The 288,358-nt window shown below is 38.0% G+C and overlaps 6 protein-coding genes and 1 long non-coding RNA gene across 22 annotated transcripts; all 7 read left to right on the top strand.

Moving 5' to 3' along the window:
- The first annotated feature begins 5,186 nt into the window (after window positions 1–5,186).
- Window positions 5,187–10,068, top strand: LOC143714847 (uncharacterized). Its single transcript, XR_013195626.1, has 6 exons — window positions 5,187–5,269; window positions 5,880–5,948; window positions 6,202–6,257; window positions 6,505–6,592; window positions 7,116–7,165; window positions 8,236–10,068. It is a non-coding gene; the product is annotated as an uncharacterized LOC143714847 (long non-coding RNA).
- A 4,988-nt stretch (window positions 10,069–15,056) lies between these two features.
- On the top strand, window positions 15,057–26,512 carry prkrip1 (PRKR interacting protein 1). Its single transcript, XM_077206522.1, has 6 exons — window positions 15,057–15,241; window positions 15,364–15,442; window positions 19,307–19,407; window positions 23,963–24,048; window positions 24,155–24,216; window positions 25,853–26,512. The coding sequence occupies exons 1-6, from the start codon at window positions 15,116–15,118 to the stop codon at window positions 25,942–25,944; spliced, it is 546 nt and encodes a 181-aa protein (XP_077062637.1). The 5' UTR covers window positions 15,057–15,115; the 3' UTR covers window positions 25,945–26,512.
- Window positions 26,513–27,731: 1,219 nt separating this feature from the next.
- Window positions 27,732–39,454, top strand: upk3b (uroplakin 3b). Its single transcript, XM_077206538.1, has 6 exons — window positions 27,732–28,196; window positions 30,247–30,390; window positions 31,365–31,596; window positions 36,461–36,543; window positions 36,632–36,761; window positions 38,672–39,454. The coding sequence occupies exons 1-6, from the start codon at window positions 28,115–28,117 to the stop codon at window positions 38,865–38,867; spliced, it is 867 nt and encodes a 288-aa protein (XP_077062653.1). The 5' UTR covers window positions 27,732–28,114; the 3' UTR covers window positions 38,868–39,454.
- Window positions 39,455–46,755: 7,301 nt separating this feature from the next.
- Window positions 46,756–94,553, top strand: rasa4 (RAS p21 protein activator 4). The gene is made up of 21 exons (XM_077206527.1): window positions 46,756–47,254; window positions 52,951–53,007; window positions 54,708–54,821; window positions 55,830–55,891; window positions 68,731–68,863; window positions 70,366–70,447; window positions 70,541–70,675; window positions 72,466–72,557; window positions 76,329–76,446; window positions 76,958–77,111; window positions 77,275–77,339; window positions 82,061–82,173; window positions 82,267–82,459; window positions 83,802–83,939; window positions 84,224–84,368; window positions 84,637–84,809; window positions 87,489–87,626; window positions 87,812–87,947; window positions 90,004–90,124; window positions 90,340–90,398; window positions 92,398–94,553. Exons 1-21 carry the CDS (start codon window positions 47,190–47,192, stop codon window positions 92,523–92,525), a joined length of 2,421 nt encoding a protein of 806 aa, XP_077062642.1. The 5' UTR covers window positions 46,756–47,189; the 3' UTR covers window positions 92,526–94,553.
- An 881-nt stretch (window positions 94,554–95,434) lies between these two features.
- clip2 (CAP-GLY domain containing linker protein 2) lies at window positions 95,435–152,023 on the top strand. 7 transcript variants are annotated; one of them, XR_013195657.1, is made up of 18 exons: window positions 95,483–95,826; window positions 96,466–96,689; window positions 109,987–110,501; window positions 128,670–128,794; window positions 134,181–134,394; window positions 135,378–135,575; window positions 135,723–135,826; window positions 136,244–136,304; window positions 136,813–136,917; window positions 140,499–141,458; window positions 141,873–141,930; window positions 142,627–142,710; window positions 142,865–143,021; window positions 144,845–145,004; window positions 146,115–146,303; window positions 146,444–146,506; window positions 147,493–147,992; window positions 150,614–152,023. XR_013195657.1 is itself a non-coding variant. In XM_077206542.1 (18 exons), the coding sequence occupies exons 2-18, from the start codon at window positions 96,575–96,577 to the stop codon at window positions 147,502–147,504; spliced, it is 3,099 nt and encodes a 1,032-aa protein (XP_077062657.1). In that variant the 5' UTR covers window positions 95,503–95,826; window positions 96,466–96,574; the 3' UTR covers window positions 147,505–150,974. The 7 variants fall into 7 exon arrangements, 5 of the variants coding, with proteins under 5 accessions (XP_077062659.1, XP_077062661.1, XP_077062656.1 ...); XR_013195658.1 differs by having other exon boundaries at window positions 147,493–147,941; window positions 150,614–150,974; XM_077206542.1 differs by lacking the exon at window positions 136,813–136,917 and adding exons at window positions 139,119–139,169; window positions 142,512–142,544 and having other exon boundaries at window positions 95,503–95,826; window positions 147,493–150,974.
- Window positions 152,024–153,949: 1,926 nt separating this feature from the next.
- On the top strand, window positions 153,950–182,537 carry gtf2ird1 (GTF2I repeat domain containing 1). 9 transcript variants are annotated; one of them, XM_077206554.1, is made up of 27 exons: window positions 153,950–154,392; window positions 161,068–161,197; window positions 161,281–161,422; window positions 163,008–163,187; window positions 163,312–163,495; window positions 164,277–164,572; window positions 164,738–164,833; window positions 166,247–166,330; window positions 167,564–167,747; window positions 168,287–168,312; window positions 168,807–168,930; window positions 172,200–172,243; window positions 172,360–172,440; window positions 173,458–173,544; window positions 175,147–175,197; window positions 175,284–175,346; window positions 175,503–175,686; window positions 175,805–175,866; window positions 177,189–177,251; window positions 177,459–177,726; window positions 177,857–177,885; window positions 177,989–178,036; window positions 179,417–179,494; window positions 179,588–179,780; window positions 179,874–179,911; window positions 180,011–180,126; window positions 181,426–182,537. In XM_077206554.1, exons 2-27 carry the CDS (start codon window positions 161,072–161,074, stop codon window positions 181,492–181,494), a joined length of 2,916 nt encoding a protein of 971 aa, XP_077062669.1. In that variant the 5' UTR covers window positions 153,950–154,392; window positions 161,068–161,071; the 3' UTR covers window positions 181,495–182,537. The 9 variants fall into 9 exon arrangements, with proteins under 9 accessions (XP_077062669.1, XP_077062664.1, XP_077062665.1 ...); XM_077206549.1 differs by having other exon boundaries at window positions 153,961–154,392; window positions 177,186–177,251; XM_077206550.1 differs by having other exon boundaries at window positions 153,970–154,392; window positions 161,071–161,197; window positions 177,186–177,251.
- A 4,895-nt stretch (window positions 182,538–187,432) lies between these two features.
- On the top strand, window positions 187,433–212,008 carry dtx2 (deltex 2, E3 ubiquitin ligase). Of its 2 annotated transcripts, XM_077206557.1 has the most exons (9): window positions 187,433–188,496; window positions 189,879–190,467; window positions 197,525–197,583; window positions 200,178–200,315; window positions 202,504–202,571; window positions 202,901–203,062; window positions 203,915–204,076; window positions 204,344–204,433; window positions 210,356–212,008. In XM_077206557.1, exons 1-9 carry the CDS (start codon window positions 188,166–188,168, stop codon window positions 210,614–210,616), a joined length of 1,860 nt encoding a protein of 619 aa, XP_077062672.1. In that variant the 5' UTR covers window positions 187,433–188,165; the 3' UTR covers window positions 210,617–212,008. The 2 variants fall into 2 exon arrangements, with proteins under 2 accessions (XP_077062672.1, XP_077062673.1); XM_077206558.1 differs by lacking the exon at window positions 200,178–200,315 and having other exon boundaries at window positions 187,436–188,496.
- Window positions 212,009–288,358: the final 76,350 nt, after the last annotated feature.

Raw genomic sequence — 288,358 nt, forward strand, 5'->3', positions numbered from 1 at the left:
TATTATGTAATACTATAGTAATAGTATTTATGCAGTAAATATGTTCCTACTTGCAAAAATGTGCAAATATCAAAGGTTTCTATATGGGTCATTTTTGACCCATGTATGTAAAATTGATGTTGAAATACACAAACTGTGTTTATAAAGTAAGAAAGGAAACATAAATATAAATATTTAATGAATATCTGGAATAAAAAATGATAAATTACATATATTTTAAAGATTCAGCAAAGAAACACTCAGCCATGACTGAAATGACATAGGAAATGAATACGGGTCATTTTAGACCCGTGTATGTACAATTGATGTAGAAATGTTTGTTTATAAAGTAAGAAAGGAAACATAAACAGAATGATTTGTGGAAATCAAAAACAAGATATTTAATAAATGCCTGGAATAACAAATTATAAAATTCATATATTTTAAAGATTCAGCAAAGAAACACTCAGCCATGACTGAAATAACATAGGAAATGAATACGGGTCTTTTTAGACCCATGTTGCGCATTAGAGGGGTTGCGATACAAAAACAATTTTTATTCAAAAAGTAAGAAAGGTAAAATAAAAATAAGTATTTGTGATGATCAAAAACAAGTTAATTGAAGAATACCTGGAATACTGAATTATTAAATTAATTTCTTGCAAAGATATAGAAAATAAAAACTCAGTCGGGTCACTTTAGACCCATGTTGTGCATCAAAGGGTTAAAAATAAAATAAAAAGTTGAGTAGCTTGCATCACCTGATATTACTTTCTGTCTTTTAACATTTCTGTCGTAAAACAGTTGTCAAATATGTTTTGCTACTTACATCTTACCTTACAGCAGTACAGCATCAAAATTATATTAAAGTGGACCAATTATGCTTTTTTTTACATTTTCATCTTTCCTTAGTGTGTGATGTTGCTGTTTGAGCATGACGCCATTGTTAGTTTACACGTGGACTGCGTTTACTCCTCCACTATTTCAGGTGAGTTCAACTTCGTCAAGTGGACAAGGGAAGTTTATTTGGACAGACCCTTGACGCCTCCATTTTGATAGAGGAAGCGAGACTACTCATATATACACTTAAGGCAGATCTATAGACTATAGTCATAGTGCAACACGAATGTGACATCACAACAGCAACTCACAGTGCTCGCACTTAATTTACAAGTGATCAAGGCCTTAAGGCTTTCCATTTACAACCCTGCAAGGGTTCTGCCTGTAGTGGAATGCAAGCAATGATGTATATTTGAGTGAATATGGCGGATGGAAGTTAGCGCTGGAAGTGGTTGACCAATCACAAAACACTGGTCCAGTCGACCAATCAGAACACAATGCACTTCTAGAAAGGAGGGGCTTCATAGAGACAGGAACTAAACAGAGTTTTACTGACAGACTGGGAAGAAAGGTGCTGCAACAACGTAAATATTTGAAAAATATTGTGCTTTTTGAACATTCAAGCAGGAAAATCTATTCTATATAACCTAAAAAATCAAGACTTTCCAAACTTTTTTTTATTTTTTGCCATATCTGATTATTGTGGGGGGCCTTTCAATGTGTTCATTATGGCATTGCATAAATAAAGCTTCTTTAGTTCAGCTCACTCTTAAAAACTATTTTTAAGGCATGGTCCAGCTAATGCTGTAATAAAGAGCAAACAAAGAGCCAATAGCTCTGTAACAAAGGCTATTTCACCTGAAAGACAATACTTCCATTGCTTCAGTCGTCATATTTGTGCCATCTCCCTCCTTCCTCTTGTACTGTTTTGATATCTGCATCGGCTTGCACATGTTAGAGTACACATAGTGTTACATGATTAGTGTCTAATTGTGTTAGCATGCTTCATGCTTCTATAAGGGCACATAATTCTACATAGCGGACACACTTGCCTTGGAGGCATATACAGTAGTCAATGCAAAGGCAGTGACATGCTAGTCCTAAGTGACACTATGAGCTTTTATGAGAGCAGGATTTGTTTGAGTCACACACATAATGTGTAGAGAACGTGCTTTACATATTGACGTTCAAGGGGAATTAATGAATCAAGACTGCAAGTGCACTCAACTGGCTCAGGCAGGATTCAGCCCCTCACTGAATGCTAACGAACACACAAAACAAACGCACACTGACCTATAATTGAAAGTCAATTAAAAATATTGGGAGGTTTATGCTGGAAACAAGAGGATTTTTGCCAATGGGTTAAGAAATTTATGGCAAGACACTACAGGAAAACCATTTGTGCACTAGTCGTTTTTGAGATTTTGAGTTATTTGTCTTATTCCAGTGGGATTTTTTTTTTAATCACACTCTTTATTTTTCTGTAGATTTCAATTACAATGAATATCTTTAATGTTTTCTCTCTCTCTTTCTCTGTGGCAGACTTTACAGGTGTATTCCCATTTATGTTCTGAAGGTTATATATATATATATATATATATATATATATATATATACAGTTGTGGTCAAAATTAATGGCACCCCTGGTAAACATGATCAAAAATGGCTGTAAAAAATAAATCTGTATTGTTTATCCTTTTGATCTTTCATTCAAATGTACAAAAATCGAACCTTTCATTGAAGTAAAAGTGGAAAAAGTGAAATTAATAAAGTAAAAGTGAAACTGAAACTGTGTGTGTGTGTGTGTGTGGGGGGGGGGGGGGTCAGGGGTCACATTATGAAATAAATGTTTTATTTCATAAAATAATTGTTGTTTCACCAATAATTGTTGTTTTAAACAATTATTGGTAACCTTTTATTAAATACTTTTTGTAACCTCCTTTTGCCAAGATAACAGCTCTGAGTTTTCTCCTATAATGCCTGATGAGTTCGGAGAGCAACTGACAAGAGATCAGAGACCATTCCTCCATACAGAATCTCTCCAGATCCTGTAGATTCCCAGATCCATGTTGGTGATTCTTCTCTTCAGTTCACTCCACTCGTCAGGTCAGTGAACTGGGACGGTCATGGCAGAAGCTTAATTATGTGCTCCGTAACACTTTTTTTCTTGATTTCGATGTTTGTTTTGGATCGTTGTCCTGATGGAAGATCCAACCACAGCCCATTATAAGATTTCTAGCAGAGGCAGTCAGGTTTTGATTTTTTATCTGTTGATATTATCCACGATGCCATGTATCTGAACAAGAAGTCCAGGACCTCCAGCGGAAAAATATCCCCACAACATTAAAGATCCAATTAGGGCTGAAACGATTCCTCGAGTTACTCGAGTTACTCGATTACAAAAATCCCTCGAGGCAAAAACTCTGCCTCGAAGCCTCGTTAAATTCCTATGACGCGCACTATACGCGCGGCGCAGGGATTCGATTGTTTCACACGGACCGTTTATTCACACGGACCTGTTCAAGAAGAAATAGTTGGCGCGATGGCGGAGAATAAATATGTAAATAAACGGGAGAAATTGTCTAAAGTGTGGGATCATTACACACTTTACACACTTAACTCGCTGAAACAAGGTAACGTAGTCTAAGCCTATTGATGTTCGCTGATTTTAATCCCATACTCTATTTGTAGCGATGTCTTGATGCGGTTTGACTAGATATGATTTTTAGCTTTGATGACATGTTTAAGTAGTAAACGTAACTATCACGTTCAATTGCAAGAGTATAGCCTAAAAAAAGAACCCCTTCACACACACACACACGCCAGTCAGACCAATTGCAGCAATGCATCACATCCCTGCTGAAAAATCCAGCTAAAACCAGCCTAGGCTGGTTGGCTGGTCTTAGCTGGTTTAAGCTGGAAGTAGCTGGTTTTAGTTGGTCTCCCAGCCTGGCTCAGCTGGTCAAGCTGGTCTCCCAGCCTGGTCAAGTTAGTGGTCAGCTGGTCTCCCAGCCTGGTTTAGTTGGTCAAGCTGGTCTCCCAGCATGGTCAAGTGAGTTGGTGGTCAGCTTGTCTCCCAGCCTGGCTTAGCTGGTCAAGCTGGTCTCCCAGCCTGGTCAAGTTGGTGGTCAGCTGGTCAAGCTGGTCTCCCAGCCTGATTTAGCTGGTCTCCCAGCCTGGCTTAGATGGTCTCCCAGCCTGGCCAAGCTGATGAACATCTTAACTAATTACAAATTAATCAGATTTCATAGTCCATATACAGATAAGGTTTTAGCATCATAGTTAGGCTGGCTAGATGGTACAGCCTAAATTATTATAGTTGTTAATACAACAGTATATCTGAACAGTATTAAACAAAATTATATTCAAATTATTAAATTAAATTATAATAAATTAAGTATTAAAATAAATTATAGCATAAATCCGTAGCATGCCCGCACTCGATTCAGATTCAAATATCGTTTGAACAAACACATTCACCATAGTTTTCTGACCAAGTATAGTCAGCTTTTTTATTTTTAATAAGTGTTTCAGTTGTGAATAGACTTGTTCACAAATTACAAGTGAAACAATGTCTCTATACAATGACCAATTTAATGTCATATGTAATCGCAAAACTAGATAAGCTGTACAATATCTTAAGACACCAAACACATGATACACATAATCTGATACAGGTTTATTTTACATTAAGTTCCATTCACAAATTCCACAAACATAAAACTGATTGTGTCATTGAAGACTGCAGTTAGGGGAGAACAACTGACAGTTAGACAGAAACACAGCAGCACTACACCAAAGCATCTGCACTGTGGCACACCTACATTTACACTCCCCCCACACCCTAGACACCCCCTCTTCCTCATCGACACCCCCTCACCCAGACCTTGTGTGTCTCCTTAATACTTTCCACCTTTAAAAAAAAATAAACAAATAACATTTTAAATTGTTACAATGTGATTTTCTTTATGTATGTCTGAAAAGTAGTTTGACACTTAAGTTACACTATATATATATATATATATATATATATATATATATATATAATACCAATAAAATCAAAAGCAAAGTGATGGTATAAAAAATATTGCAAGCACGTTTACAAATAAAATAAAGAGGTTGTGTTAAATTCTTAAACTAAGTGCCACTTTGTCCCACTATCACCTGCTGCAGCGGTGGCATTTTGCATGTTTATGGGTCATAACTGTACACAATGAGTTTTAAATTCATGATTTAATATTAATGATATTTTAAATTATGTTATATGTTTTAATTCTAGATGTTTATTTATATGCTGCGTGCCCTTTGAAGTGTTTTAATGCGCGTGCGCGTAAACATTCGAGTCGCATTTAAAGACTGGAGCGCGTGAGAGCAGATGGAAACGAGGAAACATCATCAACTGACAAACAGCAAAACTCCCGTCTCTCGCTGTTGTTTTCACTGCTTTTAGGTAAGTTTAGTCAAAAAAATCACACAAATAATACATACAAACGTGCCTGACACCTTTCTTATGTGTAACTGATACGCTTCTGTTGAATATTTACTTTATCGAAATGGTTTTGTGTCTTCGAAAAAGTCCGTTAGCATCTCAACCGTTTTCAGAAGAGTTGAGTTAAGGCAAACTCTACAGACTTAGCTCTTGTTTATATAAGTTTGGGGTTTTAACCACATCTTTGTGTAGATAACAGTTTTTGATATTTTTGTTTTGCTGTTAATTTGTTAATGGGTGATTGGAAGTAAGCTAATTTATTTAGCTAATAGAATGCACTGTGCTGTTAATCAGTGACGTCACTTACAAATATTGATTAAAAAAATGTGATTTCAGGAGCGACAGAAAAAAAACTACAATAAAGGGTGAATTATTGTTTAATCATCATCATAATAATTTCATATGCATTTATTTCACAATATCTATTATCTTAAGATTATATATATATATATTCTTTCTCTTTTCTGCATTTCACCTCTGCCTAGCTTGGTTCCTTGTAATAAACCCTATGTTCTATTGTAAATCCTATTTAACATTGTTGGCTCTGACAAATTGCATGTTATGTTCCTAGATCATCATGTTGATGGCCTGCTGCACCCCCTGTCCAAGACAATCTCCACGGCTATGAACCATATGATTAGTAAGCAAAACCTCAAACATAGTGCTCTACTGTTCAAAAGTTTGGGGTCTGTAAGATTTATGCTTTTGAAAGAAGTCTCACATTTTAGAGATCATTAACCCTAGGTTTTTTCAGTGAAATTGTCCTTGAGAAGCCTGTAGGCTAGATAATCAGCTAATGATAAGTGACAAATATAATGGTCATAGTTATAATAATTCTTTTAACTATTATGATAATATCATGGTCATTGGTATGTTTTATTTTATTTCTCTAGGTCTGTCTTGAATTATGTTGGCCAATGAGACGGACACCATGCTGTCCAACTCAAAGGTATTTATTTATTCGTATGTATGTTTTATTGATAAATACTGAAATTCATTTTACTTATAAATGCTGAATGTGGTTCAGGGGGTCGACAACTTTAGGCACGCAAGTTATTTTTCACAGATATCTGGCCAGCTTACTCGTGGCTCATACTCTTAGCCTTTAAAATGTTTGAATTTATATCCCCAATGCAATATCAGGGGTAAATATATCATTAGAGTTCTTAAAGTTATGGCTATGCTCTTGTTACCAGATGAGATATAATCCCTAGTGTTTGGCCCTGTGATTCTTCAGGACAAGATCTTGATGCCATCCACACTAAGATGCACATCCACAAGAAGGTGAGTTTCACAATAGCTGCCACTATCACAAATCAAGAGACCGAACACAACAGGCTTTCATCCGTATGAACTCATCCATATGTAGGGATCGGTACCGAAACCCAGTATTAAACTGGCCCTGTGGCCAAACTAAGGAAGACCGCAGTATCGATAAGCTTGGACGTTATCGGTTCTTCATACCACGTGTGTTTTTCAGGCTGGTTGTTTGTAATTTTGTAAGAGTAGGGAGAGGCTGTACCTCTCATGTGTGTGTCCTGTGTACTATAACTTTACAACAGGAGCTGGTACTTGATTGAAAAGTTTAGAGCTGGTTTTTTTTTCACTCTATTCTCATTATGTTCATTTACATGCCAACAGCTCATGATGAAAGTTTTCTAGCATTTATATACTAATAATATTGTTGATATTAAGCAAAGTTATTTACAAGATCTTTAAAAAATAATTAAATGTCTTTATTATAATTAATATGACTCAACTATGAAATAGTTTTACTGTTATCTGTGTCTTTCCTTTTACTTTACAGCACATCACTGACAGGCTTTCCTATGTGATTGATTCAAGTTTTCTACCATGGTATTTATCCAAATGAGGGTTGTAAATGCATGGACATTTTATATTTGCCATTAACTGTTAATCTTAGTTCTCTGGACTTCTCACAAAATGCCATATTAAAGGAATATTCAGAGGGGTGAATTGAAATAATTTCTTTTGGGCAATATCATGCCCCAAATATTGTATATTGAGTAGGATATATCGTTTTAGCATCAATATCGCGTTGTGCACATCCACGATAGTCCGTCGCAGGATGTGCGTTGTAATGTATAGGGATCGTAGTTTATCTGTGATCCGTATGGGCCAGTTGTCCCCCGGTTCGGAACGCATGTGATTCCCGGATTAATTGCAAAGTTTAACCATCATAGAGTGAAAGTTTATCATTTGCATGTGTTTTTAAGTCGAGTCAGGCATCAACCGCAAGAGGACTCACGTGCACACACCGAGCCATGCAGACGGCACGTGAATGCCCAATTCAGTTCTCTTTCTCTTTCTTTTGAGCATAAACGGGTACATGCATGCAAAATGAAGTCAAATGCCCATCTCGGCAATCACCCCCCATCAACAAAACTGAACAGTCCCCACAAGAAGAAGCAAATATATTTATTATATTTATAATATTTTATTTATAAGTAGCTATAACAAAGTTATATGTTAAGTATTATATTTCACCAGATTTTATAGTGTAAAACATATTCAAGCGCGAATGAGAACTGTTTCGAGGGGGATGCCAGGTGTGCAAAAAAAAAACCGAATATTCGAAGGTCACATTTTCAAATCGAATACCAACCCACCGAACGAATATTTGAATATTCGGGTCCAGACCTAATGCAGATTCACTTCTCTACAAAAACTCCCCAATTATTCTATAATAATTAATTATTTTCAAATAGACCTAAATAAATATTCTGATGCAATTGTTTTTGTATCGCAATATATATAGCAGAAAAACAAAATATGTATTTAAGTTTTTCAATATCGTGCAGCCCTAATAGTGAGCATATCTTAAATTGAACCTGGAATGATAATTTGTGATACCAGATGAGATGTATGTATGATAGATTTTTAACTGTACTATGTTTGTATTGCAGGTTTTCTGGGATCCCAGCGGAAGGCATCAGATGTTGGCCTGGACAGATGTACCTGTACACCACACGACCTCTGCTTTTGCATGGATGGCTGATTACTATCATGTTCTGTGAGGGTATTATTATAGCAAAACTGAGCACCTGTGGCAGTGGAGTCTGTAGGTGTAAAGTCACACGTCAGTAAATTTAAAGTCACCGAAAAAGTTTTTTTTTTTATAATAGAAGTTTCAAACTTTTTTCTCTCACAAACACAGAAGTTACAGCTTTTCAAATTCTTCATTGGAGGTGCACAAATACTATTTTACAAATCACAAATTAAGAAATGTATATGCTCACATTTAAGCCGCGATCACACAAGGGGTTTGAGCATATGACTTTACAACAAAAATATCATTCTTTTAAGTCAGCCAAGAGGTCACACCTTCATGTATTGATCTTCTACTGGTCACACGTTATCATGTAGAGCAAATTCACAGGTCGGAGTTCACCAGACTTGAACTGGAATGCAGTAAAATATGAAACTTTGCGAGAGCTAGCATTACCAATCTCCCACATTCACATGTAAATGAATGGAAGTCAATGGAATGAAAAGTGAAGTGTGACCACATGAGAATAGCCAAACAGTATAGATGATTCACAAAATTATACACAAAGAAATGTGCATGATTGGCCAAAATTGTACTGTTCTCAACAAAAATATGACCCTGTGAGTTTGGTAATTTGTAGAATAGGATTTGTGCACCTGCAATGAAGAATTTAAAAAGGTGTAACTGATGTGTTGTGTCTGTGAGAGAGAAAGGAAAAAAACTACATGTTTGCATCTACTTACATCTACTCTGTTTTGCTTCAATAATACTCGATATAATACATAATTTGAGTCGATATTCTGATCATGTTTTTTCAAGCACAATTTATTAATGCCAAACCACATCAATCGTATTAACTATAATTTATTTTGTATAAAATTAATATACAGTACCGGTCAAAAGTTTGGAAACATTAATATTTTTAATATTTTTTGAAAGAAGTCTCTTCTGCTCATCAAGCTAGCATTTATTTGACAAAAATAAAACAGTAATATTGTGAAATATTATTATAATGTAAAACAGCTGTTTTCTATGTGAATGTATAGTAAAGTGTAATTAATTCCTGTTTATAATATATCATGTGACACTGAAGACTGGATTAATGATGCTGAAAATTCAGCTTTGCATCACAGGATTAAATTATATTTTAAAGTATATTAAAATAGAAAACCATTATTTTAAATTGTAATTATATTTCACAATATTACAGTTTTTTTTCTGTATTTTTGATCAAATAAATACAGCATTGATGAGCAGAAGAGATTTCTTTCAAAAACATTAATACTAGTAAAGTAGTACCATCAGATCATCTTTTTTCTTTGTTCATCTGGCTGTTATAACTCATGTACAACAGCATAACAAAATTTAAAGTTAGTGATTTAAGGGCCAAGAGACCAACTAAAACAAACACCGATCACCATATTTGTGACTTAAAATTCCAGGGGGGGGGGGGGGGTTCTCCTTCAGTGATTCTGCTTGTTACCATCAGGTGTCTTCAATAATACATAATCATCACTCAATCACAAAATTATCTCATTAAACACTGCTTCTGTGTTCATGTAACACTCTGCTCAGAGTTGATATAATTCACACTGATTTTGCTGTGCCTTTACAGTTAAGTCAGTTTTTAGGACAGTTTTTAGCATTTTAATCATTTCAATTAATAATTTTGTACATAACTGTTACTATATCACTGGTTTGTTTTAAGGGGCTGAAATATCAAATAAAAAAGCAATTTGTTTGAATGGTTGCCTGTGCTCCTGAAGATTATTTAAAGTGTATTTGGAATTGTTTACTTTCTTTGTCACAACAACCAGTGGCAGGAAAAATAGAGAAGACATAGTCAGCCAGCCTGACCAGCCAAGACCAACACTGACCAGCCAAGACCAACACTGACCAGCCAAGACCAACACTGACCAGCTAAGACCAACACTGACCAGCTAAGACCAACACTGACCAGCTAAGACCAACACTGAACAGCTAAGACCAACACTGACCAGCTAAGACCAACACTGACCAGCTAAGACCAACACTGAACAGCTAAGACCAACACTGACCAGCTAAGACCAGCAAGGCTGACCAGCTAAAACCAGCCTGGCCAGCTAAAACCAGCCAGGCTGTCCAGCTAAAACCAGCCTGGCCAGCTAAAAAAGTGTTCAAAACCCCTCTAAAACCAGCCTGATAAACCAACTATGACCAGGCTGGGAGACCAGCCTGACCATCTTAGGCTGGTTTTAGCTGGATTTTTCAGCAGGGATATGCTTAAACTTTTATGTAGCCACGCAGCAATAATTTCAGCATGCATTCACTGTACACACCGGGACGTGATGGAGGAACAAATATTGTATTGCAGTCTTTGCGAGACCTTGTTTGTATTTCACGTCTGCCAAATACGGACAACAACAAAAAATTGAAGTCCCCAGCCTGTTGGTTTTTAATAAAGATTCGGAGTACTCATTTTTCAGTTAAAACGCACGGAACAAAAAGTGCGTCAGCTTTTACTGCGTGTTCAACAACAAGTCACGTTACAGCTCTTCTTCAGCGTTAAACTACCAAAATACACAAATATGCTTAGATGCTTAGAGTGGTTATATTATAACATTTTAAAGAAAAATTCACATATGAGATAGCTTTATAACTTGCATACTATATAACTTATAGTAACTTATAAAAGCTTTAACTAAAATAGACACAAGTTTAATATAACTATTCTGTTAATAAAACACACACACAAAAAAATATCCGATTACTTGATTAATCGATCGATTAAGTGCTAGATTAATCGATTACAAAAAGAATCGATAACTGCAGCCCTAGATCCAATGGTATATTAAACTGTACACATGAGTACTTTTTATCCTTGTGTGCACCAAACCCATCTAGTGTGTTTGCTGCCAAAAAGTTCTTTGTTTAGTTTCTTCTGACCACAGAATTCTGTGCCGTTTGAAGTGACTTGAAGTTCAAGTCCTGTCTGATTTTTTTTGCTGGATTTTTTTTTTGGGGGAGAACAGAGCATTTTTCTTGAAACCCTCCCAAACAACATGTGGGGATGTAGGGGTTGTTTGATTTTTTTTTTTTATAGATTTTTTTTGGAAGGCTTCTGACCCCAAGACTTAACTAATCTCTCCAATTCTCCAATGTGATCCATGGAGAGTCTTTGGGCGCTCAAACTTTCCTCCTCACCATGCATTAAGACATCTTGGGTCATCTCTTACTGGCAGATTTGTAACATCTTTAATTGATTGGAACTTCTTAGTTATTTTGCCCTGATGGTCAAAATGGGAATTTTCAAATCTTTAGTTTCTTACAGCCACTTTCTATTTTGTGAAGCTCAACAATCTTTTGATACTCATCAGAACTATATTCTTTAGTTTTACTCATTGTGATGGATGATTAAGGGAATTTGGCCTTTGTGTTTCCTCATATTTAAACTCATCATGGCTAGACAATTTCATGTTCCTAGTCACCCTGGTGTGCTAAAAAAAAAGGTAAATATTAATGGGAACATACTTCAGAGATATTTTACTCGTAAAAAAATTCTAGAGGTGCCAATAATTGTGGCCAATGTGTTTTGGAGAACCCCCCCCAAACACACACACAATATTCACCTAGTATATATATATATATATATATATATATATCTGTGTGTGTGTGTGTGTGTGTGTGTGTGTGTGTGTGTGTGTGTGTGTGTGTGTGTGTGTGTGTAATTTATCATTTCCCTGATTCATTTGCCTGATTTATATAATGTTTTATTCCTAAATCCCCTCTGTAAAAACCTTTTAATCTAAATGTAAACAAAATGAAACAAGAATTGTGAACCTTGCTTTATCCAATGTTCATATATCTGTTATGGAAATGTATGCATATTAGTGCATATTTAATTAGATAATGCCTCAATTGCATATTTAACCACTTGAGGAACTTGTCATACTCAACTGGGAATTATGATTTCAATTAAACTTTTTACGCTATTCACCTAGTGAATTCTTGCCATAATTTAAGATGTATGATTATGATATGGTAACACTTTATTTTGATGATCCACCAACATTCACTGACTATAAGTAACTTTGCAACAACATGTCAACTTATTCTACTAACCCGAACCCTAACCCTAACTAACAGTCTGCTAATACTCTAATGAGAGTTAGTTACGTTGCAAAGTTACTTATAGTTAGTAGAATGTCTAAAGTGGACCATCTAAATAAAGTTTAACCTGATATTTTACTGTAAAACAAGAAAAAATACAGATTAAGAGAAAAAATGAAGAGACAAATGCTGTATGGGGGTAATATCATGATGCCAGCTCGCTCCAGCATGTTTGAGGAATTACCCTACACAAACCGTTTGTGATTATAATCAGAAAATCAACAGCGGCATTGTGTGGATCTGTTAGGCTGGGTCGGATCTGGCAAACACGGCCGAGTGGAGATGTGAGATACTGCTATGGTTGAATTCTGCTGAATATTTCACTGCAATGATAACTATAAAATAAAAACAGCCCCTGTCTGCTGAGATGTCATGTTCAAAAAAACACTATGCGCGATGATTATAATGGCTGTAGCCTGGGAGCTAATGCTTAACATCATATACCGCTGGCACTGACATAATGTGCAAATTATGTTCCCCCTAACAAGGACACAATACACCTTTCTGTTTCACATTTAATTTCTTTTATTTCATTTTATTGCAAATAAAACATTCTCTGTTGCCTCACCACTCACTAATGTCTGTCTTCACTTCCTGCCACAAAAGAGAAAAAGAAGGTATTCGGGGACAATTATGTCATTGTCAAAACATGTTAGTGCTTTACGGGTTGACGTGGTGAATCACATGGTGACTATGTTGGCCTCTGTGGATTGTCTAATAGGCCCTATTGGGTCACACGACATGTTGGGGGAAAAAATATTTTCCAAACCAGTTCTGGATGATGATGGGAGTATTTTGAATGAAAGGATTTGCAAGTGAATATGGTAGGCTACTGCATGAAATAAACCTACAATTTTGTTCCAGTTTGGAAATACATAAAGGTGGTTTGAGGATCTAAAAACAGATGTGGCACATATGCATCCTAATTTATTTGCATCTAAATACAACTCTGAACAAATATGGCAACTGGAAAGGAATGGAAATGCTGATGACCTTGCCCTGCCCGTTTGTGTCCTGTTGAGGAAGGGTGAGGTGATATCTATAATAAGGGTATATATTCCTGGATGAACTGCAGCTTCTCTGGAATGACTTGTACTAATAAAAAAATAATAAATAAAATCATGGTAATTGCATGTTTTTGGGCATATACAGTAGCATGAGATATGATATGATATGACATGATATGATATATATGATATGATGAGACAAAGAGGGAATTATGTTAGCAAGATTAAGACTGTGGAAAACCAGGTTTACATTTTTTGTGCGTCACATGAATGTGAAGTTTGCGGGATTTATGAAAATAAGTTGTGAACATTTTTGTGTGAACACTGAACGATAAACGTATACTTTTAAAGGGACAAGATTTAGGATCCAGATAAAAAAGCACTGTGGCAGTATGGTACCCTGATAGTATTATTAGGTGTAACGCGTTAAAAGTAAGAGTTACAAATAACTTTTATCAAGTAACTAGTAAAGTAACACATTACTTTTAAATTTACTTTTTAAAATAAGTAATGCAAGTTACTTTATTTTCCCATTTATTGACTGACAATAAATTGAGAGAGAGATCAGGCATAAGTGCAGAGGCGTTGGGGTTTTTCTCAAAATTAATAAAAGTTGTATAATGCAAACTCAGAAAGATTATGTTAAATTACACATTATGTATTTAATCTCACTTTATTGCCTTTGCTGCTGACCTTCAATGGTGCAATACAATCACACTATTAACTTTTGACTTAGATAAACATCACATTTGTTTCATTTTTTGCGTTTATTGCTGAAGTAAAAGTGATGAATTTGTTTTACAATCCAGAATGGCGGCACAGCTGAAAGGTTTGTTTGAGCTGCGCTCTCTACTGTACGGGAGTGAGTTTGCATCTCCTTCATCCTGAGGCTTTTTTATGTAACTTTTGTGTGAAAGGGCCTTTAAATTTGTGAAAAACTGAACTTTTCTGTTTATAAAAAAAACAAACAAGCAAGCCCAGACCAGATGAGAAAAATTAACGTAAGTAATGTAAATCATCACTTTTCATAAAAAGTTAGTAAGTAATGCAATTAGTTACTTTTTAAAGGGAGTAACGCAATATTGTAAAGCATATTTTTAAAAGTAACTTTCCACAACACTGCAAACTAAGTGTTGGGGAAAGTTACTTTTAATGATTCGGGTGATTCGTATTTTCCAACGCTGCATCTGCGCTGCATTTGAGACGAGACGCAAGAACAAACCGATTCACTCGAAACAGATTTACCGACTATAGTAGTCAAAGTACCTCAAAGAACACCAGTGGACTATTAGACTATAATTACATTGGTAGGCTAACGTTACATGTTCAAAAACATGATTAAACCATGGTCATTTTTTAGTGGAGATTATGGGCATGCATGACATCTGGAGGATGCATGGTTGAGTTTCTATTTAATTTCTTGTATAGGCCTATTATTTGATAAAATAACTCAGACAGAGACTTTATTTATATTATCAATGCACGTGCAGACGTGCTATTTATTTTATACTGAATCCACCTCAGTCCAATAGGTGGCAGTATGTGGACTCAGATATGTGATCTGCCACAAATGAACAGAAGAAGAACTTAAACCTGCCTAGAAGCATCTTTGGCTAGAAGAAGAAAACGCTAGAAAAAATCATGGCGGAGGAGAAGAAAGATGCCCGATCAGGGAAAGCTCCTAGAAAAGAGTCTCAGCCGCTTATTATCGCCAAAACTCCAGCAGAGGAGCAGCGCTTGAAGTTGGAGAGATTGATGCGAAATCCCGTGAGTTAAAGCTTTAACGTTACATCAAACTAGCGGGTTTCCTTGGAGTAGTAATGATGCTACCGAACTGTTTGCATTGCACACCAAACAGTGCTATTTTTTATATTGTCATTTTTTTTAAGGATAAACCTGCCCCTATACCAGAGAGACCCAAGGATTGGAATCCACGCGCTCCACCAGAGTTTGTGCGGGACGTGATGGGTTTGTGGCGTTTGTTTACTCTCTCAGATCTAGGCATGGGAATCGTAAGAAAAGTAAAGATTCGAATCCCCTAAAAGACTCAGATGCCCTATTAATAATAGGACTATTAATGTTTATTTTAGTACTTTTGAGCTTTAAATATTTATGGAAAAAATATACTTTTCGCTTTTAGAGCTCTCAGAAAATGTTTCAATTGAGATAACTGCAGATTTCATCAGGGCTGGTATATAGCGCAAAAGAAACGTTTAAACTCAATACAATTGTTGCAAAAAGTGTATTTACAAATTCCCAATTATCAGTCATATATTATATACGTGTGGTTTTGGTAACATCATTGATTTTCAGCTGATTACTTAAATTCTTGACAAACATATCCCTACATCTCAGGAATTGTAAGGTCATAATGCACAGTGAACCTTCTTGGTTCAGTCATACGTGGCTAAAGTAATAATAATGTGAAATTGCAGTTTAGTGAGTGAAATGAATTCAGGAACGATCCGAATGTTTCACAAGCATGTTTGATTAAAGTGTTTTGATTCATTTAAAAAAAAAGAACCGCTCATAAGAATCATTCGGTCTTGAATCAGAAACTAGGTGGCTGTATGTTTCGCTGTGGATTCCATAGAGATGTTGCAGGATAAAGTAAGCTTCAAGAAGCACTTTCAGAGTAACGTTATTTAGGTTGTGCATTTTCAAATGATTCCTTTTAAACCACTTGCACAATTTTTCCCCATATTGCCTTTGGCTGCACCAACAGTTAGTCCATTCCCAAACTCATGCCATTGGCGCTCAGCTGTCTTCAGGATTTGTGACTGGCTAAAAAGAAAAAACGCAATAAAATTGTCATCAGTTACTCATCCTTATGTCTTTCCAAATTGAAGACTTTCATTCATCTTCGAAACACAAATTAAGATATTTTATATTAAATTGAGAGATTTCTGTCCCTCCATTGCCACTACTATTTTGTTGCTTCATAAAGAAATCGGAAAAACTAATCCATATGAAATGATTAGTTTAGTCCACGTTTTCTGAAGAGACTGATTGCTTTATATGTATTGCTTACGGAAGCTCAAACGTGCTGCGTAACACGAGAGTTAACCTCATTGGTCCTCGCATGTCAAATGAACATGCTAGAGCTTCCGTTTACCAGAACTGATGTGTGAGTTGATGAATGTTTAAATGTGAATAAATGCCTAAATTAAATCTGTTCATCATATAAAGCGATCGTATCTCTTTAAATTTGCTCTCTAAAATGCTCAATTAATATGGATTAGTTTTACAATCTCTTTATTAACTTTTTGAAGTTTCAAAGTGGTAGTTGCATAGCTGTCAATGGAGGAACAGAAATCTCTCAGATATTATTAAAATATCTTCATTTGTGTTTCGAAAATGAATGAAAGTCTTAAGTTACGGGTTTGGAACGGGATGGTGAGTAAATGATTACAGAACTTTCATTTTTGGTTAAACTAACCCTTTAACAGCGAATTACCCAATATTTTTGATGAACTAATTTGTAGGGATGGGTATTTCAAGCAAAAATAATATTCGAAGATCGCTGGGAATTATTCGATTATTATTTGAAAATCGCACCCCTTCCCCACATGCACGCACACATGCATGTAAAGGGCTACACACCAGAGCATGTGACGAGCGGTGTGATGCTTTAATATAACTTAAACATAGGCCTATGTTTCATATTTACGTTTAAATAATATAATGTAATTTTTTTTATTTCATCTATATTGATAATATGAAAAGGGAACCACTTGAGATGAGTAAGATAGGATCATAAGATGCCTAATATATCGGGAGACAAATGGAGTAGGACAGACATGATTTTGGCCACTTAAGTTTTGTTTTGTAGAAAGCCTTTCTTTAAAGTGAATTTCATTTTGTATAAACTGTATCTTCATTTTAATCAATGTTTCATCAACCAATTGGCTGGATTTAATAAATAAGCAAATATAGCAGACAATATAATCAGGACACGGAGGCGAACCTGCCTATAAGCTACTTTCCTCAAAGACCTGAGAAAGATATCTATAGATAAATATATAATATATAAATGTCTACTTTTAAACAAAACAATTCAAAACGAAAAGAAATGGGCTACTCTGTTTATGTAGGCTAATGTATGAAGTGTGCATTTCTCTCTATTGCATTCACTACTGCGAAGATGGCGAGTCCGCATCGTCAACTTTATCTTTGCAGCCGACACTGTCACAGAAAACACTAGTTTATTAATAATTAAAATGTCTCATGCATAATCATTACTTTTGCAAGTTTTATGCGTGCGCTTTATACTACATAAAATGCTCATTATGGTTTAGTATTCTCTCCAGGGGCGGAGTGGCAATCGGGAGAGTCAGGATTTTTCCCGGTGGGCCGGTAGTGTTTCGAGGCCCGGTCTGATAATAGTTATACATTACAAGTTCTTAGCAACACCATCCGGCGGCCTGCTGTGCGGCCGCTGTCCGCTGGTCAAACTGTACAGCCTCTCTGCTTAACCTGTAAATAAATGCATCGATCCGCAAATTCAGTTTCAATTCTTAAATGGTCTAGTGGTAGATCTAGTGGTTCTAATTTGCACCCGTATAGTTATTTTTTCTCTCATCAAAAATGAATATGTTCATTAGTGGTTGGTTACAGTCTATATCAAGCAGGGACACGTTTGTGTGCATCAGAGGTGTCAATTCCAGGGGTCAGAAAGTAAAAGTCCTCCCATATGTTTATTTCACCCATTAACTCAGCCAGCTGATTTCACTAATTAGTTCTATCTCCTGGCTGAAAAACGGTGCTAATTAGCAAATCCAGGTGATTGGAACACAATACTGAGGAGGAATTTTACTTTCTGAACCTGGACTTGACACCTCTGGTGTGCATTAAAGGACAAGTTCGGTATTTTACACTTAAAGCCCTGTTTTAAGATCGTTTCTGATGAAATAGAACGGTTAAGATTGAAATTTGGAAAAATGCTGCTGTTCCGAGAATTTTCGGTTTCTGTGTTAGCACCCCCCACCTACACAATGGTTTCATAGAGGCACTGGAAGAATCATTTATAAAACGGATTAAACTTTAGTTTACAAAGACGTGAAACTCACCGAGTGGTCTGGGGTGTTCTCTGATATGCTCACACAAAAATCGCTGCAAAAGATGCTTTCCAACAGGTTTTATCGTAGTTTTTGTCCTGACTTAAGTCTATGGAGTTGGACAAAAACTACGATAAAACCTGTTGGAAAGCATCTTTTGCAGCGATTTTTGTGTGAGAAATGTTTGTTTTTTACCAAAAAATACTCCCCTAGGCCGGTGGTCTACGAAATTTCCCGGTAGATTTTTTGGTCCCACTCCGCCCCTGATTCTCTCCCATCTATATTCAAGTAATTAAATTGATATAAATATACGATTGGACTAATGGCTTAAATGAACTACTACTAGTCAACTAGAGAAAACTTCTGTTGTCTGAGAGTTGATTGACATCTTTTAGATGCGTTATTGGCAGCGTCACTCTGGTTACATGAACGTGTCATCACCGCATCAGAACCAAAAACATGGGGCTTAAAAAACAACAATAATCGCACAACCTATTCGATATTCTATAATAAAATCAACTAATCGAATATTCGACAATTGTGACTCATACCTACTATGTTGTAATATTAAGTTTTCATATGGATTCATATTTTGTCTTGTACATACTCTTTACTGTCCCATGTCCATTGATTCCAACATTCCCAGAATTTCTGCCCGCACACATAATGTCAGGATAACAGAATTTATTTTAATTTTACTCTGCCCCACCACTCTTCAGGGCTTTGGGGTTGTACATGTGTCTTTAGTGAGTGCTGTTATGTTTGATTTTCTCAGGTTCCAGTGCTGGAGCAGGCAGTGGTGAATTCCATGTGTATAGACATCTGCGCCGTAGAGAGTATCAGAGACAAGACTTCCTGGAACGAATATCTGACAAGGTAGGTTTTTTTTTGCCTAAAGCACGTGTAAGGGCAAAAAAAATGATTGTTCAACCACTAGATGGCGGTGTGGACCAGTTGTGTAGGACACCTGTTCAATATCACATGACGTTTAACTTATGAGGTTGTATCAGGGGGGACAGGTGATTGGAACGAATAGTTCAAAGGGCTTTTAAACCTGTAGCCTAAATTATATTTTTGTGTAACATTTTGGACAATGTTTTTTCCAAACTATGAGTGAAGAACATCTTACTACCTTGCCCTGGCTTATTGGGAAGCCAGTTCAGCATATGATTAAGTAGAAATTGCTTTACCGTTGTAAATCCGGCTGGATCGGCCCCTAAGAAGGTTTTCCAATCAGCGGGTGAAGGTCTGCCTTCTTCTACCGTCTTTCTGTGTGGCAAAGTAATTTGATTAAATGAAATACATTTTCTCATATTTATTAACTCGTTATTTCATCTGACTCCATAAATGAAAAAGGTTTTAATGTTATCTCTACATCATTAAGTGTGTGTGTGTGAATGTTTGACTATTCTTTTTAACTCTTTACTGTAAATAATGTCAAAGTCGATAAGAATAAAATCAAATGTTTGCAATTTATTATGTGAGGTAAATGTATCACGCCAGTTGCATAATCAGTTCAAAGATAGATTCAAACATCAAATGCTCTAGAATAAAGAGATGCAATACCTTGACATAAAATACATGCAGACCTGCAAACTTGTCGCTTTTCGGCGACAATCGCCGTTTTCTTCGCCTAGAACCGGAGAGTTTTTTTTTTTTGTAGGCTGCCCTTCATCTGCATACCATGCAGGCTAGAATTGCGAAACATTATTGGATAATTCTTATAATTGACATTTCTCTGGGCCAATCGGAATCTTAGCACTTTTTCTCTTGTCCAATCGGAATCTTAGCACTTGCGTCAGAATCTTGATGCACACAGCGTCAACTGATCTCGCCATTGGATGAGACACCTGACTACCACACGAGTCTGATGGAAACTCATAACGTGAAGGAATCTTATGTGAAATTCACAATAATAACTTCACAATAATAATTGGGAATGTGCTAATTAGACTGGAGTGAGACCATAGACGTCTTTCGAGCTGTTGTGATCTTTTTTTTGGCGTTCTAATGATGCGTGAGCGTGACAGTCACACAGATCGCTGTGAACCAATCACCTGTTCCGCTTTACAGCACCACAAAAAAACATGAATGAAGTCAGGGCTCGACATTAACGCTTGTCCGGGACAAGGGGAATTTTTGAAAGGGCAAGTGAAAGATAATTTTACTTGCCCAACCGGACAAGTAGCTTAACTTTAGTGACAAAAAATAACCAGGCCAGACCTGCATTGAGAAGCATCGAAACGCAAGAATGATGGTGATTTTATTACATTCAATATAAACAGCGATTGATAAGGGTAGTGTATCTCTGGGAACAACGTCGCGTTGTTTTTGTTCTATTTCACAGACGAAAATATTTCCAAAGGGAAGTAACAGCAGCGCTGTGTTTTGTTACTGAACGATTCAGCGTTTTGAACAAATCTTTTGTATGAATGACTCATGATTCACTAATTAAGGCAGTCACTTGCCGCCACCTATTGGCAGTTTAGTTTCATGTTTAAGTGTTGCATTTTTTTATTTGTATATTCAAACATTTATTTATAACATCAATCTCATAACATTATTTACTGCAGTTGTAATTTTGCCATGAAATACCATAACTTCGTCAAAATCCAGATCCTCCACAATGCAATCGCCTGTGTATTCAGTACCATCGTCCATATTTTCAAAAACGCACTGGCACTGATCTGATAGGTCTGTTAGCGCATTAGGTCCAACCCCCTATGGGCGGGTTTGAAAGGGTGGGAACTAGTGCTTGTAGTCTTCACAGAAATCCCCCCCTTTTACACTTCCTACAATTACGTAAAATGACGATTTTTGCGTCATTGTAGGAGGAAGTGAAAAAGGTAAATAGAGGATTTCTCTCGTCTCAGGGGAAAATGAAAGAGTGTTGCACGACCATTCAATAGTATGACTGGATTTCTAACAATGGAAATCTTAATGCAAATGGGTGGAGTGACCCTTTAATAAGGTAATAAAAATTCTCTTTATAAAAATAAATAACACTGGGGTAAATATCACAAATATGAAGATTTAAGTATGTAAAATATGAAAATATCGCTTCAGAATAAATATATTTACACCACCAAAAAATCCCCCCCCTCCCGTACATGGTACAATACATACAATTTGCTATGTACTGTACCTGATAGGACCCAAGTCCTGCCAAACCCATCCCCCCCCGCCCCCCGCCAGGACCCAATTTACTTTTGCAAACCTTGTGAGTGCGCAAACACAAACGCTGTGACGCTATTGGTTTAACGCAAACGCTATTGGTTTAACGCAAACGCTATTGGTTTATTAAGTACAAACAGGCGAGTTATGAAAAGTTGAGTGTGAGGGATTTGTTCACTTCACAAAAAATATCTTGGAATGAGATGGCTAACTGTAGTAGCGTTTAATCCACTGTCTATAATAGCCTAATTTAGAGATCTTCTTTTCTTTCTTTTTTTACCGACTACAGACAACTTTAATCGGTTAATGTTGATACGGTCAACCATCGGTCAAACGGTCATCGGTTTACATCCCTAATGGGAATTTGAATTGAGTTTACACCTTCTGAGAGCATGAGAGCATTTGCCTGGAAGACACGTACTCTTAAATACCTTATTACCTTTTGGTTTACTTCTTTGAGAATGAGACCTTTGTACCAGTCGCACTGAGACATTTCAATTGATCTCAAACATGTGGGATACTGTATGATAATTATTCGCATTAAACTATATAGATTATTGGGTGATCTCAGCATGAGGGAGAAGGAGTTGGGGGGAGAGAGAAAGAGATTTATTCTGAGGTCAGACTTTTCGTCTCAAATGGTGATGCTAACTTCACAAGAAAGAGTTCAAATGTTGATTTCCAGCTAGGTCCTTTGTCCTCTCAGGGAGTGGTTGCTTCTCAACCAGACTGGCTGGCATTTCCTAATTTCTCAAGTCTTACACAGCGTATGCATGTCACTAGTTCAGTTTACACTAGGGCTGTCACTAACAGTTATTTTGGTAATCGAGTAATTGGTCGATTATTTTGACGATTAACCGAGTAATCAGATGAACAGCAGTTTACAAACTGATGTATTCTCCTGTGTTATCTTAGATTTATAAATGAAATTATGAATCTGGTGAAATGGCACACACTGCGTACCTACAGTTGATGAACATTATGAAGCAACCCGAACATTATAAAGCAACCCAAACATATGCAGGGATGGAATGTAGTTCTACCCGTTATTTATTTGTAGTGGATTAAATAACTGAATTTGGGTGTGGCGTCAGAGTAGCGGTGGATCTGCTCTTCTCTCAAGTTCACGGGCTCAGAGGATGTACATTTTGCTGTTGCTGTGACAACATTGAGTTGTGTTTGCCAGTGTAATATTTACAGTGCCTAGCATAAGTCAACACACCCATGCTAAAGCTAACTAAAAAGAGCAATAAAAAATCATCTTTTGCAAATTGATCTTAATGCCTTAATTTAAAAAAATGAGGAAAAATCCATCCTTTAAGGACACCAATTTTCTTTGTGAATGAATAATGTATCGTAAATAAATAAATAAATGTCCTTCCTTAAAATACAGGGTGCATAAGTCAGGACACCACTATGTTAAATTCCCATAGAAACATTATTATTTTATCATTATTATTTCCCTTTTTTTTTTAAAGGCCAGTTATTTCATGGATCCAGGATACTATGCATCCTGATAAAGTTCCCTTGGCCTTTGGAAATAAAATAGCCCCACATCATCACACACCCTTCACCATAGCTAGAGACTGGCATGGGGTACTTTCCATAAGATCATCTCTCAATGCAATTCAAACCAGCTATTAGGCTAACTGAAATAACACCATGCCAGTCTCTAGGTATGGTGAAGGGTGTGTGATGATGTGGGGCTATTTTAATTCCAAAGGCCAAGGGAACTTTATCAGGATGCATAGTATCCTGGATCCATGAAATAACTGGCCTTTAAAAATAAAAATCTGCCTGCCTCTATGGGAATTTATTTAACATAGGGGTGAATTGTCTTATGCACCCTGTATTTTAAGGAAGAACATTTATTTATTTACGATACATTATTCATTCACAAAGAAAATTGGTGTCCTTAAAGGATGGATTTTCCCTCATTTTTTAAATTAAGGCATTAAGATCAAATTCCAAAAGATGATTTTTTTAATTCCTTTTTTTAGTCAACTTTAGCATGGGTGTGTTGACTTATGCTAAGCACTGTATATGTGAATAAAAGACTAAATTAAATCTGTTCATTATATAAAGTGATCGTATTTCTTCAGAGGACTTTAAACCGCTCTATTAAAATAAAATTTCAAGTATTTATGGGGTCTGTTTTCAAGAGTAAAATATATATAATATAAAATATTTATTTATTTATTTTTTCAAGATGGAGTATAACTAATATTGGTTCACATTTAATTTTGCACTTTTGCAGCAAAAGCTGGATGAAGATTATATTGCAAAGGTGAAAGAAAACCAAGAGGCTGCCGTGGAAAGAACAGCCAAACGCAGAAAGAAGAGGTTTGCCAAATACCATCTTGTGTTTGATTCCGATACTAGAATCTCTAGAAAGCTCTTAATTTATCTCTTGTTTCTAAATCTCGATTATTCAATTTGTGTCATTTAGGGAAAAGTTGAAGCAAAAGAAGTTGATGGCCAAGAAAGCCAAGATGGAGAGCCAGAAAGAAGGTTAGAGATAATAAAATAAAGTTTTCACTCCCATGTTCATGTTCTGTGGTATTACTGAAATAAATCACAGTGGACAATTTTTTTTATTTTATTTTTTATTTTGAGCAAAAACAGGAAGGTATAGGGGTGTCCCCGTCTAAGGATTTCATAGTCGAATCAGAATAGTCAAGTCTTCCCTATAGTCGACAAATAGTCGAATCGTGTGTGTGGGGTTAGGGAGGGGGCGGGGCTTTAACATTTTAATGCTGCGATGTACAGAACATCACACAAAGATAGAAGAAAATGTATACAAACATTTCGGATCAATAAAACTAAGAAATAACATAAATTATTGTAGAAAGGCCACAATGCAGACAGGATTTGCATTTCGCATGCAAATCAAATTAAATCGGCTAAATTGCCTGTGCGAGCAGTATCTAAGTAGGCTACAGCGCGCAACATCGATTCACCGAAAAATAATCAATTTACAGAATTAAATTAGAACCGAATATACCTTTCTAATAAATAAAAATACAGAGTGCAGGGGAACATATATTCAAAACGCAAGCCACAAATAGTTAAATTAGATAACCCTGAGTGATCAATAAATTAAATAAAAATAAATTAATTATTAAAATAACGAAAGTATAGCCAGAATTGTCAACTTTTAACTTTTAACGGCTTAATGTCCTAAAACAGTTACATTAAAGGATCAAATTCTGTAGACCGCTTATTAATATAGCATACTGTAGCCTACAGAAATGCAGATGAGCCCAGAATATGAACGCAACGCGTTTAATTAAATGCTAATTTTCCTCCCATTGATAACCGTTATGATAAAATAAATGCTTTAGGCCTACGTGACTTTTTATAGGAGAAAAATGTTGCGTTCATATTCTGGGTTTATCTGCACATAGTATGCTTTCTTAATAAGGTATACTGTGTACATGCATTAAGCCAATTAAAGGGCGTTTTAAATGCTTTTTCCACATACTTGTTAACGTTGGCCTGCAGGAGTGCGATCATGGTTTTCCTGATGTTAAATCCAGTCTGGGAAAATATCCTTTCTGATGGTGTGCATCCACACTTTAGTTTTTCGTATCCCAGACATTTTTAAAGATTTAAATCCCTGCCGCCAAAACGCTCCTCTTTCGGTCACGGATCGAAAGTGAAACTTCAATCTGTCACGGGGTGTTTGGTTTTATTCACGCATGTTAAAAATATTTATTAAAAGCTTCTTCCTTTGCACATTTGTATTTACAGCATTGTCATAATAGGCTCCTATATTAACGTATTGACAGAAAACCGGTAGTTCTATGTGAACTCAGACATTGAGCACCCTCATATCATAACCTCTGCGAAGATTCGATCGTGAGATTGGTTGTCGAATCAGGCTCCTCCTATCGATGCATCGAATCTTCTACTATTCGGGGTCACCCCCAGTATCTACTAAATAAGCAAAACAATATTTTATAATTCTTATATTAAGTATAGTTAATTGATTTGGCCAAATAAATCCTCAATGCCTCAGTGTTGTAGCATCATGAATGTGAATATTTAATATAGCCACTGTATTTATTCCTGCTGTTTTTGATTCCCAGCACCTCTTGAGTTTCGGTAATTTCAGCTTTCATCTAAGCGGTGTTTGTGTCAGCAGGGTCTGAGGCGTCGTCGTCATCTTCGGCTTCTGAAGCAGAGGAACGAGATGATGACGCAGAAGTGCCCAGCTTCATCATGGGGAAGAGGTGAACGAATGAAGGAATGGAAATATCCTGCATATATTACCATGTGATGCCAAAAACACCTCGAGCAGAGAACAATTATCAAATTGTGTTCTGACAACACCGTTTGAAATGTTTCAGAAGTGCTCTGGCATCCTTTATGGTTGATGTTAAACGCTTGACTTGGACATTTGAAAAGCTGTATGTTTTTCTTCACTTGAGTATCGATAAAATAATTTGGTAACACTTCACTTGAAGCCTTCATATATAATCCATTATAAAAGTGTTTTTAAAGCATTAATTATGCTTGTAATGCTCCTTATATTGTGCTGTATAATCTTATTAATAATTGTAATCACAGTTATAATATACTAATACTTATCTATTCATTGAACACAAGGATAATGCATTGAAAAACACAACAAACAATACTTTGGTTACAATTATTTTTGAAAGGATATAGTTCATTATAATGAATATGAATACATTTATAGTGCATTATACATAAAGGCAAAAAGTGTTACCAATAATTTGACCAGGATTTACTTTTATTCTGTTGTAAATATGTATTTTTTAAATAAACAGCAAAGGGAGTAGTTGTGTTTGGCGTTTAATGAAACATTTTGTGGCTGATGGAAATTCAGCTTTGCAATTATAGGAATAAATTAGACAGTAAAAAAAAAAAAAAAAAAAAAAAAAAAATAGACAGTTATTTTAAAATGTAATATCTTACAATATTACTGTTTTAACTACGGGTATTTTTGATCAAACAACAATGCGGCATTGAGTTTTCTTTTTTTAAACGAACAAAAAAAATTGTAAGGGTTAAATGCATGTATACATACACACACATATGCGTGTACAGTGTATATATAAATGCATGCATTTTTTTATGCCATATATATATAAAATTGGTCCAAATGTCTGAGACCAGAAAATGTTAGCCTGAAAAAATATTTTTTTGCAAATTCTGTAGTTATGCAATTTTCTCTGACCTCGTTTATGGAGACACATCATAATAATAAATATAATGGTTTACTTATTTTTTTTTTTTATAAAGTGTACAGTCATGCCCATTTAAAATGGCAAAATATTTATTTTTTCCAACAAAAAGTTTAAAAATGATTTTGACTAATGGTCTGTAATTTCTAATGTTTCATCTAAATGTGCAATCTCAGCATTAACAAAAAATTAATAACAAATTACTGAAAGGTCTAGCAGTGTCACTATTCACTAATGAACCCTGTTGGCATATATACCACATTTCTTTAATGCAGAGTACTTATGAAAAGAGCAGCGCTATATTGTTCTCTCCACTCTGTAAATACTGTTAATAGTCATAGTAATAATACAACATCCATAATTTCATAGTGGTGAATTAGACTATGAACTATGTCAAGATTTCAACTCTCCAGTGTTTGCAAATATTATATATTCAGAGTTTTACACATTCTCATATAGGCGTTTAACATAAGGAGAACGTTAGAGAACTGACTATAAACAAGTTCATATGCTTCATGGCTAATCTGGTTTTACCTCAGACAAACACAATTTTGTAAATTTGATTACAGTTTCTGGGGTTGCAAAATATGCTTAGTTTGTCACAGAAAACCAATATGATGGTGGAAATAAAAAAAAAAATGAATGCTTAAGTAATTAATGTTCTTCCCTCAATACATTAGGTATGAAGATCTTCTTGTATTATTATTGATATATTGTATGAGTAAACTCCACGCCCCTGCTTTTGAATATATTGTCAACGCACGTCATGTGATTGTTTTCTGGGAATGGGGTTTGTTAACTTTAACATTACTCATTCAAACAGCCTTTCATCCAACTAGCTTTATTTTCCATTCAAGCATCAGATATGTTGGTCACATGCTGTGACTACACAATTGTGGATACCTTAAGACTGTAATTGTGGCACCGTCATTTAAAAAATATTTAAGCAGCAAGCATTTTAATATGATTCTAGCATTTTTCAAAGCTTACAAATTAACAATAGTAAGACTTTCAAAGCACTTTTTTGTGCCCAAAGTACCTCCCAGTTTCTACCTGGATTCACACACACCCTCATGAGAAATTCCACTCCCTTCAGCTTCTTTTTATACCAGTTGATTCGCATCTGCCAGGCTGATTATTGAGTTTCAGACACCAGCTAGGTGTGATTCTACTCCGGATTTTAATAATTGAAAACTATGCGTCCTTGTTACAAGATGAACACAAATGCAGTGATCCGTTTGATGTCATTGCTGTCTATCTGGATGTGGACCGGACAAGGTAAGTGCATTTTAATTATCAATGTTTGTTTGGTCTTTTTATATGGTTGTTTTTAGTAAAGAGATCTAGGGTAAAAAAAAGTTTAGAGTCTATTCTCACTATTGACTACCTACTTATTAGCATGCATACTAGAATATTGTCTGTTTAATAGTCTTATTACTGCTTTATTCTGCATGACCATATTCTACATACCTAAACTAGTAAGGCAACTTAAGGTTACTAACTGTTAATTAACTGGATTTTAGTGAGGCAAAAGTTATAGTTATTAGTTAATAGTGAGAATTAGACCCTAATCTAAAACCCCAGATCTAGTTTTAGCATTACATCACGAATACACTTAATTTATTCTCTAATTATGCTGTTTACATTTTCAAAAATTCAGTACAGACACATAAAAGACTTCACAATGAATTATAGAACGAACAAGGGATTGACAAGGTAATGAGAACTAGCTGAGGACAATCAAGAGTGATGAGACCAGGCAGAGGATTGTGGGAAGTGTAGTCCGTGACAGAACAACAATGAGCAAGAGGGTTAGGGTTAGGGTGGCCACTGGTGTACATCCAGGCCACAACAGCTGGAGATCGTGTCATTAGTCTTGTGGGCTATATGTTAACATCTGTTAGTTGGAATAGTTTATTCAGAGTAGTACTAACATTTTATGATACCTCTTATTTTGTTAAAACTATTAACATTTTGCATTCTACAAGGTGTACTTGTATAACTTGTATATAAATGCATTTTTATATTAAACTAGACTAAGTCAGATATATTAAATAATATAGTAGCCTATTAAAAGAGGGTTAGTTCACCCAAAAAGAAAGATTCTTTCATCATTTACTCCCCCTCAAGTTGTTCCAAACCTGGATGAACTTCTTTGTTCTGCTGAACACAAAAGAAGATATTTAGAAGAATGTCAGTAACCAAACAGTTGATGGGCCCATTGACTTCAGTATGAAAAAAAAAACGCTATCGAAGCCAATGGGTTTCATCAATTGTTTGGTTACTGACATTCTTCAAAATATCTTTTGAAGTAAAAAAAAAAAAAAAATATATATATATATATATATTTTAATTGCAAAAATACATACAGAATTTTTTACGAAATACAAATATCGACCAAATAAAAAACAAAACAAAACACAGATAAATAATATAAGAATAGATGAGAAAAAAGGTAAAGAAAGAGAAGAAAAAAAGATATAATTTGAAATATATTCTTTGGGGGTGTTGAGTGTTTTAAAGTATTTGGTAATTTAATATCTTTTACCCTTTCTCTCGTCACCCCACTCTCCTCTCCTCCAAATCCTCCATACAATAACAATGGTAATAAAGATAGTAATATGATTTTATGATTAATATGGGTATCTGTGCACATCTCCGGGTGAAGGATGGTGCGCCCCCCCACAGGGCCAGTCCTGCCCAGAAGCCCACGTGAAAGTAATATGCAATGATTTAAGACATTTTCCCTTAATGGTTTATATGGAACCTTTTTGGCATAAAGGGTTCTTTAAAATGGAGTCAAAGGCCTAGTATTCTGTATAGAAACCCACTGAACCTCTGTTCTTAGAGTGATAATGAAGCTTTTCGCACAGGGGTGTGCAATCCTGCTCCTGGAGGGCCACTGTCCTGCAGAGTTCAGATACAACCCCAATTTAACACACCTGAACCAGCTAATCGAGACCTTACTAGGCATACTAGAAACTTGTTGCAAGCTGTAGCTAAACTCTGCAGGGCAGTGGCCTTCCAGGAGCAGGATTGGACACCCCTGCGTCTCATATGTCATGTTCATACAAGTCATAGAAATTCTAGATAGAGCCTCAGGAGAAACACACAAGAAGGCAAGACTGAGCTTGTATGTTCTGTTCCTTGCCCAGTTTTTCAATCAGTACACCTGTCACTGCAAATATTTGGGGTTGTTAGGTGTAACGCAATCCATTTTCCTATGACAGGTGCAAGTGAATTAGGGCTTAGCCTGCTATTATTCTGTGTCAGACCATGTGGTCATTTTAAAAAATGGCTCTTTAAATACATTTTTTTCTGCCTACAGGTGTGACATTCCAGCCCCAGCTCTCATCTAGTGATTTACCAGGCAAAATCACCAGCAATACGGTAATGCTGAAGCAGCCGCATTGTGTTTTTGATGAGCTGCGCGATGGCCATGAGATATGGCTGATAGTTGCGCTGAACTCAGGTAAAATATCTGTACAAATTAAGGTCAGGGTTCAATCATTTAATTGATTTATTTTATTTTGTTTGCAGGCCATAGCATGTAGACATGTCGAATTTTAACACACACACACACACACACACACACACACACACACACACAGACACAGACACACACACACACACACACACACACACACACACACACACACACACACACACAATGTAAAAGTTTGGGAATTGTTGTTTTGGAATGCATTAATTTTATCAAAGTGAGAGTAAAGAAGACATATAATGTAACATAAAATCAGAACCAAATCAGTATATTAGAATGATTGCTGAAGGATAATTTTTACACTGAATTTGCTGGGATTTCATATTTTCAGTGTTGAAACTTAAACAATTTAAAAGTTTAAATATAATTTATATTATATGTAAATATAAATATTTGTGTGCTAAATATACATATTTTATATATAAATTACAAATTTTTCTGAAATATGTACTTGCGTGTGTGTATTTACATATACAAAATAATTATACACAGTACACACCCATATATTATGTAAACACAAACTTTTATTTTGGATACCATTAAACGTTGCTCAGCACTAATATATATACATATGAACATAGCACTGGCTGTCCATATTTTTGAGCCCTGATGTGTGTGATTTTAAACTTGGTTCCACAGACAGGGCTTAGATTAAGCCAGGAGTTCAATTAGGACATTCAAGTTACTTTTATAAATGTGCATTTAAAAAAAACAAACATTACTGGTGTGGGTCTTGAGACAAAACAATGGCAATGACATATTTTAAGATTTGTCAGAGCAAGTTTCTGTCAGTTAAACCAGCTCAAACATGCATTTTAGTCTGGGACTAGACTTAAGCCTTGTCTGTGAAACCGGGGGTTCGTGTTCTAAAATGTTGCAGGTCTCTGAATATCTAATGCAAATGCTTCCTTCTGTTTAAATGATCAAACCTCTTTCAACTTTAGCGACCGGAGTCGTTGATGGTCTAGTTACAGATCCCAACATCCTCAACGTGTCACCCTACCCAACAGCGTTTGACCCCCAACCATCTAAGAACTTCTTCGTCACCAAAGTTGGATCTCTGGCAGACTTCCCCTGTAGCCAGTCCTCCGATGATCTCTACTTTAGAGTCGGAGCCGAGGGGAAATGTACTGGCACCAACTGTAATGGAATATTACCTGATGGATCTATTGTTAGGTAGGACATTTTCCCTTAAAGCAGCACTATGCAGGTTTTTTTAGGTTAACTGAACAGCTTCGGAGTTATTGGAATGGTTATATGACTCTTTTCCGGTTGAATGGTGGTCGTCTCGCCCCCCTCTGGTGCCTGTGAGTGGAAAAAACGAACTTGCAACTTTGGGCCGGCGGAGCGCCGGCCTCAGCGCCAGGAAGTATCGCGTGATTTCAGCTCTCGCGATGTAACGAATTGCTTTACGGCACTGCACACATTACACGCATACACGCCCCCATCCAGGATCCGGCTAGCTATAAGAACAACTATCGTCATGGCTAAACCGGCATATAAGAAGCAGAAAGCTAGGAAAGCATTGTCGGAGGAACAGAGAAAGAGGAAACGGCAGACTGACCGAGCAAGGAGTCAGACACGAGTAAATATCGGACCTGCGTTTCCAGAATGGCAAAATAAAACGAAGAAAGCCCTGTCGGAAGAGTCTAGAAAAAGGTAACGAGAATCTGACAGCGCGAGGAACCGGACAAGAGTCCCACTCAGTCAGGCTTACACTGTTGATTCCTGCGATTATCATGAGAACAGTTGTCAATATCTCACATAATTATCAGGATATAAATAAGCCTACACGTTGTAAATGGTGTAAATGAGCGCAATTTGCAAACTATTATGATAAATTGCAATAATCATGTCTAACAACATCATAACGGACATTGTTACGAAATAATGCAACGTACATGATACACTTTATTGGTGTCATCTGGCATTTAGGCTCAGGTAAGCCTAACGCAGTAGGCTACTTTATTATTATGAAGTGCAGAGGCCGTGAGTGCAGATACGCTCTGCGTGAGTTGTATTTACGACAGTAACATTAAATACAAGTACTCTACAGCGACTCTAGGAAATCCTGCATAGTGCCGCTTTTAAGTGCCACCCCCCCCCCCCCCCCCCTTTTGATAATTGACATTAAAATGCACTATACAAACTTAAATGGTTGTAATTCAAGAATGCTTTGGAATATAGACCTAAGTTTGGTCTTGTTTTAAAGAAAACAATCAGCAGATTATTACTGAAGTAAAAGCACTTAAAAAAAAGTAAAGTATGAAAAAGTTATGGAAGTTTAAATTTACAGTAAATATAACTACTATATACGGGGCTAACCCTATGTATAAATACTTTATTAATATATATTTTTTAATATAAAATAAATATTTTACAAAATATTTTTTACTATAAAATTACTATAAAATGAAAGCTATATATCTAACCAAGTTGTGTTCCAAATTTAAAGTTGATATCACAAAAATTGAGTTCCCATGAGATTTTGTTTAGGCGTTATACCAAAAATAGCCACCGGGTGCCATTGAATTCCATTGAGTTTAATTGTATGCATTCTGCCATAACAAATTAATAAATTTCAATCCAAATATCACTTCTGTCACTAAATATGGAACCTTGAGACTCAGACCTTTCTGACAATGTGTTTTGTCAAGATTAGAAAAGGTTTTGATAATAAATTATGAAAGATGATGCCCAAAAAGGGAGGGGCCTAATAAAAAATACCGTTTCTATTGTAACGCAACGTCCAATTTCAAAACGGTTTTCACAGAATGAATTCTGAGTTCGTAAGCTTTCAAATGATACCTAATTTATGATAACTACTAAAATATGTGATATAATAATAATTAAAAATTTAAAAATTTAAAAATATATATATATATACCTATACTTTTTAGAGGACTTTTTACTTTTCTTTTTAAAATATTATTTTATCTTTTTTATTGACAAATACTAGATTATGTTTTATTTTGAGCTTTTAGCATTAAAAACCAAAGTTTCAATTATTAAAAGTGTGTGCGTCGACTTTTTGTGACAAAGGTCAGAAACTCCTGTAATGACGTCGATTTTTTGAGGCGCAGTCTTGTCATAAATTCATATATTACTGTTCATACATAATTTGTACGAAAAAAAACAGCGCTAAAATATCTATTTAGTAGTCTTAGACCTTTCCAACGATATATAGTTTGTCATGATTAAATTAGGATTTAATAGTAATATTTTGAAGTAAAGTTATTTGTCCCACTAGTGGGACAGTGACAGTTAAAGGGTAGGACCTGCAATGTGATGTGAACCTCAGACTACTTTTTACATATAGTTTAACATTTCGAAAAACCCATAGGAAATTCTAAAGACAATTCATGTTGACTCTAAAATGCTAATTCTTTTCCAGAATTTAAGATTACAAAAGCCAACAAAACTCTCCTTTCGCTGTCTTGTCGTCATTACTTAACTACATTTAGCTTCACTGTAAAAAAGCTAAAAAACAACAGCTTTTATTATTAGTAAGGTTGACAAAATACAGTGACATAAGCAAAAAAAGCTGTGTATATTGTCAATAGTTTAACTGGATGAAGCATAACTCACACAGAAGTCACTTTCAAATAAAGAAGCTTTCTGTAGGTTTTCAACAGTATTCAACGCGACAAATCTGCATGACCAATTGAACCTGATGCAAAATCTGCATGGGGAAATTTTTCACCTTCGCATGAAATTCCCACTGACGTGAATGATGGAAATTACTGAGTGGATTTAGCCCATGAAAATTTTCATAACATTGGTAAATGTGAACAAATGCGACCACATTAGTGAAATTTAGGCTAAACTCAGTGTATCAAATCATGAATCACACCTCACACAGAAATCACTTTCAAACCAAGCAGCTTTCTGTTGGTCAACATGGGGATCTGATCAACAACAGCAAAATCTGTATCGCTCTCATGGAAACTGCCAAACATGCCTACTGTAAAAACTTGATTTCACCCATGACATTTCGCTGAGTAATGCTAAATGTGACTGCACCTTTAGAAATCCTGATAATTTTATTGATGTTGTTAAAAAACTGCTTTAACAATAAATTGATCATGGATTTATTTGAGCAATATCACATGAACGAGTGCCCTTGCTGAATTTCTGCATTGCTGTGATGATAAGATCTACAGAACGATTGCAACTGTAAGATTTCTTTTATACAACAGCTAAAAAAAAGTTAGGTAACACTTTAGAATACGGTTCCTTCATTAATGAATAACTACACAAGAACCAATGAGTAACACAATATTAACAATCTAGTAACTATTATTAACTAACAAGAAACTCTGATTAACGAACTAGTAAGTAATAGCGCACAGATGAAAGTGGTAGTTCACTATTAACTAATCAATAACTACTATTTTTTTTATGCTTCCCAGAGAACTACTAAAAGTTTATTAACAATCTAGTAACTACTATTAACTAAACAGAAACTATGATTAACAAATTAGGAAGTAATAGTGCACAGATGAAAGTGGTACTTCAATAACTACTATATTTGTTATGCTTCCCAGAGAACTACTGAAATTTTTCATAATTCATACAAAACTAATCAATAACCAATGCAGGATAAGTGACTAGCACTACATTAACTTTTGAACTGCTACCGTAAACGAATACACAAGGTTGTTTAAATTATCAATATGTAAGCTGTTCATAATTGGCCTATGCTGTCTATTTATCCACTGAATAATTTTAAAGAAATGGATTTTTAAATGCAGTTGTCGGGACTCGGGACCTTACTTGTCCTGTGGCCAATTTTCCGGCATTCCTTTGGACTGGCACTGAATCACTAGAGTCACGGTGACGACTGGAACATATTGAGTCATCAGCCATCCAAGTACCGTATAGATTGAATTTATTATTTAACTTACCTCACAAAAAAATGTGTTTTTATGTATGTCTCCTAGCATATATATATATATATGTATATATATACATATATATGTGTGTGTGTGTGTGTGGGTGTGTGGGTGTGTGTCTTGTAAGTGAGAAGATTCTACACTTTATTGGCTTTTCATTACTAACTACTGTAAGAATCATGGGAACAAACTAGTAATGACTCAAGTGTTACTACATACTTCTATGGGAATTACTAATTATTTGGATCCGTATTCTAAAGTGAAGATCATGGTAATTAACTGGTGATGACTCAAGTGTTACTATACTTCTAAAGAAATTTTCTAAAAGTATACTAAAGTTCACCAAAAATCTCAAACGCTTGAAATTACTTTTGTGTTTGGTTGCACAAATTATGACTAGATCATGTTGTAACACTTGAGTCATTACTAGTTAGTTCCCATGATCTTCACTTTAGAATACGGATCCAAATAATTAGTAATTCCCATAAAAGTATGAAGTATGACTTTCATCTGTGCACTATTACTTCCTAATTTGTTAATCAGAGTTTTTTTTTAGTTAATAGTAGTTACTAGATTGTTAATAAACTTTCAGTAGTTCTCTGGGAAGCATAAAAAAAATAGTAGTTATTGATTAGTTAATAGTGAACTACCACTTTCATCTGTGCGCTATTACTTACTAGTTCGTTAATCAGAGTTTCTTGTTAGTTAATAATAGTTACTAGATTGTTAATATTGTGTTACTCGTTGGTTCTTGTGTAGTTATTCATTAACGAAGGAACCGTATTCTAAAGTGTTACCAAAAGTTAATTAGATTAAGACACAACATTGCCTGTTTTTTTCCTTAAAACAAAAATAATTTTAAAAGAAGTCAACCTTTGCCATTTTCTAGTTGAATTCGTTCTTGAATTAATTAGTGCGTTTGAACTAAACATTGAGTGAATAATTGCAGTATTTATTTATGTACAAGATTCTACAAAAGTATAATAGCCTACTTCTTAAATGCTGGTATTCTTCTGCAATGCTTTCCTTATTTAAAATAAGGTAGTTTGTCAGAAGACTGCAGTTTCAAAGTAGCTTCTTAAACACTGGATTTAAGTTTGATGTTAATGTATTGCAACTGTTTGTCACATTTTTGTTTTTCACAGTTTCAGGTATCTTCTTGTCGATGGAAACCACCAGAATATTGTTATTCCTTCAGACTGGCTTCACAGCGTTTTTCTTAAGACAAGTAAGAATTCATAATATCAAATAATTTGAATTGCCATTCTGCTAAGTAATATTGGAGTAATTAATATCTTAATAATCTGTTCATACAGAACAAGACCCTCAAGGCATTAACGATGGTCTAAGTGCGAGATCTGGTGCCATGGTTGTCATTACTACCATCCTATGTGTGGCTGCGGCTCTGCTTTTACTCCTTTTCTTCATCATGTTATGCGTAGCCTAGTAAGTAAATCATTTAAATCATGTCCACCTCACAAATACAGTGGTCCCAAAATATAGACACTTGAATCACACTTTAAAGCAACACTATGTCGTTTTTCAACCTTCATTATATATTTCCAAGACCCTTGAGATGGTACATCGACTTACAATAGGTTGAATGACACGTCTGCCGTAGCCTCACAGTGTCGGTCACCGTGATTTTGCCAAGTAAGACATGTTCCTGGATCAACATATTTTGTTGATCCTGGATCAACATTCCTGTCCCAAAATGTATTCTTTACCCAATCCCTAACCCTACCCATAACTTTTCCCTAAAATCAGAGGGTAATGATAGGTGAATAACACTGGTGTTTAAGTACCTCACCCTGGTTCTAACCCTAAACTTGACATGAACTGTAAACTTGTCCCTCAAATCTGATTGGTTAATTGGAAAGTTGCTTTCCCCACCACCCCAACTTCCTCAAATTCTGACGTGAGAGCTTAACTTGCGTTTGATACACGTCTGTATGTTGTTGTCATGACCGTAGGAACAACTAAAAGCAAGAAGGCAAAGGTTTTGTCAGAGGAGACTAAAAGAAGAAAAAGGGAGAGTGACAAATTAAAAGACCAGACGATGATCAATATTGGAAGGAGTCAGAGCAAGACAGTTTGAAGACGGTGAGAGTGTGCGCGCGCGCGACCGGCTCTCTCTCTCTATGCTCGTTCTTTCAGTAACATGCACCCTGTCACAAGCGCAGCAGTCAGTCATCTATAAAGTGTTTATACATTTATAAATAAATCAGGGACTCGGGGAGCTGACTACCGCGCGAAATGTAAAAGGCTGAATAACATGGAATCTATCTGGTCCTCCATTTATCTTCATGAATCAAGTAATGCTAGTAGAGTAGCGAATTATCAATCTGGTAGCTACACTAACATGCTAGTTTAAGATGGTTATAATAAATAATCTTTCAGGATAACTATCTTAATGTATGCAGGCTGATAATCATGTTTGTTTATTTATTTTTCCGGTGAAAGTGTCTTGCCTCAGGCTATAATGCAAATCGATTTTCAAATGTGCAGATTTATCTAGTAGCTTGATATTATAATATTGACGATATATGGCTACTACCTACCACACAAACATTGAATTTGAAATGTTTGAAAGCATATCCGTTATGTAAAACAGTAGACAACGTTTACTGTTTAGCTACGCAATCTTTTGACGTTTGAAAAAAATAAAACCCATGAAATTATATTCATACGACATGCTAAAATATATGCCAACGAACCTGGGATGAAGACATTTCACACGCAATGCTGGCGCTCCGCCCGTGACAACTCAAGACAATATGGCTTGTCAACAAATGCACACGTGTATCGCCTGGTGTAACCATGACAGATTTTACGACAGTAGTTGAAGACAATACTGTATCCCAACTGTAGGGGGACCCCGAGAGCAAAAACCGCAAAAACGACATAGTGTTGCTTTAAAATGATATAGGCTAAACATGCAATTGCAAGTTTATATATATCGCAATTCTGACATATTGTCTCAGAATTGTGAAATTATAACTCGCAATTGCGAGTTATAAAGTCCAATTCTAAGGAAAAAAAACACTTAGCCTACTTTTTTGCGAGTTTAGGCTATATCTCACAATTCTGACTTTATAACACAATTGTGACTTTATATCACCCAATTCTGACTTTATAACTCCCAATTGGGACTTTATATCACGCATATTCAGAATTGCAAGATGTAAATTGCAATTGTGAGAAAAAAAGTCAGACTAGTGAGATAAAGTCGAAATTACTTTTTTATTATTATTCTGTGGCGGAAACAAGCTTCGATACTCAATCTATGATTGTATGTAATGTCATCTAATGCCAGTGCAATTCATTTTCCTAACATCTGAATATTGTCCATCCAGCTGTGGCAGGAAAGACATCTCCCAAGGGACATCTCCCATGAGATTCATGAACTCAATCCGTATCCCCCGCTATGACACCCACAGCCTGAGGGGGCAAGCACACCCCTACGACAACCCAGGTTACATGTCGGAAGTGAAAAATTATTCCACATCGGAGACTCTGCCCAAGTCTGGAATACAGACACAGAAACTGTGAGCTCCATAGACAACATCATTGCATAGCCTATTCCAATCGAGCTAAATTACTATGCAGTATTTCCTCCTTCAATATGTCACAAGGCAAAATAGAGGAACTCTGACAGTCACAGCAGAACTATTCCCTGTAGAACTGTTTTCTGTGTAATATCAAACCCGGAATGGTTATTTTGAAAATTGATATTTTATCTTTTAGCCATTTATCTTTTGTAAATTCTTTTGGCCTGTATTGTACGTGATCAAAATAACTGACCACAACATGCAAATTCACTAGATGGCGCTGTTTAATAACCAAGCACATGTGGAACTGTGACAGTCATAATTTACTGATATTTATACTGGTGCAGTTTTTCCCAACCTTCATTGTTTTAGGGTTCACGTAAGCTTAAATATCCTTTCATCAACACCGAACCAGATATGTTCCTTTTAACTGGATATTTGGTAACTATACAATAGTCTCAATTGTATAATTGTTAAAAAGCGTTCATTAACTAATTTTAACAGATAAACATTTTTATCTTGATGAATGTATTAGTAAATGTTGAGTTTAACATTAACTTGGATTAATAAATGCTGTAGAGTTGTTAATTGTTAGTTCATGTTAAAGTCCTCCCTGTGGTGAAAATCAAGCTTGTAATGTTGTTTATATGTATGTGTATCCATATATATATATATATATATATATATATATATATACTTTAAAGTGCCCATATTATGCTATTCTAAAGTTTCCTAATGATGTTTTGGATTCTCCTACAACAGATTTACATGCATCAAATGTCAAAAAACTTTCATTTTTTCATAAAATACATTTGCACATTACCACATTTTCAATGATTCTCAAAGGACTCCCGCCTTTTCAAGAGCTACTCTGCTCTGATTGGCCAGACAGCGCAGTCTGTTGTGATTGGTCTACTGCGTGTGTAGAAAACAAAAACGCCCATTGCCATAACTCTGTTTGCTTGTCCTGAGGCTTCCTACACCATAAACTAAACACAGTAACGAACAATGACGTAGATTTTAACATATTCATGCGAGCGCAAGTCCGATGATGAAACTTTGGAAGAACTAGTTATTCAACCCGAACCTCCATCGCAAGGACGACTCGAGCAGGACGTTTGGACATTAGTCAGCAACGTATTGATGCTTTTCTGTTTTATAACCCTAGCGTCTGCGAGAGCAGGGGCGGAAGATGACTCAATGTTGGACAACATGGTTAACGACTTTGGAATGGAAACGGATATGAGTATGGAGAGTAAAAGACTAGTTCAGGTTCTGCAGTTAGCAAAGCCATTGAACTCCAAGCTTGTGTCTGTGGCTGGAGCAAGGCGACAACGGTCAGGGGTTTGAAGATTCATCAAGGGAAAATTAATTGCTTGAGGGAGAAGGGACAAGGGCCTCGCATTGATCAGTACTTCTTACGAAGTCAGTCAAGTCAGTCGAATGAAATCCAGCGACAGGAAGCAAACCACAGTTCGCAGGATATCAGCACCCCTGTCATAGAGGAGATGAGGGTTTGCACAGTTAGTGATGAACACATTGATTCTTGTGAACCCGGTCAGACTAACCAGCATAAGAGAGAAAATAACCTCAACGAACATAGGCCTGGAGTTAGATGGCCAAGAGCTTGTGAGAAAACTGCACGGGACACTGTAAACACAGATCTATGCTTTGCATCGGAAAGATTAACTGGTACAGTTGAAAAGAAGCTGGATAAATTTGGGGACATCATTTACGCATATGGAAGTGAGAGGTTTGGTGTGGAAAAAAGGAAGGAAAAAGTACAAACTACTCCTGGAATGTCTAGACGGCAGCAGAAAATTGAAGGGTTAGTTAGAGAAAGGAGACAGCTGAGGAAGCAATGGAAAAGAGCGGAACAAAGTCAGAAGGAGGGACTCAATCTCTTACAAAGGGCCATAAAAGATAAGCTTGCAACATTACGCAGAGCTGAGCGCCTACGGAAACGCTACAAACAGGAGCGTGCGAGGGCTAATTTCTATAAAGATCCATTCAAATTCTTAAAGAAGTTATACACCAGTGAGAAGAATGGCACTAGGGTTGAGCTAGAGAGATATTTGGAGATCAATTCCGTCAGACATCCCACCTGTCAATCCACCAGAATACCAAATGGAGGTCTTTGCACCTAAGTGGAAAGAGATAGAGCAGGCTGTGAGAAAGGCAAGGGCTTCATCATCTCCAGGGCCTAATGGAGTTCTGTACAGAGTGTACAAGAGTGCTTCAGGAGTTCTACGAATTCTGTGGAAATTGATAAAAGTGGCATGGAAAAATCAGGTTGTACCTAGAGCATGGCGCCGAGCAAGTGGAGTCTTTATACCCAAAGAAAAAGATGCTACAAGCATCAGTCAGTTTCGTCCTATTTCACTATTAAACGTCGAAGGTAAGATTTTCTTCAGCATTATTGCTCAGAGATTGTCAACCTACCTATTAAAGAATGGCTTCATTGACACTTCAGTTCAAAAAGCGGGCATTCCAGGATTCTCAGGATGCTTAGAACACATCAATGTTATCTGGCAACGAATTCAATCAGCTAAAAAGGAGAGGAAGGAGCTCCACGTGACATTCCTGGATTTGGCTAATGCATATGGTTCAGTGCCACATAAGCTTCTTTGGGCAGCATTTGATTTTTTCAGGGTACCGATGTCGATAACAAATTTAGTGAAATTTAGTTTCTCAACTCCAGAATTCAGCACTACATGGCAATGCTTAGAGGTTGGAATAATGGCAGGATGCACCATTTCTCCACTGGCTTTTACCATGGCAATGGAAGTAATCATTAGGGCATCAAAATGGGTGGTAGGAGGCGAGCGCTTGACTTCTGGGATGCGACTACCACCATTCAGAGCATTTATGGATGACATGACAACCATGACTACAACAGTAGCCTGCACTAATCGGTTATTGGGGAAGTTAACCGATAACATTGAATGGGCACGGATGCAATTTAAGCCCTCTAAATCAAGGAGCATCTCGATAATTAAAGGCAAGGTAGTCGATAAAACATTCTTCATTAATGGTGAGGCAATACCAACAGTGCATAGTGAATAGTCTTGGGAGATGGTACGATGGGGATCTAAAGGACACAGTTCGAGTGGGAGAAGTTAGACGACAAGCAGTGGAAGGGTTGAAGAGCATAAACAGCTGCGCTCTACCAGGGAAACTAAAACTCTGGTGCTTTCAGTTTGGTCTACTGCTGAGGTTGCTGTGGCCACTGACTGTGTACGAGGTTTCTTTGACAACAGTGGATAAGCTGGAAGTGTTAATAAGTTCATATATCAGGAAATGGTTGGGAGTTCCACGCTGCCTCAGCAGAGTGGGACTTTATAGTAAAGGAATATTGCAGCTGCCAGTCTCTGCTTTAACTGAGGAGTTTACGTGTGCCAAGGTCAGACTGGAAATGACCTTAGTAGAGTCACGCGACAAATGTGTTTGTCAAAAAATAATTTTTAAAAGACAATAACTTTATATACGGTGCACTTTCAGATTTAAAACTTTGCAGGATGTTTTCATTTACTTTAAGAAAAACCATGTTCAACACTGTTGAAAAACCATTGCTGAAAAACTGCAGTGAAAAAACACAGTCTCAAATACATGAAATCACTGGTGTTTCTGACGTCACAAACTACCTTGTGACCAATCACGTCAATGTGTGATCGTCAACAAATGGATCTCTGAGCTGGTGTGAGTGAGTAGAGGTGGGGCTAATTTGCATAGAACCTATTCAAGCTATTTTAAGGCATGAAGAATTTTTTTCAAGGAAAAAAAACGTTTAAATATGTAATTTTGATGATCAAAGATGAGTTTTAAGGGATACAATTAGCTACATGATAACTACATGACTATAGGGGACTTTAACTAATGAAGTTAACTAATGTTAACAAATAAAACCCTTTCTGTAAAGTGCTAGATATCTTTTATATATTAATATTATTAAATTTTTATTACAAAAACAACAGAACAAAAATCACATTAGATAAAAGACTCTCCAAATGGAGATGCTATAAAACATACACATTGCATTTTGTCTTTCACGTTTAACCCTGATTTGTCCATAATCTGTTCATTCCCTTAGTTTTATAAGTAGTTTTAATCTTTGACAGCCCTAATATTTGTTTCATATGCTTACAAAGGAATTACCCTATGATCTTAATCATTATGATCAACGATTAAATTAGTTATTAATGTATGTTTATTGCATGTGCTGTAACTGGTCACTAAGTTTTTCATGATTGTTAATCAGTTTTTTTTATGCAGACTGCTTTAATAGTCTGGTAGTGTGACAAATAAATTTAGAAAAATGCAGCCGTTCCATATAGTTTCTCAATTAATGTCATAAAAACATTTAATAATTTACAAAAAATATCATTAAAGCATCATACAACCTTATTATAGAAAGTAGAGTTTAATTCATCTTAGCATGTTTCCAAGCTAACTCTAATAAACATAAAAATATAATAATAAAAAAAAAATTTGGCAATTTGTTTTAACTGATACTTCTCGCCTCGGTATTGAATGAAATTAAAAGTTTCTTGCATTCAGTGTTTCTCTCATCTGTCAGATTTATTTTATTTTGATTTATTTTATTTTATTTCATTTTACTTTATTATAATCAACTCATCGTAGTGCAATCTGGGATTGTCTTAAAGTGATAGTTCACCCAAAAATGTAAATTATGTTATCATTTATCATGTACCTTAAAGTTGTTCCAAACCTGTGTGAATTTCTTTGTTCTGCGGAACACAAAATAAAATATTTGCAGAATTTTTTTTTTTCAATAGTATCCATAGTATTTTTTTCTATGGAAGTCATTGAGGGTCCATCAACTGTTTGGTTACCCATATTCTGCAAAATATCTTCTTTTGTGTTCAGCAGAAGAAAGTCATTCATACAGGTTTTGAACAACTTAAAGGTAAATAATAAATGATGACCGAATTTTCATTTTTTGGATGAACTATCCCTTTAATATTGCATTGGAACTCTCTAATGGGAGTTTATAAGTGTTTTACATTTTGGTGAATTGGTGGCGGATTCATCAAATCTCATTCTTACGCTTCAGTATGATCGTATGATCTTGACCTACCGATGGTTAAATTTAGGGGTGAGATTAGAGGCCGACCTTCATGCTTGTGTTGTTAATAAAAATCCTACATTTCCAAAAAATCACATTGTACAAATTCATACAAAAAAAAACATTGTAAACTCGCGTTCGATCGGCCCAAAGTCCGGCATCCGACTAGCACGGAAGGTCTTTACGTGTTACAGTCTTTTCTCGTGGCAAAGTATTTTTGATTAAATTCAATACATTTTCTCATATGTATTAACTCGTTATTTCATCTGACTCTATAAATGAAAAAGGTTTTAATGATATCTGTGCATCATTAACTATAAGCGAATGTTTCACTATTCCTTTTAATTCTTTAATGAAAATAATGCCAGAGTCCGTTAGAATAAAATCAAATGTTTACAATTTATAATGTCATAATCAGTTCAATACAAAACGGGGCCCGAGCCCGTCGCTACATTTCATTAGACAGAAACTTCTTTCAAATGGAAACATGTGCTAACAATGGATATTTGCATTCAGAGGTTACACCTTTTGGGGGTAGGAGACCATTTGTCTAGAGACCACATTCCTTTGTGTGCCAGTTATCTCTAAACTCTTAAAAACCTTATTACCTTTTATTTTACTTATTAGGGAATGAGACACTTGTACCAGTCACCCTGAGACATTTCGAATGATACTATATATGTATACTCGATGATAATTATTCGCATTAAACCAATTCGATTCTTGTGTGAGTTTGGGTAATCTCTGCAAGAGCGGAGGATGAGGGGAAGAAATGTATTAGGATGAGGGAGGTGAGACCTTCCTTTGTCTCAATAGTGCACATGGGGAGTTCAGTTCTCGAGGAGTGGTCGTTCCTCGATAGTTTTTCCAGTCTTACACCATCTCACAAAATAGTTATGTTTTCTCATGAGCCTCATATCCCACATGAAAAGCCTCTGCTAAATGGCGGCTTACATTCAAACACACTATATAAAGAGAGGGTCGCACTCTGGTAACTCTGATAAACTGGTGAGTCACAAGAAGCCCACACACAGCGTATCCCCTCCTCTGGTCACAGCTCTAAAGGTGCAGGATTTCACGTCTGTATTCCTGGATCAATGAGTCACCCGTGCCCACACTCACGCATTAGAACGCCTTTATTTTGTAAAAACACATAATTTGATGGAAAACCTCACTGGAGCCTAACAGCATTGGCACTTTACCTGCATGGTCTGAGAATGTTTTAGAAACAAGAATCCTATTGTATGAACTTCCCTTTCATATAGTGGTGGTGGTCAATTTGTCTGTCTGGAAAGAAACTGTTGTGGCTGCAGTGAATCATCTTCCTTTTTCCAAGATGAAGGCGCACTTCTTGATCTATTCCGGATGTTGACAGCACTTGTAGCCTAAATCAGAATCTGTTAGTGCATTCGGCTGGCATTATGTGAGAGTCCATTTCCATCAAAGAGCATAATCAAGGAGTCTTTTTTTAAACCTTGTTTATTCAACTGCATGCAGTCAGCGAGGCTTTCAATTTTCAAAAACAATTACGACTGGTGAGCTTAGAGAGATATTTTCTTTCAGTTTCGCCTATTTTTATGTGAGTCATTTCAGGAAGTGTGGAGTCTCTTCCCATTATTATAACAGACTGGGGTTATTTGGTTACATCATGAGCTTATCAGTCATAATAACATGTGTTGAGGCAAAAGTCCTCGGTGAAAAAGGAAGTAGCCTACACTGTCATACTGCAGCTATTGGCTATTCTGAATCACCCCTTTGAATGTTTTCGATATGCGTTTTAAAATAACATTGAATCATTAGAAAAAAAGCCATTTCCCTGCGGGCTCGTTCCCCAGTAAAAAGCAACTCCAGACAGATATTTAGAGAAATGAAAGAGAAGTGGACAGCTGTCCTCAAATATTTAAATGCACGATTGTAAGTCACAATGAGTGTTTTTACTGGCAGTGGTTACATGTTTATTTACATCCATTTCAAACCCAAGTGGATCTTCCCTCCAATTCTGCCCTCCAATATCATATCTTTAACTAGTGAGCATAATAAAGCCGCACTCATATACATTCAGAGAATTGTTAATAAGATAAGGAATGGAATTTTTATTATATAGATTTCATGTGCGTTTAACATTTTTGAATAATTATTTATACAACATTGTGAAAACTTACCCCATATAGTCTCATGTGTGTTCAATAAACTGTATATTTTATCCTAGACCAGGGGTTTTCAATCTTTTATGCCACAGACCCCCATATATTTGATCATTCTCATGCGATGTAGGCCTACCCCAATCCTAAGATTTAAAAGGCAGATCAAATGTAAGTATAAAGATCAATTTTATACAGTGAAAAATAAGTATTTATTAAATATTATTTGGAAAATATGTAATTTATTAAGTTTTTTCCTAATACTGTGTAGGCCAACTATTATAATAGGCTACATTTTTTTAATTAATTTAATAATTTATTATTATCAAGTTTGTATTTTAATCTATTTTTATTTAATGGAATATTATAATTGAATTGAATAGAACTGAATTTATTTTAATCTTATTATTTTTGTTTATTTTTTTACACTCTTTTTCTCTAAAAATGTCCACGGACCTTTTTTAATTCGGTTAGTGTTTAACGGTTTATAGCCAAGCCAAGATACACGTCTAAACAAATATTGACTTTCAAAACATGGAATAAAAAGTGTAACCCTTTTAGCTTTTCATGTGTTTAGTATCGAATAGTCTACCAATACAATTGTTTGCTTATCTCAGGTAGTCTATCTCTTTCTCTCGAGGTTGAGAACGCCTCTTTCCCTCACACGGAGAATTCAATTTACCCGTCGCCTCGCGCCACACCTCGTCTCCACTTGACGCGACACAACAAAAGTACATTCAACAAAGCCGCTTACAGTCTCGTACTTTCAAATCAGTTGCGATTATTTTAAAAGGAGCGTTGCAGTTTAGTCGCGTCGCGTCTGACAAACCGTCTCTCTACTAGTGTTTGATCTAGTCAGTCAGTCAGTCACTCCTCCTCCATACAAACAACCCACAGAAATCAAACCCGCCTGTGTGTAACGCGTGTATTGTGTAGACGACCGCTGGACTGAACGGCGGTGCCGCTTCTCAGCACAGGCTTTACGTATGAGAAGCTTTAAAGATAGTATATATTTATCATTTCTGCAATGCTTATAAGCATGCGTGTTATTGAAGGAATAAGAAGTGACGGCGCGTGATAGTCACTGAATGACAGCATGGCTAAACGAAGCACACTATTCATCAGGATTGTGGAAGGAAAGAACCTGCCAATCAAGGACATGTAAGTGTTGATGACTTAACTATGTGGACATTATACGATGATTTTCACAAAAATATGTGGGAAGACGTGCTTAAGTGTACATGATGATAAATATACTGAAAGCAGTATGGATTTGACAGATACAGCATATAATAAATTCACAGATAGCCTACCTTTTTAGAGAGCATTTCAGTTTAAAAAAGCAAGAAAAAATTAATTTTGTAGTTTTTCCCCCACAATGAAACTTTTAAAACAAATAAGATTTAGGCCTAGGGATTTTTAAAGAACAGTTCTGGCATTTTAATAAACATAAATATATATACTATACTATATTTGAAACAAATCAATGAAAGTGCATACTTTAGCCTACAAAATGATAACCTGTTCTGCATTACCATGAGCATTTATCATAAATATGTGTGATATAAATATCTAAATGATGGTTTTAGTTTAAATTAATGAAATTTAAAAAGCTGTTTTATTGTGTAATGTGTTACTTATGCTCCATGTAGCCTATATATAGGAAATTACACTATAACAGAAACATGTAGTGCATTTCTCTCAATCAATATTATTATTAGATATTTCTCATCAGTGTATCACCCAATCGTCCGATTCATCAATCACATTCTAATATTTTACTCTCAGAATTCTCTCTCTCTCTCTCTCTCTCTCTCTCTCTCTCTCTCTCTCTCTCTCTCTCTCTCTCTCTCTCTCTCTCTCTCTCTCTCTCTCTCTCTCTCTATATATATATATATTATATTAGTTATTTTGGAAGCAAACTGCTATATACACACTCTTTTCAAACCATTAATGAGCAGTACCATTAATTAAGCTTGTTAATTGGCTCCCTGTTTGAAATTGGCAGCATTCCATTGTGAATTCATTCGGCACTTGTTTGTCTGGTATGAGGATGGAAACTCGCATGTCTATGATTTTGACCACAACAGCCCAGATGACGACAGTTTATATGCTTCTATTTGTGGAAAGGACAGCTCTCCCACATTCTGTGAGAAAATTACTTTATTGGCTAGGCTACTAGTAAGGTCATCCGCATTAACATTTCAAGAGTGTGCTCATCATGCTATTGCAATGAAAATGTGATTCGCTGCCCTTCTTTTCCTGAGTTACTGATTTTGCTTCCTTGTAAGATTAAATTAAATTACTAGTGAACTAGTTGGTTGGCCGAACCGTCGGAGCAGATGTTACGTGGAGTGTTTGTATTGACCCTGTGGAGAGATTGTACACGTTCTCCACAAACCCATCTCTCTTTATGTACACATGCCCTGACTGAGCTTTAGTAAATAGTATGGACCTTTCTTTAAATGATTGCAAGGCTCTGGAAAGATTAGTCGATTTTGGACTGTTTAAGATATGCTAATTATAATCAAGCAGCTGGTGAGTAATCAGCACCTGGGAAAAGGGAATGAGCACTTGTTTTGTGTGAGAAATGTTCATTGATTGTGACTTTTACAAAATCCTTATGAATAGAAAGTGCAATCAGATATTGTTGCTGTCAGGATTGTGTGGCTACAATGAAGCGCACGACGATCAAGATAAAAAAAAAAAACAGTCTTTAATAATTAAATCCAACAGGCACAGAAAAACTCAGGAGAAAGATTATACAACCATGAGTAACACAAACGAGACTGAACAAAGAACTGAGGAAACTAAGGGTACGTTTACACGGCATGCTTGAACGGAGAAGTTTTTCCTTTGAGTTTTCGGTTTACAGACGACACCATTGTCAAAACGATCCCCATTCACACGGATATGCTAAAGCGCTGTATTTTGCTGCCAGGCCATTAGATGGCGATAACTCTTTAGATTGAACACGTACTACGCATGTGCATGACGTCATCGTCTTCAGAGATTCGTGTTTTTGTTGTTTGCAAGGAGACCGTTTTCAAAATCAACTTTGCGCCCATGATCGCATCAAGGATCAGGCAAATTTCCACGTGCATCTTGAAAAGCGGATGTTTTGGAAAGTGCCACAGCCAGTTTTTGTGCCATCTAGTGGTTTCGAGGAAAATATAATCAAAGGCGCCTTTAACCCCGTTGTAGCCTACCCTACGGGGAGAGATAATTAACCAGAACAGAAACAGGTGCAGGATTAAGTAACAACCAAGGAAACTAACTAGGGAACAGAACTCGGTCAAAGTAAAACAGGGAACACAATGAAAACGAAACCAAAACAGAACATGCACGTTAGTCATTAATCATTGCTTTTTTCTAAACCCTTAACCCTGCATGCATCTCACCCTCTATTGTTTGATATTACCCTAGCAACACCATAACAACCATCCATTACAACATAGGAATCACATAACAACACTCTGGCAACCAGCTAACCCTAACCTAACCACCTTATTTTTAAAGTAGGCTAGTATATCTGCAATCGATTTTAATTATATAGGCATTTTTAGAGCTGGCAATTATTATTTTTGTCATAAAAATTGCATGTTATCATGTGTATTAACATGAGTATAATAATGAGTATAATTGTTGTTGTTGCTGTTATTATTATTATTACTAAAAAAAAATATTAAACAAAATAAGAATATTAAAATATTTCACTGTAAGATAAAAATGTATTTAAGAAAAATAATATAACAACAACAATAATATTTTGTTACAGTTCAACTCCATATTACAATGCTAACATTTATAGCTGTCTTAATTTCTTCTTTTTCAACGTTAAACTATCAAGCTTTTTTCGGCGGAAATTTTATTGACAACAGCCATTTTAAGTGGTTCACAATAAGTTTGGGGCATGCCTTTGTTATGTATGTCATATCGTGATTTTGATTGTATTTTGATTAATGGTGCAGTCCTAAGCCTAGTTGTAATCTGAGAGCATAATTCATCTTATTCTTGTAGCTTCTCAGATTTCAATTGGCAGTTAGATTTGTGTTCAGAATTAGGTTTAGTATTAGTCAGTTACAGATAAACTGCAGTTGACGGTTGTGTGATCTTACAATAGATGATAGTCTCTGAACCAGTATAACAAATGAACCCATTGGTCCAAGTGTAGAGCATGCAGACAGATGTATGTGTGGCTTGTTGAAGAGCTTCCGTTATAACACGGGCCTGGACTCTGTCAAGCCAGATTCATGTATTTGTGAGACAGAACCCACTTAACCCTCGTGTTCTCTTGAGATGACTTTAATGTTGTTATGTCTTAGATCCCCGAGATACCAAAGATGTGTGTGTAATCCATCAATTAAACATTCAAATCAAATGAATTACAGGATATGCTGATTATACAGAAAATTTCCTTGTACTGGTACACATGCAGCAAATCAAAAACAGGACGTGATGTCACAAGATGGGACCCTAAAGGTGATGATGACACAGGGCAACTTTTTGAACAATGTTGCTGGGCAATGTTGGCGTCAACGGGCAACCAGATGAGACACAGGCCCCACGACCGATCTAAATTATCCAGATATAAATTTATTGCCCATTTTCAATGGGAAAGTGCCCAAGCAACAATCGCTCGGCAAGACATTGCTCAAAAAGTTGCCCTGTGTATCATCAACTTAAAAGGACCGAATGCTCAAGCATACCTGGTTTATCCCGTCATAGGAGCTACTTTGCCCATTTCAGTTCAGTACAGGCGTCGGAAACGCCGTCACCTTGCAGCAGATCTTAATTTGTGTGTGTAACAGAGGAATTCCTGACACTGTTTAGACTTAACACTTTACATATTTTATAAGCTCTTTGTGAGTTCTCAGCTGGTAAAAATACCATCATATGTAACGGCTTCTCGAACAAGAAGAATGTACAGTGCTTGATTTTTTTCGGTTATTGATTGGATCGTTGGCAGAATTTTTTACAGGCTTTTTACCTTTTTGAATTTTGAACTTCATTGCGTTGTATTTTAGGGTTAACGGAAATGTCCGTAAAACTACTGGATAATGCACGGGTAATAAGATGCCAGTACTTTTTCTGTTATTTTACAGATTTATTTTTTTCAGTGTACTTGGGTGAATCATTCAGAATAACATCTATAACATGCATTTACAAAAATATATTCATTTCATGACCACATTCAATTTCAAGTATGTGTTTGACTAGTAAAATGACTCTGGGGTCTCTCAGTCCCCATACAGAACATCACGGTTACAGAAGATAAGAGAAGCAGAGAGAACGAGAGAGGAAACTCTCCTCTTCCTTCTTTTGTCATCATCTCTATCCTCCTCCTGCAGGTGGCATGAGGATGATAGTATGTGGTTTAACTGCCAAGTTTCAGTGCTGTTTGATGTAGCACCTGATTCTGACAGCCACAGGTTTCCCTATTACACTGATAACAACAGGCTAAGATGAATCACCGCACGATGCACTCATTCTCCTCTCTCCGCACACACACACACACTCAAATACTCATACAGCTCAACAAAGTTGCCCACAGCAGTCATTACCTCCACTGAGGAATTTCAATATCCTCCCAGTGACAGCAGACATCTCTACAACAAATGCTCTATGTCAATTCACAGCTCATCTGAGACAGCGTGCAATGAACAAATGTTCACCTATCAGACAGTGGATGTCGGAATGAAAATGGAAGTTCTCTCATTTTAAAATACTGGAAATGGTATATACACACTAAAAAGTTTTTGTTGTTGTTGTTGGACCAAGAACAGGAAGATATGATTGTATCTGTAATTTAAATCTAAAGTGTTTCATTTACAAGGAGGAGTATATAATACCTGGAGAAAGCCATGTGTTAGCATTTCCCTTTCATCCCATAGAAATGTCCTTAATTGGTGCGTGCAGGATGAAGTTAGGAAATGAGCTGCAAGGAGTTTGGCACAATTCTTTTATTGTTACTTCTTAGAAAAAATATAAGCATTGAAGCAGTTTTGTTAGAATATTCTAAATATACATTTTTTTATTGGCAAATCAAAGTGTGAACAACAAAGTTATGTGGAGAAAAAGACAGGAACAGGAAATAAAACATAAATGTGTTATGTTCATGTTTAGAACATAAAACAGGAAGTGACATCATAGACAAGAATTTTGTCTTAGTCAATAAGTCTCTTAAAATATGATGTCATTTTTATGATCCTTTTAGGACAAAGTTTGTTCAGGTTTTAAAATGTCATGTTCTTTATGAATGACTAATTCATGATATTTGCGGGGGAAAAGTGTTCATAATAGTATATATTTCATACATACTTTTCTTTAAAATAATTTAAAAACCAACATGAATACAAAGACTACATTAATACATTATGCTTTAAACTAGATTTAAATATATTTATTTATTTACCGGTATTTATCTTGGACGTTCTTGTCCTTTACCCCAGGAGTGACTTCCCCCTGGAATCTCATTGATTTCATGGTTGTTTGAAGTGAAAGATTAATACAATTCTTTCATATAAGTTTCTTCTAAACTCCAGTACATCAGGAAGGTTCTTTGTGGATTCTTCTATGAAATAAGGCTATAAAATCCTTCTCTGTCATAATTACAACCTTATGAATAAAAGAATATGATAAGAAGATACATTTTTCATTTATCTATGCAAACTATAAATTTATATTATCTTTATATATTTGAATAAGCCTATCTGCCGATCTGAGAGAGCAACAGCATCATTTTAACATGCAATTAAAATTCTTGATTGCACAAACCAATCATGTGTGATCATGAGATTAATAACTATTGAGTTTTTGCCAGTATGCAATAACATTATTGTTCATTTCACTTGCAGAACTGGAAGCAGTGATCCATACTGCATCGTGAAAATTGATAATGAGGCGATAATTCGGTAGGTATGATCCCCCCCCCTGCACATTTCAATATGAGCACAAGTGTTCGGTGATCTAATATTGGTGTGTGTGTGTTGCTATACAGCCTATAATAGGTAAATTATCATAAACCGAACAGGTTAGAAATTAAATTTTCTGTGAAGCACAACTAATATAATTTATGCCACATAATTGAAAACCCTCCTGCATTATAGATTGCTGCGTGGTTGTACCTCCACACTTGGCAGCTATATAAAGGTCATCCTAAACAAACCATTCCTCTGATTTGAGTTTGACGTGGAGGTTCAAAACTCAAAATATATATGCTGTGACCGTCAGTACAGTGTGGGCATATTGATTCCTGGTGCTCAATGAAAATGAAATGAAAATCCATTTTATATGCACAAAAGCAGAAGAAACCATACCACAGTGAGAGAAGTGAGAAGTGAGTCTCTTTTGTGACTCCAGGGCCTATAAAAATAACTTACTTTCCAGCCAACTGAAAGGTTTAACAGTCATACTACAGTTATCTACTGTGAATGTTACTGACTGTTCTCTGAGCCACAATGATTTCTCTGGTCAATAAGTCACATTTTTTCCCTGGTATACCAAATCTGAGGGTAAATGTTAAGTATGGATCGTAGTCTGATGTTTGTTTCGTCAGGCTAGCTCTATGCTAACGCAGTAAATAAGCCTTGTGAGTCTGTTGATTGACAATGTAATATACAAAGCACACTTGCATTAGACGATTGACAAAATGCTAATCTTTGCTTAGAATTTCTGATTTGATATTGACATTTGTATACGTACCAGCTGTCTATCACTGCAGTTAAAGTAAAACTGCTGTCTGGTTTTGTTAATGTTTAAATAGAAATCAATGTCTTTATACCTATTCTCCAGTGATTTTTTGGGCTTTGTCAGACATCCCATTTATTTCAAGATGACATATGTTAGTACGACCAGTTTGATTTTTAGTATGTATGTAGTATTATAGTATTTATTAATATTTTGAATTTACTTTTATATGTTCAGTTTTCATTTTAATTTTAGTAAGTTTGTTAAATTTTTGACCATTTTTCTATTTAGCTTCAATTTATTTTTATTTCAGTCTAATTTTGGTTTCTTAAGTTGAATTTTTTCATCTAATATTTATATTAGAGCTTTAATTCAATGACAGAAAACTATGGAAGCTTGTTTCCACCACAGAATAAAACATTTTAAAAGATAATTGCAACTTGCAATAATTGAGTTTACATCTCGCAATTCGGACTTGATTCAGAATTGCGAGATACAAAGTTATAATTGTGTAATATAAACTCCCAATTGTGTTATAAACTAAAAAAAGAAAAATATAAATATTTATTTTTATAACTAAATAAACTTTTTTTATTGCAATTGCGAGTTTATCTCACAATTCTGACTTTATAACACGCAATTTTGACTTTATATCACACAGTTATGACTTTATAACGCACAATTATGACTTTATATCACGCAATTCTGACTTTAAAATACACAATTGGGACTTTACGAATATATTTTGTTTTAGACTAAACGGGTAACACATTTGATGTCCAAAATGTCACAAGATAAAAGTTGTCATTTATAGGCATACCAGGATACTTTGTACTGCATACTGCATTGTACTGCTTTGTACGGCATACTTTGTAGTTTTTCACATTTACAACTTTTCACATTTCTTTTTTAATCTATCTCTCAGGACAGCAACAATATGGAAGACACTGTCTCCGTTTTGGGGCGAAGAATACACTGTCCATCTTTCTCCCTACTTTCGGACAGTGTCTTTTTATGTGTTGGATGAGGACTCTCTCAGGTCTGAACCTACATACTACTACTTAACCTACATACTACATGGTTGAAGGTGAAGTGTGTGATATTTTTTGCTCAAAATACTTTCTTCCTGTTAAAGTTTGATGTGCAGAGTCATCTATGAGTAAGCCATTCGTTAAGGTTGACTTCCAAAGTGTCGCTTTCAAAACATTGCTATGGCTTTTTGAGCAGTCCGACATGACGACTGTGGCTCAACCATAAAAATCGAAATGGGAATACACAAGCTAATGAAATGAATACTGTTGTTGATCTGTAAGTCACCCTTGTCCAAATTTCATTCATACTACCCTTATTCAGAGTATACTGTATAGAATGCACTTTTTAATGGTTGCAAAGTAAATTCAAATGTAGTTCCCACTTAGTATGTGATTTCGGACACACCGCTTGACTCTTGGATCCTCCCACAACACAACACGCTAGCATCATTTAAGTGACTTTTGCATAGGTATTATCTTCATTAAATGTAGAAAACTAATTATTTTCCACTTCACCTTCAACTACTGACATAAATAACATGATAAATTGTTAAAGCATTATAACTGTGATTCAAGTAAGACAATCACATTTTATATTAGGTGTCATTAACTACTATATACTTGCATAAAAAAATGATTAGGTACAACGTGTGACATTTGTTCTGTGTTCATGCGGTATTGCAAAACACTTGCTGCTATTAGTTTTACTAATACTACAAGTATTACAAATATTACATGCTGGCTATAGTTAGGGACATGTTTGGTGTTATTGCTGGGTGGGTTAATTGCAGTGTAATTATAGATGTAATTACAGAAATTAAGCTGTAATGACATGCATATATTTAAAAAAAATAAGTACAATTTAAAACATGTACATGTATGTACACAATAAGTGCATTTGATCAAATTATTAAATTAAATGTTAGTCCACAGTAGTTTAAGACACCTAATATAAAGTGAGACCCTTATGTCTGCTCAGTAGAAACCTACAGTCTCAAAAACTGTTCTGTTCACAGCCGAGATGATGTCATTGGGAAGGTGTCAATCAGTAGGGAGGTTCTCACTGCTAAACCTCAAGGTAAGAGAGTATTTACAGTCTTTATTCAGTCGCTGTGGTGAAATGGGAAATCAATATCCAGAGCCAACAAGACATTTCTTAATGCCAACAGATTGTAAGACGAGTGTTGCAAGAAAGTTGTGACAAAAAAATCAAGTCTGACCCTTAGTCACACACAATCATAAATGTGGACTTGAAACTACACTTGAGTGTCATGTGACTGTGAGAAGCCACGAACTTCCTCAAATCATTTTTAGTTAAATCTGTTATATCTATTTTTAATACTAAGGTTAGAGATTAGATTTAATCAACCCCTAACTCTAAGGCCATGTGTCCACCAAAGTGTTTTTGCCATGCTGAAAAAGCTTCTGAAAATGATTTTTTTTTCAGTTGAGACAATATGGGCCAGGTTTACTAACAGCTTGTGCCAGGTCAAACCCTCTTTTGGCGTTAGGATTTACTAAAGACATGCAGTGAAAAATTAGTGCTGAAAAGACGAGGACAGTTATTTTTGTTTTGCGGTTGGAGTTTCCCAACAATTTACTAAGATTTGTGCTAGTCAATTTGCTGGTATTTGCGCCATTATTTAACGGCCAAAAAAAGCACGTCTTGAAACCATATGCTAATTTACACTGCTCTTGGTAGATTGCGTTGGTCTTTATGGAAATGATCCGGCGGTGTCTGTGTTCTTTAATTTGTCAGTAGATCATCAGTAGATCACATGCAGAAATTTCCACTCCCATCTGCGCTTTTTTGGGATTGCGCTCATGCTAATTTGCCCTGTTTAGGAAATCTGGCCCTATATGTGCTATTATACGAGACCGTTAGTATCCAATTTTGCAAATAGTTTGTTTCTGAATATAAAAATGTCGACACAGTGTAATGTACTTGCTCTGGCACTAGTTTTGGATGGAGATATGTTCTTGTTGTGGCTGTTTGTAATCGTTGTAGAAGCAGGATGTGATGGTTGGTCGGTGTGTTATTTGTCCCGCACCTCCTCCACTGTGATTGGATGGCTTGGTAAAAAGTGACCGTGATGATTGCTGCGTTTTACCCAAAGTTAAACATTCTTCAACTCTCTGCAACCGGATAAATGCTAAGCATTCAGCACTCAGCGTGAAATAGACGCTCAGCACCTCCTCACGCTGCTGCCGTTTTAAAAAATGTGGCGCTCCCATTGAAAACAATTGGAAAATACAATAAACGCTTTGGTGGACACACATGGGCTAAGGAGCGAAATTAGTGATATTCTCTGCAAACAAAGTCTTAGGGCCAGATTTACTAACAGCTTGTGCCAGCGCAAACCCTCTTTGATGTAAAAAAAAACTACTGTCAGGATTTACTTTAGAGAGGCAGTGAAAATATAGCTCTGAAAAGGCAAGGACACAGTTATTTGCGGCGGACCTCATTATGCATTTGTAGGAGTTTCCCTTTCAGATGCAAACTTTATGAGAGAAGAGTATTTAAATGAATCATGCAAGGTGATTTACTAAGGTTTGTGCTAGTCAATTTACTGCTATTTGCACCATTATTTAACGGCCAAAAAAAGCTTTGTTTGAACCAGACGCTAATTTGCGCTGCGCTTGGTAGATTGCGTTGATCTTTATGGAAATGATCCCTCTGTGTCTGTACTTTAATTTGTGTTGTTCACCCGCAGAACTTTCCACTCCAATCTTTTATGGGATTGCGCTCTCACACTAATTTGCCCTATTTAGTCATTCTGACCCTTAATATCTTACATAATTAGTCATTCTGACCCTTAATATCTTACATAATTTTGCTCAATGTTTGTCAAGCAAATATTTTTATTTATTTGAAATAAGACAACAATACTGATAAGGAAAATTGTGTGTGAGATGGCTTTAAATCAACATAGTTTTAGTAGAAAACTCCCTCGTGTATATGAGCACACAATCTGGTGGGGTTCCTGTGAGGTGGTGTTTTGAGTGCTGGTGAGTCATTGTGGTTGTCTAGGCTTGTAACTCATGTATATTGGGCCTGAGGGGCAAGGACACGGCAGGGTTATCCATTATCATGACACAAAATGGAACAAAATGGAACAAAGCATCACTCATTGTACCCCCATGATGACTAGTCATACAATACAGGCTATCCTTAATGGAATAGAAAAGCTAAATCATTCATTAACATTGTTTTGTTCACTGTGTTGGTGTCTCAGATAGATAGGGTATACTAATGATTCGGTATAATAATGATTGTTTAGATAAACAGCTCAGCTTGTTAGCATTAACAATGGCATAATGATGATTGCGAGCTTGTTAAATGTTGCCCGGCAACCCCAGCCCTATTTCAGGACTGCGCCAGCTCTGTCGGTGTTGCGGCTTAGTGCAGTTCTTAACATATTGAGCTGTGGTTCTTAACTGGGTAATGCTGGTCCGAATCTAGGTCGCAACAGTTCCTCGTATTGTTCCCCACAATTTGCTGTCATTGACTTTATACACTAACGTGCAAAAGTTTGAAATAATTATGATTATGAAAGAAGTATCTTATGCTGCATATCTTAAGCTACATTTATTTGATCAAAAATACAATAAAAACAGTAATATGTATTTTGAAACATTATTACAATTTAAAATAACTATTCTAAATGATATATTTTAAAATTAAATTTACTAAATGTACTGAATTTACTATTTTGACAGTCTACTATTTTTCATAGTAATATGCTGATTTTAAACATTTCATATTACTCTGAACAAAATTATAAATGCAACACTTTTGTTTTTGCCCCCATTTTTCATAAGCTAAACTTTTTCTATGTACACACAAGGCCTATTTCTCTCAAATATTGTGTCTAAATCTGTGTTAGTGAGCACTTCTCCTTTGCCGATATAATCCATCCACCTCACAGGTGTGGGATATCGTGATGCTGATTAGACTGCTGCATGATTATTGCACAGGTGTGCCTTAGGCTGGCCACAATAAAAGGCAACTCTAAAATGTGCAGTTTTATTACACACCACAATGCTACAGATGTCGCAAGTTTTGAGGGAGCGTGCAATTAGCATGCTTGACTGCAGGAATGTCCACCAGAGCTGTTGCCCGTGAATTGAATGTTCATTTCTGTACCATAAGCTGTCTCCAAAGACGTTTCAGAGAATTTGGCATTACATCCAACCGGCCTCACAACCGCCACACCAGCCCAGGACTTCCACATTCAGCATCTTCACCTCCAAGATCGTATGAGACCAGCCACCCGGACAGCAGCTGCAGCAATCTGTTTGCATAGCCAAAGAATTTCTGCACAAACTGTCAGAAACCGTCTCAGGGAATCTCTTCTGCATGCTTGTCGTCCTCATCGGGCTCTCGACCTGACTGCAGTTCATCGTCGTAACCGACTTGAGTGCTTTGGAGAGGTGTTTTCTTCATGGATGAATCCTGGTTTTCACTGTACAGAGCAGATTTCAGCAGAAAGCGTGTATGGCATCGTGTGGGTGAGCGGTTTGCTGATGTTAACTTTGTGAATCGAGTGGCCCATGGTGGCAGTGGAATTATGGTATGGCGTATGGGCAGGCGTATGTTATGGACAACGAACACAGGTGCATTTTATTGATGACATTTTGAATGCACAGAGATACCTGAGGCCCATTGTTGTGCCATTCATCCACGACTATCACCTCATGTTGCAGCATGATAATCCACGCCCCCTTGTTGCAAGGATCTGTTCACAATTCCTGGAAGCTGAAAACATCCCAGTTCTTGCATGGTCAGCATACTCACCGGACATGTCCTCCATTGAACATGTTTTGGATGCTCAGGATCGGTGTATTCGACAGCGTGTTCCAGGTCCTGACAATATCCAGCACAGCCATTGAAGAGGAGTGGACTAACATTCCACAGGCCACAATCAACAACCTGATCAACTCTATGGGAAGGAGATTTGTTGCACTGCGTGAGGCAAATGGTAGTCACACCAGGTACTGAATGGTTTTCAGTCCGTTCATGTTTATCTCTTCGCTAGAGCTGCTAGTGTAACACAAGAATATCTCGGTGGCTACGTGTTAAACACTCTAAATGCTCTATTATTGAAGACTGTAACAGGTGTTACAGTCCCCCAGACACCCCCAATACCCCCCCCCCCCCCCCCCCCCCCAGACACCCCCAATACAGTAAAACTGCACATTTTAGAGTGGCCTTTTATTGTGGCCAGCCTAAGTCACACCTGTGCAATAATCATGCTGTCTAATCAGCATCTTGATCTGCCACACCTGTGAGGTGGATGGATTATCTCGGCAAAGGAGAAGTGCTCACTAACACAGATTTAGACAGATTTGTGAACAATATTTGAGAGAAATAGGCCTTTTGTGTACATAGAAAAGGTATTAGATCTTTGAGTTCAGCTCATGAAAAATGGGGGCAAAAACAAAAGTGTTGCATTTATAATTTTGTTCAGTGTATTTTCAATGATAAAAACTGTGGTACTACTTAATATGTTTGTGGAAAGCCATGCTACACTATCACTCAGAAGTTTGGGGTAAGTAAGATTTAAAATAATAGTTTTATTCAAGGATGCATTGAATTGATCAAAGGTGACAGTAAAGACATTGAAAGAATGTCTTTATACGAAAGATTTCTATTTCAAATAAATGCTGTTCATTGAACTTTCTATTCATCATGAACCCTAAGCAGCAAAAACTGATATTAACATTGATATTAATAAGAACTAATAATTGAGCACCAAATCAGCATATTAGAATGATTTCTGAAGGATCATGTGACACTGAAGACTGGAGTAATGGCTGCTGAAAATTCAGCTTTGCCATCACAAGAATATATTATATTTTTAAAAAAATATTTAAAAAGAAAAGAAAATTATTTCACAATGAAGCAATTTTTACTGTATTTGATACAAATAAATGCAGCCTTTGTGAGCATAAGAGACTTTACCAAGGGTAACTAAACCCTAAAACAACTTTTTTTAGTTAATGATCTGTAAGACTGGGGCTGTATTAATGCATTTTTTGACATTTGGGTATAAAGTGTTTTAATTCTACAATATATGGTGTAAAAACGTCTGAGTGCTGCCCTCTTCAGGTTGAACGGTGGCTACCGCAGTTGAATTTTCCTATTGGATGTTGTGGTACTGCGTGATGTAAGCAGGCACCAGCTCACCACGCCCTTGCCTACAGAGAGATGCGTCTCAGGTGCACGCCCCCCCTCCACTGGGCTCTGCCCACTTTTCCAGCATTCTTCAAATAATGCCAGTGGGTGGAGTCAGGCTCTGTTGAGTTACCCTTTATACAAAAAAAAATAACGCAATTATTCCAAGCTTTTGACCAGTAGTTTACATGTCTTTACCAGGCATGATATTATAAAAAATGAGCCACAGAGTTTGTAAAATGCTTCCAGAAGAAGTGTTTCTTACAGTAACTATAACACAAGTCAGCCTTCATTGACTTGTGAATGAGTCTTTATGCTGGCTCTTTCCCTCTCTTTGTCTGTCCTCTTCCCACCCTCACCCCTAACGAACAAATGGCCTCACATAACCTTTGTCTCTGAGGGCTCTGAAACAGCATTTAGCGAAAGGACATGTTCTGCAGAGCACAGAAATAGCCATTTGCTCAAGTTACCCTTGGTTTGACAGGGTGTGAACATTCAAGTTAGCTATAAGTCAAATCATAGTCTAACCACACCGATAACAGTGCAAGATGTTGTGTAATTAGCTGACGGCGGAATGTTGGCGTATTATGCAGGTTGGGATATAGAGTATAATTATGACATTCTTAGGAAAGAGATGTGTAGAAGAACGTGCAAGCACTGAGGATATTAGTTAAATCACTTTATCTGCATTTCTGCATTTCCCCCCTCTATTGTAATGATGTGGATCTTGTTTCTAAAAAAAAGAACGGAGAATGCTAATTTTAAACTAATTTGTGGCAAACTAATTTAAACATAAGTCCCACATAAGATGAGTTTTAAGGGATAAAATTATTGACTACAGGGGGACTTTAAATGAAAGACGCCATTCGCCACAAAGGTGTGCGATATGTATGAAAATGGTTACAACAAACATATAACTATTTAGCAATTTTTTTGGGCAGGTTCCCTTCAAAAACAAAAGTATTTTACTGCTTCTATGTCACTGGTAGTTTTTGTTCTTGTCACTGTCTTGTCATGTGATTCCCTGGCCCTCATGTGATCCTGCCATGTGTACTGTGTTGTCATTGGTTCATTGTTTCATTTTGCACAGGTGTGTCTTGTTCAGTCATTAGTCTTGTGTATTTAAGCCCTCATGTTTGCCATGTGTCTTTGTCAAGTATTGTTTCCCTGTAACCACTGTTGGTGAGCTCCATGTCCATGTCCATGTCCATGTCCATGTCCATGTCCATGTCCATGTCCATGTCCATGTCCATGTCCATGTCCATGTCCATGTCTATGTGTCCATGTCTCCATGTCCACGTCGCTAAAATGGTCGCATAAAGGCATGGCATGAAACTCAAAACAAACGCATGGACTTGTCCATGTCCATGCTTTTGTTTTGAGTTTCATGCCATGCCTTTATTTTATGTTTGATCTTGCTTTTGAGGAGTATTAATAAACTGCACTTGGGTTCTACAACTTGCCTCCAGTGGATCACCTGTTACAGTCTTCAATAATAGAGCATTTAGAGTGTTTAACACGTAGCCGCCGAGATACACTAGCAATACACTTGTGTCACACTAGCAGCTCTAGCGAAGAGATAAACATGAACGGACTCACTTAGAGAAGAGCAGAGTCCGTCACTAGACGTGCTGAGACCTGTTCCACTGTGAATAAAAAACATGAACAAATCATTTTGAGACAGTTGCTGTGTTCGAAATCGCCCTTATACCCTCATTCACTATTCCCTACATTACTCCCCTAAAATAGTCCACTTGAAGGAGTGAATAAAAACGAGTGAGTGGAATTGAAACGTAGTAAACTGGCAGCTCCAGTAGTAATGAAAAGATTTATCCTAAACTCCGCAATGGAAACAAGCATGTATAATCCGTAATAAAAAAATTTAATAATCAATTAAAAATAAATTTATACCTGTATGATATTGCGCTGAACCAGCGCGGTTTGGAAAATGGATGGATAGATGATTCAGCTGCGGCGCCATCTCCTGGCGAGACGCGGGAATTTATTCAGTGCGCGACTCTCACAGTGTATAATGGGTATTCGCTTGCAGTTAAGCATACATTGGTTGTACACTCGTTATTGCAGTGTATTGTGGGATTGAATGAGTGCACTCAAAAACGTCCACGATGGTTTCGGACACCACAAATAACGGCCTATTTAAGGGTATAGGGGACTATTTCGGACACAGCCACTGTTTCTGATTTATGATAAGTGGGAGAAGAAGTGGGTGGGGTTTTACCATTGTAGGTTGGCTGTGTACACATAACTGCGGACACAAAGTTATGTTAAAAAAAACATTTAAAAGTGAATTTTGCATAATTGGTCCCGTTTAAATAGTTTCATATTTTAATATCCAAAATTAAGCAATAAACATTAGCAACAAAACAACAAAAATAAACATTAATCACATAGTTTATTTACACTGCAATTGCACTCCGCTGCAGGCCTACATCCGGGCTCTTCCTGGTGGGGGTTACTCCCTGTTGTAATAGGCTGTGGCCCAATTCAGGGGCTGCATCCTTTGAAGCCCGCGTCCTTCTAAGTGCGCGGCCGACACAGCCTTCAAAGGACGCACCGAGACTCGCTTAAAGTGGAAAGTATAGCCAATTGCGTCACCGCAGCACGATGAAGGCTGTCCAAATTCGAAGGTCCATCGAAGTTTCCTTCAAAATGCGGCTTGCAAATGCGTCCTTCTTTTCCCGTGAATGCAGGATACATCAGAAGAATCCTTCGCAGCCTTGCCTACCCCAGAATTCATTGCGCACCGGAGACGAAATTGCCAGATTACACTTTTAAATGTAAGCATTGGGTTTCAATTTAATCGAGTAATCTAATGTATCTAATGATAAAAATGTACATAAAAATGAAATTATTTTTTGTTTCATTTACAAATTATAACTTTCATAAATAAAGTAGGTCTGTACGATTGTTTAATTTACAAATTTTAATTCACATAACCAAAAGTTTATTTCTCTACCAATCTGTCAAGTAGAGAAAACAATCTGTCCATTCTCTCCCTGCTCTGTCTCTCTCTGAAACTTCATGTCCTCCCTGATTAACTCGATCAGCTCATCCTCTGGGTCTCGTTTTCTCTTGGCTGTCCTCGTTCTATCCTTCGTGGCCCGGGGAAAGAAGGACGGTAAGCAGGGTTGCCAGGTCCGTGCAACAAAAGGTTTCTCCATCGTGCGGCCGAATTCTCCACTGGATTTGTGCGTCTGAGGGATATTTTGGGGGTGTTGAAGCGTCGATATCGTACTTACGGGGGTGGTAATCAACCCGCGGAAAAAAATTTCACCCGCGGTAACAACTTAAAAGTAGACCAATTCCGGGGGAAAACCTCGGACTTGGCAACACTGACGGTAGGCCGCATTAGAAGGATCCTTTGACTTGGGACAGCCTTCGTCGCTCCGCTGTGACGCAATCGGCCTTCAAATACGGCCTTCGGAGGATGCAGCCCCTGAATTGGGACACAGCCATAGACTTTAGCGTCCTTGTTAGCGTGCCCGCCTCCCATCCGACTCCAAAGCCTCCTTTCCTTGTCTGGGTTTTAGTTTTGGTTTTTGCATGCTTGTTTGATTTGCTTGTTATTTTTCCGGGGTTTTTGATTGATTGATTAAATTGAATCCGTGTATCATTCGTTCAGTCGTATTTTGATTTAATATTGAAAGTAGAAAAATGAGAAAACAGTTCCTTTTTTGTTTTTTCATTTTTTCCAAAGAAACGAAAAACAAGAATTCAGCTTGATTTTCGTTTTTCGTTCTGAGGTAGAAAAATGAATAAACAGCTTGAATATTCGAGTTCTACACGTGGGCGGGAATGAAACGCCCTTTTTCTCTGATTTGTCAGTCGAAGAACAAACTGTGTCGTCATGAGTCCTTCCTCGGTCCTGCACAGCAGAATAAGAGTCCTCCGCTGCTGATGATGTGCGGATTCTTAACTCGTTTTTTGCAACTACATTTCATCTTTTTCCTCATCAAACAACCAGACTAACGAATGGCTCGACACAACCCGTACCGGGGAAGAGCCTACAAGGCTTTCTTCTGTGTAGATATAGCCTAAATTCACCTACGCTGGTATGGCAGGATAAATGACGGCTGCTAGCATGGTCGCCCTCGCCCAGTAAGTTTTAAAAAATTATATAATTAATTGTAAATTAAATATTTTAAACACTAATATTAAAAGGAAAGAATAATTAATTGCCTATAATAGGTCTAACGTCGTTCACGCATGAACTGTCATCAGCCTGACTATCTAACAACTAGAGAACAGAGAACAACATATTAAAATGCATACTCTTCTGAGTTTTATGATGTAGGCCTTGTGTTTCATAAAAATGTATTAGCCTATAATCGGATGCGCGCTTGTGCGTGGTGCACCGGGTCATGTTAAGAGTAAAACGCGCGCATCACGTTGTAAAAAACGCATTTTGTTTATTATTCTATTCAGAAATAGTGTAAAAGAAAGGTAAATAAAATATAAAAGGAACATTATAAACACTATTAATAACATGCTATGCCTATTTTACTTCCCCTTACTGTAGCCTATGTCAATTCTTTAAATGAATGGTATGCTATTCAGAAAACAAGAATAAAAAAAAATGTAGCCAAGTATAATAAAAAATATACATAGTAGCCTATCAAAATAGCCTATTGTGCCCTTTATTACAAACAACATTTAGCCTATTTTAAACACGAAGCCTAAACAAATTTATTTGAATCAAAACTGAAACTGTACCGACGTTGGGTTTGCACCAGGTTCGCACATCTCTCATTCGGCCCAACGTTTCCATATTTGCAATGTAACATTTGGATGCTAACTATTAATGTAATGAAGGCTTCGTACTTCAGTCGAATCCTAATATAGACGAAGGCTAAATCCGCATCTTCAAGGGAAATGAGTTTGGAAGAACAGCAAGTTATGACTGACCGGCACAGTCTTTATATTGTACAAAAGACGAATAAAATTAGGCAGAATAACTTTTTATATGTTTGGTTGACTGTTTTATTTTAATAATGAACAGGCTGCAGTGTCAAGTTTGTGATGCCAGAAGTGAACTGATAATATGTTGTGTAAGCGCGATGCGCTGGCGCCATCACTTAATAAAGAAAAAACAACACGATGTGCTGCTTAAGCGCGTCTCTGTCTCATTGAACATCTTTCTGGCGCACACCATAAAATAAACCAAAATACAGCGATCAGCCTTTTTGGCGCGCCTACTTTTGAAAGTCAACATTTAGATTATTTTAAGTAAAATGCATTATATAAGCCTAAATCACTTAGGAATAAATCAGAGCGTGCTTATGATAAAAAACTTGACTTTACAGTCCGGAAAATAGGAAAATAGCTAATTATTTCACGGACCCCCTGGCACTTGAGCACTGCTGTTGTACACATAAGAAAGCCCTGTAGGCTCTTCCCCGGTACGGGTTGTGTCGAGCCATTTTTTTGTCTCGAGCCATCTTTTTGTGTCGTGCCAAAAAGATGAAATGTAGTTGCAAAAAACGAGTTAAGAATCCGCACATCATCAGCAGCGGAGGACTCTTATTCTGCTGTGCAGGACCGAGGAAGGACTGATGATGACACAGTTTGTTCTTCGGCTGACAAATCAGAGAAAAGGGGCGTTTCATTCCCGCCCACGTGTAGAACTCGAATATTCAAGCTGTTTATTCATTTTTCTACCTCAGAACGAACAACGAAAATCAAGCTGAATTCTTGTTTTTCGTTTCTTTGGAAAAAATGAAAAAAAAAAAAAGGAACTGTTTTCTCATTTTTCTACTTTCAATATTAAATCAAAACGCGACTTAACGAATGATACACGGATTCAATTGTAACCCCTGTTTCTCGTTTATTTGATTGGTTTGCGTTTATATAGCCCCTTTGTTTGTTCTTTTCATTGTCTATTTATTGTTCATACTGGTTGTTCTCTTTGTATTTTGATATTCTGAGTGCTTTTGTTTTATTCAGTTTGCCTTTAATAAAATAACTGCTGCAAATAAATCCTGCTCAAATCATATTTGCTGTTGCTGCAACTGGCCATTTGTGACACCTGGCAAACCAACCATAACAATTTAGCATCTTGGAAGCAACATTTGCACAGGGCACTCGTTTTATGAAGAAAATATAAAAATTGTGTTATTATTATTTATTTTTTGTATTCTAAACATTTAGCCTGTGTGTGCAGGTGAAGAAAAATGCATTCTATTGTAAAGAATTTTGGCTAGTGGCTCAGCATCTGTTTGAAGCAGAGACCTTGACTCTTTAAAGGTTGGCCGTTTGTGTGTGTGTTTGTGTGTGTGTGTGTGTGTGTGTGTGTGTGTGTGTGTGTGTGTGTGTGTGTGTGTGTGTGTGTGTGTGTGTGTGTGTGTGTGTGTGTGTGTGTGTGTGTGTGGGGTGTGGGGTGGGGGGGTGTTCACTGTTTTGAACATATTTATGAGGCAGACCTTTAACTGTCAAGAGACTGTCAGTCAAAGCTTTCTAACTGGTGTTTCATTTCTTATTGTATGAATACTGTATCTGTAGAAAGATTGCTTCTGGAAAAGCTTTTTTCACTTTAGATGGTTCAGTTTCCTTTCTTTAAATGGATTTAATTTGTGTCATTTGTTTGTGTACAAATTCATCTGCATGAATGTCATGTTTTGTCATTTAATTTCAGAGGCTGGATGATTGAACTGAAGAATGGGCTATATCAGACTATTTGCTGCTTATTATAGATGCATTCCATTTGCTTTTCAACTTATTTCTTTTCAGATCGTAAATAGATGCTATTTTTCACGTTCAGTTCCACAAAATATATTGAAAGCATCAGCATTCAGCTAAATGGAAATTTTTTCTTTGCAGATCGAATTTATTTTTGGGCTACTCACCAGAGCAATAAAGGAAAATGGACCTTGACGAATGATACGCTGGAATACTAATCGAGAGGAAAAACTACCTACTAGGCCACAGGAATAAACAAGCTTTATGTCCACATCAGCGAAGCCAAAATAACTAGTTTTACAATTTTAGACATAGCCACTGCAAAATCAGAGTGGTTTGATGGTCCTTGAGTTAAGCTTTCAGCAAAATACTAAAAATGGTCTTTAACAATTGCAGCCCTTGATTTCCTAAATACAGAAGGTTTCTAAAGCATTGAGACCAGCATTAACATTAGGTGGACCTCAGGGAAAGAAATACAGTTCTATGAAAGCTTGCGATATAGCTTGTTTTATACCCCATTTAAGTCGATATTTCTTTCTCTAAAACTCTGAAATCTTATTTGCATCCTCGCTCATATGCGTCACATGACCGATTGCAAAACAGCAGAATGGAGAATGAGATTTAAGAGGTACAACGGAGCAGATTTTCATTGAATAATAGCTTAAATCTCAGTCTGTTCACATTTTAATACAATTATTGAACATTCAACATGTCTACCATAAGCTTATTCTGTAGGAATACAGCAAGGCCATTAATTCTATTACCGTAAGCCTCTTAAAGCTAGAGTTACTGAGGGGGGACATGATATATTCAATTTTTATCCCAACTGTAGGCCTACTGTGTGTGTTTGCAGATATGGGAATACTGAAGCCATAATAATACTGCTCTTAATCCTGCTCTCTCCCACTGTGCACTAGGCCGTTTTAGGGTCCCTGTTCTTCAACTTAGCCCAACATAACTTGATTGCCCGCTAAATGATTTATTTCAACGTCAATGGCAGACATATAAATTCTCATTTTAAGCTTCTTGTCATTTTTATGTAGGTGTTGATGGATGGATGAACTTAACAGAGATTGACCCAGATGAGGAGGTGCAAGGGGAGATACACCTCCAGATCTCTGTGCTGGGAGATGGAGATATCCCACGGAAACTGTGCTGCCAAGTCCTAGAGGCAAGGTGAGGAACAATGAGGAGCAGCAAATGATTTGTGACAGGAAACTCGTTATGTTGTCGTGATTAGTAGCCTATATCAATGCATTTTATCAATTCATGAATGGGAATCGTAAATAATAAAAAAATAAATGTAAGTTCTGGTTCTGATTCCTAAGCAATTCTGGTTCATTAATGGTTTTTAAAGTGCCCCATTATGCTTTTTCAGATATTACCTTTCATGTAGTGTTTAATATAACTGTTTGTGAATGGAAAAGGTCTGCAAAGATCAAAGTGCAGATAAATTAAGTTATTCAGGGGCATAGCAATCATTTTTAAGTGACATAAATGTGTAATTCAAAGTTCAAAGTGTAATCAAAAAATTCTGACCTTATTCTAATTAATTTTTTGTACCTCTTGCTTTTAATTGGCTAAGAAATCAAATACAACGCTGAACAATAACCAATAATTTATATTCTATAGTATGTTTTCCTATATTTTCCTTATGACAATTTTATGATTGGTTTATGTACTACAAACAATGTAAAATATACAATGTAATCATCACAGAATAAGGCAGAACAAATATTTTGTAGTTTCTGTACTGTAAATAAAGGCTTAATCAATTAGCACTGCATTATTTACATACTTTGTTGTTATGAAAATACCCAGAGATGGCTTGAAAAACACACATAAAACATATATACTTGTAATTGTGTGTTAATAGTTTTCACCTTTTATCAGTCAAAACGTTTCTGCTTTTTATTAAGGGACAGCGATAGCTGGATACCTTTGTCCATATAAGGAATTTCCTGGAACGTTATAACTTATTACTTCTATGAGTCCGTTTTGGACTGTCTGCATGAGAGCGCTCTCCGGCTTTGAGTATGAATGTCTATCACCTATAGACTATCTTGTCTCTTTTAATTTAAATCTAGATCTATTCACATTTGCCCATGAGAAAACACTTGCCCGAAAAATGTCCCCCACGTTAATTAAATAAATATTTATTATTTAAATATTTTAAAATAAACAACACAAAAATTTCATTTACTTGTTGTTTTTGAAATACTACTGACAAGATGCATAGTGTGCATCATGTTATGATGCACATTATGCAACCATTTTCCCATTGAATGGGAAACTTTTTTGTTTAATTTTTAGACAAAGCATTCCATCCGCTTTGGTGAAAGAATGCACTTGCGAGAATCATTAATGGAACCGAAAGTCATTTAGATTTAGACAATTAGCAGTATCACAAAAACCCTGAATTACCCTTTGTAAAATATAAATGGTGTGAAATATGGAACTAGATACTCCATGATTACATAAAAATAACCTGGTTTATCAATTTGAAGTTTAAATGCTAGGTCAATGTATTCAAAGACTTTTTAATTGAAAACAAAATTTCTTTCAGTGTCTGTGTCTGTGAATCGGACTGTTGGAATGGGGCTTTAAAGACTTCATCTTCATAAGCTTCATTTGGATTTGTGTCTAATAGCTTCATGTACTTTCGGCTTTGTTTCTAGAGATCTTGCAAAAAAGGATCGCAACGGGGCCTCTGATCCTTTTGTTAGAGTGAGGTACAATGGCAAAACCCATGAGAGTGCGGTATGTATGTTTCTCTGTAAGTTTCTGATTTGGTCAGCCACAGAGTTAGAACGGACTGTCTGTTACTGATTTCCATGACCCTGCTTCCTCCAGGTGGTTAAGAAGTCCTGTTACCCACGCTGGAACGAGAGTTTTGAGTTTGAGCTGGACGAGGGGCTGGCTGACAGCCTTTTGAGTGTGGAGGTGTGGGACTGGGATCTGGTCAGCAGAAACGACTTCCTTGGAAAGGTGACTGCACAGAATAGACATCAGCAAATCCTGGAGTATTTCCTCATGCTCTGAAGCTGACCTTTGTCTTAGTTTAAAATGAAACACAAAGCATTTAAAGGTGCTGTATGTAACTTTTTCACTCTACTAAAGCATAAAAATACCATAATATGTTTGCAGATATTTAGGAAACATGCTGAGTTCAGTGTGGCGAGCTGAAAAATTACAAAAAACAAATTAATTCGAGTTTGTCCCTGCCCATTTCCGTTGCTAAGTGGGGGAAAAGGAAATGAGGTTATCACATAAAAGGAGGAATTCACACTGAAGGGAGGAGGAAAGAGAAAGTGTTTAAAAAGACGTGAAGTTGCTGTTAAGAGTGCGATTTATCGAGATGAGAACCAGAAAGCCTCAATAACAGTCGAACGCCAAACTGAAAGTGACCACGTGAACTGAACGAGCTGTTGGAAGTTGGACGGTGGAAAACTAAATAAAAAGTAAGGTGTTGTTTTCACTTACCTAGGAGGCGGTGACGAAATCGTTAGCGGGGAAAACGACATACTCGTTTAATTGAAAAACAATTCTACAGCCAATTATTTTACTTTGAAATGTGCATTCTGTGTTGGAATGTCTATTTCTGTTTTGGTTTGTGTGATCTCGCCCAATGACAGTTCACCCAATAGTATTTAGACACCCGGGATGCCAGTTGGCAGGAAACAGTGTATTGCAGCCAGCAAATAAACTGCGTCAGAGATCGCAGATTCTACCCGACCTAAAGAGCCTCGGCATTCATCTAAAAATCTCTATGAACAAGAGCATATTAAAACGTGGATAAATCAACTTGTCAACCTACTTACTTTAGTCTCCCTGGCTTTCATTGTAATTTGCGCTCGTTCCTGTTGCGTGTCCTCAAACTGGCGTGAGCGTGTAGTCTGAGAAGGAGGGGGGCGGGGGAAACAACGATTTTGGAATTCAGTACCTATTTCGACCACTAGCTGTCATCTTTACAGACTGCACCTTTAATTAGTAAGATATAGCGTTTTTAATATTAGTTTTACAACATAGATCAACACTCGTCTGCTAAATTTTTTTGAATTGTCATGCAGCTCTTATAAGTTGTTATTCACTGAAAATCTTCACCTTCAAAACTCTGAAATCTCATTCTAACTTAAATAACTTACAGGAACTTAGAGTACTTAGAGTAACCAATAATCACAGCAGGTTAGATTAATGTATAGTTATTTTTTATATAAGAGCCAATGACCATGACAGTGAGAGTTCCCATTAGAAAGGGAACCAAACATATGGAGCTGGTTATGTGCTGCAAACGTCAAAATGTATTAAATTACAAATCATGCACTATGGTAAAAACTGTTTTGTGGTCATAATATAATATTTTGCAAGGGACCGCATGAAAATACGTCTTTATTAATTGATAATCTGCCCCAAGTAATCATAATTTTGTATGAAAAGACCTAAAAGCGCTTGCTGTTTTACTGCCTAAAGTGTTCATTTCAGGTGAAAACTGCAGTGATTTGTATGTATTGGTACATTTTTTGCATTGCACAAAAATTTTCTAATGAGCCTGTGTTTATTTTTTTAACTTGTCAATTCATCATATCCCAAAGTTAACTAAATAATTCAAGCATAGTCACTGCTTCGTAACATTGCGTTGTTGCCTGTTTGACAGTTGATCACTGTGACATTGCCTTTGTCACCCAATAATAAATGTTCCAATTGCTTTGTTTAGCTTCGGTTGCTTTGACAGCTAATTGTCATGGCGATTGATATATGCGGCCTCTGTTTTCCTTCAGGTCCTGTTCAACATCAACAAGCTTCAGTCTGCCCAGCAAGAGGAGGGCTGGTTTCGCCTAGGGCCTGACAAATCTAAACACAGTGAATATGAGTGAGTGTATTTTGAATCGTGGCAAATATGCACAGCACCTAAGCAAACCTTAAACTTTGGTTGCCACAGCAACAAGTGTTCACCTTCAACGGTTGCCTGTGGCAGAGAACATTAAGCAAAGTGCACAAGGACAATAAAATACAAGGGAAAAAGTGCAACTTTCCCTAGTCTGTTCCTGGGAATTAGTCTGAGCTAACTTTGGAGGATTGTTACGCAGTCTTCCCTCAGGCTCTCACAGCGTTACGCTTGTGTGTTCTGGTCCATGTGTTGACAGGATGTACTAATCCTTTCCCTGGCTAAATCCTGGGATTTTTTTCTGTTCATTCGCTCTGTCTCCCCCTCCACCCGGCCCTCCTCTCCATCCATAAGAGATCATTTGGCCACGTGGATTGACAGTGGGGATTATATCTGAAGCTGGCAGGAGGAGTAGGATGTAAAGGCTTATGTAAAAACTCCAGTACGGGGGATTCGGTTGGGTGATGACAAAAGCTATGCGTCATCTGAGAGCTTGTGCGAGTATATGTAGGTAGATTAAGGCAGGAAGTGTTTTCGGGTACACGGTGTGTCAGTGTGACGGACTTGTGTACACATGGGCAAAGGAGTCATTGACATTTGTTCAGTCGTTCATTAATTTATACACTTGACTTGATTGAACTTACTGTCCAAATCCTTCGATGAGTCATGTAGTTCAAGCTCCACATCTACACGGATATATGGATCAGGCTTGAGCACCTTTTACATAGTCTTATGTAGACAATGTGTAATATTGTGTAAATGTTGGAGGCAGATAAGGGGAAACGTTTTCAGCATTTGAGCATCATAAGTACAGTCTTTTTTTTAATATTGTTAAAAATTGTTGGACCGTTCCATAATCGTATCTTCTTAAAGGCCAAATGATTGTATTTAGGGCATACATGGAATAACTATCCATGATTTCAGGATTAACCCTCATGTCCTGCTGAGATGGACTTGTTTGAGGTCATAGATTGACTTTACTGTCCTTAAGTTTGGGGGTCCCATGCAGGGATTTTAAGTGTAAAAATAACAGTACTGATTCCAATATTACAGGGTTGGTTTACCTAAAAAATGAAAATTCTGTCATCATTTACTCCCCCTCATGTCGTTCCAAACCTGTTTGACTTTTTTTCTTCCTTGGAACATAAAAGAAGACATTTTGAAGAACGTTAGTAACCAAATATTTTTGGTTCCCATTTTACTTACGTTATATTTTTTGACCAGTAGAAGTCAAAACTAACATTCTTTTAAATATCTCCTGTATGTGCCAAAGATAAAGAAAGTCATACACGATTGGAACAGCATGAGTGTAAGTAAATTATGACATTTTCATTTTTGAGTGGACTATCACTTGAAGCTCTTTTTTTCTCTGCAAACTCTTGTAATTTGTCATTTAATCCTTTGACCTAATCTAAACCAATTTGACAGATATTATTAAGCCACTAAACCAAAAGTAATGTAACACATTCCATGTACTTTGGATTAATTTGACTTAATATGAACTATAATTTCAAATTATGGTTTATAGTTATAAACTTATTATATTAAACGTTAAAAGATTAGGATAAGTTTTTGAGTTTTAATATAATACTTCAATGTTAAGTTTTTTGGGCTATAAAGGACCTTGGGCTCTCTAAGACCTCAAACAGAACATGCAGGTCAATTTTGGAAAAGTCTTTTCTCAAAATCCTTTACAGTGGTATACATGATGGTAAAAATGTGTCTATGCATTGTGAATCTAATCTGACAATTACAATTCATTGCAAAACGCATCAATTACCAGAAATTAAAAATAGAGCTAAATCTACACTGCCGTTCAAAAGTTTGGGTTTGGTAAGATTTAGTTTGTCTGTTTGTTTGTTTTCTTATGCTCACCTAGGCTGCATGTATTTGATCAAAAATACAATAAAACAGTAATATTGTGAAATAGCATTACAGTTTAAAATAACTGTTTTACATGTGACTATATTTTATGTAAGTATTCTAAACTATATTATATAATATAGGTTATCGCAATTTTATTTTCAAAATTCCTTCTAAACAGTTTTTGCTTTTTTTTCTACTCTGACCAGATTTAAAAAACAAGATGGGAATTAAAATGTCACGGCCAATCCTGAACAAAGGATTATTTGACTCTAGGTTTTTGCTCACATGCAATAAAAAAGCACTGTTTGATAATCATCTCGGAGTTATCATGTCCCTATATATATATTTGCAGCATCTGAGATATTGTTATGAGCTTATTTTTATATTTCGCGAGGATACCCCAGAAGCAATTAGTGATTTTTCTGTAAGAATTTTGTAGTTTTTTATTCATTCTGATGTCATCCTGATGTCATCCTGAGTTTTCCATTAAGCTCCTATAATCTCTCGCTCCCCTTGGGTGATCCGCTCTCATCTCAGTGAACAAATCAAGCTGTTGTTGTTTTTGTTTATTTTCTCTTTCTCCTTTTTTTACTCCCTCACCGTCTTCTTCCTGATTGGATTTTTGACGGCCCACCATCTGTTGCCTGTTGTTCAGTGACTGGCTGTTATGGTGGCCACACTCGCCACACACACACACACACACACACACACACACACACACACACACACACACACACACACACACACACACACACACACACACACACACACACACACACACACACACAAATACTCTCTTCCAATTCCCACCTTCCCTCGAGTATTTCCCATCTTTACAGTCAGAAGAGCATGTGGCGTATGGAGTGACTGAATGTATGTTAGGAAATATTAATGCTAATATCATCTCCATTGCAAAATAATATTTAGATGTTTGGAATGGCACATGGATTTAAGTGAGTCATATCGTGACAAATCTATTTTTCTTTATCTTTCGAAATAAAAAGTTCCCACAGTTCTTCAGATCCTCCTAAAGGATCCAAGTGAACAGAAATGTTATCAAAAATGGCTCGTTTAATTCTAAGATGATAGATCTTAGACAGGGTAGTGCCAGGAGGCTGAGCTCCCACCTCCCCCAGCTCCACCTGCCTAACATGCTTAAACAGTTGTCATGAACCATATATATTAATATTACTCCAAAATGAAACTGATTATTAAACTGCTACCTAATATTAGTATGTAATATGTAAAATTGAGTATTTTACCATTACTTCATCATCATGCAGTTAAGAGTCTATTGAAACCAGTTGAGTTGTGTATAAATAAAACTTATTTGTGTAGTTATTCTGCTTATAGAGTGTTTTTAAATCAGTAATTTATGTGTTCTGACCATTCAAATGCTGCCTACCTGAACTGTAGGGTTTGCGAGCAGAGCTTGTAAAGATTGTACGGCTGTAGCCGAGAGCCATTTTTACTAAATCCATTTCTGAAGCCAAATTGTCTCTAATTGCTTCCGTCAAAATTGTGTTTTTCAGTTGGGTTGCCAAGGTGTCGTCGTTTTCAGTTCCATCATGACAGTTTAAAAAAAACACAGCCACCCACATTTACAGTAATAACATTTACTGTTTGCCTTTTTACGTATCGCTGAACAGAACAGTGTCCTTAATGGAGTCGTTCTGCCTAATATTGTTTGTCTCCCATGCTGTGCTTTACTTCCTGGAAAGATTTCACTGTGTTTTCTTCCTTATGAGTAATGGTTTCTTATGTGAAACTACAGGTTATGGGCATTTTTTTTTCTTCATTAAAATCACATTTTAATTGGAAAAAGGAGGAGCTGTACAGTATGTCAGTAACCTAATATAGCATTATTGCGTTTCTCTTATTCTTTCCTAGAGGAACTCTGGGTTCTCTGCGGCTTCAGCTACGGCTTCGAGACGAGGTTGTGTTGCCGTCCAGCCATTACAAGCCACTCACAGAGCTACTCAGCCAGTCGGTCGGCTCTCAGCTCAACGTGAGTCTGATGCCATTTGGACTGAGCCTTATCTCAGGGAATATGCCCGTGCATTATCTCTTGAATTCACATGGCATATTTCTCGTAACAAGATAACAAGACATAATTCGGTGTATGGATTGCGAAATGCAGCACTCGCTGTTATCTGATCTCATTTGTATGCATGTGATGGTTACTCTACTCGTGCCTGCAAATGATAAAGAGACCGGTCACCTAAAAAAATTCTCACATCATTTACTCATCCTTACAGTGCGTTGTTTCAAACCAGTATGATAATATTCTGTAAAATGTTCTGTATGTTTTGTGTTCCAAAGTCATGCAGGGTATAAATAAGAGGGTGAATAAATGATGACAGAATATTCTATTTTGAGTAAAATGATGTTGCAAATTAAAACAAACAATAAAGCATGTTCACTATGGTAAACGGTTATTGTTTTAGCTTACAGTGTTGAATATATTTAAAGCTTTTAAGCATAACCTCATTTGACTTAAATAACTGTGTTAATTGTAGGGCAACTGGCCTGATTTCATCATGCTGATTGATGAGACCACTACAGCTGAGAGCAGACAGGAAGTAGCTAATAATCTGGTGAAGCTGTTTTTGGGTCAAGGGCTTGTCAAGGAGTTCTTGGATGTTCTGTTCAAACTGGAGCTGGATAAGACTAGTAAGCAAATAAGAAACATACACACGTGTGTGTGTGTATATATATATATGATCATCTGTTTATTTTGAATTATTTTGGCAACACCTGTATTAGGAAAAACCTTTCTACATCTTATGTACACTGTGATGCCAATTGATGGTATGATGTTGTTGTTGTCCTTCAGCTGAACCCAACACACTGTTCCGCAGTAATTCATTAGCATCCAAGTCTATGGAATCATTTTTGAAGGTAATTATACTTATTAATATACATGTTGTTAAGGTGACCAGATTTCTGAAATGGAAAATAGGGACATTTCCTAGTTCAGTGGTCAAAATATAATTGAAATCTCACTTGTTATTATTTATTAATTCAAAAACAAAAAACAAACAAACAGGGCGAATTTGTCAGGAGTATGTTTGGATCATTGTGTTCTGTTTTGGTTTAGTTTTTATTTTGTTCCCTGTTACGGTTTGCCTGAAATTGTTCTGCTAGTTTCCACATCACTAGTTTCCACAGGCCTGTTGTTAGTTCTGTTAATCACACTGTGTATTTAAGCCTTAGTTCCTCTCAGTTCTTTGTTCAGTCTCTTATTTCTATTATGTGGTTGTTTTCTTTCATGATTCCTGAGTTCTCCTGCGTTTTCCGAGTTATATTGTATTCAAGAGTTGTTCCCGTTATTTTCCTATAGAAGTGCGCATTACTACTGCCACAACAGCAAACTGTTACAATTTAGTTTTTTAAATTGTTGTGGGTTTCATATACTGTTCTATATGCTGTACAGCTGGGGTGAACTCTATGGAGAGAGGATCCAAATTCATATATACATATAAAAATAATGATAATAATAATAATGACTGAAATATACAAAGCATGGGAACTAGTAAACTACGAAAACAGAAGGATTAGAGCCAACAAAAAAACAGAGCAAAAATTAGGGCACACAGGAAATGTAGAACACTATTATTATAATTTATAACTATTAAGATGTTTTTGGGACATAATGACCCTAAATGGTTTTAATACAATTAAATTCACCAAAATCACACTATGAAAAACAGTAAATAGAAACCATTGCCAAACAGTATTTTATTATAACAAAATTATGACTTTACAGAAACAAATTACAAAAGTAAAACAAAATAAATATGAGAAGATATGACAAATAAAACATTTTATAATTGTATTTAATATTTTCACTTTGAGAAAACTGTATACTGTAAATGCAACTTTTTTTAAACTTAAAAAAAAAAAGATGTTTGTGTATCCCAAATTAGGCTCATCATTTTGTATTTTAAGTTCATTTTGAGCATAAAGTTTGGGCTTTCTGCAAATGTAATTTTTGCAATTGTAGTTTAGTTTTTTATTATTCTTATTCATGTCAGGGTGTACTATCACTCTTGTAGTTAAGATGTGTATGTGAAAATTACTGCATTTGGGAACATTTAAAATTGTGTGCAAAACAGTCCCACACCCTATTCAGGCCCTGTTATACGGCAAAAACCGAGACCGGAAAACGAGGAAGTCTGGTCACCCTAATTTGTGTTGCATATATTGTTATAATTGTATATATGTTATAATTGTACAGACATCTTTCAACTAATTTAAAGTGAATGTATGAATGCCAGACTTTTGACTTGCAGAATAAAGTTTGATCCTCGTTATTTATTCTAGCCAAGAACTGCCCACTTAGACAGAAAGGGACCATCTTACATTTAGAGAAAAGATTGCAAAGACACACAAACATATTGATGAATAAATATTCAAGACCAGAACCAAGACCAGGGGCCTCATTTATAAACGTTGCGCACGCACAAAAGAAGGCGTACGCCGCTCTCTACGCAATAATTGGTATTTATAAAAAGCAAACTTGACGGGAAAATGTGCGGTCCTTCACGCAAGCTCTGACCCAGGCGTACGCACAAAAACGGGTGAAATGAGAAATGGCGACACCGTCGGCAGATGGAAGAAACACGTGAAAGTGTGTGAAACTGTAGACCGTTGTGTAAAATAAATGGCAATACTGCCTCTCATAAATAACACGAAGACTTCACAAAGCAAGTCTTACAATCAACAGCCTACACGAACACCCGTTTGATCGATCTGAAACAGAAATGCAAATTAATATTTCCAAAAAGAAAAGTCAAATATGTTCTGCAATAATATTGGCATGTTATACAATTCATCCTCATAAATAAGATGGTAAACAGAACGAAATAATGTACAAAACTGATATTCTCGCCAATGTGTCCGTCTGGCGGAGCAGATATAGATGCAATTAGATAGTCAGTCAGATAGATATATAATTAGGGAGATATATAGCCTAGATAGATTTATAGACAGATAGATAAATAGTTGTATTATTTGTCCTCTGGGGAAAGTTCTTTTCATACTAAAAATGTCTTCATCAGCTACGGAATCATGGTATTCATGCATATGCCTTTAGTTTGTTTTATTTTTGATAAAATAACGTATGACGTAGCCTATGTCTCAACCATTCAGAAAGCTGCAAGAAATTACATTTGCGCTGAACTAATTCCCATTTCCAAGTAGATTATAACCAACATCTGTAGCTTGTCAGATGCAATTAAATGGATGGAAATAAAATGCCCCATCACAATGCGTAATGACGCACATTGGCTGATCTTGCGCTCTTAGAAGATGTGGCAAATGGAAGGATTCGGAGTGAACGCATCTTCAGACAGCAAGAAGATTTGCTGGCAAATGAGGACGAGTGGCTCATGAGCCGGTTCCGACTTCCTCGAGCTGTCCTGTTGGACCTCTGCGGTCTTTTGGCCCCCGCGTTACAGAGGAGCACTCGGAGGAACCATGCCGTGCCAGTCCCACTTCAAGTCCTAACAACACTAGGATTCCTGGCGACTGGCACTTTTCAGAGGGAATTGGCTGACAGGTCAGGCATATCTCAGCCGACCCTTAGCCGGATAATGCCAGACGTTTTAAAAGGCATAATAGCTTTGTCCCATGAGTGCATAAAGTTTCCATACACGGCGGGTGAACAGGCAAACAAGAAAGCTCAATTTGCAGCTATGTACGGTTTCCCAAACGTTATCGGTGCTATTGACTGCACTCATGTTGCCATAAGGGCACCGAATGTGAATGAAAATGCTTTCATTAATCGAAAGCATTTCCATTCGATCAATCTCCAAATTATTTGTGATGCAGACATGTTGCTCACTAACGTAGTAGCTCGGTGGCCTGGGTCAACCCATGACTCATTCATTTTAAGACACAGCAGTGTTGGGCGCAGACTCGAGGCTGGTGCTGTGCGTGATGGCTGGCTTCTAGGTAGGCTACGTTTGATTACTAGACATTTTACTGTACTTCAAAGTCTTAACCCTTTCACTATCCTTGCAGGGGACAGTGGATATCCCCTCAAACAGTGTCTGCTTACACCTTTCCTCAATCCACATAATGCAGAGGAAAGGCACTACAACATGTGCCACAGCCGAGCTCGCGCTATAGTGGAGCGCACCATCGGCCTGTTTAAGGGCAGATGGCGCTGCCTCGACTGCACTGGAGGGAGGTTATTGTACACTCCTGAAAAGGTGTCCAAAATCGTGCTGGCATGTGCTGTGCTACACAATGTGGCACAGCTTAAAAACGTGCCTCTACCCCCTGACGCCGATTGCTGTGTTGGCCCCGACCCTGACCCCCATCCCCAGGCATTTGAGCCAAATGCTGCTGCTGTGCGCCAGCGTTTGGAAGTGATGCGTCGCTTGTAAAGAACAACAAAAGGTGTGGAAAAAATATATTATTTATTCAAGAATTCCCTCATTGTGCTGTTTATTTCAGTTAGGACAGTCTTGATTTCACCCAACTCCTTTGCCACCTCTCTGACTGAGTTAATGACTTCCCTCTGCATTTCAAGGACTGCATCGGTGAGGACACGCCCGCTGCTGGAGGGTTGAGAGCCGCGTGCCGTGGAGACACTGGGCACAGACGGCTGCTCAGCTGCAGCCTCTGAACCACTGGCACTGGCCCAGCTAGAACACCCAGCGACTGAAATAAAGATTGTTCTATATGAATAAATTGTAATCGTGTAGCCTACATACATGTGACTTGACTGCATTCATTTGACTTATTTCACTTACCTGTGTCATCCGGTGCATCTGGCGCGTCAGTGTCCCCCTCCGCCTCAGTCACCACTCCACTTAATAGGGATTCCCCAATAATTGCCGACAGTCTCTCATCAAGAGGGGTCAGCTCCGGTGTCCCCTTTCCCCCACCCGTGGCAGACACACTCTGGCGATGGAGCGCTAGATGCTTTTTTGCCTCGACTTTGATGTCTGACCATTTCTTTTTTATTTCGGCCACTGTCCGAGGTTGTGAGGCTACAGCATTTACAGCGTCTGCAACCTTTTGCCACTCAAGTGCCTTTTTGGCATTAGTAATGCCCACACTGTGCCCTCCAAACAACATTTTTCTCCTCTTTTCCACCTCGCCAACGATAACTTCTACTTCACATTGAGTGAAGTTACGTTTTTTTGATTTCCTCTCTATGTTTGCCATAATTTCACAATCTATGAATATTAACTTGTGGGCGTTTCACGGACTATTTATGGGCAACTATGGGCGTGACATGAAGCCGCAAAAGCTGCGCTACATTTAGAATTGATTGGGATTTATTAAGGAAAAAATGCGTAGGATGTGCGTGCGCACGGTTTTATAAATCCGAATATTTCTGTGCGTACGCACGTCCTATGTTTCATCCGTACGCCACTTCTGACGCAAAACCTACGCAAAGTTTTATAAATGAGGCCCCAGGACATGCATTGAGAAATAAAATAGGTTTAATTTGGATTTATTGTTCAGTTTAACTTTATTGTTAAATTTAACCAGCTTAAACCTCCTGCTGTTTTATTATATTTTATTCCAGTTTTCATGATTTGATTATGTGCAATATTACACAAAGGCACCTTTGACTTTTGTCTTCATTTTTCTCACTGCAGGTGGCTGGGATGCAATATCTGCACAGGCTTCTGGGCCCCATAATAAACCGAATATTTGAAGAAAAGAAATATGTAGAACTGGACCCCAGTAAAGTAGAACTGAAAGAGGCAGGGTAAGACAACTATGACTCATGGTTACATTTGACATTTTTATGGTTCAAAAAGTCAATTTCTCAGAATGTTTCCTGAGTCTTCTGGTATTACAGGTGTGCAGGTTTGCACCGTCAGCAGACTGAGTCTGATATTATTCAGCAGAGCTCCAGCCTCCTGCAGTCGTACCTGTCTGAGCTGCTGACCTCCATCCTGCAGTCGGCCTCCTACTGTCCGCTGCTCATCTGCCGGGCTTTGCATCAACTCTACCTCAGAGTGCAGAAACGCTTCCCTGACCCAGAGTACCGGGTCAGTGATATTCATTTTTCATGAACATTATTTAAAGGGTCATCCGGGACATTCTGGATTCACAAGGTGTGTCCTAGTTCCCCAACAGTTAACAGTTAACTACAAATGTAATTATGTCCAGTTTTCATCTGTTATACAATCCCATTTTTGCCTGGTAAAAAAAAAAAATGTCCCAAAAAAATCCATAGACTTACAAGGACAGGTAGGACAGGTTCAAACTTTAGAATATCACGCAGACTCAATGGTGGACTATTTTGGACCATTTTAAAATTAGACAATAAATGGATAGTTCACCCAAACATAAAAATAATGTAAATTTGCTCAACCTTATGTCATTCCAGACCTGTATGACGATGACTATCTGCAGAACAAAAGAGCAGATTTTTTAAAATAAATGTCTCTGTTTTGTATCCATACAATAAAAGTCAGCGGTGTCCAGTGTTGTTTTAGAAGAGTTCAAAATATCCTCTTTTGCATTCCACATACAAAAAAGGCATACAGGTTTGGAAATAAGTGAATTTAGCAACAAACAGCAGTGCTAGATGAATCCACATCGGTTGAGTGAATAATTCAATGACTCACTCATAAAGACAGACACTTGCTTCATTCCTGAATGAATCAGCCAATTTGAACAAATCGATTTAGTCAATAATTCAACGACTCACTCATAAAGACAGGCACTTGCTTCATTCCTGAGTGAATCAGCCATTTTGAACAAATCAGTTGAACGGCTGTGTCTCATTTCAAAGCCTGTGTCCTCCGCAGGTCGCATTTGTTGGCCGCATAAGTCATAGAGGCTCCCTCATTTCAGTAAAGTATATTCCAAAGTCATAAAGACATGACAATTTACTCTTCACAAGGAATAACGGTCAATTTTATAATGGTTATTTTTCGGAAATGAGACCTCCTCGATGACGTATGCGGCCAACAAATGGGATGCAACCTTCAAAATGAGACGCATCTAATGACTCACTCACTAAGTCAGCGACTTACTGCCACTTACTGATGGTTTTAGTTTCATATGTAAAAGTATAATTTCATTTTTTCCATCATTTTACATTTTTGGATTTAAAACATTATTCTCGTAACATTTATAAAATTGTAATAGAAGTATTATGCATTCATGCATTCAAAGATGGATTTTGTAGGATACTGATTTCATTTGATTGGTAACAGCCCTAGTCCCTAGTGCCTTAATATTCTAATAAAATGTATTAAATAAATTTAACAATTTGACAAATTATCACACATACATTTAATTAGGTTAGAAAAAATGGCATTATAAAGGTAAAAAATTTAGATCATAGTTTTTTTTATCACCTGGTTGTATATTTTTCCTCAGAAGGTGAAGTTCATTGCTGTGACCAGCTTCCTGTGTCTGCGGTTCATCTCACCTGCCATCATGTCTCCAAAATTATTTCACCTGCGTGAGAAACATGCTGATGCCCGTACGAGCCGCACACTCCTGCTACTTGCCAAAGTATGACCAGTTTTCAAGGAAACCATTGTTGTGTATACAAGTAACATATCAGCTGAAAAGACAGTATCAATGTCCAGCTGTTATATGTCTTTAACGTAACACAAATCAAGCTCAGATCCTTTCAGTTAATTGAGAATAAGGTTTTGCACTTACTGCTGCAATAACATTAACTATTTAGGTCACAGTATAGTCGTGGATTATGACCTGCATACATTCATAGACCTAATTATGGTTAACGCATAATCCCTCTTTCGTCATTGTGACTACCTCGTGTGTTTCCTCAGGCTGTGCAGACCATTGGGAATATGGACACTCTCGCATGTTGCTCTAAAGAGCCTTGGATGGTCTGTTTGCAGCCAGCCATACAGCAAGGCATCACCCAGCTCAAAGACTTCATCACAATACTGGTCAACTGCCACGAGTCAGAGGGTGAGCTGCTCTAAATTAGTCATTAGATCAAAAATTGAGTGGATCCCCATGCATGGCTGGAGACTCATTCATACCTGTCATATATGATCAATCTTTAGATAATTCATCTCCATTTTTTTAATCCTTTTTAATTTTCTTGTTGAAGCAGCAGTTTTAATCGTGTAATTCACCCAAAAATGAACAGACCCTTAAGAGATGGAGCAGATAGTCAAGAGCCTAATTTTATTCACTTGTCTTGCTCTCTCTCTTTGCTTTATATTTAAAACAGATCTTGAGCTTCAGACACGAATGAGCCTACAGTGTGGCACTATGGAGAAAGAAGGCTTCCTCTTACTCCACAGGACCAAGGACAAGTGTATACCCATGACATCACCCTTTAAGAAGTACTATGTCACGCTTAGTAAAGACACTCTGTCCTACTCGCGGGCGCAACACTCTAAGGTAGGTAGCACTGATGGCGTGACTTTAAAGGTATAGTTCACCCAAAAATTAAAATTCTGTCATTAATTACTCACCCTCACGTCGTTCCAAACCCGTAAGACTTTTGTTCATCTTCAGAACACAGATGAAGGTCTTTTTTATTAAATCTGAGAGCTTTCTGTCCCTCCATTGACAACAACTTAACTACCACTTTGACACTTTAAAAGTTCATAAAGAGATCGTAAAACCTATCGATATGAATTGAGCGGTTTAGTCCAAATTTTCTGAAGACTCAAACGCTTTATATGATAAACAGATTTAATTTATTCTTGTCACACATAAACATTCATCAACTCACACATCCGTTGTGGTAAACAGAAGCTCAAGCATGTTCGCTTGACTTTTGAGAACCAATGAGGTTCATTTTTGTGTTACGCACAACATTTGATCTTCAGTAAGAACCAATGAGGTTTATTCTCGTGTGTTACGCACCACATTTGAGCTTCCGCAAGAACCACGTTCTTTACGGTCTTGTGCGTCAAGCAGGTTCGGTTGAGCTTCTGTTTGTTTTCAGTCATCAATGTGAATTAAAGAGCCACTACAACAAGGAAGCTGTATTCCCTAAAATGGAGATTCTTTGTAACTTTGTGTGAGCAGCGCAAAAGTGGCAAAAAAAAGTCTATAGAAACACCCATATATACAGTATATAAGCTATGTTAAGACCTTTTTGCCAATAATAATGAACGTAACTTTTCAAGAAACTAGTGCAAATATAAATTGATTTTTTAACTTTGTTTTTAATACACTGCATGTTTTGCTAACTGTTTTCTCATCTTTCTTTCGCTGATCTGAACTTACAAATTAGCTCCCATAGTTTTCATTTAAGCGGGGGCAGGGCTAGCAGCAGTGTGTTCTCATTGGCTACTGAGTTTTTGATTGACAGCTTCTTGACCTGGAATTTAAGATGTCAGTGTTGTTCACATGTGTGGATGTAAGCGTCTGTAAGCAGGCTTTCTATTTCATTTTAGTGATATTAAGTTATGAGTTTTGTATTTAAAAGTTTATCTGTATTTATCTGCTGCTACTGCTTTGTCGACAGAAGCTTTTAGGAGCACAAGAGATCTATTCAGTCTATTCAGGTCTAATTGTACATTTACGTACTGTATATAATACAGACAATATTGTATGGAGTCCAATGTTTTCAGAGAATATTTGTTTATTCTTGATGATTCTTCTGCATTGTAGGCTCTGATTAGGTTGAGCTGTTACAATTAAAAGAGAATACTAGTATATGTGTGTGATATATTCATCATAAGAAAGTCTCACTTCAACCAGGTAATCAGGGTTGGCAACCATGGCCATCACACTACTCCTCTTTAGCATATGCATTTACACCATCACAATTAATGATCACTTAATAAAGAGGAATTTAAACAATATGAAAATTACAATCTTGGCTTACTGTCAGATGATACATACCTCTAAGGGTATTTCATTATATATGTCACACAAAGAATGTTCTTGTTGCCATTTTTTTTTCATGCTGATAATTTTATTTAGTTATTTAATTTAGTTAATATTATATTCTAACATTTAAAATTGGAAATACATTTTCAACAATCAACAACAATTTCAATTGTGACTTATAAAACCAGTTGAATGAACGTAATTGAAAATATAAATTAATTCAAATAAATTTACATTCTTTATTGTCACTAAAGCATATACACAAGTATCAAAGTGAAAGTCTTGGATGCAATTATGTTGTGGGCGAAAGGGGGTCAAACACAGTATTAGTGTGGTGTTCCTAATAATCCTTTAGGTGAGTGTACATGACTATACAAAATGCACAAGAACAAATACAGAATACATATTTAAAATTCATATACATTTTAAATGATGCAATGATCATTTGAATAGTTCCTGTTACACTAAAAGTAACAAAACAGTAAATGGGTGGGTACAAGGATAGTCCACCCAAAAACAATTCTCTCATCATTTACTCACTTTCATGCCATCCCAGATGTGTATGACTTTCTTTCTTCACATTTGCAGAGATGGATTACTTTCCTAAAAATCTTAATTCGCATTTATTTCCTGTAAATTCCTGTAAAAAAGAAAGTAAAATGCATCTGGGACAGCATGAGGGTGAGTAAAATATATTGAGAATTTTTATTTTTGGGTGAACTAATGGCTTGAACTGATCCAAGATCAGCATAGACTAATAAGAATAAAGTGCAACCTCTTGTGTACTTGTGAACTGTGTTTGTTTTAATCTAGAGCACCAAAGAAATTAAAATATTTGTATAATATATAATAATATCAGGTATCTGAAGATCAAGATCCCAGTCATTATAAAGGTGATGTGTCTGAACAAAGTAAGATTCTTGTCTGATGTGGACAGTGGATCTCTAGTACTAGCACTCCATCCACTGTGACAGCATCAGCATTTTGTTTATGGAAAAGTCTCTCCACTCCCTGGATAATGAGAAAGGACATGTATTATAATCTAACAATTCGAACTGCTGTGAACTCCCAAGTCAAAAAATGTGCCTGCGTTTTTTTAAAAGTTTTTTTTAGTTTCACAGATATTTTATTCAGTTTCAATTTATATTTACACTAGTTTCTTGAAAAGTTACGTTCATTCTTATTGGCATAAAGGTAATTCAATATTAAACAGGCTCTGGTTTCTGAATCTAGAAGAGCTCGTCTATTTCGCTGCCAAAGATCCGGGCGGTAGAGAAGGTGGAGGAGAAGTGCTTCGGTAATGCCAACGTCATGCAGATTATCTCAAGCGAAGACTCGGGCCAGCAGGAAACCCTGTACCTCGACTGCAAAGTTAGTATTGCACTGGATTCACAAATAAAATGTGAATGTGGCTATTCATAGACACTGACTCATATGTGTTTGTTGTTGGTGAGATTGTAAGAATGGGCCCTGAAAAACCTCAAATGGGTTATTTGATGTCTCATTGTTTCATTGTTTTATACTCTTTGACTCTTTGCCTCTCTTTGTAACTGTAGAGTGTAAATGAGTTGAATCACTGGCTGTCAGCTTTGAGGAAAGCCTGCAGTCACAACACGAACACTATGAGCTGTTATCATCCTGGCATCTATAAAGCAGACAGATGGAGCTGCTGCCATCAGAAGGAGAAATCAGGTACTGCAAATATTAGATGTACAAGCAAGCCAGGCTTGTGATCTGTTTGGGAAAAGTCTATTATGCTCACTAAGGCTGCATTTATTTGATCAAAAATCAAAGTAGGATATTGTGAAATAATATTACAGTTTAAAATAACTGTTTCCTATTTGAATATACTTTGAAATGCTATTTGTTCTTGTGATGGCAAAGCTGAATTTTCAGCATCATTACTCCAGACTTCAGTGTCACGTGATGCTTCAGAAATCATTCTAATACAGTATGCTGATTTGCTGCTCAAGAAAACATTTCCTATTTTTAATTTCAATGTTGAAAATGGTTGTGCTGCTTAATATTTTTGTAAAAACCAAGACATTCATGATTCTCTGATGAATAATACGTTTAAAAGAGGATTTATTTGAAATAGAATTCTTAAGATTATAAATGACTTAAGAGTTATTTAGACTCATTCAATCAATCAATCAAAATATATTTCAGGAATACTGTTCCACAAAGTCACAATAGCATGACAGATGATCTTTTCTTCATTCCATGATATATATACAATGCCAAGGATAACTGAACAATACACTCCACTGGCTCAAAGCCCCACATCTCAGATCCATAATACAAAATGGGTGCAACCATGTGGTCGAACAAATACAACGCTTGGTTACAGCTACTTTTATGGTTACAAACAAACCTTAATAAAGAAAGCATTGCCTTCTCACCTTGCTTTGCTGAGTGTTGTTGAGTTTTCCACCATGATAATTATGGTGTAAACCACATACCGAGATATTTATAAGCATTAACCACTTCAATCTGCTCACCAGCAAAACATCATTGTTCATTCTTATTTAAAAAGCCCCCTCTTCTAAAAACCATAACTTTTGTTTTACTCAAATTCACTCTCATACCGTAACTATTACAGAATATTTCGAGCTGTACAATTTCCCTCTGAAATCCACCAATTGTATCAGACACATTAGCCGTATCATTAGCATACAACAAGGTCTGCACTTCTGTGATACTTTCAATCTTAATACCTTTACCTTTACAGTTTAGCATAGTTATATATTCATTTAGGAAAAGAATAAACAAAAGAGGACTCACCATACAGCCCTGTTGTGCACCAATGGTACAGCCAAAATATGCAGTTAAACCATCCTTTCACACATGATTTAAGTTTAGGAGGAAAGTACAGGAGACTATTTAGACTTATTGGCAGGTTTATGTTGTTATATTCACCACGTTGTTTCTGAATTCTAAGGTGTGCACAACAGACCGATCTGTGCATGATATTCAAGTACCGCGAGAACAATTAGAGAGCGGGCGGCTCTGTATGCTTTCAAATCGCACTTGCGGTAATTCGATGTTATACAAAGATCAGTCCGTGAGTTGAACACACCTCTAGTTTCTTGGGTTTAAGTTTCGGTCTCATTAGTTCCCTTGCTTTCTGATTGCCTTGTTAGTTTCCATGGTTACTGATTATGTTTGCCACCATTTTCTTGTTTAGTTTCTTGTATATATAGGGTGCTTAAACGGAAGGCTGCATCTCAGGGGCTCTTTACACAATACCGTTTTGTGTCGTTAATATAAAGATTTTTAATACAAAATTAAGTTAAAATAGTATTTTCATGCCGTGACCATGGGGGCGGGAACATGTGTGACGTCGCCATGCGCACTTACTAGAGTAGACGGTCTCATTCTAGTGTTCATTGCTGAGGAGGATTCTAGCCTAAGAAGCCTCTAAAAGACTGGTCCTCAAAATGGACACAGCCTTCTGTTTGAGAAGGACCCATAGTGCTGTGTTGTCCTCCTCGGTTTGTCGGTTATTGTTCTTGTGTTAATGCAAGCTGTTGTGCTGTCTTTTGTTTCTCGTGTTCATTCTTGTGAGCTATCCAGTTAAACTGCTGTTTTAAGGATCCCTTTAGCTGCTCTCTTTAATTTCCATTGCTATGTGACAATTATAGACTTATTTCAAATGTCTTTTTAATTGAATGCATCCTTGCAAAATAAAAGTATTAAAAAACATTTCAATCTTACTAAACTGCACTGATGATCCCTTTGTTCATAGACCAAGGCTGTGATAAAACCAGACATGGAGTAACTCTGCAGGAATGGTATGACCCACTCGACCCAGACCTGGAGGCTCAGCTCATCTACCAACATCTCAGGAGTGTCCAGCATGCCATGCGGTAAGGTTGCATTAACATAACGGGCCTGTGTATTTAATTATGACAGCTGAAATGATTGATTCAAGCCCATAATTCTATCAAATAATAATATCAAATAGAATTAAATTATCCAAAGCAGTTCAACATACATGTCAGCTTGGTAATAACTTCTAAATTTGTGTAAATTACCTATAGGTCCAGGCCATCTATAAATGATGTTTTGTACTTTTTTGCAGAGATAAGTATTTTAAGTTGAGAGAGCAGCAGGGAGTTGAGGAGGCAGATTCAGTAAGAGGTAAGTTATCAAGCCCGCCAAGTTCCTGCTTTTCTTTCAGCAATGTTATCATTAAGTATAAATAATAGATGAAAAACTTAGTGCCCCTATTATGCTATTTTAAAAATTTTGAGGTCTCCTACAATGGGTTTACATGCATCCAAAGTCAAAAAACACATTGCAGCATCACCTCTTTTTTCACAGTGTCTGAAAAGTTAAATAAAGGATTCTGTCCTAGTTTTGCAGACATTTTACATTGACAAACAGCCATATAACACACTACATGTAAAATAGGGACACTTTAAGTTGGAGTACTCCTATATAATGCCATGCACACTAGGGCTGTCACTTTTTATTCGATTTTCGAATATGCATTCGAACATGACGTGAAATATCCGTATTCGAACTATAAATAAACTATCCGGTTTTTAAAGTGCCATGTTTAGCACATTTTCTACAGTCTATGATTAGACCGTTTTTTGTTTTTTTATTATTGTTTGCCATCTCATCCAGGAGCGGGCGCTCTAAACGTATTGTAGCGTAAGCCCATGACCAAATCAAGCGAATAATAGCCTACCTATTTTGAAAATGGAAGATAACGCACAGAACGACAGCCCGAGCGGAGAATTACGACCTCAACTCATCTAAAAAGTCGAGTCTGGAAATATTTTGGGTTCTACAGCTACACTGTATACCATTTCTCTCAACATTGACGCGCAAATCTGTGTGTGCCAGGCACGTGTGCGCGCACTGAGCGCGTGTTCTCCACCGCGGGGAACATCGCCAATAAAAAGAGAGCCGCACTTGACCCAGATCAAGTTGATAAATTGGTGTTTCTAGCAAACAATATTAAGAAATTAATTGAAATAAGAAATGAGGCTAGGCTATAGGCCTTACTCCTGCTGTTTAAGCCGTCACGTTATTGTTTGTGCCGTGCTGTTCCGATGCAGTTTTTTTCCATGTAGCCAGTGGCACTTTATATAGATTAAATTGATAACCTGCTGTTTAAAACATTAAGTCAAAAAAAAGGGCGGGGGGGTTCTGTCATGCTCGTAGAAATTCGAATATATTCGAATACATTACTTGATATTCGATAACCGTACATTACTTGATATTCGATAACCGTACGAATTAGATTTTTCTCAAAAGTGACAGCCCTAATGCACACCTGAATCAATTGTATGTGTGTTGGATGAAATTGCAATATAAAATAAAAATGTATAAATCCCCCACTCCAAAAATACTTTAAATGTGTCCAAGCACATTTAAAAACATAGAGTACAATCATCAATCACCCCACAAATAAATCGTGAGTTGCTTTCCTGGATTGAACCTCTTCAAACTCTTTTACCTATGGGACTTAATGATACATTTTTCCTTAATGTGACGTAATAAAAAAGTGCCTATTATTAGCATAGTTTGTATTTTTTGGTAATATAGGTTTATTTGTGTCTCGGTGTTAATTGTTTTTGTGAAATGTGACTTATTATGTGGCAATTATTATTAATTATTATTATTAAAGCTAAATAGAAATGTTAAAAATGATCAAAATTAAGTATGACAAAAGCACATAACGAAAGTATTAGTCTCCCTGTGGTGAAAATCAAGCTTTTTATGTTGTTTATATGTCTATGTGGTGTTTTTAATGTGTTTTAAGACAAACCATGTCAAAATTCACAAGTTTACGCCATTGTTGAGTATTTTATGGATCTGCAGTGAACCAAAGACAGTCTCATTTGCTAATTGGACTAATTTGCATATTCATAGCTCCGCCTGTACTAAATGAGACAAGTGTGTAGGTTTAAATTCAAGCTATTTTAAGGCACGAAGAAATATTTTTCAAGGAAAAAGACGTTTTTGGTGATCAAAGATGAGTTTTAAAGGATACAATTATTGATTACAGGGGGACTTTAAAACCTAAAATGAAATTTGAGGAAAAAACTATAATAATATATAAACAACAGTAATTTCCATTTAATGAACCATTAGTTCTCCTGATATCAATGCATTGATCTTACAGACCAGAAGAAAGAGGATGGACTATCAAATCTCTTCAGTATTCTCCAAGACCTACACGATGCACATGCAGCGGTGGAGGAAGAGGAAAGACTGAAGAATAAAAACTTTTTCTTGGAATTACAAACGTAAACAAAAGGACTTTTTGCTTTGCATTTCATAATTCACAGTGTCATTCAGTCACTGAGCGCATTAAGGCGGGATTCAGAACCTGCTATTATTTGACACATCTAAAAAAGAGCTGTAAGTTGGATTAGTTCACGTGTTCTTGAACTTTTGAACCGATTTTTGGTGCATAGGTGCATATTTAGAGGGCTGTGATCACAATCCCTTTATTAAGGATAGTCGTGGTGTGTATTTGGTATTAAGGTAAGCTGAATTTCAGCATAGTTACTGCAATGATTCCAGTAGGTTGGTAACTCAAAAACAGTGTATTGTTGGCATTTCTGCAGGTTTTACATGCATTCAGACATGCTATATTTGTTTTAACTTTGATTTTCCTTTGTAATGGTATTGTTCGCCATTCTTCTTTAATTTAATTGTATGCATGTCAGCTTTTCCTTTATACAATTTTTACATCAAATCAATTTTTTAAAAATGTTTATAGATTTTAAAGATGATTTTTTTAAATATTTTTTTTAATCTATAGGGGAGAAATAGTTTATTCTTGGATCTAAATGCCATCAACACTGCCATTCCTGCTGTCTCAATGCCTTGTTTGTATCATGTCATGTTTTGGATGTATTGATGTTCTGTCTTTTTATGATATGTACCCTAAACAAGTATGCATTGTGCATTTCACAAAAACTTAGAAAATGTTCATAGTGTTTTTTATTATGAAAAAATAATATTTTTCTTCTTAAAATATGGTGATAGTAAATCTCCACTAGGTGGCAATACATTGTTACTTATTCGAAAGCTGGATTCAGCCCTCGGTCACAGTATAGCTGTGCTTGTAAATACAAGACTAGTTTTAGAAGATTATCAAGAACTTCTCTATTGGATGGTGTTTAAAATTATCGTATTTAAGTCAAGTCGTATTTAATTATGTGCACTACACAAATCTCTAACAAACACAATGCATAATGTAAGTTCAGACTTTAATTGTATGATTTAACTATCAACGATGTAGTAAGTAAATTCACAATTGTCTGTCTTCATAAACTCACCTTCATATTGCTTGAAACTTGTATGATTTTCATTCTTGCACAGAAAACAACTGCTGCCCAGTTGCATTAATTCATGATAACTGTTAATAAATTTAAGTCTTGGATATTCTGCAAAATTTCGCTTTTGTTTTCCATGGAAGAAAGTGTTTATGGCTTTGTATACTCCGTGTTTAGGAAATAAAACTGGAATTGTTTTTATATGAAAAATTAGTTAATATAATCACTGAGCATGTGATCAAGTCAGGTGACAGTATTTGGGCAATGTACTGTAAATTATGAATTGAGTATATTATTTACTTGAACATTCAGATCACATTATTATTATTATTTGTGTTTATTAATTCAATTGTGAATTAATGTATTATTCATTTCTCATCCTTGTTATTAGTTTGAGACTGATGTTTTGGGCATTCTGCATTTACAGCTTATAATGAGTCAGTTAAAGTGGTGCCTTATGTTTAAAAGAAAGAATGTGCTTCCTGTTTATCTTCAGTAGTCGTTTGAAACATGACCAGCGCTCTGTTATTTTCTCTTTCTTTCTCCACCTCTCTCGGTCGGTTTTCCTCTCCCTGTGTTTTCTTTTGATGGAAACACATTATTGTGTTGCACTCCCTTCTGTACTATTAAAGACAGGCACTATTATTTCACATGCTAAATAGGAGGGACTGGTTGGAGGATTTTTTTTAGGTAGTACAGCTGAGCTATGTGTTCTTGTGTATCAGAGATGATGCTTATTTTGAAATGGAAATAGCATGCAAGAATTTTTGATTATGAGGAATTTAATAACTAACCAGCTGATGATTTTTTTTCCTCCTGAAATGGAGTTGGTTATACAGTAATATTGCTGGATCTTCATCTTGTTCTACTTTTCTGACCTTTTCCTCAGCTATTTTAAAGCCATTTAAGCATGTTTTATTTTCCTCGTGATCAAGAACATGTTTGTGGAAGTGTGTTCATGCAGCAATCAATAAAAACGGCATGGCAATTAAAACATCTCTCGCCTTCTTTCTCTTTGTTTTCTGTTTTTTGACTAATTGCTTTTGTTCCTCTTATGTAAGTTGCTTTGAATAAAAGTGTCTTTTAAATGCATGCAAATATATCCTCTTTTAACATTGAGGAATATCTGTGGGACTCTTGAAAACCTTAACAACGTATTTCAAAAGTAAAAATCTGTTTTTATTATGGTTTTAATGTTAATAGTTTTTATGTATCACACAAATACTTGGAGCTATTTACATGTATGCTATTTAGACCTTTTTTTTTTTTAGGGGTTGCAAATTTTTTTTTTTTCTATCATTTTTTCATATTTATATTATATTTTTCTTACTGATTGAGGTGCTGATTGTATTTCAATGCAGTGTTGTTTGCAACAAAAAATCATAAAACAGCACATGTAATTGGCCTATTTAATATAATCTTTTTTTTTTTAATCCTTTAAAAAATCTAAATATATGTGCCTGTGTTGTGGGCAGTTTTGGTCTTTATTCATTCATGGCCGGAAATGCATAAATTCCACAGCAGCTGGACATTCCGGAATTTGTTGCAGCCAAGATTCAGTTTATAAAAACATGGTGACAACTTAAATAGAATTTACATCAAACAACTCTAAATCATTTAGGCTACATGTCTTGATATTTACTCATTGTAATTACATTTCTATTTTATTTTATTTATTTATTTATTTATTTAAACCAGCCCTGGTCCGCATTTGTGTTGAAAAAACTGTCATACAGACAAATCGTAAATATATTTCCAGTGTGATCGCTACTATAATTTATTTCGCTTATCAGTCGAATCCGGAAAAAATTTCCGAAAAGACCGGTTTTGTTCAGCCAATTCATTGAAAAGATTCGACTCAAATGAACGATTCGCGAATCGGACATCTCTCAACGGCCCCCTGCCTGAAGGCTTTTACCCCTCCTGCTTAATGAGCCTCATCTATTCTATTCAAGAACCATTTGCTCACCACTGACACACTTTCAGGACATTTCTCGGCATTTGTGTAAAGGAGCTTTCCTAAAATGTGCCGGCGCCTGTGAACCTCGCCTCCTGTCCCAATCCCACTGCCAGTTTTGGCTCAGCATCCATATTTTTCGCATCCGTGTGGGAGAGAAAAAGAGAGAGAGCGGAGCGAAGGGAGTGGCAGACGCTGACAAATCTCATGCCGGGAAGCCGACTGAGCCATCCCTGATTCCCTGCACAGATTCATCTGAAGTTCGCAGGCACCGACTTCTTTTCAATTCACAGGATTTGGACTTCATAAGGTAAAAGTGCTGTTTGTGTTGTAAGAACGGGTCGCGTTTGTGTTGCTTGACAGGGGCGTGTGAAGAGGGTCGCGAATGCGCCGCAGTGAAGAGCCAAAACAATAGAGCAGCAGAGTCTACGGCGCAGAAATGAGCTAGCACAATAAACTTCCGTCTCTTTTAGGGTACATTAAACGGGTTTTGCTGTATTAATCTCTGTTTTTAAGTGGAATTCACGTACTGAGTTTTTAACGGAGTTAATTTGGGGTTTGGAAGGCAGCTGTGGTGACAGCATGTCGAAACTGCCGACCTCACTGGATAATGGGTTTCATTTCACAGATATGCTAGAGTGACCTTGCTAGATTACTGATTTATCACTTAGGAAATATTGCATTAGCGAAAACAACGCGTTTACAGTCTGTCAGTGTCTATTACATTGTTACCGTTGCATTCAAACAATAAAATGTGTTTTTTTGTGTGTGTGTGTCCTCCTTTGCCCTGAAGCATCACATTATTGATGCTGTGGCTCAGTATCTTGTTAATGAACTGACATGGGCCATGCAAGGCCATTCATTTAGCAAACTGCACCCAGTCAATAGGATATGTGTATTGGCCTTAGCCTCATTGTTTGTGTTGAATGCTCATGATGGTTGTTTTCAGTCCCACAGGTACAATGGAGAAGGATATTCGCCATCCTCACATTTAGTGCCTCTATTATAAAGAAAACCCTTAATAAGCTGCGAAACTTGACGTTTCTCCAGTGGACATAATGAACATGCTGAAGTCCAGTGGCTTGAAGATCCCTGGCAGGGGTCCTAAACACTCCAGTCCAGTGGGACGAACAACTGCTGGCCCATCAACCAGTCCTGCGGCTCAAAAAGACAGTAAGTCAGCTTCTTTTTGTCCGGACCCTCTACGAGCAATGTCTCATCATATTACCCGTCACCAGGACCAGACAGAATCTTCAGTCATTTCTGCACCAGTGTTAGTATTATCTATATACTATTATAGTATTTATTGATATTTTGAATTAGCTTTTATTATTATATTTTTAATTTTAGTTAAATTTTTAGTAATTTTGTTAGTTTTAGTTCAAAATATGTTTGATCTAATATTTTAATTTATTTCAGCTATTGAAAATTACTTTAATAGTTTTAGTTATAGTTAATATCAACACTGTTCTCCATTGATTTTTATGAATGGGGGAGGGGGTGGATTTGAGCATGATAAAATGCATTAAACAAAGCTAAGTGTACCTGCCTATAATGAACAAGCCTAAATAATTCATGAAATTATTAAAGGAAGTGAACTTCTGCAGAGATCTGTGACACTTTCTCCTGAATTCTATGGTTGCAGATCCCAGCTTGTTACCATTAAAATACTATCATGATTTTTTTAGACATTTTTGACATGTTTATGTGGAATACCATGGTATATGAGCATGGGTATCATTCACTGCAACGGTAGATATCAAAATTGTTTCAGGATTCTCAAGTTTTATCAAAAGCTTGGAGTGAGATCACATGTGGTTAGGGGAGGAGCCCTAATGGAGCCCCGCCCCCTAATTTTACTCATTGTTCATAATTAACCAGCACAAATTGAAATTATAACAACTTGTAAATCTGATAAATGACAGAGCAATTCATCACATCAAATTTACTCTTTAATGTTATATTTCAAAATTATAAATATACAAAAATTACAAAAATATAACAAATTGCTCCAAAACGGTTTGTAAAAACAAAACTTTTTGCATTTTGAATGCGTCTAGTCGAAATGGTATAATGATTTATTGTATGGTGGGACATTGTGAACAAATGGGCATATTAAGAGTATTAAGGTGTGTGTGTGTGTGTGTGTGTGTGTGTGTGTGTAGGCTGTACAAGAGTACACACTCCAGCTTATGAAATGTGTTTTGTGTTGTAAGTGTTTGTTGCACATTTTGATGCCTTTTTTATGCCTAATGTAACTAGAAAGACTATTAATACAGTATAATATATAATTTAAAATAAAATGAATACATCTTCATTCCTTCCCATACCCACTAACATTTCCCTTAGTTTCAGATAACGTAAGCTAGCCAAACTGAGCCAAAGCTTCTGGCCTGGTTGCGAAGTAGTTGTAGAGTTTTTGACTGCATCAATAATAATGTATACGATGGGCTATATATTAAATGTTCTAGCCTAAAAATGTTAGACGAGCTTTCTTCCAACTTACCTTCTCCATCACGACCTGTGTTCGCGCAATGTTGTTGGTTGCCTAGTAACGAACGTACGGTGGCCGAGACTGTTCCGTCAACTTCCGTGTGTTCGCGCATCTATGTTGCCTAGTAACGAACGCAATCTGGCCGAGATACGTGCTGGAGGGAGGAAACTGCACTTTGTGTAGTGCGCCTCATATACAACGTTATATATAAAGCTTGCTGGACAACTTGGTTGGCATTGCCTTTTCAGCATGAGAAATACATGGTGTGGCGTGTGAGCGTGTGAACTGGTTGAATTGCGTGTGTCTCACGGCCAATGCGTGAGACTTAAGAACCCTGATTGTTTTATCATCTAATACCATCGCTGTATTGTAGTACCGCCACAAGTACGTCAGTGGATTTGCAGTGGTGTGATTTGCAGTGGATGTTTTTTTGTCTGAAATTGAACCAGAGAAGCTGAAGTGCATTTTTGCTGCTGTCTACGCTACCATTCAAAAATTTGAGGGCAGTAAGATTTTTTTAATACCTTTATTTAGCAATGACTCATCAAAGTGATCAAAAGTGACAGTAAGGACATATGTTGCAAAAAATATTTCAAATAAATGCTAAAATTTAGCAAATAATGCAAATTTTAAACTTGCCATTCATCAAAGAAGCCTACAAAATATATTGTGGTTTTCACAAACATTATAAGCAGTACAACCGTTTTCAACATTGAAAACATGAATATTAAGCAGCAAATCAGCATATTAGAATGATTTATGAAGGATGATTTAAGAATGTGACACTGAAGACTAGAGTAATGATGCTGGAAATTCAGCTTTGCAATCGCAGGAATAAATAACATTTTATAAATATATTCAAATAGAAAAGCCAGGGCAGATAAGAAATGGCCGGGGCCAGCGTGACCGACGCTCAGGACAATCGACAGAACTATGGTTCCTATCGGGCCAGTGCCGCATCGACACGAAAGTTTATCCTTTGCTCATGTTTTTAAACCTTGCAAATTTAAAAATTCAAGCGCAAAAAGACACAAAAGATAACTCAATTTTACACATTGCGTGACAATTTTTGTGTGCTCACACATCCAAAGCGCACGCACACGGAAAAACACGTTTTAGACCGCGCCCAAATACTTATTTTGAGTTCTTTCACTTCTTCTAATTCACACAAAATTTTATCAAAATGCAAATGTTGGCGAGTATCCTTGTAAACATAGTTAGTTACGTCTTAAATGACCATAAACAGTTGAGAAATAAAACTCTTAAAGGGACAGCAGCCTAATATACCTGCTGCGCTGCTGTATATTTTAAAGTTAATCAATCAACAAAAGTCAAAATAATCGGTCATTACTCTTAGAGTCAACACTCCACCGTGTTTTTGAAATGGGGGTTATTCACGGTCTCCCCTACATTTAGATAGGCGCGTTTTTGTCTCAGTGCATGCATTGTCTAAGTCTGGTAGTGCAGCCGCTAACTTAGCTTAGCATAATGAATGGAATCCTTTGTTGCCGGATAACATGTCGTCAGTAAAAGTGATTAAAAAAACCCCAACTAATTACTTCTTGTGGCCTGTGTATTCACAACGAGTACAAATAGCAATGCAGATTAAGACTAGGTGATTTCCGAGGGCAGATATTGACTTGGGAATATATTGGGGTGAATTACAGGCGAAGCACCGCTCCTTGGGTGCAGAGATATCGCGCAACACCTGAAATCCCCCAACTTCCTTCAACATAACAGCGTGAATATTAGCTGGCTATTTTTCCTACAGTAGTAGCATAGTAACATAGTGAATGGCGATGAACATGGTGGATTTTGTGAGAGATGAAGAGGGTGACTTCTCAGACAGTCAAGATCCAGAACCATACCTCTACGAACAAGAGTTTTCAGAAGAGGAGCAGCGTGCTTTAGGAATAGAACGACAGGAGAAGGAGGTTGCGATCGCTCAACAGCCTGAGGACTTGAGGATGAGAGTTGGGGGATTTCAGGTGTTGCGTGATATTTCTGCCCCCAAGTACCCGTGCTTCGTCTATGCTTCACCCCAATATAGTCCCAAGTCAATATCCGCCTAGGAAATCGCCTAGTCTTAATCTGCATTACTATTTTTACTCATTTTGAATACACAGGCCACAAGAAGTAATTCGTTTTTATTTATTATTATTTTTTTATCACTTTTACTTACGACATGCTATCCGGCAACAAAGGATTCCATTCATTACGCTAAGCTGAGCTAGCGGCGGCGCTGCCAGACTAAGACAATGCATGCACTGCGACAAAAATTTGTTTGCCCACCTATCTAAATCTAGGGCAGACGGTGAATAACCCCTGTTTCAAAAAACGGTGGCATGTTCCTTTAACCTGAACCAATAACTTTTGTAACTTTAATAAGGATTAATTTATATTTAATTTATACAATCAAGAATATATTTTTACATTTGATCACTTTATTTATGTACCTGAAAACTACTGTTAGGCCTACCTTAAAAGCACTGTTTATTTCATATACATTTTTTGTTCTGTTGTATTCATGTATGCCTGTTGAAACGGTAGACCATTTGAGAAGATCAATGGGTGTAGATCACTTTAATTCTTGACAGTTTGATCTGAATTTTGGTTTATGGTGATTAATGTGCTTAATTATCTTTCGAATCAGATGACAAGCCCTGACACTGGTGACACAGACATTAGTTACATAAATCACAGTGAGCTAATCCCTGCCTCAGTGATGTGGCCGACCTCACATCCAGCCACGACGAGACCAGACCATGTTATTTACATTAGTTTGTGTGTCAGCCAGACTGGAATGCTTTGTTCGTAAAACACACACACACATACAGGAAGTGCAGTGAAAATCAGGAGTTGTACTACTGCTCAAATAAAGAAGTCATCACACATGTGATTCCTAAAGACAAGTTTAAAAAGCCATTTTATGCTAAACTCTTTCTATATCCGCGTTTTTATCTTAACTGCATGAAGAAGAGTGTGTGCTTGTGACAAAAATGTGACTCCAAGAATGCACTTCAAAGTATTTCAGCTAATACTTTTTTAGTGATGTTTCATAAAAACACTTTCATGCAATCTTTGACCATCTTTATAGCTTTGTATGAGCTGTGTGTGTTTAACTTGAATCCATTATCACTTACCTTGACTTATTTCAATATTGTGGATGACATGAATGAAAGGTCCTGAGTAACATGCACTTTCATTATTATAAATGAGTAGCAGCTGCTAAATAGCAAAAAGTCCCATTTCACAGTGACAGAATAGATTATTAAACACCACATGGTTGGTTGATTTTTCAGCATAAAATTTAACAAAACAAATTCTAAAATGAAAGTATTTTATGGTGCTACTGCTAACAACTGTTAATTAATAGTTAAGTATATAAAAATATTCTAGGCTACACCCTAAAATGGCATACCGTTTGACAGTTCATTTATTGCATGTATTACAGATGACATGTTTTTTTTATTCAATAGTCTTTTTGAATTAAGCTGAACATTTGAGGTCATCCAGTATACTATTAAACATTGACATATTCACTTTTAGAATAAGTTCACAGTTAAAATGTGCAGTTTTTTTCTTCCTGGAAACAGACTCTAAATATTGATGACTCATGTTGCACTACAAAGATTTTCGTCCAATCAAATGCCTTCTAGTTTGAGAATGTCCTTCCCATCTGCGACCAACATCAAGTAGCAAATCAATAGATGCTGGATGTGATGTAATTGCTATTTAAAACAGTAAAGGCTTTCAATATTCTCCATCCATCCTTCCAGTTTCAATAGGAAATTCATCAACATAGGAAAGAAATGTAGTCTCTTTAAATGATTTTGTGGCATTTTAGGCTAATTGATTGAAATTAAAGTCTTTTATCTGTAGGTAAAATCATTTCCTTCATTGTGGATTAAGAGTTTTGCAGTGTTTTACAACCAGAAACAGTTTATCATTATTTTGACTGTCATAGCAAATAACATTGTCGCATCAATATTCTCAAACTGAGACAAATTATTTAAAAAATGGTATCCAAAAACATACTTACATTGGTCAATGTACAACATCTAAAAATAAATTAAAAACAAATAATTTCTCACCACATTTGGAACTGTTAAGTTCAAAATTGAGCGCTAATTTTGTAAACCATACTAATGCATTAACCGATTAACAATGTAAACATCCTTTAAATGTTTTTGTTTAAATTTTTTATTTTTTTATTTTATTAAATCCATATATGACTTTCTGGTCATGTAAAATGTGTCATCCGCCCATAGACTGTGGCTCTGTACACTCCCCAAACTATAGTTTCCCTGAAGATTTCAATATGCTCGAAATGAGCATATTGATTCAGACACAAGACGTCACGTCAGTAGCTTTAAAAATGTTTTTAGGCCAAATCATTTTGTATTAAATCTTTATGAATGCTTTGGTCAGCAGTTTTGCTTTAAAATGGGGCCACATAGTTCTTTATTCTATTTTCTTAGTGTAGTTTCTCTGTTTCTCTCAGCCTCAGATGGACCACCACTGGATCATTTACACGTTGTCTAATGGATGATACAGACTGAAATGGCTAATGGCTTCCAATCTGATTGGCTGGCCACAACCAAAATTAGCAAGTCAGGGACTCGCACATCTTCATCAGTTCGCCAGAAAAAGGTCAATTTGGACAAAATGATCTAATTTCGACTGATCTTTTCCAACATACTATCTTCCAGAGCCATCTCATCATTTGAGGGGGAATTGAGGCTTGTATAAACAAGATTGAATTTCGGGATGCTACTCCCTGAATTGTTTGAGTAAAGTTAGCAGCATAAAGTAAGCTTTTTCTTGCCATATTTTATTTTAGATATGATATGAAAGCAAACTTGCCAATTCTGCACTTTCTTCTCGTGTTACAAGCTTGACTTAACAGATGAGAATCAGAGAAGCAATGTGCCGAAATTGCATCTTGTGTAGACATTTTTCCTTGTCCACATTCCTCCGCCAATACGATGCATTTGTAAATGGACATTTTCAGTGCGATGAGGAAACTCAGGGATGAAATTGATAGAACAAGAAAAACAATTATTGTATAGCTAGAGTTAATCCTTCAGTTCGACCTCTTCCATGAGATTTTCATTGATATCATTGGTCAATCAAACAAATAGTCCCGCCCTAAAGTCAAACCATTGCTTGGGCCAATGTTGCTGGGTTTGGCTGGTCAGGATGCTCAAGTATAAGCAGAGCAATGTTATGCTTTTTTTCGGGGAATCAACCTATAAATTACATTTAAATTGCCCTTAAAGGCAAACTATGCAGGAATTCCATTTTTTTGTCAAACAGCGAACCCTAGAGTCGCTGTTGAGTACTTGTATTTAACGTTACTGTCGTAAATACCACTCACGCAGAGTCTCTGCACTTTATAATAATAAAGTAGCCTACCGCGTTTGATGGCTTATAACGTTTTTACATGATTGCTGCTAAATTACAAGTAGCCTAAATAGCCTGTAGCCTAGGTCTACTGTATAATTTCATTTGTGTCTTTGAGTGTAATGTAAACATTACAAAATGCCAGATGACATCAATAAAGTTACATGTACGTCGCATTATTTCGTAACAATGTCCGTTATGATGTCGTTAGACATGATTATTGCAATAGTTGGCAAATTGCGTGTAGGCTTATTTATTTCCTGATAATTATCTGAGATATTGACAACCGTTCTCATGATAATCGCAGGAATCAACTTTAACAGTGAAAGCCTGACCGAGTGGGACTCTTGTCCGGTTCCTCACACGATCAGATTATCTTTTCCTTCACCTAGTCTCTTCCGACCGCATTTTCTTTGCTTTTTTCATCATCGAGTATCACGTCTGAAATGCGCGCAAGTGTCTTCGTGCTTCTTATGTTGTTGTTGATGTGTGTGAGGTCTTTGCCGTAAAGCATGTCGTGATTCTCGCGAGATTTGTCGGGGTTGCTCCTCTTAAACTTGCATTGCTGGTTTTTCCAGTGGCGTCCCCCCCAAGCTTTACTACCAGGATGATTCGCCCTACTATGAGTTTGTTTACCACCGAAATGACTTTGAAGCTGTGATATTAAGGTACAATTCTTGCATAGTGTGCCTTTAATTAAATTTGTACTTGAATATTAAAAAGGGATAAGAAAAAAGGCCTATATAAAAAGTTATACACATTATGAATCCAAGTTTGTTGTTATCAGGAGATACATTTCCATTTTGAACTGAGAAAAATAGGGAGTCTTAGAGGTGGAGGAGTTATCAAGACACCACAAATACCCCTTTTCCACCAAAAAAGAACTGGTTCGGAACTGGTGCTGGTTCAAAGTTGGTTCGGAGTTGGTTCAACTTGCGAACCTTCTCAGAACCTGTTTGTTTTTCCACTGACTAGAGCGTCCAGCGAACGACGTTGTTACGTCACTGTGTACGTTGCCATACTTCTTAGATAGAAACGCTTGCAAACCTACAACATTACTTTAGGATTATCTCTAACTTGTGAAACCAAAAAGGCTTTAAAAACAATTGAAATATGTAAGTCTTTTAACCTTTTCCTTTGATATGTAATCTTTTCTGATTAGTTATGTACCCCTGTCTTGTGTCTTTTTTTCTTTCCATTTATTTGTTCTATATTATGACTGTTTTCTTCTTTGCTTACATAATGTTTTCAATAAAAAAACTAGAAACGCTTGCGCCAACTTCAAGCATAACAATTACAATGGCGGACTACATTGTGTTTCTGCAAATGTTTCTCCTGGCTTTGCGATCCTATGTTATGGTCAGAAAAGATGTTTAGAATACATCTAAACCCGCCCCCAGCCCCCGACGTAAGCATGACGTGGTAAAAGAACGGTTCTAGTGCAGCAAAGAGTTGGTGCCGCTTTGGAACCAGTTTTCCTGGCCGAGAACCGGTTCTTTGGCTGTCGAAACACAAAGAACTGGTTCGCGAGTAGGCACCGGCTCCGAACCGGCTCTCAAAATGCTTTGGTGGTAAAGGGGTAAAAAAGCTTCTGAGAAAGAAGTGTGTGTGTGTGTGTGTGTGTGTGTGTGTGCACGGGGTGGTTAAAGGCTGAGCTGGGGTCATTGTGTTAGCTAGCTTGTGATGCTGAATGGTGGGATTGAGATGGTGGGAGGAGGAGTGCAGGCACAATGGTGAAGTGAGGCTTGTGTTCTTCTCTTCTTCCTGTATCACCCCCCCCCCCCCCCCCTCCCTCACTGATCTACTGTTACCGTAGTAACGCAGCCACATGGGCAAGCAATGCACCAGAGCTTCTGCTCAAGCCCCGCAAAGGGCCGGGACTTCCTGAATGGGCCTAGTTTTCCCTAACATAGCGTAGCGCTCGTGTGCTCCTATTTTGAGTCCCGGCACATGCACAGACAGACTCTTTCCGCTTGTGTTTCACTGCACTGCGCTGAGTGTGCTTTACTGCTGCTCTAATGTGTAATGGACATTTGGAATGTAATGTGTCATCAGCTAGTGAAACAATGGAGCAGCGCTTGAAAAAAAAAAGTAAATACAGCTCTGTAAAAAAATAAGAGACCACTGCAAATGGAGCAGTTTCTCTGGATTTACTATTTATATGTATGTGTTATATGCATTTTTGTTTCATTCTATAAACTACTGACAACATTTCTTCCAAATTTCATTTAGAGCCTTTAATCCAATCACAGCTTTCATGCTTTTTGGCATGCTAACTGTCTTTCACATTGATTTTGGGTGACTTTACGCCACTCCTGTGGCCAGTTGCAAAAACGTAACCATTATGTTAAGACTGTGTCTGACCAACAAGAGGTAATTAGTCTTACTTTTACAATTCATATTAAGCCGATCTACCTTTTTATGTAACTGGCTTTAAAAAGTTGGGGAAAAAAGACAACTTTTAAGACTAGTCTAAGCAGTTTATGGATCTGGCCACTGGCGCAAAAATTCAAACAGCTCGGTTTTCTTTAATGGCTTGTGACCTTCCATCTTCGTCTTGATCACATTCCAGAGGTTTTAATTGGGGTTTAGTCTAGAGTTTGGGCTGGCCATGACAGTCTTGATCTAGTTGTGTGACATGGAGCATTGTCCGGTGGGAAAAACACTCCTTCGAGTTAGAGAACCTTGTCTGAGCAGAAGATTTGCCAGCTTTATTCACTCGCTAAAATTAAATCAAAATGATCTGGGAACTGAAATACTTCACAATGCATGCTAAAAAAAAAAATCTAAGTGAAGATTTTTGCATCATTCATCATGTATTGGTTTTGACTGACATATTTTAATGGATTATTTTTAAACATTTTGGCAATACATGAATTGTTAAATGACTGATCCCTTCAGTCATCCAATTTGACTCTCATATGCGGATGTAATATATATAATAAACTTGACAAATGATTATGAAATTTAGTTTAATCATTATCTTCTCAGTTGTTTAAAAGATTAAGGCAATTATCAAAGTTTGATAAAATGTTGTTTAATTCTCCAATAAAAGGTGATAATTTTGTTACATCTAATTACCCCTCAGGAGAGTTTAATATTAGTGCTGTCAATTGATAAAAAAAAAAAAAACTAATTCATCACACATTTTTTCCCTGCAATTAGTAGAGATTAATCGCACATAACATTAAATGTATAATATAAATTGTGTAAAATATTTACGCAAAATGTGTAATATATTTTTATATTGTTACAGTAATATTGTTCACAAAAACCCATTATAATAAGTGTTATAATAAATATTACCCTCAAATTGTTATGATCTGTCATGTCATTCTAAACTTCTAAAAAAGATAGTTTATCCAAATATCCAATATTTTTGTCAAAAATTACTTTTTCAGTTTTAAAAACTTTTTCAATTAAGTTCAGTTTTGGTCTCTGTTTTATTTTCATGTATGCGTTGTGTCGGAAATCGAATACTTCCCTACTATAGTGTGCAAACAGTACGCTCAAAGAGTAGTTTGTAGGCGAAAAGTCCCCGGATGACCTATTACTTCTGCCAAGATTCTGAAGTGTGCATTCATCATTGGACACTTTACTATCAAATGAGGTCTTGGGAGAGGATTTATGAATTACAGTGAAGCGATGCAACTGGCCCTGGTAGGTCACGTGACCGTAACAACATGGCGGATGTAATCCGAATTTCATTCATATTACCCATATTCACACTATATAGAAAGTATTTTTTTTAACGGTCATGCAATAATTTTAAATTCAAATGTAGTACCTACTCAGCTCAGACAGTATGCGATTTCGGGCGCACCAATTGACTTTTGGTTTGTTTTTCGTTGTTTCTTGTGTTTCCTTTGTTGTCATGGCTTTTAAGTATGTTTTCATTGGTAGTTATGGTTACTCATTGGTTCATTGATTAACAAACACCTGCTCCATGTTTTCATCATTAGTTTGCCTTGTGTAGCCCTCACTTTGTTCCGTTCTTTGACTTGTGTTGTTTATGCTACCACTTGTATTTCTCCCATGATCTTCTTTGTGGTTATTCTTGTCAATTATCTTCTTTGTTTTGTTTATAATAATAGTGCCTCTTCTCCTCGTTTTGCCTGACCCGCAGTGACGCTAACCTCTGAGATTGCTGTCCCTTGACTGAAAGTGATTTCCAATAGAAAAAGTTAACAAACAGTTAAAGTAATCCATTTGAATCAAAACTTCTGAAGAGACAAATCACTGTATATGATGAACATTTAATTTAAGCTTTTATTCACATAGAAACAGATCATCAGTACAAATAGAGCACATCAATTATGGTAAATGGATGCTTAAACATGCTTGCTTGACCCGTGAGAACCAATGATGCTGGTTCTTGTGGATTAAGCAAATACAGTTTAGCTGCCACTGACCACTAGTTTTTGTATTCTAGCCTGTTTTCTGCCAAAAAAGATTTGTTTATATATTTCCATTACAGCTGACGTTTACACGTCTGCCTCTGTGTGGTAAACTGCTGACCTCAATACTATTTGAATAACTTCCAAAATTCTCGACGTAGACAGTCTGTCAGCTCTGAGGAGAGCAATAGCAAATTAAATCAGGATGCTTTTTGACTGATGAGCCTCATATCGGAGATCTTTAACCACCATGTTTATGAGTCAAACAACATGTTGGAGCAATTGAGACAAAAGCGGTCATTATCCCCCTCCCCCAGCACCAATACCACCCAACACACATACACTGAGGTATGAAAGACCGACTGAACACATGCTAAATGAGCCGTTGCTCACTCATCATCACTGGATCCTTCAAGCGGTATCGGGTAAGTGGCATGTGTCAAAAGCGGCACATGTGCAAAGATACTCATGTTCATAAACTATTTCACTGCAAATCCCACTGACCCAGATTCGTTCATAAATTAGTGTGCTGCTCAGCCTCGCGTGAAGTCTGCAGTGACATCCAGACATGAGCGAAAGGATGAAACTACTCATTTGATGCCAATGCACTAAATGAGCCGTGTAACAAGTGTTGACAACATATGTTGTGAAATACTGAAAATGCTGTAAAATCTCAAAATGGATGTTTTTCGATATCCCTCAGGTTACTTTCATATATTTATCGTGGACTTATCTATCTCCAGCTTCCAGTCAATAACGTCAACTTACTGTCCTAAGTAAAAATCCTTGTTCCTTCTGAAATGTCACATAACATAAGTAAATGTATTGTGAAATTGATTTTTTTTTTTTTTTTAAGATTTTCACTGAATATTATAGGGCAGAGATTTAAATCTTTCGGCTCCCTTACAAAAAATATGTTGTGACAAACAGTATTATGGTACAAATGTTAATACCATGGTACTTTTATTGTACCCCAGTTTTTTACTTTTATTGTACCACAGCACTAATTGTTATTCATACATTACTGTTCAAAATTCACATTCTTTCCCTGAAAGAATGTGAAACTGTGAATGAAAACTTCAAATCAGCATATTTTTTCTGAAGGATCATGACACTGAAGACTGAAGTAATGATACTGAAAATTCAGCTTTGCATCACAGGAATAAAAAACATTTTGAAATGAATAAACAAACCAGATCAAGAGCAGAAACTAAATAGTGCATAACTGATACGCCAATTCCGATATGTTCATTATAGCCTACTCAAAACAGATATGGCAGCTAACGCAGACAAGTTAGCTTACCGCTTTTATAATGTCATGTTTGTCATCGAGCTGTGGAAGGCAAACTGTTGCTTGCAAACTTTGCATTCTACCTTTTTCCCGTTATCAATTTTAACAAAATACTGTCGATATCTTTGTTGTTGACATAATAGAAGAAGACTGACTATTAAATGCTCTCACAATTAAATAAATAATATTCAACATCAAACCTTCTATAGCCTACTTATCTGTCTCTCTTCTCCAGTGGGTTGGGCTAATCCAAAAAAGGTGAAAACAAGGGGGTGTTCTGAAGACAGACTGTTACCTGTGAAACAGGGGTACTCTGAAAACACCCCCATTAGCAGTTATTGCTTTCCCCCTGATGAAATGAGCGCGGCAAAGCTGATAAAATGAACGCGCAAAAAATCGACCAATAAGAATTTTAGTCGAACCAGAACGTATCGACTGGGACATTACAGCCCTAAACAAAATGGAGATACAAAAACATGATACACAAGGACAAAAGAAATGTACTTTTTATCGCAGTGTAAACTTGCATATTTTGTAAATGATCCGTGGTATCGCATAATTACAAGGTCATCCACCTACTGCAGCAGTCCTGCCACTAAGGGAGGGTTTAGACAACTTTACATCTCAAATAAGACCCATTTTTTGTATGGCAGAAAGAATAGAGATACTTTAAAAAGTTTGAGCAACACAGAGTATCGCGCTCCTTAGACCTCCAGTGTAAGTCCATTATTGTACACAAAAATGTTTTTTGTTTTAACAAATAAAATGAACAAACTCAGAGGCAGTTCTTTGGCAACTGACAGTGTGCCACTGATTATGTTGATTGAAGCTTTGTTTTATTGAACGTGGAATATTCCTTCTTTTTCTGTTATTTATCCACAGGTTGCCCCTACAAGCAGATGACTCCCACCCCCAGCAGCAACGCCTCAGACAAGTCCAGCTCCAAAGCCTCTGAGGTGGGTGACGAGGTGGCCGGGGACTTTGTGGTCGGGGAACGTGTCTGGGTGAATGGAGTCAAGCTAGGAGTCATCGCCTATCTTGGAGAGACCCAGTTTTCCCCAGGACAGTGGGCTGGAGTGGTGCTGAATGACCTGGTTGGAAAAAATGACGGCTCTGTCAATGGAGTGCGTTACTTTGAGTGCCAGGCTTTGCAGGGCATCTTCACCAGGCCTTCCAAGCTCATGCGGCAACCCGCTGGGGATGGGGGTGACGAGCAGCAGAACACACAACTGCAGGGTGGTGCGGGAGTATCCGGTCAGCGTGTGGTCATGCCGCTCAGAGAAGGCATGCTCAACAGCTCAGTCAAAACCGGCAATGAGTCAGGATCCAACATGTCGGACAGTGGATCTGTAAAGAAAGGAGGAGAGAAGGACCTTAAGGTCGGAGATCGAGTGCTGGTGAGTGTTGAATTTGTTCAGTGAGTATAATTAAAGTCTATATAAACCAAGACGGATCACTTATTTCTATGAATAGGAGAAAGTGCAACGCGCAGTATGGTGGAATGAAGGTTCGGCCATATTTACCATTACTTGGTTAAAAATTTGCTGGCGAAATTGTCATTTCAATTGAAATTCGTGTGCTCTGGAGTTTTGTGCGATAGGAATGCGCGAAGGTAAAAACGATTTTTGCTTGCGTTCAAGTCTGTCAGGTGAATTCGCCGTGATGACCAGAAAGCTGCTTGGTTTGAAAGTGAATTCTGTGTTGGGTGAGCTGTGCTTCAAACACCGCTACACTATTGACAATGCCTGCACAATTTTGCTGAAATATCGCTATTGTGATTGCACAGAACCAATCACCATTTGGTAAAGTCATCACATCACTGCAGATGCCATCAGAAACTGAGGCCCACGCCAAAATCCCTTTTAGGTAAAGTCAGTTCACTCGGCAGTTGGCAGCCATATTTGCAACGCCTCCGTGCAGCTATTTCATGCATCCAAGACCAAGTCCCATCTACTTAAATGGGGAAATTCTGAAATCTGAAAAAAGTGTTTGCCACACTTTCATTTAAATAACATATTTCAAATCAGCACAATTACATAAACTGTCCCATAAATGTTGTTTCTTGAGGCCCTTTCACGCTGAGCGTGATTAAACAGTGCAAATGTACGTCGAGATGACGCTCTTGAATCAAAATAATAGATCCCTATGGAGCTATTCACACCAGTCAATTGCAGCGTGACAACGCAAGCTTTTTTCGACCAGTGTGTCTATTTTTTCCCCATCACCCCGCGATGAAACGAGCCGTCTAATTAGATTTGAGCTTATCCAAGCTGCTGCTGTTGCACAAAAGTGTGAGAGTGGTGGCGCTGTTTTGAAAACCTGTGTAAACAGAAGAAAAGTGTTCTGGACGAGAGAAGAGAATGGATGTTGAGTATTATCATGGTTGTCTGAGAACAGATTTATTCTTACATGTTCTTTATACAGATTATCATTTCTGTTCATTCTCCACTGCGTTATGCAATCTGAAAGAGCGTGAAACAGCGGACAAAGTTAGAGAGCTCATTTGCTCTAGAGCTGTCAATTCAGGGCGGTTCAGCACATAAACAACTGAGAGAATTTTTTTTACAGATGAAGCCATATAAATATATGATTTACGATGATATATGTTCTGTATGTGTTTTTCATGCAGCTCTGGGTATTTTTATTACAATAAAGAATGAGAAATGCTAATCAGGTGTAGCGTTCAGTTTATTATAAAATACTGCAAATAATGTACGTCTGCCCATATTTAATCAAAATCCACCTAAGATTGCACTTGATAAATGTTTCTGTGTAGTACCAAACTTTATCTTAATTTAGTGTTGTATGTTGAGCAGAGGTTAAAGCCAAATAGTAAATCCAACGAGATGCATGCATAAGGAAAAATGTTTTCTCGGTCAGCGCCACCAATCGTGTTTGTGTGAATTAGCTAAAGCCAATCAATCGTTTCCTGTTCAGTGTATAAGCTCCATTCGGAAAGTGACTTTAGGCTAAGAAAACGTTAAAAAAGATTACATTTCTGGTTGGTCCAGGCAATGGTCATGTGCAGTCCTAAGTGCACACCGGAGCATCTAATGTCAGCTGTAGTGACAAAATGACCAATTGATGATTGACTCTTTTATTTAGAAGGCGGGGCTTATTCTGCCATATTTTGCATTGTACTTAGTTTTTTTCCAAAGTTTTTGCTTGGAACTGCTCATGCGCATTGGCTGGACCAACCTGAAATATTTGACCACAAGAAACAACATTTATGGGACTGTTGATGTCAGATTTTGTTTACGATTTAAAGTATGTTACGAGTTTGGCAGCATACCCTAAATAGCGGCCCAAAGGCGTGGCAAATATGGCCGCTAAGTAAAACTGACTTCCCATGAAAGGGAAGAGTAGAGAGTCTAAGTGCTCTGTCTATATGTCTGCTGTTCATTTCTGATAACATTTTCATAATATAATAGTTCCGATCCAAAGATTTGATTGGCTGAGTGCTATTTAGTATGTAGTTTGTATCACTTAGCAGTGTTCCAGAGTATGTAAGTGAAGCAGAGTGGTTTCATTCTTCGAGGAGGGCATAAATCAAAATGCTAACTGACTTTCTTGATATTAACTTGTTTATTGAACTGTTCTATATTTGCAACCACAGCCATGTTCAGTAGAACACATCTCTGACTAAATGATTAAAAACTTTTTTTTATGTCTTTGTTTTGTTTTTGGGGTCTACTAAAATAAATGTTCATGCTTGAATGTTCAAAAAACACATTATTTTTTCACATATTTTACATTTTAACAGTGTCAGTAACACTGTGTAGTTTCTGTCTCTATGAAGTGCAATGTGCTCTCTTTGACTGGTTAGCTGGACCAGTGTGTTGTGATTTTGGTCAACCGCTTCTAGCGTGTTTCGGAAATGTTATTCTGCTTACCATGACCGCGAGTTTCAACACACTATTAACACAACTCAAACAGGCCTTGTCCGTTTTTGTTTTGTATACATGCCTTGGGGTGGGAATTATTTAAATGAGAAATATTGTGACATGTACGTTCCTGGAAGACAACTCAAGACTACAATCAAGGCGTTTCAGGGAGTTCAGAAACAGTGCGTACTAGGGCTGGGCGATTTGACCAAAATCTCATATAAGGTTATAAGTCATCTCATATCCCGATAACGATATATATCACGGTAAAGTACTTTGTAATTCATTCAATTCATAGTTTATATATATATATATATATATATAACTAATTGACCACACGGAATGGACTATTTTCTACATTTTAAAGTAGGATATATACTCAAAAATGTATGTGAACTCATTCATATGTGATTATTTTTCTCCCTTTATTTAGAACTTCTGGCCAAATGTTTGATTAAAAATGCAGAAATATAAAATATGAATGAAATGTAAAACACTTTTCAAAAACAAAAGATTACAGGCCCAACATATTTCCATATAAATGCCAAATGTAAGCATTTTACTTTCAAATTTAAAATGTAGCAGCAATTAGGGCTCTGAACATGCAGCTTGTTGTGTGTTTTGAATATTTAAAACTAATATATAGGCCTTTATGTGAAATATATTTCACTTAAATAATTACAGATTAACAAAACGAAAGGAAAATTTTTACTGAGTTTCGGTTCATTGTGACGGGCTCTGAAGTTACATTTACATTAATTCATTTAGCAGATGCTTTTACTTACAAATGAGAACAATAGAAGCAGTTAAACTAACAGTAGGATGACAATATGTAAGTGCTATGATCCCTCTCAGTATAATCTAACGCAGTCCCTTTTTTTTTTTTTTTTTTTTTTTATAAATAAAAATAGAATAGAAGAGAAAGTGTTAGTATTACTGGTTCAAGTGCTGCCAGAAAAGATGCATCTTCAGCAGTTTCTTGAAAGTGGCTACGGACTCAGCAGCTCTGGTTGAGTTAGGCATAGTAAGGTTTTACGGTCATGGTAAAGGTCTGAGAAAGAGATTTTGTGCCTCTTTGAGATGGTACCACAAGACGACATTCGCTTGCAGAGTTCAAGTTTCTGGATGGCACATAAGTCTGAAGTAATGAGTTTAGGTAAAAGGGGGCAGTGCCAGTGGTTGTTCTGTAGGCAAACGTCAGTGACTTGAATTTAATGCGAGCGGCAACTGGCAACCAGTGCATTTTTGTGAGGAGAGGTGTTTGAGGTAGAGTTGTGTGTTATCAGCGTAGCAGTGATAGGAAAAGCCATGTTTCTGAATCACAGATCCTAGTGATGTCATGTAGATGGAGAAGAGGAGTGGTACAAGCACTGAGCCCTGTGACACCCCGGTAGCTAGATGTTGGGTCTTAGATGCCACACCCCTCCACGACACCCTAAAGGACCTACCTGAGAGGTAAGACTTGAACCATTGGAGTGCAGTTCCCGAGATGCCCTTCTTTAGGATTGACAGGAGGATCTGGTGGTTAACTGTGTCAAAGGCAGCAGACAGATCCAACAGGATGAGAACTAAGGATTTGGAAGCTTCAATTACTGAGAGCAGGGCAGTCTCAGTTGAGTGTCCGCTTTTGAAACCAGACTGATTGTTGTCCAAGAGGTTGTTCTGTGTAAGAAAGGAAGAGATCTTGTTGAAAAGAACTCGTTCAAGTCTTTTCGCGACAAATGGAAGATGGGATACCAGTCTGTAATTTTTCAGATGTGCTGAATTTAGAGTGGGTTTCTTAAGCAGTGGGGTTACCCGAGCCTGCTTAAAAGCTGTGGGAAAGGGACCAGTGTGAAGAGAGGTGTTTATGATGTGCGTGAGTGCGGGTACAACTGAGGAAGAAATGGCTTGAAGTAGATTAGTGGGGATAGAATCAAGCGGACAGGTGGTAGGGCAATTGGAAAGGAGGAGTTTAGAGACTTCTGCCTCTGAAAGTAGAGAGAAGGAGGGTAGAATGTGTGCGTTTGCTGGTAAAAAGTGTGTGTTAGTTTGTGGATTGGTAAATTGGACACTGATGGTGGTTTTATCTATGAAGAATGTGCCAAAATCGTCAGCTGTTAAGGTTGATGGAGAAGGAGGGTTGAGAAGAGAGGATAAGGTTTTGAAAAGCATGTGAGAGTCAAAAGAATTTATAATTTTGTACAACTATGAATGCTGTGCATAAAAGAAAAAAAAACATAACCAAAAGAAAACCATTGTCTAAAGTACAATAAGAAACTGGGATAGGCTCCAGCCCCATTCCACTATAAGGTTGTATAAGGATCAATTAATGAAAATAAAAGTACAATAATAATTGAAAAGCAATAAAAATTTTACAATACATTCAAATTCAATTTTTAAAACGAGTCAAATCCAACTCCGTAATCTCAGCATCTGTTTTCAGAAGTCCCCTGTCTTCCACTGGTCAACAGACTCTTTCCAATCCAGTGAGTTTTAATGTGTAAAAGTTCAAATTGTGTGCTGAATCTGCTGATGCGTAATGCACTGCCATAGGATTAATCTTGTTTCCTGTGTGTGTTGCATTTTTGTTGTCTATCTTGCAAATCTTTGTTCGATCCCGCCTCATGAAACCACTGACATGAATGCTGAAGCCTGTAAATGGCTAACATGCTCTTACAGTTTATGGAAAATCTGATTAAATGCCTTTTGTTGGGGAAGACTTAAAAAAAAATGTATATATATATATATATATATATATATATTCATTCATTCAGTGATTCAGAATTGTATAGGGTACAATGAGACCGAATACTGGACTGCTGTAGCTGTTGAAATGCTCCATCCTGGTGATGTTCTGTACAAACTTTTGCGAACAGAGCTACAGTACAATTTTTTTTAAACACTTTTATTTGCTTGCAGGTGCATTTTAGTATGCTATTGTCAATTTCAGATTTGCCTGTCCCTAAATGTTGTGTATAATGCAAACTATTGTTCATATCTGGCTGTGAACGACTAATATGTGGCTTCCCTTGTGTTAAATTCCTTATGTTAGGTAACAGATGCTGCCCAATAGCTGTCTGCTTGAGTATACAGTTGATTGGCTAGGGTTCAAATTGCTTTCCATTTAGTATAGCATAGTCCTAAAGCTTTTCAGGCAGTCAATATTCTTAATCAGATGGGATTACTGCTCCATAAACCATCAGCCATTGATCTTAGCTATCTATTTGCCTGCCTGCTTCAATCCCGACTGACACCTGATTGGTTTGTTCAGTGGTGAACGCATCAGGGAGGATCCCCACTTAGACACAGAGTCACAGACACACATCAGTTTCATACTTTTATTTCTCAGAGGCTGATTTTTATTAAAATGAACAGATTTAAATTTGATTTCAATGTTTATTTTTTGTTTATTTTGATTAGAAACAGGTTGATGGTAAACCTGCTGGGCATTATTGCCCGATGCACCTCCGCCGGTGCCAAATTGCTAGCCACAGGGTTATCAGCTGGGAGCCACCCTTTACCGATGTTTCACCCTTTTATTCCCAGAACATCTCAGGGTGTTGGGGCAGCGGACAGGGACGTCTCCCTGAAGCTGGATTTAGATCTCAGGTCCTTATGCCTTGAGGCTTCTCAGCACCTCAGCTCTTGTCATTCCTCCCCAGCCATAGCCAAAAGCTTCCTTTCTCCGCCTCTTCGGCAAAATCTTTCGGTCGCATACCGTGACTTTTTCTACTCGTATGCCTCCTGTACTGCTTCCTCCCAGGGCAGTGTCAGTTCCACTAGCACCACCCAATTTCTCGTCTTTGACCACAACACAAGGTACGGTCTAAATGAGGTTTGCGCGATAGAAGCGGGGAACTGCAGCCTCCTGTTCAGGTCTGCTCGTAATGCCCAGTCCCTGCCACTAACCAGGATTGATGCTTTGCGCTTAGTAGTGCAGTTCTGCACTACCTGTCCTGCTCTTACAAATTAGACTGACTAACTCTTAAGGCTCTGGAGCCTCTTGTTTGCCAATGCCCGTGCTCTATCAGTGCATTCTGCCAACTTCCTTAGCACCTGGTCATGGCGCCACCTGTAGCGGCCCTGAGCCAAAGCAGTTTTGCACCCACACAGAACGTGATGGAGGGTTCCCTGAGCCGCATCACACAGGCCGCAGATTTCTTCAGCCCCAAACCACCGTGCCAAGTTGACTAGGCTAGGATGTGTATCATAAGTGGCTCGATTAATAAAACTTAACCCGTCTTGGGGATTTCTCCAAAGGTCGCTCCAACTGACCTTGGCAGATTGTCGGCCCACTTTGTCCACTGGCCTTGTCGACCTTGACCGACAGATTTCACAAGAAGTCTTTCCTCTTCCAATCTTGTCACTTCTGTAATCACTTATGGGTGGGAATCTCTAGGCACCTCACGATTCGATTTATGATTCAGAGGGCTGCGATGATAAAATGATTATCGATTCATCTTTTTTTTTCTATACAGATTTTATTTTTTCTCACTGTGTGACTAATTGGTTGCCTACTTTTAAAACAAAGTATTTGTAATGATCCATAATGAATTTACTTCCAATATATTTAATTAATTAAACAAATGGAAGTGATTTGGAAATAAATGTTAATAGAGTTTGTAATTCGCTTTGCCTTTTCCAAGTTGGGTGAAAGCTTTTAAGGTTGTCCTGGTTTCCACATCAACGCTGTTTGATCTGATATGTGTGTGTAGCAATGTTCGATGTAATGGGAAGGAGGCGGGAACCGGCGAACATTTCAACAGATTTTAATAAATAAATAAACAAAATGAATGTAAAGGCAGCAGTCCCTCACGGACGACTGCTGCCACATAAAACTGAAACAAAACATCAAATAAAATCCTGGCCTGGCCTCTGTCGATCTTCACGATCGTAGCTCACTAGCCTTTTCCCCTCCTTTATAGATGCTTTTGACCAGAAATTGCGTGCCTCACCCCAGCCAAGGCCCTGTCTTCCCTGCTGGGTTCTTCCAACAATCTCTTGGTGCTGCAGGTTGGCGATAGCGTTGTCGACGCAATCGTCTGTCATCTACTTCCTGCTGGTCTGAAACCTTGACACCAGCATTTCGGTAAAAATGTTCACTTGATTGTCTAAGCTTGAGTACCAGCCTCAAATGAAATGCTCTTTTGTGGGAGCTGAAGAGTATTTCTTCCAAACAATGCTGCATCATGGAAGCCCAAGCCATTTGTGGATATAGCTGTTAGAAATGGCATCAAGCCTTGCTACTGTTGTTGCTGCTATTTCAAAAAATGATTTATCTCCGTTCAAATTTGTACATAAATTATAACAGTCCCACTGGGGCTAATTTACTGTAACTGCATTTTGTTGAGCTGAGCGAAGTCGAAGTTATTGACTGTAGCCATCAAACATCCACTAAGATACTGTTTATTGAACATATGATGAATTTAATCTAGTATATTAGTGTTGTTGAACACTATGTATCCTGCTGGATAAATCTTTAGAATTGTGTACAAAAAATATTTAGCTTGTTAGATTTTAAATATAATTTTAATACACTCATATCTGTTTAGTATCCCAGTGTACAATATAACTGAACTGCTTTAGAAAGATGTCAGTCCCCTGTTGTTCCACCCTACAACTGGTATCTTATTACCATGACTGTGCTTTAGTGCATGAAGGACCTCTCAAAGTCAGTGCTTTTCCATTGTTTGCTCTCAAAAGACTTACAAATGCACATGTGTAAAAACGATGCTCATGTATCAGCAATTTGTGAGCCAGAGCCTAGGACCATGACTCAATCGACCACCTTGACATTGCCTTGTAACACTTTCACCTCGTAACTCGCAAACCACACCAAACGGCCTTTACCCCCCAAAAAAAGCAATGCAAAAATAATCCTTTTTATTTGCAGTTATACAGATTTTTGGATCTGCAATAGGGTTCATTTTACTAGTGAGTAGGGCTGGACGATTTTGGCTAAAATCATAATCGCGATTAATCGAACAAGTTACCTCGATTACGATTATTGAACGAGTATTTAAAATAAATTATTTCTCATGTGTCACTGGCAAGGCTTATACTGTAAATATTCACGGTTATTTTTTTTAATGAAAGAATGCATAATCCTATCTTTGTGATTCTAAAATAAGGAAACACACAGATAGCTTTTAATGCTTACTTATTAAATATTTCAAACAATTGAATCAAACAAAGCATACAATGCTTGAAATAAAAACGTCTTATAAAAAATTAATTAAGTTTTAATATAAAAAGAAAGTTTCCTAAAAATTTAGAAAATAGTTCTTTTGGTAAACAAAATAAATTATTGTAAATATTGCCATCTTAAAAGTAAAATATAACTTGTATAAAACTAAAAAAACTAATCCTTTTCATATTGTGTAGCATTTGTAAATGCTTGTGTTATCGAAACCTGCTTTGTGGAGTGGAGGCACTTGTTGCTGGGCGTTTGTCAGTCTCTCTCTATTTTCGCGTGTTTCTTTGGTACAAGCGGCTCCTGTTGCTGAGTTGACTCAGTGTTTGAGTTCCCTTTCACACAGAGATTCCGGAAAATACATGGATAAAGTGGCCCGGGATTTGACCCGGGTTCGTTTGACTTTGCTTCATTCACACTGCCAGTGATTTTCCGGAATCAACAGAGTGCGTTCACACAGACACGCACAACCCGCAAAGACACGTGACATGTCCCAGCGGCGTCTATAATTTGCTTATGAGCTGCGATTTCTCTCGAGAAGCCACGCTTGTGCAGTTTTTTCTCTGATTCGATCATAAGCTAGCGCATTACGAACCGTTTCACGCTGGCGAACTATCCCGGCTTAGCGCCATCATTACGACACTGCATTGATTATGGCTTTTGTTCACACAGCGCGCGTTCCGGGACTAAACACGGCAATGTTACTATGTCCCCAACCTGGCATCAATCCCGGGTCGTGTTTGCGTTCACATAAGGTGTTTGTTCTGGCAATTTCCTGGGATCAACGCGCTGTGTGAAAGGGGCTCATGTTGCTTCAATGTCGCAGACTGGACGGGGCGGAGTTACTTGACTACACACGCGGTAATATGTTTTAAGTCGAAAGTACATTAACACACAGTGGGCGGAAATAACCGACATGGTAAAATTACGTCGGTTCTAGGCTCTGAATTTCGGTTTCGATTATTTTTCGATTAATCATCCAGCTCTACTAGTGAGCACTTATTTTTATCTGGACAGGAAGTACTTTTCCTGGTAGATAGCATCTTTTGGTCCAGACTAGGGATGGGCATTTTTCAAAAATATTGTATTTGAATATTCGGGTTAATAAAAATCGAATATTCGTTTATTTAAATGTCGTTTAACGAGAGAGACGTTATTTTTTAAGTTTAGGCATTGCATTAGGCAATATACACAACAAGCTAACCATCTTAAGGTTTTCTTTTAGTTGAAAACAGTGAACAATATGTGTAAAAAAAAAATATAAAGAACAAAAGCATTTAAGCTCAAGCAGCGCGAACGGAAAAAAAACGCTAATAAAGTAGACCGCAGTAATCGTACAGAACCTACATGCAGCATTATCAGCAGCATCAGTCAGCGTTATTGTATTTATATTGTTTCACGTTCATGTTGAGAAAAACAATAATGTCCACATGCTCGAGTGAAGAAACGCGCCACACTGACAGAAGTTGCAAAGACACCGTGGGCAAAGTGAAGTTATTAACAGCACTTTGCGTTTTCTGTTCTTAAACCTGTCTCCCTGAACGAAACTTAAGGAAGCATATGTCTCAAAATCATTTTGCTACCAGAACCAGAAGATATCATCTCGGATCACGATTCCCTCGGGGTACAGCTGCGCTTACCTGCTGTTGTGAATGCAGTGATGGACAGCTGCTTCCTCAGTCGACTGGTGTTTGGATTTCATGTGATTTCTCAATCTCATTGTGGTGGTGATATTATGATAACTCAGTTTCGTTAATAATTGATTAAAAGTAATTCCATTTTGTAATATAATTTTCATCTAAGTAATTCCAAACTTTGCGAGGTAGACGACGACATTATGTGATCAAATACAATCCACTTGTTAAACACGCTCCATAGCGTCACTTAGTGCATTTAATTATAACTGTGGAAAAAAATTCGAATAGCATTTTATTTTTCGAATAATAATTACAGATCGAATATTCGAAAATTTGTGCACATCCCTAGTCCAGACAATCTCTTATTTGAAGCTAAAGCACTTTTAGTCGCTCTGTATAATAACCTAAAATGCCTTCAAGTTGATATGTAATGAAAATTCACCTTATCTTAATTTATAGATCTTATTGTTATGTTATAGATCTTATTGTGTACGATTCATCACTGTATGTTGTTTTGTTTTATCCCATAATGTAATCAAAATGTCTCAATTTAGAAAACTCAATCTTCTGGTGAAACAGCAGAGTTCTCTCTGGTCACGTATGCTGGATTTTTCAGTCAACTCCCAGTGAATTGAGCCAAGTACACGCCCTACATTTTCTATTCAAAAACCCTTTTGCTTGCATGTAAATGTCACAATGGCCCTGTTTACTCCTGGTATTAAGGTGCCTTTTGGTCGATTGGATCACAGTGGACGACAGTAAATACAGGTGTTAACGGGGTCTTTTGAGCTTTTCCACTTTAGACTGCTTCCAGAGGTAGTCGAAAATGCATTCAAACGGATTGCTTTTATAATGTAGACTCTCATGTGGTCGAATGTGTTTAAACAGCCACAAAAGACCATCTACTCTCTGCCTACTGTACTGACCCAATGCGTAAACATTATGGGATGCACACTAGCCAGACGGGATTTAAACTTTGTCAGCTGGAGACCCAAGTTTGGTTTGCAGACGAACCAAGCACAATGTTCTCTCGCCATTCCTGATTTTTAACACACACTCTCAGCGTTCGGCGTGATCTTGCGGCTGTCAGAGCAGAAACGAAAGCTGATACTCTCCATATGTTTTTCCATCATCTCCAGGTGTTTTCATATGTAAGTTGCGCAAGCTTATATTGTCCATTAGATTGAAAGATTTGAAAGAACAAATTAATTGACCCCCTCTTAGACCCACCCCTCAAAGAAATCAGAAATCAGTGGACAAAAGACAGAGATTAAAACACCAGGTGTAAACGGGTGTGTCTCCCTCGTCTACTTGTGATCCGGTCGACCAAAATGCATCTTAATACAAAGACCAAATATGGAACAAAAGATTTGTTGCTACCTGTGCTCAATGGATACCGGACTTCTCTAATGGACCATTTTCTGACTGCGATGGCGCGTTTCCACAGTTGTCAACATCGCAAATCTTTTTAATAATTTAATTTTAAAAAAAGTTTATATAGATTTATTTTGCTATACTTTGTGTTATATTACCTTGCCAGTAAATTACAAAAAAACAAATTAACGATGCTGCGAGGGTGTTTTTAATACAGCTGCTGAGGGAGTGATGGGGAATTTCACATCTTTCTCTCTTCTGCTGTAATTAATCTCTTGATATTTTTTCTTCTCTCTTGGAAAGTTGTGGAAGGGTTATCATGGATTTTTTTCTTTTGCTTTTATAGCAAATGCAAATACAAAAACAAAAATGATATTTTCTGTCATCTTCTATTCACCACTATTGAAGTTTACCCAACTATGATGACTTCCACTTATTTTGTTCACATAAACCCAACCCCTTTCTTACAATCTAATGTTTTGGCTTTCTTTTTCAGTCTTTCTTTTTTCACTTTTCTTTACCCTACGCCCAAATATGCCTACTTTCCTTTCTATACAAAAAAAAAATAGTACTTCAAAGGAGTAGTATGTCTGAATACACATTATTCGAAAAACAATATGTGAAAAGTACCCGGATAACCTACTACTACAGCTGAGATTCCATATGCACTTTTGATTGACACTTTACATCATGAAATGATGGGTAAGCGCCACAACTGACGGCGTAATCATGTGACAATGCGAATGTAGTATGTCTGAATTGCATGCATATTATATAGAACGATTTTTTTTAATGGTTGCGAAGTTCAATAAATGTAGTACTTCCTCTGCCAGTAAGTGATTCCAGACTATTTTCTTATACTGTGCGAGACTTCTGATTCTTTGGAGATAAATAACTTGATGAATAACAAAGTGGAAGTGAACTACACCTGAAGCAAATGGCTACGCCTCTTCTTACATTTACTCTTTTCCCGACATTGACAAGATGTTCTGTCATTTATAGGACAGCGCTTACTAATGTTATTAAATTTGTTTGTTGCATTTTTTTTATTGTTATGTGTTACCATGATGGTATTTAGTGTTTGTGTGAATGACAAAGTTTTTTGCACAGTGCACCTTCTACATGTTAGTATTTAATTTCTCAGCTTCTGGAAAAACCTAAAATGTTCCTATTATATTTATTTACGGTAAACCACAAAAATCTGGTAAACAGCTGTCAATTTTATACCGCATATTTAACAGATTTTTTTTTAAAGTGAAGACCGACAAAAACGCTATTTTCTTTTCAGCTTTATGCTCAATGTTATTATTACTATTATTTAACTTCCCTACATTCAAGTGTTGAATATAGCTTGAATCATTTTGTGTGTTTTTTTATAAAGCAGATGCTCTGTTCTTTCTATTGACATAATGTATGGTCACATATTCGTACAAACAAATATTTTGGGAGCCATGAAAGTTTTGTGAATATGATAAAAAAAAATGCTTGTACTGGCTTGCAACTTAAAAATAAAACATTTGCACGAAAAAAGTTAAAAATTCAAACTCCCATTAATTTGCTATCTCTCCTACACCCCTTCTGAGATTAGCTAGCTATTGAAATTCTTGAAAAGACCTGGAAGATGTCCTTTTTTGACGGATAAAACTTGGGTAAACTAGACTTTTATTACTGTAGTATATTGACAGTCATAGTGTTATATTTGTAGCATGAAGTAGAGGGGTTCTTCACATTGGTGTTATTGAGCAGACTTCTGAATGTCTTAGTCAGTTCAGACAGTCCGTCAAAAGAACTGTAAGGTGGATCAAGCCACTGCCAAGTTGAGGCTTATGCCGACTGATCGTGGATCTGCAGTGTTGCGAGTGAGTTGAGAAAGAAGACGGTCTGAGTCAGCTTTCTCCACTCATCAACGCTCATCTCTGTGCTGTGCTTGTGTATTCTGCTGAATTTATAGTTCTACTCACACCCAGAAGGTCAATTAGAGAATAGCTGCTCAAAGCCATATTGTGACTTAGAAGCGTTTGCCAAACGTGCATCTGACATGTTTTTACCCTCATAAATTGCTGCTGTTTTGGTCTGAGACGTCAGTGAGACGACATGGTAAAGTAAACATTGCACATCTTGAACGTTCCTTCAGGAATGTTTGTGTATCACCTTATCCACACTTGAGCGCACTGTGGCTCATCTGCCACGTCAGTTGCACAAACACAGACTCGCTCACTGGCAGGGGAATGTGATGTCTGTCTGGATATATTATTTTCCGCGTGCTCTCCTGTCTAATGCCAAACTGCAGATGTTTCAGGAGAAGAATGTCTCGCAGTGCTCAAAACACCACTTGATGAACCTGTGAAAACATAAACAGCTCTACTTCATTTATAAACTTTTTTTAACCCTCTGGGGTCCTTCATTTCAGGGTCACACTCAGGGTCTTCGGGACCAAATGGTCCGGAAGGGTTTGATTCATATTTATTAAAAGAAAATCATATTTTTTTTTTTTACTTGTTTTTTATAATATTTTTTCTTTTCTTTTTTGGTGTTTTGAGATCATTTAAGATTTATAATTAATATTTATGCAATAAATATGACCCATTTTCCCCCCATTGAATATAATAGAAAGTAAAAAAATAAAAAAATATTTTTTTTAATTTTTTTTAAAGCTGTATTTCATTTTAGAGTCAAGCCTAGACCTCATAAAAGCAATTTTTGAAATTAGATGGATGCCATCTGTTGGACAAACTGAGCATTTTAAAAATGCAAAACCCATATGTAATCTGAATTTATTTGTTTGTTTATGTATAAAAGTGTGTTTGTGTGTGTGTGTGGATGTGTCTGTTTTGAACTCTTGATGTTTTATAGATTCACCCCTTCACTGTTGTGTGCTTTTTTTCTGGATCGTGGCTGATTTGTAGATTGTACGCACAAAAAAACTCTGTATTGTCACATTTTTGCCAATTTCCCATTCATTTCCTATGGCGGGACCATTTGGACCCGAAGGCCCTGAGTGTGACCATTTTTTTACAACCACTTAGACTATTCAAATCCTGTCCCCAATTTTTTGGGGTGTTCATATACCAAGTACCAACAAAGTCACCAAATTTCGGACCATTCCGATGAAGCTATGATTTTACACATTTTTTTATTTAAATTCTTCGGGACCATTTGGTCCGAAGAACCCCAGAGACATTTTTGTTTTGATTGGAATCCTAAGAAATGTTATTGTTCTGGTTCAGATTCCAGTTACATTATTAAGTAGGCCTACTTTCAGAGAATAATTTTGTCACAAAACCAAATGATTTAAATCTGTGTATTTGTCACTTGCTTCATATTTTAGAAGAAATATAGCATTCCGCTATCTGAAAAAGTAGTACACTTTGGCATACTTTTAACAAGAGTACTTTTTACGGAAATAATAAACTTGAATGTAATATTTTTGGACACTTTACTCAATGCTATTTACAGTGCATGTAATATGTTATAGTTTAAATGTATATTAAATTCAATTAGCTTAGCTTAACTAGAGTGTTTTTGAGCCACTTAAGTATAACTTTATATGTAATTTTCATTTCATTTGAAATAAGTTTACTACCAACTGTACTGACAAGTGTTTATGATTAACTAAAATATACATTATTGGACTTTCATATACATTTCATGTATTTAAAATTATTTGTAATTACACATTTGAAATGATGAAGTTGCAATTTATATACTTTAGTATATAAGTATACTTTAATGTAATTTCGAGTAACACTATAATTAAAAATATAACCAAGGACTTTGCAAGTGTTTTAGTATGTTAAAAATGTAGCTACTTTAAAGCACAACTAAAGATTATTAAAAATATGATTTAAAATGTATTTTATAGTAAAACGTTGAATTTTTTATTACAAATTGCTCTTTTTAAAGTGTACTGACCATAGTCATAATAGGGTGCTCTGTTTTTAAGTGGCCTTTTATTTCATCATTATTGTATTATTTTGCAAGTACAGTTTTTTTACACTACAAGTGCACATTCAATACAATTTTACAGAACTAGGTTTACGATTATTGGCACACAGTGTGATCCAATTGATCCACACTCCAGCTTGTTGAACCGCCCACTTAGACAAGATGAGACTGACTGACCAAACTGTAAAGCAACCAACCATTGTTAATTTTGTTTTTATGTGCCATTTAGGGGTGGATTAATTTGAAATCTGTCAAACAATAATAAAGAATGGAGTGTGGGGAAACACTCAAATAATTGTTTTTCCTTGTACTCTCCGCAAACAGTTGGAGAAACAGCACCTTGGAAAATTTCTAAAAATGTGTAAAGAAATTCTGTTTCCATGTGAAATCATACAAACTGACTTCCAGTTGTGCGTAGAGGCCAGCCAGTCATATTGGAACTGCTGAATTTCATTCTGCACTTGCAATGCTAGTCTGCAATATGCATCAGACAGTCAGTGAACAGATTGTGGGTGGAACATGGGGCATTCTGTCTGAGCGGAGACTAGGGTTTCCGCAAACTGATTGCTTTGGCTTTTCATTTTATTTAAGTACAGACAGATTCAAATGTAAGAGTAGATACAACTGTAGGGCGCACGAGTAAGCATGTGTTTATGCATTTATGATTCACTCGTTGCATATCTCTTCCATCACTCTCTCTGGGAATGGATAAATGCCTAAGACCCTCAAGAAAAGCTGTTTATATCTTTGGCTGGGAGGTATGATTGTAGATAGTTTTGTTCCAAAGCAATTCATGCTTTTGAATCCCCAAGTATGACTTTCTTTAATTCTTTGTTTTATCTGTTACTATTCATTTTGGCTTTAGGCTTTTGAATTTGGATGGATGGATGGTTTGCTGCTTTCTCATGTTCTGTGTCATATGACTAAGCATCACTGGACAATATTTTGGTAGACTGGTTGATAAGGAACAGTAAAATAAAATCCTTTGAAGAAACGTGCCTCAAGGCCGATTTGAATTCTTCTTTATGATGATAATTTTAGGTCAAGATTTAAAGTTACATGATACTAAAATGTGATATTTACCTTTAATGTATGATCTACAGAAATACAGAACAGCTGCACAAAGCAAATTCATTTCTGATGCATTCAAAACGTTGTTTTGTGGGGGGTTTATTTGATGAACAAATAATTTTTGTTCATCAAAATGTATTTTGGGTAAAATACACCATATTAGTCATTCTTTAAAATGAAAAATCTGATCCTTTTTTAGTTAACAGCATTACATTAAAGTGATTAAAACCAGTATATATTGTTGTAATTTGTTTGCCAGTTGCTCTTGAGATTTCTAGGTTTTTGGTGCATTGTTTGGCTAGAATAGTTATTAATGAATTGCGAATACTGCAATATCAATCTATGATTTTTATCTAAATTTAACTGGATCTATTACTTGGGTAAAACAGGTTAATCTCACATAAACTCTTAGTAAATATCCAATCTTAGTAAATATCCTAACCCTAACCCAATCATGTGTAATAATGACCGAAATTAGTGAAATAATTTTACAGAAACGTGTTTTTTGTTAGTTTGTTTGTTCTGGGGTTGTTTATGGAGAGCTTTCGTAAATCTCAGATTGTGACTAGGAAACAATTAAGGCTTTGAGAGGCTAATTCCGTTTATGTTCCTGTATGTCAATTTATGCATAATTTAGGAGTAAAGCTATGAATGTGACCTGCTTGGAACCAGAGCCTTTTCTTACAGCATGTCTCTCTTTCAGTGTAGTCGCTTTGATTGTGTGTGTACACGTTTATGAGAGAAATAAATTATTTTTACAGTAATATGAATAAATGCTTCTGAAGCACACAAAATGTGTGACATACACAAACACTAGTTACTAAAGCATACAATATGCTTTCTTATGTGTAGTGGTGCCATCACTAATGAATAGTCTGTGACCTCCTTTTTTCCCCAGTCCTGGGTTGATGAATGTAGGCCAGTTCAACCAGCACAACAGTCATTCCCAGTTACATCTCAGCACCAGCTGGCAGAGTTTACTTCTCTACACTGCTGACATGCAGTGAGACTACTTCTATCTACTTTCCTAGACTTTAAGTTTTGTTGGCAGATAGACATTTAGCAGTGGTAGACAAATATTTAGACATTTTAAGAGTAACATGCCAACTCCTATTCCCAACCTCCTAATGGTTCCAAAACATACCCTTTTCTATTTTCAAACTTCACATTATATGATTGTGTGTGTGTGTGTGTGTGTGTGTGTGTGTGTGTGTGTGTGTGTGTGTGTGTGTGTGTGTGTGTGTGTGTGTGTGTAGTTATATATAATGTATATTCAAATTATAAATAAATATAATTAAATTAACTTTCCAATCTATTAGAATACACTGATCAATATCCCATATTAAAAATATTATTTTTGTATTTTTCTGAGCGTTTCAAGAGACCAAATTTCCAAACCTGATTTGTTATACTAAATAACTGTAACCACTTAAACCATTGCCACTATGTACCACTTAATCTCCTTTGCTCTCTTCTCAGGTTGGCGGCACTAAAACAGGAGTAGTGCGTTATGTGGGGGAGACTGACTTTGCCAAGGGCGAGTGGTGTGGAGTGGAGCTGGATGAGCCGTTGGGGAAAAACGATGGAGCTGTAGCAGGAACCAGGTACATCATTTGTCTTCCACTAACATGTCCTGTCTTTAGCAGCACCCTCAATGGCCTTCCAACTCTAATAGATCTCATTGTTTCATGCCTTTTTAAAATAGGTTTGTAGACTATTTAGTATGTTTATATATCCCGATTGTAGTGCGACCTACAACATGAAATCAAAATGGACCTGTTTTTTTTTCTTAATACATCCCAGTATTATTTGGCCATTTATATTTACATGTTATTCCTAAGGATTTTTTTTTTGTCTTTAGAATCTTTAGTGCTGTCAGTCCATACAAAAATTCCTAACATAAAAGTTTTTTATATATTATATATTGTAATAATTTCACAGTTAATCTCTAAATTAATGTAGAAACAACATAAACATAACTTTTTTGGTCTGGTTCTCAAGGGAGCACCTGGAGATGCTGCTTGGTACAAACACTACAGCGACACACTTATCCTATAAGCTGCCTAAATGGAAAATAACACTATTTGGTCACTGTAGAAATTAAATATTGGTTCATCTTTGTTAAAGCTATTTTTTTTGATCAACTTTAATGACACAGACAACAGCAGGAATATTAGGCTGCTGTCATTTTAAGGCCGAATGCACAGTCCGAATTAGGGGTGGCACGATCCGCTTTTTTTGGCTCCGATACCGATTCCGATACCTGGGACTCAGTATTGGCCGATACCGATCCGATCCAATACTAAAATAATAATTAAAAAAACAGTGCCAAATTACCTAATAAACTGTATCTGTATGCCTCACTGTGGGGAAGAGACTGGGATTATTCTTTTGTTAAAGGCATCAAAGCTTGACTTAAACATTATTTTCCTTACTTTGTAAAACAATACAGACAAAATATATACTATATAATTAAAATACATTTATTTTAAAATTTTAAGCGCAACTTTTTAATGAAGCAGCAACATATGATACATAGATTGGACAGAACAACTAAGGCTATCAATAAACTGCCATTGCGCAAAAGTATTGTAATATGAAAGGCTCCAATTCAGAGCGCCACGAAACCTTATGCGCTTCCCGTGCGCAGAATGATGCGCTCGAAGCAACATGGAGTCACGGCGCGCAGCGCGTCGCATTGAAAAGTTCAAAGCACAAAAGTAAGATATACATATATTTCTTTATTTATTCATTAGTTTGAGCCTTTTAACAGTTTTAAATTTCAGTTAATGTGCGTGTGAAGAGCAATTATATCGCTCTCTACTCCAGTGTTGTGATCACTGAGGAGTTGTGTTGTGATCTAACAGACACTCGGTAGACAGTAACATGTGAAACTCCAGCACGTTAAAGTCCTTTTATGCCAACCATAGACCTTTATCTACATATCTACAGTATAATAATAGGAACATTGACTCATCTTGGAGAGAGTTTCATCGTGTTGACTGTTTTACCCGAGCGCGACACGCTGTTTGAGTGCTGAGAATGACTGACAGCCGCAGCGGAGGGAAGCACTTAGGTGAAGATTAATTTAACGATTTAAATCTGTACCTCACATTAAACTATATGTAATGGCTTCAGAAATCTTGGAATACAGCCTTTTGTGTTGTATAACAATAACATACGTAGGCTATACAATATCGGATCGGATTTGGATGGTCTCGTCTGGCGATACCCGATCCGGCAAATATTGCTAGTATCGGAGCAATACCGATACTGAGTATCGGATCGGCGCACCCCTAGTCCGAATATACTGACACACATCCGGTTGCTTTCTCAAATGTTCACTTATGACATAACCAAGAGAATACTTGCCGAGACGGGTATTTTGACATCATTCTTTGTATGTGTCCGTTGAAGTGCAAGTATACTCGAAAGAAGAATCAATTCGGTGTTTGAGCGCTGTCTGAAACGTGCCTCTCTCTCTCTTTTGATGTGCGCGCTTCTGGTGTGTGAGCCTGTGCGCACAGATAACAGTGCGCCAGTCCTGAGTTTTGCCTCTTCCGCTTTTAAATCGTTTGAATGTGTAAATTGGCAAGACAAAACACGTCCAAATGATAAACTTTCACTCTATGATGGTTAACCATAGCAGTTAATCCGCGAATCACATACATGCTGAACTGTGGGGCCTGGTCCGTATCGATCATGGATCCGTTGCACCCCTAATAATTAATGACCACACTTATCATCATGATTGCTATCTTACCAGAGAATGGAAAAATCCAACTCCACTAAGTAAATGTGTCCCTGTCCCCAAAATTGTTGGTACTCAAAAACGCTTCCCTCCACGTTTTCTGCTGCGCGTCATTTATTTTTAAGTATTTAAGAATTTGATCTAACATGTAGGAAACATACAGAAATTTGATAGTTATCAAACACTTCACAGTCTTCACTGCTTAAATTATAGCTTAAATATAGATGCATCCTTATTAAAACTACAAAAGTTAGTCAAGAGCAGTGATTGATTTTCTTTTTGTCTTTTGTTCTTTGATTTACACCAATGACACATCACAGCAGCAGGTTTATTAAGCTGCTGTCACTTTAAGATCTGAAGCACATGACGTGGATCTGACACATATTCCATGACCTCACAACACTTTATGGTCATCTAAGACTTTTTTTTAAACTCATTTAAGACCGTGCTTACGAGGATACTCGACAAAGCTTGCATTTTGTCATAATTTTGTGTTTTCGTCCGTTCAAGTGTGAAAGATAACTCAATGCAGCCGTGCGCTGTCTGAAGTGCCTTTCTGTGCGCATGAGTCCTGTGTGTTTCTGTCACACAGACAGGAGATTCCCAGACCGCACGCCAGTACAGATTTAAGTTCTTTTTTGTGTCTTATCACGCTTGAATGGTTTAATAGCAGTTGATAGCGTGATCATATACTATAGCGCAGCCAACGGATGATGGGAATAAACGGATACTGTGATAATTGCGCTAAATATATTTTTAACGTGTTAAACTGAAAGAATTTATTGCATGCCTTAACGTGTTCATTTTGATAGCCCAAATATCTTTCAACATCTAGTCATTTGCTCTGCATTCTGTTCACAATCCAAACAATTCCTGATGGACGAACTCCCATCCTAAATAGTTTTTCAGGGAAATTATTACTGAGGAAAAATGGGTTTCGAGTGCAGTTTCATGTTGACTTTTAGTATTAGAATACAGGCCGGGTGATCTGCACATATAATGATTCACATGCTGAGCCAAGGTTAAACCTCAGCTGTCTTTTCACTGAAGAACGGGGATGGGTGAGTGCCAAACAGGAATAAACAGCTTCATGGATACTCTTTAATTGTTGACATTTGGCCCAAGGCTGGATTTAGTAGATTAGCCTATGTAGTTTGTTTTTTATAAATGATGGCTGGACACAGACTGAACATCTGCTTGTTCAGTTTAGATGATGATAAACATTTTCTAAGAGACAACAGTAATTTAAAACAGACCATTGTTTAAAAGTTTGGGGTTAGTACATTCTTATGCCTTAAGACAAGTCTTGTCTACTCATAAAGGCTACATTTATTTGATTATACAGTAAAATCGGTAATATTGTGAAATATTATTACAATTTAAAAGAACAGTTTTTTTATTGGAATATATATATATATATATATATAGTATTTTAAAATGCAAGGTATTCCTGTGATGGTAAAGCTGAATTTTTATTACTCCAGTCTTCAGTGTCACACGATCCTTCAGAAATCGTTTAAATATGCTGATTTGATGCTCAAGAAACATTTCTTATCACTTTTGAAAACAGTTGTACTGGTTAATATTTTTGCGGGAACCCTGATACATTTTTCTTTTTCATAATTCTTTGATGAATTGAAAGTTTAAAAAAAAAACTGTTTATTTGAAATCTAAATCTTTTTTTGGTTTGGTTACTTTATTAATACCCGTAGGTAAACTGGTTTTACAGTCTAAGAGGCAGGACATCCTTAGAACATTGTTGACCACAACATAACATACAACACACAAAACATTAAAACATATAAAAACAGGCAATAAAAATAAATAAAAAGAAGGAACAGAGAACAGTACATGACCAAAGTGCTTGTGCATTTTGTGCAAATAGTAATTTTACAGCTTATTTAACAGAGTGATTGCTGCTGGTACAAAACTGTTTTTAAAACGAGTGGTTCTACAAATAGGGACTTTTAACCTCTGGAATTCCCTATTCAAAGGATGTAGACTATCATTAGTGATAGCCATAGCTAACCTCTGTAATTGTTTTGCATACATAGTCATAGGGTGCAGCTGGGATTCCCCAGTCAGCTTACTTGACCACTTTACAATTTGGTTTAGGCGATTCTTGTGCTTGACTGAGACACAACCAAACCATGCCACCAAATCGAATGATATAATCGTTTCAATAAAAGACTTATAAAATAGGTCATCATAGTCTTGTCTATATTGAAATGATGTAATTTTCTCAAACAGTATAGGCGCTGTTGTCCTTTTTTACAGACAGCCTCACAATTCTCCTGGAAATTTAATTTAGAGTCAATAATTGTCCCTAGGTATCTATAAGATTGTATTTGGTCCACTAGTTGACCGTTTATAATTATTGCCTCATATCCTGGAGTTTTTCCAAAGTTTTGTAAACGTATAAATGTCTTTATTGTCACTTTTGATCAATTGTCCTTGCTGCATAAAAGTATTAAAATCAGTGTTATCTTTTGTAAATGTTTATATACTTTTTAAAAAAAATAATTGTATTTCCTTTTTTAGTTATTTTAGTACATCAAGTTAAGCTGATTAAATGTTGTTTTGGCAAATAGCTAAAATAAAATAAGTTTACGTTTATTTTTATATTTTATTCCAGTTAATGTTTATTTTATTTCAAGTAACAAAAATGTTTTTTTATGATTTTAGTTTTAACTATAATAACTAGGGATGCACCGAAATGAAGATTCTGCACCGATACCGAAAATTCTTTTTAAAAATGATTTATTTCTTATTTTAAATGAGCTTTTTTTGAATAATTGTATTAATATTATACTTTTTAATGTAATTCAATAATTTTAAAGATACTACATTTAAAAAGTAGATGAGGTTCTTCTGCGTTTCTCCCTCGTTTTTAGGAGTTTGTTGTCATAAGTTTATATTTTTTAAAATGCATCAAGGTGCCCTCAACTGTTTTTTGTTGGGGGGATTTCTGCGTGGTCATAATTTAATATTCATGTGCCAGTATAATGATTGTGTTTTCTAGTCTGTGTTTTATTGGTTGTTGTTCCCTTTTCCCACCTTCTACTCTCCCACTTTTCCACAGCTTTACACGCCCATTTCTTGAGACTTTTTCAACTCGGAGGTGTGAGCGACCAGGCTAAAACATGACACTTTAATGTTCTAATGTTCTATATGTTACCCTTGAATATACTGCATTTCCTCCCTCACATCCATACGGATGTCTCTCTGTCTCTCCTTAGATATTTTCAGTGCCCACCCAAGTTTGGCCTCTTTGCTCCGATCCACAAGGTGATCCGGATCGGCTTCCCATCCACCAGTCCAGCTAAAGCTAAGAAGAGCAAGCGTATGGCCATGGGTGTGTCGTCTCTGGCTCACAGCCCCTCCAGCTCCTCCATCAGTTCTGTCAGCTCTGTGGCCTCCAGTGTGGGGGGCCGACCCAGCCGCACCGGCCTGGTAAGACACTTTAAAATGCCAAAAAGAAAGTGCCAGTGCAAATCACAAATGTTTTATGTTGACATTTTGCAGTGTTGCTTCCTGATGCCACTATCATAATGTCACAATCACTTTATTTTTGTCCTGGGGTAATATAATGCTTTTTTTTCTTGATAAGAACCTTATAACAGCTCTTCGCGTGTCGGTCAAAAAAGACAGAAATTTATTTTTTAATTTCAATGAAATTATTGTACTATATTTTAGTTTGCTAATGTTTTTTTATTTAATATTTTATATTTAGATTTTACGGTACTAAATTATATTTACGCTGTATTTATAATCCATTTATTCACTTTTTGAGCATAGACCTAAACATGTAATTCCCAACTTAAACTGTCATAAATCTTGAATGCTTTAGAGCACGGACTTAAGTTTGATCTCTTTTCAAAGACGACACTTGGCAGATTATTGCTGAAGTGAAAAAAGTTTTATAAAGTGAACTTAAAAAAATTGAAAATAGTTTATTACTTAGAATATTTTTCATAACAATAAACGTAAAATTATGTAACTATATTTTTTCAAAAACATGTTTTACTCTAAAACTGTGAGAAAATCAAAGCCATAAATCTAAACAAGTTGTGTTCAAAATATGAGCCTGATATCTCAAAAAATGAGCAAGATTTTGTTTGGCCGCAGTACCAAAGGTTTCCACTAGATGAAATTCGTCTCCCATTCATTTCCAATGCGGTCATTTTTTGTGTGACTATTTTTTTCAGGACCATTTAACCTATTCAAATCATGTCCATGATTTTTTGTATTTACATAGCAAGTGCCAAAACCTTTACCAAGTTTCGAACCATAACAATGAAAAAAAATTCTAAAAATAACAAATGTAAAGTTTTTCGGTCAAAAACAACTGAAGTGCACCCACAGGTTAACAATTCAATATGAATATCTATATTCTGATTTGAATTGAGTTGACGTTTTGCCTTCTTTTCGCGCAGTTGACCGAGACGTCGTCGAGGTACGCACGGAAGATCTCTGGGACCACGGCTCTGCAGGAGGCCCTGAAAGAGAAACAGCAGCACATAGAGCAGCTCCTGGCCGAGAGAGACCTGGAGCGGGCCGAGGTCGCCAAGGCAACCAGCCGTATCTGCGAGGTGGAAAAAGAGCTGGCGGCGCTGAAGGCCGGACATCTGCAGGTGTGACTCACACATATAAACACAACACTTACACGAGCGTTTTCATTCACTAAACTTACTCACAAATGCAAGCCTATACACTCCATTTAACAGCACATTCATATGAATTTCTGACGAACAAATGACTTTTTCTCTTATCAATTTCAGTATGCAACGGAGGCAGAGAGCAACATACAGCAAGTCCGAGCCGTGCTGGCAGGCACCCAGAAAGACAAAATGGAACTGGCCAATCAGCTTGAAGAAGAGAGAAGGTAGAGCATTGTATAGTAGTATCCTGACATTTGCTGGTGTTATTTTGTCATTGTTCTTCACTGTTTTTTTTTTATAAAAATGCACAAAAGATGCTGAAGAGGAGATGAGAGTGGAGTAAGCTAGGACACTTCTTACTTAAGATGTCCTCTAGACAAAAAGAAATAACAGTCATTTCATTATGTCTGTTTTAGATACATCAAAGCCTACAGTTCACAAAAAAATGATTCCTTGTCATCGGTGATGAATATACCTGCGAATAGTGGAGTTTTGCAATTAAACACTTCTGTTTTTGGGTGATGCTGCATGCACACCAATAGGTGTCAGCATAAAGTCCAATACTTCTTTATCTGCCAGCGAAACACAAGCAATAAATGAAGAATTTCCTGACACCTGGTGGTTATTATGTGTTATGACAGGAAAGTGGAAGATCTTCAGTTCAGAGTCGAGGAAGAGTCCATTACGAAAGGAGACCTGGAGGTATCTGCCATTTTTACTACTAATTTACTGGAAGATGGTGTTATTTTTTTGTTTGTTTGTTTTGTATTGTTTTTCAATTAGAGGATTTCTATCAAGATAAAAGATTTGTAGACATTAAAATGCATGCTATTACTGAATTAGATAGTTGATAAGACATTTAAAATGTCTTTCCAAATATTTTCAGTACTCAAAAATCATGCGTTATGAATATTAGACATGATCTATGACCTTATGACTGTACGAAATGCTGAACACACTACTTTTACAGTCTTATTTTCATTTGTGAAAAATGTCCGAAGTGTCCATGTCATATTAAACACATGTCCTTCCATCCAGCCCTATACTGTCATGCTGAATTTAAAAACACTCTTTCCTGCCTTTAAACACCCTTTGGTATTATGATTGGTGCATAGCAAAGACCTGTTAATCTTTTTCTCTGCTACCCATGTATGTCTTTTTTCTCTCTTTCTCTCGTGTTTTTATTTCCCACCTCTTTTTCTCTCTTTAGACTCAGACCAAACTGGAGCATGCCCGTATTCGGCAGCTCGAGCAGTGTCTGCATTTGGAAAAGTCCAAAGCAGAGCGGCTTCAGAAAGAGTTAGAGGAAAATATGGTAAACATGCAGGGAGAGGAATCACTGTAGCCATCTCTCCCATTGCCATGTTTCTGCCACTTTATTAGAGCCCATATCTATGGGCCTCCACTGCTTGTGCTTGACTGACCAGGCCTGGGATCTCCATCATTCACCAAAAGCTCTCATATATATAATTTGATCTGACTTGTTTGTTAGGGATGTTAATTCGTGCAACTGATTCGATATATTTTGTCGGTTACACTTTATTTTAAGGTGTCATTGTTACAGTGTAACTAAATATTTAAGTACAGTCTAATATTAATTAACTACATGTACTTACTATAGGGTTAGGGTAGGATTATGATTTGGTTGAGGGTTAATTGCATGTAATTAGGCATAATATACTGTTATTACTATGGTAATTACAAGGACACTGTAAAATAAAGTGTTACCATTTTGTCTAAGCAAGTGGATCAGAAAAGATCAGATTTTTCAGTCTTTGGTAGATTTGGATCAAATTTAATCGCACCAATTTTTTTGCATTTACATTGTTGAATTAATTGTAATTTACTCCAGGTCTGATCAGAAACTTCCATGCTGTGAGTGTTGGAGATGTTGGAGATCTTTGTCTGTCTCTTGTGGGGCAGCACTGCTCCTGATAGCCAGCAACTGCTTTCACCTTTCATTTGCTAAATAGTTTTTCATGTCTATCTTTTTCTTGTTCACTGAGCATCTGCCCGAGACCCTCTGGTGGAGTTGAGAAGTAATCTTCTGCTTTGCAGTGATCTCACTTCCCCACATCAGCCTTCATTTTATTTTTTATGTGCTGAAATATAGCCTCCAGCCTCTAAAGGGGTTGTGATAAAACTCCCTCTGACACATCGATGCTCTTGCAAACACCCAGAAGACCGTCTCAACTACCCATCAATGCTTTAGCAACCACACAGAAAACCTAAGAAATGCCCTAGTGACCACTACCAAGACCTTAACAACACCCTAGTTACCACCCAGAACACCCTAGTAATAAATTAGTGAACTCCCAAAACACCTTAGCAGCTGCCTAGCTACATCCAAGCCAGCATGCAATGTCTGAGCTACCAACTAGAAAACTTGAAAAACACTATAAAACAAGTTAGAAATGCCCTTCCAAACATCCAGAACACCCTCACAACTGTCTATCAATGCCCTAGCAACCACCTAGAACACCCATTACATGTTTTAGTGGCCATAGGGAAAGACTCTAACATCATCTTATTGTCCACCCAGAACACCCTAGCAACGTCTTAGAAAATGCCCAGAACACCCTCAACAACTGTCTAGCAACACACTAGCTTCCAACCAGAAAACCCTAACAGCCACCAAGCAATGCCTAGTGACCACCCAGAAGATGCTAGCAACCTTGTAGCAATGCTGTAGTAACCACCTAGAATACCCTAGCAACTGCCTAGTAACATCCTAGTGATCACCCTAAATACCTAGAAATGTTCTAGCAACCAGCCAGTAATGCCCTAGCTACCAACCACCTCAACCTAAACACTCTAGTAAGCAGGGTTTAAAATAAAAAAAGTCATTAATTTTTTTTATTTTTATTTCCTAAATGGTAGTGGTTCTACACTAATCTGCGATTTTCGCTGGTTTCAAAACACACCGGATATAACCTACCATTGATGACATATCATCGGAAAAACTCCTGCGATCCTACAGCTATTTAGGGGCATTTCACTCTCGTTGGATGCGTCAACGTCACATTTGCTTAGAGGCCGTACTATTTGAATTCATGATTGGTTGAATGATGCCAAATTAAAATCTTAAGCAGAACGATATAATAACGTTATTAACCAGATAATCATAATTTCAAATAAGCGTTTCTGTTCAGAACGTTTAAACTTGATTTCGTTTTTGTTTGTTCCTGTTAAAATGTAGTTGTTTTCGTTCCTTGAACAGATTCAGAGCCCTGCTAGTAAGTGACTAGCAATGCCCCTGGATACACCCAGAACACCCTAGCAACTACCTACCAATGCTCTAGCAAACACACAGAAACACAAATGCCCTAGTAACCACCACAAACACCCTAGCAAGTGTCTAGCAATGTGGTGGAAGTTTTGCGTGGAGAAGCACCAGACACATTTACTTCAGTAAATGTAAAAGTGTAGTTTTGGCTGTCATTGTGAATGATGGTGAGTGAATCCAGCACAGTCCAGGCACTCTAATCAACGGGATTTCACATTTATCATTAACAGGTCAGAGGCAGGTTCCAGCCACCACCCATGAGGCTGGGCAAGAGTGTCAAGGTGATATAAAGGGAGTAACATACTGTGTGGTTTTAGAGTGACCTTCTCCTTTAAAGATGAACATTATATTTAGATGCGTGCTCCTCTCACTTCTCTCTTGTGGTTTGAGACTTCATCTATGAACTCTTGTAGTATTATCTGATCTCTGATAACCTCTAATGATATTTTCCTTGGAAATATCAAATTTTCAGATGACTCCAAAATGACTAACATTTAATATTTGGTGTGTTCTATGAAATGAAAAACATCTTCTTTAAACATATTTTCTTTAAACATAGTTTGAATCTTAGTAGTAATTGCCTGTGTTCCTTTGGACTTGCTGTGTGCTGTGCCATTTCATATTTGCCTGGCTGCTTCTTGATGGACAGATTGAGGAACGCTTGCTTGGGCTTGAATTCAACGAGAATGTTGGTGTAGTTTCTTAGGTTGCACTATATCTGCTTTTTTGCACATGCGAGAACCATTTTTCAAGAAATGGTCATATCACTGAAATGTTTGCAGGCCAAGCAAAATGTTTTGTTTGCTTCTCATATCTGTAATGCCTTCCGGTTGCAAATCTCTAGTGGGCAACTCTCTTAGAGATTTCATTCGGATTATCAGCAACAATACAATGTTTATTTAGGAATGTACAATATATAAACATAAGCTTTTACAGAGCCAATATTATTCCTTTTTTTGTTTTTAAATTTAATCGGAAAAAATACTCCCTTATATTATCTGCTTCCAGTATTATAATAATAATAATTATTATTAGTATCATCTGTATCATAATAAACAGTTCTCAGTAGTCTGATATACTTCTCATTAAGATAAATCTCATTACTGTAATGCAAAAAAAGAACTAAAATTACATTTGTAAAGTTCATTTGTAACTGTGCATCATGAAATTATATTGTGTTTTAAGGGAAAAATGATTGTCTAGACAAAATTACTTTTTTACTTTAATGATGAAAATTGTGTTTTATTGAGTTATGTTTAAGTGTCATTCAAATAATGTCAGAGTGCATGAAAATTTAATGTGATGAAATTTAATTTCTTTTACGACCTGTACAGGTTTACTCCATATTGGCATTACAGTTCCCAGTTTATATTGTGCGTCCCTAGTTTAGTTGTTTATGCCGTTATTTGTATCACCATTTTGTCATTAATATGATTTTTCCAATTAGATGTTATAAGAAAACACTCTAATTAAATCCTAAGACTAAGGTCAAAGATCTTATTGAAAAATCACTAAATCCTTTGAGAGTTGCCACTGAGCAGAAGAACTGGAGGCTTTGGCATAATAACGGTTTACGATCCAAGATTTATGACCCTCTCTCTGTCCTCTAGCAAACTACAGTTGAGGAGAAGAGTCGTGTTATGCAGCTGGAAGAGGAACTGTCCCTGCGCAAGGCTGAGGTCGAGGAGCTCCAGGTTCGGCTTCAGAGAAGCTCCTCCGGCCCAGGCACAGATGCTGGAGACTGCGGGCTAGGCTTAAACTCGGAGACTCTGGTCTTGCGGGAACAGCTTCTCTCCGCAGGCCGCGAACGCCGCGAAGAGAGCAGCCAGCTGCGCGAGAGGTACGAGGCGTCCCTAAACACCAGCCAGAAAGAAGCTGAACGCCTTAAAGCCACCACAGAACGTCAGGGCCAAGAGATCTCTGACCTGAAGCAAAGACTTCAGCAGGCCACTCGTGAAAACATGGAGATGATGGACAGCTGGAAAGCCAAGCTTGACACTTTGGTTGGAGACCATCAACGTGCTCTAGAGGAACTAAAATCCTCATTAACGAGAGATCGTGGGGCCAGTGAAAATGGAGAGGGTGAAGGAACCACACCTGAGATGAGAGCTGCTCTGGAGAGCTTAAAAATGGAGCATCAACTGGAGTTAGAGAACTTGAAGGCCAAGCATGAGATTGATGCTGCCGTGATGGCCAAAGAGCGTGAAGACCTACGTGCCCGACTTCAGGATCTGCGGGACCAGCTACAGGAGAGTGAGCAGAACTGGAAGATCCAGGTGGAAACCAAGAGCAACCAGCACACTCTGGAGCTCAAAGAGGTTTTCGAGAAGCTCCAAAAGGCTGAGTTTAGGATCAGCGATATGGATAAGTTCCATGAAGAGCATAAAAATGCCACCCTACTTCTCAAAGAGCAGCTAGAGCTGGCTGAGAAGAAGATGGTCGATTATGAAGCCCTGCAGAAGGCTGAAGCTCAGAGCCGAGCAGAGATCCTCTCTCTGCAGGAGAAGCTGATGGTCAGTGAGAACAGACTGCAAGCTGTGGAGGCGGATCACAACACCCAGGATGTTAATGTTAGTGACCTCTGGGACAGTACCCATTTTTTATGATTAAAAAAAAAGATGTGTAGAGTTGTTTTTAATGTTATATTGGTTATTTTGTAGATTTGCCAAAATTTCCATTACATACAGGGCTAAAATCGGAAGTTGATCATAAATATTTGAAACCAGTCCAAAAGGATCCTAATGGGATTAATAAGCATGACGATCCTACTGGATAAACTGAAATCCTAAAAAATAGTATGAAATTTCCATTAGGATCCAATGGGCTCTTATTTGATACTTGGATGATCTTTACGCAATCCCATTGAAATCCTATCATATTAGTTCCAAATTATAACAAAAATTCCAAATTGAATCCTGTTCAAACTTTGGAAATTGTTGACTGGGGTTCATTTAAATATGTTTTTATATTTTCTCACCATCCAGATGATCGAAAATAATGATAACTCTGAAGAGAAGATTAAACTGAAACAGAATATGGAAGGTACGTGTACAAATTATGACAAATTATTATGTTGTATCTTGTAACTAATGTACTGTACACTACTGTTCAAAGGTTTGGAGTTGGCAAGATTGATCAGATGGTCAGTTTGATTGCTAAGATTCTTACAAGGCTGTAATTATTTTTTAGAAAAAATGCTGTAAAAATAGTAATATGAAATATCACAATTTAAAATAACTGTTAATATATTTTATATTTCAGTGTCACATGATCTGTCAGAAATCATTCATCAATTTGCTGATTTGGTGCTTAAGAAACATTTCTTCTTATTATCAATGGTGTGCTGCTTAATATTTTTACTGGAAGCTGTGATCTTTGATGAATAGAAATTTCAAAAGGACAGCATTTATTTGAAATAGAAATCTTTTAAAACATTATAAATGTCTTAACTGTCACATTTGATCACTTTAATGCATCGTACCTGAATAAAAGTATTTATGTCTTTCAAAAAGGAAAGAAAACCAAAACTTGAACATTAGTGTACTTAACTGAGTTGACAGTGGTGTACTAAATCCTTCTGGTATAATGTTTAATTTTTCTTTTAATCTGTAATTATACCGTAGTTGCTATAACGAAAAACAGAGTGAATCACCATGGTAATAATAAACATTTTCAGACATTTCAGAATGTGAAAATTTTTTTCTATGCCTGTGTTTATAACTTCATTCTTTCTATTAGAAACTCTGGATAAACTCACAAAAAGGGAAAAAGAAGTCTCCACTCTAACAACCCAAGTAGACGCCCTAAAGACCCAAATAACTGGTAATTATCACATTAAAGAGTGACATTTGTCATTTTCATTATTTTTTTTATTAAAAAGAACAAAGTGAGCTATATTTAACATAACATAGAATGTTGATTTTAGTGATATTTTGTTTTCTTTCTAACAATAAAATCAACTGCATCTTTTGTGTAGCCTTGGAGGAAAAGGTTCGTTTGGGAGAGAATGCGGCAGAAGGATTATTTAGGGAGAAGACACGTTTGGAGGCGGAGCTGGAGTCCATGACCAAGAAATCCCATGATGCATCAGGCCAGCTGGTGATTATTAGCCAGGAGCTTCTGAAGAAAGAGAGGTAAAGAATATTACATGGACTTTATGACAGGTGTGCGCTTTTAACCACTTGATAATGACAACATGAACCATCTGGAAAATTAATGTCTCAGTTAATATTCCTTGATAGTCTTTCTTACACTTGTACACTTGAAACTAGTGTGTACTTGAAATTAGTAGACCACCATCTGTTTTATCCCTGTCATGAAGAACCATCATCTGGTTTGGATTGCTTTCCAATACACCAGGATAAATGGTTACCCATGTACCATTGCTGATTGTAATCCACTCAAGAGCAATTTAAGTAAACAAAGACAATTGCGTTGATTAAAACTGTGACCTAAACATCGTTAAGCCTTTTCAGTCAATACTACATGCTGACAGTGAATATCCTGTCAGGGGTTTAGGCTCTGCCCTTATTGAACTCTGCATGGAGAACCAAAAAATATTTACAGACACACATTGCTCTCAGTATTTGTATTACTTATCAAATACTTTGGATGAATGACAGACCCCAGTTACTAGTGATGCACCGACAACTGAAAATATTCGTCCGAAAACAAAAATTCAATTTGGTTTTGGAGGGGCAAAATCATTGATCTAAATGTTGACATTTAATTAGCGCTTCTCTGGTGGTACAGAGATATGAAACAAAGTCTGAGCTTTCAAATTCTGTTAATTGTATAACACAATTTAATGTGACAGATCACTGTATCATGAACTGTAACTGGATTAACTGTATCATCCTCAGTTCAAACGGCAGTGCGGTTCTGCTCTTTCTCTTTTCTACTATTTATAGCATGAAATAAACATGAAATAACATCATAAAGAAACAATTTACTGAAATTGACACTCAATGTGTAAATAAAACAATGCCAACAAAACAATTGCAAACAATGTCACGTAACATTATCGCAGGAACCATTCGATGTTCAAGCTAGAATTTTTTTTTTTTTGCTAAACATTCAAAATAATATTCATTATATGTTTTACTTCACCTATTGTCTTCATTATTTAATGTATGTTTCAATAAATCTGTCTTAAAAACCATTTTTATTACAGCCACAGTTTAATTTTCTATTCAATTCAGATTTATTTGTATAGCGCTTTTCACCATACATATTGTTTCAAAGCAGCTTTACAGAAAATGCATCTCTACATTACAATTTAGAGTGATCTGTTATCAGAGGTGACTGTGTCCAAGTTATGTATTTCAGAAATGTACATATACAAATCACACAGTTGGATAATAATGTATTCATTTAAGGCAGAAACAATGAGCTCATCGAGGTAAAGAATACATGTTTGTTAACAAATGCGACCCTGGACCACAAAACCAGTCACATGGGTCCATTTTGAAATTGAGATTAATATAAGCTGAATAAATAAGCTTTCCATTTGTGTATGGTTTGTTAGGATAGGACACTATTTGTCTGAGATACAGCTATTTGAAAATCTGGAAACTGAGGGTGCAAAAAAATCGCCTTTAAAGTTATCCGTTTATGTTCGCGATTGTGCTGCATTCACTCACAAAAATAAGTGTTTTATATATTTATGGTAGGAAATTTGCAAAATATCTTCATGGAACATGATCTTTACTTAATAGCCTAATGTTTTTTGGCATAAAAGAAAAATCGATCATTTGGACCCATACAATATATTGTTTGCTTTTACCACAAATATACACGTGCTACTTGTGACTGGTTTAGTGATCCAAGGGTCACAAATGATTAAGATATATAGAAAATGTTTTTTTTTTTTTTTTAATATAAAAATTATTTTTTTAATATTTAGTTTTATGCAATGTTTTTTTTTCCTGTGTGTGTGAATGGGAATGCGTATCAGGAGCCTGAATGAGCTTCGGGTGTTATTGCTGGAATCTCCCCGCCACTCTGCAGGAGTGGATCGGGACATTAGCCGTGAAGTTCACAGAGCAGAGTGGAGGTTGAAGGAGCAGAAACTACAGGATGACATTAAAACCCTCCGGGAGAAACTTTTACTGCTGGTAAGACACGTGGGCAGAAACCTGAAACTGCAGCTGTTGTCAGTGTTTTATGAAAAACATCTTATGTCATTGACACTTTTAGGGGGATTTCACACAGGACGTTTTCTGTGGTCCGAGCGCGATGGTTTTACACTTAACTTGATTCTATCGGACCCTGGTGCACTTACGTTCATCTTACGTCATCATTAATGTGCACTCTACATGATAGGAAACAGAACACGGTCCATATATTGTTTTTTTCTTAATCTGGTGCTATTTTGCTATTTACTGTATGTGCGTTGCATGAAGGAAGCTTTCTGCTGCTTGCAAATGGAATCTTTAGAGGAGATAGCGGATTGCCATTTATTTTCGGCCTTTATTGCACTCGCTATGTGCGATTACACTGCAGGCTAACTCTCGCTTATATCCGAGGTAAATGATCAATACTATCATCCCTTACGTGTGTTTTCTTGAACTAAATAAATCGTTTTCGGCTAAAACATATGTGCAGATTAGTTTTCTTCCTAAACAAGTGCGCACGTGAATGGTGAGTACAACCAAACCACAGTTCGAGTGCAACCAATCTCAGACCACCTTCTTCAGGAAGTCTCGTGTTTGGTACCCTGGTGTGCACCCAGGTCCGCATGACAGCTTTCACATTAGCAATTTGTCATGCGAACCGTGCTCCGTTTTGATCTAAACTGCCAGTGTGAAAGCACCCTTAAATTAAAATGTACGATTTTTAAAAATGTAACAATTTTAACCTGTTTTCTATTTTAATTCATATATTTCATAATGCAATTTATTCTTGTGACAGCAAAGCTGAATTTTCAGCATCATTACTCCACAATCTTCAGTCTCACATGATCTTTCAGAAATCATTCTAATATGCTGATTTGCTGCTCAATAATCATGTCTAGTTGCTTAATATTTTTCTGGAAACCATGAAAGTTTTTCAGGATTATTTGATGAATAGAAGGTTAAAAAGAACATCATTTATTTGAAATAGATTTTTTGTAACAATGTAAGCATCTTTACTGTCACTAGTTTGCACCACACTTTATACTTACACCGATATGTGCACTGATATATTGTTCATCCCTTTTAATTTTTACAATTTCATTATATCAGAGTCGGGAAAGGTCGTCTCCAGACCACCGCCGATACTCTATGATGGACCCATCTGCTTCAGACACAGAGGTGACCCGTCTGCGTCAAAGGCTGCTGAGCACAGAAGATGCCCTGAGGAACGCTCTGGAACACAACCAACACGTGGACCAGCTAGTGCAGGCCATGCGTACCCGTCCAGACAAGAACCAGGTAAACACCTCAACCTGCTACTGCTGGTGTTTCTTCAACTACAGGCAGTTTTGTCCCCATTTATAATTTGTACACTAACAAAGTCCAACAGTATAATAACTATTGAAATGGTTTATTTCGCTCTTTCTTCATCTTCACAGGCACATGCTAGTGCAAATTCTGCAAATGGAATTCATCAAGAAGACACTTCCTTCACACAAGAGGTTAATTAGATTTACATTCATGTATTTAGCTGACGTTTTTATTTTAAGTGACTTACAAGAGAGGAACAAAAGCAATTTTTCAAGGAGCCAACAATATTCAGAATATACAATGCCAGGTGTATTTGACAACTAGATTAGGAAGCAAGGTGTTGTTCTAAATGTTGGAAAGTGAAGTGGGCTGAAGGAGTAACAGTGTTGTCTGCTGAGATCCATCTTTCAGTCAAAGCCAGAACATTAAGTTTTTGACTGACTACAAAGGCAGAAATTAAGTCAGCTTTGTTGACCGCTTAGACAGTTACAGTCAGACAGAGAGGGTGAGAGGAGGCGAACAGAGATGAACTGGTGGCACTTTTGTTTCGCCTGAAAAACTAGAAAGTAGAAAGGGAGAAAAGGCTTTCAGGCTTCACACAAGAGCTGTCACTGCAGTAATTTTTGCGTATTAAGTAGAACCTCACTGATTGCTTCACAGCTGAGTCTACCTACTTCATAAACAGCTCAAAGCATAGAAAGTGTAAACTTCTCATTTACACAACAACGATATGCTTTTTTCCTTAGAATTTTCCGCGTTCAGACGACACCATTATCAAAACGATCCTAATTCACACGGATCTGGGAAAAAGACTAAAAACGTTGTATTCTGCTGCCAGGCCATTAGATGGCACCAAAATGCCGTTGTCATGTAAATGAACGGCCAAAACGCTTAAGTTTTTAGTTGGAAACAGTGTCGTGTAAACAGCCCTTTACTGGCTACTAGTTTTAGTCGTTTTCGCAGATCCGTGTGAATCGTTTTGACTATGTTGTCTGTGTGCGGAAAACTCAAAGGAAAAACTTCTACGTTTTAAGCATGTCGTTGTCGTGTAAACGTACCCTGAGACTTCAACTGGATAGCTCTTAAACTAGCAACAATAGATTTTTTTACTCTGTTCAAATAATAATGGAGAATCCTAATATTTGTTTATTATCCTAAACTCTATTTCTTTTTCTAGGAACAACACTGATGAGGGCTAAAACAGTTCTTGGATGTTTAGGGAAGAATGGAGGTGTAATGGGAAAGAAGAAGCCAATTTGATGCCTAGACCTTTGGACTAATGCTTCACTGGACATCTTATTTTCTGTTTACGGTTAACACCAAAACAACAACTTTATAAATGAACAAACAGAAACCACAATTTGAAGAATATCTAAAATGATCTGAGATGCTATAAAAGACATAAAGTGGTTTTAAGGTCAATGGTACAACACGGACAAACTGACACACCGATCCTGTAGACTACCTCCGAGATGGACAATGATGTCTGACTTAACAAACGAGAGAGTGTTGGTCAGGAAAACGTCTCGGTTACATATATAACCCTCGTTCCCTGAGGAGGGAATGGAGATGTTACGTCAGTGACTGGCGAAATGTGGGTTTCGCTTAGAAGCCTATCACCTTCGAGTTCTACAAAACGAGCCAATGGCAAGGAAATGCCATGGGTCTGTGGAATTTGCATAGCGCAACTCCGCCCCACCACGTGGGTATAAAGAGGAAGCGAGTACATGAGCGGACACTGGCTCTACCCGGAGATTATAAAATCTCCCGAATGTGTTCGGTGTCGCCCAGTCTGCAGCTCTGCAGATGTCTCTGGCATGCGCTAGAGCCCAAAAGGAAGCCACACTCCGGGTGGAGTGTACCTTCACACCAAGGGGGCATGGTCGACCCTGCATCTGGTAAGCCAAGACAATGGCGTCCACTATCCAATTAAACAACCTTTGCTTGGAGATAGCCTTTCCCTTCAGCTTCCCACAATAACAGACAAAGAGGGTCAGATGGTCAGAGGGTACGAGAGGAGAGCGAGGAGGATTTAGTCTCCCCACCCCCCTCACTACTGTTTTCGACTCCACAAGGTCGTGGTGGGCAGAGATCGCGGCCAGGTAAACCTTCAGGGTGGAATGAGACGGCCTTCGTTCCAACCCTTCTTGGAGGAAGGAGAGCACTGATCCAATCAGGCATTTTCTGGGATCTTCTCGGCGAGAAGAACACCAAGTGACGAAGAGGTTCCACTTCAGGGCATAGGCGGGTCTCGTGGACAAGGCTCTAGCAGAAGTGATGGTTACCACCACCTGAGGTGGTAGGCTACTCAAACCTGCTGTGTCCCTACCAGGGGCCATACATGCAGGTCCCATAGATCGGGACGTGGGTGCCAGAGGGTGCCCCGTCTCTGAGAAAGTAGGTCCTTCCTCAGAGGAATCGGCCAGGGAGGGGCTGTCGCGAGGAGCACCAGTTCAGAGAACCAAGTCCGGGTGGGCCAATGAGGCGCAACCAAAATTACCTGCTCCTCGTCCTCCCTGATCTTGCACAGGACCTGTTGTGTGCTAGTGCATGTGTGCCGAGGGTCCCCTCGGTCAGGGAATAGAACCAGCGGCAGTGAGAAGAGTCTGGGGAGGCAATTAGATCTACCTGTGAGTCGCCGAACTGTTCCCAAATCAGCTGAACCGACTGGGGACGGAGTCTCCATTCCCCAGGAAGTGGCTGAAACTGCAAGAGCTCGTCGGCTGCACGTTTCAACTCTCCCGGGATGTGAATGGCTCGAAGCGACCTCAGATGCTTCTGACTCCATAGGAGGAGATGACGGGCGAGTTGCGACATACGGCAGGAACGCAGAGCACCTTGTCGGTTGATGTACGCTACTGTCACGGTGTTGTCAGAATGGACTAGTACGTGTTGGTCATTGAGCAATGCTCGGAAGCGGTGCAGAGCCAAACGTACTGCCAGCAACTCGAGGCAGTTGACATGCCAAAGGCGCTGGGGTCCTATCCAGGTGCCCACGGCAGCATGTCCATTGCACATGGCACCCCAGCACGTGGTGGAGGCACCTGTTGATACAACAACATGCCTGGAAACTCGTTCTAAGAGAACTCCGGCCCGTAGAAAGGAGAGGTTCGACCACCGGGTGAAGGTCTGACGACAGGCCCGAGTCACAGGTACTCGGAGCGTGCCTGGTTGCCATGCCCATCTCGGGACTCGATTGCGAAGCCAGTGCTGAAGCGGTCTCACATGAAGCAGTCCGAGCTGCGGACGCCATATGCCCCAGGAGCCTCTGAAATAACTTCAGTGGAACCGCACTCTTGCCCTCAATTTGTTTCAGGCAAGTCAGCAGTGACTGTGCACACTCGCTCGTAAGCTGCACGCACATGGCGGCCAAGTCGATTTCCATACCGAAAAAAGAGATCCTCTGCCAGGCCCCTCGCCACACCCAAAAACCAATCATTCAGCCGCGAGCGCTCGGGACAAGGTGGAGGATTCCATTCCACTCCGATGCTTGCGGCTGCCCGGGAAAGCATCGCTGTCAATTCCGGATCAGACTCGGGCAATGCTGGCACACCCGAAGGCGGCTGCACAGCCGAGTCTTCATCTTCGGAAGACTCCAGCCCACCTTGTGATGCGGCAATCGACATAGTCTCGTCATCTGGAGCGCCGAATGAAATGCGGGGAGCGTCCGAAAACGGACCCGCCATCTCACCCTGAATGAGGGGGGTGTGGCCCGAGGAAGAATCGCCAGGGCTTTGTTCCACACCGTCACCCTCAGGTCATCCTGGCCACCAGCCAAAGTATCGCCTCTCGCGGAGGGGATAGATTGAGGTGTGGCTGAGGGAGGTCATTGAGTCTCGACCGAAGCACCTCAATGGTCATGTTCCCGCAATGTAAACATGAGTCATCCACAAATGCTACCTTAGCGTGATCTAAGCCCAAACACACAAGGCAGTGATTGTGCCCATCAGATGGCAAAATAAATTGACCGCACCCAGAAGTGGACGGGCGAGACATCTTTAAAAAGACGTGCCACGCGCAAGCTCATTTTGTGAGAGGGAAAGTTCAGCAGAGTGATGAAGCGCCCAGTGAGAAGCACACACACTGTTGGCAGATCACTGTACAGATCAGCAGCAGGCAATGTGATCTCGCTGGAACGTACCATTGCACCAACACACTGGAGAGCTGCTCGTCTCGTAGTACTGAAGATCTCAGACACAGGCTTGCAGAGGAGAGAAGAGAAGCTCTTGGCTCCGAAGCAAAAACATAATGCGAGATTGCCAGCGTCACTCCTTTTATACTAACACGGTGGGGCGGAGTTGCGCTGTGCAAATTCCGCAGAGCCATGGCATTTCCTTGACATTGGCTCGTTTTGTAGAATTTGAAGGTGATGGGCTTCTAAGCGAAACCCCATTTCATCGATCACTGACGTAACTCGGAGTGACTGAATGAAAGGGAACAAACAATACCCTGCTATACTCCCAGTTGGTTGTAACCAGTTGCTGTTTAGAAAACATTTTGGCCTCAATTTATACTGTTTAATTTATTTGCCATTTATGCTTTTCACCTTTTTTAAAATGATAAACTGGCCAACTCTTAGAATAAGGTTTGAAGGACTTGGGCTGGTCACTAGATTCTGTAGCAAACAAGTAAATAAAACCAACAGGCTCCCTTATTCCATACCTGCTCATTCTTGTGTTGATTTTTCTTCTTTTTATCAAGACATAAGTTTTAATGTATGAATTATACAGCATTCAGCAACAATGTTCAACAGAATTAGCAAGTTAAGGTGCACCATAAAGCTTCAAGAACCAGTATTGCAGTTTCAGTCAATATTAGTGCATACCTTTGTAATATTATAAAATATTAGCAGACAAAGCCAACTCCCAACCTGTAGTTCAATTCAAATGAACAATGAGCCAACAGCTTTCATTTCTTGTTTTGAATCATTTGCTGAATCCGTTTGATTGGCTTGTCTTTTAATTCAGCTGGTGGTGAGTTGTGATTGAAGTATCTTAAGGGGAGGTACTACATGCATAAGTTACATATTGCTCTTATAGCAAATACAATAATTCTGTTTCACCACTCAAAATAGATTTAGCTATTTTCATTAGCATTTTATTTGATTTAATTTAATCTTTATAAAAGAGCATGAAGCATGTTTATTTACATGCATACAACTTTTGACGGAAACAACCTTTTGACAAAAGTGCATTTTTAATATTTTTGTCATATGCAAGTAAGTTTGTTTTGATGAAAGGAAAGGATCACCTGTAGTGCCTCCCCTTAAAAGAACAAAAGACTTTTTGGCATTTTCTCTCTGATAAGTTTTCTGTCTAAACAGATCTTTGTGTTATGAACTAAAAAAAATCTGATTTAACAGTACAAACAATAACTGCAGTCCCATAAATCAGTGTCTGCCTAATGGTATTCCAGAATTTATTCTCTCCTTTGAAAAATCATGTGGATGAAACAAAAATACTGTGCAATTAGGTCAAGTTTGCTCATAAAGCAAATTTATACTGATGTGATTGCCATTAGAACTAGAAATCATTTGTTTTCAATAAGAATAGGGAAAATGATAGGGCTGGCCCCAAGTTTTGCTGTTTAAAATTGCTTTAGATTGCAGTTGGATTCGATAAAAATGCCTTTTATCTGTTGGGAAACTTCATTCACCACTTGCTGTAATGGTTTCCAAAATCAGTAATTAAACATTAACAAAAGAAAAACTTTGTAGTGTATTATTTGTAACAAATGGTTTCCTTTCATTTTCTAAAGGGAAAGGTTTGTAAATAAGCACTTTCCAAGTCACCACTACATACCATATACACGTAAAAACATTCAAATGGTGATATTTGTACCTAAAAATGTCATACTTTTAAATTCAGCATTTATAAAAAGGTTACTGTTGCTCTTTCAAAAAGTCATTTTACCACCATTGTTGGATGCAGCAATAACCAGGTTAGTAGTCAACAAATATGGAATTTTCAGTAGCTGATTCTTAAAATGTTACTCCCAATCCTAAATGTAAATCCTTAAAAGGTGTAAGTATTTACAGTAGCATACTTCGTAGTAGTAAGTACTAGTGAAATGTTTCAGAAAATAAACCTAAAATACTGAAAATAATTTTCCCATATTTCCGAATCCCATATTTCCTCATGAGACATGCTTAGTAAAAAGTTATCTAATCTTCATTCCTCAAATCATTTGGAAGATGTGGGTATATCGTATATTTTGCAAGTCTAATTTGCCTTTATATTGTGAGGGCAGTGTACTAGGTCCAAGTGAGTATACATGTCTGAAAGACAAGCAAGAACATGATTTTTAACATATATATTGTAATTGACCAGCCACTACAGAATGACAAGAGTTAAGGGATGAACGCATTACAGTGCTACGCCGTTAGGGGGAGCTATAACATTAAAATAATAATAATAATAAAATCAGCCAACCTGTGAATTGAAGTCTGTTCCTTAATATCTTGTCACATGCTGAACTATTATACAAAATTAATATATTATTAGTCCTACATTAATACTACAGTGGAAATTTGTAGCCTATAGGCCTATATAAATGTATAAATTAATGAATTTATAATGATATAATGTGTATAAATAAAATGTAAGACTGTTTTTTGTTCGCTGAGCATGACTGGTTGAAATTTGGTCAATACCCTCTAAATATCTGTCTATCAGGCACAATTTTTAAGGTTGCACTTTGTGAACATAACTGGCCACACCAAGAAACTTCATTGACTTAATTCTTGGAAAATAACTTTTTTTTATTTTACTATTTTATAGATCAAAATTAAATCTGAAACGTGTTTTGTTTGTCCTGACCTAGAGCTTCAGTAACTTTTTTTTTATACTGTTCCAGATGATTGCCAAAAATGTAAATAATATTCTGATAGCGCTACCTAGTGTTAGATCAATATGAGTGTTTGTTATTTGGAACCGCCCCACTCAGTTTTGGGTCTCTGATATTAGTAAGTAAACACTTTACAATTTGAGTCTTTTAATGCATAAACTATGAGCAATATATTTGAACAACATTTATTAACCTTTACTTGACAAAACATTTCATGTTAACACAAATAACTTTTGATCTTAAAAAATGTATTTGTAAATGTTGAGATTAATATTAACTAAGATTGATATTAATGCTGTAAAAATTAAAAATATATAACATGGTTCCAGCACCTTTATAGATACCTAATATATATATATATATATAAAAAAAAATGTACTAGAACTTTCTCTGAGGTTTATGCATTTTCCCCCCTACACGCTATAATTAAAGAGTAAATGATTAAATGATTGTCATTTTATTGTCATTTTTATTTACTTTATTTACTTTTATATTTATATATATATATATATATATATATATATATATATATATATATATATATATATATATTGACTAAGTCAAAATACCAGCTCTTCGTAATATTAAACATTCATTGCACAGGCCAGGGCATCTGAGGGCATCATGGATATCCATATTGCATATCCACATCTTCATCGTATGATCAGAACTATTTACAGTTTCATAGAATCTGTTTTATTCCAAAACCCATCTGTATAAAACAGGTTGTCAGTTAAACCGTGTGCGCCTATTTTGCAACGGTCTAGTTCATCTTAAAATAAAGCAACAATAACAAGGGGGCTGTGGCGAGGGGCAGAGAGAAAAATAGACATGTTACAGTCACAATGTCAAAAGAGTTAGTTGCTCACATTTGTCCTGTGAGTGTCGGCGAGTGTTGCTGGTCCAGCGGTTCTTTAATCCTGTATGTAAATGACAGCCAATAGATGCTGTTGTTGAGTTGGGCTGGGATTAGCGGAGGCGAATGACTTTCAATTTTACTGGATTACAGAACAAAGAAAGGGGAAAGGGGACACACTCCTCTGTTAAAGAAAACAGAAAGAAAACGGGGCATATTGACCAAATAAACCACGTCGATTGCATTTCAAAAGACTACAAACCATTCGAGATTATGACATTTAATAAAGTCGCTATCGCCTTTCTTTAGATGGGAATTCAGCGCGCACTGTTGGATTAAACGGAGAATAAACCTATCCGGGATTGACAGCATAAGGTAATTAAACTTGGTACGGATTAAAGATAATTCTGTGTATGCATATATGGAAAAAACATTTACGAGTATCGTTCTTGAGCACGTGACTTTTTATGGATGTTGAAAAAGTGAAATTACAGATTATAATTTAGGGGGAGGAGGATGGCTAGGAGTGCTAGCACACTTGCTATCATGCTAACGCGAATGTATGGCACTCAACGCGATGTTTAATACGCTTTTATGAAAGTAACACGCGTTATAATACGCTGTAGATAAGATAAACAATTAAACGCTTTTGCGTTCCGCGTTTTTGTCTAACAATAGCTCCAATTCTCTTATTTTGTTTGTGCTGTAAAAATGGCAACACAATTGGAGTGCTAGCAAGTTGCCGAAATGGAGCAATTGCATTGTTGGCAGGGTAATAAAATACAGTTAGTCGTGTTTATTTCGTACAGTTTGATTAAAATCGTCGTTGGCGTGGTCACGGACACGTTTTTCGACATGAGAAGGTCATGTTTACAATGTCAAATCCACATATCAGTTGCTGCTAATCTGTCTAACGTTACTATGAAGGCTGCTTTAGTGGATTATGCATAACTGGATGTGTCCCAGTAAGTTTGCGGCTGAACAATAATATCACATGTCTCTAAACTTGCTCAGTTTTCCTCGAAGGACTTCTCGACTGTCAGATCCATTCATGAGAGTTTATGATTTATGTCATGCTGTCCCACTATGAATCTCTAACTGAAACATGAACTATCTCAGGATGACTTGATGTCGGATTGGGCCTCATTGTCAAGCACTGTATAACAGTAATAGCTGTCTGTGTTTCTCTATGGTTTTTCTTCACACAGATTTTATATCTGACACAGTACCACAATTGTTTAGTGAACACAACTAAATGAAAATGATAAAATATGGGATGTTTTTAATATTGCCATTACGTGCATGAGGGAAATTATTGTTAAGAAGTAGGCTGAATAAGAAATGTTAAAATATTGTTCATTTGTAAACAACAGGAGAAGTGAGATTAAACGGTAAAAAAAAAAAACACTGGGATAATTATCCATTTTTCCATGAATTAACGGAATATTTCCCCCAAAAATGTAAATTCTGTAATTACTCACCCTCATGTTGTTCCAAACCCTTAAGACTTTAGTTCATCTTCGGAGCACAAATGAAGATCTTTTTAATGAAATCTGCAAGTTTTTTTTGTCCCTCCATTGACAGCTACAACTATTTTGAATTCCTAGCTATAAATGGCTATTGAATTCTATTATTTGCATTTAGCATTGTTTTACTCAGACCTGCAACTCACTTGGTGAGAACTACTGAATAAGACCATATCCTTTGGTCATAGTACTGTGGAATCATTTGAATTACCTTGTAAATTCAATTCTATATGAATATGGCAAACATTCAGTACCATGGTAGAAAATATCATGATTTCAGCACTTTTTGCAAGGTCTACTATTACATTGGTTTGAAAACCTGGTTGATTCGCAGCTTAAAAATGTTCGATTGCATTCTGATGAAATACGTCTTTCAATCCATAAAGTCCCATATGTTGGATATTAGGCTAAATAGCAGAAATTGTTTTCTGTGCCCCTTAAGATGATGTTAAGCCCAATGTTTTTGTAATCCGAAGTATTTGGTTAGTTGCATTTTTATTATTTGCTGGTGTTGTTTTACTCCAACAGATCTGCAAATCACAAGTTGAGAACTACTAAATCAGACTAAAAGTACCATATTTTATGGACATAGTATGTTTTTTTTTTTTGTTTTTTTTAAAAGATAAATTGGTTTAAATATTGACATTTGTCATTGCTTTAAAAAACTTGAGCTCTTAATATTGAAATGATCATATTCTGCTGAAACGGGTCTTTCAATCCACAATTTCCCATATGTTAGCTAAATAATATCTTGCCATGCAGGCCGCAGTTCTTTGTGTTTGCTCGATGCAACAGGTTTGTGTGGCCTTGGGGAAAATGTCCAGGATGAAAGGAGTTAGGACCAATTAAAAGTCAATTATCAGCCCTTGAGCTGAACGACTTAGATACAGTTGTGTTTCTGAAGGGATCTGTGAGCAGAATCTGTATAAAGGCTATTAGCAGAAGTATTGTGTATCAATGGCAGAACCACAAGCCTCTTAGGGCAAAACCGCTCATAAAACCCACGTTACCCTTTCGTGAGATGCCGGTAATATCTTTAAGCACCAAACAGGCAGTAATTCAAGAAGTAAAGGAGCAGCTACATTATGCTTCCCCCAGAGCTGAGGATCCCAGATAGCGTGAATGAAGAAAAAAAAAGTAGTTTGGCAGGGTGGACTCCTAACAAGGAGGAAGTCATTAATCTGAGCATTTAAGCATGTCAGTCCGGATCCTACTTTTCCTGCAATTTCTTTTAGGAGTGTCACCAGTTTTTTTTTTCACCCTATAAAAATATATTTGTTATAGTTAACTCATGTCTTTTGACTACTGCAAAAGAAAGCTTAGTGTAGAGAACATAACAAGTCATTTATAGATGCAGCTTAAGGTGTCAGATGGATGTGGTTTCCCCTGCAGATAAGCCTGTTCAATGAGGAAGTTTCAAGAATTTTTTTTTTTTTTTCAAAGCGTTTAGTTAAACATAAAAGTGTCAAGAGGAAGCTGTTAAATGGCCGTAACCCTTTGCACACAAAATCGTTTGCTATGGCAATCATATACGACGGGTAAGATTCAATATTAACTCCAAACCTTTAAGGGATAATTCACCTAATCATGAAAAAATAAAATAATTTACTTAGAAATGTTTTGTTTCATAAAATGGACCCTTTCACATGTTCCGGAGTTCTTGTCAAATATGATTTTTGTGTAAATTTGCCCCAATAGCAAAAGAAAACATCCATTATAGTATTTCTATGACTTTCCAAAAGAGGAAAAACTGGATTTATGATGTTAATAACTGAGGAAACGCGTCATCATAGTCTGCGAAATCCATGGAAGTCAGTGGTAACCAATACTGTTTGGTTACTATTCTTCAAAATATACTCTTTTGTGTTCCACAGAAAAAAGTCATACACATGCACTGAATAAAATTTGGCATAGAAACAACTTTCACATTACAACGATGTACTAAAAACGGAAATCGTTTTTCCTTTGCTTACGAACAATAAAAACTTTGACAGTCAATCAGAATCCGTCCTACTTTAAAGAGCTCGAGCATTTAAAGTGCAGCGTGCGTTAGAATAAACAGAACGATGTCGTCTGCTGGTGTGGACGCTAATATAGTGATCTTTATAGTTATGGTTGTTTGTGTGAACGGGCCTTTAGATCTGGCTATTTGAATGAATCAGAAAGCGAACTAGAGATAACAAGGTGCTGCTGTTGTTGTTTCAGTGTTGTACGTAATATTACACTCAGGCAGAGGCATCCGGCTTTGCCTTGTTGCAGGATTTATTGGAGGTTTTCAGACGACTAATAGTAGTACTGGGCTCTCTCTGTGCAGTCTGTGGTTTTGGCTTTGCCCGGAGGCTGGGATAATGGCTCCCAGTGTCTGGAGAGATTAAAGGCCAGAGCTGCATTGTTCACATGCCTCGAGATTAGTTTCCAAGGAAACGGATTGCGGTTGCCATGTCAACGCAAGGCCCGGAATTAGGATTGCGTTGTTTATTTATATATTTGTTTTACAGCTCACATTTGTCATCCCTGTTGTTTTTGTTTAGTTTTGTCGTCTTTCGTTAGCGCTCATATTTAAACCCAGTCTCATCCGTACTCAAGTTTACAGCACTGTAGTTTAGAGACGACGTGGCTGAAATCGAGATTGGAGGCGTCCGGGGGCGTCTGTCGAGAGGGACGGGTAAAGTACTTCACTTTAGGGGTCTCATGCTTCCAGGCCCTGTCTTGCTTCCAAGGAGAACAAATTAAGGATGAAGGGTTTTAAGGCAAAAATCTGAGCTAGCTTTAATTGGTTGACAAAGGCTTATCGTAATTAGCTACTTTCACATGTGTGTGACGGATTCTGGTGTATTAGCACAGGAGAGGGTATTACTATCACTTCCCAAAGCTTCTTATAGGTTTTTCCATCCTTCAATACGTTTTGTACAGCCGGAAATATTTGAAAAAGTTACTTGAAACTTGAAACCTTTCTACTCTTTTAAGTTAATTAAAAAAAAGTTTTGTTTTTGCACGTAATTATAACACTATTCATCTGACAAGGGGTAATTAAATATAACGAATCAGGTAAAAATGTATCATCTTTTATTGGAAAATTAAACAATATTTTATCAAACTTTGATAATTGTCTTAATCTTTTAAATAACAGAGAAGATAATGATCAAACTACATTTTATAAAAGTCTCATGTCAATTTTAAAATATATTACGTCAGCTTATGAGAGTGAAATTGGACGACTACAGGACTCATCTCAAGATCAGTCATTTACACTTTCCCCACCAGCGTTTTTGAAAAAAAGTTGCCAGCCACCGCCAGCATTTTTAATCCTTTTCACAAAAGTTTCATGGCCCCCAGAATATTTTGTTGAGAATATTTTAATATGCAATGAATGTTGCAATGGCTTTGAATAAGCCTCTTTTAAAAAAAATAAAAAGTATTCTAGCTTCATGTATTCTTTTTTATCAACACTTTTCACGCCCCGTCAATGGTGGGTAAAAAGTGAACAGTTCATCTATTGACAAAATTATGAAAAAAAGATCAGTCAAGAATAGAAAATTATGGAAAGTATTTAAAAAAAAAGCAATGTCAGAATCAGAATGTGATTACAACAGGCTTTACAAAATACAACAACTATTAATTAAATTAAAATGAACTTAAAACAATCTTCACATAAACCAATTGTAATAAATGTCACATTTAGCTGTACGTTTAATATATCAGGACTCAACGCTAAGGATTTATTTCTACTGGCCCAGGCGTGTCGGTTCAGATTTTTACCTGCCCTACTAAAATGCACAAAAAAAAAAGGTCTTGTCGTGCTTGAAAAACCTAATGCTGTGGTAATTGTTTTAAATATTTTTAGCGCGTTAAACTGAAAAAAATTATCTCATGTCTTAACACATTAATTTTGACAGCCCTAATTTTAACCCGTGTAGGATGCAGATCCCATGGTAAATAATATTGAAAAATCACTTTTAAAAAAAATCACTGTTATTTTAAAACATTATTACCCCTTTGTAGATTTGAACTCATATAGATCTAGTATGCATACAGTACTATACAGAAGTCTACTTACAAACTGCCTTACAGTGAAATGTTTTTTTCTATTAAATCAATCCTTGGTACACTATTTACAATATTTACGGGTAGTTTGCAGGTAGGATGGAATAGTTGCCACAGATCTTCTGTGGATTTCGACTTTGCTGCTTCTGTCTCTTCATATAATCAGATATATTTGATGACGGTGAGATCAGATCTCTGCGTGGGCCATCCCATCTGTTGTAGGACCTCTTTTCATACAATTCATTTCAATGTATGACACAAACCCAGAAAAGGCTAATAATAATTACATGCATACAAATAAACAAACAAACAACAAAACCATGTTACATAGAACACATTATTCTTAAATCCTTAACCTTAAAATGTCCTTAAAAGCTTTTTTAAAATTCAGATTGTATAATATATGCATAGAGTTACAACTTTCCTACAGGCACACTAAAAGAAAATATATAAATTAGCAAATTGTTGTGCCTAAATGTACCTAAAGACTTATATTTATGATGTTACAAAAGATTTCTGTTTAAAAATAAATGCTTTCAAATTTTCTATTCATCAAAGAATCCAGATTTTTTTTAATATCATGTTTCCACATGACTACGTTTACAAGCAGCCAATAACCAGTTAAAAACCGAAATATTATCAATAACCCGGTCGCGCACGGCCATGTAAACACCGACAAAAACCTGAATATGCTCATATCCCGGATTTTAAAAACCCCGATATGATCCCGGAGGCTACCCCTTTTCTAACCCGAATTTTTGCAAGGAATCTTGGTCTTTTGAGTAGAGGAACTTCTCGGTGCATACAAAAACCCGCGTGCAGTATACCGGAAGTAAACATGGCGAGACGCAGCACAGCATACTTTTGGAGCGAGGTCAGTACCAGCACCAAAGGCGCAAACAAAGGCTATCGCTATCTGCCCCGAACTATTCATTATCCGTGTGCTGCTGCTGTTGTTGTTGTTGTCTTTGGATACAGGAAGAAGAGTCGGAAATGACGCATATTGCGTCTTAAGGTTGTCCGTACGTCCAGACGCTAACCGTGCGTCACCGTTTACATCGGGATATTGCAATCCCATGTATACAGGAGTAACTCTCTCTGCTCACGCATGTAAACGGGTTATTCCTAATGTTTCAGAAGCCCGAATAGTGACCTTAACCCGACCATAACCCAAATATTGGCTGCTTGTAAACGTAGTCAATGTGAAGCAGCAGAACAAAGTTAATAATAATGTGCACCAAATCTGCATATTAAAATGTTTTCTGACATGACTCATATGTTTGTGAATACGACTACATTGCGCTGGCTATTTGTTTTTCTGTGTATCCTGCTGTACAGGTCAACTCAAAAGCAAGAGATGCTTTGTTTTGGCCATTATTTAGTAGATTGTACATCTGTCGCTTAATTACGGTATCAATTTATTTGTCAAATGAAATATGGTGTTATGGACCTGCATTTCATTCCATGTCTTTTCCCTCAGAAGAATGGCACAGATACGGAAGCTGGGCTGCGATGGGATGAGGACCAACTCTCGGCCAGAGCTCAAAGTTCCCCAAGTGTCAGCCAGACAAGAGATCCTCACCAGCCTAGTGTCTGCTCTGGACTCTGTGGTAAGACTGTTTAAAGACACTTACAGTGAGAGTATTATGCTACTTATTTGTGCTGGATGACTTGAATCAAACTGTGTTTGCAGTGCAGTGCCATGTCTAAACTGAATGCTGAGGTGGCCTGTGTCACTGTGCACGAGGACAGCGTGATCGCCGTGGGAACAGAGAAGGGAAGAATCTTCCTAAACTCCAGAAAGGAAATACAGACGGACTTTCACAAGTTCTGCAGTGAGTTCAACATGAAATCCAACATTTACCCTTTTTTGCTTTCTTAATAGACCCCTTTTCAGTTGGGAAGCATGATGGCGTTTTTATGTGGGCGGAGAATACACTGGAGGCAGAACGATCCCTTTGGCTGCTTCACTAACGCTAGTTTGCAAGTTTTGTTAGCTTGTTTTTTTAAAAATGACGGGAGAAAATCTGATTTTATCTTAATGTGCAAGGTCACTCGCTGTCCAGGACCGCGATTGTTATTTGCAAAAGTTAATTTTTTACGGACGGAACCAGATTGGCCGACCCATACACACTCAGTCAATAGATGGACGATCTGACAGGATTAACGTTACCTCGGTTGAGTGGCCTGCCTTCTGCACCTACCTGATGTAAACCGAGCGTAAAGACAAACTGAGGGCATATAAATCTTTAGATGCCTGTAACTATGTGATGAATGGTCTTGACTTGTGGCAACGTTACATTGCGCGATCCTGCCCAGCGCCAAGGCCAGAAGACGACAATGTAAAGTGACATTACAGTGCAATTTTAATGATGTGAATATTTTCTAGCAAAAAAAAAATGTTTTATGTATTAAAATTATATTAATTAACTGTGGATTTGATTATTCTTTCTTACCAGGTTCTTCAAAAAGTCTATCACAATCAATCACAACAATTATACAATCATAGATGATTCACAAATAATCACAATAATTTAGAAAACATTAACATTAACATTAGATAAAATTTCAAATTGGATCCTGTTGGTGATTCTTGCACCCAGAAACACAAGAAGATAACATTTAATAAAGATAATAATAATTTAAGATCCTTATTATGTAGCCGAATCTGTGCTGGTTTGTATTGGCCGCCTCCAGTTTTCACTTTGTTTTGCCTCCAGCCAACGCCGTTGTGACGTCGTTTTTCATGGAAAATTGTCTTGGCAATTACAATGTAACCGTTAGGGGTGTAATGGATCGTAATTGATCCGTGATCCGCATAGACCAGGCTCCACGGTTCGGCACACTTGATTCATTGAAAAATGTAACTATTATAGAATGAAAGTTAATTTTCACATGTTTGGTCTTGCCACCAAATGTTCTATTGATAAAAAATTAAAGGTGTATAATATATACACCTTGAATAAAAAGTTAACATATAATTTATAAAATAAATGCATTGTTCTTATATCATATTTTTACCACTGCAGAGGCAATATTGTCATGAAGATTTATAACCTATAGTACTGTTCAACTTCAAATATTTAGGGTCAGTGAGATATTTTTGTCTGTTTGTTTTTGAAGGAATTCAGTTCTTTTATTCTGCAGTTTGGGATGCATTAAATTGATCAAAAGTGACAGTAAAGATGTTTAGAATGTTACAAAAGATTTCCATTTCAAATCAATTTTAATAAATAATTACATTTCAGAATATTACTGTTTCTACAGTACTGTATTTTTGATCGTGATAAAAATCAGATTTTTTTTTTTTACAGATCCCAAACTTTTGAACGGTTGTGTATTCAATCCACATTTAATAGTACAGGTGTTTCGAGGCTATTTGTGCCGTTTCCTCAGAAATAACAGATTTATTTTCCACAGAAGTGTCCTGTCTGCAAGCATTAACTTCCATGAACCCCCACGCCAAAGTTCCTGATGTGGACTGCAGCAGGACTGGCAAAGACTGCGGGCAGCAGGGCAGGCAGAGAGCCTTAACAGACACTCATTCCAACATCTTCGTCCTAAGGAAGATGGTGGAGGAGGTGTTCAGCGTGCTTTATAGTAAGTTGATAATAGTTGATTAGGGTTTTCTTCACATTTTTATGGGATGAAACGCGAAAAAGGGATGTACAGTATTTGGCACAAAAGCAAAAACATCATTATCCACTTAAATGTAATGTTTTAGGTGAGGCTGTTGGGAAGAGCAGCCTGGTCCCTGTGCCTTATGACTGGATTCTCAAGGATCCCAGCTCAGTGGTTGTCTACGGCCTGCCTGATGGTGTGACTTTGAGAAAGCCTTCGGAATATGACACCAAGACCTTAATGAAGATCTTAGAGCAGAGCAACCGCATCCGCTTCATAGTCAAAAGGTCAGTCTTCTAGTTGATTTTTTTTTTATAATACACTGGAAAGAATGCAAATGCCTGTATTTTTTTCTGCACATAAGATTGTAAAATTAAAGCGAATAAATTCCAATAAATTAAATCGAATAAATCTAATAAAATTATCTATTTGAACTCCTTTACATAAAAAATTCAAACTATGACGATTTAACTTTTTTTTCACAAGGTATGTGATTTTATTTCCTGTAAAACCTCACAAAATAAGATAAAAGCTTTTGGTCAGGTGTCTCTTACCAGTTTAGATAGAGGTTGTTATTGCTGTTACAGAACAAGGAAATGGATAAAAGCAACAAAAATAACAAGAGGAATGAAAAAGTAAAATGACAGAATGTGCTGACAAAATGGAAATAGTCTACATACATACTCTACATACTTTGATTTTTTTTTATATTAATCTACGATGCACTTAATTGTTAAAAAGTGACACTAAAGATAAAAAAAAATTCTCAAATAAATGCTGTTCTTTTGAACTTTATATACACACACACACATATATATATATATATATATATATATATATATATATATATCATTATAATGCATTTCTTTTATGAATTCTGTAATAAAGAAAATGTATATATATATATATGTGTGTGTGTGTGTTTTATATTATAATAATTGAATCTATTGTCAGGTGGGTTTTATTTTGAAGTAAATCAAATGAATGGCTGCTTTCATTCAAAAAAAAATGTTTGATGATATTAAATGAAGTTCATTAGTGTGAATTTTGTGTGTGTATTTTTAATAGAACACCAGAGGAACCCTCTCGGGATGCCAAATCCTGTCCGGAAGTCAACCATCAATCTTCGACCTCAAAGAGCGTAAGCAACCACGCCTCCATCAAACCCTCCGTGCAGGAAGTGTCTGCTAGCAACTCCATGCTCTCCAGCTTCCTGTACGGCATGCCCATGTCCTCCCAGCCCCACCCAGACAGCAAGCTGGACCTGAAGCCCACATCACTGCACTGCGTTGGTAAAGAGCGGCTGGGCATGTGGGCGTCCGCTGAGGAGAAAGCGGTTCAGGCCAAGGAATGTGCTGACAATGGTTAGAGCCTCCTGTTGTCTTTCTATATACACTGGCTTCCACTACCTTTCTATGGAAATGAATCACCGTTGCACTTATGATGAGTGATATCACACGTGTAGATGCTGAACCATGTGGATATTCTTCTTTTTTATGTACTTAACTCTGTGTGTGTGTCTCTTCCAGGCGAACGAATAGGGCTGGCAACGGATCTTACCCAGAGCCCTCCCAGCATCCATGTCTCCAAGCGCCTTCTGTTCTCCATAGTGCATGAAAAATCAGGTGGGCGACAGACTGTACTCGCCATTACAGTGTCTGGCCAAGGACAAGCTGGCCTTCATTTCAGTGGGTTTTATGGGGTCCCAAGCAGTGTGTCTAATAGAGCTAGAACAGGATAAATACCAAGTTTCCACCCCAAAATACAAAGACAAGGAATCTTTTCACAAACACTGTAAAGAGATAGTTCACCTAAAAATCAAGGTTCTGTCATTATTTTCACATTCATGCCATTCCAAAACTTGATGATGAATAACATGGATAACATTTTGAGGAATGTTATTGTAGCTTTTTCTATATATATATATATATATATATATCAATATTTCATAGTGTTCTGAAAAGACAGAAAAATTAAATGTTCACTATGTTCAAAAGTCTTTTGAAGCCATATGATAACTTTACATGTGACAATGGAAAATTATTTTTTTTAGTTATTACTCCCCGATAATCTTCCTCTACACTATAGCACTCAGATTAACATGCCATCATGGAAGTCAGTAATTGTGTGTGTGTGTATATATATATATATATATATATATATATATATATATAGTATATATAGGTAACAGACATAAATCACTATCCTTTTTAAAGCAAGACATTACAGGGAAATACTCTCACCATACTCACATACTACACCATACGATTAATATGTTAAAAAATACAAATGAGGCATTATCTAATTAAATATGCACTCATTTGTATACCTTTCTAGAAAATAAATCTGAACATTGGGTAAAGCCAGTTTCAAACTTTCAGAACACAGAATAAAACTGTTAAGTTTGGTGTATGTAAGACACAAATAGATAAAGTGTAATAAAACATTTTTGTAGTCCATTTTAGAGAGTTGATAGAGGGGTATATAGGGTGTGTTAGCAAATTAGTCTTTTTTTGAAGCTTGACATTGACACGCTTACTAATAAACTGTTAGTTTATAAAAAAGCAGCATGAAGATTCTTCAGAAAATAACAGCATATGGGTTTGGAATGATTCAGTGATTAAACAACAACAGAATTCTTTCCAGTAAGAAAACGCAGCTAATATGTAATTTGAACTCCCTGTAAATAAATCAATCATATCTAATGATCCACAAAGTATTCTTTATATATTGGTGGTATTTGTTTAGATATGGCTCCAGGCGAATGAGACATAAAGAGGGCTGGTTTTGGCAGAGTGAGCAGTAGTAATGGGAGTTTGGCCAGGTCACCTGGGCTACCGAAGTCTGTTCCTCTCTAAAGATCAGCGTGAAATCTTCAGTCACTGCAGAGAGTCAGGACCTGCCTTAATTGTCTCCTATGTCTAAACGAAATGAGGAAAACCTCAATGTACCCAAACACATTTCAGAAAATGTTGACTGTCAGGGAACATATGAAAGATTGTTACATGATACAATTTTGTTTTGTATTGCATGCACAGAAAAATGGGACTCGTTCATCAGGGAGACCGAGGATATCAACACCCTTCGAGAATGTGTTCAGATCCTCTTCAACAGCAGATATGGTGAGCTCACAGTGCACAATTCACAGCCATACCACTATACAATAATTGCAATAAGTGCATATTGATAGAGAAAGTGTGTAGAGCTGATTTGTGTCATTTTTAACCCTTTAAAGTTTGACATATAAATTTTTTTTTTATTATTCCTGAACTGGAACTGTTTATTGAACCTTTAGACACAACAGTTTGCATAAATGTTTTTGTTGAGTATCATATTTGATACATCAGGCTTTTATGACTGATATAGTATGATATAGGAGAATATGGAGCTCATAATTGAGGAGAAAAAAACACCTACAGTTTATGAGCAAGAATATGCAATTTGGTGCAGTTGTTTATATTTATATGACCAAAATTATTATAGACCAAAATGTTGTAATATAAATCAATGGGATCTTTATAATAGTATAGCAGGCTATTAATGCACAAATATCAATTATAAAAAATATCTTATAAAATTATTATAATTTTATGATCAAAACTCTATAGTTCATTGTGGGGGCAAATCATAAAATGCAATGCAATTCCTCAAAAGTCTGATGTATCATATTTGATACTCATTTTACCTTGTATGTATGGATAATCAAGTAAACCTAAGTTGCTTTAGTCAGCAAGTTTTCCAGTGTTCATATTGAAACATTACTAATATAAAATGTCTTACATTTTACTTTATAAAAAGCAGTAGCGATTTCACAGCAAAAAGACGTGAACCACGACCTGAAGGGAGACGGAATAGAATTGTACTAAAGGCCCTTTTACTTGCTAATAAAATATAAACTATCAATCAGATGACAGAAGACATGTTGTAGATTGTGTACAACAGGTTTTTCAGCCAAGTTTTGATCACGTCGATAGTTTAGAGGCCTTAGAAATGTGCTTATCAAATATGATACTGTATGCTTTTTAGGGTTAATCTATTTCCTCTTATCACAGCTTAATATGCAGAGAACTGTAAGTAAACCATTAGAAGCTTGCCCCCCCCCCCCCCCCCCCAAAAAGTTAAAATACAGGGTCTTATTGGTGCTATAAAAAACAGCCATCAAAGCAACATTGGCTCAACCAATGGTGTGCGTTTAGGGCGGGATCGCCTATTTGGCTGACCAATGGCAGTTGGGGTATTGTTTAAAAATCATTTAAAAAAAATATATTTATTTTTCAATTCCGTTTTGAAACACTGGTAGCGCAGAAATTACTTGCTTCAGCTTTAACTCATCACATAACTAATGTTCATTTTAGCTGAGGCATTAGGCCTGGATCACATGGTTCCTGTGCCGTACCGGAAAATCGCCTGTGATCCTGAGGCGGTGGAGATCATTGGAATTCCAGACAAGATTCCCTTCAAAAGACCATGCACTTACGGTGTGCCTAAACTCAAACGGATCCTGGAGGAAAGGCATGCCGTCCGCTTCATTGTCAGAAGGTTCGAGGTTCCATCTGAACATACTTTTATTTTGAGAACTAATCTTGACCTGACTAAGGAGATTTCCTTACGTGACATAGCTGCTCAATTAAGTACATTACCAACATAGTTAAACTGCTACAGCGGCAGTGTGATTTGTAGCTCTTTCAATTTGAACGTGTGACGGTGGTGTGAGAGATTCAATTTCTGATAACCTTTCATTTTTGGTCATGTAATTAACTGTGGGGCTCATTGAAAAGGAATCCAGATATTGGTACTGGATATACTGAGTTTTTAATTTGCTTCATCAAAAAAAAAAAAAAAACACAAAAAAAAGTCTAGCCGTCTTTGCCATCTGGCAGAGCAGCACTAGGCATCCAAAGTGGAGCGTCATGCTGGTTGTAACCGCTGCCATACATGAGCCAGCGTGGAGCTGCTGATTTGGCATAATGAGGAAATCTCCTGCTGTTCGGCACCAGACATGCGTAGACAGCATTTCAGAGTTTTAATGTTTAAGCTGGTCTTACAGGAACTAACAATTTTCTTTTTTCTTTTCTTAGAATGTTTGATGAACGGATTTTTACTGGTAGGTATTTCCTGAACCAGAATCCATCTGACTTAATAGCATTGTTAGAACATACAGTAACTTGGTTACACTTTATTTTAAGGTGTCGTTGTTACACTGTAACTATACATTTAAGTACTGATTAATGTTAAGTAACTACATGTACTTACTAAAGGGTTTGGATTAAGGTTTGATTTGGTTTAGGGTTAGTTTCATGTAATTATCCATAATTTATATGTATTACTATAGTAACTACATGTAACATATATGTAACAATGACACTGTAAAATAAAGTGTTACCCATAACTGTGTACCTTTTCTGCACTGTAAGTGATAAATGTCTTGTTATGTCTTAAAATGTCTTGTTATCTTAAGGAGCTATTTTTAGCCCATCTGACCCTTAAAAAAAGTACACTCATTGGTGTGACCTATTATAATCAAGTTGGCAAATGGTAATTTTTTATATAATGTACAGTACGTGTATGTTAAACTTGTCTTTTAACATTCTTTGTAAGCTGCTGGTAAAGTAGCTAAGGAGGAGGGCAAACTGGATGGTGTCGGCCTCGAGGACGGGTTCCCAGATGGCCTCAGGATGCCGAGCTCTTCCCTAGAGCTGGTCAGCAACACTCACAGTAGCAGGTATCAATTTACCTTGCCTGTCACCACAGAAGAACAGTATTGCTATGTTCTTAGATAGTTTGCATTTTTATTTTCCTGTAATGATACATTGATTGAACGTTTTGACTGAAAATATGAACCAAAACTACTGAAACAGATCTGGTAACTTTGACATGGATAAAAAGCCCAAAAAATGTGACAATAAATTAAATAAAATTAATGAATACATTTAGTTACATTTTCCCTATTAAAACAAAGCAACCATATTTGCATACATTTTCCTTATAAGCAATAACTGTAGTGGATATTGGTTTATTAATAAAAAGCGCTTTTCGGACATGTACTTGCCCATGTAGACAGACAGTTAGAGACTCTAAACAGGCTGTGCTTATATTATATATATATATATATATATATATATATAAGTATTTATAAGTTAATGAGTAAAGACGTGTTTATACCTAGAATTATGACTCTAATAACGATAACAATCACTACATTACCATCAACAACACCAACAAACAATATCGTTCTGTTTATTATAAGCAGTTTTATCATCTGCTGCTTTAAATGCTCTGGCTCTTTAAAGGAGGATGGATTCTGATTGGCTGTCAATGTTTTATCTCTCATCAGCTTGGAGAAATAAAATCTTTGTGAAAGTGATTCCAACGATATAATTTCTCTGTGCTGTTTTTGTTATAGTTGTGGTGTGGACTTTGCTATTATTTTACATTTAGATATCTTTATATGGAATGCCGGAATCTACGGTTTGGGTAGATATAAAATCAATTTATAGAGGGAAATATCACCACGACCATGGGCACGACAGGTGCTGTTTGAATGGGCATGATGATGCTTCTGTCCTCCACTGCATGGGGTGAGATGCGTGGCTCACTATAGCTGCGTTTACATGAGCCCCTTTTGTTTGATTTAAGAATAATTCAAAATTGATGACTTGTGATTAATCAGTATCTTAGAGCAGCATCTATGAAATATGGGTTGTGTTTTAAGCATTTGAATTGTCACCTGTTATGCATACGAAATTATGAAACGCGAATGTAAACCGTGTATTGAGTTGCGTTTCAAACTCATTGAAGTTGAGTCTCATTGCTTCAAACTCATTGCTTGCGTAGGAGTCAGTGAAATGTGCGCTGGTTTCTCTCCGCGTTCTGCGCTGGTGTGCGAGTCTCATCGACAATAAACGCAAGTTCTTATCAGCCCTATCCACCGCGTTTACATTGTTGTTAATAGAGGATACTTTCATGCGCTTCCATGACCAAGTGTCTGCTATCAGACCCGTTGAAGTGCAGTTTCTGTTCATGTGTGCTATGTGTGTTAACCCTATATAGCCTACCCTACATACAGTTAGGGTGATATACATGACTTAAAATGTGATATTGTCCGCACATCTCTTGCGTTTTGTTTGGTCACACACTACAAGGTGTCACTGTGGCCTCAAAGCTTCAGCACTGCCACTCTGAGCTCGATTGCTGATGTCTGAGGTAAAACACGCCCCCCTCATTAGCATACGGATAAAGAAATGTATAAATAAATAATAAGGGTGTCACGATTTCGATTTGAAATCGAAATCGATCGAAATTAATTCACAAACTCAAAAATCGAAATAAAAAATGGAATCGTCGATACTGCCACGCCCCCATGTCGCGCCCGTGATGGAAAGTTCGGATCGTTTTACTGACACTATTGTTCAATCTCGTTCATCAAAATTAACTAATCTTTTTTCTAGTCATTTCAGGGGCTTTAAATGTTATACTTTTAACAGGCAAATTCCCCGAACACATCCAACGCAATCTTGATCATATTCTGAATTAAGAAATCATTATAATGCAGTCAAAAGTAATTTACAGGGAACATTAATACTTGACCTTCCGAGTCTTTTGTTCATTTGTCGCGTGACAGAGGCAATGAACGGATCGTTCATGAACGACTCATCACGGCGCGGGAAAAAAACACACGTGTTGAAAGGCTGTGAGTCCTCTAACCTGGATTCTATGGATATTTCCCGTCACTATCCTCGGGCCGGGCTCTTGATCTATAGACGTACACTCCCAACGCAATAGAGTGCGGCGCGGGACTAGATTTGATGGCCGAGTGCGAGCGCGGGCGGTAATGCACTCACTCTGTGTGTTGGGGGGAATAAAAAGATTTGCGGGACTCCCGCAAACTAGAAATATCTATAAATAAAACATATAAAAACTAATACATTTTTTTCAGCTGTTGCAGAAAAGCAACAAGAACAACTAAAACAAAATAGAAACGATTTACAGGCCAGAGTTTCTATTTATAACACGTTTGGAGCGTTGAGCGATTTAGCCAATCACAGACATATGTGTTGATTTCTTGATCGCAATGACCAATCAGAAGCATTTAAGATAGACTCTCCTCACCGCTCAAAACAGACTTTTTGTTCAGTGCTGAATTCTGTAAGCTGGCAAATCCTCTAATTATAACAAACAAAGTGTAGGCTATATATTATGAAAGATTCATTGTGCAGTCAGCTTCACTGATAATAACAGAGATGTGTGAGATTGCGATGAACTGATGTCAGCTTTTTAGGAGCAACAGCAACCTGTGCTTAAAAAAAAAATCGAGAATCGAATCTAACCGTGACTTTAGAATCGAAAATGTAATCGAATCGAGGATTTGGAGAATCGTGACACCCCTAATAAATAAATGTAGAAATAAATAAATCTGGAAATAAATAAATGTAAACATAAAAACATATATACATAAATGAATGTGGAAATAAATAAAAGTGGAAAAAATAAATGAATAAATGTATAAATAAAAAATAAATAAATGTGTGAAAAAATACAATTATACATATATAAGGAAATAAAAGTATAAATAATCATTTATTTAAACAAATATACAAATAAATGTAAAAAAGTACATGTATTTATTTAAGTATTTTAGCTTTTTTACATTTATTTGTATATTAATTTATGTATTTATTTATTTTTAATTAAGTCAGCTTTGGCATTCCATATCTTTATCGCCCTTGGTGTGAATGGGCCTTAATTCTTTATTCTCGGTTTTCTGCAGATATTTATTTGATTTAAAAGATTTATAGACTATCAGAATGTATAGTTCTTCAAAACAAACCATTTAAAATGAGAATTTAGCCTTTTTAACTAGTGTGTCAGAAGTTCTGCTTTAGGCCAAGAAATTTGATTTGGGTACATCACTTTTTTTTCCCTGTAATTAAGAAGAAAGTAGAAAGGTAACTAATAAAGATGGATATCTTGTTATTATTATTTTTTTTTCAGATCGACTAGCTCCTGTGTGAGTCCTTTGGCTGAGTGTGAAGCAGGTAGATCTTCTGCTCATCGTTTTAATACAACTTTGGCTTCTGCACTGTAGTTTCATGAATCTGTAACTTATTTTATCAGTAAAATTCAAAATAATTCATTATGATTTATTTTCCAGGGCCATCTGGAGACTGTCTGCCTTTGAAAAAGATCAAAACAGAACCCCCAGATGGTGAAATTATCCAGGTGACAGTGCCAGGTATGGGCTCCCATTCCACAGTAAGGCTCACACTGAGAGTTTTAAGTTTTTTTTTTTCTCTTTTTTGGCGTTATTGTAAGTTGACAACAATCATCTGTGCAGAAATTTAAATAAAGTTTTGAGTTGAACGCAGCATGAAATCCCTGTAGGTCTACTGGATATGAAGGCATTAGCATATTCCACTTACTCGCAGAGAGGAAGTTTGTCTTTGATGGTTGCCTTCTGATTTAAAAATATTTGCTCTCACTTTCCACCCTGCTGTGCAGTGATCTGAGTCTTTGAGGACAGACCGGGCATTTTGCATTACACAGAATTTAAAAACATCTTGAAATCATATTGGTTTATACAAAATGCACTGTTCAAAAGTTTGGGGTCAAATTTCCTTAAAGAAATGTGTACTTTTCTTTTTAGCAAGGATGGATTACATTGATCAAAAGTGACAGCAAAGATATTTATTGTGTTTAATTAAAAAATGAATCATGGTTTCCACAAAAATAATAATCAGCACAACTGTTTTCAACATTGATAATAATGAGAAATGTTTCTTGATCACCCAGTCAGCATATTAGAATATAATGACACAGAAGAAAATGCAAGAATGTTACACTGCTGAAAATTTAGCTTTGCCATCTCAGAAATGAATTACTTTAAAAAAAAATTTTAAATAATAAATTGTTGTTTAAAATTGTAATAATATTAAAATGTATATTACAATATACATTAAATGTAATACATAAAAGTAAATAAACGCAGCCTTGGTGAGCATAATATTTTTCTTTCCCATTAGCCTCATATTAAACAAGTTATCAATGTTTTCTTAAAAATAATGATCCAATTTTATCACCATAACTTTTTCTACTTTCTACAGTTCAAGGTCAACTTCAAGTAAACACATCATATTATCTAAATGCTTGCATTATTGAATGCATTTTGAGTGCCATTTTATTTTAAATTTACATCCATATCCTGCTCTCTCTCATTCTCTATTCCTGTCTTTCTCTCATCCTCTACTCTCAGAGTCCAGTGCTTCTACAGAGGAGCCAAGTGAGCCTCAGGCTGAGCGGGTGACCCCTGACCTCTGTCATCCCAAGGAGCCTGAAGCAGGTAACAGCATACTAGCCTTCTTACCTTATATCTGAATGTAGTTCCATTTCCATCTTTTTTCTCTTGCCTCCAGTGGTACATTGATAATCCCAAACATATGACATATCAAAGCCTCTAATAAAACCTTCTCCAATTTCTCATCCAGTTACAAATCCCTCCATCCCGTCTATACCTGCCCTCCTACAATCTTTAATGCCCGTCTCATAATCTTTATATGCACATGTAAGTGTGAGTCGCACTAACTGTCAAGTCCATTCTTGTGAGACATCATTTCAGTGAGCTTATGCTTAACACGGGGATATTAAATGCTGATTTAGCCACTGCGTTGTTTGGAGAAACCATGTCCTAATCTCTCAAAAGGAATTGTACATGAATACGAACCTCGGTGACGATCGAAACAGGACAGCGACAATTAATGTACAAAAAAACATTTTTACCAGTGATAATAAGATAGGTTGAAATGTGGTAAGACAAGAGTTTTACATTTCTTATTTTAACACCAAACCCAATACCCCAGACTTAACCCAAACAGTTGTCCCAGCCCTAGTGAGTTCCGATGTGAAACCTGTTCCCCATGCTGTGCTAGTTCTCCCACTACAGTAAACCCACATCCAATAGAACTCCCTAAATAGACTCCCAGTGTTAGTGCCCCTAATATATAGAAATATACTGTGAGTTGATATGAACGCTTAACCACTGTCATGTGTATTAACAGGTTTCCTTGGTTATGGAAAATCAGGGAATTTTAAAGTTCTTTGCCAGGACTAGAAAAAAAAAATTATGTTGTAGAATATTTTGTGATTTCTGATTATTTTGATTTGGATCTTTTCAGTGCTATTTTGGCACTGAATTATTTTATTATTTATATACTAATATACTATTTATATCTTTTAGTTTTTGTTGTAATTTTTGTTTAATTTTTAATAATTGTGCTGTCTGCTTTTGTCCGCCATGTGTAGTTGTTTTTTATATTTATATTAAGCTTTCTTTTATACAATTTTCAGTTTATTTCAGTTTTAGTTAACTGCATACAAAGTTTTTCATCTAATATTTATATTTTATTTTATTTCAATTGATAAAAAAGATTTTTAATCGTTTTAGTTAACAATAGCAATGCTGGTTCAATGATTCATGAGCAAATCAGTCTGAATCTAAATGATTTTTTTTCTTACTATGGAAGAGTCATGGAAATTCATTGGTCATAAAGTGTGCTTTATACAAAATGTATTTAATGTTTTATATATAATGATATAAATATAATCCTGTTATTACATTTGAGTTTATATATATATATATATATATTTCAAGATTTTTAAACAATAATTAATTAGCAAATTACCATTTCAAAAAAAAGTGTTGTTGAAGCGTACATATTGACTCACAGATTAAATATTTTGACTCATAATTAATAACACTGGATTTATTATGTTGAAGTTTGCATTACACAAATGGTCACTGGAGTAAACCACAGGTGAGTTGAATCATCAAAACATCTCCAGCAAAGAAGAATAGAATTCATGTGTTTTTAATCAAATCATACACACAGGAATACTTCCCATGTGCTACACTGATGGTAATATAATTCTGTTTATATCTCTGCAGAAGATTTAACGCCGAAGTCTACACCACAAGGGCTCAAGAGAGCTGTTGAAGGTAAAACTCCATTTTGAATTATCACTCAGGTTTGTCTTCAGATATTATGGGCTGTTGGTGTGATTGTCCTCCCTTTTCCCCAGAAGACATCGGAGAGATGATCCTTCAGCTGCGAAAGCAAGTCGAGAGCCTTTTCAGCTCCAAGTACAGTGAGTCATGGACTTACTCACCGTATCATTTACAATCAACTGTGGTGGCAACCTGCAAATCTGCCAGTTACAGATTCTTCTGGCTTAAAATATACACAAATAATGGATTGCAGAATACATAATAGTTTGTCAAATCATCTATCTTTCTCATTCTAGGTGAGACTCTTGGTCTGCCTGAACCGGCTAAAGTGCCATACTCTAAGTTTCAGATGTACCCAGATGACCTGTATGTCACTGGGCTGCCAGAAGGGATGACTTTTCGAAGGCCGAACTGTTTTGGGGCAGCAAAACTCCGAAAGATTCTCGCCGCCAGTAGTCAGATTACATTTGTTATAAAGAGGTATAGTCATACAGAACACATTAAAATGATCAAACAAGTTTGTTCAGACTTACACAAAACACTACACTACGATGTTTCAGAAAGCTGTTTGACAATGATTTTTTTTTGTGTTTGTCAGGCCAGAACTGTTGACAGAACAAGTAAAAAATGAAGGTGCCTCTAAGACGACCTCTGATTCAGGTGAACTAAAAAATATATATATTTTACTTTACATATTTTAATTGATTCTGTTTAGGGCTGTTTCGATTCCTCTTAAATTTGAGTACTCAATTTAAAAAAAAAATCCTTGATTACATTTTGCCCGTGTTGATTAAGCGGCAAAATACCAGAAGTGGTGCATTCCAGAGACGAGAATCCATGAACCGCATTAAAGGGATTGATTATATATATATATATATATATATATATATATATATATATAACATAGAATAGTGCTATTGTGAATCACAAAGGCTGCGATTCAATTAAATAAATATATATGCGCTGCGGGTTTCAGGGTGAAGCGCGGCTCTTTATTTAATGCTGCAGGTTACGAGTTTCTTCCATCTCAAGAGTGGCTCCGTTCACAGTAATTTCTGCTCCACACAAACTCAGTCTCTGCATTTGCTGTTTGTTTGGTTTTCCAAAAACGCGCTTTGTGTTTCATGCAAAGTGTTGCACTGTTATCATTTACATGTGTGGAGCGCGACTCAGCAGTTCAGTTAACACACTCCATCTCTGCATATGTTTGGGTTGCTTATAATGTTCATCTGGCAACGAATTGTGCGTCATTTCACCAGATTTGTAACATTTATAAATCTACGCCAGCACAGGAGAATACATCAATATGTTTCTAAAAATGCGAACTGTTGTTCATCGCGATTTCAAAATAAAAGTTTAAACCCTCGCTCTGAGTTTGCATGTTTTGATATCCACATGTTATTTTTCAAGAAATGACAGTGGCTGTAACATTTTTATCATAAAGAATTGGCCAAATATTAAATAGAAATTTCAGTTAAATATTATTTAATTGATGATAATAACACGGCAATATTAAACAAGGATTTGAACTGCTGTAAAGACAACCACACCAGGCCGCTGGCGCCCACTGTAGGCATTTGTTATAATACATAATGTACACACTGTAAGTTGATCATGTTATTATATATTATGTAATTACATTATGTATTTTAACAGTTTTGTTTAATACAATCATATGATTATTGCCTCATTGTTATTATACCTATGTATTTTAAGTCCTTTTAATGGATATTGTTCACTTAGGTCTATTTTTATTTCCACAAATGATTACTCGATTAATCATCAAAATAATCGACCGATTACTCTAATACCAAAATAATCGTTAGTGACAGACCTAATTTTATTTTATTTTTCAAACCAATTGTCCTATGTATAGTCATTTTGTTTTGTTTGAACTATCCATTTAGTGTGTATTCCTTGTTTTATCCAAAATATCACTTACTAATCTAATATAATGCTCCTTTTGATTAAATCTTCAGCAGAAACCGACTCTAAAGACCAATCAGATGACCCGGGACCTGCCTCCAAAAGACCAGGATTCTCAGGTATCAGCGTGATTAAGTTATCAGGTGTTGTACATAGTAAGTTTGCGACTTTATTGCATCCTGACTGAATGAAAAGATTTAGTTTATCCTTGTGCCACGTGTCTGTCTTTTGGATGCCAGTTCATGTTCAAAACATCATTCCCTCCTGTCCGTTCCCGACATGCTATCACTAAACCGTTGGCTTTTCTACCATTGTTGTGCCCTCAGACAGTTTAGAGGCCAAGCTCTCCCGTATCGACTTGGCGAACACACTGCGAGAGCAGGTCCAAGACCTGTTCAACAGGAAGTACGGCGAGGCACTGGGCATTAAGTATCCTGTGCAAGTGCCTTACAAGCGGATCAAGAGTAACCCTGGCTCAGTGATTATCGAGGGCTTGCCCCCTGGCATCCCCTTCAGAAAACCCTGTACCTTCGGCTCACAGAATCTAGAGAGGATATTGGCGGTGGCTGACAAGATCTCTTTCAGCATTACACGGTGAAGCACTGCACCAAGTTTTTGAATAGCTTTCAAACTAAAAAAAACAAGCAAAAAAAGTGAAAATGGATTAATTTGTGTAATATATTGAGTTTATTTAAGAATTACTAAGTCTTTTCTGTCTTTTCAGGCCTTTTCAAGGGCTTATTCCCAAGCCAGGTAAGCAGTCGAAATTTAATAGCGCATCTTTATTTAAAAGTGTCTGTATTTTTGCTGAATTTCTCATGGAAATAACTTAATCAAATCATTTTTATTTTGCCAGCACCACGAAGAATAACCATATTAAAGAAAGGTTACACCCCAATAAGTGGTGAGAATACAGAATCATTTACTATGTGTTGTAGTTATTTATAGCACTTCATGGACAAGAAATCCAAATCTACATTGGACATCCAGAGCGTTGTGGTGCAACAAAACTAGATCTAGAACTTTCAGTTGATGTCGCATTTCTATTTTTGTTTGTTTTGATAACAATCATTCAGCTTTTTATATATATATAAAAAATTAAAATGTTATATATATATATGGTATATTGGTATACTATATATATATATATATATATATATATATATATATACTATATTATAAACCTGCGCACATATATTCAAACGCACATAACTATAGAATCAATTCTTAATGCGCATGTGAACGCCATCAGCGTCTATCACAGGTTCACGTTTAAAGTCTGTATAGAGAGAACGGTGTCGTCTTAGCGGCCCCTAATTTAATAACAAACTATCATTTAGACGGAAGTGAATCAATCAAAACTAACTTTAGCTGGAAAAAACATTTTTCAAGAGCCACTATAAAACCAAACCAATCTCTGTTACCTTAAATTATATCTTTATCTCTGTAAAGCTGCTTTGAAACAATCTACATTGTTAAAAGCGCTATATAAATGAGGATGACTTGACTTGACTTGACTATATATAGTATATTAGAATATCAGTATATTAGTGCTGTCAAATTGATTTATAGCAACATAAATATATTGTTTATATAATGTGTGTGTGTGTATATATATATATATATATATATAATGTATGTATGATTTAAAATGATTTTACTTGCAAATCTACTACCATACAAAAATATTTTTTTTATACTTTTGAAAAAGTCTCTTATACACAACAAAGCTGCATATATTTGATAAATATATTAAATCAGTAATATTGTGAAATATTATTACAATTTAAATGAAATGTTTTCTATTTAAATATATATTTTAAAAAGTAATTCATTCCTGTGATTCAAAGTTGAATTTTCAGCATCATTACTCCAGTCTTCAGTGTCACATGATCCTTCAGAAATCATTCTAATATGCTGATTTGTTGCTCAAGAAACATTTCTTATTTTTATATGTGATACATTGTTGTTTTTCCCAGGATTCTTTGATAAATATAAAGTTAAAAGATAACAGCAATCTTTTTACTTGTACAAAGTTGGCCATTATTATAAAAATGTTTTATTCAAAATATTGAATCATTTATAATTTTCTTAAATATATTTTAAAATGATAAAATAACCCATATTCAAGGAATTTCCTTTGAAAAAAAATAAAACAGTATAAGTCCTGCCTCAAGCTTGAATCTGACTGTCTGACAAGCATAAAAGGTTATTTAATGTTAATTCTGCAAGTGAACTAATATTAATTATCATTATACTTAAATATTTGATCACTGTCCAACAGAAGAAGACGAGGTCAACCGAATGGGAGAGAAAGTGATATTAAGGGAACAAGTTAAAGAGCTCTTCAATAAGAAATATGGTACGTTAATTACAAATAACTGATTTATTCTTTAGTCTAAATGTGTTTTTGTCCTTTTGAAAATATTCCAATATGTGAATGTGTTGTGTTCAGGTGAAGCTTTGGATTTGGATCGCTCTGTCATTGTTCCGTACAAGTTAATCCGTGCCAATCCAGGCTCGCTGGAGGTGCGTGGACTTCCGGATGATATCCCCTTCAGGAATCCCAATACTTATGACATAGTTCGGTTGGAAAAAATCCTGCAGGTCCAAGATGAAATTACTTTCAATATCAAAACCCCCCTACAGTAAGTGCTTGCCGGATCTTATTATAGTGATTATGTTGGATGAACGATGCTTGCAAGTGTTGTTTGATCTCATTGATTTTGTCTTATGTTTAGGCCTTTCACAGAGTTGTGTACTCAATCTTGTAATAAAGGTAAGATACTTTATTTGTTATTAAACATTTTATGTACCTTTTGACCAAAAAATAATAATGTGTAGAAATGTGTGCAAATGTTTACATCTTCTTTTGCAGAAGGTAAAGAAGTGTCTACGAACCGACGCAAACGTAAACGAGTACTTGACAACAGTCAAGCATCCATGGCCACTAGAGTAGACTCAGCACTATCAACCAATCAGATACCTGTCATGGTATGCAAACACATTACAGGAGCGCTTTTCTATTTACACTTTTTAAAAATACTTTGCGTCATCATAAAAGGCATTTTAAACCCAGGTTACTTTCAGAATGCAACATTTTGTTGAACAGGATATTCAATGAGGAAGAAATGTGGGGTGGGACTCGATTTTATCAGACAGGAATTCTTTGTATTTTGAAAACTGGGTGTTATGGACAGAATGGAGCCAGACTAAATAGTAATTTCTGTATAGTTTAACATTACACTACTGTTCAAAAGTTTGGGGTCAATAAGATTTTTTATTTTTTTTTAAAGAAATAAATTAAAGAATAAAATTAATTAATACTTTTATTCAGCAAGCTGCGTTAAATTGAACATGTAAATTTATATATATAAATTGTGTATAAATATGTTCATATACACACACACACACACACACACACAAATGTCAAAATTCCAATAATCCTGAAAAAAAATCATGGTTTCCACAAAAATATTAAGCAGCACAACTGTTTTAAACATTTGTAATAATAAGAAACATTTCTTGAGCAGCAAATCGGCATATTGGTATGATTTCTAAAAAAAAAACCCTGACTGATGATAATTCAGCTTTGCAATCACAGGAATAAATTGCATTTCAAAATATAAAACCGTTATTTTAAATTGCAATACTATTTCACAATAATATTGTTTTTACTGTATTTTTATCAAATAAACGCAGTCTTTAAAAAAAAAATGTAAAATAGAAAACGTTATTTTAAATTGTAACAATATTTCACAATATTACTGTTTTACTGTATTTTTGATCAAATAAATGCAGCCTTGGTGAGCATGAGAAAAAGCTGTTAGAACAAACATGAATTTTGCACAATGAGATCGTAAACAGGTCTTAAAGGGATAGTTCACCCAAAAAAAGTATATTTTGAAGAATGTCGGTAACCAAACATTTGCTGGTCCCAATTAACTTCCATAGTATTTATTATATATATATAGTACCAGATGTCATTATTCTAGGTATAAACAGGCCTTTACTCATTAACTCTATATATATATATATATATATATATATATATACACTATGGAAGTCAGTAGGGACCAGAAACTGTTTGGTTACCGACATTCTTCAAAACATATTTTTTTGTTCAACAGAAGATACTCAGGTTTAGAACAACTTGAGGGAGAGTAAATGATGATAGAATTTTCATTTTGGGTGAACTATCCCTTTAAGACCGTAAATGGGGTATTGAACTTTCATGTCAACCTTCAAAATTGCTATTTTCGCTATTAAAATTCCCTCCTTCTTTTTTTCCAGCAATGGCCCATGTACATGGTGGACTATAGCGGAGTGAATGTTCAAGTTCCTGGCAAAGTCAAATACTAAATAACTTTCCGATGCCGTACGGAAGACTTTCACCATTATGGGACCTTTTTAAATGTTTCTGAATGCTAAATTCAGCTTTCCCCAGAGCTGTGGCAGATCGGGCGGCTCACGCGTGGAGACATCTGTGTGTTCTGGCAGGTGTTAGAGAGTGTGAACTGCTGGATGCAGTTGTTTCTGAATGAAGTGCTAATGATGGAAAAAGCAGTAAATCAATCGGCCACTGCTCTATTACTTAAGAGGAATAGTCCTCATCCTCATGTCAGTCCAAACCTCGATGCTTTTTAACTGAAAACATGCAACATGCAGGTTTGGAATGACATGAGGGTAACTATTCCTTTAAGAGATTGTTTGTAAAAGGAGTAGCCGTTATTTAAGCATCAGTGATCTATATTGCTTTGCCACCAGGATTTGTGACTGCAGATCCTGGACACAATCATGGTTAAATAACCATCTCATAAAGAGCAGTGAGAATGAGATTCGGGATTTGTTTTTTTCCCCCAAATAATAATCACTGTTGGGATACACAGCCTCGTTTGGTGCCGAGAGCTCGTACAGTACGTACATACTATACGACGCGTGTAGTTGTCTGGGTCTCATGCCTTGCAAATGTTTGTATTGTTATTTATTTATTTATTTAAATAAAAACTTGTATACGCAGGGAATGTAAACTACCACATTCAGTATAGAGCATAAAGTTCTGAATAACACGACTAATGATGCTAAACACAGCTAGCTACTGTATGTATTCAGAGAGAAACTTCTGCTTCAGGTTTCAGTATGTCAAGTTGGAAAACCCTAACATGATAGCACTAACTTATATTCAATTGAGAGACTTTTTTGTATTATTTTAGCTTTGTATGTTACTCTCGAGTTCGTTAAAGTAAGGCAAAGTGAGATATTTCACAGAGAAAACATCATGAATGTATTGTTTGTAAAGGAAAGAATGCTATAATGTTATTCTGTAATGACTGTCTGGAATCGCCAGTATTTATATGCTGTACCCTAATGCCATTTAGGCCTTTCAAATAAAATGTGTTGCCTTGCGTTTGTTTTTGCTTGTTTGTTTTACTTTTATCATAATAATGTAATACAGTGAACGCCTTTCTACGTGTGCGTATTATGATGCCTTATTGCATATTAGTTAAAGAATAATAAAATATGATATGTTTCCATAGACAGTATGTATGTTTCAGATGGAAAATAGATGAATGATGAAGAAAGAAAGATGTGTTAGAAATATTAGAGTTGAGGCCTCATTAGCACCATCTGCTGGGAAAAAGGCAACATCACATTTTGTATGATGCAGAAATTTTACTTTTAATTAAAATGTACCACTTTTACGCCTGGTTTCATATACAGGACTTAAGCCAGGATTAGGTCTAAGTTAATTAGGACATTCAGGTAGCTTTTATAAACGTGCCTTTTTACTATTAACTTGAACCAAGCAATTATTTAAAAGTTAACCCCTTCAGACCTGAATTATGTTACCAGTTTCTGAAAAATATAAAAGTACATTTTCCCAGCTCTTGATGCTTCTATAAATGAGACCAAATACAAAAATTACAAATTTCAATACTATTTAATTGCAAAAAAATTTGTCCATCTCAATGGACGTCAGGTCAAAACAGTAGTACTTCAAAAAAAGTTACCAACATGAAATAAAATTATAAACATAACAATTGTTGGCCTATACTTTAAGCTTATAACATATTACCTTTTTTAACTTTAATTTAACATTTCAACTTTAATTTTGAGGTTTTTGTTTGACAGATTTCACATTGTTTGTAACAAACTAAATAAACCTAGGAATCAAGTCATGTAAGAGTCATTTCCTGTGTGCATCTCTGAAACAATTTCTCTGTGACACAAAGCAGTAGTGCACCTTGCACTTATCACAGAAGATGTGTGTTTTCCCAGAACAACCTTCCAATTTGCATCTTGTTGCTTCTTTTTTTGTATCATAATTTGGCAGGTGGTCAACCATATCTTTTTGGACTTCAGGAACTGGCCGCCATTCCCTTGCCCCTCTCTTTTGTCCAGCTTCATCATGTGGAGTTTGAGAGGTACTGGCTTCGTTAGAATTGCTTGGCCTCCCTCGTTTTTTTGAACCCTGTGGCTTCCCAGAACACACAAGCACTTCGGCCACATTCATTTTGAATTCAAGGAGATCCATGAATTTCTGTGGCTGAGTTCCTTTGTATTCATTGTCCCTGCGATACTCAAGCCAGCTATTCACTACAGCAACATCAAAAGCATGAGTAATCATGCGCAGTGGCTATTTGCGGGACTTGATATCAATCCTGTAAAGGCTGATTAGCTGATCAAGCTTGTCCACCCCTCCCATGCCCCCGTTGTATTTCTTCACAACCTCTGGACGCTTGACCTTCTCAAACTGCCTCTCTTTCTTATCCCACCTCTCAACTTCATCTTCATCTCCAACACCAACAAAGTTGGAGGCCAGTACAACAGAGCGGTTATCAAACCACTTCACTAGAACAACTTTTCCATCCCTACTTCTAACTTCATCATGGTTTCCCCGCGTTTTCTTAGACATTTCCTTGTCTGTCTTCAGTGGCGGACTTGCAAAGCGGCAAAGCCTTGCTGTTCCAGCAGCATGGATTTTCTTTTCTGCAAGAACTTCAAGGACATTGTAGGTGGTGAAATAGTTGTCAAAAAAGAGCTTGTGGTTGGGAGCCTGGATTCTCTGGCACAGGTGGAAGACAACAGAAGCTCCATGCCCTAGAACCTTTTTGCTTTGCTCAGAAAGCTCTGTTGTGGCACCTTGATAGATGAGGAAATCATAAGCAAGCCCACTTTTGCCACAGAGGAAATACATCTTCACTCCCCATGGTGAAGGTTTCCCTTTGATATACTGGAGCACAGAGAGTTTTCCTCTGAAAGGCACAATCTGCTCATCAATACAGAGATCTTCCTCCAGTTGTAGCTGCAGACAGCGTTTCCTTATGGACTCATAGATTGGTCTGACCTTGAAGAAAACATCAGTGTCTCCAGGAGCCCTCTCATGGTTGTTCACAACATGCAGGTTGGAGCGGAGTTGAAAAAAACGATCTCGAGACATGGTTTCCTTGAAAATTCCAATATTGATACTGGAGGACCAGTACATTCTCACTCTTGGAAGACGAAGAACTCCCATTGCCATATGTAGCCCGACAAGGACTTCAATCTCAGAAGCTGAGGCATGTTTATACCCCCTGACTCCATTTTGTTCTGCATATATGTTGGTCATTGTGCTCATCAGCTCAAACATCTGACTTGGAACATACTGCTTGAAGTAGGCGTGTGGTGTTAGTGGCTCAGGGGGGTCAGTGGTGGGACTTTCCCAGGTTGTTTCTACTGGGGTAAAGCGGTGACGACGCCACTGAATATCACTCTTTTGTGTGATGTTTGTAAAAGGATCATCACCAAGTACTGGTTCTACATCTCCCTCATGCTCATAATCTTCTCTGTCTTCTTGATTCTGACTTTCCTCTGCCTCAATCTCAATTTCTTCCCCTACTACTGGTATTGGCTCATCTCTGTCCTCCCCTGAAATTATTACCAAAAACTGTCCCTTACAAACAACTTCATCATACAAATTTTATATTGTAATTTATTTTTACAGGACATAAATGACACTGTATATCCAATAAAACAATATTCAATACATTTAGGGTCATCTAATTGTGTGAAAAGTCTTAACTAACTAACTATCCCTAATTTTCATTCTACACTTACCAATTTTTGGAGATCTAGCATCATCTACATTTCCATCTCCATCTTCCTCATCACTCCACATACAGTCAACATCTGATATATTTCCATCAGCTATGTGTTCAAGCACTTCAAGAACTGTATATTCTGCATATTAAATAGTTAAAAAATTTATTAGTACTGTGATATAGATTTCTTTTTATATAAGACATTTCAATTAGCATTACTGGAAATGTGATTTCAGTAACAGGCTTTCGAACCCACTGTCCATTCTAATGGACAGACACATTTGAAAAAATCCTGATTTAAAACTTGCAATTCTACAAATGATTTTTAACTTTAATTAATAAGTTCAATCCTTCTATTTTACAGACAAACTATGAAATACTGGCAAACATATACACATATTTGAATAAAACCATAGAAAATGTTGCTTACTTCTGTGTTTGGAGTGAAGTGCTGCCATGCTTCTCTTCAATGTAGTGTGTTTTTTTTAAATTACCACATGCAGAGCTTTACTGCCATTTGATTGGATGACAAGCGTCCAATCTCATGGACTGCAGGCTTTAAACTATGTGAAATGCTCCAGAAGTGAAAAAAAAGGGCTGACATGTGATGTCCATTGTAATGGACGCAGGGTCTGAATGAGTTAATAAACAGAATTAGAGTGTTAGGGATAATTCAACCAAAATCGAAGTTATGTCATTTTTTAATCGCCATTTGTTATTGATGCCAATAATTTTCTCTATTCAGCGTAACAATTTAATTGTGAAACATTATTTATTATAAACAACATTACTTACTGAAAATCTTGACTGAAAATCTTCGCCCTAACCTAACGTTCACGAAATCGATTCATTTGAGTTGAATCTTTTCAGTAGATTCAATTCACAAAAACTGATTCACGAATCAGACTCGTCTAGTTCTCCAGGCAGATCAGCTCACTGATCCCAATTCATCCCGACGAATCTGTTGACAACAAACTGGACAGAAAAAATTAACAGTGAATGATGGCATCATTTTCAGTTTCGGACAAACTAGTATATTACAATCAGTCAATCAATCAAACCTTTATTACAGACTATGGTCCAGTTTTTAAAACGCATAACAAAAATTTATATATATATATATATATATATATATATATATATATATATATATATATATATATATATATATATATATATATATATATATATATATATATATATATATATACATACTCGTCAATACATTACAAAAATACAAAAGTACCAGTGTTTCCACAACTTAGACTGATAACATGTAGTGCTAAACCTTATGTTTGATAGGCCCACGATTACCACATTTTTAGACGCATTAGGTCGGCAGATAAATCTACATAAGATTCCTTAACACAGCTTTAAATGTGTTAACTCCCACACTTACAAATTTCACTCCCTGTCCTTAATAAAATTCTCATTGCATCATTGTGCTACTTGAATCCTCTGTAAACTAGATTTTTTTTATAACTTGTCCACAAATGGGCAGTATAAAGTGGTGTACATTTATGCTTTAACAGTGATGTCTTAAATTTATCTGAACAAGAACCAGACTTATGCAAGTGTATATTAGCCTGCATATACAACATGCGACGTTGCCGTTCAATGTCCTCATCATCTGTCATGTCCTCAGTTATAAAATGACCAAGACATTTCACTTTCGCACTCACAGCAAGATCCTTCTCAGAAAATTAAAAAAATTGTAAGATTTAAACTCCTGTCCTCCTTCGTTCTGCAAATCAACCCACCACTCTCTTACTAGCATTATATAAAATATAATGCTCAAGACCATAAACAGAACAAATGGTTAACAGCTGTTGGAGACCACAGCACTACTAGGGCTAAAAACCACAGGATCATCTGCATATACATGTTCGCAACCATACAGACAGCAACTTAGTGTCTGCCCAGATCCGGCCCACATCTGGTACACCTGGATTCCACACGGCCCAAATGTGGGGCGGATCTGAGCCGACACCATGTTGCTGTCTTCCATGCATTCAAGCATTTAGATAAGTCATCCATGTAAAGATTAAAAAGAACAGGGGACAAGATTCCTCCTTGTCACACACCATTACTAACCCCAAAAGGTACGGAAACTTTACAAATTTCGTGTATTTGTACTTTATAATAAATATGTACAGGGACTTTTATTTTGCCGTTTGTCACATTGGCTTATAATAACTACTTTCAAAATAAAAGTCGCCAATGCAGACACTGGCTTAAATCTCTAGCTAAAACTAGAGATAAAATCTGATAACGGCCACAGTAAGTAAACTTCATGTAACGCCGGGGAATGCTAGTAATTTAAAACAACTAGCCACTTTAATTTATTTTATACCTGTCAAATTTTAGGGGAAATGTAAAAACAGATTTCCATAGGGGGGTGTTCTGTGTCTGGCTTCACCGTGTGTATCTATGGGAATCCACCGCCAGCGACACAAACACACACAGCAGGCGAGCAAGTAACTATACAACCCTTGCGTACTTAACAAAAAACATGTCCATTAGTGTGCTTCTATAAGCCACCTGACAATTTTAGTCTGCTGTCTACAAAATAGTACCTGTTTTATTATCTGATAGTGGTTTATGAGGCTGTTAGCCGTACAGTAACGCACTGGATGGCGAAGAAAAGAGCGAGACGCGGCTAGTCTGAAGCTGCGACTCTAGCAACCGAACAAGATGATGCGACGTCAGTGGTTTTACGCTCAAATCTGCGGTTAAATCAACGTGTACTACTGGATAAAACACTGTAGTGGCGATATTGATCAATATCTTACAGAATACGACTAGTTAGCGGGCCAGCTGGCTGTAACGTTAAATCAAGTGCAACTGAAAGGGTGTTGTTGTTGTTGTTAGCTGGGCCAAATCGTCACATTGCGTTATACTCCAGCTTATTTCGTCGCCGGCGGTCAGTCGGGATCTTTTCTAACTGACAAAATGGCAACAGGCTCCAGTTTTCATGCCGGAGGGAGTGGGTCTAGAAACGGACCGTCTTTCGCATCGCCATCCTCCTCCTCCTCCTCTGGGATGCCAGGACAGGCTCAGCCGATGGCGGTGGTTTGGGAATGGCAGGATGATCTGGGCTTCTGGAGGCCTTACACTGGACAGGTGAGCAGCTTCATCGAGCAGTGTCTCCAGCATCAGAGAGGAGCATCGACCCCCAGCAGCAGCAGCAGCAGCAGCAGCATCTGTCTGGCTCAGGCGGACCCCAGCCTGTCTGCCTACATCATCGACATCCCCAACCTCAAACAGTTCAGACAGGACACCGGTGAGTGGGACTAAACTAATCTACTCATGGAGACTAACCATAGTACGTTAATAGTAGCTATTGAATATGAATCGTTACCATATTCGTGTATCTACAACTTCAGTCATCTATGATATGGTACATATTCAAAAACATGGTAGTACCATGGTACTTATTTGTTAACACTATCTGTGTTATTGAATACATAACAACATGGAACTTGTACCAAAACTTTGGTTCAGGTTGTGAGTAACGGTGAAACTCCCAAATAAACTTCTTGACAAATTTCAAAACAATTCATGATTTAAAGTAGTTCTGATATTTGTAAAAGAAATGAAAAGATGTAATAAACAGTACAATTGTGAAATATTATAAGAAATGACTTTCTATTTGAATATATGTAAAAATGTCATTTATTTCTGTCATCGTAAAGTTAAATCTTCAGCAGCTTTTACTTTCATTTCATCTTATTATCAATGTTGAAACAGTTGTGCTGCTTATTTTGTGGAAACTGTGATGCATTTTATTACAGGATTATTTGTTGAATAGAAAGTTCAAAAGAACAGCGTTTATTTAAAATAGAAAAAAATGTAACATTATAAATGTCTATATGTAACATTATAAATGTCTATATGTGTATAAAAAGAGCTTATATCTAATTTGAATTTAAATAATATCTAATTATCTGATCAGTTTTTAAGGACTTATATCTAATTAGCCTTTTAGACTAGATTTAAAATATATATATATATATATATATATATATATATATATATATATATATATATATATATATATATATATATATTATTATTATATTGGACATCTTATTAATGACCCATAAACTATGTTAAGTTTTACCATCTAGTACCGCCAAAGTACTTCACTTTAAGGGAGTGTTACGAATGTATGCTTATTGCTCATTTGGATTAAGTAAATGTGTTAGCAGTTATCCAAGAAGTGATTCATTATCTACATAGTGAAGTAAGCTTAATGTGAACTGTGAATGCTGGTTGAAACTAATTCAGTTGCTATAAATGTATGATATGTATGCTTGATTCTTGACAACAGGTCATTAAGCCTGCTGAGTAAAGCGGTTTAGCGCTGCGGTATGACACATGGGCGTTTGGTCTGTTAGCTGGAGATTAGGCTTGTTTTGGGGGATGTTTGAATGACTTTCGACACCTGTGGTCTCTGTGGAAAAGCACAGGAAAGAGGTGACAAAAATCTCAGGAAATAAGCGTACAGACTTCGACAGGATGCACAGTGTATTTGCTGGATGAAATAACAGCTTTTTCTTATATGTTTTAGAAGAGAAGCACATTATATGATTGAGAAATGCTCTCTGGAATGATAATTATCTTGTTCCAATTACTGTGAATTTTTTGTTGAACCCTTTGTAGGAAAGATGCGCACTGTTCGCCGATCCCTGTTCCCGCAGTCTTCCGCCCTGGGCAGTGGCGTTCTCTGGGAGTGGGCCAATGATGAAGGAGGGTGGACGGCGTACGAGATCCGAACCTCCATTTTGCTGGAGCACAGCTACCAGGCTGGGCAGGCCACAGCTGACCTGAGCCCACAGGGCTACAACTACATTGTGGACCTCACCGCTCTAGAGCAAGTCAACAAGACTTCTAGCTTCAGGCGGCGCGTCAGGCGGCAAGGCAGCATGCCGTATCCTCTCACGTCTGGGTCGGTTATTCACTCGGGCCCGGCCTGTACCTGTCACCAGTGCGTGAGCAATAGCAGCACCGCCGGACCCATGCTGAGCCGGTCACGGCATTCCTTCTCTGCGGGGCAAGCCAATAGGCCGAGCCTCCAGACACAGCATGGAAGACTTCCTGGAACCAGCTCCTCTTCAGCCTACTCGCCCTACCCCAGAAGACCTCTCTCGATGGGAAACCTGTTATGGAACAACCCATGGAGCACCCCCACCTCGGTGGCTCATCCCACAGGACAGCCGCAGGCTTTTGGTCATCACGCAAATGGCTTGAGGTAAGACTACTAGGCCTAGTTCAAAAGTTGAAAATGCAGGTTATCATATTTTTTAAATACATTTGTAATTGCCATCTGATACCTTCAGTCTATCATGGTACCACCATCGTTCTTTTTTTTCCCCCTAAGGGAAAGAGAGACTCATTTAAGCCATATTTTCAAGGACTTTGCATACAAGCATGGGAGTTCTCCTACAAAGAGCAGTTTAAAAAATACTCAATGGCTTTTGGTCATAAGGAAACAAGATGTTTGACCTGCATATTTCAAATGGCAACGAAGGTCAAAAGGTTGTATTTCATCATCTACTAGGGTCTTCTCCTTCCTGCCATTGTGTCCGTTCTCATGTGGTCTTTGTAGTCGTAAGCTCAGTCATTCTGTGAATCTATTTGTGGCATAATTTTGATTACTGCAGAAAATAATTTTGGCTTGGTTATTAGTTACAAAAAAGCATTTTATTTTATACTTTTTTCTCTGTATGAGGTAGTATGTAATTATTGTGTTATAACTAGGTACTAACCCAGAACCAAACTTAACCTTTACCCATGTTAACCCTCAGGGGACGGATTGGGTGGTACCGCCCAAAATGACATACTTTTACAAATGTGTAATTATCTTAAAAACTATTAATGATAGAGAGTCTTTTTTGCCGTCTTCCTCAGATTCCGCTGAAAACAGTGATAACAAACTTACCCGGCTTGTATACACACTTCCTTGTTGCGCAATACCACTTCGTCAAAGTCCAATGAAATCGATGTTGTTTGGCAGATTCACGAGCAACAACCAATGCAAAAATTGCCGATGGAGGGATATTTTTCTTACCCAATCAGAGGAAGGTTACCATGACGTATTCTAGCAAATCGGAGGACTCTGTAGCCTTGCAAGGGGTGGTACTATATACTATTACGCAAACAGCGTTGAGTGGCAGAGATTACAGAAAGCAAACGGACGCGTCGAGTATAAACAAGGCTTTACGGAGCGAGAGCGCACAGAGATATGAGAGAGAGACAGAACAATTATAATATATATATATATATATACACACAAACAATTATAGCATTATTTTTAGACAAGAGCGCGAGTTCGCGGGCGAATTTAATAACGCGGAGCGTTATTAACCAATTGATCCAATTAACCAATTAATCCATATATAAGACGCTCCGGATTATAAGGCGCACTGCCGTTGTTTGAGAAAATTAAAGGCTTTTAAAGTGCGCCTTATAGTGCGGAAAATACGGTAGTTTATAAGCCAAAATGTAAAAATAGAGAAAACGGACCAAAAAGAGCTTAGTCCCCAGAGGGTTAAAGGGATAATTTGGCCTAAATTGAAAATTGTCATGTCATCAATTCTTACCTTCGTGTCATTCCGAACCTGTGACTTTCATAAGAAGATATTTTGAGAAATGTCTGATTGTTTATATAGTGGTGATGGCGCAGTGGATAAGACACATGCCTTTGGTGTGAGAGACCAGGGTTCGAATCCATTGTGAGACACCAGTGTGTCCCTGAGTAAGACACTTAACCCCTAGTTGCTCCAGAGGCGTGCGACCTCTGAAATATAGCAATTGTAAGTCGCTTTGGATAAAAGCGTCAGCTAAATGAATAAATGTAAATGTAAATGTAAATAGTGAAAGACGATGGAATCCAAAACTGTTTGGTTACCAACATTCTAAAAAAAATATCCTTTGTGTTCTGAAGAAGAAAAAAAGAGTTAAATTCACATGTAAAAAAAAGCCATTGTCAATAGTGTAGTGAAGTGTGAAGCACAGCTCACACAGAAGTCACTTTCAAACCAAGCAGCTTTCTGTTGGTCAGCACAATGAGTTTGTGTGACCAACTTGAAAATGAGTGAACATCTGCGTGGGGAAATCGTTGGTCCTCACACAAAACTCCAGAATCCAGATCGTATTTCTGTTGGAATCACTGGATTTCGCCGGCGTTGTTTTGTAAATGTGACCACACCTTAAACGATGACATCATTTTCATTTTTGGGTGAACTATCCCCCTAAGTCCATGTAGTACCTTTATATTACTCAGTAATAGTTCAGGACAGTTCATGTATACTGTAAAAATAAAGTGCAACCAAAATTGTCTTTGCGTTCAGGAACTTACAATGAAAGTAATAGACGTTAAAATATGCAAAGTTTTTAAAAGTACAGCAACATAGCTAGTAGACCCACAGTAAAACTACAATTTTGCAGCTAAATTAATATCATATTTTTATGGAATAATAAATAGAATAACAAATTATTAATATTTTTAGGTAAGAATTGTATTCATGCAATGTAAATGCATTTAAAAAATATGAGCTTCACACTTCGAGCATGGTTTTTCTTCTTAAAATGTGGGATTAACGGGAAAACCACTGTAAGCTATGTTTCCATTCAAAGTTGCAAATTTAACATGCGCAAAATTGGAATATTGCATAAAAAAATTACGAATAAACCACCGTTTCCGTCTAGTGAGCCGAAGAGAACAAAATCGTCACCAAGAAAAACGGAAGTTGCTGCAGTAGGAGGAGCCACTGTATATAATAATTTTGCACACTTGCGCCTTATAACTTCATTGTGTTTAGTCTGCATTGACCCTTGCTTTCGGAGGCGAAGCCTGCTGTTTGGGAACTCAGTCGTGTTCGACTGTTCTGGAAGGTAATTATACTAAACCACTTTGAGTGGTTTAGTATAATTTCAGACAGCATTTCAGATGCTGTGCAGTCATGCCATCCCATCCAAAGCCATGTCTTTTTTGATGCGCATCGAGGAATTTATTCGGTAGAGGTGTTTCCATCGTGGTTTATGCGCATGTTTTCTTATCAGATAAAAAGTTTATCTGACTCAATTGAGCGCATAAACTTATGCGCATTTTTAGAATTTATGCACATTTTGGCGTTTCCATCCAGATTGTTTTTTTTGGTGCAATATTCCAAAATACGCATACAACAAGGTGGATGGAAACATAGCTTACGGTAGCATGATAATTTCCTGTCTCGGTTTGGACTAATTTTAGTTCAAGAGCAGTAAGGATCATCCTCCCTTTTGTCCCCCTACTATAATTGTCTTTTCCTCTGTGTAATGGTGTCATATCCTCCCCTCTGTGTGGATCTACAAGAGTAGAGGTCTGCTTTAGGACACATGGAGGAGAGCAAGTCTGCACTTACTGTGCTGACTGAAAGGGGAAGACCCAGATTTGAGTTATTGTTCTCTTCTGGTAAACTAAGTTGAAAGGGGAACCAGGAAATTTAGACATGTTTTTCTCTCTCCTTATTCCCACACAGTCAACTTACACTAGCATCCATATCTGACCTTAGTTTGATTCTCATATGGACAAAATACACCTCCTGTAGATATGATTGCTATGAAATGAAAAGTGTGAAATCGAAACCAAAATCACTCGCTGAAAAGTGTAACCCAATTAATAAACAAATCAACAATCTGGACGAAGCTTATGATATGTATTAGTGTTGTTTACAAAAGCTCAGATTTGCTCAATGCTTAAGGTTAGGGATTTGAATAAATTCTTAAATTTTGGTGCTTAATTTGTCATGCACAGTTTATGCTGGTTAGATTTACATAGTGAAGAGCTGAGTATTTTCTGGCATATGGCCTCATCACACCCGACTGTGTCATGCGGTTCTCAGATGACTGTGGGAGTGTACTCTGAGCTGTAATTGATGCGAAGTGTAGCGCCACTACTGAGATAAAGCTGTAAAGGCAGTTATGTAAGTAGCAGAAACATCTGTGTCAAATGCAAAAAATAGGAGGGATTTACTCTATACTGTATATCCATGACCCAGTTTGCCGAACACTTTTCATAACAAATTGGTTATTGGTTAACCAAAAACTGTTGCTGAAAGCATTGTACGATGCTGAATCTATGCAGAGTACTGTCATATCAACCAGTGAAACTGGTTTTTGATTGGATTAATTTTTGTGCACTCATTATTCTTTTGCCATCTTCTTTTGGGGTAGTGTAGATTATTATGTGCATCTACACGGCCCCAAAAGTTTGGGATCTGTAATTTTTTTATGCTTGTTTTGAAAGTCTCTTATGACTCAATATAAGTCTCAAAATATGTTTTAATATATTTTGTATTACATATTAAATTAATATATTTTGACGTGGTCATGAACTGCATTTTTTTATTATTAGCCTACACATTTGGAATTGTTTTGAAACTGTGCGATGTTCGCCATAGCCTACATGTTTGAGCCAAAGTCTGATCCCGAATCACACAACAACCCTACGCCTTAAATAAATACCAAGGATACTCCAGTCTGCAACAGCATGGTAACTGATCATTTTCATTTATATCTTAGGTATTTGTGAGGTAGTATTTAGGGATGCGCCGAATGTTCGGCAACCGAAATTATTCGGCCGAAAATAGCAAAAAAAATCACTTGCGGTGTTCGGGCGAATAAATTTGACCGAACAATGACATTTTTGATGACGCGATCAAATAGTAACCAGCGTAGAGCGAGAGGCGCGCGCATTATAAATGCAGCCAACATACCCCCTTTGAGCAGATAACAAAAGAGAAGCTCATCTGATGCATCTGTGGCAGACGTTATACCCTTACTTGCAGCACTAAAACGTCTTTTAAACCTCTGTAGTTGACAAACACGCCGCCGCGTTCTGCTGGATTTTTTTCACATAGCAGCAAAATAGACTTAAATAGTACCCCGTCATTTATGGTCACTTAAATGCAGACTTAAGAAATATGAAAAAATAAACTGTTAAATGTCTACTTGTGTCCACTTACAATCGAAACAGAACTGTGCTTTTGTAAAATAAAGAATATAAACAGGGTGTGCTCTCTGCCTCTCCGTTAACTTTTTTTCTGTAGCACGTCTCTAAACTTAAACAAAACTCAGCCAATACTTCTCACACAGGCAAAGGCAATATATCTTTATAATCATTTAATTGTATACTTTTAAATGATCTAATTCAAAACGAAAACAAATATTCTCTGTTTATGTAATCAACTCCTTATCTGCTAATCGCCATGGAGAGCGCGCGCTATTTTGAAACCCTGTCAAACCTTTCAATGTTCACGATAAAGTGTATGTAAACCGCAAAAGAAGGCTTATGTCTAGGACAGTTATTCATTTGTTGTGGGTTCATCCACTTTTTTTTGCACTTTTCACTTTTTTAGTTAAATTTTTTCAGCAGTCAGTTATAGGCCTAACATAGGCTATTCAAGAAGGGGGGCTTCATAGATGGCCAAATAAAAATATATTTTTTATTTTACTAATTTATTTATTTTAAGTTATATTGTGCTTTGTTTAAATAATATCTGATGGAATCTTAAAAAAAAATTCAGTGTTAAATAGTTTTTTGCAATTAGATTTCTTTCTTTGTTGTATATTGTACATTGTATATTATTTATTGTTCTGTTAGTGTATATGGTACTGTGAGTAATTGTGCGCACATTAGATGTGTAATCTATGTAAATCTGATGTTTGCTGTAATTGTTTTCGTCACATCGTGTCATACTGCTATGTTGCTCGGAACTGCACCTAAGAATTTCACCCACTGTTGCACTTGTGTATATGGTTGTGTGACAATAAAAGGATTTGATTTGATTTGATTTGATTTCTCTGAAAAGCAAGACAAAATAGTAAAAAAGCATATTTTTACTATTTAATTAAATGCAATGGTGAAAAAATTGGCAAAATAAATGGAAAAAATTTGATACACCGCGTTCGGTATTCGGCCAAGCGTTTCATTATTATTCGGCTTCGGCCAAGATTTTTCATTTCGGTGCATCCCTAGTAGTATTGTGTTTTATTATATTATGTTGGGTAGTATTTTATTATATTAAGTTAGTGTTGAAACAAAGACACTACAGCAAGGTCTTTATCCCATTACATAGATGAAACATTTGTGAAACATTTATGTGTATTACATAAACTTTATTTGCCACAATCAAGACTTCTAAAGCATAGGTACTTGGAGTTACCAGTTATAGTTGACAAAGGATAGCTTGCAGTGTTTTGCGTAAACTAATTCTGAATGAATGTGCCATAGTTTGTCGCACTGTCGTTGTTATATTCATTGTTCGTCATTTTCAGTAAAGTGAGTACATATCAAACGATTTGTAAAAGACTAAGCAATAGTGACACATGGTAAAAACATTGTTACTCACACTTGTGTGTTGCGACATTACTGTCGGATTCATTATAGTCAGCACTGCATCGTCTTTTATTCAGTCTCTGAAAAGCCTGCGTCAAACTGCGTCTTTGTTTAAAAATGAATACGCTGTAAAATGAAGCGAACAAACCAACAGTCTTACTGACGGGACTTTGTTAAAAATAAAGTTCATCCACGCTTCGGATCACAATGAAGGCAATGCAAAGAATGTGGAAATGGTTTTTCCTCAACTTGGCACTTCAAAATATCTTGTAATCCTCAGAGGCATCTTAATCTTTATCAGAGGAGCTTTTCGGAGCTTGGTTTCTGTTTTTGGTTGATTTATATGTCAAAAGATCAAGGAATTTGGTTTCTCTATTAGGTTTTCCCTTTAAAATGTAATATTCTCGTGATAGCAAAGCTGAATTTTCTGCATCATTACTGCAGTCTCACATGATCCTTCAGAAATCATTCTAATATGCTGATGCTCGAGAATTATTTATCGTTATCTGCAATGTTGAAAACAGTTGTGCTGCTTAATATTTTTGTGTAAACTGTGTTCCTTTTTTTATAGAAAGTGTCTTTACTGTCACTTTTGATCAATTCAATAAATCTTTGCTGATTAAAAGTATTAATTTCAAAATCTTACTGACCCCAAACTTGGGAGCGTTTATGAAAAAGACATGTCAGATCATATGGCATAGCATGAATTACACCATGACAGCTTGAGAAAGTCAGGGGATTTCCTTGGAAAGTATCTTGCTTTCATTTAATCTTTACTAGGTCATCTACAACAATCTCAACCAATCAAATTTGCTTTCTCTTCTGTATAATAAAAAGAACATGACACAACTCCTGTAATGGGAGTTAAGGCCATTGTCAAACGCTCTTGTTCTCATGCATTAAAGTGTGTATATTTCTGTCTCCACAGCATCCCAACCATCCCTCTACACATGAACGGCTCCAGTAGTGTGAACTCTGCGCTGGCAGGTACGGTACTCACCCATCACTCACGCCACACAGGAGAAAATCCTTCCAGTGATGCACTGGGGTCTCCTCATTGCAGAAAGGTGTTTGATGCTGCAGTAGCAGCTGAACTGTTTCTTGGGAGTGTCAGTTTGAACCACTCAAATATTTCCCAGAGCAGTGAGTCAGTGAAGTTAGCTTTAGCATCCTTCAGTGAATGTCACAAGTATATTCATGCCACAGACTTGCGTTTCCACCTTGATGTTTTTGTCTTATGTCGGCTGCTTGTCACAAATCAGTTTATGACATTAGCGGCTACACTGAGTCACCAGCTTGTGGGTTTTGTGTTGGTGTGTCTTAAAAGCGCTCGCCTTTCAACAAGTTTCAGGCCAATGGCGCGTGTCTGGGGATGTTGAATATCTGTTGTTCTATATGGGAACATATAGACAGATCTTGAGCGAAGTGACATCTCTAACATAATTTTCACTAGAGTGAAGTTGAGGAGAGTTTGTGTGTGGGTTTTGAATAAAGTAATCAATGCAAAACAACTATATGCTAAAAAAAAGACTGTATCTGCATACACCGTAACCGTGTTTATATATTTATTATCAATAAATTCATTCAATTCACGTTTATTTGTATAGCACTTTTCACAATACACATCATTTCAAAGCAGCTTTACAGAAAGTGCATGAGTCCATATATCACCCTTACAATTTAGAGTGATCTGTTATCAGAGGTAACTGTGTGAGTATTTCAGAAATGTACATATACAAAGTCACAGTTAGCAAAAATGTATGTAAACAATGTAATAATTTATTGCAGATACAATGAGCTCATTGAAGTAATGAATACTTGACATTTGGAAAAAAATATTGCATAAATCCAATTTGTTTCAATCTCACACATTTTAACGAACTGAATATTGCTTGTCTCACTGTATGAGGACGTGAACACATGATCTTCATCTTCAGAGCTGTTCTTTACTAGCACATGCACTCAAAGATCTTCACGACAACCTGAAGTTACTTTTTTTTTATTAAAGTTTAATTAAACCATTAAAACTGAATCCAGAAGAAAAATAAAACAGAACACACTGCTAAAGGCTAATCATATAAATTACCGTTATGTTGACTTTTATTCAAATTCTGAATGGATTATACAGTATATAGCCCTGCAAAGACTGAAGCTGTCACTCATCTCATTTTGTGATGTCACATTTCCATTATAATCAATAAAGTTGTCTACATTGCACACTTAATCGCTTCTTTACATTTCACTACACTTTGTTAATAAGAGGTTTCGCGGGAGTGCAGAACTTGGCACTGAACAAAAAATCCAGATTTTTGACCAGTGATTGGATTCTGACTGAGTAAACACCTCTGATTGGCCACTTTGTTTACAGCTGCAAAAACACATTGTAAATAGAAACATTGGACGGTATCTAGAACGCCAACACAAATACGCACTGGTGCATTTACCAAATCTGTTTTGTCAAAATGATATTATTACATTATCAACTGAGGGTGCTCTTACTTTCATTTGAGGGTGCTTAGCATATGCTTATATGGCTGACGTAAACAAATATTTCCACTTGTGCAGCGTTTACTATAGTTGACCGAGTGGAGGTAGTCCGATCTGTTGTGAGTGAGTGGAGGTGGGGGCTAATTTGCATATTCAAATGAAGTAAGGGTGTTGTGTTACATTCAAGCTTTTTTAAGGCATGAAGCAATTATTTTCACAGGGAAAAAAAATAGTGATCATCGAAGATGAGTTTTACTCGAGTTTTACATTATTGACTTCTAGGGGACTTTTAAAGCTTAAACGCCTGGTTTCACAGATAAGGCTTAAGCCCAGTCCCAGACTAAGTCAGTGTCATTGTTTTGTCTCGAGATGCTCTCCAGTCATGTTTATAAAAGCTATTTAAATGTCCTAAGCCTAATCTTGGCTTGGTCTAAACCTTTTCTGTGGAACCAGGCCTAAATGTTTAACTTAAAAGCATAATGCTTACAGTATGCTCAGTTTTGGTCATATGTCTTGGTGTGTTTAAAGCTTTAATGTAATTTTTTTTATGTATCCGAAGCATTGCTTGCTTGCAGCTTTTTTTGTCATGCTGTTCTATTATTATGTTGTAATGGATTTCAAATGGTCCTGCCCTTAAACGTTGCTTAAAAGCAACACGATTTGTGTTTGGTCATCAGATGTCAATCAGATAGGTTCTTCCTGTCAAAATGGACCAGACGTTATACAAATAGTTCAAAGTCGGACTCTGTGAGACCAATGTGTCCCGTGTCTCCTCTGAAAGTGGTGTGAGTGATTGGATCACAGTAAGTCTCCAAAGCGAATTGGATCCTGTGTACTGCATTCAGTCCTAGACGAATATTAATAACAGGTAGGGTTGTAGTCAGCGTTTATAGATGGATGTCTTTGTCTCCGATATTATTTCCTCTGCATCAGATGCAGAAGTGAGTAGGACCCTAAACTTTTCTTGACCTCATCAGAGCATGCCCCACTTGTGATTGGCTTCTCCACTCTTGGCTCATTACTCTTCCTTTCCTTCACTCCTCCTCCTCCTCCCTTCCTCCTGCATGTCTCCACATGGCCTCCGGCCGTTCCAGGCATGGCTTCCATTTTGATGTCAGCCGCAGGACTGGGAGTTCGCTTCATGACCGCCCCCTTCTGCCAGCGTGGCTCCAGCAGGCCCACCAAAGGCCAGCCCAGCTCCGTTAAGAGGGCAAAGAGACAGTCCAGGACAGGTAGTTAAGCACCGCCAACCAGCCCGACCTAACCTGCCCTCCACTGGCCTGCAAACTGCTGCTGTCCTTTTTGTTTAATTGCTCTTTTCCTCACCATTCTCCTTTCAAATGATATTTTCCCCAGGGGCTTAGTACTGTAGCTTCATTCCGACATGCTCCGTCCAGCCATTGCGAGATGTTTATGTTTTGCTGTTTAACGTTTGCTTCTGCCGTCATGTTTTCACCCATTTCATGTGTATGCTGTCATGGTCATGCTGTCTTGCTTCCATCCTCTCGATCACATAATGTACTATTGATTGTATTCAGCTTGACACCTGCCTGCTCACCTGTGGGACACTGCAGACAGATGCCTGCTGGGGGCTTTATCCAATAACAGTTGTTCCCTGGTCTTTTTTTTTTTTTTCTCTAACCCTAAATAACCTGTGTTGTGGTTAATGCTTTTCATTTTAACGTTTTTTAATACAGAAGATGATATTAGGTTCAGGCTGACACTCACAAGCAATGTTAGTTTACTGCTTTAATATGAGCTTACTAAAACATCCTAAACACGTTTTCCGTATTGAGCTGACTATTTAAGTGTTGTCTGAAAACTCTAAAAACTAACACCAAGGTCTGTAATCTGAACAGTGTGTGCTTTTATATGGTATGTTAAATGCTGAGTAAGTATCAAACATTGATTTATTAAAAGAAGCCATATTAAACAGACAGATCTGACTCTAAATTCTGATTGGATGAGCAACTTTCAAAGCCTTTGTTAGATGGGTGATGCACATTCACATTATTTGAATTCTATATACTATGTTTCTAGACTAATAAAGTATATCACTTAGCGTTGTTTATCATTAGGTTTATTATTACATTTAATTATAAAATGTAACAAAAGTATTTTCATAAGAGCAATACGCTGTTTGAGACTGTGGATTACACTTAAAATATAAGAATATTCGAAAATAACAATTTAGCAAATTTATTTTGCTAAGATCTGTACTTTTTTATTTGATCAATTGTAAACCTCAGGCTGCGAGATTTTACCGTAATAAGGGGTTTTAGGTATGGAGCCCCAAATGGGACATGGTGATTGGAGAAAAATTATATTTCAAAGCTTTTGCTTTCTTTCAAACGTTTTGCATTCGCTCGCAAAACTGGCAAAATTGGTGATGGATATATGAGGTGGGAGGAAAAACTATATTTCAATGCCTTTAAGAGAGAATGCAAAGTTTCTCAGGGGAACGCAGAACTTTTCTGACAGAATGTAAAGTTTCTCAGGGAACTTTTGTGAGTGAATTCAAAAGCATTGACGTATAGAACTCATTTTTTGTCCATCAACATGTCCCCTTAGAGACTCCGTATTTAGGCACATATGCTGCACACTTCTTTTTACATTAGTAAATTGTGAAAAGTGGCTTGATGTAACATCAAAACGAACTGATGTGCATATTAAATGGTCACGGTCTTCACATGCAAAGCAAAACCGGCCTACCCTATCACCAAAAATGTGTTTCTTAATAGTTAATTAAGCTAATTAATAGTTAAATGTGTATGAGCTTATGTATCTGCATATCAGTGTGAAAATGCATAACAATGCACTCCTTAAAACAAACTTTGACTGAAGTGAAGTCAAGAGCAAGTGTTATTGCATTAGGTATTTGGTTGTGGTTGCTTGGAAATACACAAGGATACTGATGCCATAGCATCTCTAACTGCTTCTTAGAAAAACTATTTCCATAATGTATTTGTTCATTTAGAAACCATAACAAACATAGCACTCTACTTCTGCCAGGTTAGCTGAATTAATGATGTAATTTAAAAAAAAAAAAAATAATTCCGTGTCTACAGAAATTTACAAATAGAGAAAATGTTTATAATTGTGATATATATATATATATATATATATATATATATATATATATATATATATATATATATATATATATATATATATATATATATATATATATATATATATATATATGCGCGTATGCTGACTTCAGGACAGTCTCATTATAGCAAGCATTAGATTGGCCAAAAATGTACCAGTATGTAGTACATAAATAATTAACAATAGATTAAAACAGACAGACATGGATTACAAGCCATAAAACTCTGAGTAAGCTTTCATGGACTCTTTAAGAAAATATAATCTTCATGTCGTCACATAGGTTAAAATGTGTCTTGTGTATGTCCTTAGCTCCGGCTCAGAAACCAGAGGAAGTCATCAAGAAATACATGGAGGAAGTGCCTGTGGTTCCAGATGAGGTATATTTTTCTCTACTGGCATAAATCTGTAAAAAATTTTAGGTCTATTCTCACCCCAGAGTTAAAAGAATATTATATTTTAGTTTTACATTTACTAAAAACTATATTTTAGTTAAAGATAGTGAAGACTATTTTAGTAACATTTTTACATATTTTCCTGAAAATTAAGCACCTTTATGTAACCATGCAAAAAAAACATAATGGTCCGAAATAGACTTCAATTTCTGTATGCAAAATATAACATGACCTGGACATATTTTGATGACGTTCACCCATATGTTTAACGGCCTGCCCTATGAGATGTGTGACATCTGGCTGTGTGCTTTCAGGACTGTATTATCTGTATGGAGCGCCTGGCCTGCCCGTCTGGTTATGAGGTCCCAGCTGAGTGCTCTCAGTCTCTTCAGCCCAACACTGTGGGCAAATTCACAAAATGTGGTCACACCTTCCACATGCCCTGCATGCTGGCCATGTACAATAATGGAACCAAGGTGTGCAATATCTTACCAACAACATTAACTGTCAATTGTATACAACTATTTTAATATCTATTTTAGGGTAATTCCAAGAATGGATGACAGAAAATACAATACTGTTAATACCCCCAAAAAACGTGGGTTTGAAATAAATTATTTTCAGATTTTTCTTTTTTTTTGGGTGAAGTATTCGTTTAACAGTATTCTAATCTTCACTTCCATTCAACTATTTGGTGTTGCCAAGTGCTTTTTTTTATAAAGATGTCCCTTTTTCTCACCAAGGCTGCATTTGTTTGATCATAAATACAGTAAAAACAGCTACGTTGTGAAATATTATTACAATTGTAAGTTACTGTTTTTTATGTTAATATATTTTAAAATGTAATTTATTCCTGTGATGGCAAAGCTTAGTTTTTCAGGATCATCAGTCTTCAGTGTTGAATGATCCTTCAGAAATCATTCTGATATGCTGATTTCTTATTATTATCAACGTTGAAAACAGTTTTGCTGCTTAATATTTTAACGGAAAACATGATAAATAAAAATTCATAATTCTTTGATAAATAAAAAGCTCAAAAGAACAGCATTAATTTGAAAGAAGTAACATTTATAAATGTCTTTACTGCCACTTATGATCAATGCACCCTGAATAAAAATATATTTCTTCAAAAAATAAATACTGACCCCAAAATGTTCAGTGGTAGTGTACGTCATGCATTCCTGGAATTACTCTAAAATGACAAAATAGGTGCATGCAATTACAAGACTTGATTTTGATTTTATTAGCTCAAAATACTTATTTACACATGAACTATTTCTTTTAAAGAGATTGTTGCACCCATTTTCTCTCACGTTGTCACACCATAGGACGGGAGCCTGCAGTGCCCCTCATGTAAGACAATTTACGGAGAGAAGACCGGCACCCAACCAAAGGGCAACATGGATATCTATAGTATTCCTCAGTCTTTGCCTGGACACCCAGACTGCGGCACAATACAAATCATTTACAACATCCCGCCCGGGATACAGGTCTGTTTTGGCAAACCAATGTAGTGCTGTACTGTTTTATATTTATTTGCACCATGATTCAACAATAAGAAAAGTGCTTTCAACTTTTATAATAAGTGCTAGAGGTCCTTAAGAACCAGCCAAATGTTTTCATCCACGAGACTGACGTCGGCGTCCATCTGCATTTATTGGAGGCATAACTGACTCATTCCTTTGTGTGATGATGGTTTTGTCCTTGCCTTGGCCTACAGGAAGCACTCATTATCCTAATGCACTTTTTGTCTGCAGGGCCCTGAGCACCCAAACCCAGGACAGCCGTATACGTGCAGAGGATTCCCTCGCTTCTGTTTCCTTCCTGACAATGACAAAGGCAGAAAGGTAATAGAGTGAATTGACCCAGTTCAAATAAGGATTCATTCCATTCTCATTTATCACAATATGGAATCACTAGCCACTTTCACACATTAAACCTGTTAAATTACCGTTCAGTTGCTGAATCAACTGTTCCTGTGTTACACAACATGGAGTTTCGGTTCCTTGCCACTGTCGCCTTTTTTCGCCTTTGTTGCATTGGCTCTTTGCTTGCTTAGTTGGGGACATTAAATTTAACACTTAATTTAATTTTCAAGAATATTATTGATCTGCCTGCATTGACACCATTATATGAGAACTGAACTGAGCTGGACGATGACATCACGGTTTTCTCCAGAGCGGCTATATATAGATAATTGAAATAAATTAATAACTTTTTTGCAACAAAAATGAAACGTCAAAGGACTTACTTAAGCTGGACTGTGACGCTAATTTCCTCTGGAAACAAACTTTGTTGCATTATTTTCCTGTTATCTCTGTAAAGCTGCTTTGAAACAATCTGTATTGTAAAAAGCGCAATATAAATAAATTTGACTTGACTTGACAAACATTGGCTTTCCCTGCTACCATTCAAACACCTGCACCACAATGCTATGAAAACATCATTGTCTCAAAAAAAAAGGCTAATAGTTTGAAAAACTAAAGGTGCAGTCACTGTAAATAGTGTAGTGTTGCAGGAAGCCTATATCGCTATATTTAATAACTATAGCCTATTTAAATATCGGCCACTCTGCTCTCTAAGATATCGACATCGGCAACCAAAAAAACAATATCGGTCGACCACTACTTTAATAACTAAAATAAAATAACTATAATTTTAGTGAAATAAGATTTATATAGGTTTTTTATAAAGATATTTGGTCATAAATTTTGACAAAATGTAAACAAATTTTTCCCCAAAAAAGTAACATAATGTAGCAGTTTATTTTAAAAATGGCAAATATCGGCTGATATATCGGTCTTGGCGATATATCGGTCGACCACTATATTAAAGCAGCAAAATAATACAAACAATAGGACAAATAAAATAGAACAAAGATACATATTAAGCTTTCTGGTACAGTAGGTTTATTTAACACGTAAGAAATACTAAAATAAAACACTGCACTTTTCTGTGTGGTTTAAATATAAATGGATTCTTATTAAAGATACAAAAGTTATTTCGTGAAGAGCAGAGAGAAAAAAAATAAAATTGGAAAATGGAAAAGCACACATTAAAGTGAAATGAAAAATCCGTCATTCACTCACACTCATGTCATTCCAGACCCATAACATCTCTGTACATCTTTGGCACAAAATAAAGATATTTTTAATGTTCTTTTTGTATCTCCAATGGAAGTCTAGGTAATCAACATGTTCAAGCTTCAAAAAGACAACATAAAAGTAACACATATGAATGGAGCAGTTTATGTACTTTTTAAAGCTTCAACATGTTGATTATCTAGACTTCCTGTGAATAAATACAAGTGATGAGAGAATATTTAAAGATGAACCCAGGGCCGGCGCCACGGGGGGGCGTGAGGGGGCGACGCCCCCTCAACGGGACTCTCCCGCCCCCTCAGATCAGCATGAATGTAAACGGGATTGCATTGATAAAATATGCTATTTAAAAATCACATTTGCCAATTACATTTTCACAATTTCTTGTTTTTGTGAATATTAAGCTGAATTAATAATATTTTAATTAAGGACAGTCTGTTAGACAAAGTCAAATTTTGATTGGTCGTTTGATTTTGCGTGCTCGCTCACCCTAGCATTACGTTAAATTTCTCATACGGGAAAGATCACACGACGGCTACGGACTGTAGAACGGAAATTCCATAATTTCAAGGTTGAATAATGCATATCGGGGGCAATCGGGAGAGTCGGCATAGGCGGAGGGTGAACCAACTCCAGGGTAAGGCTAAGATGTGCGCTTCCCCTGCATTTAAATAGATTTCCTAACCATGTAGTTTTAACCAACGTCGCCTAGCAACAACTTAAGCGTCCCAGTAAACGCTCCCGTTAACTCACTTGTTATTAGCGCAACTATACGTTTACAAACTGTTAATTTGAGCAAAAAAAAACAAGCACTGTATGCCTGGCAGCCAATATAAATAAACATGGCCTTACCTAATGCAGCAAAATCCTGCGTTTAGACATGGCATCATGCGTTGATGATGCCCTCGTTGTTTAGTTTTGTGGTTATGTCACTCTCAATTAGAGCTTAGCTGCTAGATTCTCTGCCCGAGCCCGAACTTGACCCGAACCGACGATATTTCCCGTCACTATCCTCGGGCCGGGCCGGGCCTTTGATCTAGAGACGTGCACTCAACGCAATAGAGTGCGGCGCGGACTAGATTTGATGGCCGAGTGCGGGCGCGGGCGGTAATGCACTCACTCTGTGTGTGCGGGTTGCGGGAGAATAAAACGATTCGCGAATCACGGGACTCCCTCAAACTAGAAATATTTATGAATAAAACATATAAAAAGTAATACATTTTTATTCTTCTGTTGCAGAAAAGCAACAAGAACAACTATATGTGTGCTTTAACAATCTTTAAAGTTAATGCTTTAGTAACAAATTTATCAGGAACATTTATGCTGATGTCTGATGTGTATGATGGCGACAAGTAGTATTTGTATTTTGGAGGTACAGACAAAAAGTCTATTTGTGGGCAGAGCGGGATAAAACATTAATGTTGCGGGCGGGGGAAAGTAACTTAGAAAGTAGTTGAGAACGTCAGTAAATTTAGAGGAAATGTTGCTGATTTTTTAAACAAAATAGCTGATGTCTTTGTCTTGCCAAGGCTAATTTCATAGCTAGCAATTTTTATCCCTAAACAGGCTCGGGCTCATAATTACAGTTAATTTGTCGGGCCGGGCCGGGCTCGGACACAACGTGCAAATGAATGAGTATTTAAAGTGACAACAATTTAATAAAAACATTGCAATTTATAAATTATATTGCTTTCATTTATTTAAAAATTGTTTATCGAAAAAAATGCATAAATCCTGCATAAAATGAATTATCACGCGCATGAATTATCTCTGCGCGTGCGCACGCATGCAGTTTACGTCGTTTTCCACAGACCACAGCTGAGCCAGCCCAGTCGCGCTTATCATTTGGTTATGGAGTGGAGGAAACTGATCCTAGACCAGCAACGTGGCGCCGGCCCTGAGCATTTCTTTATAAAAGCAACTAGTAGAAGCAGTCAGGCTGCTTTTGAGGGAGAAAATTTCACTCGAATTGTATATTGCTAGTCTCAAGTCCGTGGCCAGGGGAAGGCTAAGCCTTTTTAGCAAAAAGTTTTTTTCTCTCTCTCTCATCAAAACGTCTTATCAATCGTCTATAACAGTCTATATCAAGCAGGGACACGTTTGTGTGCATTTTATTTTGTGATTTCATTGTAACGAATAGAGTCTCCCGCAACAGCGATAGATTGAAACGCGCGTCAGTGTGAAAACTGCGCGAGCCACAAGACAACACTGTATCCGCTTCACTGATCGCAGCGGCAACGAGCACTTTCATCACTTGATTTAAAAAGCAACACATTTCAGCGCTAGAACAACTCTAATTTGACAAACGAACAAAATTAATCCTCTGCTAGTTAACTGGAGATGTTTTATTAATTTGTATTGGTACATCCGTGCCGCGAAGATGTTTTAAAAAGTGGTGGGGAGAAGATCGACCCTGGCAAAAAGTGGTGACGTGCGTTAATGTGAACGCCCCCTCTCGGTATTTCAGACGCCCCCTCATCAGTGCTCGGCTGGCGCCGGCTCTGGATGAACCGAAGTCTTATGTGTTTGGAAACACAAAATGTAAACGTTTGCTGGGTCTAAAAATGCGAAATAAACGTGAAAATCTACTATACAGCGCTGGGCCAATATGGAAAGTGGCCCATCTTTGTTGTTCAGCCCTGTTGTTGCAGTTCCTTCAGAAACTTTTACACAACATTTGACTTTGACATTTTCTGCTTATGTCAGAGCGTCCTAACTTCATCCACGCCTGAACCTTTAAAAGAGTGTTTATGCTCCGGCATCTCACGATTGTCAATTACCATTGCACACAGAACATAATTTCTTGTTTTTGTAACATTTTACAAAGTTAATTATAAATTGTGTTACGTCGCACAATTGAGTGTGAGTTTTAACAGGATAAGATTGAAATAAATCACTACATACTGCAGTGAAGTAACAAAATGCGGTATATTGTCGCTGTTGTGCGGAAACTCGTATCTCCAAAACCTCTACTTTTCAGGAAATGGAAAAAACACTATTTTTCAAAAAGTAATTAAACACAGTGTTGTCAAAGTTCATAATGTGGCTTTATATATACGATCAGACACTTGCATGCGTCATTATATTATTAACTTTATAACAAAATCATGCTAAATGGAGTTTTTGACCTGCAAATGTTAGACATACAGGCAGGGCCTGAAGTTAACTTTTTTGACCACCAGCCACCAGCCACTAAAAAATGGCTGGTAAAGAGTTACTGTGGCAGGTGGATTTTTAAATGGATTTTTTTCCCTCATAAAGGTGAAAAATAGAAATCACACAAACCATTTTCTTTAAGTTTAAGAATAGACATTTAAGTGCTGTCAAGTTATTAACGAAATCATTATCAGTAATAATAACTCTTAAGGGGGTCGCACACCGGATGCGCACGCGACTTCGCGTCGCGCAGAACCACGTCTTTAAAATTCGAACACATTATTTTCTATCAGTGTACACACACCAGCGGCGCCATTCGGCGTCTGTCCGCGGCGCCCAGCAACGGCTCAGGACCTTGTTCAAAATCCTTCCGCGCCACAGAGCGCCGTTTACATAGTTTTACATTAAATGTACATTTATTTGTCTCAAATCGTCGTTAATGTATATACTGACTTCACCCTGTAATGCAATATACATTTAGTTTTACATGCATTCACAGAAATCAGCTGCTTGAATGAAAATTGCTGATGTTATCGGACAGACGCAAAAAAAAAAAAAATACTACTGAATCACTCAATTCTCATTGGCTACCCGCCAGTGTGGCAGGTAGATTGACAGTTTCACCCGCCAATTGCAAAATTCACCCGCATTTGGCGCGTGGTCAGGTGTTAATTTCAGGCCCTGCATACAGGTACTTGTTTTGTCTATCATTAGAACAACCGCTTCTGAGGCAGTAAGTGCATCATGTTACGTTTTCATTAACTTACAGGTTATAACATTTATTGTAGCTATGTGGGCGCTCAGTTTTTTCTGTCATTTGGCCAAAATCTTATGTTATAAATGCTTCGCACGTGTTATTTAAGACAATACTGGCTATGAATTAATGAAAAATGTTATACTAAGACACTTTGCTCCTCAAATACATTAAACATTAGCCTATATATCAGTCACAAGTCACAACCTATATATATTAGTCACAAGCTCTTTTTAATACTTTTCATTGGTTATAATGCCCTTTTCACAAAATGTAAAATAAATCTCTGTTGTGTTGGGTTTATGTCAATTTTAGGGTTGGTGATGTCACTAATCCGGGAGGAATGTCGTGTAGTCCCTACCAGCCGTTTGTTGTAGTCCTTAAAAAGCAATTTCTTTAAAAGAAAATATCTTCCTTTGCTTTTAACTTTGAGCGTTGTAACTTTGCAGATGTTGTCTATGCTCAAACAGCAACATTACAATCTAACTAAAGTTAGAAAAGTGAAATCATAATCAACCACCCTTTTAAATATTTGCAAAACCTACAGACAGACATAATTGGTGATCAATATCAATGATTCAAATGACTAAATATGGAGATAGAAGATTTCTGCCCGATATATTGAATCTGGACACAGGTCTTGCTCAGCATTTGTTTTATGTTGATCTTTGTGCAATATTCTGGTTTGCATTTCTCTGTGAGAAAACCACCAACTGTGTTTACTGTAAACCTGAGGGTCTTGATTATGTGCTTTTCAGGTGCTGGAGCTGCTGAAGGTGGCGTGGACACGACGCCTCATCTTCACCGTGGGCACTTCCAGCACCACAGGGGAGCCTGACACCGTCATTTGGAACGAGATCCACCACAAGACGGAGATGATGTCCAACGTCTCCGGCCACGGCTACCCCGACCCCAACTACCTGGACAATGTGCTCTCAGAACTGGCTTCACAGGGTGTGACGGAGGACTGTCTGAAACGAGACGCTCCGAGCCAAGGGGCTCATGGTTCAGGCATGTGAAACGGACCATTCCATCTGCTGTAGATCTAATAAAACTTGACGAAAAGGGAAAACTAGAGTTATGATGTTTGGATGAATGCGAATGTGCAAGGGTTGGCGGCAACTTCCTTCATCTGGCTGAGTCTAGAATATTAACGCACACATGGGGTCACTGGCTTTGCGGTCATCTGTACTTTCACCATATTGTAAGGCAGCTATAGATGGCTCTGCACGAATGGCTCCGCCTTAGATTGACGCCCGAATCTCGAGCCAAGAGGAGACTCGCCCTCTGACGCCTCATTCATCTCAAAATATGATTCATCATAGGGCTGTGATGTCCTTCATGATGCTCTACATTACAGTAGAGCACCTGCGGCAATGATCCTCATACTTTTGCTGGAAATCGATACAATATTATTTTAAAAGCATCAACATATGAAAACACAAATTTGCACATCAATGCAAATCACATGTCTTTACTAGTACTGTAAAATGTACTGCTTCAGAAATTAAAGGCACTTTTTTTCAGAATTTGCAGCTATGAATTTAGTTCATAAGGTTTTTAACCTGACAGATTTGATATACGGCGGTCACTTGCTGCTATTTTTTTTTTTTTTTTTTTACACAGTCATAAGGGATTTAATTTTTGTCTTGATTCCACATAATAATGTTTCTATGGAAGCTTGTTTCCGCCACGGAATAAAAAAAATGTAAAAGATAATTTAGACTTAAAAAAACCAAAAAAAACCCCTCACAAATGCATGTTATAAAGTCAGAATTGCGAGTTATATAGTTAGAATTTCTGCAAATCTGACTTTTTTTTTTTTCTTGCAATTGCGAGTTTCTCTCTCACAATTCTGACTATTTCTCAGAATTGCGAGTTTATATCATGGAATTCCGAGGGAAAAACGTCAAATGCTAGCAAAACTAGCAATTGCGAGGAAAAAAAGTCAGAATTGTGAGACTAAAAAGTCAAAACTACTGATTACCTTTTTTTTTTATTCAGTGGTGGAATTAAGCATCTATAGGTTTTTATTGCAATGAACCATTTTTATTCTTTAGAATATACATTTTAGCTATTTAAAAATGCAAGACTTTTAAAAGCTCAGCAACACTATGTAATGCTTTTTTAAAAATGTCATTGCTTATTTAATTATAGTCCAGATCCTGAAAATAGGTGTAGAAAGGCAATCCCACAGCATTATTATTGGGTTGCAGTATTAGATAGGGCCACAGAGACAATCAGCAGTGTTTGATTAAGTTACAGTTCATTACCACTGCGAGTCTGGAGACATGCATTCATCACCTCTTACTCCACAGTATGGGATTTTTGGTTTTACAATGTATTCAAGTGTATATATAAATATATATTCAACTTCTAATCAGCAATAAACATTACTCCATATAACAACACTTTTTGGTTTCTGTTACTTGTTAAAAAAGATTTCTATTTTAAATAAAAGTCGCTCTTTCAAACTTTTTATTCATCAAAGAATCAAAGAAATAAATGTTTAATGCTTTCTACAAAAATATAAAGCAGCACAACTGTTTTACAGCATTCATAATATTAAGAAAGGTTTCTTGATAAAATCAGCATGTAATGATTTCTAAAGGATCGTGTGACTCAAGACTGAAGAGTAATGATGCTGAAAATTCAGCTTTGCATCACAGGAATGCATTACATTTTAAAATATATTCAATTAGAAAGTTATTTTGGTAACACTTTACAATAAGGTTCATTAGTTAACATTAGTTAATGCATTAAGTAACATGAACTAACAATGAGCAATACATTTGTTACAGTATTTAACAATCTTTATGTCAGTTAATAAAAATCCAGCTATTCATTTTTTGTTCATATTAGTTCACAGTGCATTGACTGATATTAACAAATACAACCTTTGATTTTGATAATGTATAAATAAATAAAGGTTGAAATATTAATTAATGCTGTAGAAATATTGTTCATTCTTAGTTCAGGTTAACTGAGGTAGTTAACTAATGAAGCTTATTGTAAAGTGTTACCGCTATTTTTAACATCTTAATATATTTAATTATATTACATTATTACTATGCAATATTACATTTATCACAACATTCCCACTGTATTTGTGACTAAATAAAAGCAGCCTTGGTGAGCATGACACTTCTTTCAAATATTCAATTTTTTTTTACTGACCTCCCACTTTTGAACGGTAGCGTAGGCTATATATACACATAAAATATACCTTTCTTATGTAGATTTGGGGAAGAAACACGATCATGACACGTTCTTGACAAACAGTCAAGCTTTCACCATATTATCTCATATTTGTACCTGATTTTCATGTTTGTAATAGCTGAGTGTGAACGAATTCTCCCAGCTGGAGTGTATGGTTCAGTCAGTAGAGGACAGTGTTGCTCCATGTGATCTGCATCTGTTCTTCTGCTTTATAAAGACAAATGCTTTTCACCTGCAGAGTGAGATTCTGTTCTTCCCTCATGAAATTAAAGCTGAAAACTGTCTCACTCGTGTCGGTTGCTCAGGAGATCAGATGTATGCTGTTTACAATCCTTTACCATGTATCTTATTTTCTCTGCTTTTGAATAACGGATGTGCGCCCACAGCAGCTGCAAGCTTGCCAAGGGTTTCATTTGACTATGTAAATGCCCTAAATGAACTGACTTTGAAAAACATGCATGATAAATAAAAAGCCTTTGATTGTAGGTAAGAATACTCTATCGCTGGTAAGTGGTAATGCTGTAAGAAGATGCTTAATGCAAATGTGAAGATCAAACAAGATTATAATGCTGATGCACAGCGAATACACTTGTTCTCCAGTGTTTCAAGCATTGATTCAGATCACATGAATGCAACTCCTTTGAAATCTTGAGTCCTTGTTACTAGTGGGCCACAATATCCAAACCTGGGCAAGAGACTGTGTGACGTTTATTGCATCTTATAGAAATTATATGGCTGAATGCATTTCATCTTTGTGCAAATTTTGAATTTTGAATACCAAAATAAGTATTTGGAAACTTAAGTCACATTAAAGGAGTTAGTTCACTTCAAAATTAAAATTCTGTCATCATTTACTCACGTCAAGTCAAGTCATCCTCATTTACATAGCGCTTTTAACAATGTAGATTGTTTCAAAGCAGCTTTACAGAGATAAAGATATAATTTAAGGTAACAGAGATTGGTTTGGTTTTATAGTGGCTCTTGAAAAATGTTTTTTCCAGCTAAAGTTAGTTTTGATTGATTCACTTCCGTCTAAATGATCATTTGTTATTAAATTAGGGGCCGCTAAGACGACACCGTTCTCTCTAAACAGACTTTAAACGTGAACCTGTGATAGACGCTGATGGCGTTCACATGCGCATTAAGAATTGATTCTATAGTTATGTGCGTTTGAATATATGTGCGCAGGTTTGTAATTCCTTACAAACCATGCCTAAACAAACTACTTGTCTATAAATTTTGATGCAGAATTTTTATTTTATCTTATCACTTTGGGTAGGTACGCGAACCGAAAAATTCCACAACGCTTTATCTGTAGAGTGGTATAGGGATCCTCCATAGGGAGAGGCTAGTTGGCACTTCAGCACTGCATTGTCATCAGGTCCAGGCGAAAGTCCTTCGTCAGATCTGGAAACGGCCTGCATACAGCAGGCTGCGGGAAAACCTCGGGATAAACAAAGACAATAAAATTAGCGTAGATGCCATTCTTCTTATGATGTAACGAGTACATCAGGATTTGAGGGAAGTGTTCCCAGTTCCGGCTGACCTAATCTAAGCAGCCTAATATTGAATTATAGAAGTCTATAGAGTGTTATGTGAATGCTAGGTCAAGGAGATGTGTTTTTAGTCTAGCTTTGAACTGACAGACTGTGTCTGCTTCCCGGACAATGTTAGGAAGATTGTTCCAAAGTTTTGGTGCTAAATAGGAAAAGGACCTACCGCCAGCAGTCGATTTATATATTCTAGGTATTATCAACTGGCCGGAATTTTGAGATCGCAATAGACGTGAAGGACTATAATGCGTTAAGAGCTCGCTCAAGTACTGGGGAGCTAAACCATTTAGTGCTTTGTAAGTAATCAGCAATATTTAAAAATTTATACGATGTTTAATAGGGAGCCAATGCAGTGTTGACAGAACCGGGCTAATATGGTCGTACTTCCTGGTTCTGGTAAGAACTCTAGCGGCTGCGTTTTGAACTAGCTGTAGTTTGTTTATTAAGCGTGCAGGGCAACCACCCAGTAGAGCATTACAATAATCTAGCCTTGATGTCATGAACGTATGAACTAGTTGTTCCGCATTTGTCAATGAGAGCATATGACGTAATTTAGATATATTTTTAAGATGGAAAAATGCGGTTTTACAGACACTAGACACGTGACTTTCAAATGAAAGATTGGTATCAAAGAGCACACCCAGGTTCCTAACTGACGACGAAGACTTAACAGAGCATCCATCAAGTGTTAGACGGTATTCTAGGTTATTACGCGTGGAAGTTTTTTGTCCAATAATTAGAATCTCTGTTTTTTCAGAATTTAGTAGTAGGAAATTACTAGTCATCCAATTTTTAATATCAACTATGCATTCTGATAAATTCCGATAAATGCACTCACCATCAAGTTGTTCCAAACCTGTGTGAATTTATTTCTTCTGCTGAACAGTGAACACAAAATAAGATATTTTTAAGAATTTCGGTAACCAAACAGTTGATGGACCCCATTGACTTTATAGTATTTTATTTCTCCTACTATGGAAGTCAATGCTGCCCATCAGCTGTCTGGTTAATAATATTCTTCAAAATATCTTATTTTGTGTTCAGCAGAAAAAACAAATTCTTGAGGGTGAGTAAATGATCACTTTGAAGTGAACTATTCCTTTAAATAGCTTTTTTGGAATATTTCCTTGTTAGCAAATGTTAGTGGAATATGTGAATGCAAGATTTGAAGAACTGTTAGTGTCCATATAATGAAAGTCAATGGGGTCCAAAACAGCACTGTCCCTTATTGACTTTCATTAAAAACAGCTCTTCAGAATATTTTTTTCCCCCATCAATATCTTCTAGAAGAAAGAAAGTCTGATTTGGAGCAACGTGAAGGTGAGGAGCTCAACATTTTAATTTTTGGATGAATTATGCCTTAAGGTGTCCAAGAATGTTTAATTGGCATTGCATGGCCTTTGAATCATACGAATATATCATGGAGATGAACCAATACTCCGAGACAGCCTAAAAATGTATTACCGGCGCTGCACACTGAACAAATATTCTGAAAACACAGCACCTCTCAAGCCAACTCATTTTGGTACTGAATTACTCAGTTTATTGTACTCGCTTCCTCTGTATGCATGAGAAATCCTCTCTTTTGCGTATGAAAGCTCTCCCTCTTTCTCCTTCATAACTGGTAATGAGACCCTCTCTGACTCCATCTTATTAGGAAACATCTATGCTGTTTGTTGTGTGTAATTAAAATAAGGAGTGAAGGGTGCTGTGAGGAATTTCCTCCACTGAAGTGTGTCCCGCTGCATGCCCACAGGCTCATCTTCTTCTAAAATGGGCTCTTGCTGAACTTTCTGGAAGAAATGAAAGAATTATTCTTATTCTTATTAAGATGTTCGGAAATGTTTACTTTCATATTACATTTTGGATGGAAATAAAGACTGTATAGCTAAATATCGTTTGGTTTACTGTTGCTCTTATGTAACAATGACCATGGGTGTCAATTTTATTTTAAAATTATGTAGCACTGAACTGTTGGTTGTGACATCATGACATGGCAAATGGTTGGCTCATAAATATTAATTTGGTTAAATTATTAAATAAATGTGATAATCGTGTCTGCAGTAGAGTATTTGCTTGTTTAAGTCCGAACAGATATGTAAACGGTGCCTCTAAAATTAGAGATGTTCAAAAGTGATTTAAAGATGCATTCAGTAGTGCTAATGCATCACTTTTTTAAAGAAGTAAATTGTGTTTTAGTTAAGAGGCATCTGAATATACAGTCGCATGTTTAAATGACATGACCCGCATTGTTACACTAAATGGAGAGAATCCCAATGCTCATTGGCTGCCGCCTCTAGATTTTCTGTTTGGAGATGCTAGTTTGCTAGGTTTGGCGATGCTAGGTTGATGGCCAATTTCACTGGTACTTGTGACTATGTGACAATAAAGGGTTACTACTACTACTACATTGTATCAGATTTACTAATGTAACACACACACGCACGCACGCACGCACGCACACACACACACACACACACACACACACACACACAGACAGAGTGATGCTAGAGAACTACTGAATTCAGTTTTTATTATTTTTTCTATTTTATTATAGATAAAGCTGGCAAAGCTGAATTTTCAGAAGGCCCTTCAGTGTCACATGATCGTTCAGAAATAATTGTAATAATACTGATTTGGTGCTCAAGACACTTTTCATTTTTTTGTTCTCATTAGATGAAAATGGTTGTGTTGCTTTAAGAAGTGTGAAATGAGTAGAATTGTTTATTGGTGATTTTTTGTCGAACAGAAAGTTCAAAAGAACAACATTTATTTGAAATATAAATGTTTTGTAAAATTATAAATGTCTTTGATCTTATTTTTGATCGATTTGACAATTTCTTGCTGAATAAAAGTGTGGTGTGTTTTTTAACAGGCCTTTGGAGGACGTTTGATCTCTATAATGCGTTAAACTGATACTCTAGTTAGATGTGATGGATAGACTTTCTTTATATCTTTGATCATGACTAGACAGCAAAGATTGCATAAAATGACACTTTCTATAACAGGTAACTAAGACAAACATAGATCAACATGCTGCAGCATTATTTGTTCTGGTAAAATATGAATTTGTCAATCCATATGTTTTGAAGAGCTTGCCTAACTTGATGCATTAAACCGAGATCCCAGAGTAGGATGAGCATTACTCTGTGGCATGCAGTGGTGTGAAGTCAAACTAAACTCCGGCATATCTATCTCATGAGCTCAGTGGCAGTCTCCATTAATCAGTGTGTCACGTTTCATCTGGAGGTGTTGGCACTCCACTCGCCCAAACGGCTGATCACACACCGTGTGTTCACAATTCCAATGGCCTAATTGCACATTTCGCAGTGGCATTGGTCCTGGTGTGGGACTATGGAAACTCACTTTCTCTCTCGCAGTCACGCCGCTATTAGTTCATCATCGTCAGCTAATGAATGCAGGCTCCATCGTCTCTCAAAGTTTGATGAGATGACATGTAATTAATTGTGAGATGTGCAGAATGTAGCTCGGGGAGTTTTGATGTCTAAGAGTGCTGATGTTCTTACATTGTACCATGCCCTTTTTCTCTCTCCCTTTTTTTGTAAGCACTTCATTAACTCGCAGTCAAGGATTTTTTCAGAATGGCTGACCTGAAGACTTATGCTGTGGCTGAAAAGTCAACATGAAATAAAAAATGACCATATTTACTTGTGGTCATATTGTGTGGTGAAATATCACCGCAAAACAAATTCCTCTTTGTCATTTTTCATCAAAGTGCAATAATTTGCAATATCTCTGAACTGACTTTATTTTTTCAACTCATCCAACCATGTATTTCCTTTTCTTGTATGTAACGCCCACTTTTCACAAACTAATAAATTCCAGATAAATAGTTAAATACATCTTTTCTAATTGATCTTAATCTTAATATGAATAGTAATCATTCTTTTACATAGATACAAGGAAGATACGAGTCTTAAATTGATTGTTAACTCCTCCATTTTGTAAATGTGTACATTTTAACTCCAATTGTCTTGATTTTCCTTGTAGAATTCTTGCAGTCTTCAAGATTTTGAAGATTCAAGATTTGTTCCCCTGAAAAAAAAGCTTTAGTTCAATCTGGATTCATTAAATTGATCAAAAATGGCAGTAAATATATTTATAATGTTATAAAATATTTATATATATCAAATAAATCCTGTTATTTTGAACTTTCTATTTGTCAAAGTATCCTGAAAAAAAGCTCTTAAACTGCAATCAAAAAATTAAACCGTTTTCAACACTGATTATAATTAGAAATGTTTCTTAGGCAGCAAATCAGCATATTAGAATGATTTCTGAAGGATCATGTGACACTGAAGAGTGGAGTAATGATGCTGAAAATTAAGCTTTGCCGTCACAAGAGTCAATTACATTTTGAAATATATTCAAAAATATAAAAACTTGTTTTAAAATGCATTCATATTTTACAATATTACTGTTTTCAATCAAACACTGTATTTGTAGTGCAGCCTTCATTTATAATAAAAAAAAAGAGAAAATTAGCTTTAGACTGTGAGTGTTCTTGTAATGCCATCGGACAATCATTGTGGACACTGATGAACACGATTTCTTTGGTTCACACAAATATATTTATTTTTTACATTAAAGAACACTGGAAGTTGTCGAATGCTGTTTAAAATGTGTATCCATAATTGACCACAGCTGCTTATTTGCATATAGTAAAGCTCACATTTGTCACATCACCAGGAGTGTCTGTTAGCATGTCGCCAGAAATCAGCAACCCTTGATGAAAATTCATCACTTTGGGTCACTGTACAACTGCAAACCACTGTCAGTGTAAAAGTTATTTAGAGATATACGAGTATGTGCCTTCTCCTACTCCCTGTCAACAATTTAAATTCAATGCACATGCATGCTACTGCATTAATATATGATGTTTATTGATATATGCTGTTTGATTTGAAGCCTTTAACACAGAGAATTAAGAATTGTTGTCATTTGTATAGTAACACAAATATCCTCCGGCTACAGACAGGAATGTTCTGTGTACTCACGTGTCTTCTTGCCTCAGGTTGCTGTTAACACAAGTCCTGTTAGATTGAGCTAAGGGCTCTCATGGTGGGATCTTCCTATTCCTGAAGCCATCCATCAAATTGCCTATCGATTTCTGGCATTTGGAAAATGAGCAGGATTCTGTATTCCAAACACAGGCATTCACTTGTTCCTCTACTTTAACGGGTAAAAGTAAGAGACTGGGATCTTTACAATGACAATGATGGATAATAGTTGTGATCAGCGGTTAGTTTAAATTGACAGTAGAGATTGGTGGCCTTCATCCCAGACTAAAATGAGCCCAATTTAAAACTCCAACGTGGCAGGCTTTGATCTGCATACATGATGCATCTAAGATTTCATATAAGTACATGTACAAGCACTGTATATCCAGTCGGCATGCACAGGTGAAAATAAAGTGTGGGTTTGTGTCTTTAAGTGGCTCTGTCCTTCGTGCCAGTGCTGTCCATTGATTTTCTGTCTGCGCGAAGATGAAACGGTAATAATGACAGCACCCATCAATATGCTGCCCTTCAGTAAGCAGTGATGGATGAATAGCAATATTCAGTATAATTGAGAGCTGTTACCAGGTTCTTTATGTTTCTTTTCTTTTTCAGAATTGCAACCGTGCATTGGATTATCCCCACAATAAGGGCTTTTTATACTACACTTTAACCTGAGGGTTTTAACTACAGGTTCAGGTGACTTTTATCCTTGGGTTAAGTTTCACAACTGTAATTTCACTTTTCAATCCTAGGCTATAAAGTCTTATTCCACCTAAAAGTTAAAACCGATGGACTTTTAATTTCAAAATACGAGCTTTTTCTCTCGCTTTCTTTTTCTCACAATTCTGACTTTTTTCCAACACTATCTCACGACCAATTCGTACGAATTCGTATGAGTGATTAAAAGGTGGCTAATTCGTACAAATTCGTACGACCTCACTTGTACGAATTCGTACGATTTGTCTAAAGCCAAGTGATGGGTAGGTTTAGGGGCGGGGTCAGGGGTAGGTCATTCGTACGAATTCATACGAATTGGGCAACTCGTAAAGTGTACGATTTAGCAAAAATCATACAAATTTGTGTGAATTTGTATGAATTTGTACGAATTAGCCTTGAAAAATTCGTACGAACTGCCATGAGGTTGGGTTGCTTTTTTCTCACAATTGCGAGTTTATATCTTGCAATTCTGACTTTTCTATTGCAATTCTGATTTTTTTCTCGCAATTGCAAGATATAAAGTCCAAATCTGAGGTAAAAAAAGACTATTTTTGGAGAGATGTAATTGTGAGATGTAAACTCGCAATTCCAAGTAAAAAAAGTCCGAATCGTGAGATAAAAAGTCGCAATTATCTTTTTAATTTTTTTATCCAATGGCGGAAACAAGCTTCCATAAAAAACAAACAAACTATTGTATCATTAATATACTTTTATAGTTTTGTTTATATTTTGAATTACATTTTTTATATTTGTTTTTATTGAAATTTTAAGTAAGTATATGTTTTTTTGTATTTTTTTATTAGTTTTGTTTTATACTAGCCCTTTACTATACTTTATTTAACTATTTTCCAAATTATAAGTCACAATTAAACTCTCATTTGGAGCTATTTTTTGTTTGCAGAGAACAAATAGACAAAGTAACTGGCAATATTGTGCTTAGAATGTAAGCTACTTTATATTAACTTCTTGTTCATTTAAAAGCTGTATAATATCACACTTGCAGTCGTGCTGTTGATCAGAATATCAGCACAGTTGTGATTAACTGGTGCTGGTGTCTTTTGGTACCATTGTATAAAAGCAATAAGCCACCAAGGTTTGCACTGCAGCAATGTTACTGTTCAGGGTTTCATTTTTTTTAAATTTATTTTTTTACTAACAATAACCTCTCATGACTTATTGCTTTATTTAACACTAATTTCTATTTTGGAGTAAATAGCACCCTGATGGACAACCCAGTATCACAAACTGACAGGTTTACTGAGCAAACTGCCAAATAGACTGATTACAGCACATTGAACAGTCATTAAGATGTTAGTATCAAAAGCGTGATGCAGTTTCACAACACAATGAGTTGAAATGAATACTCTGATCTCTAGAGAGGATCACGACGACCGTTCATCATGTCTCGAACGAATGAGGAAAAGATCCAGCAGATTGCACTTAGTTTGTTCTACAAAAAAAAATGCAGTGCCCTTTCATTCTTCTGTGTGCCACAAGCTTTCCATACAATTATTTGGAGTGGGTTAATGAAAGGAAACAAATTGCTATCCAGCTCATCTTCTTCAGGGCAGGCACTCAACATTTTCATTCCATGTCCTACACGGACATTTAAGATCTGATCCCAGGCCAGAGTCAGTTACTAAGCAGGTTAAGCCTACATTAATATGGATACATTTGAAAATGCACCTTTTTCTCTCTGTTACGTTTTGGCCTTCCATCCATACTGAGACAGTGTTTTTGAAGACGCTCTCCCAAATGGCTTACCCCTATAGGCTCATATTAATAATGCACCCTTTAAATAACAAAAAAATAAAAAATAAATACTACGCCATTGACTTTAGAACAGGTTTCAGTTGGTCAATGGCACAGTCTATTTCAGTTGCCTCGCAACGTGCCAACAATGCTCCTGAACACACATCGCTTTCAGACCAGCACGCCCATAGAGGGCACAAATGGGTGCAAATGCATTCGCTGTTAAAACAATTTGGCACAGGAGGTGAAAATGATAACTGCGTCAGACTGAAACTAGCAAAAAACACTTGCGCCGTGCATCTGGATCTGGATTAATGTAGGCGTACCCATAATAAAATTAATTTTATTCCCTCTTTTAATAAACAGCAAGTACTGTGTCCCATTGCTAAATGTGTCTCAGACCTGAAGCGTGTGACAGCCTCACTGATGAAACACAGTGGAAACATTGAGCTTCACTGAATATAGACAGTGAAAAAGTCCATCCAAAACACTTAGATAATGTGCCTTGAAGAATGGGTGGGTAATGGATTCTGGCCAATAACCCTTTAGATTGCAGCAACAGCCAAATATCCTTGGAGCTCAGTCCTGTGTCCTGGTGAATTGTCTTGGAAAATACTTGGTCTGTACCTTGTGCTCGAAACAGCATGAATGAAATCTTAAGTGGCTCCAAACTGGATCCACTGTCATCCTCACAATAGGACATCTGCCTGCTTTGCTTCATGCAGTTACAAACACCCCTTTTCTTGGAAACTCGTAAAGAACTACTTTTCAATACTGAAGTTAAGAAGAACTTCTAGTGGCTCATTCATTCCAGTTGAAATGTGGTCTTGACCTTTCTCACAGTCCTTTTCTGGTTGCTTTATCAACATGGGAGAGAAATAGAGGCAAGTTCTCTCTCACTGCATCTGCAGATAGTGCTTCTGTTGAGAGATGGCAAATCAACAGCGGACAGTTAGGTTGGGCTTGTGTTTTCAAGTAAACAACCCCCCCCCCCCCCCCCTTTTCCATCTGCTACGAGAGCAAACAGGGTTAGAGTGGGACATGGTGCTGACACGCTTCAGTCCTGCAATCTTAAGCACTCCTCGGGGCCTGTTTTGGTTTCTCATGCTCCGACAAGATTCATTTTCCCCCCTGCAAGTTCCATTTGGAAAGGGGGAAATAGTATTAATAAAATATTAAGTCATTAATCAAACATGCTGGCTTCTTCGCCAGTCTCGCGTGGTTATTGGGGAGAATTTAACGCTGTGGCAGTGGTAGTAGCGACTTCCCTTCGAATGAACGAGCTATCAAAATTTAAAGCGAGTAATTGACTTATGCTCCCCGGACGGAGCACTATAGTAATGGATGACTTAGACACTCTCTATGTATCCAGAAAATACATTGCTTTGCGATGCAAAGTAGCATTTCCACACCTTGCAAGCGTGATTTATGCGTGCGTGTAAGCTATAATGGCTGGAGTATTTTGAAAAAGTGGCAGATCAAATCCAATCAGGACTGCGGAGAAGGAACTCCAGGCCCTCATTTCTTATCACACACCTTAGACTCTAAAAGCGCTGTTCGGGATTTGAGTGGTTCATTAACAACTAGAGGGTGAGAAACGAGTTCCACAAGAGTTTTGCTCATTCGGTGGTTAGGAGCTTATTGATTTCAGAAGCTCTTTGCTCTATACCGCCGTATGCATTGCCTTGAATCAGCATGTGAAGGCCCCTAATTCATCATTACAAATCAAATGCTCACTCACATTTGCATACACTGTGCTTATACTTACCAGCACACATGCTCTCATTTGTCTCTGGAAATCTCCATGGAGACGGAGGGGGGGATATTGTAGATATTTAGAATTGTGGACTCATTGGTCTTATGAGAATTATTTACTCTCTGGTAGCAATCGATAACTAGATATAACTAGAGTAGAGCTTAATTCAAACTATAGAATTGGTGAATTTGTATATGGTCTTCAGTGGTCTTTATTTGTGATTGCATTAAAGTGCTGTAAGCCTGCTAATAAATTTCACTCTATCTTGCAAACACTAGTTTGAGAATAATATTAAAACTGAAAACCAATTCTTGTATTAACGTCTCAGTATAATGAAGTTGGGCCACTAAATTTATAGCAGATCTCTGAAGATTGTCTCATCATAAACTAATAACGAAACTCCCGCCCTGGGGTATTACTGCAGATAGGCTATAAAGCTTTCCTGTGCTAAACGCATTGATGAAACGGTGAAAATTTATTTCACGCATTTACATCTAGCAGTTTACATCCAGCTGAGCCATTTTCTAGATCTCATTAGCGTAATAAGATGTTCCAGTTGACATAATTGAGTAAAACTTCAACCCTTTTTTGTCCAGAGACAATCTCCTATAGCGCAATAACATTGTGTACCCTTAAGTACTGCATTTACATTGCATTGGATAAAAATGTCTGTCAATTAACGTAAATTGATATGCATTTTGCCAGTATATGTTTGTGTTCTCTGGCCATCAAATCCTTGACCTTGACAATATTAGTGTCATGAAGCAGATAAGTATTTATCCATCTATCATCCCTACATACTGCAAAGTAATGCAGCACACACATAAACACTGCATACTAACGTGCATATTAAAGTAGTATTGTAAGTTTAATACAAGTTAAGCTATCGACAGGATTTGTGGCATATGTTGATTATCCCAAGAAATAGTCTTGACTCATCCCTCGTGTTTTTACTTTTTAAGCAAAAACACCTTCATTATAGTAACAGGAAATGGTCAAGTAATACAACCAAGATTCAAAAAGAGTTTTATTTATCCTGTATTTTAACGCAGAATATTTATTTATTGAAAACATGTATTATCTCAACCATAAAGTTGGCGAAGTTATGGCGAAACTGGTGCTTTATGGGGATAAACTTCTAGTTATGTCACTAATATAATGCGTTAGATTTTTTTGTTGTTGTGTAAAAAGGCCTGTTGTATTGTGGAAAAATGTTGTGCAGATTAATTGGCTTAATATGGCCATGAATTAGTAAGTGTTTAGTAATTATACACATATAATACTATAGTCATTTGGCTATACTTTTGAAACGATGTGTATTGCGTAATTGTGTTGTGTTGTCAGGATACTGGAATTTCCACTGATAAATAACACCCAGTAGGCTATAACTTGGAAATGAGGTCTGATGTCCAAAATCCTGAACCACCCCTTTAAGATGTGAACATGACACGACCCAATTGCAGAAAGCACTGCGCATTTTATAACAGGGTCAGATTTTTACTATGTAATTTGGGGTGATGAAATGCCTATACATTAGGGGTGCAACGATCACAGTCGATCCGTGATCTGTACGGGCCAGCCCCTACGGTTCGGCAAGCATGATTTGCGGATTAAGAGAGAGAGGCGCATTTCGAACACCGAATTGATTCCTCTTTTGCGTCTCCTTGCCTTTGAACGGACACATGCACACACGATTATGTTAAAAAAAACTCATCTAAATACCCGTCTTGGCAAGTATTCTCTCAATTATGTCATAAGTGGACAGTTGAGAAAGAAACCAGATGTTTGCCCGTTTTTTCGGTCCGTGCATTCGGTCTTAAAGTGATAGCAGACACCTAATATTTATACTGTGTCAAAGTCAATAAAACAACAAAATACAGCTTTAACAAAGATGAAACTATATTTCATTTCTGTACCTGTAACTTTGTAACTTTGTTTAGTATCTCTGCTTGTAATTTGTATATTTGTTCTTATTTTATGACTGTTCACTTGTTTTTAATAATGTTTGAACTTTATCAGTTAGGCTAGTAGTTTCTTTATGTAGTATTGAAGAACTTCATGTGAGCTTTAAGTAATAAATAAAAAGCAAAGTTACCGTACAAATTTACAAAGTTACATTCCCCCATATGACCACATTCTTCATATTGCGTTAGTAGCCGATAACACCATCAAAATTGCATTATGAAAGATCTCCATGATTAGCCTGTTTTTGCACTTTTCCCTGCTGGAGAATTTCTGTCCAATGAATGGATGACCTTAGCACACGTGTGGTTTTGTTCACAAATTTTGGTTCGCTTGCAAAAAGGGCAGTGTGAAAGTGAACCACACCAAACAAAAAAAACAAAAAAATCAACATTGTATTTGGTATGAATACACCATTAGTTTATAGTTTATCATTAGTTTAAAGTGCTTTACAGAAAAAAATCTAATCAAAATAAATATAATAAAATAAAATAACAACTGTACAATACCATCAAACACCATTGAAATGTAATAAAACGCCATAGCATATTGTTAATTAAAAGCTTGTCCAAAAAGATGCATCTTCAGGTGTTTTTTAAAAGATAGAAACCATAGTTCTCAATGCTAAACGAAGAGTGTTCCAGAGCCTTGGAGCCACGACACAGAAAGCACGGCCACCTCTTGTCTTAAGACGTGTTCTGGGAATATTTAAAAGGTCTTGGTCTGAAAACCTCAGAGACCGACCAGGGGTGTGCGTAATAGATCCTGGATGTAAGAGGGTGCTTAACCATGCAAGTCCCTGTAAATAAGGACTAAAATTTTAAAATAAAACCAATAGAAACCCAATGAAGCTCCTGCTGGTCCTTGTCAAAAGCCTAGCAGCTGCATTCTGGACAACTTGCAGTCAATCCATAGAAAATTTGTTCAAACAAGTGTATAGAACATTGCAGTAGGCCTATTGGAACTGTTTCAGATATTTGTATTGTTACATATCGAAATATCGATATTTTTGATAACACTAGTACTGTTCATGTTCAAAAGGCTAGTGTGACTTGACCAATCGCACCCTTCAACGTCATCAAAGATCACGGACGAAGGAGGAAAAGCAGGTGCACCGAGCAGATGCAATGAATGCGAGCTGTTCCAAGATGACTCCACTGTAGCGTACATTTGTTGGCAGCATCTGAATATTACTGATGCAATATAGTGTGCGTGAATAGAAAAACCACACCTGTTACCATTTGAAATTATCATCTGCAGAGTGAATTCACGGCATTTGATTTTATTACACAGTTCTGATCGACTGTCTGCAGGGGTTCGAAACAACCCGAACTAGCGTAAACTTAAACCTCAATTACAGTCCAGAAGTTTTTTTTTTTAATTTTCAGCCTCTAGTGTTGAGTGGAACACAATCCTTCAGAAATCATTCTAATATGTCCAATAAACATTGTATTATTATGATTATAATTTTGTTTCAAGATTCTTCAAAGGATAGATAGTTCAAAAGAACAGCATTTATTTGAAATGGAAATAATTTATTAACTTGTGACATTTTAATGTTTGACTTTCACTTTTGATCAAATTAATGAACGTCCTTTTAAGGAAATAAATGTAAATCAGTTACATCATTCTAGTTTTGATCCAGTATGTTTGTTCAACATCCTTTTTGGAGATTCACATTTGTCTTTTTCCCTGCTAAAACACCAGCAAAAACCTGCCTGAATTTCCATCCTTTTGTAGTTTATACTGTTGTTTGGTGGAGAGATCTTGCGACCAGCGATACTCTTCTTTTCAGTGACGTCTTGCTGTCTGTGTTCATTTCCCTTTCTTTAATATGACTCTAAAGCAAAATACTGCCTTTGTATAGCCCATGAATCATCAGCTTCACCCCTGCATGGTAAAGCCACGTGTGTCCCACTGCTGATAAGCTGAAATATGTGAAGTGTGCAGAAGCACTAGTGCCTGTCACTGTACTGACTACTCCAGCATGCAGGCCGGATCAAATACTTATCTGCACACTTCCTAGAGCCAGATGTGCTAACTGAATCAAACATGAAGAGAGGGAGACATGGATAAATCTGCCCCCCGAGTGCATGATCCGACTGAGCATGTGTAACAAATTCTTAAAAGCTTGTTGAACAGGTAAAGAGTGTGTCCAAGTCTATTAGCTTCCATCTGTATGCTGGATGTCTAAAAGTTGGCAAAAAAGACTTTTAGTCGATATTCGCCTTTAAATGTACTTTCTCGTCCAAGAGAATGGACCGGAAATACAGATTTCCGTCCAATAAAATACTCTCTAGAATAATATTGTCCCTTCTCCTTGTCACGGTCTCCAGTCACTTCAGCACTACATCTCCCAGCATCCTCCCTGGCTCCAACCTGCACACACTATGCCATTACCCACACCTGCCACCAATCACCTTCTTCAGTCAGCAACACATATTAGCCTGCGAGTTACACACTCCATCAAACTGAAGTATCGAAGTATTTAACTGAGTTACCCACCACTGTGTTATTCTCTTTGTTGCCGCTCCTGTTGGATTCCTGTGTGTTCCCATATATGAAACCTGCAAGGGAAAGAGTTTTCCTAGTATTTAGCGACATACTGGTGTTTGTGGTGGTGTAATGTACATGCATTGGACTGATCCTTTCCCATCTTCTCATATGTTGTTTATTTACAAATTCTCAACTATTGATAAATCTGTTGCTGTTACTCACAATCTAAGTGAGTCTGTGTTTCATAACACCCCTAAATATTAATAAATTATATTAAAATTAAAGGTAATTACGGTGGCTGAGAGAGCTCAACGTGCTGCAACTTAAGAAAACGCATACAAATAGTAAAAAACACATGCAAATAGTAAAAAACGCATGCAACTAGAAAAAAACGCATGCAAGTAGAAAAAAACACCTGCAAATTAAGAAAACATCTTCATCAGTTTCACAACACACGTGTGCTCCAATTACTCACAACGCAACCAAATACAGAAACCCGCTGCAAATAACACAGACCACAAGGGAAATGTTTCCGGGGGAACCAAATAAGTGACGAACCCGGCTCGGACGTGCATGCGTACAGCTCAAAATTCTACTTTATTTTATTTATTTTAACTTTGTTTTTTTCTGCAAAACATAAAGAGATTACATTTTTATGACATACAACTTGTATAAAATATACAAAATGTATTAACAATATGTTCAAGGTCATCAGAATACAAATGAGAAAAGAGCAGAGCTGAAAACTAAAATAAATAAACAAAAAAGATAGAGAAGAAGAACATGAAGGAAAGATTTTAATCTATAGCTACATCAGTTACACTGTACAAACTGTTTCATGTTATGTTTAAATTTTCATAAAGAAATGTTTCATAAGAAATGTAGGGTCAAGTTGAGACACTGACACAACGCATATTTTTTAAAAAAAATTGTGAAGTAAAAATAAAAAAATACATTTATTTGCAACTGTTATGTGAACAGCATTATATTTCTGTCGTCAGAACAGCTATTCAGCTGATGGACAACGTGCTGCGTTGTCATGGGAACATCCCAGGTGAAAATAATGAGGAAATGACTTGTCTTTCGTTGCTCCCTTCATCAAGTGCGTTCCAAAGCGTTCCACTTGAAGAGCTCTGCCGTCTGCCCTTCGAAGGGAGTAGGGAATAGGGATGCTCACGAGCAATAAGCACGTCCGAGCCGGGTTCGTCACTTATTTGGTTCCCCCCGAAACATTTCCGTTGTGGTCTGTGTTATTTGCAGCGCGTTTCTGTATTTGGTTGTGTTGTGAACTTTTGCAGCGCTTCTGTATTTGGTTGTGTTGTGAGTATTTGGAGCACACGCGTGTTGTGAAACTGATGAAGGTGTTTTAATTTGCAGGTATTTTTTTCTATTTGCATGCGTTTTTTTTCTATTTGCATGCGGTTTTACTATTTGCATTCTTTTTTTTTCTATTTGCATGCGTTTTTTTACTATTTGCATGCATTTTTTCTATTTGCATGCGTTTTTTCTATTTGCATGCGTTTTTTCTATTTGCATGCGTTTTTTACTATTTGCATGCGTTTTTTCTATTTGCATGCGTTTTTTTTCACTATTTGCATGCGTTTTCTTCAGTTGCAACATGTTGAGCTCTCTCGCCCACCGTAGGTAATACTTTATAAGTACTGTACTTACAAATTATTTGCAAACTATTCGTTTTGTTAATTCATAGTTAATATATTGTAGTCTCTACATTGTTAATATATTAATAGACTATACAAATAGTGAGTTATTCATTCATTGTCGATGTAATTAACCAAATTAAAAAAGTTCACACTTTAGATTAGGTCACAGAAAATATGAAGTGGTTTAAACCAACCTTTATTAGACATTAACTGCATTAATATTAAGTGTTACTTTAATAAATATTTGTAATCATTCGTTTATATATATATATATATATATATATATATATATATATAGTTGAATATACAAAATGCATGTTATACACAGAAGTTTATTGGAGTATATTCTACAAGAAAATATTATTTAAATAATTTCAACTTTAAAATTTCACATTTAATTCAATGTGCTATACTAAACTGTTAATAATTGTGAAATTTACTAGCAATCTGAGTGAAAATTGTTTCTACATTTTGTTGAAATGTTGCAAATCATGTCTCATACGTAAAAAAAAAAAAGTTGTATCTATTTAAAATAAATGCATTAATTAATTAGCTGATGGCTGTACATTTCTGTCGTATCATTTCATGGTGTTTGAGACAGGTGAACAACCTTACATTCTTAATATATACACATGTATACAAATATTTTTGGTAACACTTTACTTAAGCCTTTTATGAATAATGCATTATAAAAAGTATTTTAAATGCAGTAATGCACCTTATAATGTGTTGTATAATCTCATGAATAATTGTAACCACAGTTATAATTCATTACTTATCCATTCATTCAAAACACACCTTTAGAAAGTATAATTAAAACACAAAAAACTACCAATTTCAGAATCTGCAAATATTATAATGCATTTTAACGTTGGTTACAATTATTATTGAAAAGATATAGTGCCTTATAACGTACATTATGAATAGCTACAGTATATAATGCATATGCATCATGCATGTTTATATTAACTGCTTTGCCTGAGCCTATATCTTTTTATTCTAAGGGAATGTGTCGGTTTTTATTCCTGTGGGTTTTAATCATCAGAACAACTCGTTGTAAACAACATCTCTAAAAATGAACACAGGAGAGCGTGCCGTCTTCAGATGAGCTGCTGAGAATCTTGGGTACATGCTTAAAGAGTTATGACAGGTAGGAACAACCTTCTCAAGTTCATTGACTGTTTGTTTGCTTTTTAACGCCTCAGAAAGTGGCAGTACAGTGAATGAAAGGCCATATTTCATCTGAAAAACCTATCAAATGCTGGTAAAAGAGTTTTTTTTGACTGCTTATGGTTCTCTCTGCAGTTTTGCATAGCACAGAACTGCCTATTCTTTATTGTAGCTCTCACACTAACCTCTCTCTCCCACGCAAACATCATTCGGCTATGTCTAACTACACTTGATCCATGTGGTCTCAGCTCTCCAAATGTGTTGTCCTTTGCCCTGCTTTTCTGGTCTTGTCTTTTGTTGCGTTGCACACCATCTTGCAGATTTGCCCGACAGCAGAGAGGAGCTCGAGGACACGCTTTCCATTATCTCTCATTGTAACACCTGCAGATCATCTGCAGGGAACTATTTACAGGAGCTTTAGAACAAACAGCCTGAGGTTTATCACTCTATTGTGTATGTAGCCTGGGACATTTATTGTTTATTGTTTCTTTGTTGTTCGAAAAAAAAAAAAACTATTTCTTTTGTCCTTGAAAACTAATTTTGTTATTAATGTCTAAAATTGATTTTAAAAACGATGGCCAACCATTCTTTCATGCCTTCAAACAGTTTAAATGGAGCATATTAATCGCTCTTTTGAGCAGTGGATATTTTTTGGGGGGGAAATTGGGTTCTTTTCACAGGCAAGATTATATTTTGATTGGTCATTGTCATTTTTTGGTCATTATGATAAGCTTGCAAAAAGCTAAAAGAATTAGACTGCAAAATAACTTGCATGTCACGATTAAGTAATTTTCTCTTTTGTGTCTCATATGTGTGATGTTAAATGCACAAATTACTAATTCATGGGCAGATCTCACTTGAAACATGTGGAAATTGTGTCATAGAATGACACGCTATTTCTTTAGTTCTTTCAAAGCTTTATACTTTGGCCTCTTTTGGGGGTTTTTTTTTTGGGTGGAGAAAAAATATACACTTCCGTCCAATGGTTTAGGGTCAGAAATATATACAGGTCCTTCTCAAAAAACTAGCATATTGTGATAAAGTTCATTATTTTCCATAATGTAATGATAAAAATTAAACTTTCATATATTTTAGATTCATTGCACACCAACTGAAATATTTCAGGTCTTTTATTGTTTTAATACTGATGATTTTGGAATACAGCTCATGAAAACGTCCTGGTTGCGTATGCAACCCACCGTTCCCTGAAGGAGGGAACGGAGGACGTAGTCGACGGTCGACTGAATTGGGAGATCGCTAGAGAGCCTGTCTTCTTCGAGTACTATTGAACGAGCCAATGTAATTGGCGTGCGTGATTCGCATCACACACTCCGCCCCCGCGGCGCGGGTATAAATACGGAAGGGGATGCACGCACTAGTTGCTTTTCGCTGAGGAGCCGAGAGTAACCCGGGGTCAGCGGTGGTCCAGCGGTAGTGGCAAGGGGACTACGTCCTCCGTTCCCTCCTTCAGGGAACGGTGGGTTGCATACGCAACCAGGACGTTCCCTTTCAGTCGAGAACGTCAGACGTAGTCGACGGTCGACTGAATTGGGATCACCCATTGAACACGCCACTAACGCTGCCACCTTCCAGTGCCTAAACCAAAGCCTCCTGATGCCCCCGCAAACTTAAGGCGGGGAAGGACAGGGCTTAGGCCAGGGAAGTCACTGCTGTTCCTACAGGACCACTGGGAAAGCGTTCCCCGTACGTTGGAAGGAAGGGACGCTGCGGAAGCCACATCCAACCCAGAGGGAGGTAATGTGGAGAATACACATATGAACTGGGCGGAAACCGGGCAGTCTAACATATGGAATGTCACTGGGGTGGCTCCAGCCTAAGACGGGGGGAGACACACCGGACAGTGACGGCAGAGAGACTCTGCCGAGGGAAGACACGGGCTCACCGCCGGGAGCCGTATCGTGGAAGAATACACATATGGGGTCACCGAAGGGACCGCAACATATGGACCCAGCCTAACACAGGTTCCACACTGCTTACGAGTGGTAGGCCTAACACCAGACGTTCCGCACGTCCGACGTCGGAGGGGTGTGGAGGAACTCAACAGGGTTCAATTTTAAGGGAACTCAACTGGAGTAGAAAGGCGCACGTATCCAGTCCATAGGAGGGGAATGGCGCAGCAAGCCGACACTTGAACCGGGCTCACGGTGAAACTGGCTTCATGAGAAGGGAGCCCACGGGAAGCAGCGGTTCAACTAGGTGTCGTCCAGCCCCCAACTCTAGAATCTGTTTAGCAAAGCATATCGTCAACGCCCAGGCGGAGCACTTTACACTCATCATAGAGGAGCTCAACACCTAAGTGAACATGTTGCATCTCGGACCTTTGCCGAAATGAAGGCAAGCACTAAGTGCAACTTTGCATGGAAACAGCCTTCCCTCTCTGCTGAATTCCAACAGATATTTGAAGAGCTGGTCTGAGGTCTATGACTTGCATTCTGTACACGTCCAAGCGAACGGACAGAGAAGCCAGGGCTGGATCTGCCTCCTCCAGGGCAGCGCTTGCAGGCTCACCACCTGCTCCTATTACGGGAGAGGTAGGAACCTTGGGCACAATCCGAGCCGGGGTCTCAGCTTGTGAGAGTTAGCCGGCCCAGACTCCAGGCACAATACGTTGACCGAAAGCGAGCAAGTCCCTACCCTCTAGTAGAGACCACGCGAGCAGGAGAACTGATATAACAGAATTTTTAACTCACTGCCTGCAGTGGCTCAGGGGCGGTCTCTGCAGTGCAGTCGCACCAGGGACAAGGCCCAAGAGGATAAAGAGGGACACAAGGATTTACAAGACCTTGCTCCTCAGGAACCTGACGATCAGAACGTGCTTCTGCATACTTCTGCAACACGATGAGCGTCGTTTAAACACCGAGGCAACATCATTTTGAGGGTGAAGGAAAACAGCCTACTGCAACCCATTTTGCAGGAAAGAGAGCACTGAAGTGATCGAAGCTTTCAGGATCTCCTCTGGAGAGAAGACGCACTCAACGACTAGGTTCCACTTCTAAAGGCGTAAGCACGCTACCCAATTCTAGGGGGTGCTCGCAGAAGTGATGGTAACTATCACATGTTCTTGTGATAGCCACCTGAACCTCCGCATTCAGATGTAAGACCACCCGGAATCTCCGGGGGAAGAACGCGTGTGCCATCGTGCCCCGTCCCCGAAAGAGTTCTCAGGGGAAGTCAGGAAGGCTGTTGAAGGGAACCAGGTCTAGTTGGGCCAATAAGGGGCAACTATGAAGACCTGTTCCTCTCCTGACTTGGCACGTAGGTGCAAGCGACGGGCGCAAAAGACAGGAGCATTGCTCAACACAACATGTGAAGATCACTGGGCTTCAGGAGCATTTTCTGCTCAGCACTTGGGTGTGACAAGTTCACTGAGCTTCAGGAGCATTTCTGCTCAACACCTGAGTGTGATAAACTCACCGAGCTTCAGGAGCATTTCTGCTCAACACTTGAGTACGAAGAACCTCACTGAGCGACAGGAGCATTTCTGCTCAGCACTTGAGTGTGACAAGTTCACTGAACTTCAGGAGCATTCCTGCTCAACACCTGAGTGTGATAAACTCACTGAGTTTCAGGAGCATTTCTGCTCAACACTTGAGTGCGAAGAATTTCACTGAACGACAGGAGCATTTCTGCTCAGCACTTGAGTGTGACAAGTTCACTGAGCTTCAGGAGCATTACTGCTCAACACCTGAGTGTGATAAACTCACTGAGCTTCAGGAGCATTTCTGCTCAACACTTGAGTGCGAGGAACTTCACTGAGCACCAGGAGCATTTCTGCTCAGCACTGCGTGTGATGAATTCACTGAGCTACCTGTGATGGACTCACTGAGCTACAGGAGCATTGCTGCTCAACACCTGAGTGCGATGAACTTCACTGAGTTTCAGGAGCAATTCTGCTCAACATGAAGAGTGATGATTTCACTGACTTGCAGGCGCAAGGCGACCATGAGTCGCAGTCACTTTTAGAAGGCTCACTGGGGTTAAACGCATTTCTGCGGGCCCCTGGGGCAGCTGAGTCCCAGTGTTTGTCCAAGGGTATTCCGCTCGGTTTACCCAAACACTGGCGGAAAAATAAAACCGGGGGGGCAACTGAGCGGCCCCGGAATGGTCATGACCCAGCCGGACCCAGGGGATGGAGTCTCCACTTGCCCTGGCTATAACTGTCGTGAGGCTCGATGGCGGCACGATTGAGTAAGCGGGAGGAGTGGAACAAGGCGCCCTCAGAAGCGTCTGACTCCAAGGAGGAGGTGACGGGTGAGTTTGTGACATGCAGGGGAAGCTTGCGCAACGGTCGCAATGTCTAACAACTCGAGGCACGAATGCCCGTGTAGTCGGGGGTCGCCCAGGCCCCCGTTAAAACACGCCCTTTGTACATGGCCCCTCTGTTGAAGAGGGTTTGGCAGCAGACCGGGATGAACTATAGTCACACAGGGTGAGCTGCTCTGCCACGGTCACCTCGGGACTCGATCGTGAAGCTAGCGCTGAAGCGGTCACATATGGAGGGAGCCAAAGGCTGCGACTACCATATACCCCAGGAGCCTCTGAAAGTTCTTTCAGTGGGACCCTTTCTCACTTCAACACCAGCTGAACACATTCTCATTGGAGAGACATGTTGGACCGAGTACCTCTCCAAAACTAGAAAAGAGATACTCAGCCCGTGGGCGAGATTACTCTCTTCCAGTTGACCTGAAGACCCAACGGCTCTGGAGCACTCGAGGGGAAGGACACTGTACTGATACCCCTTAGACGCAACACACAGGATGGCCTGCGGTGCGGGAGGTAGAGATCTGAAGCACCTGTCTTTCAGGTCAAAGCTGCAGACCAATCTTGGGCCAAGATGGTCACGACCCACCCCCTAGTAGCACGAAGAACGAGTTTACAACTGGCCTTCGTACCGGCTGGAGGAGCGGCTATATCAAATCCTTCGCCAGCAGGATAAGATAAGCACGCACAAGTCAGGAGCACTGCTCAACACTCGGTGTGATGAATATCACTGAATTTTCAGGAGCACGTCTGCTCAACACCTAATGTGATGACTATCACTGACTTGAGCGGGGTAGCCGAGCCTGAGGTGGGGCAGCAAAGTAGAGAGAGTGGTGTTAGTGTGCTGTGCAACACTTACCTGTCTCCACAAGCGGCAGGGGGCGCGTGAGAAGGCGGATGACCGGGTCCTCGAACGCACCAAGCTGCCTGCTGGCGACCAAGGGGGAGCTGAGGGGTGTAAGGCTATACAGGGTCACACCCGCCAGACTGGCCCTCTTGGGACCCAGGAACAGATGAAATTGCTCTCTCTTTGAAGTGTGGGTACCGCTTGCTCCGCTTTTTTTTTTTTTTTTTTTTTTAGGGAGCCAGCGGCGGAACAGACACACACACAAACAAAGGCTCCACCCGGCCCTCACCCGGGGGGAGGGAGTGATCGTGCCACTCCAAGAGCATCTCATCCATTCCTGGGCGGCCCGCTCCGGAATGCTTGCGCTGTCGCTTGCCACCTGGCTTGGCAGCGCCTGGAGCGGGCTGGGCGTCTCAACTGCGGCCGGCTCCATGCTGAGGCCTGGGTGGAGGCTGCTGCGGAGGGCCAGCTGGAGCGGCGGCCGGAGAACGCCCACGGCGACGAGCAGGCGGAGAAGCTGCCACCGGCGGCGGTTGGAAGCAGCAGCTGGCCACCGGGGCAGGATGTGCCGGATGACCTCCGTCTGCGCTTGAGCGGCAGAGAACTGTTTGATGCAGTTCTCCACCGCGTCGCCGACCAGCCCAACCTGGGAAATTGGGGAGACCAGGAACCGAACCTTGTCCGCATCCGCCATACCAACCAGGCTGAGCCAACGAAGGCGCTACTGGACCACCAAGGTGGACATCGCCAGACCGATCACGCACGCTACGACACCCGTACCCCGGAGGGTGAGGTCGGATGCAGTGCGGTGCTCACCTATGAGCGCACGGTCTGGATTACCCTCGTGCATGCCATGGGTGCCCTAGCCTGCAGCAACGCCATGGCACGCAAGAGGAAGGGGCTTGCCCATTGGCCTTGTAAGCTCTGCCCGTCGGAGCAGACAAAACTCACAGGCCCTAGGGGGGAGACGAGGATCCCCCCAAAAGGCAGCGGCCGCCGGACACAGGTGCACCTGTGTCGACAGACCGCTCCAATGGAGGGACACCTCGCAACCCTTCACCGTTCCTCCATCAAGGGTAATGAGGGGGGGAAAGCTAGTCAGGCAGTTTCTGGCAGAGAAAGATGCTGTTCACCACCTGATAAGCTCTCCATGCATTTCGGGAAAGAAAGGCACTGGGGCGGTGAGCTGAGAACCAGCGCGGCCCGCCCCAAGATACCAAACTCCAGATTCCAACCGAGACTGAACGGGACACGGTGGAGGTTCCACTCGAGCCCGGCAGCCTCGGCGGCCCGTTTCAGCATAGCTGATAATTCTGGATCCGGCTCGGGCAACATTGAACTCCCGGAGGGAGACAATGCAGCCGAGTCATCATCTCTAGAAGTCAGCTCACCCTCCGATGCTGCAATCGGCGTCCTGTCCTCCAGGGGAGCCCCGAGTGAAATCGCTGGCCCACCCATTACAGATGGACCAGCAGACAACACAGGAGGCTCCAGTGGTTGCAGTGGAAGGGAGGAGTGAGGAGCCCACAGGGAATGGTTACCGGGCGGGACATCCAACACTATCCTCCGGTCACCCATCCCACACAGCACCCGAGGGTGGGGCATGGTAATGGGGACTCGCTCTCCGCGAACGAAGGCGAGTCTCGCCCTCAACACTGCGACAGTCATGTTCCCACAGTGAAAACATGAGCTGTCCACAAAAGCTGTCTCAGCGTGCTGTAAGGCCAAACACGTGACACAACAGTTGTGACCATCAGAGAGAGACAGGGAACGACCGCACCCAGAAACGCACGGGCGGAATGACATCTTGAAAAAGACACAAACGAACCCGTGTTGCTCTTTCAGAAAATAGGACCGTCACCAGTGCAGGAGCACACAGGGGAATGACCGCGGCAACACTGAACAGAGAACTGAAACAGTGAAGCACTCACTTTTCCGCCCTCTAACCAGCCATCAACACACACAAATATTTAGAAATTTGTTGCTGTTAAAACAGCAGTTGAGAGCTCAAAGCTCGCGATCACCGCTGCACTCGCGCTGTAGAACACCAGCACTGGGAGAGTCTTCCTGAAGAACACCGACACACTCGCTCGTTGTAGACAACAGCACTCTCAGAGACATCAAACGATCGGCTCCGAAGCGAAAGGCAACTAGTGCGTGCATCCACTTCCGTATTTATACCCGCGCTGCGGGGGCGGAGTGTGTGATGCGAATCACGCACGCCAATTACATTGGCTCGTTCAATAGTACTCGAAGAAGACAGGCTCTCTAGCGATCTCCCAATTCAGTCGACCGTCGACTACGTCTGACGTTCTCGACTGAAAGGGAACCCAAAATTCCTATCTCAAAAAATTAGCATATTTCATTCGACCAATAAAAGAAATGTTTTTAATTAGGGCTGCAACTAACGATTATTTTGATAATCGATTAATCGGACGATTATTTTTTCGATTAATCGATTAATCGGATAGAAATTAAATTAGATTTTTTTTTTTATTATAACTAAATAAAACCGTAAATCAGGGTATTTATGTGTAAAAGTGTACTTTAAAAAGTGCAAAAGCCACACATTGAGTTTTACTAATATCAATATTTGCATTGTTTTTAATGATAATTGCTGATGGCAAGTTGACAAACATGATTATTGTTTAAAAAATGATATCCAACATATTATGTTTTAACACAATTTTTGTTAAAACAAATTTACACAGACATGTTGTTCAGATGTGAATATCTGAACTAAAAACAAACTAAAAACATCTAAAATATAGAATTCATTTAATTTTTATTTAAAATTAATTATATATAAGGAATATAAGGATAAAGAATATAATATATATTATATATAATATATAAAAGAATAATATAAGGATAAATTGATTAAATAAATATAGAAAGACTGAAAACAATTGTGTGAATGTAGAGCCGCAGTAGATCGCGTTTGAAAAAAAATTAAAACTTAGTAGACAAATGCTATAAAAAGAGAACGGAATGGAGGTAACGTTACCCAGCAAGCTAACAGGCTTGAGTAAAGGACAGGAGAAATTATGCATTAGTGCACAAGCGCTGAAAACCACTGAGTACAGTGACTAAAAAACAATATTTTACTGCTGCTGTTATTAACTGCCTTTGTATTTAATGCTTCACTTTGTAAACACCGTTTTAATTTAACCTATTTCTGCGGTAGCGCTATTTTAATCCATCACTTACGTTGCGAGCGAACTGATTGCACAACCTGATGCTCGAGACAAAATACAGACATCCCGGAAGTCCCGGGAGTCTCCCGCATATTGATTGCGGCCCTATGATTGCGGCTCCCTGATGCCCGCTAGTTAGTTAGTTAGTTCAAACTCCCGCGCATGCGAGACAGAAGAGACTGCTCCAAACCGTGTAGCGCGCGCGCTCGGCAGAGCGCCTGAGGGAGAGAGACCTTGCGTGTGTGTGCGTACCAGTAAACGCTCCCCGTGACGTAAGCAGACCAACTAATCGATAATGACATTCGTTGACAACGATTTTCATAATCGATTATAATCGATTTTATCGATTAGTTGTTGCAGCCCTATTTTTAATACAAAAAAAGTCAACCTTCAAATAATTATGTTCAGTTATGCACTCAATGCTTGGTCGGGAATCCTTTTGCAGAAATGATTGCTTCAATGCGGCGTGGCATGGAGGCAATCAGCCTGTGGCACTGCTGAGGTGTTATGGAGGCCCAGGATGCTTCGATAGCGGCCTTAAGCTCCTCCAGAGTGTTGGGTCTTGCGTCTCTCAACTTTCTCTTCACAATATCCCACAGATTCTCTATGGGGTTAGGTCAGGAGAGTTGGCAGGCCAATGAGCACAGTAATACCATGGTCAGCATTTACCAGGTCGTGCTGAAAAATGAAAACTACATCTCCATAAAGCTTTTCAGCAGGTGGAAGCATGAAGTGCTCCAAAATCTCCTGATAGCTAGCTGCATTGACCCTGCCTTTGATAAAACACAGTGGATCAACACCAGCAGCTGACTGTGGGTACTTGACACTGGACTTCAGGCATTTTAGCATTTCATTCTCCCCAGTCTTCCTCCAGACTCTGGCACCTTGATTTCCGAATGACATGCAAAATTTGCTTTCATCTGAAAAAAGTACTTTGGACCACTGAGCAACAGTCCAGTGCTGCTTCTCTGTAGCCCAGGTCTGGCGCTTCTGCCGTTCAAAAGTGGCTTGACCTGGGGAATGCGGCACCTGTAGCCCATTTCCTGCACACGCCTGTGCACGGTGGCTCTGGATGTTTCTACTCCAGACTCAGTCCACTGCTTCCGCAGGTCCCCCAAGGTCTGGAATCGGTCCTTCTCCACAATCTTCCTCAGGGTCCGGTCACCTCTTCTCGTTGTGCAGCGTTTTTTTGCCACACTTTTTCCTTCCCACAGACTTCCCACTGAGGTGCCTTGATACAGCACTCTGGGAAGAGCCTATTTGTTCAGAAATTTCTTTCTGTGTCTTACCCTCTTGCTTGAGGGTGTCAATGATGGCCTTCTGGACAGCAGTCAGGTCGGCAGTCTTACCCATGATTGTGGTTTTAGTAATGAAACAGGCTGGGAGTTTTTAAAAGCCTCTGGAATCTTTTGCAGGTGTTTAGAGTTAATTAGTTGATTCAGATGATTAGGTTAATAGCTCGTTTAGAGAACCTTTTCATGATATGCTAATTTTTTGAGATAGGAATTTGGGGTTTTCATGAGCTGTATGCCAAAATCATCAGTATTAAAACAATAAAAGACCTGAAATATTTCAGTTGGTGTGCAATGAATCTAAAATATATGAAAGTAAAATTTTTATCATTACATTATGGAAAATAATGAACTTTACCACAATATGCAAATTTTTTGAGAAGGACCTGTATATATATTTTTATTATTATTATTATTATTATTATTATTATTCAGCAAAGATGCATTAAATTGATCAAAAGGGTCAGGAAAGACATTCTAGTTTAAATAAATTGAGAATCAAACTTTAAAAAAAAATGCATCAGTTATTCCACAAAAATGTTAAGCAGCACAACTGTTTTCAGCAATAATAATAATAATGCTAATAATACTCTGCAAATTAAATGAAAAGAAATGAAAAACTACACACTCCATCAATTAGGATTTAAAGTGCAGTTCCCAAATTATAACATGCTAGAAACATAATAATCATAACCAGTCCATTTCACTCCATATAATATTTCATTCCAGTCCATACATATCCATATAATAATAATGATCCAGTCAAGTATTTGCCTATTTAAATCCAAACAGCAGTGTACATTTCTTGAGCCCCAAATCAGGATATTAGAATAATTTCTGAAGCACCATGTTGAGACAAACGCCAATACGGCATCAGAAACATTGCCCTTGTTTGAGAGCTCTGGGTATTTGGAAGATTACATACATTTCTCTTAGTTGTAATTAAATCAGGTCCTATTAACGAGGTTGATGCCGTGCTTTGCTCTCCTTTTTTTCATCGATACTTTTAGGAAGTGGCAGATAATTTTCACCTGACTGACTGACTGAAATCATTAGACATAATTAACTGAATAGTTAGAAACAAGCAAGCTATCTCACCTCGCTATAATGAATAAAATATTAGTTTGAATATATTTCAAACTGATGTTATGAGAAAAATATTCTGAAACAAACTTTTAATTTATTTTGTTTAGGCCACGGCCCCCCTACAATACCTCTGCGGATCACAATTTAGAAAGCACTGGTTTTGGATGTAAAATGTGTTTAGCATGAAAACTGCAAAACGCAATGAGTCAATGTGTGAAGAAGGAATAATGACTTGTTTATATAGCACTGAGATTTAAATGACAAGAACTGTCTGTTTGATAAAAACTAAATTCTCTAAACTCAGCCAGTGAGAACTGTTTGAGAGGCTGAAATAGTCACGGCTTGACCATATGGTACATCAGTTTGTCCTTGTAAATCAGACAGACAGCTCTGTTAAAAAAAGATTTAATTATTCTAATGAATAAGTCCAGTCAAAACTGTCGAGACCTACCAGAATTAATCACAACAGTTTTTATAGTTCATAATATTTTGTCAATTAATTAACTGTCAGCTGTCACTTTCTGTTAGGTGTAGGTCTGTCTGTCAGTCGTAAAATTCACTGAGAAATGATGGTAATAATGTTGCTCCTTTTTGCACAGTATTTAAGGAAAAGTTTTAAAACAATTTTATAGGCAAAGTGTTCTAACATGTTCTGAGTTTAATGTCCGTGAAATGCTTTTAAACGTTCCAGCTGGTCACAGATAGCTTTTCTGAAATTAGGCATTTTTCACAGCATGAGTCCCGTGATGTGTTCTTAACACCTTGGAGGAAGCTCTTAAACAAACTTCGATCATTTCAAGAAATATTACAACCCAATTGATACATGAGAAGACCTTCACGATCCCCAAAGTACAAGTGTTTACCAGCACTGGATGAATCACTCTGCACTTTCCTTCGACAAATTTAATTTCCAATGCCAGGTTTCCTTCTTTACTCCCAGAGGAACGTTTTATTGCTCAGAGGTTGCTCTTTCATGAAGTTCTCAGATATTTTTATTTTCTTTCTTTTTTTTATACTATCAACTTTGTCTTGGATGTTTCTCCTAAAATTCCTTAGGAAAAAAAATGTAAAGACAAATTATGTGTATCATAGCAGAGATAATATGGCACTGGTGTAAAAGTTAATATAAAAATATCAGAGTTTTGATTATAGAATTTGACATTGTTGAGATGTTTTATTTTTTATGTATTTTTTTTCCCCCAGTGAAAACCCAGATAAACAAGAATCTCCATTTTAATCTTATTGCTCTCTAAAGCCGGTCTCAGACTAAAAGGAGTTTCAGGCTGTTTTATGCCTGATTTCCCCCCCGTCGACATTCTGAGAAAAAAAAAACTTCTCCAGGGAATCTGTTGGTTCTGATGTTCGCCCCCAGATTATCTGGTAATTAGAGGCATTTACAGATCAAATCTTAAACCTCCCGATCTGACTGAGGACACATCGGGTCACCCCAACAATAGAGGGTTTGCACCTACGTCATGATTTGGTCAGTTACCTGGATGCGTGGCTATATTGGAGATACTCGGATGTAAACAACAGCATGGATTGCACTGTTTATGTACTACTGAACACATTGTTACACTAATTTATGATGTCTAAACTACGGAAAAAACTCATGGAAGCTGCAAGATCAAATAGAGAAGGACTTAGTAAGCAGGAAAGAGCGCCGAATTTTGACGAACCAAAGTTAATATGAGGTAAAGATCCGAACGAGCTAGCTTCTCTAGCCCTTACCGCCATTCTTCTTGCATACCAGCCTCCTACAGCCATGCAGCTCAAGATGCAGGAGTCCAGCGCGGCGGCTACACATTTCCATGTTGCAAATTTTAAATAAGACAACATCTCTATTGCAAATGAAAACCCCTCCATCAACTCAAAGTCATTGCTATATTGCCAAAGAGCTGCAAGAACACACAACTCTGATCTGAACAGTTGCGATACACAGTGTGGACATCATTTTAGATCAGATTCCAATCGGATACTAAGATAATCAAGATTTTAGCCATAGTCAACGCTTCATTTACACATGTGGCTTATGCTGTGCCTCTCTCAACCACAAACACCTTCTTTCATCCGTTTTTTGCACTCTTCTCTTTAACTTTTGGCAGTCCATAGAATGTTTTTTCCCGGTGCGACCGATTAGTACAGACCAAAACACGACCATTTTTCAGCAGCAATAATCAACCAAATATGCACGTCCGTTCAATTCAGTGGCATTGTTTACGTTCAGTGACTCCAAAATGGTTGACTTCGGATTGATGACGTGTAGTGAAAACGTACTCGGTTACTAACGTAACCTCGGTTCTCTCTAGAAGAGGGAACGACTACTGCGTAATATCTTACGCTAGGGGAAAACCTCTTTTCCACGAGATATTGAAGCCAAAAATTATCCTTAATTTTGAATGAATGTAAAACGCGTTGCAGCAGCAATGAACACATAGGCAAGACGGCTTGCGTGCCTATTGGCTGCCCTGCGGCAACTGCAACAGCCTATCGAGAGAGGCCCCATGTGACGTCAGATCCAATGGGGGGCGCTTCGCACCCACTGTGTCACGTCCGAGCCAAACGGGCGTGGTCTGGGCCTATAAATATAGCTCGATGGCTGATACAATCTGGTTTTCATCACTGAAGCGAACCATCACGTTGGAGGCATGGAAAAGATACGCAGTACTCGTTCCCTCTTCTAGAGAGAACCGAGGTTACGTTAGTAACCGAGTACGTTCTCTTATGAGAGGTTCTCTCGTACTGCGTAATATCTTACACTAGGGGAACACTATGCAAAACGCTGCCCGTGCTGGGATCCACACCGAAGTCCCAAGGGCAGGTGCCTGGGGCACATATAGTGCTTAATCACCAGGGACTCACAGAGAGTCTGAGAAGAGAGGCTAAAAGCGTCATTTTCCACAAGTAGCATCCTGAAGGAGCTAATCACATCAACAGTGTTCCACACAGTCAGGGTGAAAATACATCTGGCCTGATCTGAGTAACAGCATAGGTCTTATTAAATGCCCCATGTAATTTTATCGATCAGCGAGCGATGCTCAAGCGGTTCCAGTATACTGCGCCGAAGCAACGGGGCAGACAGTACTGATTTTTAGACCGACAAAAGTTTAGCCTGTAAGGCGGGAACCTCTAGGTTATAAAACCTTATAAATGTAGATAGCGAGGCCCAGCCAGCCGCCATACATATATCCTGCAAGGTAATCCCGCTAGAGCACGCACACGACGAGGCCATGCCTCTAGTGGAGTGCGGTCTGACACCCAAAGGACACTGAATGCCCTTGGAAGTGTAAGCCAATGCTATGGCATCAACTATCCACCTGGATAGGCTCTGTTTCTAAGCGGCCAGCCCCTTGGCACGTCCGCTGAATGAAACGAAGAGCTGCTCAGTCTGTCTGAAAACAGACGAGCGGGACACGTAAGCTCTTAATGCCCTGACATGGCAAAGGAAGCCTGCATCCTCTTCCTCGTTGTACACCGGCAGGGCAGACAGGGAAATAACCTGAGCCCTGAATGGTGTGTTGAGGGACCCTTTGAGGGTTTGAGTATGACTTTCGAGTCATTTGGCCCAAACTCCGGCCCAATCTCCTCCGCAGATACAGCTGCCTCGTCGATCCCGATGGCGAAACCAGCGGCAAGACGGCGGCCGTTGTCAGTCGGGGAGTGACTCAGGAGAAGCTGGTGAAGCTGGCGGGCGAACCGGCGAGCTTTCGCGGGCTGGAGAAGGCTCGTGAGCTCGCTGTGTGTGGCGCTTCTTACAGCGCGGCACTACAGCTGGTTGAAGTGCAGGCTCTGCGAAGGATGCCAGGCGAGTCCTCAGAGTCGCCATGGCCAGAAGCTCGCAATGATGGCAGCCGCCATCGGCCAGCGCGAGAGCTGCATGGTCTTCACCCAGGCAGGAAACGCAGATTACATGGCGGTCCCCGTCGCTGAGTTCGGCTCGGCACGAGCAACAGGAAGGCATCTTTAGAAAGACGCTAGCTCTTTTTGTGAGAGTGTGAGTTGCAGCGGCGAACACACACTCAGCAGAGGTTTGAAAAGGATATAGGCGCCGGAAAGCAGAGCAGGTACGGTGACTGAAGGCGGCGAGGCCAGCGGCTTCAGATGCAAATGGCTCGTCCCTCTGAAGGCTTTTTCTCGACGGCGCGTGTTCTCACTCTGGATCCAACGATGCGTGAGCTTCGTTGAAGAGATGAAAATCAGATTGAATCAGCCATCGAGCTATATTTATAGGCCCAGACCACGCCCGTTTCGGCGGGACGTGACGCAGTGGGTGTGAAGCGCCCAGTTGCAGGGGCCGCAGGGCAGCCAATAGGCACGCACGCCTATGTGTTCATTGCTGCTGCAATGCGTTTTACATTAATTCAAAATTAAGGATAATTTTTGGCTTCAATATCTTGTGGAAAAGAGGTTTTCCCCTAGCGTAAGATATTACGCAGTACGAGAGAACCTCTCGTAAGAGAACCCTCTATATCAAACATGTTTGTTATTTAGGATTTTAATTCAGGATTACGACTATGATGACATCAGTACTTCCAAAACAGCCAATGAGAGACTACAAGGCCTACAAGGAGACGGAAGTGACGTAACTTTTGAATTGGCGACCGTGAAACAACAAGCAGCAGCTGTACGGGTCCGGTGGATAACGGAGATGGAGGAACGGCTGGTCGAAATATGGCAACAGATGTATTTTTCTCGCTACAAAGAATAATTATTGATACAGAAATTTGCCGTGACAATGTATCAATTTTGTTTACATCCGCTTCCCCGTGAAATCACGTGAGGTGCTAAATCTGGCACGTTAATCTGGCATGTTGTACTGTGTGATGCGCCACGATTTTCGAAGAAAGTCTTTGAAGATTCTCCTTATGTGCTTGATGCAAGCAGATTTCACAATCGGTTATGATTTATAAACTCCTGTATTCTGAGCAATTTGTATTGTAATTTGTATAATGTATATGGCGTAAGATGCACCTCATTTGTGATTTTTCCTTTCTAGAGGCTCTCTTCTATATGGAAGCTTGTTTCTGCCATAAAAAAAATAACAACAGTAATTGCGACTTTTTACTTATAAAGTCAGAATTGTGAGATATTAAGTAGAAATTCTGACTTTTTCCTTCAGTTTATAGCTTGAAATTCTAAGAAAGTCAGAATTGAGAGCTATAAACTTGGAACAATGAAAAAAAAATACAGTTCAAATTGCAAGTTAAAAAGTTGAAATTCTGAGCTTTTTTTTAACTGACAGGTACTTGCATTGACATCTCAAAATATGTCAGTGCCATTGTTTTGTCTCAAGATCCACACCAGTAATGTTTTTTTTTCTAAGGCATGTTTATAATTGCCCTAAATGAACTAAGGCCTAATCCTAATATAAGCCCTGTCTGTGAAACCAGGCCAGAGTTGAATAAAAACATATATAATTCTGTGGCAGAAATATGCTTCCACGCTCTTCTCACTTTCTGTCTTTTTTATTTACTCTAGAATCCTTATTTTGCAATTTGATGCACAAGTACCCAGCTTCTGCTGTGGAGAAAATGCAATATTGATGTCAAAATATGTTGCCGTGTTTTACAGTTCAAAAGCACTTAAGCTGTACCAGAAAGTGCACACAGAATAAAACAATGATGAATTTATGAGAGGAGCAAACCGAGACCTTCTGACATCAGTGAATTGGCCCTGCATGAAGATCTCCCGATGGTATAAAGAACATAGGCCACTTTTTCATGTCGAGAAGGTGAAATACACAAAAGCACAGAGAGCATATATAAATGCTTGATGTGTGACATATATTTATGGCACAGTGGTAGTTGAGCAAAACTTACTATCTAATATGAATATGTTTGATGTAATTACTTTGGCACCTGCCTCACAAGATCCACATCGCCTAACCTGCACATGCCAGTTCATTACTCAAGGAGCCCTCAAGGACAATAGCTCTTCAATATTCACTGACTACAGTGCAATAACTTGTTTTGTTGGGAATATACTGTATGTATACGAACATACAGAGGTGGAAAGAGTAATAAAATATTCTACTCAAGTAAAAGTACTACTACTTCAATGAAATTTTACTTAAGTACAAGTAAAATTACCGGTCTAAAAATCTACTCAAGTAAAAGTAAAAAGTAGCTCATTTAAAATTTACTCAGAGTAAAAGTTACTGAGTAACTTTTTTAACAGCAGGGGTGGGGTGGGGGAATCCCCTGTGTAGCATTGAGATTTTCACAGTATGATAACATCTCAGAAAATATCATGGTTTACAGTATTAATCAATTATTAAATAAATAAACGGTATTATTAAATTATGGTTATTATTATTATCATCAGTTAAAATTACATTTTTTTTTGGTTGAACAAATGCTTTCACTATAACAAACTTGAAACCATTTGTTTGTTTTGTTTATTAAAATTTCAATAAAACATGTCTAAACAATTAAATTCAATAATTGATAATGAATTAGATTAACAACTTATTTTTAACATTAATAATTTATTAAAATGTTTAATAATAATATAGTCCTATGAAATGTATTTTATTCAGAAAATTAATGTTTCTTTTTATGATTTAATCCAAATATATAATCAAAAACGGTGGTAATCAAATGTAAATTTAAACTTGTGTCCTTTTATTTTTGGGGGAAGCGCTGCAAAAACAGATTTACTAAATTATACCATGGACAAAAAAAAAATATTCCTTTAAATAATGTTTAAATAAAATGTATTATTATTGTTGTTATTATTATTATTATTTTGAGAAGTACGTTCTATTGTATGCCTACAATAGTAATATATTTCTGTCAGAATTTCTCCTAGTAGTAAAACCGAACTTTTATTTTGACAGGTTGTAGTGAAGACCTGTTTCAAAGTGTATTTGACAATGGTTTTTCTCAAATAAAATGATGAAAATGCTCATTAGGCGTTCTCTCAGAGCAGCTCTGGAAATGTTCATGTATTCATGTCCTCAAATTGTTTGTGAGACGCTGAAAACACCATGAACGTCACGCGTACTTGAGTAACTTAGTAGACAAAGCGGCGCAGCTCAGCAGAACAAATAGGTTATATATTTACATAGTAGTATTTTTGTGCTTAAATCACAGACCATGTCGTGATTGGACTTATTGCACAGTTCTACTTTCCATGTATTCATCCATCCATTATTTTGCGTGTTTTACGTGACATCTGCGTTATGTAAATTCCATTTTCATGACTGGATTCCGGGATTCCCTCTGCATCACGTAAATCATTCGGCCTTACGTTATAATCGGGACATACCTTTATCTGCAGGGATGGTGTCCTATGTATCCTCCTTTTGCAGCCACTTTGCGTCCACATTTTTTGCAAATTGGATATCTATCCTCGAGGACAACCACGCTTTTTTCTACAAAGTATTTTCATACTGGCCATAATTCGCTTTCATAAGAATTCGAGGGCGCTTCGCTTTCAGCTTCAGCTGGGTCTGCGTCACCTTTCTTGCGCGTTTGTTCTCCCGCCCTTCAACCAATCAATGCAGTAGTTTCCGGAGTGGGATTTTTTTTTTCTTCTCCCTTGTATTATTATTTTTTACTCAGTAACGGATACGATTTCAAATGTAGTGAAGTAAAATACTTCAAACAAAACGTACTTAAGTAAAAGTAAAAGTACAGATTTTAAAAACTACTTAAAAAAGTAGAAGTACACAAAAAAACTACTCAATTACGTAACGCGAGTAAATGTAATTCGTTACTTTCCACCTCTGCGAACATAATGACTCTCAGTGGAAACTGAGAGAATATTATTATAGCGTGCCAGAAACTAAGCTATCGCTGTCCAACAGTTTTTCTTCACACCTTCAGAATATTTCACACTTTAATTTATAAATCTAAAGTTCTTCACCAGGTTCTAGATTTGTTTGTTTTTTAAAACAATCACTTTCTGTGCCTGACATGGACTTTTTTTTTTTTGGTAATAGTGCCAAATCCTGACTATGTTGTGATTCTTGTAGACATTTCAAAAGCTCTTTCCCACCTATAGACTTTATTACACAGAACAGCGGTGGTCATGTCAGTCACCCTGAGATATAAAAACAGAATTTAAAGTGAGATGTCAATGATTTCAAGACATTTAATAAAGGAAGAGAGCATCTAAATAGTATTGTGCCCGAGTAAATTCTTATAGGACTGGCAGGTGGCACTCTTACTGATACACTGATTGTTATATCAATTTTGAAATATATTAATAGCAAAATAGGAAGTGCAAAAAATTTCAACCCCTTTGAACTTGATGGTTGGTCATGGTTCAACGATCTTTATAATTGTGGTTTGAACATCTAAGCTGTGATGATAAAATGTACAGGTATAGGCTATATAGGGAACTTCTGTGCTTCATGTGAGAGATGGAAAAGGAGTTAAGTTCTTGCAATACTTCAGCAGTACTTTAGCTTCCTCATGGGAACTTTCATAATGCTATGCTTAAATTTCAGCCATGTGCATCTCTACTGCTCTTTTCTCACTAAACTCCTGGTTTAAATTACCCTTAAAGGATGTTACATGGTTTTGGATCGGACCGGTCAGAGCTGTTATCTGTTGATTTGACCATCTGTCTGGTGAAACTGCAAACTAGCTGGCAACAGATATGCCTGCATTGTATGAAAAAGCCAGGGCTGTTAAATAATTTCAATAAGTTTAAATTCAATGAATTCATATACTGATTAAATTATCATTAGTTCGATTAGTTTCCTTATAAATACTTGCTGAGAAGAGGTATGAAATGAAGATGCATTATTTTTACTGGAAAATAAAACAAAAATACTCAATACAATTATTTTTGCACTGATGAATTCATGTAAGGAGTAAGAGTCTGTAACATTTTTAATGTTTTTGAAATAAGTCTCTCATGCTCACCAAGACCATGTTTTTAAATAAAAAATACAGTAAAAGTGATATTGTGAAATATTAGTGCAATTTTCTTTTTAAAAATATTTTAAACTGCAGTGTATTCCTGTGATGGCAAAGCTTCAGTTTCAATCAAAACTAAGTTTAGCTGGACAATAACTTTATTCTAGAGCTGCTGTAATGCCAAAACTATCTCCATTACTGTAATTTCCTATTATCACTGTATAAAGTGCTATATAAAAGGAGACTTGACATGACCCTTCAGAAGTTATTTTCATATGCTGATTTAGTGCTTAAGAAACATTCATTAATGTTGACAATATTGCTTAATATTTTTTCAGAAACCATGATACATTTTTTTGATTCTTTGATAAATAGAAATTCAAAACAACAGCATTTATTTTTGTTATTTTATTGTATCCTTGCTAAATAAATTTATTAATTTATTTTAAATGTAAAGAAATACTGCCCCCCTAACTTTTGAACAGTAGTGTAATTCAACAGCATTATTGTAGCAGACAACAGTAAATAATTCAACACAAATGACTTTAGGAGTCAGTATGGTTTTTGTTTGATCTTCATATCATTAAACACTCGCATTTACTTAGTATTCTAAAGTGCTCTGGTAATAACCGTACTAAATATGTAGACTTTTGAATGGTGTGCTGCTGCCTCACCTCACCTACATGACTGGCTGAGTCCTATGCTAATTTAACTGCTGCTAATATGGCCTTGCCAACAGATTGAGGAGTGTTTGATAAATCACCTGAGGAATAAACAAGCAGAAGGTAATATCGTTTGTTGCCAACTTGCCATCAGGTGAGATTCAAGGAGAGAGAGGTCTTGAGGATTTGAGCCGAGCCGAGTCACCCACATGCTTCACGTCTCGCTGGTTGGACACTATCCAACTGAACGCCAGGCGAGGAAAGTCACTGAATCTCAAGCGGCCAAGGACACATCTGTGACTGTCCAAACGAATTACGGTTCTATGCTGAAAGTTTCTAAGGGGACGTCAAATTCTCCTGGTCTCAGCATCGTTCACAGTGACAACATGAAGACCTTGGTCCCGGGCTCTTATAATATCCAGACCTGATCTCCTCTCACTTCCTATTTTACAGCTCCCATGTTAGTGTGCCATGTGTCCACGGACAGATTGAGCACGTCAAAACCGTGTCTTCATTACAAATACTGTCTTGTTGAATGATTCTGTTTGAGGGAGCAGTCAGCAATGCACTTTCATCCTCGTTACTCCTTAAACCCTCACAACACCATTAGTAAGACTCAAGTACCCCATTCAACAAGAACAAGCCAGAATTTTTACTCGTGTTATACTGAATATAATTTAATCATATCATACCTGTATTATGATTCATGTTATAAAAGTGGACATCCACTTTTAAGCCAAAAAAAAAAAGCCTACCTCATACTGTGGGTGAAAAAATACTCAAGTTAATAAACCACCACAGCTTGTAACAAGTAGCTACAAACTACTCGTTATTTAAAAGTTGTAAATCCAGTTAAATTACACCTTTAGCAACTTTTTAAAAATTGCTAGCAACATTACCACTAATGGGGGAAGTATAGAGCGCTGTAGTGACCTGGAAGTAAACAACAAGGTCCTTTCGACAAGACTAACAGGATTTTTCCTTTGCCTTTTGGATTATTGTGGAAAATGCTGTGACTAACCAAAGTTTGTTTCTTATTATAATCTTCACAAATAAACACAAGTTTTACTTACCGACTAAAAGTAGTAAGATTACAAACAATGTTTCAACTGCTTAGCTTTTCCAGTAACAAAGCCAAAATATAGCTGCAAGCAGCCATTACCGGGGCCAAGCGCAAGAAGCGGCAACAGATGCCATCATGGGTGGGAGTGGCAGACCAACTGCAGTAAGGAGCAATTAAAGACATTTGAAGAAGAATTTAGGCAAATGGCTAAAAAATCATATATACAGTAACTTTTAAGATGATTTAATGGATTATACCTTTCGACAAATAGGTGGCGCAGTTACGAAATCGATGTGATGTGGTCAGAGTGAGGTGACAATGACACATACAAAGTTTGGTGTCAAAATATCAAGGCATTGCAGAGATAAAGACTTAATAGTCATTTTGGCAGCATGTCTCAACTTTGCTGCTGCGGTATACGAAAACGGTTTCGTCTATCGTCACGAAATCCATAACTTTTAGTTGGCACGGTATGGAGATGACACGATTCGATTTTGGTGAAAATCGGACGAATGGTCTAGGAGAAGTTCGAAAAAGAAGGTTTTGAAAGTAAATAAAGATGGCGGACAGGAAGTTCGTCCAAATACGTCAAACTTGGTATCTATGTTCTCGGCATGACCCAAGGAAACTATTAAGACCAGTGTCATTACAATAAGCACATTTAAAAAAAAGTTATTAGCATTTTTGGAAATGTAATTTTAACTTTTGACCAACAGGTGGCGCTGTCTTGAAATCTTTTGAGTACCTTCAAGGCAAGGTGCTGGTAACAAATTCTGAGTTTCATAATGTTACATCAATGTGTTCATTAAGTATAGCATTTCACATCACAAAACTGCATTGAAATCAATGGGATTTTCATGTTTTGTTCTATTATAGCGCCACCAAGAGGCAAAATCCCACAATTTTTTTCTTGTGTCCTTGGAATGAGCCCATACATGTGTGTGCCAAATTTGGTGAAAATATCTCAATTCGCTTCGGAGTTTTAGACATTTATATGAAAAAAAGCATCAAAAATGACTGACACGTGACTTTGATTTGATTTTACTACCCCTTACCATCAATATTTTGGCATTTGGGCTCTCACATATGGTTAACAAGCTATGGTTCCAAACTTCTGACGGTGGTTTCGTCTCGATCGGACTAGCGGTTTCGAAGATATCGGCAAATGTTTTTTAAGCGCTAAATCACAACGCTACACAAACCGTAAGTTGAAACCTAGCATGTTTGGTATCTGTGGACTCGGCAAGGATTCAGGACCTCAACGAGATGACTCCCGTGAAAATAAGTCAACCACAGCCAGAGTTATAAGCATTTGAAAAATAAATTTTACCACTAGGTGGCGCTGTTTCGAAACTTCTCAGGCTCCTTCAGGGCATCGTACCGATGACCCATACCGAGTTTCGTAACAATTCGTTCATGCGTTCAAAAAATACAGCATTTTAGCACATAATTCAAAATGGCCGACAGCCAAAATGGCCGATCTGGGAAAATTCGATATCAGTCGACTCGGCATGACGCCCTGAATCTACAGAGACCACTTTTATGATTTTTGGACAAACCGTTCAGAAGTTATGAGCGAAAATAGCCGTTTTTCATATCTCCGGACCAGTAGGTGGCGCTGCGCCGAAACGCAGCATGTAGCCTCAGGTCATGCTTGTGATGACATGTACCAAGTTTGGTCTGAATACGATTAAGCGTTGCGGAGATACAGCCTTACGTCTGTTTTCGCAAGCGCTACGTAAAATTTGTTTGCGCGTTTATCGAAAGTGGTTTGACGAATCAACTTGAATTCCATAACTTTTTGTCGGCACTGCCTGGAGATGATCTGGTGCAATTTTTGTGAGAATCGGACAAACCGTCTAGGACGAGTTCGCAAAAGTAGGTTTTTTGGACAATTCAAAATGGCGGCCATATTTTTATGACGTAAAATGACGTCATATGGTGCGATCGAATTGTCATGAGCTCAGGAATCAGAGGAAAAAAGAATTTTGTTGATAGGCCTAACGGTTCAAAAGTTATTAGCATAATAAAAGTGAAACTTTGGACAGGTGGTGGCGCTAGAGGCAATGAGTTAGAGACACCAAAATTGGTGCAATTACTGTTGGGACTGTCCTCTATCAGAATGTCAAACCGGAACAACTTTCCCGGACACGGTTCTAGGGGCTGCCATAGACGCCCAGTCGGAAGAAGAAGAAGAAGAAGAAGAAGAAGAAATATAGCTGCAAGCAGCCATTCCGGGGCCAAGCGCAAACGCAGACGACAAGACATGCCAACATGGCTGGAAGTTTCAGACCGACAGCAGCAAGGAGCAATTAAAGACATTTAAAGATGAATTTAGGCAAATGGCTAAAAAATCATATATACAGTAACTTTTAAGATGATTTAATGGATTATGACTTTCGACCAATAGGTGGCGCAGTTACGAAATCGATGTGATGTGGTCAGAGTGAGGTGACAATGACACATACAAAGTTTGGTGTCAAAATATCAAGGCATTGCAGAGATAAAGACTTAATAGTCATTTTGGCAGCATGTCTCAACTTTGCTGCTGCGGTATACGAAAACGGTTTCGTCTACCGTCACGAAATCCATAACTTTTAGTCGGCACGGTATGGAGATGACACGATTCGATTTTGGTGAAAATCGGACGAATGGTCTAGGAGAAGTTCGAAAAAGAAGGTTTTGAAAGTAAATAAAGATGGCGGACAGGAAGTTCGTCCAAATACGTCAAACTTGGTATCTATGTTCTCAGCATGACCCAAGGAATCTATTAAGACCAGTGTCATTACAATAAGCACATTTAAAAAAAAGTTATTAGCATTTTTGGAAATGTAATTTTAACTTTTGACCAACAGGTGGCGCTGTCTTGAAATCTTTTGAGTACCTTCAAGGCAAGGTGCTGGTAACTAATTCTGAGTTTCATAATGTTACAGCAATGTGTTCATTAAGTATAGCATTTCACATCACAAAAATGCATTGAAATCAATGGGATTTTCATGTTTTGTTCTATCATAGCGCCACCAAGAGGCAAAATCTCACAATTTTTTTTCATGTGTCCTTGGAATGAGCCCATACATGTGTGTGCCAAATTTGGTGAAAATATCTCAATTCGCTTCGGAGTTTTAGACATTTATATGAAAAAAAACATAAAAAATGACTGACACGTGACTTTGATTTGATTTTACTACCCCTTACCATCAATATTTTGGCATTTGGGCTCTTACATATAGTTAACAAGCTATGGTTCCAAACTTCTGACGGTGGTTTCGTCTCGATCGGACTAGCGGTTTCGAAGATATCGGCAAATGTTTTTTAAGCGCTAAATCACAACGCTACACAAACCGTAAGTTGAAACCTAGCATGTTTGGTATCTGTGGACTCGGCAAGGATTCAGGACCTCAACGAGATGACTCCCGTGAAAATAAGTCAACCACAGCCAGAGTTATAAGCATTTGAAAAATAAATTTTACCACTAGGTGGCGCTGTTTCGAAACTTCTCAGGCTCCTTCAGGGCATTGTACCGATGACCCATACCGAGTTTCGTAACAATTCGTTCATGCGTTCAAAAAATACAGCATTTTAGCACATAATTCAAAATGGCCGACAGCCAAAATGGCCGATCTGGGAAAATTTGATATCAGTCGACTCGGCATGACGCCCTGAATCTACAGAGACCACTTTTATGATTTTTTGACAAACCGTTCAGAAGTTATGAGCGAAAATAGCCGTTTTTCATATCTCCGGACCAGTAGGTGGCGCTGCGCCGAAACGCAGCATGTAGCCTCAGGTCATGCTTGTGATGACATGTACCAAGTTTGGTCTGAATACGATTAAGCGTTGCGGAGATACAGCCTTACGTCTGTTTTCGCAAGCGCTACGTAAAATTTGTTTGCGTGTTTATCGAAAGTGGTTTGACGAATCGACTTGAATTCCATAACTTTTTGTCGGCACTGCCTGGAGATGATCTGGTGCAATTTTGGTGAGAATCGGACAAACCGTCTAGGACGAGTTCGCAAAAGTAGGTTTTTTGGACAATTCAAAATGGCGGCCATATTTTTATGACGGAAAATGACGTCATAGGGTGCGATCGAATCTTCATGAGCTCAGGAATCAGAGGAAAAAAGAATTTTGTTGATAGGCCTAAGGGTTCAAAAGTTATTAGCATAATAAAAGTGAAACTTTGGACAGGTGGTGGCGCTAGAGGCAATGAGTTAGAGACACCAAAATTGGTGCAATTACTGTTGGGACTGTCCTCTATCAGAATGTCAAACCGGAACAACTTTCCCGGGCACGGTTCTAGGGGCTGCCATAGACGCCCAGTCGGAAGAAGAATAATAATAATAACAAGCAGCCATTACCGGGGCCAAGCGCAAGAAGCGGCAACAGATGCCATCATGGGTTGGAGTGGCAGACCAACTGCAGTAAGGAGCAATTAAAGACATTTAAAGATGAATTTAGGCAAATGGCTAAAAAATCATATATACAGTAACTTTTAAGATGATTTAATGGATTATCACTTTCGACGAATAGGTGGCGCAGTTACGAAATCGATGTGATGTGGTCGAGTGAGGTGACAATGACACATACAAAGTTTGGTGTCAAAATATCAAGGCATTGCAGAGATAAAGACTTATTAGTCATTTTGGCAGCATGTCTCAACTTTGCTGCTGCGGTATACGAAAACGGTTTCGTCTATCGTCACGAAATCCATAACTTTTAGTCGGCACGGTATGGAGATGACACGATTCGATTTTGGTGAAAATCGGACGAATGGTCTAGGAGAAGTTCGAAAAAGAAGGTTTTGAAAGTAAATAAAGATGGCGGACAGGAAGTTCGTCCAAATACGTCAAACTTGGTATCTATGTTCTCGGCATGACCCAAGGAATCTATTAAGACCAGTGTCATTACAATAAGCACATTTTAAAAAAAGTTATTAGCATTTTTGGAAATGTAATTTTAACTTTTGACCAACAGGTGGCGCTGTCTTGAAATCTTTTGAGTACCTTCAAGGCAAGGTGCTGGTAACAAATTCTGAGTTTCATAATGTTACAGCAATGTGTTCATTAAGTATAGCATTTCACATCACAAAACTGCATTGAAATCAATGGGATTTTCATGTTTTGTTCTATTATAGCGCCACCAAGAGGCAAAATCCCACAATTTTTTTCTTGTGTCCTTGGAATGAGCCCATACATGTGTGTGCCAAATTTGGTGAAAATATCTCAATTCGCTTCGGAGTTTTAGACATTTATATGAAAAAAAGCATCAAAAATGACTGACACGTGACTTTGATTTGATTTTACTACCCCTTACCATCAATATTTTGGCATTTGGGCTCTCACATATAGTTAACAAGCTATGGTTCCAAACTTCTGACGGTGGTTTCGTCTCGATCGGACTAGCGGTTTCGAAGATATCGGCAAATGTTTTTTAAGCGCTAAATCACAACGCTACACAAACCGTAAGTTGAAACCTAGCATGTTTGGTATCTGTGGACTCGGCAAGGATTCAGGACCTCAACGAGATGACTCCCGTGAAAATAAGTCAACCACAGCCAGAGTTATAAGCATTTGAAAAATAAATTTTACCACTAGGTGGCGCTGTTTCGAAACTTCTCAGGCTCCTTCAGGGCATCGTACCGATGACCCATACCGAGTTTCGTAACAATTCGTTCATGCGTTCAAAAAATACAGCATTTTAGCACATAATTCAAAATGGCCGACAGCCAAAATGGCCGATCTGGGAAAATTCGATATCAGTCGACTCGGCATGACGCCCTGAATCTACAGAGACCACTTTTATGATTTTTGGACAAACCGTTCAGAAGTTATGAGCGAAAATAGCCGTTTTTCATATCTCCGGACCAGTAGGTGGCGCTGCGCCGAAACGCAGCATGTAGCCTCAGGTCATGCTTGTGATGACATGTACCAAGTTTGGTCTGAATACGATTAAGCGTTGCGGAGATACAGCCTTACGTCTGTTTTCGCAAGCGCTACGTAAAATTTGTTTGCGCGTTTATCGAAAGCGGTTTGACGAATCAACTTGAATTCCATAACTTTTTGTCGGCACTGCCTGGAGATGATCTGGTGCAATTTTGGTGAGAATTGGACAAACCGTCTAGGACGAGTTCGCAAAAGTAGTTTTTTTGGACAATTCAAAATGGCGGCCATATTTTTATGACGGAAAATGACGTCATAGGGTGCGATCGAATCGTCATGAGCTCAGGAATCAGAGGAAAAAAGAATTTTGTTGATAGCCCTAACGGTTCAAAAGTTATTAGCATAATAAAAGTGAAACTTTGGACAGGTGGTGGCGCTAGAGGCAATGAGTTAGAGACACCAAAATTGGTGCAATTACTGTTGGGACTGTGCTCTATCAGAATGTCAAACCGGAACAACTTTCCCGGATACGGTTCTAGGGGCTGCCATAGACGCCCAGTCGGAAGAAGAAGAAGAAGAAGAATAATAATAACAAGCAGCCATTCCGGGGCCAAGCGCAAACGCAGACGACAAGACATGCCAACATGGCTGGAAGTTTCAGACCGACAGCAGCAAGGAGCAATTAAAGACATTTAAAGATGAATTTAGGCAAATGGCTAAAAAATCATATATACAGTAACTTTTAAGATGATTTAATGGATTATGACTTTCGACCAATAGGTGGCGCAGTTACGAAATCGATGTGATGTGGTCAGAGTGAGGTGACAATGACACATACAAAGTTTGGTGTCAAAATATCAAGACATTGCAGAGATAAAGACTTAATAGTCATTTTGGCAGCATGTCTCAACTTTGCTGCTGCGGTATACGAAAACGGTTTCGTCTATCGTCACAAAATCCATAACTTTTAGTCGGCGCGGTATGGAGATGACACGATTCGATTTTGGTGAAAATCGGACGAATGGTCTAGGAGAAGTTCGAAAAAGAAGGTTTTGAAAGTAAATAAAGATGGCGGACAGGAAGTTCGTCCAAATACGTCAAACTTGGTATCTATGTTCTCGGCATGACCCAAGGAATCTATTAAGACCAGTGTCATTACAATATGCACATTTTAAAAAAATTTATTAGCATTTTTGGAAATGTTATTTTAACTTTTGACCAACAGGTGGCGCTGTCTTGAAATCTTTTGAGTACCTTCAAGGCAAGGTGCTGGTAACAAATTCTGAGTTTCATAATGTTACAGCAATGTGTTCATTAAGTATAGCATTTCACATCACAAAACTGCATAGAAATCAATGGGATTTTCATGTTTTGTTCTATTATAGCGCCACCAAGAGGCAAAATCTCACATTTTTTTTCATGTGTCCTTGGAATGAGCCCATACATATGTGTGCCAAATTTGGTGAAAATATCTCAATTCGCTTCGGAGTTTTAGACATTTATATGAAAAAAAGCATCAAAAATGACTGACACGTGACTTTGATTTGATTTTACTACCCCTTACCATCAATATTTTGGCATTTGGGCTCTCACATATAGTTAACAAGCTATGGTTCCAAACTTCTGACGGTGGTTTCGTCTCGATCGGACTAGCGGTTTCGAAGATATCGGCAAATGTTTTTTAAGCGCTAAATCACAACGCTACACAAACCGTAAGTCGAAACCTAGCATGTTTGGTATCTGTGGACTCGGCAAGGATTCAGGACCTCAACGAGATGACTCCCGTGAAAATAAGTCAACCACAGCCAGAGTTATAAGCATTTGAAAAATAAATTTTACCACTAGGTGGCGCTGTTTCGAAACTTCTCAGGCTCCTTCAGGGCATCGTACCGATGACCCATACCGAGTTTCGTAACAATTCGTTCATGCGTTCAAAAAATACAGCATTTTAGCACATAATTCAAAATGGCCGACAGCCAAAATGGCCGATCTGGGAAAATTCGATATCAGTCGACTCGGCATGACGCCCTGAATCTACAGAGACCACTTTTATGATTTTTGGACAAACCGTTCAGAAGTTATGAGCGAAAATAGCCGTTTTTCATATCTCCGGACCAGTAGGTGGCGCTGCGCCGAAACGCAGCATGTAGCCTCAGGTCATGCTTGTGATGACATGTACCAAGTTTGGTCTGAATACGATTAAGCGTTGCGGAGATACAGCCTTACGTCTGTTTTCGCAAGCGCTACGTAAAATTTGTTTGCGCGTTTATCGAAAGCGGTTTGACGAATCAACTTGAATTCCATAACTTTTTGTCGGCACTGCCTGGAGATGATCTGGTGCAATTTTGGTGAGAATCGGACAAACCGTCTAGGACGAGTTCGCAAAAGTAGGTTTTTTGGACAATTCAAAATGGCGGACATATTTTTATGACGGAAAATGACGTCATAGGGTGCGATCGAATCGTCATGAGCTCAGGAATCAGAGGAAAAAAGAATTTTGTTGATAGGCCTAACGGTTCAAAAGTTATTAGCATAATAAAAGTGAAACTTTGGACAGGTGGTGGCGCTAGAGGCAATGAGTTAGAGACACCAAAATTGGTGCAATTACTGTTGGGACTGTCCTCTATCAGAATGTCAAACCGGAACAACTTTCCCGGACACGGTTCTAGGGGCTGTCATAGACGCCCAGTCGGAAGAAGAAGAAGAATAATAATAATAATAATAAGAACCGGAACAGATACAATAGGTGCCTCCGCACCTTCGGTGCTTGGCCCCTAATAATAATAATAAATATAGCTGCAAGCAGCCATTACCGGGGCCAAGCGCAAGAAGCGGAAACAGATGCCATCATGGGTGGGATTGGCAGACCAACTGCAGCAAGGAGCAATTAAAGACATTTTAAGAGAATTTTTGCAAAATGGCTGAAAAATCATATATAAAGTAACTTATAAGATGATTTAATGGTTTATCACTTTCAACAAATAGGTGGCGCAGTTACGAAATCGATTTGATGTGGTCAGAGTGAGGTGACAATGACACATACAAAGTTTGGTGTCAAAATGTCAAGGCATTGCAGAGATAAAGCCTGAATAGTCATTTTGGCAGCATGCCTCAACTTTGATGCTGTGGTATACGAAAAAAAGGGTTTGTCTATCAACACGAAATCCATAACTTTTAATCGGCACGGTATGGAGATGACACGATTCGATTTTGGTGAAAATCGGACAAATGGTCTAGGAGAAGTTCGAAAAAGAAGGTTTTGAAAGTAAATAAAGATGGCGGACAGGAAGTTCGTCCAAATACGTCAAACTTGGTATCTATGTTCTCGGCATGACCCAAGGAATCTATTAAGACCAGTGTCATTACAATAAGCACATTTAAAAAAAAGTTATTAGCATTTTTGGAAATGTAATTTTAACTTTTGACCAACAGGTGGCGCTGTCTTGAAATCTTTTGAGTACCTTCAAGGCAAGGTGCTGGTAACAAATTCTGAGTTTCATAATGTTACAGCAATGTGTTCATTAAGTATAGCATTTCACATCACAAAACTGCATTGAAATCAATGGGATTTTCATGTTTTGTTCTATTATAGCGCCACCAAGAGGCAAAATCTCACAATTTTTTTTCATGTGTCCTTGGAATGAGCCCATACATGTGTGTGCCAAATTTGGTGAAAATATCTCAATTCGCTTCGGAGTTTTAGACATTTATATGAAAAAAAGCATCAAAAATGACTGACACGTGACTTTGATTTGATTTTACTACCCCTTACCATCAATATTTTGGCATTTGGGCTCTCATATATAGTTAACAAGCTATGGTTCCAAACTTCTGACGGTGGTTTCGTCTCGATCGGACTAGCGGTTTCGAAGATATCGGCAAATGTTTTTTAAGCGCTAAATCACAACGCTACACAAACCGTAAGTTGAAACCTAGCATGTTTGGTATCTGTGGACTCGGCAAGGATTCAGGACCTCAACGAGATGACTCCCGTGAAAATAAGTCAACCACAGCCAGAGTTATAAGCATTTGAAAAATAAATTTTACCACTAGGTGGCGCTGTTTCGAAACTTCTCAGGCTCCTTCAGGGCATCGTACCGATGACCCATACCGAGTTTCGTAACAATTCGTTCATGCGTTCAAAAAATACAGCATTTTAGCACATAATTCAAAATGGCCGACAGCCAAAATGGCCGATCTGGGAAAATTCGATATCAGTCGACTCGGCATGACGCCCTGAATCTACAGAGACCACTTTTATGATTTTTGGACAAACCGTTCAGAAGTTATGAGCGAAAATAGCCGTTTTTCATATCTCCGGACCAGTAGGTGGCGCTGCGCCGAAACGCAGCATGTAGCCTCAGGTCATGCTTGTGATGACATGTACCAAGTTTGGTCTGAATACGATTAAGCGTTGCGGAGATACAGCCTTACGTCTGTTTTCGCAAGCGCTACGTAAAATTTGTTTGCGCGTTTATCGAAAGTGGTTTGACGAATCGACTTGAATTCCATAACTTTTTGTCGGCACTGCCTGGAGATGATCTGGTGCAATTTTTGTGAGAATCGGACAAACCGTCTAGGACGAGTTCGCAAAAGTAGGTTTTTTGGACAATTCAAAATGGCGGCCATATTTTTATGACGGAAAATGACGTCATAGGGTGCGATCGAATCGTCATGAGCTCAGGAATCAGAGGAAAAAAGAATTTTGTTGATAGGCCTAACGGTTCAAAAGTTATTAGCATAATAAAAGTGAAACTTTGGACAGGTGGTGGCGCTAGAGGCAATGAGTTAGAGACACCAAAATTGGTGCAATTACTGTTGGGACTGTCCTCTATCAGAATGTCAAACCGGAACAACTTTCCCGGACACGGTTCTAGGGGCTGCCATAGACGCCCAGTCGGAAGAAGAAGAAGAAGAAGAAGAATAATAATAAATATAGCTGCAAGCAGCCATTCCGGGGCCAAGCGCAAACGCAGACGACAAGACATGCCAACATGGCTGGAAGTTTCAGACCGACAGCAGCAAGGAGCAATTAAAGACATTTAAAGATGAATTTAGGCAAATGGCTAAAAAATCATATATACAGTAACTTTTAAGATGATTTAATGGATTATGACTTTCGACCAATAGGTGGCGCAGTTACGAAATCGATGTGATGTGGTCAGAGTGAGGTGACAATGACACATACAAAGTTTGGTGTCAAAATATCAAGGCATTGCAGAGATAAAGACTTAATAGTCATTTTGGCAGCATGTCTCAACTTTGCTGCTGCGGTATACGAAAACGGTTTCGTCTACTGTCACGAAATCCATAACTTTTAGTCGGCACGGTATGGAGATGACACGATTCGATTTTGGTGAAAATCGGACGAATGGTCTAGGAGAAGTTCGAAAAAGAAGGTTTTGAAAGTAAATAAAGATGGCGGACAGGAAGTTCGTCCAAATACGTCAAACTTGGTATCTATGTTCTCGGCATGACCCAAGGAATCTATTAAGACCAGTGTCATTACAATAAGCACATTTAAAAAAAAGTTATTAGCATTTTTGGAAATGTAATTTTAACTTTTGACCAACAGGTGGCGCTGTCTTGAAATCTTTTGAGTACCTTCAAGGCAAGGTGCTGGTAACTAATTCTGAGTTTCATAATGTTACAGCAATGTGTTCATTAAGTATAGCATTTCACATCACAAAAATGCATTGAAATCAATGGGATTTTCATGTTTTGTTCTATCATAGCGCCACCAAGAGGCAAAATCTCACAATTTTTTTTCATGTGTCCTTGGAATGAGCCCATACATGTGTGTGCCAAATTTGGTGAAAATATCTCAATTCGCTTCGGAGTTTTAGACATTTATATGAAAAAAAGCATCAAAAATGACTGACACGTGACTTTGATTTGATTTTACTACACCTTACCATCAATATTTTGGCATTTGGGCTCTCACATATAGTTAACAAGCTATGGTTCCAAACTTCTGACGGTGGTTTCGTCTCGATCGGACTAGCGGTTTCGAAGATATCGGCAAATGTTTTTTAAGCGCTAAATCACAACGCTACACAAACCGTAAGTTGAAACCTAGCATGTTTGGTATCTGTGGACTCGGCAAGGATTCAGGACCTCAACGAGATGACTCCCGTGAAAATAAGTCAACCACAGCCAGAGTTATAAGCATTTGAAAAATAAATTTTACCACTAGGTGGCGCTGTTTCGAAACTTCTCAGGCTCCTTCAGGGCATCGTACCGATGACCCATACCGAGTTTCGTAACAATTCGTTCATGCGTTCAAAAAATACAGCATTTTAGCACATAATTCAAAATGGCCGACAGCCAAAATGGCCGATCTGGGAAAATTTGATATCAGTCGACTCGGCATGACGCCCTGAATCTACAGAGACCACTTTTATGATTTTTGGACAAACCGTTCAGAAGTTATGAGCGAAAATAGCCGTTTTTCATATCTCCGGACCAGTAGGTGGCGCTGCGCCGAAACGCAGCATGTAGCCTCAGGTCATGCTTGTGATGACATGTACCAAGTTTGGTCTGAATACGATTAAGCGTTGCGGAGATACAGCCTTACGTCTGTTTTCGCAAGCGCTACGTAAAATTTGTTTGCGTGTTTATCGAAAGTGGTTTGACGAATCGACTTGAATTCCATAACTTTTTGTCGGCACTGCCTGGAGATGATCTGGTGCGATTTTGGTGAGAATCGGACAAACCGTCTAGGACGAGTTCGCAAAAGTAGGTTTTTTGGACAATTCAAAATGGCGGCCATATTTTTATGACGGAAAATGACGTCATAGGGTGCGATCGAATCTTCATGAGCTCAGGAATCAGAGGAAAAAAGAATTTTGTTGATAGGCCTAAGGGTTCAAAAGTTATTAGCATAATAAAAGTGAAACTTTGGACAGGTGGTGGCGCTAGAGGCAATGAGTTAGAGACACCAAAATTGGTGCAATTACTGTTGGGACTGTCCTCTATCAGAATGTCAAACCGGAACAACTTTCCCGGGCACGGTTCTAGGGGCTGCCATAGACGCCCAGTCGGAAGAAGAAGAAGAATAATAATAATAATAATAAGAACCGGAACAGATACAATAGGTGCCTCCGCACCTTCGGTGCTTGGCCCCTAAATATAGCTGCAAGCAGCCATTACCGGGGCCAAGCGCAAGAAGCAGCAACAGATGCCCTCATGGGTGGGAGTGGCAGACCAATTGCAGCAAGGAGCAATTAAAGACATTTTAAGAGAATGTTGGGCAAATGGCTAAAAAATCATATATACAGTAACTTTTAAGATGATTTAATGGATAATCACTTTCGACCAATAGGTGGCGCAGTTACAAAATCGATGTGATGTGGTCAGAGTGAGGTGACAATGACACATACAAAGTTTGGTGTCAAAATATCAAGGCATTGCAGAGATAAAGACTTAATAGTCATTTTGGCAGCATGTCTCAACTTTGCTGCTGCGGTATACGAAAACGGTTTCGTCTATCGTCACGAAATCCATAACTTTTAGTCGGCACGGTATGGAGATGACACGATTCGATTTTGGTGAAAATCGGACGAATGGTCTAGGAGAAGTTCGAAAAAGAAGGTTTTGAAAGTAAATAAAGATGGCGGACAGGAAGTTCGTCCAAATACGTCAAACTTGGTATCTATGTTCTCAGCATGACCCAAGGAATCTATTAAGACCAGGGTCATTACAATAAGCACATTTAAAAAAAAGTTATTAGCATTTTTGGAAATGTAATTTTAACTTTTGACCAACAGGTGGCGCTGTCTTGAAATCTTTTGAGTACCTTCAAGGCAAGGTGCTGGTAACAAATTCTGAGTTTCATAATGTTACAGCAATGTGTTCATTAAGTATAGCATTTCACATCACAAAACTGCATTGAAATCAATGGGATTTTCATGTTTTGTTCTATTATAGCGCCACCAAGAGGCAAAATCTCACAATTTTTTTTCATGTGTCCTTGGAATGAGCCCATACATGTGTGTGCCAAATTTGGTGAAAATATCTCAATTCGCTTCGGAGTTTTAGACATTTATATGAAAAAAAGCATCAAAAATGACTGACACGTGACTTTGATTTGATTTTACTACCCCTTACCATCAATATTTTGGCATTTGGGCTCTCACATATAGTTAACAAGCTATGGTTCCAAACTTCTGACGGTGGTTTCGTCTCGATCGGACTAGCGGTTTCGAAGATATCGGCAAATGTTTTTTAAGCGCTAAATCACAACGCTACACAAACCGTAAGTTGAAACCTAGCATGTTTGGTATCTGTGGACACGGCAAGGATTCAGGACCTCAACGAGATGACTCCCGTGAAAATAAGTCAACCACAGCCAGAGTTATAAGCATTTGAAAAATAAATTTTACCACTAGGTGGCGCTGTTTCGAAACTTCTCAGGCTCCTTCAGGGCATCGTACCAATGACCCATACCGAGTTTCGTAACAATTCGTTCATGCGTTCAAAAAATACAGCATTTTAGCACATAATTCAAAATGGCCGACAGCCAAAATGGCCGATCTGGGAAAATTCGATATCAGTCGACTCGGCATGACGCCCTGAATCTACAGAGACCACTTTTATGATTTTTGGACAAACCGTTCAGAAGTTATGAGCGAAAATAGCCGTTTTTCATATCTCCGGACCAGTAGGTGGCGCTGCGCCGAAACGCAGCATGTAGCCTCAGGTCATGCTTGTGATGACATGTACCAAGTTTGGTCTGAATACGATTAAGCGTTGCGGAGATACAGCCTTACGTCTGTTTTCGCAAGCGCTACGTAAAATTTGTTTGCGCGTTTATCGAAAGTGGTTTGACGAATCAACTTGAATTCCATAACTTTTTGTCGGCACTGCCTGGAGATGATCTGGTGCAATTTTGGTGAGAATCGGACAAACCGTCTAGGACGAGTTCGCAAAAGTAGGTTTTTTGGACAATTCAAAATGGCGGCCATATTTTTATGACGGAAAATGACGTCATAGGGTGCGATCGAATCGTCATGAGCTCAGGAATCAGAGGAAAAAAGAATTTTGTTGATAGGCCTAACGGTTCAAAAGTTACTAGCATAATAAAAGTGAAACTTAGGACAGGTGGTGGCGCTAGAGGCAATGAGTTAGAGACACCAAAATTGGTGCAATTACTGTTGGGACTGTCCTCTATCAGAATGTCAAACCGGAACAACTTTCCCGGACACGGTTCTAGGGGCTGCCATAGACGCCCAGTCGGAAGAAGAAGAAGAAGAAGAAGAAGAATAATAATAATAAGAACCGGAACAGATACAATAGGTGCCTCCGCACCTTCGGTGCTTGGCCCCTAATAATAAGAACCGGAACAGATACAATAGGTGCCTCCGCACCTTCGGTGCTTGGCCCCTAAATATAGCTGCAAGCAGCCATTCCGGGGCCAAGCGCAAACGCAGACGACAAGACATGCCAACATGGCTGGAAGTTTCAGACCGACAGCAGCAAGGAGCAATTAAAGACATTTAAAGATGAATTTAGGCAAATGGCTAAAAAATCATATATACAGTAACTTTTAAGATGATTTAATGGATTATCACTTTCGACCAATAGGTGGCGCAGTTACGAAATCGATGTGATGTGGTCAGAGTGAGGTGACAATGACACATACAAAGTTTGGTGTCAAAATATCAAGGCATTGCAGAGATAAAGACTTAATAGTCATTTTGGCAGCATGTCTCAACTTTGCTGCTGCGGTATACAAAAACGGTTTCGTCTATCGTCACGAAATCCATAACTTTTAGTCGGCACGGTATGGAGATGACACGATTCGATTTTGGTGAAAATCGGACGAATGGTCTAGGAGAAGTTCGAAAAAGAAGGTTTTGAAAGTAAATAAAGATGGCGGACAGGAAGTTCGTCCAAATACGTCAAACTTGGTATCTATGTTCTCGGCATGACCCAAGGAATCTATTAAGACCAGTGTCATTACAATAAGCACATTTAAAAAAAAGTTATTAGCATTTTTGGAAATGTAATTTTAACTTTTGACCAACAGGTGGCGCTGTCTTGAAATCTTTTGAGTACCTTCAAGGCAAGGTGCTGGTAACAAATTCTGAGTTTCATAATGTTACAGCAATGTGTTCATTAAGTATAGCATTTCACATCACAAAACTGCATTGAAATCAATGGGATTTTCATGTTTTGTTCTATTATAGCGCCACCAAGAGGCAAAATCTCACAATTTTTTTTCATGTGTCCTCGGAATGAGCCCATACATGTGTGTGCCAAATTTGGTGAAAATATCTCAATTCGCTTCGGAGTTTTAGACATTTATATGAAAAAAAGCATCAAAAATGACTGACACGTGACTTTGATTTGATTTTACTACCCCTTACCATCAATATTTTGGCATTTGGGCTCATATATATAGTTAACAAGCTATGGTTCCAAACTTCTGACGGTGGTTTCGTCTCGATCGGACTAGCGGTTTCGAAGATATCGGCAAATGTTTTTTAAGCGCTAAATCACAACGCTACACAAACCGTAAGTCGAAACCTAGCATGTTTGGTATCTGTGGACTCGGCAAGGATTCAGGACCTCAACGAGATGACTCCCGTGAAAATAAGTCAACCACAGCCAGAGTTATAAGCATTTGAAAAATAAATTTTACCACTAGGTGGCGCTGTTTCGAAACTTCTCAGGCTCCTTCAGGGCATCGTACCGATGACCCATACCGAGTTTCGTAACAATTCGTTCATGCGTTCAAAAAATACAGCATTTTAGCACATAATTCAAAATGGCCGACAGCCAAAATGGCCGATCTGGGAAAATTCGATATCAGTCGACTCGGCATGACGCCCTGAATCTACAGAGACCACTTTTATGATTTTTGGACAAACCGTTCAGAAGTTATGAGCGAAAATAGCCGTTTTTCATATTTCCGGACCAGTAGGTGGCGCTGCGCCGAAACGCAGCATGTAGCCTCAGGTCATGCTTGTGATGACATGTACCAAGTTTGGTCTGAATACGATTAAGCGTTGCGGAGATACAGCCTTACGTCTGTTTTTGCAAGCGCTACGTAAAATTTGTTTGCGCGTTTATCGAAAGTGGTTTGACGAATCAACTTGAATTCCATAACTTTTTGTCCGCACTGCCTGGAGATGATCTGGTGCAATTTTGGTGAGAATCGGACAAACCGTCTAGGACGAGTTCGCAAAAGTAGGTTTTTTGGACAATTCAAAATGGCGGCCATATTTTTATGACGGAAAATGACGTCATAGGGTGCGATCGAATCGCCATGAGCTCAGGAATCAGAGGAAAAAAGAATTTTGTTGATAGGCCTAACGGTTCAAAAGTTATTAGCATAATAAAAGTGAAACTTTGGACAGGTGGTGGCGCTAGAGGCAATGAGTTAGAGACACCAAAATTGGTGCAATTACTGTTGGGACTGTCCTCTATCAGAATGTCAAACCGGAACAACTTTCCCGGACACGGTTCTAGGGGCTGTCATAGACGCCCAGTCGGAAGAAGAAGAAGAAGAAGAAGAATAATAATAATAAATATAGCTGCAAGCAGCCATTCCGGGGCCAAGCGCAAACGCAGACGACAAGACATGCCAACATGGCTGGAAGTTTCAGACCGACAGCAGCAAGGAGCAATTAAAGACATTTAAAGATGAATTTAGGCAAATGGCTAAAAAATCATATATACAGTAACTTTTAAGATGATTTAATGGATTATGACTTTCGACCAATATGTGGCGCAGTTACGAAATCGATGTGATGTGGTCAGAGTGAGGTGACAATGACACATACAAAGTTTGGTGTCAAAATATCAAGGCATTGCAGAGATAAAGACTTAATAGTCATTTTGGCAGCATGTCTCAAATTTGCTGCTGCGGTATACGAAAACGGTTTCGTCTATCGTCACGAAATCTATAACTTTTAGTCGGCACGGTATGGAGATGACACGATTCGATTTTGGTGAAAATCGGACGAATGGTCTAGGAGAAGTTCGAAAAAGAAGGTTTTGAAAGTAAATAAAGATGGCGGACAGGAAGTTCGTCCAAATACGTCGAACTTGGTATCTATGTTCTCGGCATGACCCAAGGAATCTATTAAGACCAGTGTCATTACAATAAGCACATTTAAAAAAAAGTTATTAGCATTTTTGGAAATGTAATTTTAACTTTTGACCAACAGGTGGCGCTGTCTTGAAATCTTTTGAGTACCTTCAAGGCAAGGTGCTGGTAACAAATTCTGAGTTTCATAATGTTACAGCAATGTGTTCATTAAGTATAGCATTTCACATCACAAAACTGCATTGAAATCAATGGGATTTTCATGTTTTGTTCTATTATAGCGCCACCAAGAGGCAAAATCCCACAATTTTTTTCTTGTGTCCTTGGAATGAGCCCATACATGTGTGTGCCAAATTTGGTGAAAATATCTCAATTCGCTTCGGAGTTTTAGACATTTATATGAAAAAAAGCATCAAAAATGACTGACACGTGACTTTGATTTGATTTTACTACCCCTTACCATCAATATTTTGGCATTTGGGCTCTCACATATAGTTAACAAGCTATGGTTCCAAACTTCTGACGGTGGTTTCGTCTCGATCGGACTAGCGGTTTCGAAGATATCGGCAAATGTTTTTTAAGCGCTAAATCACAACGCTACACAAACCGTAAGTTGAAACCTAGCATGTTTGGTATCTGTGGACTCGGCAAGGATTCAGGACCTCAACGAGATGACTCCCGTGAAAATAAGTCAACCACAGCCAGAGTTATAAGCATTTGAAAAATAAATTTTACCACTAGGTGGCGCTGTTTCGAAACTTCTCAGGCTCCTTCAGGGCATCGTACCGATGACCCATACCGAGTTTCGTAACAATTCGTTCATGCGTTCAAAAAATACAGCATTTTAGCACATAATTCAAAATGGCCGACAGCCAAAATGGCCGATCTGGGAAAATTCGATATCAGTCGACTCGGCATGACGCCCTGAATCTACAGAGACCACTTTTATGATTTTTGGACAAACCGTTCAGAAGTTATGAGCGAAAATAGCCGTTTTTCATATCTCCGGACCAGTAGGTGGCGCTGCGCCGAAACGCAGCATGTAGCCTCAGGTCATGCTTGTGATGACATGTACCAAGTTTGGTCTGAATACGATTAAGCGTTGCGGAGATACAGCCTTACGTCTGTTTTTGCAAGCGCTACGTAAAATTTGTTTGCGCGTTTATCGAAAGCGGTTTGACGAATCGACTTGAATTCCATAACTTTTTGTCGGCACTGCCTGGAGATGATCTGGTGCGATTTTGGTGAGAATCGGACAAACCGTCTAGGACGAGTTCGCAAAAGTAGGTTTTTTGGACAATTCAAAATGGCGGCCATATTTTTGTGACGGAAAATGACGTCATAGGGTGCGATCGAATCGTCATGAGCTCAGGAATCAGAGGAAAAAATAATTTTGTTGATAGGCCAAACGGTTCAAAAGTTATTAGCATAATAAAAGTGAAACTTTGGACAGGTGGTGGCGCTAGAGGCAATGAGTTAGAGACACCAAAATTGGTGCAATTACTGTTGGGACTGTCCTCTATCAGAATGTCAAACCGGAACAACTTTCCCGGACACGGTTCTAGGGGCTGCCATAGACGCCCAGTCGGAAGAAGAAGAAGAATAATAATAATAATAATAAGAACCGGAACAGATACAATAGGTGCCTCCGCACCTTCGGTGCTTGGCCCCTAATAAGAACCGGAACAGATACAATAGGTGCCTCCGCACCTTCGGTGCTTGGCCCCTAAATATAGCTGCAAGCAGCCATTCCGGGGCCAAGCGCAAACGCAGACGACAAGACATGCCAACATGGCTGGAAGTTTCAGACCGACAGCAGCAAGGAGAAATTAAAGACATTTAAAGATGAATTTAGGCAAATGGCTAAAAAATCATATATACAGTAACTTTTAAGATGATTTAATGGATTATCACTTTCGAACAATAGGTGGCGCAGTTACGAAATCGATGTGATGTGGTCAGAGTGAGGTGACAATGACACATACAAAGTTTGGTGTCAAAATATCAAGGCATTGCAGAGATAAAGACTTAATAGTCATTTTGGCAGCATGTCTCAACTTTGCTGCTGCGGTATACGAAAAAGGTTTCGTCTATCGTCACGAAATCCATAACTTTTAGTCGGCACGGTATGGAGATGACACGATTCGATTTTGGTGAAAATCGGACGAATGGTCTAGGAGAAGTTCGAAAAAGAAGGTTTTGAAAGTAAATAAAGATGGCGGACAGGAAGTTTGTCCAAATACGTCAAACTTGGTATCTATGTTCTCGGCATGACCCAAGGAATCTATTAAGACCAGTGTCATTACAATAAGCACATTTTAAAAAAAGTTATTAGCATTTTTGGAAATGTAATTTTAACTTTTGACCAACAGGTGGCGCTGTCTTGAAATCTTTTGAGTACCTTCAAGGCAAGGTGCTGGTAACAAATTCTGAGTTTCATAATGTTACAGCAATGTGTTCATTAAGTATAGCATTTCACATCACAAAACTGCATTGAAATCAATGGGATTTTCATGTTTTGTTCTATTATAGCGCCACCAAGAGGCAAAATCCCACAATTTTTTTCTTGTGTCCTTGGAATGAGCCCATACATGTGTGTGCCAAATTTGGTGAAAATATCTCAATTCGCTTCGGAGTTTTAGACATTTATATGAAAAAAAGCTTCAAAAATGACTGACACGTGACTTTGATTTGATTTTACTACCCCTTACCATCAATATTTTGGCATTTGGGCTCTCACATTTAGTTAACAAGCTATGGTTCCAAACTTCTGACGGTGGTTTCGTCTCGATCGGACTAGCGGTTTCGAAGATATCGGCAAATGTTTTTTAAGCGCTAAATCACAACGCTACACAAACCGTAAGTCGAAACCTAGCATGTTTGGTATCTGTGGACTCGGCAAGGATTCAGGACCTCAACGAGATGACTCCCGTGAAAATAAGTCAACCACAGCCAGAGTTATAAGCATTTGAAAAATAAATTTTACCACTAGGTGGCGCTGTTTCGAAACTTCTCAGGCTCCTTCAGGGCATCGTACTGATGACCCATACCGAGTTTCGTAACAATTCGTTCATGCGTTGAAAAAATACAGCATTTTAGCACATAATTCAAAATGGCCGATAGCCAAAATGGCCGATCTGGGAAAATTCGATATCAGTCGACTCGGCATGACGCCCTGAATCTACAGAGACCACTTTTATGATTTTTGAACAAACCGTTCAGAAGTTATGAGCGAAAATAGCCGTTTTTCATATCTCCGGACCAGTAGGTGGCGCTGCGCCGAAACGCAGCATGTAGCCTCAGGTCATGCTTGTGATGACATGTACCAAGTTTGGTCTGAATACGATTAAGCGTTGCGGAGATACAGCCTTACGTCTGTTTTCGCAAGCGCTATGTAAAATTTGTTTGCGCGTTTATCGAAAGCGGTTTGACGAATCGACTTGAATTCCATAACTTTTTGTCGCCAATGCCTGGAGATGATCTGGTGCGATTTTGGTGAGAATCGGACAAACCGTCTAGGACGAGTTCGCAAAAGTAGGTTTTTTGGACAATTCAAAATGGCGGCCATATTTTTATGACGGAAAATGACGTCATAGGGTGCGATCGAATCGTCATGAGCTCAGGAATCAGAGGAAAAAAGAATTTTGTTGATAGGCCTAACGGTTCAAAAGTTATTAGCATAATAAAAGTGAAACTTTGGACAGGTGGTGGCGCTAGAGGCAATGAGTTAGAGACACCAAAATTGGTGCAATTGATGTTGGGACTGTCCTCTATCAGAATGTCAAACCAAAACAACTTTCCCGGACACGGTTCTATGGGCTGCCATAGACGCCCAGTCGGAAGAAGAAGAAGAAGAAGAAGAAGAAGAATAATAATAAATATAGCTGCAAGCAGCCATTCCGGGGCCAAGCGCAAACGCAGACGACAAGACATGCCAACATGGCTGGAAGTTTCAGACCGACAGCAGCAAGGAGCAATTAAAGACATTTAAAGATGAATTTAGGCAAATGGCTAAAAAATCATATATACAGTAACTTTTAAGATGATTTAATGGATTATCACTTTCGACCAATAGGTGGCGCAGTTACGAAATCGATGTGATGTGGTCAGAGTGAGCTGACAATGACACATACAAAGTTTGGTGTCAAAATATCAAGGCATTGCAGAGATAAAGACTTAATAGTCATTTTGGCAGCATGCCTCAACTTTGATGCTGTGGTATACAAAAAAAAGGGTTCGTCTATCAACACGAAATCCATAACTTTTAATCGGCACGGTATGGAGATGACACGATTCGATTTTGGTGAAAATCGGACGAATGGTCTAGGAGAAGTTCGAAAAAGAAGGTTTTGAAAGTAAATAAAGATGGCGGACAGGAAGTTCGTCCAAATACGTCAAACTTGGTATCTATGTTCTCGGCATGACCCAAGGAATCTATTAAGACCAGTGTCATTACAATAAGCACATTTAAAAAAAAGTTATTAGCATTTTTGGAAATGTAATTTTAACTTTTGACCAACAGGTGGCGCTGTCTTGAAATCTTTTGAGTACCTTCAAGGCAAGGTGCTGGTAACAAATTCTGAGTTTCATAATGTTACATCAATGTGTTCATTAAGTATAGCATTTCACATCACAAAACTGCATTGAAATCAATGGGATTTTCATGTTTTGTTCTATTATAGCGCCACCAAGAGGCAAAATCCCACAATTTTTTTCTTGTGTCCTTGGAATGAGCCCATACATGTGTGTGCCAAATTTGGTGAAAATATCTCAATTCGCTTCGGAGTTTTAGACATTTATATGAAAAAAAGCATCAAAAATGACTGACACGTGACTTTGATTTGATTTTACTACCCCTTACCATCAATATTTTGGCATTTGGGCTCTCATATATAGTTAACAAGCTATGGTTCCAAACTTCTGACGGTGGTTTCGTCTCGATCGGACTAGCGGTTTCGAAGATATCGGCAAATGTTTTTTAAGCGCTAAATCACAACGCTACACAAATCGTATGTCGAAACCTAGCATGTTTGGTATCTGTGGACTCGGCAAGGATTCAGGACCTCAACGAGATGACTCCCGTGAAAATAAGTCAACCACAGCCAGAGTTATAAGCATTTTAAAAATAAATTTTACCACTAGGTGGCGCTGTTTCGAAACTTCTCAGGCTCCTTCAGGGCATCGTACCGATGACCCATACCGAGTTTCGTAACAATTCGTTCATGCGTTCAAAAAATACAGCATTTTAGCACATAATTCAAAATGGCCGACAGCCAAAATGGCCGATCTGGGAAAATTCGATATCAGTCGACTCGGCATGACGCCCTGAATCTACAGAGACCACTTTTATGATTTTTGGACAAACCGTTCAGAAGTTATGAGCGAAAATAGCCGTTTTTCATATCTCCGGACCAGTAGGTGGCGCTGCGCCGAAACGCAGCATGTAGCCTCAGGTCATGCTTGTGATGACATGTACCAAGTTTGGTCTGAATACGATTAAGCGTTGCGGAGATACAGCCTTACGTCTGTTTTCGCAAGCGCTACGTAAAATTTGTTTGCGCGTTTATCGAAAGCGGTTTGACGAATCGACTTGAATTCCATAACTTTTTGTCGCCAATGCCTGGAGATGATCTGGTGCGATTTTGGTGAGAATCGGACAAACCGTCTAGGACGAGTTCGCAAAAGTAGGTTTTTTGGACAATTCAAAATGGCGGCCATATTTTTATGACGGAAAATGACGTCATAGGGTGCGATCGAATCGCCATGAGCTCAGGAATCAGAGGAAAAAAGAATTTTGTTGATAGGCCTAACGGTTCAAAAGTTATTAGCATAATAATAGTGAAACTTTGGACAGGTGGTGGCGCTAGAGGCAATGAGTTAGAGACACCAAAATTGGTGCAATTACTGTTGGGACTGTCCTCTATCAGAATGTCAAACCGGAACAACTTTCCCGGACACGGTTCTAGGGGCTGCCATAGACGCCTAGTCGGAAGAAGAAGAAGAAGAAGAATAATAATAATAATAATAAGAACCGGAACAGATACAATAGGTGCCTCCGCACCTTCGGTGCTTGGCCCCTAATAATAAGAACCGGAACAGATACAATAGGTGCCTCCGCACCTTCGGTGCTTGGCCCCTAATAAGAACCGGAACAGATACAATAGGTGCCTCCGCACCTTCGGTGCTTGGCCCCTAATTATAAGTAGCGTGTAGCATTACCAAATGCTACATCTCTGTATTTTTGACACATTTTATTGCATCTGCAGCTTTATGGCTGAATGATGGAATATTCAAACATTCTTCCCTGTAATCTGTCCTCTTTCTCATATTTAACTTTTTAATAAATCAGTTTGCAAGTTGATACACAAGAACAAGACCCAATAATCGATATATTTATATTTTATAAAAAAAAATTAAATTCTGTCATTAATTATCCTCATGTCGTTCCAAACCCATAATAGTTTCGTTCATCTTCGGAATACAAACGAAGATATTTTTAATGTTCTCATAATTTTTGTCTATCCATTGAAAGTGTAAAATTTTAAAGCTTTAGAAGTACATAAAGACTTGACATGAACTGAGTGGTTAAATCAAAGTATTAAGGCCCGTTCACACCAAGGACAATAACTATAACTATACGATAACGTACTCGGTTACATACGTAACCTCGGTTCTCTCTAGAAGAGGGAACGAGTATTGCGTAAGCTAGCTTACGCTACGGGTAAAGTAATCTTTTCTTGAGATATTGAAGCCAAAAATGATCCTTAATTTTGCATGTATTATCAACGCAGTGCAGCAGCCAGTAGACCTAGAGCAGGCAGTCTTGCGTGCTCATTGGCTGCCGTGCGGCAACTGCTGCAGCCTACCACTGAGCCTTGCGCGTGACGTCGCACCCTCTACGCGTCACAGCCCGCAAAAAATGGGGGTGGCTTAGCGTATAAAAGCCAGGCTCAGAGGCTGCGTCACTGGTTTCATCAGCTGAAGCGAAAATCGCACATGGTGCCTGCACGGTCAGGTTACGTAATACTCGTTCCCTCTTCTAGAGAGAACCGAGGTTACGCATGTAACAGAGTACGTTCTCTTACGAGAGGTTCTCTCGTATTGCGCAAGCTAGCTTACGCTACAGGAATCCATTGTCAACGTCGTGCGCGCCCAGCCTCCACTTCATGAGTCCCAGGGATTCCTGGGACTCTTTTTCACAGGTGGCCAGCAATAAGGGCAAGCAAATGTTATAAGCACATACAGGGTATACAGAGCGGCGTCGCCGGTCCATATAACTATTCACAATATGGTGCAGCTCAACCAGGAGAGCTAACGTCGCGTGAGAGTAGTCTGCGCATGATAATTTGGGCAGGACAAACACAGCGCTCACACTGACAGAAGTCTAGCCTGCAAGGCGGGAACTGCCAGGTTATAAAACCTAACAAATGTGGCCGGAGAGGCCCAGCCTGCCGCCTCAATGTCTTGAATGGAAATTCCGCTGGACCAAGCCCACGACAAGGCCACGCCTCTGGTGGAATGCGCCCTGATGCCCAAGGGGCATTGCAGACCTTTAACTCATAAGCAGATGTGATAGCTTCCACTATCCATCTGGACATGCTCTTTTTCAAGGCGGCGAGACCCTTGGTGCACCCACCGAACGAGACAAAGAGCTGTTCCAAACGCCTGAAAGAGGCGGAGCGCGTAATGTAAGCCCTCAGTGCCCTGACAGGGCAGAGGAGATTAACATCACCCTCACTATCGGATGCTGGCAGAGCCAGAGAGAAATGACCTGCGCTCTGAAGGGGGTGCCCAACACTTTAGGGACATAACCATGTCTTGGCTTAAGGATGACTTTAGAATCATTTGGCCCGAACTCAAGACACACAGCGCTAACATATAGCAGGTGTAAATCCCCCACACTTTTAACTGATGACAGAGGTGTCAGAAAAACGGTTTGAGCGAGAGGTACTTTGTCTACGGAGTCTAACGGTTCAAATGGGAAAGCTTTCAGGGCTTCTAGGACCAATGAAAGATCCCACATGGAAACCGACGGGGGTTGCGGGGGATTAATCCGTCTAGCTCCTCTAAGGAAGCGGATGACGAGCTCGTTTCTTCTTACTGACTGGCCGCGCATCGACTCAGCGAACGCTGCAACGGCCGCCACATAAACTTTAAGCGTGGATGGGGACCTGCCCTTATCCAACAGCTCTTGAAGGAAGCCAAGCAACCCCGGGACCCCACACGTTCGTGGGTCTAGATCTCTATCAGTGCACCATTTGGAGAACACCGACCATTTAGACGCGTAAAGCCGCCTCGTAGAGGGAGCCCTGTATTGCGTAATCGTGTTCATCACTCCTTCTGGCAGGACAACGGGTATCCGTTGATTGACCATACATGCAGAGACCAACGCTCTGGATGGGGATGCCAGATTGAGCTTGAGAGAGGAGATCTCTCCTCACCGGAATCGGCCAAGGGGCTGTGTGAGACAGCCGCATCAGCTCCGGGAACCAGGTTTGGTTCTCCCAGCACGGGGAATGTCTTCAGAGGTGTGATGCTGCCTTCCTGGAAAGACGCGTCGTGTTCGGCCAGGTGTCGAACACGGCGCGCGCGCTGTGTCGATAGGTGGGCCATCATAGCCACAGAGTCCAATTCTATTCCTAGAAAGGAAACTGACTGACTGGGCATTAACGAGCTCTTGGTCCAGTTGACCGTGAGGCCCAAGCTTTCCAGATGGCTGAGAAGCACTGTTCTGTGAGATAAAAGTTCTATCTCTGGCTGTGCTAAAATCAGCCAATCGTCCAAATAGTTCAGAATGCGCAGCCCTTTCTCTCTCAGGGGGGCGAGAGCCGCATCCATGCACTTCGTAAATGTACGGGGTGCCAAGGACATGCCAAACTGGAGGACCGTGTATTCATATGCCCGACCATCGAAGGCGAATCTCAAGAATGGCCTGTGACGGGGGACTTTCGGGATCTGAAAGTATGCATCTTTCAGATTGACAGATGAACCAGTCCCTCGGGCGAATTTGCGCGAGGATTTGTCTGGTCGTGAGCATTTTGAACGGCCGTCTCATGAGAGCTTTGTTCTAATATCTCAGATTTAAGATAGGTCTTAGAGCTCCATCCTTCTTGGGTACGAGAAAATAACGGCTGTAAATACCTGACTCGCTCAGAGAAGGAGGCACTGGTTCTATGGCCCCTTTGCACAGCAGTTTGGCTATTTCTGCGCGGAGTAGATGCGCTACATCCGCTTTCACTTTCATCTTGGTCCGTGCTCGAAAGCGAGGGGGACGGCAAGCGAACTGAAGCGAATAGCCCTGTCTTATTGTGCTCAGCACCCATTCTGACACACCAGGAATAGCCTTCCATGCTTCTACATGTATAGCTAGGGGCAGAATGGACTCCGGGTTCCGATCGCCGCACTTCGCGGGCTCGGGAAACTGAACCGGAGGTGTGTGCAGGGCGCGCGTGCCCTCTGATCTCGGGAACGGCGGCTCGCTGACAGCTGTAACTGTCTGTATCACTTAAGATGGCCCGATTTCTGGGAATGGGGAAAATTTTGTGACGATATTTGGTGCGAGCGGAGCCTAGGGCGAAGTGTTTGTCCGTAAGCATGAGCACTCGTGAGCGGGCACGTGATGTACATTCATAACTTGGCTGCTGTGAGGCTGTTGCCGTGTAAGAGAGCGGACAGCGAGTAGGTGTGAGCACAGGTTTGTGGGAACATTCTCTACATCTAGCACTCGAGCGGCATTTGCCAGCTTTATGAGAGTGGGCTCTGTGAGAGACACGTGGGGCATCGTGTTTATGTGTAGGGGTGAGCACTGACTTGTGGGCACTTTTTCTACACTTAAAACACCCTCTGCGTTTGCCGGATAACCAGAATTTATACTCTTTTTGAGATTTCTCTGGGTCGCCATAAAAGCGGCGTTTGTGTGCAGGCGAGCGGGCTGTGTTGCCAACTCTTTGGCTGCTAAATGTGCATCTGCAGTTGTCTTCTCTGAGGGGACTGACAGGAAGAGATACTTTGACGGTGGTCCGGCCTCAGCGAGACCCAGCCGTCTTTTCCACCTGGGTGTTGCTAGGAGGACTTTCCCTGCTCGGGCTTCTGGGCAATCCTGGGCTGGGGTCCCCAAAAGGGAGGCGGCCTGCGTCCAGACGAGCGTGATCTAGCGCGGCCGCCCTGTCGACGCTGCGGAGGCTGGGGCTGAGCTGGGCGCTGGCTAGCATGTCGTGCAGGCGGCTCACGTGGGCGGCTTGCAGAGGAGCTAGAGCGTCGCGGCAGGAAGAGGTTCATGGCCGGCGTGGTCTTCTGTACTTCGGAGAAACGGTCGACGATCCCGTTCACCGCTGGGCCGAAGAGACCAGTGGGGGAGAGCAGTGCGTTGAGAAACGTGGAGCGCTCCGACTCCCTCATATCCGCAAGCGTCAGCAAGAGATGCCTCTCTGTGACGGTGAGCGAGGCCATACATCTGCCCATTGCCTGAGCCGCGGATTTCGTAGCACGAAGGGAGAGGTCCGTCACGCTCCTCAAATCCGTGATGGCGGCTGGGTCCTTGCTTTTCTCGTCCCATTCGCGGAGGAGATCAGCTTGGAGGATCTGCAGCACAGCCATCGAGTGCAGGGCAGAAGCAGCTTGTCCGGCGGCGGCGAACGTGCGGCCGACAAGGGCTGAGGTGGTCCTGCAGGCTTTGGACGGGAGGGCAGACTTTGAGCGCCATCTTGCAGAGGGCGGGCAAAGGTGCGCTGCGACCGCCTCTTCCACTGGGGGGATAGTGGTGTACCCCTTCTCGGCAGCGCCATCCATTTGGGAGAGCGCAGAGGAGACGTGAGTGGAGCCTCGTGGAGAATGGTGCGTTCCACGACTTAGAAAGCTCGGCATGAAGCTCTGGCAGAAATGGCGCAGATCTGGAAACGGGCGGGGGCGGCGGCTGTATAGGAGCCTATTGGGCGCAGGCTCCTGAGGCAGGGACCAATCCAGGCCGAGTTGGTCAACGGCCTTAGAAAGGAGGCGCATGAGCTCGGCGTCCACGCCAGCCCGAGTCCTGCTGGATTCCTGGATCGAGGAGGCGGAGTGATGTGAACTCGACCACTCCTCGCTATCCGATTCCAGGATAGAGCAGCTGCCACCTGGGTACGCCCCTTCAGCTTCGTCCCCTGAGGCGGCGGCAGTGAGGGCAGAAGCCGGCAGCTGGGTGTTCAGGAGGGGCGGAGAAGGAGAAAGTGAGGCTGGCGGTATACGATCCAGCGAGCGCTTCACTGAGGCCACAGGCTCCTTTTTGCGAGGTCCACAGGGTGGAGTGACAGCGTCCGGGGTGAAGACTTTGAGTCAAGCCCGCAGGGTCGACAACGGAAGCGCTTCACAGAGCACGCAGCCACCCGGTTCCAGGGCGAGGGCTGCGTGGTCAAGGCCCAGGCAGAGAGCACAAATCACATGGCGGTCTCCTGCGCTGAGCGGGCTCTGCACGAGCCGCAGGCAAGGCGAGGCATTTTGAAACAAACGCTCGCGCTCTTTTAGTGAGAGAGTGAGTGTCGCAGCAGCTAACACTCACAGAATGCAAGCACAAAAAGGATACTCAACGCTGGATGGCGTAGCAGGCACGGAAGGCTGAAAGTGGCAAAGACTGCCGGCTTCCTCAGGCGCTTTCCTCTGCGTGCTGGTCGCTAGTTTCAACGTCGGACGGCTTTATCTCAAGATCCAGCGATGTGGAGAGCTTCGCTGAAGATGATGAAATCAGTGACGCAGCCTCTGGGACTGGCTTTTATACGCTAAACCACCCCCATTTTGGCGGGCTGTGACGCGTAGAGGGCGCGACGTCACACACGAGGCTCAGTGGTAGGCTGCAGCAGTTGCCGCACAGCAGCCAATGAGCACGCAAGACTGCCTGCTCTAGGTCTGCTGGCTGCTGCACTGCGTTGACGATAAATGCAAAATTAAGGATAATTTTTGGCTTCAATATCTCGAGAAAAGATGACTTTACCCGTAGCGTAAGCTAGTTTACGCAATACCAGAGAACCTCTCGTAAGAGAACTATATCTGTAAATAGTTCTAAAAATCATTTTAATATATTTCAGCTATTTCTCAATATAAAGAAATAGCCACACCACAATTCTAACGATAATGGCACGGAGAAGCGATATCATTGGAATCACTTTCAGAATGCTTTGTTTCAGTTGAGGAGCAATAACAATGACAGCCAATCAGAATCCGTCCTGCTTTAAAGAGCTTGAGCATTTAAAGCGGCAGATGACATAAATGCAGTGCACAATTTTTTGAAACATGATGAGGCTGAGTAAATGATAACGGTTTCTCTGTTTACAGCAGCACATCACCAAAGGTTACTCACCATCTCTCATTGAAAATCAATGAGTTCAGGCACTTTGTAATGCTTCTTTATACTGTTTCCTCTCCAGATGTGATGCAAAAAAAAAAGAAAAAAAAAGATTTAAACAAAAATCACAGCCTGAAGAAAAAAAAAAACTCTCTCTCACTTCAAATATGAAAACTATGGCCACATACTGGATTGCCATGATGCTTCTTCAGACATTCTTTTTTTCAGTTTTCTATGTGGAATTTGAGGGATTTACCATATGACATTCAATGTTTCTTAAATTCCATAAACAATTTTTCCTTGTCCATGTTTGATGTTTAATATACTTGAGCAGAATTTTGGTTTATTGAGTTTTTGGTGTTGGTGGTTACCCAGTATGATGCGTCAGAAATACAAATCAAACCAATTACAAAATGTAGTGCCACGCATTTCCTACAGCAGCTGGTCATGCAAATGTATAGTATTGGAGAAAAAGCTTTTATTGCTTGACGCTTTCTTCCTGGTTAAGAACATGTAATAGAAGAAATATAACAAAGGAATTTTCCTGTTTCCAACTTCAGTCTCTCTGCTGCTCTCCTAAGAAAGATGGACTGAGAGGGAAGGTAGTCCGAGATTTAAAAAGAATTACAGCTAAAGCCCACATTGCTTTAAAAGAACTTACTGATTCTATTGACGGTGACAGGAGGAGTGAGCAGTCCGTCTCTGAACATGAGCAGAAGTGGATGGAGGGATTAAAGCAAGATTGGATCTGCTTTTAAATGATAATCTAAGCAAACGGATTAAAATCCAGAACCACAGACAATTGGTCGCCCACCAAACACAGGTCTAGTTGATGTGGTTATCATAGTCATACACCTACAGAATACTGCTGTAAAATCAAATTACTGCTCAATGACCCCAGGACTGAAGCCCATGTAAATCAGTTTGCAAACTCTCATTATCTCGTTTACCCCCTCACTGAAAATAATGGAAAATACCAAATTCAGCTGATTGAGTTCTGAGTATAACATGCATAAAAAACATACCATCATGGTTCTGAATTCTGCCTGTTTCTAAGGTAAAGTAGAGACGTAAAAATATGTGGAGAACACACTTCAGTCTTCAGTGAAAACAACACAACTTTAAGGGATACTCCGCCAGTTTTTCTTATTAAACTATGTTATTCCCTTAACTAAGACGAGTTGATACATACCTCTCTCGTCTCAGTGCGTGCACTATATCGCTCTATAGCACTTAGCTTAGCCCATGCATTAAATATGGGCCAAGCAGAGAAGCGACCAAACACTTCCACGTTTTCCCTATGTAAACACAGTTACTCGAGTAGTGTAACTTGACCTGGGCAATAATATCTTCACTCGTGAAAAGTCCTCTTACCGGCTCCCGCTTCCTCTCCCTCTGACATTTCCGTCAATACAACGAGAGGAAGCGGGAGCCGGTAAGAGGACTTTTCACGAGTGAAGATATTATTGCGCCAAGTCAAAGTGCTCAAAAGCACTTGTTATGGTATTCCGCCATACAATATAGTCATCAATTTTAAACGCTTAGAAAAGCGCAACGGTTTATTTTGTGTCACCAGCCCAGGTCAAGTTACACTACACGAGTAACTGTGTTTACATAGGGAAAACGTGGAAGTGTTTGGTCGCTTCTCTGCTTGGCCCATATTTAATGCATGGGCTAAGCTAAGTGCTAACATAGTTTTGCGGCAATACAGAGCGATATAGTGCACGCACTGAGACGAGAGAGGTATGTATCAACTCGTCTTAGTTAAGGGAATAACATAGTTTAATAAGAAAAACTGGTGGAGTATCCCTTTAAGAAAAAAAAATGTTCCACTCCTAACTCAAAGATAAGCACAGGTTCTCACTTAACATGTGCACACACACACAAGTTCCAGTCTAAGGATGGGGAGAAGTGTTCCTCAGCACAGGCTTTTCTGAGTGTACCATTTATTATCCTCAGCTCGGTCTCAGGCTGCGTTTACACTTGGCATTAACATGCGATCACCGTGATCCGATCAAGCAGATCGGATCATAAGCCAATTAGGAGACAGTGCGTTTACACCTGTCCACATCAAGTGGCTTCTGTATCTGGATAACAGATCGGATCTCGCAAAAAAAAGATGGCTCCGGTGCAAAGTCGACCTGAAGTGGTGTGTTTTCTTTTAAAAACAGTTTTCAGTCGGGGACATTTTACAAATCTCGCAAAATGAGGAGGATGAAGAGGCTGCAAGTAGGCTACTCATAATGTGGATAGATGCTTTAATGGAAACGGTACAGCGAAACGTATGGGTCCGAGAACGTTGCCAGCTGTGGTGGGAAAAATGTGCATTCTTTACAAAAAATGAATGGTTCTGCAACTTTCGGGTGCGAAGGGCAAACATTTCAGTATATGTGCGATGTACTTCGCACTCGTCTGTATTGCTAAACCACACAGCTACGTGCAGCAATTCCTGGAGAGAGGAGGGGGAATAATGACAGTGGGCAGGGTTTTGTGTGACGTCCACTTGTGAATGCAGACACGATGGCTTGATTACGTCTTTTCAATGTGTATGTGGAAAACATCCGGATACAGATCGCATGTTAATGCCAAGTGTAAACACAGCCTCAGGCATGCGCAGGCACGTAACACCCCCACCACTAAGATTACAGACCAGGGTTCAATAAGGTTTCTGTATCACCATCCCAACAAGCATCCTAAGTTGTCATCTCAACAGATCTGTACAGAGCATCAGCCACAATGTTGTTGGTGCCTTTGATGTGCTGGATATGGAGATTGAAATCTTGAAGCTTGAGAGACCAGTGCAGTAAACGCTGGTTAAAGGAAGAAATGTTGGACAGAAAAGTTAGAGTACACAATTAGAGGTAGAGCACTACTCCCAATGTAAACCTCAAAATGTTGTAAAACCAAAGCTTCCTTTTCAATTGTGCTATAGAACAGCTGACCCTTTGAGAACTTCCGGGAGAAATAAGACACAGGGTGTTCAATGCCTTGAGCATCTTCTTGAATAAGGACAGCTCCCGCACAAAAGTGGGTTGGATCCACCTGCAGTTTGAATGGAAGTTTGAAGTTAGGGGCAGCTAACACAGGGGCATGACAGGGCTTTAGCAGCTTCAAATTATCGGTCACAGTCATTGCTCCACCTTAACACTCTCATTGTGCTTAGGAGTTATGTGCAGTGTTGTGCAAGTTACTTCCAAGCTGTAATACATTATATATTACTTGTTACTGTTATTTAAAAGTAATTCATTACCTTACAATATTACTGTCTCAGAATTGTAATGCGTTACATTACTCCTGTATTACTTTTGAGTTAGTTTCACCAAAATAACTATACAGAAGTAGAAGTTAACATTCTAAAATGACTAGGGCTGTAACGATATGCGATATGAAACCGAAATCGCGACACTCAGATCCATGAACCTGCAGAATGGCGACACACCCCTTCCAACTCCCAGCGTTATCCTTCCCGTCCAGATCCAATGCTACCACATCTTTAAATTACTATTAGTATTATTTGAAGTTAACTTAACATTATAAAATATGTAGACCTACAACACAAAACTAGTTGAGGATAAATTATTTAAAATTTGGGAATTCCAGCGTTATGGACATGACATTTGCAGACTTGCAGTCAAAACTTATATAATTATATAAATTCTCAGAAAATGCATTAATATCAAAATATTGAAACGTCTGTTTATCCATAGGCTCCTCCCAGAAAGGAGTCCAGACATTAGAAAAATATCAGTCTACACATGCGTTTTATATTTAATATTAGGGAAATCGACAGTCATGTGTGACAAAAAAAAAAATCTTTAACTTTTAGGAGGCAACGATTTTTTTGTTGTTGTAATTCTGTGAATTACACTGTGCAAATCTAATGAAGAAGGGTTGGCTCTCCACAGAACATAAAATATTCATTTTATTTTATTTTTCGTGTTCGCATTTATGAGGAAAAAACAATGTTACAGACGTGACAGTTCTCCTTTACAGACGCGACCGCTCTGAAGCGGCACTAAAAGACTGCTATAAAACTTTCACAGACACCTTACACAGAAGACACGAAGCCTTTCTTTAAAGTGAATTTCGTTTTGTATTAATTGTACGGACCTGAAAAATATATCTATATTGAAATGTCTACTTGTAAACAGAACAATTCAAAACGAAAGAAAACAGACTGCTTATGAAATGAAATGTGCATTTCTCTCTGGTGCATTCACTAGCCTACTGCGAAGATCGCGAGTCAACATCGACAACTTCATCTCGACTTTATTAATAAACAATCAACATGTCTCCTTGCTATATTTGACATATTCATAATCATTGCTTTTGCCGGTTCTTTGTGACAGCTTTTCGGTGCTTTATCGGCAGCGCCGCCGCCCTTACATGAACGCGTCACCACGGCATCAAAAACATGATTGCGTGATGAAAACATGAAAAATACCACATTAACATAGCCTAACTGTTTAGAAAGAAAACACAGAACGAATAGCCTAATGCGCATACGTCCATCTCGCGAATGTAGTCTTCTTCATGCCATCTTCACCATTAGCCGCTTTTCCTCTGGCCAGCGCGAGCACAGAGACCGAAATCATACCTCACGGCACTCCTGTAAAAAATAAATCGCTATACAAATATATCAGACGCTGCCATTTAGTCTTTAATTACAGACTTGGACACCACACGCGGCTATTGACTGACCACGAACAGGTAATTTATCCTACTTGCATCTTTCATTCGTTAATGTCTGGCAGTCTTGCTGTTTTTTTTTTTTTGTTTGTTTGTTTGTTTTACGATTAAAACTAAAAGTATGTTGTAACGCAAGCCTTACCGAACATGTACCGAGTAAAATATTACTGAAAATTGATTAGTAATGCCTTACACTACTGCGTTACAGCGAAACGTAATATGTTACTGTAATGCATTACTTTTGTAACGCGTTACTCCCAACACTGGTTATGTGAGAGGAGTAACTACAGAGGAAAAGTTTCTGCAAAAACCTCTGTAGTAACCTGACATTCCCAGAAATCGGCGAAGCTCACGCTTGTTGTTAGGTTTAGGGCAGAGGTGGGAGTAAGTCACACATGTTCAAGTCACAAGTAAGTCTCAAGTCCCATATACCATCAAGTCTCAAGCAAGTCTAAGTCGCATGTAGACGCAACCAAGTCAAGTCAAGTCAAGGGTTCACTTCAAGCAAGTCAAGTCGAGTCCTGCTAAGGGTCAAGTCAAGTCCAAGTCAAGTTACAATACCAAAGAGAAAAAAAGTTTATATTGGCCTCAACCTTATTTATTTTTGATTAGCTTTCTTATACATTTATATCGTAATATTAATAATATTTTTATAATTTATTACAGCATGCATTTATGATTAACAAAATTTGGAATTATTATGATTATAATAAAAATTATATGAAAAATGTTGAAGATAAAACATTTGAAGGCAAATTCACAAGTGTGATGCATTAATTATATTGGTTTTATAGCAAATGTCATATGTTTAACTTTTCTTTTATATATTTTTTTATGCAATTTCACCCAGACATTAACTTTCCCATTAATAGCCCATATTTGACCCCTTAAATTGATATCCAGGGGCATTTTTTTCTAACTACCGGTATGTTCCAACCTTTTTTTTCCTATCCATGCATTTACACTGCAATTACAACACCATAAATAATGTTATGAGATTAATTATTTAAATATACTCATTTTAATATAGAAAAATTTTGATTCTAAACAATAATAAATTTATATTTTTTAATTATGAAATTAAAACCGCCAATAGGTGGCGCCAAAACAACGTCTTACTGTACGAGTCATAGAAGCATTCATTCAACTGATTCGTTCAAAGCAGCAGATTCATTCCAGAAATAAGCAACTAGGTCACTCAATCACAAAACCCCCGGATT

This window comes from Siphateles boraxobius, unplaced genomic scaffold (genome assembly GCF_051911475.1).
Source record: "Siphateles boraxobius isolate OS27281-9 unplaced genomic scaffold, OSU_SipBor_1 56, whole genome shotgun sequence".
NCBI classification, from domain to species: domain Eukaryota; kingdom Metazoa; phylum Chordata; class Actinopteri; order Cypriniformes; family Leuciscidae; genus Siphateles; species Siphateles boraxobius.

Excerpts from the sequence above, each read along its gene's own strand:
- upk3b (XM_077206538.1), top strand. The coding sequence starts at position 28,115 with ATGCGTCCTTGTTACAAGATGAACACAAATGCAGTGATCCGTTTGATG. Across the intron at positions 31,597-36,460 it reads CCTGATGGATCTATTGTTAG|TTTCAGGTATCTTCTTGTCG; the intron begins GTAGGACATTTT and ends TGTTTTTCACAG. Across the intron at positions 36,544-36,631 it reads CAGCGTTTTTCTTAAGACAA|AACAAGACCCTCAAGGCATT; the intron begins GTAAGAATTCAT and ends CTGTTCATACAG.
- rasa4 (XM_077206527.1), top strand. The coding sequence starts at position 47,190 with ATGGCTAAACGAAGCACACTATTCATCAGGATTGTGGAAGGAAAGAAC. Across the intron at positions 53,008-54,707 it reads GATAATGAGGCGATAATTCG|GACAGCAACAATATGGAAGA; the intron begins GTAGGTATGATC and ends TCTATCTCTCAG. Across the intron at positions 76,447-76,957 it reads CGGTCGGCTCTCAGCTCAAC|GGCAACTGGCCTGATTTCAT; the intron begins GTGAGTCTGATG and ends TGTTAATTGTAG.
- prkrip1 (XM_077206522.1), top strand. The coding sequence starts at position 15,116 with ATGGCGGAGGAGAAGAAAGATGCCCGATCAGGGAAAGCTCCTAGAAAA. Across the intron at positions 15,242-15,363 it reads AGAGATTGATGCGAAATCCC|GATAAACCTGCCCCTATACC; the intron begins GTGAGTTAAAGC and ends ATTTTTTTTAAG. Across the intron at positions 24,217-25,852 it reads GATGGAGAGCCAGAAAGAAG|GGTCTGAGGCGTCGTCGTCA; the intron begins GTTAGAGATAAT and ends TTGTGTCAGCAG.
- gtf2ird1 (XM_077206547.1), top strand. The coding sequence starts at position 161,072 with ATGGCACAGATACGGAAGCTGGGCTGCGATGGGATGAGGACCAACTCT. Across the intron at positions 172,244-172,359 it reads TTTGGCTGAGTGTGAAGCAG|GGCCATCTGGAGACTGTCTG; the intron begins GTAGATCTTCTG and ends TTTATTTTCCAG. Across the intron at positions 179,495-179,587 it reads GCTCTTCAATAAGAAATATG|GTGAAGCTTTGGATTTGGAT; the intron begins GTACGTTAATTA and ends TGTTGTGTTCAG.
- clip2 (XM_077206541.1), top strand. The coding sequence starts at position 96,575 with ATGAACATGCTGAAGTCCAGTGGCTTGAAGATCCCTGGCAGGGGTCCT. Across the intron at positions 143,022-144,844 it reads GAGCTTCTGAAGAAAGAGAG|GAGCCTGAATGAGCTTCGGG; the intron begins GTAAAGAATATT and ends AATGCGTATCAG. Across the intron at positions 145,005-146,114 it reads GGGAGAAACTTTTACTGCTG|AGTCGGGAAAGGTCGTCTCC; the intron begins GTAAGACACGTG and ends TCATTATATCAG.
- dtx2 (XM_077206557.1), top strand. The coding sequence starts at position 188,166 with ATGGCAACAGGCTCCAGTTTTCATGCCGGAGGGAGTGGGTCTAGAAAC. Across the intron at positions 203,063-203,914 it reads TGTACAATAATGGAACCAAG|GACGGGAGCCTGCAGTGCCC; the intron begins GTGTGCAATATC and ends GTCACACCATAG. Across the intron at positions 204,434-210,355 it reads ACAATGACAAAGGCAGAAAG|GTGCTGGAGCTGCTGAAGGT; the intron begins GTAATAGAGTGA and ends TGTGCTTTTCAG.